The sequence below is a fragment of the Chiloscyllium plagiosum genome, unplaced genomic scaffold (genome assembly GCF_037043375.1).
Source record: "Chiloscyllium plagiosum isolate Xiang-an unplaced genomic scaffold, Cpla_swu_hap1 HiC_scaffold_49, whole genome shotgun sequence".
Classification (NCBI taxonomy): Eukaryota; Metazoa; Chordata; class Chondrichthyes; order Orectolobiformes; family Hemiscylliidae; genus Chiloscyllium; species Chiloscyllium plagiosum.
Genome location: NW_028270187.1, coordinates 9,104,056 through 9,392,413, shown reverse-complemented (window position 1 = coordinate 9,392,413; position 288,358 = coordinate 9,104,056). Strand labels below are relative to the sequence as shown.

Sequence of the window (288,358 nt, the reverse complement as noted above, 5' to 3'; positions counted from 1 at the left end):
TGTGTGTGTGTGTGTGTGTGTGTGTGTGTGTGTGTGTGTGTGTGTGTGTGTGTGTGTGTGTGTGTGTGTGTGTGTGTTGGGGGGGGGCAACATTTGATTACATACCTACACACTAGTCATTCTATGTCAGGCTTTGATAGGGAATGTGCATTTGGAATTCATATTATTTGATTGTCGTCTCTATATAGATGACAAAAGATTAATTCTGTCGCTCTGAATTCCTGAGAGCTGTAATGTTTCCTTCAATATAAATTTGTACTCAATATCAATTTTACATATAGTTGCCCAAAATAATCATATCAGCTATTTGTCGCCTTGATTGTAACAATAAAATTATCGTTACCAAATGCAGACGATATAAAGATTGGTGGACTTGTGGGTAGTGTAGAAGCTTGTCAAAGGATACAGTAGGATATGGCCTGAAAATATGGCAGATTGAGTTTAATCTGGCAAAATGTAAGATACTGGAGTTTGGGAGATCAAATTTTAAGGAAAGTATACTGGAAATGGCTGGACTCTGAAAGTCATTGATATACAGAAGGATCTTGGGGTTCAGGTCTTTAGCTCCTGAAAGTGGCCATGCAAGTAGATAGAGTGGTATCTAAAAGAAGGTGTCTGGCATGCTTGCCTTATTGGTTGGGGCATTGAGTACAAAAGTCAGGATGTCATATTGCAGCTTTAAAAGACTTTGGTTAGGGTCATGCTTAATTCTGTCCATCTCAGTTACTGATACCTGAAATGTTTCCTTCAATATTTGTACTCACAGTCTACTTCATATATGGTTGTTCAAACTAACAGCATCGTCTATTTGTTAACCTCTATTGTAATTTGAAAAGCACCCTTACTAAAGTTCAGAATCCATGAGGTCAGCCTCAAGTCGGGACTTTGGGTTCCTGTCACCCTACACACTCTCTCACCCACACACACGCACACACTCATGCAGACCTTCTCTCATCCACACACTTCCCCTCATATATACATGCAGACATACACCCCCACACTCACACCTGTGCACACACCCTCTCACAGGCTGACACCATGACACTCATATACACACGCTTTGTCAAGCGTGCGCACACATTCGCATATGTACTCACATTCCATTCTCTCTCACAGACACACACACACATACGTCTATGGGGTGAATTTGCATTTGCAGAATTATATTTGCAGATACATTCTATTTTGCTCAAAAAGAGCACAATCTGCAGGCAGTCAATCCATGTAATGTTTTATAAATTCCTACTTTGGCAATAGAACCAGTCTGACTCAAGATTGGGATACAGACAGACTCTAACCTCATACCTTTAATACATTATCTGACCTGAGATATCACCCTTTGTAAAATAAAACCTGAAGTCATCATGAGAATGTGACTTAAAAGAAGTTCTGGGATGCATATATTCATGAACTGAAACCTGCAACCCATTCTAAAGGATGAAAGATTTTACAATCCAGATTTGCTCAATATATCATTCCAGTTGCATGACACTGTAATGTTCCGTTATAAATTCTGTGTCTCATGATCCTGTTTCACAGCTATCTGATGAAGGAGCAGCGCTCTGAAAGCTAGTACTTCCAAATTAACTTGCTAGACTATAATCTGGTGTTGCGTGATTTTTCAGTTGTGGTTGCCACATTACAGGAAGGACGTGGAGGATTCAGAGAGGATGCAGAAGAGGTTGGTCAGAATGTTGTCGAGAAGGTATCAGCTATAAAGAGAAGCTAGAAAAACCTGGGTAGGTTTCTTCTGAGCAGCAGAGGCTGAAGGATGACTTAATAGAAGACTAACTTAATAGAAGACTAACATTTTGAGAAGAGTTGTAGCTCAGGTTGAGGTTCTGGATCCATGTTTTTTCACTGAGCTGGGAGTTCCATTTTCAGATATTTTATCACCATACTAGGTACCATTATCAAAGAGCCTCCAGATGAAGCACTCGTGGTATGGCTTACTTTCTATTTTTGTGTCCATGACATTGGACAAACAGGCTGAAAACTAGCTACTGGGATACATGAACATCAACTAGCCACAAAAAGACATGACCCACTCTCACTAGTATCCTCTCATACAGATGAGAAAGGACACCACTTCGATTGGGACAACACATCCATCTGAGGAAAGGCCAAACAGAGACACACACGAGAATTTCCAGAAGCATGGTATTATAATCGGAACTCCATCAAAGACACATTGACTTGGATCCAATTTAACGCCCCCAGAGAAAATGAACAGGAAATGACATCACCAACCTAAAGAAACATAAACACATAAATAGAAAGCAGGCCATACCACCAGTGCTTCATCTGGAGGCTCACTGATGATGTTACCTAGTATGGTGATGAAACATCTGAAAACAAACCTTCCAGTTCAGCCAGAAAACCTATATCCAGAAATCTATAAAATTGAGATGCATGATTAAGGTTGATGGTCAGAATCTTTTTCCAAGAGTTGAAATGTCTAAACCTAAGGGGCATGCATACATGGTAAAAGTTCAATGAAGACCTAAGGTGCAGTTTCTTTTAACGTAAGGAGTGTTAGGAGTGGAATGCACTGTCAGGGGTGGTGATGGAGGCAGATGCAATAAAGGTATTGAAGGGACTTAAAAATAAGCAAATTAATATGCAAGAAATGGAGGGATATGGACCGAGGGCAGGCAGAAGGGACGAATTTCATTTGGTGTCAAGTTCGGCACAACATCGTATGCTGAAGGACCCGTTCCTGTGCTGTACTGGTCCAATTCAGATTTAACTCAGTGTATATTTCAGATGAGGACTCATTCAAATTGATGGGTAGCATGCATTGATAATATAGATAAAAATATAAACTTTATTTCCTTGGTGGTGTTTGACTCTTGGTTTGAACATATCTCTCTGCAAACGGAGCTCAATGTGATCCTGACTGTATCCACTCTGTGACCGTGGAAAGGAAGTTCTTCGCTCTGACGGCAGTAACATGCCTGTTGTTTCTTCGAAGCAGCTGGTCATACTTGGCTCTGTACTGAGGGAATATTACATTGTCTTGGTCCTTTGAGTTCTTGCCTGGAGGAAGACAGAAGAGATACCTCCTGTAAATCAACATCAGTTGTGATTGGCAACATTAATGTAACATTCAGTTAATGAACATTAGGATTTTTTTGTTTAAAGCCAGAAATTTAAACAGAACCACAGGTCTGATTCCACTCCTGCTCTGAGCTGCTCCTTGTCCATTTTTTCTTATAATTCTAAGACCATTTCAGTGAAATTCAGAAACTAAACAACACTCAAACAGCTCCATGAATGGGGCCACCTGATGCAAGTGGGTATGTGGATATGTGAGTTTAGTTATTGATCTATACCTGTCAGTTCCTGCTTGGTGAATATGAGAGTGTAATTATCAAACTGTAACTTTCAGTATATGGTCAATATGTTTACGTATTCACACAGCATTGACTGGTCTGGTCTCACTGATAACTAGACAATTATAAAAATAATACAGCATCAGTGGTGCGGGGGGTGTGGCATTCTGTCCATGCCAATGCCAACACACCCAGGTGCCCTTTCTCATCCCACCTTCCTGCCACAGCCCGTAACCTTGCAGTTTACAACACTTGAGGTGCAGTTCCAGGGAAATTTTGTTTAAAAGAAAATGTAAGGTCTGTGCCTGCACCACTAAATCAGGCAGCGAATTCCAGATACCCACCACTCTCTACACAAAAAAAACATTTTTCCTCATATCATCTAATCCTACAACCACTGAGCTTGAATCCGTGATCACTGGTTTTTGAACTCTGCCAAAGTAAACAGGTTCCTCCTGTCTGATGTCTCTCTCCCACGAGTTAGTTAAAAAAATCGCACAACACCAGGTTATAGTTGAACAGGTTTATATGGTAATGCACAATTTCGGACTGCTGCTCCTTCATCAGGAAGCTCACTATTTAGTACTGTAGACCCCAGTATCCATGGGGTACATGTTCCAAGACCGACAGCGGAAACGCAAAACCGCAGATAGTTGCAAAACCATTAATCTAAATGGGAAATCTACCTTCCTGGCAGCATCCTGATCTCTGGTTCTAGAATATTCCCTTTTATATACTCTGACCACGGAAAACTGTGGGTAAGTAAAATCGCAATTACTGGACCTGTGGATACGGGGTCGCCCTGTATTCCCTAATCAAGGCACCTCTGTTCCAAGGAAAACAACCCCAAACTCTCCAATCTCTCCTGATAGCTACAATTCACCAGCCCGGCAACATTCTAGTAAATCTCTCTGCACTCTCTCCACAGCAATGGCGTCCTTCCTGTAATGTGGTGACCCGACTGCACACAATATTCCTGTTGTAGCCACCTGTGCCTCATACAGTTTCATTGTTATTTCCTTATTTTTGTATTCAACCCTCTGCCAATGAAGGACAGCATTCCATGTTCCGCCTTTACAACCCCATCTATCTTTAGGGACCTGTGCATTTGCACACTAAGATCTCTCACTTCACCTGCCCCCCCGCCCCCCCCACCCCTCCCCGCCCCCCAGTATATTCCCCATTTATTGTCTATTTCCATTTATTGTCTGACTTCCAAAATACATTCCCTGACACTTATCAGAGCTGAATTTCATCAGCCACTTTCCTGCCCACTCCACCTATATAGTTTTGGAGCTTACAGCTATGTTTTGTGTCGTCTGCAAATTTTACAAACCTGACCACCATATTCAACTCCAAATAATTAATTTATAAAACAAACAGCAGAGGTCCCAACACTGAGCCATGCAGAGCACCACTTGAAACAACTTTCCCTTCACAATGGCCGCCATTGACCGTTATCCTTTCTTTCCTGTGACTAGCCAATACAACATATTACCCTGTATCTTATGGGCTTTTACTTCGTTGACCAGTCTGATGTGATGCTGCTGCTCCTTTAACAAGCTTGTTAAAAACATAGGCTCCGAAAAGTCGAAGTTGATTGGTTTGAGGGCCATTTTGATTATAGCTAACAGGTAATGCCGCATGCAAAAGGCTTCCACATTTTAAAAAAAACACTTTTATAATGAAAGGGGAGAGGCTAAGTTTTCCCAGCTCAGCTTTTCTCTGGTTTGATTTGATTTTTGGCTGTCTGGCTATTGACTGAAAGCAGTAAGGCAATTAAAAAAGCTGCTGAACCCAAAGAAGCAGGTCCATGCTGATACTCTCTCTCTCTCTCTCTCTCTCTCTCTGACATCTCTCCTGTAAGACCCTGTGTTTGATTTTACCTTTTGTGCCAAAGGGTATTTATGGGGATTGTTGTAAATGTTGGAAACATCATCATTAACTTGGTATAACCTGTTGTGTTTCCAGATTTTTAAGTTATGTAGTATTCTGTTCTCTTTTGTTTGCGTATCACTCAGTAATTTTGTAAATTAAACTGTTTTGTTTAAAACTACTGGTTTGACCAGCTGCAGGAATATATTCGTCACACCCGTTTAAAAACAACTAACAAAGTTAGTGTCTGGGTTACTTTCTTGAAATCTTTGGAGAGTGTCTGGCCTTTTCCATAACAGACTGGGGGCTGTTTGCAGAATTTATTCTGTAGTTCTGATTTGGGATTTGGTTGTTGGACTCAAAGGCAACAAGTAGTAAGTCTTAGTGGCTTTTGTTCCGAGTGTTGAATTTAATTGGTTTAAACAGTGCTTGGAGAAAGTGAGGGCTGCAGATGCTGGAGATCAGAGACTAGCGTGTGGTGCTGGAAAAGCACAGCGGGTCAGGCAGCATCTGAGGAGTAGGAGAATCAATGTTTTGGGTATCAGCCCTTCATCAGGAAACAGTATTTGGGATAGCAATGGCTCTTTGAGTCATCAAGAGTTTTCTGGGTATGGAAGAGGTGACTTCAGATTTTTGCAAAAAATGATTTTACAAGCTGCTGGAATTAGCAGGCAAGCTGGAGCTCAACCTGCCTCCTTCCATGAGGAAAAGGGCGATAATTACAGCAATAGCTCAACATTTAAATTTGCTGGAAATGCCATCAGAACCTTTAGAGATGGCTAACATTCAATTGAAAGTGAAGCAACTCGAGTTAGAGGCAAAAGTCAAGGAAGGGCAACAGAAACAAAACAGTTTGAGTTACGATTAAAAGCAGAAGAGAGGGAGAAGAGAGAGGAAAGGAAGAAAGAGGGAGTTTGAACATTAGAAATTGACACTTAGACAGGAGGTCAAAAATTTGCTTCCTGAAATAGTGCGAACTCATGTGGAAGAGCAGAGAGTTAAAACAGCAAGACGAGCATCAGAAATGGCTGATGATTGAGTTGATCAATAAATCAAAATTGGGCTGCCAAAATCAATTTCAATCCTTTGTGGATAAGAGAAATTCTCGTGTGGAAAGGAAAAAGTAGATCTCGGTGAAGATCACAAGGATGATTTACTACAGGGTAAAAAGGAAACCCTTGAAGGGGAAACAAGTAAGAAATGCTCTGATGTTTTCAAAAAAGTAGGCCACATGAAATCAGTGTTGGTGGGTTCGGAAAAGCACTGAGAAGCCAGATGTAGGAAAACAGGAAAAGCCAGTGAATTTTGTTGGAGTGGTAACAGAGAGCACTGTGGAGACTAGAAAGCTGCACCAGAATGTACAAGCTGGTTGGAGGTTGTTTATGGAGGAAGTGCCAGATCTTCTTAAACCATACACCGTGAAGGTAAAGTTTACTCACGTAGGTCATGAGCAGCAGATAAAGAGGTAACAATATTCAGACATACAAGGATCCTCTGAATCTGTGATGCTAAAAGATGAGGATGTGTGTACCTCTGAAGAGCTATTGTCAGAAAACGTACGAGTAACGGGAATTCACATTGAGACAATAAACGCTCAATTGTCAGAAGTGAGGTTAGAGTATCCAGTGAAGTTGGGAGAAGTCATAGTAGGAGTATTGGACAAACTCTCAGCTCCAGGAATACAATTTGTCATTGCTAATGATGTTGCTAATTCACCGGTAAGAGTCCTGCCGACTGTGGTTTGAAAAGCCAATGGAAATTCAGGCACCTGAACTATTACAGGACACATATCCTGGAATGTTTCCTGACTGTGTGGTAACGAGGTCACAAAATCACCAGTTGAAACAGGAAAGATCAAAGAGTACAGATAAGAAAATTGAAGGGAAATTAGCAGAGACCCTGTTTGATCAGGTAGTTGAGACAAACCAGAAACAGATAGATGACAAAGCAGACATCTTTAACTCAGGTAAATTAACTGAGTTACGGCAGAAAGATGAAAATTTAAAGCAATTGTATCAAAACGCATACACAAAATGGATACAAATGTATCCCTGATTGCTATTATCTTAAAAATGATGTCTTAGTGAGGAAATGGAGAACATCACATAGTCAGGCAGATGAGAAATGTGCAGAAGTTTATCAAGTTGTATTGCCAGTGGGTTATAGAAAGGACGTGTTGCGAGTAGCACATGAGCTACCTACATAGACTGTGTGTTTGAAATTCACATTATTTAATTGTCATCTTTGTATGCGACAACTATTCAGTAAAGGATGTATCCTGTCCTTCTCAGTCACAGATAAACTCCATCTAAATATGCTTCATCCGGGTTGGAGAATTTGAGCTATAGGCAGAGGATGAATAGGCTCGAACTGTATTCCATGGAGAGTGACCTTATAGAAGTTTATAAAATCATAAGGCGCATGGAGAAGTGGTGTTGCCTGATACAATTACAACATTTAAAAGGCATCTGGGTGGGTATAATGAGAAATCCTTAAAACGTGCCCTTAAATACTTTTTCAAAATGTAATGTTGAATTATAGAACACAAGAAAATAAACAGGAATCAAGCCACAAAAGTGGGGACCTCGGATGTGAAGAAGATAAAGAACGTCTGTGATAACAGGATGCTCTAAAGCAATTAAGAACATTTGCCTTAACATCAATGAATCTGTGTAAAAGGCACACAGAGTGATAACATTCACTGTTGTTAACTTGTGAAATTAATAATAGTGTTTGATTGTTTTGTCAGAAACTTTGTATCATCTCAGGAGCATGTCAAAAGCCTCGTAATAAACGGTCATGTCCTATCAATTATAATGGAGTGTGTGTGTATGTGTGTGTTTATGATCATTTTGAGTAGCCAATTATGAAATACAAATTCAAAAATGTAATATTGATGAAGCTTTCATTTACTTGGTGTTCTTATATACCATGACTACCCCTCTCTCAATTCTAATTCATCAGATCTTATGTCTTCTTTGAATTTGAGTCACAACCCTGAAAAGAAAGCATGTTAATTCGAGACTAATGAAACATGTGAAATGTAACCTTTCAGCCTCAGGTACAGAATGACTTTGTGTTTATGATAAAAAGCGGGAGTCTGCTCCTAGCTTAAAAATTATTCTAAAGCTTACATTGAAGAGATTCTGACACAATCTGTCACGAAGCCAATTTATGATCAAAGCTTGACCTCCGCACTAAGATGCCATTTTGGAAAACAATGATATCCGACATGCAAGCTGTGCAAGGTTATCTTATGACCTCTCCCACTTAGTTTAGACTGGTACCTCTTTATGATAGGGACTTACCTCACCAACAGGCGCCTGACTCGCCTGGATCTGTTTTTCCCACCTGATGGATAGCTAAGGGCCGACAGGAGTGATCAGTTAAGCGCACACAGACCTGTTAATTAACTTCTCTTCCTTACAAATGATTGCCTTTCCAATGTCTGTCTGATTAAGAACATGCAGTGTTTTTTTTTATATAAAACTTTGTAAAAAAGAAGCCTGTTTGAGACAGAAGCCTCTTAAACGAAGAGTTGATATCCTACTTTTCTAAGGTTTTGGAACCTCATCTAGCCTGACTTATAGGTGTCAATGTTACGTTGTAACAGTGATGCTATTTGTAAATAAAGGGGAAGGCTAAAATTAAACTAAACTGTTTGTAAGAGGTTTTCATTCCAGACTACCAAAGAGAGGCATATGGGTCTGAGTTCACAAAGGATTCCTTGGGCCATCTCAAATCTGTACTTTAACAATATGAATAGGAAGGGTTTATAGAGAGATGGGCTAAGAGCTGGCAAATGGGACCAGATTAGGTTAGGACATCTGGTCGGCATGGACAAGTTGCACTGAAGGGTCTGTTTCCATGTTATACGTCTCTATGGCTCGACGACTCTTTGGTAACTCTTGCCCTGTCAGTGAGCACAGTTTCCCTCCATCTCTGTACTTAACCCCTACTTCACGGATGGTTGTTGAAACGATGCAACAATGTGGTCTATTTGCCTATCTTCATTGTAACTTTGAAAATGACCTTAAGAACTGCAGATTTTAACACTGTTCCCGAATGTCTATTTTGGATGAGGATTCAGTTTAGCTATCTTCAACGCTGGTGTGTAAACATTAATGGGCTACACACTGCTTTGAACTGAGGAAGTATTACAGTGTCTTAGCCCCTCAAGTGTTCGTCTGGAGGAAGACACAGGGACACCACCTGTAAATCAACATGAGGCTAGTCTGACAATATTGAACTGATCAATGTCACGTTCATTGCATCTTCATTAGGATGTGTGTTGTCTTTTTCTTAAAGCCAACAACTTAACCAGAACCACTGATCTGATTCCATTGTTGCCCTGAGCTGCTCCTTGTCTGGGGATTGTGTTTGTTTTTCATATGATTCAGTACCAATTGATTCGGAGATGCTGGTGTTGGACTGGGGTGCACAATGTTAAAAATCAAACATCAGGAGCTTCCAAAAAAACCGTTGGACTATAACCTGGTGTTGTGTGATTTTTAACTTGATACCAATTGAGTGAGATCCAGAAACTGAGCTACAACTGCCAGCACCATGAATGGGAGTACTCAACCACCAGGATGCTGACACAGTTCAATGTCCAACTCCCCAAGTACCTGTTGGAAAGAGGAAACCGGCACTATTTCCAATGTTTTTACCAAGACCCCAGTTGTATGTTCTTTTACAACAGTATCACATTCCTACAGTTGGTCCACACAACCTCAAGAAAGAGGTTGCCTCACACACTTTTACAATTGTATTTTACGATGTATTCTTCCTCTGCTCCCACAGACAGTAACAGTATCCAATAAAAAGGAGATGGGAATTCTTCGATGTCCAATACAAAGACCAGGGCTCTCCACATTAAAAAGAAAATAAGCAATCTGACAGAGCTCAGCTCTTCTCACAGACTCTGTGAGTCTTTGGGCTGTCAGATTCAAGAACGGTCCCCTCACTTTTTAATGGCTCTAGTAGGTACATCTACATACTGAATCAGAAATGTTTCTTCCACACACATAAATTCCTCTCCATCTAAACCCTTAACACAATGGCAGTCCAAGTCTATGTTTGGAAAGTTAAAAACCCCGACCATAACCACCCTATTATTCATACAGATAGCTAACATCTCCTTACAAGTTTGTTTCTCAATTTCCTTCTGACTATTACAGGTTTTTTTAATACAATCCCAGTAAAGTGATCAACCCTTTCTTATTTCTCCGTTCCACCCAAATAACTTCCCCGGATGTATTTCCGGGAATATCCTCCCTAAGTACAGCTGTAATGCTATCCCTGATCAAAAACGCCACTCCCCCCTCCTCTCTCGCCTCCCTTTCTCTCCTTCCTGTAGCATTTGTATCCTGGAACATTAAATAGCCAGTCCTGTCCATTCCTGAGTCACGTTTCTGTAGTTTCCTGTGGTGATGTCATTTCCTGTTCTTTTTCTCAGGGGGTGGTAAATGGGATCCAAGTCAATGTGTTTGTTGATGGAGTTCAGTTGGAACGCCATGTGGCTAGGAATTCTCATTCATGTCTGTGTTTGGCTTGTCCGAGGATAGATGTGTTGTCGCAGTCAAAGTGGTGTCTTTCCTCAACTGTATGTAAAGATACTAGTGAGTGTGGGTCATTTTGTGGCAAGTTGATGTACATGTATCCTGGTGGCTTGTTTTCTGCCTGTTTGTCCAGTGTAGTGGACTCATATCCACAAGTCTCTATAATTGAGATGCATGGTTAAGGTTGATGCTCAGAATCTTTTTTCCAGGAGTTGAAATGTCTAAAGCTAAGAGGCATGCATATAAGGTGAGAGGGGGAAAGGTCAAAGGAGACATACGGGGCAGTTTCTTTTAAACATAGAGAGTGGTAGGGGTGGAACGCTCTGCCGGGGTGGAGATGGAGGCAGATACGATAAGGGTATTGAAAGGACTTTTAGGTAAGCAAATGAATATGCAAGAAATGGAGGGTTATGGACCAAGGGAAGGCAGAAGAGATTAATTGCATTTTGGCGGCATGTTTGGCACAACATCATGTGTTGAAGGATCCGTTCCTGTCCTGTACCGTTCAATGTTCAGACGTTAACACAGTGTATATTTTGGATGAGGATTCATTCAAGTTGATTGAAACTGGGTAGGATGCATTTAGAATATAGATTAAAAAATAGAAACTTCCATTTCCTCGGTAGTGTTTGACTCTTGGTTTGAACATATCTCTCTGGGAATGGAGTTCAGTGTGATCTGACTCAATCTACTCTGACTGTGGAAAGGATGTTCTTCGTTCTGATAGCAGTAAAACACCTGCTGTTTGTTCAAAGCGGCTGCTCGCACTTGGCTCTGTACCGAGGGAATATTACATTGTCTTGGTCCTTTGAGTACTTGCCTGGAGGAAGACAGAAGAGATACCTCCTGTAAATCAACATCAGTTGTGATTGGCAACGTCAATGTAACATTCAGTTAATGATCATTATGATTTTTACTTTAAAGCCAGCAAATTAAACAGAACCACGGGTCTGATTCCACTCTTGCCCTGAGCTGCTCCTTGTCCATTTTGTTCTTAAAATTCTAAGACCAATTAAGTGAGATCCAGGAACTAAACAACATCCATACAGCTCCGTGAACGGGACTACCCGATGCAAGTGTGTATGTGGATATGTGAGTTCAGTTATTGATCTATACCTGCGAGTTCCGGCTTGGTGAATGTGAGAGTGTAGTTATCAAACTGTAACATTCATTATATGGTCAATATGTTTACATATTCACACAGCAGAGACTGGCCATGTCCAACTGATAACTATCGAATCATAAAAATAATACAGCACAGAGGGGGCTATTCAGCCCATCTTGTCCATGCCAACCCAAAGACACCCAGATGCCCTTTTTCATCCCACCTTCCTGTCACAGCCCATAGCATTGCAGTTTACAGAACTTGAGGTGCAGTTCCATGGATTTTTGTTTAAAAGAGTTTGGGGTCTCTGCCTGGCCACCAAATCAAGGTTAAAAATCACACAACACCAGGTTATAGTCCAACAGGTTTACTCGGAAGCACTAGCTTTCGGAGCACTGCTCCTTCATCAGGTGATTGTGGAGTGTAAGGTTGTAAGACACAGAATTTATAGCAAGTATTTTCAGTGTGATGTAACTAAAATTATATATTGAAAAAGACCCGAATTGTTTGTTAAGTCTCTCCTCTTTAAGAATCATGACCAACAAGTCAGGCAGTGAATTCCAGATACCCATCACTCTCTGCATAAAACACATTTTTCCTCACAATTCTACAGCCGCTTGGTTTGAATCAATGATCCCTGGTGTTTGAACTCTCTGACAAAGGGAACAGGTTCCTCTAATCTCTCCCTCTCACTATTTAGTGAAAAATCGCTCAAAACCAGGTTATAGTTCAACAGGTTTATTTGGAAGTACTAGCTTTTGGCGTTCAGCTCCTTCATTAGTCGCTCACTATTTAGTATTCCTTTATCTTGGCACCTCTGTTCCAAAGAATACAACCCCAAACTCTCCAATCTGTCCCAATAGCTACAATTAACCAGAACTGGCAACATTCTAGGTTAGAGTGTTGCTGGAAAAGCACAGCAGTTCAGGCAGCATCCGAGGAGCAGGAATATCGACGTTTTGGGCAAAAGCCCTTTATCAGGAATTTGCCCGAAAAATCGATTTTTCCTGCTTCTCGGATGCTGACTGAACTGCCGAGATTTTCCAGCACCACCCAAAACTAGAATCTGGTTTCCAGCATCTGCAATCCTTGTTTTTACCTGGCAACATTTAATATATCTCCTCTGCACTCTCTCCAGAGCAATGACGTCCTTCCTGTGATGTGGGGACCTGACTGCACACAATACTTCAGTGTAGCCACCAGTGCCTTCTACAGTTTCATTATTATATCCCTACTTTTGTATTTCATCCCTCTTCCTATGAAGAAGAGCATTCCACGTGCCTCCTTTACAACCCCATCTACCTTTAGGGACCTGAGTACTTGCACACCAAGATCTCTCACTATATTCCCATTTATTGTCTATTCCCATTTACTGTTTGATTTCCCAAAATGCATTCCCTCACACTTATCGAAGCGAAACTCCATCTGCCACTTTCTGCCCACTCCACTAAAAATTCTATGATAGTTTTGGAGCTTACAGCTATCTTCCACACTCTCCACGATTGGACAATTTTTGTGTCATCCGCAAATTTCACACATCTGCCCACCACATTCAAGTCTAAATCATTAATGTATAAAACAAACAGCAGACCTCCCAACACTGAGCCATGCAGAGCACCATTTGAAGCAACTTTCCATTCACAAGAGCAGCCATCAGCCATTACTATTTGTTTCCTGTTACTAAACCAACTTTGCATCCAATTCACCACATTACCATGTATCCCACAGTTTTTACTTTTTGAACCAGTTTGCTGTGATGTTTCTGCTCCTTTAACAATCTTGTAAAAGACACGGGCTCCGAAAAGTATGACTTGATGGGTTTTAGGACCATTTTGATTATAGCTAACAGGCAATGCCTCAGGAAAAAGGCTTCCAAATTTTGAAAAAGAACACTTGTACAATGAAAGGGGAGTGGCCCAGTTTTCCCAGCTCCGCTTTTCTCTGGTTTGATTTGGCTTTTGGCTGTCTGGCTGTTGACTGAAAGCAGTCAGGCAATTTAAAAAGCTGTTGAACCCAAAGAAGCAGGTCCATGCTGGTACTCTCCCTCTCTGACATCTCTCCTGTAAGACCCTGTATTGTTTTTACCTTTTTGTGCCAAAGGGTGTTTGTGGGGATTGGTGCAAGTATTGGGAACAATATCGTTAAGTTTGTACAATATGTTGGGTTTTTCGGATAGGTTAACCTATTTAGCATTCTGTTCTCTTATAAGACATAGGAACATTTGTTTGTGTTTCATTTGATAATCTTGTAAATCATTTCTGTTTTGTTTAAAACAACGTGGTTTGACCAGCAACATCACTTCTGGAATATTCGCGTTACACCTGCTTAAAACAACTAGCAAAGTTAGGGTGCAGGCTACTTGAAATGTTTTGAGGGGATCCGGCATGTTTAGGGGCTCTTTGCAGGATTTGTTCTATTGGGGATTAGGGTTATTGGACTCTAAGGCAGCGAGTGGTAGGTATTAGTGTTTGGGAGAGCAATGACTCTTTCAGTCAACAAGAGTGTTCTGTGGGGGTGGAAGAAGTGATTTTGGGGCTTTTACAAAAGGTAATTAAAGGTAAGCTGCTGGAAATAGCAGACAAGCTGGAATTGAGGCTGTGTCCTTCCATGAGGAAAGGAGAAATAATTACAGCAATAGCTCAGCATTTAAATTTGTTGGAAACACCATCAGAATCTTCAGAGATGTCTAACATTCAATGGAAAATTTAGCAACTTGAGTTAGAGGCAAAACACACGGAAAGGCCGACAGAAATGAAATATTTTGAATTATGATTAAATACAGAAGAAAGAGAGGAGAGAGAAAAGGAGAGAAAGGAAAGGAAGAAAGAGAGGGAGTTTGAACTTTGGAAATTGGCACTTACTGAATTCGTGAAAACTCATGTGGAAGAACAGAGAGTTATAATGGCAAGATTGGCAGCTGAAATGGCTGATGGTTATGATTTGGTCCATAAGTCAAAGTTTGGCTTCCAAAACCAATTTCAATCCATGAGGGATAGAAGTTGAGGACAAGAAAAATCCTCACATGGAAATGAATAGATCTCGGTGAAGATCATAAGGATGACTTACCACCGGGTAAAAAGGAAACCCTTGAAGGGGAAAGAGAAGTTAAAAAGCTCTGGTGTTTTCGCTGCAATACAGTAGGCTACATAAATCAGTGTTGGTGGTCAGGAAAAACACTGGGGAACCAGATGTAGGAAACAGGATAAGCCAGTGAATTTTGTTGGAGTGGTAACAGAAAGCACAATGGAGGTTCAAAAGCTGCAACAGAATGTATAAGTTGGTTGGAGGTGTCAGATCTTCTTAAACCATCCACATCTAAAGGTAAAGTTTACTCGCATAGGCCAGGAGGAGCAGGTAAAGTGGTTACAATATTTAGAGATATAAAGATCCTCTAAATCTGTGATGCTAAAAGATGAGGAGATATGCACCTGTGAAGGACTATTGCCAGAAAAAGGTTCCAGTAACAGGAATTCATGTTGAGACAAGATTGTGAGAAGTGAGGTTAGAGTGTCCAGTGAAGAGTGGAGACTTTTTATCTGCCTGTGTGTACTCGGCTCTGAGAATATGAGTGTTATAAAAATGTTTTTTGAAAGAATATGAGAACTTTGTTTTAAATCTATACCCGTCAGTTTCTCCAAGAGTGGAGTAATGGACAAACTCTCAGCTCCAGGAATACAATTTATCCTTGATAATGATATTGTTGATTCACCGGTAGGAGTTCTGGCTACTGTTGTTGAAAAGCCAATGGAAACTCAGGCAACTGAATTATTGCTGGACATATATCCTGGGATTATTCCTGACTGTGCAGTGACAAAGTCACAGTCACCAGTTGAAACAGAAGAGAACAAGGGTATAGATAAGAAGGTTGAAGTGAAATTAGCAGAGACCCTGTTGGATCGGATGGTTGAGACAAACCGGGAACACAGATGATAAAGCAGACATGTTTAGCTTAAATCTTAAGCAAATTTAAAGCAATTGTATCAAAAGGCATACACAGAAGAAGAATTTGAATCTGTCCCTGCATCTTTAAAAATGATGTCTTAATGAGGAAATGGAGACCATCACATATTCAGGCTGATGAGAAATATGCAGAAGTTTATCGAGCTGTATTGCCAGTGGGTTACAGAGGGAGGTGTCGAATAGCACATGAGCTACCACGAGGAGGTCATTTAGGAGTGAGAAAAACTCAGACTTTTGTACAGATTGTTTGGAATTCACATTTAATTGTCATCTCTGTGTCTGAAAATTATTCAGTAAAGGATTAATTCTGTCTTTCTCAGTCACAGATAAACTTCATGTAAATGTGCTTCATCCAGGCTGGAGGATTTGAGCTATAGGGAGAGGCTGAATAGGTTGGATCTGTTTTCCCTGGACAGGGACCTTTTATAGAGGTCCATAAAATCACAAGGGACATGGAGAAGTTGTGGAGGCTGGTACAATTACGACATTTAAAAGTTGTCTGTATATATACATACCGACGGAAGGAATGCGATACTCCTCTAAAAGGACAAACATATGGGTCTTGGTAAAGCCATTAGATATCGTGTCGTTTTTCCTCTCTCCAACAGGTAGTATATTGGGAGTTAGATATTGAACTATATTAGCATCCCGGTGGTGAATAGTCCCATTCACGGAGGTGTTCAGTTGTTGCTCAGTTTCTAGGTCTTACTCAGTTGGTATCGAATCATGTGAAATGTCGGGCTTGATCTACGGTTTCTAGGCCTGTCAAATTTTAACAAATCTTTTCAATGTTGTTGGCTTTAAATTACCAAAGGGGCTTACCCCATGTCGTATCAAAACCAATGCAGACAGGGGGAGCATGTCTGTGTGCAATTTGCACAATGAGCCAAGGCTGGGATTGAAACTGGGTCCCTTGCACCAGTGTGCCACCATGCTACCCTGACATGGATGGCAATAGATAAAATCTTATTGATGTTGAGCAACAGAGACTTGAAGTAAAAACTGCTCCTGCAGTTTCTGGCAAGTGTCATGTTAAATAGAGCCAAATATTGTGAGTACACTAATTTATTCACAGCTCACACACACTAAAAGATACTTTCAAATGCACTCATCCATTCATTAAGTTGAAACTGTCAGGTACAGATTGAAAACTGCACTCAAATATTCACATTGGAGAAACTGACGGGTATAGATTTAAAACAAAGTTCTCATATTCTTTCAAAAAACATTTTTATAACACTCATATTCTCAGAGCTGAGTACACACAGGCAGATAAAAATGTCACTAACTTCTACTTTTTCTTATTGCCTTCTGCTTTGAGACATTTACAATGACACAAACCTGAAAGAAATTAATAACTGTAGTGTATATACCCTGCATGACAAATGGAAGGCATCTTTCACCTTTCACTTTATATCTACCTTACGGTGTGCTGACGGATCACATACTGACAGATTCAATTACAAGTCACCGTGACACAACAGGGATGGAGTAAAAAAAACATTTGATCTGAATGTTAGAAATGTTGAGATATTTGCTCTCTCACATGCCAGTTAACCAAGAGAACACCAAAACAGCTGCCGGATTGAAATGTGATGATATTGCTGAATCTGAGAGCGAGAGCAGTAAGGGAGGACAGCTTTAAAATATCATCTAAACACCGTGTTCGCCATCGTTACTAAGCCGGAAGAATGTTGTGTGTTGATTTATCAGGATGCCGGGTTGCGACTGAAATGTGAAGTGAGAAGTCAAATGCAGACTGCAATATCTGGCCTGTTTCGTTTCAGCTTCTTAAGGTTTAGAAAATTACCCACTCAAGATCAGAAATGGACGGATACAGGTCGGCAAATGAGGAAGAGACAGATCGAGTGAAGTATACATTTTTAAACTAAAAGTAAAAGACACGAGTATTTTATAAAAAAAAGTCTTGCTCCTTTTTTGTACTTCATTTTTCAATATAAAGCGCATTCCTTTGTTTGTAAATTGGCGGGCTTTTCAAACTGGAAAGAAGGCGGTTGATGATTTGGCGCCGGTACTTTCCGCCCTCCTCCCCGTGCCCTCTCCGGATTGGGGAATGAGGGAGATATCTGATTGGGAATTGGAACAGCATTAGGCGGGGCTGGACAATGGGACCAATCAGAAATGGCCGACCCACCATTCCTCCCGAAGGTATAAGAGGCCGCGATGTGGGCGGAGTGTAGCATTCTCTCTGAAAGCGCTTGTGATAATGTCTGGAAGAGGAAAGGGCGGTGGGAAAGCTCGCGCCAAGGCGAAGTCTCGGTCGTCCCGGGCTGGCCTGCAGTTCCCGGTGGGCCGTGTTCACAGGCTCCTGAGAAAGGGTAACTATGCTGAGCGTGTGGGTGCTGGAGCGCCGGTCTATCTGGCTGCGGTGCTGGAGTATCTGACGGCTGAAATCCTGGAGCTGGCCGGCAACGCGGCCCGGGACAACAAGAAGACCCGCATCATCCCCAGGCACCTGCAGCTGGCCGTGCGCAACGACGAGGAGCTCAACAAGCTGCTGGGAGGGGTGACCATCGCTCAGGGCGGGGTGCTGCCTAATATCCAGGCCGTGCTGCTGCCCAAGAAAACTTCCGCTGCTGGATCCGCTAAAAAATGAAGAGACCATTCTTGAATCTGACAACCCAAAGGCTCTTTTCAGAGCCACTCACAGCATCTGTCAATGGAGCTACTCCGTCATTTCTATTGGGTAATATGGAGAAGCTTGAACTTTGAACCTGAGATCAGTTCATTACTATCGCCTTGTAATTCAATACTTGTGGTTTGGAGATGCTGATGTTGCACTGGGGTGTATAAAGTTAAAAATCACGAAACACCAACTTGTAGCCCAACAAGTTTATTTGTATGCACTAGCTTTCGGAGATTTCATCACGTGCTTGTAGAATATAAGATCGTAAGACACAGAATTTTTCGCAAACGTTTACAGTGTGCTGTAACTGAAACCATATATTAAAAGAAACCTGGATTGTTTGTTAATCTCTAATATTTTAGCATGACCATGTTAGTTTCAGTTTTTACAAATATAAATCGCAGAACATCTAATATTAAATTCTCAAGTGAACATGAACAACTGGTGTCACGTTGGCCCAGATACTGCCTTTAAGGTGTAAGCTGCCCTGTGTGAAACTGTCTATACCGAAATGAAATCACACAACACCAGCAAAAATATAGCAAAACTTTAGTGTGATGTAACTGAAATTATACATTGAAAAATTGATTGTTAAGCCTTTCATCTGTTAGAATATAGTGATAGTTTCACTTTCATGTGTAAATCACAAAACCTTTTTTAAAAAATGTTGCATTCTCGGGTCAGCTGTTAACAATGTTGATATCTAGACAATATGCTGAAGGTATTGGCCCCGTGTTCTGTCTATGTCATGATATTTAGGTTGATTCTAACCTAAAAAGTGAGACAACGGAGTTTTACATAAATGCATGCAGTTTTTGTGCAAAGTACAATGTAACCCTGCAAGTTCAAATTCACCCAATAAAATGTGTGCATGTGTGTCTTTGTGTGTCTGTCTGGGTTGAGGGTTGAGTATGAGAAAGTGTATGTGTAGAGTGTCTTAAGTCTGTGAGGGGTGCATGTGGGAGTGTGTGTCTGTAAGGGTGTGTTTGGGTGTCTGTGTGCACGTCTGTGTGTGTGGGTGTACGAGTATATGTGTGTATATAGTGCAATATTGGTCACCTGTAACGTGATATGAACCGAAGGTTCCAGTTGAGGCCCTCCTTCTGGGTACCGAACTTAGCTATCAGCCGCTGCTCAGCCACTTTTCTCTGCTAGGAGAAAGTGAGGGCTGGAGATCAGAGCTGAAAATGTGTTGCTAGAAAAGCGCAGCAGGTCAGGCAGCATCCAAGGAGAATCGACGTTTGGGGCATGAGCCCTTCTTCAGGAATAAGGAGAGAGTGTGCCGAGCAGGCTAAAATAAAAGGTAGGGAGTAGGAGAAGGGGCGTTGGAAAGGCTATAGATGGAAGGAGGTTAAGGTGAGGGTGATAGGCCGGGGTGGGCGTGGAGAGGTCAGGAAGAAGATTGCATGTTAGGAAGGTGGTACTGAGTTCGAGGGTTGGGACTGAGACAACGTGGGGGGGGGGGGGGGGGGAGGGGAAATGAGGAGACTGGAGAAATCTAAGTTCATCCCTTTTGGTTGGAGAGTTCCTCGGCGGAAGATGAGGCACTCTTCCTCCAGCCGTCGTGTTGCTATGTTCTGGCGATGGAGGAGTCCAAGGACCTGCATGTCCTTGGTGGAGTGGGAGGGGGAACCCTCCCCCACTCACCCATTGTACTCTATGCTACTTTCTCCCCACCCCCATCCTCCTCTAGCTTATCTTTCCACGCTTCAGGCTCACTGCCTTTATTCCTGATGAAGGAATTTTGCCCGAAACGTCGATTTCAAAGCTCCTTGGCTGCTGCCTGAACTGCTGTGCTCTTCCAGCACCACTAATCCAGAATCTGGTTTCCAGCATCTGCAGTCATTGTTTTTACCTCGTTTTTACCTTGTTTTTACCTTCTGTGAATCCTCTTGCAAGGATGCCTGCCTTGAAGAAGTTTTCCTCCTCTCTCTACAAGAATCTCAGGGAGTCCCTCTCCCACTGCAACTCCCAGGTCATTTCCTAAACTTCCAGCTCAGCACTGTCCCCATGACTTGTCCTACCTGCCTATCTCCTTTTCCACCTATCCACTCCACCCTCTCCTCCCTGACCTATCACCTTCATCTCCTCCCCCACTCACCCATTGTACTCTATGTTACTATCTCCCCACCCCCACCCTCCTCGAGCTTATCTCCACGCTTCAGGCTCCCTGCCTTTATTCCTGATGAAGGGCTTTTGCCCGAAACGTCGATTTCGAAGCTCCTTGGCTGCTGCCTGCTGTGCTCTTGAGCACCACTAATCCAGAATCTGGTTTCCAACATCTGCAGTCATTGTTTTTACCTCGGGGAGTTGAAGTGTTGAGCCACGGGGCGGTTGGATTGGTTGGTCCGGGTGTCCCAGAGGTGTTCTCTGAAACGTTCAGCAAGTAGGCGGCCTGTCTCTCCAATGTAGAGGAGGCCACATCGGGTGCAGTAAATTATGTGTGTGGAGGTGCAGGTGAATTTGTGGTGGATATGGAAGGATCCTTTGGGGCCTTGGAGGGAAGTAAGGGGGGAGGTGTGGGCACAAGTTTTGCATTTCTTGCGGTTGCAGGGGAAGGTGCTGGGAGTGGAAGTTGGGTTTGTGGGGGGTGTGGACCTGACAAGGGAGTCACGGAGGGAGTGTCTTTTCGGAACACTGATAGGGGAGGGAAGGGAAATATATCCCTTGTGGTGCCGGAAATGACGACGGATGATACGATGTATGCTCCTACCACCCCATCAACCTTCTTATACATCGTATCATCCGTCATCATTTCCTCTCCCCCACCTTGTCTCAGTCCCAACCCTCGAAATCAGCACTAGCTTCCGAACCTGCAATCTTCTTCCTGACCTCTCCACCCCCACCCCCACTCCGGCCTATCACCCTCGCCTTAACCTCTTTCCACCTATTGCATATCCAACTCCCCTCCTCCTTACCTTTTATCTTAGCCTGCTTGGCACACTCTCCTCATTCCTGAAGAAGGGCTCATGCCCGAAACGTCGACTCTCCTGCTCCTTGGATGCTGCCTGACCTGTTGCGCTTTTCCAGCAACAGATTTTCAGCTCTGATCTCCAGCATCTGCAGTCCTCACTTTCTCCTAGCTGAGTCACATGAGTACCTGCCATGTACAAGGTGGGAGGTGTCCCCACTCGTAATGGTGGTATCGATGTCCACACTGACACGTCTTGCAGCGCCTACCGTGACAGGATTGCATGGAGTTGCCCTGAGAGCCGGGCAGCTTGTTTGAGGATTGGCTCTGCGGGAGATCCGTCGTTACCAGAAATCCACCGAGCTGCTGATCCGCAAACTGCCCTTCCAGCGCCTGGTGCGAGAGATCGCTCAGGACTTCAAGACCGACCTGCGCTTCCAGAGCTCGGCGGTGATGGCCCTGCAGGAGGCCAGCGAGGCTTACCTGGTGGGACTGTTTGAGGACACCAACCTGTGCGCCATCCACGCCAAGCGGGTCACCATCATGCCCAAAGACATCCAGCTGGCCCGCCGGATCCGCGGGGAGCGCGCCTAAACGGAGCCTGGCCGGCCCTACACATTCGCCCCGAGACAGAACGGAAAACACAACGGCTCTTTTCAGAGCCACTCCACCGTTCCGAGAGAGCGGGGAACGATGGGTTGCATTAATATTGCAATCGTAAAACAAATTAGTCAATAGGGAATGAGGTATAAGCGATATTGACATGGGCAGTGAAGTCATAACTAATGAGATCTCCCGTGTTCGCAGAATTAATTACAGCAGATTGTGGAATATAATTTTAACATGACATTGTGGTAGTGAATTATAAATTCCCGCGAATCTCCCTCTGTGTCTCGGTATTCATAAGCCTCGTCGTTGGGGGATGGGAAAGATTTGTCGTCAAGAGATCGACTACTTGCGGACATTGGTATCATATTTTAGGAAGTGCATAGGAGCTGACTAAAGCATTAATAGGGAGTCAGTTAAACACGAAAGGCACAGACAACGGCAGTCAAGTTCCAAGTACTGAGCTCTCCGGTGATCGCAGATTTTGTCATAATAAATTCCAGAATTTAACTAATGGGGGATGGGTTAGAATTGGCGCCAAAAGATCAACGGCTCATTTTCAAATTTGAAAAGCCCACTAACATGTAGAAAAGACCCCGAAATCACAAAGGTTTTGTGATTTACACATGAAAGAAGTGAAACTATCACTGTATTCTAACAGGTGAAAGGCTTAACAGAATCAATTTTTCAATGTATAATTTCAGTTACATAACACTAAATTTTTGCTATAAATTCTGTTAGGATTGAGCCCTCCACTATCACCAGATGAAGGAGCGACGCACCGAAAGCTAGTGTGCTTCCAATTAAACCTGTTGGACTATAACCTGGTGTTGTGTGATTTCATTTTGGCACAGACAGTTTCACACAGGGCAGCTTACACCTTAAAGGCAGTATCTGGGCCAACGTGACACCAGTTGTTCAAGTTCACTTAAGAATTTAATACTAGATGTTCTGCGATTTATATTTGTAAAACCTGAAACTAACATGGTCATGCTAAAATATTAGAGATTAACAAACAATCCAGGTTTCTTTTAATATATGGTTTCAGTTACAGCACACTGTAAACGTTTGCGAAAAATTCTGTGTCTTACGATCTTATAATCTACAAGCACGTGATGAAATCTCCGAAAGCTAGTGCATACAAATAAACTTGTTGGGCTACAAGTTGGTGTTGCGTGATTTTTAACTTTATACACCCCAGTCCAACATCAGCATCTCCAAACCACAAGTATTGAATAACAAGGCGATAGTAATGAACTGATCTCAGGTTCAAAGTTCAAGCTTCTCCATATTAAAAGTAAAAATAAACCCAACAGCAATGACGGTGTAGCCCCTTTAACAGATGCTGTGAGTGGCTCTTAAAAGAGCCTTTGGGTTGTCAGATTCAAGGATGGTCTCTTCATTTTTTAGCGGATCCAGCAGCGGAAGTTTTCTTGGGCAGCAGCACGGCCTGGATATTAGGCAGCACCCCGCCCTGAGCGATGGTCACCCCTCCCAGCAGCTTGTTGAGCTCCTCGTCGTTGCGCACGGCCAGCTGCAGGTGCCTGGGGATGATGCGGGTCTTCTTGTTGTCCCGGGCCGCGTTGCCGGCCAGCTCCAGGATTTCAGCCGTCAGATACTCCAGCACCGCAGCCAGATAGACCGGCGCTCCGGCACCCACACGCTCAGCATAGTTACCCTTTCTCAGGAGCCTGTGAACACGGCCCACCGGGAACTGCAGGCCAGCCCGGGACGACCGAGACTTCGCCTTGGCGCGACCTTTCCCACCGCCCTTTCCTCTTCCGGACATGGTCACAATCTCAGAAGCACTTTCACAGAGAATGCTGCACTCCGCCCACATTGCGGCCTCTTATACCTTCGGGAGGAATGGTGGGGCGGCCATTTCTGATTGGTCCCATTGTCCAGCCCCGCCTAATGTTGTTCCAATTCCCAATCAGATATCTGCCTCATTCCCCAATCCGGAGAGGGCACGGGGAGGAGGGCGGAAAGTACCGGCGCCAAATCATCAACCGCCTTCTTTCCAGTTTGAAAAGCCCGCCAATTTACAAACAAAGGAATGCGCTTTATATTGAAAAATGAAGTACAAAAAAGGAGCAAGACTGTTTTTTTATAAAATACTCGTGTCTTTTACTTTTAGTTTAAAAATGTATACTTCACTCGATCTGTCTCTCCCTCATTTGCCGACCTGTATCCGTCCATTTCTGATCTTGAGTGGGTAATTTTCTAAACCTTAAGAAGCTGAAACGAAACAGGCCAGATATTGCAGTCTGCATTTGACTTCTCACTTCACATTTCAGTAGCAACCCGGCATCCTGATAAATCAACACACAACATTCTTCCGGCTTAGTAACGATGGTGAACACGGTGTTTAGATGATATTTTAAAGCTGTCCTCCCTTACTGCTCTCGCTCTCAGATTCAGCAATATCATCACATTTCAATCCGGCAGCTGTTTTGGCGTTCTCTTGGTTAACTGGCATGTGAGAGAGCAAATATCTCAACATTTCTAACATTCAGATCAAATGTTTTTTTTACTCCATCCCTGTTGTGTCACGGTGACTTGTAATTGAATCTGTCAGTATGTGATCTGTAAGCACACCGTAAGGTAGATATAAAGTGAAAGGTTGTCCCGGGCCGCGTTGCCGGCCAGCTCCATTTGTCATGCAATTGCAGGGTACTACAGTTGTTAATTTTTTCAGGTTTGTGTCAGTTTAAATGTCTCAACGCAGAAGGCAATAAGAAAAAAGAGAAGTCAGTGACATTTTTATCTGCCTGTGTATACTCAGCTCTGAGAATATGTGAGTGTTATAAAAATGTTTTTTGAAAGAATATGAGAACTTTGTTTTAAATCTATACCTGTCAGTTTCTCCAATGTGAATGTTTGAGTGCAGTTTTCAATCTGTACCTGACAGTTTCAACTAAATGAATGGATGAGTGCATTTGAAAGTATCTTTCAGTGTGTGTGCTGTGAATAAATGAGTGTACTTATAATATTTGGCTCTATTTAACATGACACTTGCTGGAGCACTTTTTACTGCAGGAGCACTTTTTACTTCAGTCTCTGTTGCTCAACTTCAATAAGATTTTATCTATTGCCATCCATGTCAGGGTAGCATGGTGGCACACTGGTGCCAGGGTCGATTCCAGCCTTGGCTCATTGTCTGTGTGCAAATTGCACACAGACATGCTCCCCATGTCGGCATTGGTTTTGATACGACATGGGTAAACCCTTTGCGAATTTAAAACCAGCAACACTGAAAAGATTTATCCCATGCAGTAATCTGTGAAAATTTGACAGGCCTAGAACCAGTTTAATAAATAAAGCTATTCATCTTTACTTTAAGTATAACAGAGAGTGACTAACTAACAAGTATTTACAACTCCTTGCTCTAACCTATCTCCTATAATACTAGTCCGATAGAACTTCTGATTAAGATTTACAAAACAAAACTGCTTATCTCAAAAGTGCTTTTGGTTCTTTTCTGTATACGGTTGTCTTTTGTTCTTCTTGGGGATTGTGCTTCACAGGTCACTGATCGATAAAGGTACCTTTAACAGAGCTAATTTTCATGGAGTCTTTTTACATGCTGGTGGCTTGGCAATTCTCCTCCCAACTGTTCAATTTTCCCCAGTCTTATACCTCCAGAGTTTCAGATATGTCTTTAGCTTTTAAGATTGTCAATATACTCAATTCAAACTGGATTGGAATTTGATACCTTTGGGCTATAATTTCAACTGATTGGTTGAATTCAAATGTTTTTGTCTCCAGGCAAACAGCTACTTGGGTTCTTCAACCAAATGTTACCTTGTTTTTATCAGAACACTTGGTGATGTCCGGTAGTTCTACTAGTTGGTAACTTTCTTAAAGGTACAGTACACCCACATCTTCATAACAGTTCCCTCTTGGTGCTCTAGTTTCCTTTCACAGTCCAAACATATGCAAGTTAGCTGGACTAGCCATGGTAAATTGCCCTGCAATATTCAGACTAGGTGGGTTAACTATGGTAAAGATGTGGTTACGGGGGTAGGGTGGGGTCTATAGCTAGGTGGGATGTGCTTTGTCAAGTTGTTGCAGGCCGATGGGCCGAATGACCCCTATCTGCACTGGAGAAATTCTACATACTGTAAATGAAAATGAGATTTTTTAGACTATTGTCAGTCTCTGTCACTCTAAAGCAGTTTGGATAATTTCCACAACTTTTATTTGATGGTAAGTTTATGAATGTAAGGTATTTTCTGGATTGATCACTCTCTGGTCTGAATGTGTACTTTGAATTTATTGTTCACATGTTTATAACAAGACCAGTATGAGAGTTTCTTCATTCTGTGTCCAATAATCTCTGGGTGTCTGTTTAAATATTTACCTTTTCATGTCAATGTTTGATTTCCCTTTGGACCATTTGAAAACAAAGTATTTATTCAGTCATTTTGTCTGAGATGTGTTCTGTTTTCTTCTTGTGGAAACAAATTAAATTGCAATATTTGTTTCAATCTGGCGCTTGGCCTGCTATTTAATTCCTCTAGTTTGGATAAAAAGAATTGATACATTAATTACATATAGTCAGAGCGTCAGACAACATGTTTAAGCCATGGTGAGATAATTGGATGAATAATTAGTCTGGATTTTTACTTACTTCTTTCCCTACTAAAGTGGAATACATTGTGAACATGCAATAGGTTCAGTATTTCTAATAAACAAGTAGAACTTACGTTTTGACCAAGGTGATAACAGCATTTCAAATCTATTGGAAGTCCACTTGTACACTGGGACTGACATACTTCACTCTCACACTGTCCTGGATAACATGTTTAATGAAATGCTAATTGTCCCACCTGAGACCTCTGAGTTCATGTCTTTTCTATTTTTTTCCAATAGACCTATTGACCTGACTATATTTCTGTATGTTGCAAGTTATTCTGTACCCACTGTGTATTGGCACCATCTCACTCTTTGTTCTGTCCAGAAATTATCAGTTTCCTTAAGTCCTTCCTTACAAGAATAAGGACTGGTGCAGTCTGCAACTTTTTGTTCTTCTGTGAGTGCAGAACTCATCTTGTTTCTTCCATTCACTTATATGGTTTGTATACTTGGGAAGTACTCTCTACCTGTCAGTCTGTGCTATTCAATGGGACTGTGGATACAGCTTATTGTCCTTCAAAACTCTGCTCAGACATGACAGACTGTGAACAGATTAGAGCCATATTGACTAGTGAAAAACTTGGAAACTAAAATTTAATGTTGACTACGCGTGCTGTTGTGTACATGCATTGATTTTTAGATTAAATTAGATTCCCTACAGTGTGGAAACAGGCCCTTCAACCCAACAGGTCCACACCGACCCTCCGAAGAGTAACCCACCCAAACCCCTTTTCCCTCTGAATTATGCACCTAATTGACAACTTAAGCATGGCCAATTCACCTAACCTGCACATCTTTGGATTGTGGGAGGAAACCGGAGCACCCGGAGGAAACCCACACAGACACAGGTAGAATGTGCAAACTCCACACAGACAGTCACCCGAAGTTGTAATCGAATCTGGGACTCTGATGCTGTGAGGCAACAATGTTAACCACTGAGCCACCGTGCCAAAAGATATTTGAAAGAAACAGTTGTTATGATACAGGAAGGATGCCCACACTCAAACTTCTCAGTAACACAGTGCAGGAAGATTGAAGCAGGATTAATTAAGTGTTTGCTGTCAAGTGAACAGCCAGTTAGCAAAGGAGAGAGTTTTCAGTTCATGTTTCCTGAAGTGAATGGGAAAGATCTTATTTTCTTTGACTGTATCTGTAGGATTCACAGACAAGTGAAACCAGAACACAATGTCACAGAAAGGATCGGTGCTGTTCTTCAGAGTCAAGGAGGTAAAAGTAATAGACTTTTGCAACTCTAATAGTGCGGAGTCTAACTGGGAATAATGATATCAAGCTGTGGTCTTCAGAGAGTCATACAGTTATATAGCACAGAAACAGATCCTTTGGTCCAAGCTGTTATTGCTGACCAGAGATCCTGATCTGACCTCGTCCCATTTAAATTAAGATCGCATGACACCAGGTTATATAATACAACAGGTTTATGTGGGAGCCCGAGCTTTCAGAGCGATGAAGGAGTAGTGCACTGAAAGCTAGTGCTTTCAAATAAACCTATTGTCTGAGAAACTGAAGTTGTGTGATTTGTAACATTGTCCACCCGAGTGCAATGCTGGCACCCCCACATTATGGAGCACTTGGCGCCTATCCCTCTAAACTGTTCCTATTCTTGTATATATCCAGGTGGCTATAAAAGGTTGTAATTGTACCCACCACCTCCACTTCCTCTGGTAGCTCATTCCATACAAGCATAACGTAACCCCTTAGGTCCTTCTTAAATCCTTTCTCCACAAATTAAACCTGTGGCCTCTATTTTTGCACACACCCATACTCTGGAAAAGACCTTGGCTATTCACCCTATCATGCCCATCATGATTTTCACATCCTGTGTAAAGGTCACATCTGATTCTCCGACAGTCCAGGGAACAAAGCAACAGCCTGTTCAGCCTTTCCCTATAACTCAAAACCTCCAGTCCTGGCAATGAAGAATTCTGATGAGAGTAGAGCAGTTGACGTGATTTTTATGTACTTCAGTCAGGAGCATAAGCCCTGACCGGGGATGACAGACTCAGCAGGAGGCAGTATTCAGGCAAGTGGTAGGAGGTTAGTGCAGGCATACAGCCTCCGAGAGGACAAAAGACTGTCCTCCGAGACTGGCCTCAGAACAGAGGTCTATGACACACTCTGATTTTACAATAAAAAGCAATATTTTTAATAAACTTTCTGATAACAATCACATACAACTTTATTAAGATGTTCCTCTCTCTTACTTTGCATATCCTATTCAATGAGATACCTAATCAATGATGGGCATTTCTATGGACTGCCCCAGGATCCCCTGACCTCTCAGAGTTTAGCGGACATTGAAATCTCTTGGCCTTGTGATCTTTCTATGCATCCTATTCATTCATATTCCAAAGTTATGTGCGATACACCTTCCGGTTTCTCTCAGGCTAGCTTGTCTCAGGACAGTTTGAATGCTATTATACATTGTATTCCATTTTATCAAGTTCAATTGTTTCTCTGGTATAATTAGGACAGTGGGGAATATATGAAGAAAAAACAAAGGACAGTTTGTTTTGACTTACTTGCCATAGACTTGTAATTTTAATTTTTGTTATAAAAAAGTTAGTTACAAAGTGTGAAGTAATTTATTTGCCCCAACTGTTAGTACTTTGTGATTAATGGGCTGTGAGCAATCTATTGTGATTTGGCCATAAGAGAAGTCATTACCTAAAGTAACTAACCTTGACTTCCAGGTTTAAATGCTTCTTTTCCACTTTATGCTTTGGTATTATACACCTATTTGCCATGCTGAAAACTACTGTGATGATGCTAAGACTCTTTGCAAGAATTTTTCTTAATATTCAAACTTACATCAAGAAACGGAGTACTATAAGATAACTTTAGCTGTTGCACCCTCAGCTGTTTTAGGGCATTAATGGGCTGTAACTAGCACCTGGTGGCTGTTCAGTAACTGGGACAATTACCCTTTCGTTTAATGTGGCTGGAGTTGCTCATTTACCGGACCTTCGGTCTTCTTGTCAGAACTGTTTCAAATTGGAACAGGCTGGGTCCTTGGAATGGCTTGTTCAATGGTATCATTTTACCTTACTATGTGTGAGTGGGCTGTATGGCTCAGATTCTGCCTGCCATTCTGTTTCACATCCTGCTGTTTAATTCTACTTTACACTTACATACCAGTTTGTGTCAACAGACATGGGCCACTCTATTCTGGCCTGGTACAGGCCATCCTGAAAACCTTTGACAAAATCCCATATAAAAGACTGGTCCAAGATTGGCTCTTGGAGTCTTAAGCAAACTGGATCTGAAGTTAGCTTGCAGACAGGATGCAAACTATAATGGTGGAGGGTTGTGTTTGTGATTGGAAGCCTGTGACTAGTGGTGTATCACAGGGATCAGTGCTGGGATCCTTGCTGCTTGTTATATACATATTAATAATTGGATGTGAATGTAGAAAATATAATTAGTAAGCCTGCAGATGACTTTTTCATGTGGAAGTATTAAATGTTTCAGTGCAGTCTTGGTTTGCAAAGGACCTGTTTCTGTTCTTTGCTCTATGGCATGAAAGTTGGTGATGTTGTTGACAGTGAGGGGGGTGGTCTCAGGCTACAGTATGAGTACATTGGGCAGAGCAATGGCAGATGGAATTTAATCCTAATAAATGTGAGGTAATGTATTCTGGGAGGTCCAGTAACGGAAAGAATTACACAATGAAGGATTGGTCCTGAGGGAGTACTGAGGAACAAAGGGACCTTGGTGTACAAGTCTATACATCCCAGAAGGTGTCAACATAGGCAGACAGGCTACTGAAGGCGGCATACACAATGCTTTCCGGAGCTGTCGAATATAAGAGCAAGGAAGTCTTATTCCAACTTTATAAAACAGATCAAATACTGTGTGCAGTTCTTATTGCCACACAATTAGAAGGATGGGATTGACTGGAGAGGATGCAGTGGGTTGGAAAGTCTCCATCAAAAAGGGAGACCGTATGAGCTAGGTTTGGTTTCCTTGGAGCAGAGGATGTTGAGGGAGGTTCTGACTGAGATATACTAAATTGTGAAAGATGCAGACGGAGTAGATTGTGAGAATCTTTCTCCCCTTGGCAGATGTGCCTAAGACCAGAGGGCAAAAGTTGAAGTTGTGTGGAAAGCAGTTTAGAGGATATCTGAAAAAAATATTTTGACCTAGATGGTGGGTAAAGTTTGTAATATGCTGCCTGAGAGTGTGATGGAATAGTCTCACAGCATTTAAGCAGCATCAGGATATGCCCTTAAGAAATCAGTCAGTTATTGACCAAGTGCAGATAAATAGGATGAATGCAGTTTGGTGTTTGTTGGACATCATGGACATGGTGGGCTGAAGGGTCTGTTTCTATGCTGTATGACTCTATATCGCTATAACATCCTTGTAAATCTTTTCTGCAGCATCTCAAGTTTAACAACATCCTTCCTGGAGAAGGGTGATGAGCGTTGTATGTAATCTCATAAAAGTGGCATCACTAATATCCTGTACAGCAACCAGATGACATCCCAACTCCTACACTCAATGTTCTGACCAATGAAGGGAAGCATGCCAAACGCTTTCTTCACCGTCCTATCTCCCTGTGGCTCTACTTTCAAGAAAATCTGCAGCTGCAACCCTCAGTCTCTTTGTTCACCAACAATTGCCAAGGCCCCACCATTAAGTGTACAAGTCCTGCCCTGGTTTGTCTTAATCAAAATCTAACACCTCATGTATCTAAATGAAACTGAATCTGTCACTTCTTGGCCCATTGACCTATCTGATCAAGGTCAGAATTAGTATTTTTTTTCAGTGGACAGTGATATAATTACTTGAAGACTGTTGAAGTAAAGGTAGGTGTTAATCACCCTGCAGTGTATTGTGTGGCTCTACAGAGAGGAGGAGAATGTAATGATTTTCTCTCATGAAATTGGAAGAACCAAACTAAATTTTTTGAAGAATGAAATTTTTGAATTCTTCTCACAAGAAGAGAAATGAGCAGCTTTAATAATCTACATTATCTTGTGGGGAGTTACCAAGACATAGTCACCTCAGGTACAAGAAAAATGGCCAATGGGTTACTGTCAGGGGACTGAAAGGGAACCAGTAAATAGTGCAGGGAGCTCCTGTGGCCATTCCCCTTAATAACAAATATACTGTTTTGGATACTGTTGATGGGCGGGGGCGGGGGCGGGGGAAGAGAACATACCAGCAGTAAGCCACAGGGTACAGGTCTCTGGCACAGGGTTTGTCCCCGTTGTCCTGGCGGGGGGGGGGGGGGGGGGGAAGAGTGCATTCGTCATTGGGCTCTCCATAGTTAAAGGGACATAAAGGAAGTTCTGTCGGAATGAGAGAGACTCATCGTTGGCGTGTTGCCTCCCAGGTGCAAGGGTTCAAGATATCTCAGATCTTGAGGGGGAGGGGTAAGTGCCCCAAGTCATGGCCCACATAGACACTGACAACATAGGTAGGAAAAGGGATGGGGATTTAAGGCAGAAAGTCAGGGAGCTAGAACAAGCAGATTTGTTATCTTTGGTTTGTTGCCCATGCCATGTGATAGAGATATATATATATATATATATATATATATATAGTGAGATATATATAGTGAGATATATATATATATATATATATATAGATAGATAGAGCGAGAGAGAGAGAGATAGAGCGAGAGAGAGAGAGATAGAGCGAGAGAGAGAGAGATAGAGCGATAGAGCGAGAGAGATAGAGCGATAGAGCGAGAGAGATAGAGAGATAGAGCGAGAGAGATAGAGAGATAGAGCGAGAGAGATAGAGAGATAGAGCGAGAGAGAGATAGAGAGATAGAGCGAGAGAGAGATAGAGAGATAGAGCGAGAGAGAGATAGAGCGAGAGAGAGATAGAGCGAGAGAGAGATAGAGCGAGAGAGAGATAGAGCGAGAGAGAGATAGAGCGAGAGAGAGATAGAGCGAGAGAGAGATAGAGCGAGAGAGAGATAGAGCGAGAGAGAGATAGAGCGAGAGAGAGATAGAGCGAGAGAGAGATAGAGCGAGAGAGAGAGATAGAGCGAGATAGAGAGATAGAGCGAGAGAGAGATAGAGCGAGAGAGAGATAGAGCGAGAGAGAGATAGAGCGAGAGAGAGATAGAGCGAGAGAGAGATAGAGCGAGAGAGAGATAGAGCGAGAGAGAGATAGAGCGAGAGAGAGATAGAGCGAGAGAGATAGAGGAGTTGAACACGTGATGAAAGGGATAGTGTGGGAGGGAGCATTTCGGATACCTGGATAATTGGGGTAGGTGAGACTTCTACAAACATGGTGGATTATACCTGAAGCAAAGTAGTACCAATATCCTGGGGAAGTTTGCTAATGCTCTTTGGGAGGGTTTAAACAAATTCAGTAGGGGGAATAGGAACCTAAATTGTGGTTACTGTGTCCAGTGGTTGAGCATAGTGAGGTCAGAAATATGGCTTCAATGTTGCAAGTGTGCACTGGCAAGCACGAAGGTGGTTTGAAGTGTGTCTACTTCAACGTCAGGAGCATCCGGAATAAGGTGGGTGAACTTGAAGCATGGGTTTGTACCTGGGACTTTAATGTTGTGCCATTTCAGAGACATGGATCGAGCAGGGACAGGAGTGGTTGTCATAGGTTCCGGAATTTTGATGTTTCAGTAAGAACAGAGAAGACAGTAGAAGAGGGGGAGGTGTGACATTGTTAGTCACGGACAGTATTCTGGTCGCAGAAAGAATGTTTGAGGACTCATCTAATGAGGTAGTCTGGGCTGAGGTTAGAAACAGGACAGGACAGGTCACCCTGTTAGGAGTTTTCTATAGGCCTCAGAATAGTTCCAGAGATGTAGAGGAAAGGCTTGTAAAGATGATTCTGGATAGAAGTGAGTGTAACAGGGTAGTTATTATGGGGGACTTTAAATTTCAAAGTATTGACTGGAAATACTATAATTTGAGTACTTCAGATGGATCAGTTTTTTGTCCAGTGTGTGCAGAAGCTTTCCTGACACAGTATGTAGACAGGCAACAATGGATTTGGTACTGGGTAATGTACCCGGCCAGGTGTTAGATTTGGAGGTAGGTGAGCACTTTGGCGAGAGTGACCACAATTCGGTTATGTTTACTTTAGCGAAGGAAAGGGATAGGTATGTACTGCAGGGCAAGATTTATAACTGGGGGAAAAGGCAATTATGATGCAATTCGGTGAGATTTATGATGTACTGGATGGGGTAGGAAACTGTAGGGGATCGGCACAATTGAAATGTGGAGCTTATTCAAGGACAGCTACTGTGTGTCCTTGATTAGCATATACCTGTCAGGCAGGGAGGAAGTGGAGAGTGAGGGAGCCGTGGTTTACGAAGGAAGTTGATCTCTTGTCAAGAGGAAGAAGGCTTATGTTACGATGAGATGTGAAGGCACCTTTAGGACGCTTGATTTTTAAAAGCTAGCCAGGAATGACCTAAAGAGAGAACTAAGAGGAGCCAGGAGGAGACAAGAGAAGTCTTTGGCAGACAGGATCAAGGAAAATCCTAATGCTTTCTATAGCTATATCAGGAACAAAAGAATGACTAGAATTAGATTCGGGTCAATCAAGGACAGGAGTGGGAAGTTGTGCGTGGAGTCCGAGGAGATAGGAGAAGTGCAAAATGAATACTTTTTAAAATCGGTATTCACACTGGAAAAAGACAACGTTGTCGATGAGAATATTGCGTTACAGGCTACTAGACTAGATGGGAGATAAGTTCACAAGGAGGACATGTTAGCAATTCTGGAAAGTGTGAAAATAGATAACCCCCTGGGCCAGATGGGATTTATCCTAGGATTCTCTGGGAAGCCAGGGAGTAGATTGCAGAGCCTTGGACTTTGATCTTTATGTCGTCATTGTCTACAGGAATAGTGCCAGAAGACCAGAAGATAGCAAATGTTGTCCCTTTGTTCAAGAAGGGGAATAGAGACCACCCAGGTAATTATAGATCAGTGAGCCTTTCTTCGGTTGTGGGTAAAATATTGGAAAAGGCTAGAATAGACAGGATTTATAATCATCTCAATAGGAATAAGTTGATTAGGAATAGCCAATATGGTTTTGTGAAGGGTAGGTCGTGCCTCACAAACCTTATTGAGTTCTTTGAGAAGGTGACCAAACAGGTGGATGAGGGGAAAGCAGTTGATGCAGTGTATATGGATTTCAGTAAAGTGTTTGATTAGGTGTTTTCAGTAAGGTTCCCAACTGTAGGCTATTGCACAAAATATGGAGGCATGGGATTGAGGGTGATTTAGCGGTTTGGCTCAGAAATTGGCTAGCTGAAAGAAGACAGAGGGTGGTAATTGATTAGAAATGTTCATCCTGCAGTCAGTTACTAGTAGTGTACCGCAAGGATATGTTTTGGGTGAGGGCTTAGAAGGATGGGTTTGCAAAATTTGCGGATGATACTAAGGTCAATGGAGTTGCAGACAGTGCTGAAGGATGTTGCAGGTTACACAGGTACATAGATAAGCTGCAGAGTTGGGTTGAGAGGTGGCAAATGGAGTTTAATGTGGAAAAATGTGAGATGATTCACTTTGGAAGGAGTACAGGTCTATTGGTAATGTTCTTGGTAGTGTAGATGAGCAGAGAGATCTCTGTGTACATGTACATAGATCCCTGAAAGCTGCCACCCAGGTTGATATCGTTGTTAAGAAGGCTTTTATTGGGAGAGGAATTGAGTTTTGGAATGATGAGGTCATGCTGCAGCTCTACAAAACTCTGGTGTGGCTGCACTTGGAAAATTGCATCCAATTCTAGTCCCCACATGACAGTACGAATGTGGAAGCTTTGGAAAGGATTTATAGGTGATTTACTGTGCCGTTGCCTGGTCTGGAGGGAATGCCTTATGAGGAAAGGCTGAGGGAGATGAAGCTTCATTAGAGAGAAGGTGGTTGAGAGGTAACTTAATAAAGACACACAAAATAATCAGAGGGTTAGATAGTGTGGGCAGTGAGCGCCTTATTCCTCCGATGGTGATGGCGAGCAGCAGTGGACATCACATTAAATTGAGGGACGATAAACATAAGACAGATGTCAGAGGTAGTTTCTTTACTCAGAGAGTAGTAGAGGCGTGGAATGTTCTGCCTGGAACTGTAGTATACTCACCCACTTTACAGGCATTTAAATGGTCATTGGATAAATATATGGATGAAAATGCAATAGTATACTACGCTGTCATGTTCTATTATCTCACTACATCTTTCCTACTCCATTGTTTAAAATTACGATTATGTGATCACATTGAGTATTTGAGAAAATGGTATTGAGTGTTCTTGTGACTTATATCAGACTTCATAGGAATGCAGGGCTATTTGTAGAAAATGAAAATTACTTCGAAATAATGGCACAAGAAGCCTTTATGATGAAAATAGAGTCATAGAAAATCTGTTCCTGCAAGTTGGAGAAATGGAGAATGACGTTGTGCTAAAGGTGGGGATGGCAGCTCTTCTGCCACCATGATACATTGATGGAAATGGAATGCTGTCTGCGTGGGAGTAGAATTATTAGCTGGATGTTTCTGACTGCTGCAGACCACAATGACTCCATGTGAGAGTGATATTCATCTCGATTGGATCATTTCCTGTTGCCTGCAATACATATGGAACTCCAGAACTGTTAGTCCTGCTCTGCAGCCATGGTGTTTGTATTTTGAACTAATTCTGAATTAAGTCAGTTGCTGTGTGTGTGTGTGCCTGCAGTAATTATTCTATATTGTCAGGAATAAAAACAGAAATTCCTGGAGAAGCTCAGTTCTGAATAACAGTTACTGGTCCCAAAACATTAACTCTGCTTTCTCTCCACACATGCTGCCAGACACGCTGAGTTTCTTTTTCAGCAATTTCTCCTTGTTTCCAGCCTCTAGCATCTGCAGTTTTATTTGTCAGGTTTGTCCTGGGTGTTTGGAATTCACATTATTTAATTGTCATGTGACTTTATGTGACAATTATTCATTAAAGGGTTAACTCTGTCCTGTTGGAAAAGCGCAGCAGGTCAGGCAGCATCCAGGGAACAGGAGAATCGACGTTTCGGGCATAAGCCCTTCTTCATTCCTGAAGAAATATTACACACAAAGTAGTCCTGGATGTCTTGAAATGCACAAAAGTGGATAAATCCCCAGGACCTGATCAGACGTACCCTAGAACTCTGTGGGCGGTTACGGAAGTGATTACTGTGTCCCTTGCCGAGATATTTTTATCATTGATAGTTACAGGTGAGGCGCCGGAAGACTAAAATTTGGCTAACGTCGTGCCACTATTTAAGAAAGGTGGCAAGGAAAAGTCAGGGACCTTTAGGCTGGGAAGCCTGCTATCAGTGTTGGGCAAGATGGTGGAGGGAATCCTGAGGGACAGAATTTACATGCATTTTGAACGACAATGACTGATTCGGGACAGTGAACATCGTTTTGTGCATGGGAAACCATGACTCTCAAACTCCATTAAGTTTTTTGAAGAAGTAACAAAGAGGATTTCCCCATGGGAGACTGGTTAGCAAGGTTAGATCTCATGGAATACTGGGAGAACTAGCCATTTTGGATACAGAACTGGCTCAAAGGTAGAAGTCAGAGGGTGGTAGTATAGGGTTGTTTTTAAGACTCGAGGCATGGGACCAGTGGAGTGCCACAAGGATTGGTATTGGGTCCACTACTTTTCATCATTTATATAAATGATTTGGATGTGAGCAAAGGAGGTAAGACACCAAAATTGGAAGTGTAGTGGACAGCGAAGAAGTTTACCTCAGATTACAAACAGGATCTTGATCAGATGGGCCAATGGGCTGAGGAGTGGCAGATGGAGTTGAATTCAGATAAATGCGAGGTGCTGCCTTTTGGGAAAGCAAATCTTAGTAGGATTTATACACTTAATGGTAAGGTCCTAGGGAGTGTTATTGAACAAAGAGACTTCGGAGTACACGTGCATGGTTCCTTGAAAGTAGGGTCACAGCTAGATGGTATATTGAAGAAGGCATTCGATATGCTTTCCTTTATTGGTCAGAGTATTGAGTACATGTTTCAGCTGTAAAGGACATTGGTTAGACCGCTGCTGGAATATTGCAAACAATTCTGGTCTCCTTCCTATCAGAAGGATGTTGTGAAATTTCAAAGGGGTCATAAAGGATTTACAAGGATGTTGCCATGGTTGGAGGATTTGAGTTACAGGGAGGATTTGAGTTACAGGGAGAAGTTGAATAGGCTGGGCCTGTTTTCCCTGGAGCATCAGAGACTGAGGGGTGACCTTATAGAGGTTTATAAATTTATGTGGGTCGTGGATAGGATAAATTTACAAGTTATGTTCCCTGGGGTAGGGGAGTCCAGAACTATTGGGCATAGGTTTAGGGTGAGATGGAAAATAAAAGAAATCTAAGTGGCAAGGTTTTCATGCAGAAGGTGGTACATGTATGGAATGAGCTGCCAGAGGAAGTGGTGGAGGCTGGTACAATTGCAACTTTTAAAAAGCGTCTGAATGCATATGTGAATAGCAATTGTTTGGAGGGGTATGGGCCGGGTGCTGGCAGGTGGGACTAGTTTGGGTTGGGATATCTGGTTGGCTTGGACGAGTTGGACCAAAGGGTCTGTTTCTGTGCTGTACATCTCTTTGACTCGAAGATTGATGAGGTGATCAATATGGACTTCAGTAAGATGTTGGACAAGTTTCCTCATTATAGACTGGTTAGCAAAGTTAGATCACATGAAAATCGGGGGGGGAAGAACTAGCAATTTGGACACAGAATTGACTTGAACATGGAAGATAGAAGGTGGTTGTGGAGGGCTACCTTTCAGACTGGAGACTTGTGATCAGCTGTGTGCCACAAGGATCGGTGCTGAGTTCACTGCTTTTCCTTATTTTTATAAATGATTTGAATGTGAACATAAAGGTTTGCAGATGACACAAAAATTGGCGATGTAGTGGACAGCAAAGAAGGTCCTCTCAGATTACAACAGGATCATGATCAGATGGGCCACTGGGCTGACCAGTAGCAGATGGAGTTTAATTCAGATAAGTTTGAGGTGCTTCACTTTGGAAAGGCACATCAACGCAGGGGCTATACACTTAATGGTAAGGTCCCGGGGAGTATTGATGAACAAAGAGACCATGGAGTGCACGTTCATAGTTCCTTGAAAGTGGAGTCGCCGGTCAATAGGATAATGAAGAAGAATGTTACAGCTGTGTAGGTAATTGGTTGAGCCACTTTTGGAATATTGTGTACAATTCTGGTCTCCTTCCTATTGGAAGGATGTTGTGAAACTTGAAACATTCAGAAAAGATTTACCCGATTGTTGCCAGGGTTGGAGTGTTTGAGTGAAAGGGAGAGGCTGAACAGGCTGGACCTGTTTGCCATGGAGTGTTGGAGGCTGAGAGGTGACCTTATAGAGGTTTATAAAATCAGGAGGGTCACTGTAATTGTAAAAAAACAAATGTAATTCCTCCATGATATTTAACTCTTGATTTGAAAATTTCTCTCTGGAAATTGAATCAATGTGTGTCTAATTCAATCTGCTCTATAACTATGGAAAGGATATTATTCAGTCTGACAGCAGTAACATACCTGCTGTTTGTTAGAAGGAACTGATCACACTTGGCTTTGTACTGAGGACATATTACACTGTCTTAGTCCTTCAAGTAATTGCCTGGAGGAAGGCAGAAGAGACATCGTTTGTAAATCAACATTAAGTCAATGTAATAATTTAATAATCATTAGGCTGTTTTTTTCCTTCAAAACAGCAATTCCAACAGGACTACAGACTGATTCTATTCTTGGTCTGACCTGCTTTTTGGTGACTGTATCAAAAAAATCTATACCAATTCACTGAGAACCGGATACCAACCAGCACATCAACATATAGAACATAGAACAGTACAGCACAGAACAGGCCCTTCAGCCCACGATGTTGTGCCGACCACTGATCCTCATGTATGCACCCTCAAATCTCTGTGACCATATGCATGTCCAGGAGTCTCCTAAATGTCCCCAATGACCCTGCCTCCACAACTGCTGCTGGCAATGCATTCCATATTCTCAACTGTGTGTGTAAAGAACCCGCCTCTGACATCCCCTCTATACTTTCCTCCAACCAGCTTAAAACCATGACCCTCGTGTTAGTCATTTCTGCCCTGGGAAATAGTCTCTGGCTATCGACTCTATCTATGCGTCTCATTATCTTGTATACCTCAATTAGGTCCCCTCTTCTCCTCCTTTTCTCCAAAGTCCGAAAAAAGTCCGAGCTCAGTCAACCTCTGCTCATAAGATAAGCCCTCCAGTCCAGGCAGGATCCTGGTTAACCTCCTCTGAACCCTCTCCAAAGCATCCACATCTTTCTTATAATAGGGCGACCAGAGCTGGATGCAGTATTCCAAGTGCGGTCTAACCAAAGTTTTATAGAGCTGCAACAAGATCTCATGACTCCTAAACTCAATTCCCCTGTTAATCTAATATGTGATAATCTAATGCAAGTGCGTTCCTGGATATGAAAGTTTCTTTATCTATCTCTCGCTGTCAGTTCCTGCTCAGTGAATGTGTGAGGACAATTATCAAGATGTACCTGTTAATATCGGAGTGTCATTATCAAACTGTAATTATCAATCCACATAATCTGTACAAATATGTGAGTGAATACAGTTATCAGTCTGTCCCTGTCACTCTCTGGTAAATATATTTACATGTTCTCATCACAGAGACAAATAGGGACAGACTGATAACTACACTCATACATTCACATAGCATAAACCTACAGGTGCAGATTGATAACTGAACTCGTGCATCCACATAGTGGAAACTGCCAGGGACTTGTTGATAAATATATTTCATACATTATAAATAAATAGGATCAGTCCCTATGTGTTTCTCCGATGTAGATATGGGAGTTTAGTTATCTATATATATGTCAGTTTCTGCCCTGCGAATGTGCGTGTTTGCTTTACCAATCTGTCCCTAACAGTTTCTGCTATGTGTCTGAGTGTATACCTGTCAGTTTCAGCTATAAGAATGCGAGTTTCGATATTAGTCTCTACCTGTCAGTTTCTGCTGTATGAATATGAAATGCAGTCATCAATTTGTACCCAACAGTTTATTCTGTGAGAATGTGGATATTCATCTCTCACTGTTAGTTTAAGCTGTAACAATATGAGAGAGCAATTATCAAACAGTATCTGTCAGGTTTTGCTATTTGACACCAGTGTCATTGTAAATCTATTTCTACTATGTCAATATGACAATGTAAATACCAATCTGTCCCTGTCAGTTTCTTCCCTGTCAATACAGTTATTGATTAACTTCTGCTCTGTGAATGTGGGCATAGTAATCAAACTGTAGCTGTCAGTTTCAGCTATGCGAATGTGGGAGTACAGTTATCATTCTCTACCTGTCATTTTCTTCTTTGTCAAAGTGAGTGTAACTGTCAATCTGTATCTTTCAGACTCTGCTGTGTAAATACATAAAGATAGTTGTCAATCTGTAGCTGTCAGTTTCTGCTTGGTGAATATAATTGACAATCCTTCCAGTTTCTACTATGTGAATGTGTGAGCTGAGTTTTCACCTGTCGCTATCAGTTTCTGCTTTGTGAATGTGAGAGTTTAGTTATCAATCTTTCCCTGTCAGGCTCTGTAATTCCAGTGTTTGAGTGTATTTATTAATCTTTTCCTGTCAGTTTGTGTGATTGTAGTTATCAACCTGTACCTCTCAGATTCTGCTCTCTGAGAGTGTAGCTATCCATTTGATTTGATCTGATTTATTATTGTAACATGCACTGAGATATAATGGAAAGTATTGCTTTGTGCACTTTACAGGCAGATAATATCATACAAAATGCATCAGGGTAATAGAACAGAATCTGCAATACAGTATTAAAGGTGCAAAGAGAGAGAGATTAACGTTAAAATTTGAGCGAGATTAGGTTGGTGCTAGAAAAGCACAGCAGGTCAGGTAGCATCCGAGGAGCAGGAAAAACGACGTTTCGGGCAAAAACCTTTCATCAGGAATGTCCAAAATGTTGATTTTCCTGCTCCTTGAATACTGCCTGACCTGCTGTGCTTTTCCAGCACCACTCTAATCTTGACTAATCTCCAGCATCTACACTTTCGCTTTAAAATTTGACCAGTTCATTCAAGTCTGATAACAGGAGAGAAGGTGTTCTTGACTTTGTTGGGTGGTGTATTCAGACTTCTGTATTTTCTGGTGGTAGCTAGGAAAATATTAGTTTTTCTACAGAAGATAGGGTGGGTGGAAGGGTGATAGTAAAAGACAGATGGAGATAGAGTCCAGAGAAAGAGAAGAACAGTAGGACAAACAAAGGAGTGGATAACTATCATACTAAGTGGGTGAATAGCCTGTTAATAGGGTCGGTTAGTGGCTAACAATTGGTGGTGTATAGTTGCAGACTATATGTTAACAAGGTCGGATATGTGGGGTTTTGGGTAATGACATGGGAGAGCTCAAGCTCTGTAGCTGTTGAGATCCCAAGCAGAAAATTAGGTGCAGTTCTTCCAGCTTGCACTGAGCTTCACTGGAGCACTGAAGTGAGCCTGAGACAGAGATCTTGGCCAGGGAACAGGGTGGTGTGTTGAAGTGGTAGACAACTGGAAGCTCAGGGTCTTTTTCTCTGGACAGAATGTAGGTACTCTGCACAGTGGACACCCAATCTACACTCAGTTGCTCCAACATTGAGGAGACCACATTGTGTGCATTATCTTTGCCACCATCAGTTCTGAAGACTGGTTACTAGACTGAAATGCTGCCAGACCTGTGAATTTTCCACTAATGTTTGTTTTGTTATCAATCTCTGCCTGTCAGTTTCTTCCCTGTGAATATGTGAGAGTCGTTATTAAATTGTGCGTCAAATTATGTGATTTGAAAAATGGGAGCATAATCAATCTATTCGTGTCAGTTTCTGCTTTATAAATATGAAAGTGTAGTTATCAATCTTTCTCTGGAATTTACTGCCACCTGTATGTGTGAGTTATTAACCAACCTGTCCCTGTCAGATTCTGCTCTGTGCATCTGAGAGTGCAGTTATTAATTTGTATCTATCAGCTTCTTGTTTATAAATGTGCAAAATCATTTATCATACTGTACCTGTCAGGTTTTGCTATGCGAATGTGTTAGTCTAGTTACCAACACGTACTTGTCGTATGTGTGTTCATGATTATTGTTCTCTCCCTTTTAGTTGCTGCAATGTGAGTATGTGAGAGCAGATATCAATCGATGTGTGTCAATTTTGGTTGTGTCCATAGAACTTGATGTCTGCTGTCCATGTGTGAATACAAGCCAGTTTCTGCTGTGTGACTGTGAGATTGAAGTTCTCAATGAGTTCCAGTCACTTTCAACTCTTATATATCAAAGTTGCTCAATTCTCTGGCAGCCAATGATATTCTAAGAGTCTAATGATGTCCATGAATCTATTGTTGATTGCCAGAAAAATTCATCTGGTTCAATAATTCCTTGAATGAAGGAAACGGACATGCTTCCCTTGTCTGGCCTGCATGTGACTCTACACCCACATCAATGTGGCTGCATGGGTAGTTAGGGAAGGGCAATAAATACTGGCTGTGTCAGTGGTGCCCCCATCCCATGAATGAATTCGAAAAAAAAAATCTGTGACTGTGATTCAATCTGTGATAATAGTGTTTAGGGTGTTGAAATTGGGCCTTAATCCCTTATACATTTTATGATTTATGACACAATCACAGAATTGGTACAGCCATTCAGCCTGCTGTGTCTGCACTGGCACATTCTATTCTTTATCTGTTCTCCATACCAGTTTCCACTAATTGGTGGGATTCTAATCTTCATTCACTCACTGCCAGTGTCTCAGTGTAAATGCCAATTTGAGATTAGTTATGCAGTTATCAGCCTTTGACTACCTATAGTGCCAGTTTTGCTCTGTGTGCAGTGACAAGTCGAGTATATGGATGCCATTCTCTTTCTATGTTCAGTTGTGTTTTTTTCAGCAGGGTGTAGGATAAACCCGTTCAATATTTGATAAACCTGTGTGATTGAGGGATTAATGTTGTTTCAATACTTATCTTTGCCAAGAATCTAATTTTATTGTATTTAATCTCAGTTTTCTTTTTACATTGTGTGTGTGCAGTAGTCTTTGGAAGTTGCTGCTGGGCACTGCAATAATGTAACATCTAATACTAACATCTTCTGAAGCAATTAATAATTAGGTCAGTCAATTTATGACCGTCCATATCTGGAAGTAGTTGTGGGCCTAAATTGCATTTTTTTCCCTTTTACCATTAACTGGCTGAGTGAGTGAGTTTTCTGTTGTGCTGCCAATCTGTATCACTTTGAAGAGTGGTACTGGTCTATATAACACCAACATTGTCTGTATGTCACTGTGATTCCAGTTCTGCATGTCATGATCTGATACACTTTATAAGGTGGGTTTAATGTCTTATTAATCAGTGTTTCATACATTTAAAAAGTCTGGAAATGCTTCTGCATTACTCAGGCCCTCAACCAGAATGGGAGCGTGCATAAAGTGTGTTTTCATCAACACCAGGCTGAGAGTGAGAATGAGAGTGAGAGAGACAGACACAGTAGTGTATGTACGTATGTGAAGCATCCTCTGTAGATAAGGCTTGACCAAGAGGTTCATTTGAAATTTACATTGTTTGATTGTCTTTGTACAGGACAACTATTTATCAAAAGAATAATTTTATTCTATATATAATTTGTTATAACCATGTAACACTATGATCAGTTTGTTCTAATTGATTGCAACTTTAAAAATGCCAAACCTACATAAGAATTTAATGCAGCTCATAAATATATATTTATTATAAGCATACAGTCTAACCTGCTTCTAATCTTATGAATGATAATTGGCTTTGAATAATGGAATTTACTGTCACTGAGGTGCTAACCACTGAGAACTGGGAAAAATAATATCGATATATATATAGTCAGTGTGTTTAACTCTTGGATTGAATGTGTACTTCTGGAAATGGAGCTCAATGCGCATCTGACTCAATCCATTCAGACAGAGGAAAGGACATTCTCCTCGCCGACAGTAGTAACATACCTGCTGGATGTGAGAAGCAGCTGGTCACCCTAGGATTGATCCATCAAATATTTGCCTGGAGAAAGACAAAAGAGAGATCTCCTGTACATCACTAGCAGCTGAGTAGAAACACATCAAATGATCAATGCAATATTCAGGTCATGATCATTATAATTCTTTGTTTTTGAACAGAGTAAGCTGAACAGAGCTGATCCTGGTTCCACTCGAGCCTTGAGCTCCTTCCAGTCTTTTTTTGTTTCCCAAATTCTAAAACATTTTACTGAGATAAAAATAAACTAACCAACATATGCACAGTTCCACAAATGTAATGATTCCACAGTTCAATGTCCAGCTCCCAATACACTAACTGTTGAAAAACAAATACTGGGAACGATTTCACATAGTTGGAGACATTTATCCGGTGCCTGCTATATTTACCCTTCACAGGATTATCACATCTGATTCTACTGTCCTTTATATCAACGTCTATTCGCAACAAACAGCATGAAACAGAAGCCAAACATTTAATTCCGTCAGTGTTTAGAGGATTGCAAACCCCAAGGATGTCCCACAGCAGCTTCTTCCCGCTCTGCCTCCCTCAGCAGGCCCACACACAGCCCGAGAAAGGCCTCTCTCTTCCCCCCAGCCCGCTCACTCCCAAGTTCCGGGACCAGTTCCTGCTCCGTTCGGCCTCTTACAAACAGCCCCCGGTTCTCCCTGAACTCACCCCGAATCAATCCCGGTCTCGGAGCCCCCTCTGTGTCCCAAGCTCCCATCCCGATGTGCTGCTGGAAGGAGCCTGCTGTTCCCTCGCTTCCCTGGGCGCTGATCTCTCCATCGCGGTCTGTTTCAAACAAACCTCTTGCACTCACTGAGTAAATGCTCCTCAATGGCAGAGCTGGGGGAGGGCCTCACGCATGCGCTCCTCTGCTCAGGAACAATCATCGCGCATGCGCTGCTTTTCCTAATGCATCCCAGAAACAAACATCAATTGGTCATTTCCCCCAATTCCCTTTTCTCTCAGTTTCACCAAAGGAACTGGGACTGTCGGGGGAAAGGGCAGAGAAGGTTTCAAGCTGGGACATTGTCTCTTTAGGAAGCTCCAATGGTGCTCATTCCCGGCTCATGTTAATAACTCCTCCCTCCGGCTCTCTCACAATCTGATCAGGGGCGGAGAAACTGGCGGCCACTCAGCCCATCCCCTGTGCTACCCCATTCGACAACATTTGGTCATATCGCGCGTTAACTGTGGTATTTAATACTGGTGACCCTCATCCACAAATATTAACTCCTTGTCCATGGAATAAGTGGAACATTATTATGAAGGCAGAAAATAACTGATGGAGAGAGTCTTGAATCACAGCTTATTTCTGCGTCTGGAGGGCCGTGCAATAGTCAGACCAGGTGTGCAACAACATCTCTGGGACTCGATTTAATTTGTAGTGGATGACAGATTTTAGTGTCATGTATGCTGCAGACAGAAACCTTGTGATGTATTGTATGCCACAACAAGAGACCCCAGCTGTTTTTGTTTATTCACTCCTGGAACGTGGATGTCGCTGGCTGAGCCTACCATTTATTCTCCATTCCTTTAAGAAGGCGGTGGTGTGCAACCTTCTGGAACAGCCGTTGTCCATGTGCTGCCCACAATGCCACGAACAGGGAATTCCAGGGTCTTGATCCAGTGACAGTGAAAGAAAGCGGTTTTATTTCCAAGTCAGTATCGTGAGTGCCTTGGAGGGGAACTTGTCCGATATCAAGGCGGTGTTCCCTGACATCAGCTGCTTTAATTCGTTTTAGATGGAAGTAGTCGCGATTTGGAAGGTCCTCCTTTTACAAATTACAAAACTCGAATCTCTTTGTCAGACAGACGTCTCTCCGGCCGACAGCGAGAAATCAGAATAGCGTGTTGCCTCCCTGGTGCCAAGATCAAGGATATCTTGGACAGAGTACACAATATTCACAAAATTGAGAGGGACCAGCCAGAGTAAACACTGGAACCAACTACATAGAAAGGGGAAAGGATTAGATTCCGAAGGAAGAATAAGGAAGAGGCAAGAATTTAGAAAGGAGGTCCTCTCCGGTAGTAACATGTAGATTACTCCCACTGCTCCGAGCGAGTGAGGGTAGCAGTAGGATGATAGAGTAAAGTAATGCCCAAGTCAGGAGCTGGTGCAGGGGAGAAGGGTTCACATTTTTGGATCATTGGAATCTCTTCTGGAGAAGACGTGACTTGTATAAAAAGGATGGATTGCAGCTGAATTGGAAGGGGTCTAATATACTGGCAGGGTCATTTCCTGGAGATGCTGGGGAGGGATTAAACTAGTAAGGTATGGGGCGGGAACCAGGGAGATTGTGAGGAAAGAGATCGATCTGAGACTGGTATAGTTGGCAAGTCAAACAGTCAGGGCAGGAGGAACATAAGAGAATGACTTAGGATCCATAAATTAAGCTGTGTTTATTTCAATTCAAGAGGCCTAACAGGGAAGAAGGATGATCTCAGGACATGGTTAGGAAAATGGGATTGGTCTTGAGATATCATAGCAATTACAGAGACATGGTGGTTAGGAAAATGGGATTGGTCTTGGGATATCATAGCAATTACAGAGACATGGTTCGGTAATGGACACAACTGCAACTTAATGTTCCAGGAATCAAATGATGGGGGGAGGCGGGCAGCAAGAGAAAATGGGGAGTGACGTGTTTGGTAAGAGATAAGCTTACAGATATACTTAGGGAGGATTTTCCTGGGAATTATTTGGGTGGAACTGAGAAATAAGAAAGGGTTTGATCATCTTATTGGGATTGGACTGTAGACACCCCAACAGTCATGAGGAAATTGAGAAACAAATTTGTAAGGAGATCTTAGATCTGCAGGAATACTAGCGTGGTTATGGTAAGGGATTTTAACATTCCAAACATAGATTGGGACTGCCATTTTGTTAATAGTTTCAACAGAGAGAAATTCCTTAAGCGTGCACAAGAACATTTTTTGATTCAGTATGTGAAGGTACCTTCTAGCCAAGGTGCAAAGCTTGACCTATACTTGGGATATAATGATGTGGCAGTGGGGGAGCATTTTGGTGCCAGTGACCATAATTTAAAACTGTTATTGAAAAGGATATACCAGATCTCAAAGTTAAAATTCTAATTTGGAGGAAGGCCAATTTTGAGAGTATTATGCAAGAATCTTCAAAAGTTGAGTGACGGCAAATATTCACAGGCAAAGGGATGGCTGGAAAATGGGAAGCCTTCAACAATGAGAAAACGAGAGTCCAGAGACAGTATGTTCCTGTTAGAGTGAAAGGCATGACTGGTAAGTGTAGGAAATGCTGGATGAGAAAAGAAGTTGAGGTTTTGGTCCAATGAGAAGGAAGCATATATTAGTTAAATACAGCAGAGGTTGACTGAATCCTTCAAAAAGTATAAAGGCAATAGGGAAAAACTTAAGATGGAAATCAGGAGGGCAAAAATGGAACATAAAATACCATTGGCAAATATTGTTAGGGAGAATTTAAACAGATTTTATAAATACATGAAGGACAAAAGGGCCCAGCAAAGATTAGCAGGGCAGTCTTTGTGTGGAACAACAGGAAATGTGGGAGATACTAAGCAAGTTCTTACTGAGGAGAAGGAAATGGAAGATGTAGAATGTGGGAAATAGATGGTGACAGCTTGAAAAATGTTCATAATACAGAGGAGGTGCTACTGGATGGTTTAAAACATAAAGCACGTGATCAGGTGTACCCTGGAACACGGTGATAAGCTAGGGAAGTGATTGTTGGGCCCCTTGCTGAGATATTTATACCATCAATAGTCACAGTTGAGGTGCAAAAAGACTGGAGGTTGGCCAACGTGGTGCCACTGTTTAATAATGGTGGTAAGACAAAGCCAGGGAACTATTGAACAGTGAGCATAACATTGACAGGAGGCACACAGTTGAGGCGATTCTGAGAGACAGGATTTACATCTTTTCAAAAGGCCAGGATTATTTTAGATGTAATCAACATGGCTTTCTGCATGGGGAGTCATGTATCACTAACTCAACTAAGTTTCTTTTTTAATTGGTAAGGAAGAGGACTGATGAGAGCAAAGTGGTGGATGTGATCTAAATGGCCTTCAGTAAGACATTTGACAAGGTTCCCCATGGGAAGTTGGTTAGCAAGATTAGATCACATGGAATGCAGGGAGAACTCGCCATTTGGATACACAACTTGTTTGAAGGTAAAAGACAGAGGGTGGTGGTGTGGGGATGCTTTTCAGACTGGAGGCCTGTGACAAGTGATGTGCTGCAAGAATCACTGCTGCGTCCGCTGTTTTTCAAGATTTATATAAATGCTTTTAGCTTAAAAAATGACAACACCAAGTTATAGTCCAACAAGTTTATTTGGAAGTACAAGCTTTCAGAGTGCTGCTCCTCCATCAGGTGTCGATGCTCTGAATGCTTGGACTTACAAATAAACCTGTTGGAGTATAACCTGGTGTTGTGTCATTTTTAACTTTGCACACCTCGGTCCAACACTAGCACTTCCACATTATTATGAATGATTTGGATGTGAAGTTGCACCTATTGTTAATAAGTTTGCAGATTACACAAAAATTGGAGGTGTAGTGGCCTGCAAAGAAGGCTACCTCAGAATACAGCAGGATCTCAATCAGTTGGGCGATTGGACCCAGGATTGGCATATTGAGTTCAATTTAAATCAATATGAGGTGCAACAATTTGCAAAGGCACATCAGGGCAGGACTTACACACTTAATATTAAGGTCCTGTGGAGTGTTGCTGAACTAAGAGACGTTGGAATGCAGATTCATTGTTGCTTGAAAGTAGAATTATAGTTAGATAGGATAGCAAAGAAGGCATTTATATGTTTGCCCTTACTGGTCAGAGCTTTGAGTATGTAAGTTAGGAGAACACATTGTGGGTGTACAGAATATTGTTTGTGCCACTTTTGGAATATTATGTGCAATTCTGGTTTCTCTCCCATGGAAAGGATATTGTGAAATTTGAAACGGCTATACAAGATACTTTTTGGTCCAATGAAAAGGCCTAAAATTTGGGAGGATATATAGTAAAAGATGTGAAGGCTGCAAACAGATCTAAATTCAGCCAATGGCAGGGAAAAGAGATTTGACTAACAAAGAGCAAATGAAGAAAACAGTAATGTTGCAGAAGCCATGAAAGAAAAAAATTGGTTGAAGCAAAAATAAATGTGTAAAGGGAGAAATAGGTTGGTAAAGAGGACCATATGTCACTTACAACATAAAAAAGGGGAGTTTAAAATGGGGAACAAAAAAGTCTCAAAAATCTCTAACATTATGTTGTTCTCTGTTCACAAATGTTCACACAACTAACAAAGTAGTAAAGTTGGGGAGTTTACTGAGAAGGAAAAACTGAATCAAATCAGTATTATTTGAGAAATAATGTTGGGAAAGTGGGTAGGATTGAAGGTTAGGAAACAGTTGAAACTTTATTGCTGGAACAGCACAGCAGGTCAGGCAGCATCCAGGGAACAGGAGATTCGACGTTTCGGGCACAGGCCCTTCTTCAGGAATGAGCAGAGAGCGTTCAGCAGGAGAAGATAAAAGGTAGGGAGGAGGGACTTGGAGGAGGGGCGTTGGAAATGTGATAGGTGGAAAGAGGTCAAGGTGAGGGTGATAGGTCGGAGTAGGATGGAGGCGGAGAGGTCAAGAAGAAGACTGCAGGTCAGGAAGGCGGTGCCGGGCTGGAGGGATTTGGCTGAGACAAGGTGGGGGGGAGGGGGGATGAAGAAACTGGTGAAGTCCAAGTTCATCCCCTGTGGTTGGAGGGTTCCCAGTCGGAAGATAAGACGCTCCTCCTCCGACTGTCGCGTTGTTGTGGTTTGGCGGTGGATGAGTCCAATGACCTGCATATCCTCGGTGGAGTGGGAGGGGGAGTTGAAATGCTGTGCTACAGGGTGGTTGGGTTGGTTCATCCGGGTGGCCCAGAGGTGCTCTCTGAATCGCTCCGCAAGTAGGCGGCCTGTCTCCCCAATATAGAGGATGCCACACCGGCTGCAGCGGATGCAGTAGATGATGTGGGTGGAGGTGCAGGTGAATCTGTGGCGGATATGGAAGTTTCCTTTGGGGCCTTGGAGAGAAGTGAGGGGGTAGGTGTGGGCGCAAGTGTTGCACCTCCTGCGGTTGCAAGGGAAGGTGCCGGGAGTGGAGGTTGGGTCGGTGGGGGGTGTGGATCTGACAAGGGAGTCGCGGAGGGAGTGGTCTCTACGGAAAGCTGATAGGGGAGGGGAGGGAAATATATCCTTGGTGCTGGGGTCTGTTTGGAGGTGGCGGAAGTGACGGCGGATGATGCGCTGTACATGGAGATTAGTGGGGTGGTAGGTGAGGACCAGTGGGGTTCTGTCCTGGTGGCGGTTGGAGGGGCGGGGCTCAAGGGCGGAGGAGCGGGAAGTGGAGGAGATGCGGTGGAGGGCACCATCGACCACGTCGGGGGGGAAATTGCGGTCCTTGAAGAAGGAGGCCATCTGTGTTGTACGTATTTTGAACTGGTCCTCCTGGGAGCAGATGCGGCGGAGACGAAGGAATTGGGAGAATGGGATGGCGTTTTTACAGGGGGCAGGATGGGAGGAGGTGTAGTCCAGGTAGCTGTGGGAGTCGGTTGGTTTGTAGTAGATGTCCGTGTTGATTCGGTCGCCTGAGATAGAAACAGAAAGGTCTAGGAAGGGGAGGGAGGAGTCCGAGACTGTCCAGGTGAATTTGAGGTCGGGGTGGAAGGTGTTAGTGTAGTGGATGAACTGTTCAACCTCCTCGTGGGAGCACGAGGTAGCGCCGATACAGTCATCAATGTAGCGAAGGAAAAGATGGGGGGTGGGGCCAGAGTAGTTGCGGAAGATGGATTGTTCCACATACCCTACGAAGAGGCAGGCATAGCTGGGGCCCATGCGGTTGCCCATGGCTACTCCTTTTGTTTGGAGAAAGTGGGAGGATTGGAAAGAAAAGTTGTTCAGGGTGAGGACCAGGTCGGTCAGTCGAAGGAGGGTGTCGGTGGAAGGGTACTGGGTGGTACGGCGGGAAAGGAAGAAGCGGAGTGCCTTGAGTCCTTCATGATGGGGGATGGAGGTGTACAGGGACTGGATGTCCATGGTGAAGATGAGGCGTTGGGGACCGGGGAAGCGGAAATCCTGGAGGAGATGGAGGGCATGGGTGGTGTCTCGAACGTAGGTGGGGAGTTCTTGGACTAATGGGGACAGGACCGTGTCGAGGTATGCCGAGATGAGTTCGGTTGGGCAGGAGCAGGCTGAGACGATGGGTCGTCCGGGGCAGTCAGGTTTGTGGATTTTGGGCAGGAGGTAGAAACGGGCGGTGCGGGGTTGTGGGACTATGAGGTTGGAGGCGGTGGATGGGAGGTCCCCTGAGATGATGAGGTTATGGATGGTCTGGGAGATGATGGTTTGGTGGTGGGGGGTGGGGTCATGGTCAAGGGGACGGTAGGAGGAGGTATCTGCGAGCTGGCGTTTAGCCTCAGCGGTGTAAAGGTCAGTGCGCCAAACTACTACTGCGCCTCCCTTGTCAGCTGGTTTGATGGTGAGGTTGGGGTTGGAACGTAGGGAGTGGAGGGCTGCGCGTTCCGAGGGTGAGAGGTTGGAGTGGGTGGGAGGGGTGTGGGAGTTCAGGTAGCGGTTAATATCGCGGCGGCAGTTTGCTATCTCGGCATACCTCGACATGGTCCTGTCCCCATTAGTCCAAGAACTCCCCACCTACGTTCGTGACACCACCCATGCCCTCCATCTCCTCCAGGATTGTAAAGCATTTGACAAAACAGTATTCAGGATTTGCGAGAGACAGCATGAACATGAAGGGCATGTTCCAGTGCACACTGTTCTGTCTTCTAAGCTTGACAAACCGACTGGCCATCTTTGAGGATGTAAACAGTAGAGCTGATGAGAGTATAACAGTTAATGAGGAGAAAAACTACAACTAACTCCCTGGACACCGCAGCAAAGACTGTGTGAATGTGAATACTGTGTCAGAGAGACTGTCGGATAAGGGCGGACGGTTAGTCTAACGTACCTGTGTTTGTGTGCGCGCTAATATTATGATTTTCCAAGTCTCTCTTATGTAACTCAAAAGTATTTGCAATTCAGGTTATCCCTCTGCTCCCCTTCTAAACCTCAAAGGTAGAATTCAAGGCAATACATTTGTTAGTTTCAAGATTTCGGTCTAAAAGTAGCGACAATATCATCGTTCAGCTCAGAGAGCGCCATCAGTGCTGCAGCAAAATGCGTTTAACTCGACAACGGAGCCGTCAATTCGAGTGAAAACTTTTCGGCCGTAAACCTTCCAGTGTCAGGATGAGGAGCGATCGAGCCTGGTTCTCTGGAGATGCGGAATTTCAGAGGAATCGGAGAGTTTAGGCCGTGAGAGAAACACAGAGAGGCAGCAGGATCAGGGAGCTGACGGCGGGTTGTCCCTGCGCCGTCCGCTCGCTGCCTTGAAGTTGCTCAGTGCCGCCCCCAGCAGCTTCATTGCTGACCCAGTTCAGACTGACCAAGAGAGAGATTCAGCGCAGAGTTCTCAACATGAGCGACAGTGCAGCCGCCGAAACGGCTCCTCCAGCCGCCGCTCCCACCAAAGCCAAGGCTCCCAAGAAGAAGGCGGCGGCTCCCAGGAAGAAAACACCCGGTCCCGGGTTGGGAGAGCTGATTCTGAAGGTTGTCGGGGATATCAAGGATCGCAGAGGGGCGTCTCTGTCCGCTGTAAAGAAGGCGCTGGAGAGAAGTGGGATCGATGTGGGAAAGCGAAAGGCACAGATCAAGATGAGTATCAGGAGGTGCCTGGCGAACGGCTCCCTTGTTCTGGTCAAGGGCCAGGGCGTCTCCGGCTCCTTCAAACTCCCTAAGAATCCAGTCAAGGCAAAAGCGGGAAAGAAGGCGGGAACATCAGCAGCCGCCAAGAAACCGGCCGTGAAGAAATCACCGGCCAAGAAGGCGACAGCAAAGAAATCCCAGGCCAAGAAAGCGACAGCCAAGAAATCCCCAGCCAAGAAAGCGACAGTCAAGAAATCCCCAGCCAAGAAAGCGAGCGGCAAGAAGACGGCACCGCCAAAGAAAGCGGTGAGCAAAGCCGCGCCAAAGAAACGGACTCCCGTGAAGAAGGTGAAAAAGGCCAAGGGCCCTAAAACCCCCAAACCCCTCAGCAAACCGACTAAAGGCAAGGCCAAGCCCAAAGCGAAAGTGACCAAGACAGCAGCAAAGAAATGAACCAGTCAGTGTAACATGTAACCATCTGAACCCAAAGGCTCTTATCAGAGCCACCCACATCTCTCAGGAAAGAGCTGAGCCCGGATCCAATGTTCCCTGTCCCGGCGCCGAGCGCAGACCAGCTTCCATATTAATTGATCTGAATAAATCAAATACACACTTGCCATGGTTTACGAAATTGGAGACCTGAGAATAGGGAAGGTGATTTAAAAAACAGATTAAGTGAGATTCTGCCCTTTTATCGGTGTACACTGCATTAGCCTTTAATATGTTTAAATTGGCGGGGTTGTTTAGATTGATTCACGGCCGGTACAAGTTCGGTTGTTCAGTTTGTCTGGGCTGTTTTCAACCCCGCCTTTCCTCCTGCCTGTTACAGACAGATCAGGCAATGATCCCGCCTCCTGTCCGCGCTGACAGTTAACTAGAATTTAAAGAAATACTATAAAATATTAAATTTTATCTTCGTTGCAGACGGATGGTGTTTTGCGTTTTAATGGTTAATTTAACCTCAGGGTTTGTGAGGATGAATTCGGCGGGAATTTTCAAACTGACCAACTGTCATTTCACGTTATCCAATCAGCCTTCAACAATTCTTTTCCAGCCTTTTCTGTGCCTTCCGGAGCTGTTTCTCTGTGGGTTGAGGGACAGGGCTGTATCCAATCCCAGCTCTAGGGCGGGCTCTCCGTTCCCTTAAATAGGCAGCACCGCAGCAGCCTCAGCATTGACAGCAGCAGCCTGTGTGTGTGTTACAGCGAGTGGAAGAGAATGGCCAGAACCAAGCAGACAGCGCGCAAATCCACCGGAGGGAAAGCTCCCCGCAAGCAGCTGGCGACCAAAGCGGCCCGCAAGAGCGCTCCGGCCACGGGCGGAGTGAAGAAGCCTCATCGCTACAGGCCCGGCACGGTGGCTCTGCGGGAGATCCGCCGCTACCAGAAATCCACCGAGCTGCTGATCCGCAAACTGCCCTTCCAGCGCCTGGTGCGAGAGATCGCTCAGGACTTCAAGACCGACCTGCGCTTCCAGAGCTCGGCGGTGATGGCCCTGCAGGAGGCCAGCGAGGCTTACCTGGTGGGGCTGTTTGAGGACACCAACCTGTGTGCCATCCACGCCAAGCGGGTCACCATCATGCCCAAAGACATCCAGCTGGCCCGCCGGATCCGCGGGGAGCGCGCCTAAACGGAGCATAGCCGGCCCTGCACATTCACCCCGAGAGAGAGAGAGAAAAACACAACGGCTCTTTTCAGAGCCACTAAACCATCCAGAGAGAGCAGGAAACGATGTATTAGTATTGTTATTATGAAAGGAACAAGTAAATGGAGATTGAGTGAAATATTGATTTGGAGTCAGTCAGCGACAATGAAAATACACCGACCGAGGTCTTCGGTGATCGCAGAATTTATTATAATACAATATTAGAGATTTGTAATTTTACTACACAATTAGGAATTCCCCCAACAATAGCCCTCTCTCCTCACTGTTTATCGTGGTGGTAAACATGGCTTGTGCTTGTGGAGAAGGCGCGGGAGAAGATTTGGCGCCAAGAGACCAGCCGCTTTTATTTTGAATTGAAATGCCCGCCAGCATGCCAGAGGAGAATGCGTGAATTCTTATTCGGTGATTTGTTTTTGCCATTACAAAAACAATTCTTCATTACTCCCTTTCCTAATTTACATCTGCAAAAAAAATTGACTCGCCAGTGCGTCAACTTTTCGAGACAGAGTCTTTTTATTCCGAGAGAGATAGCGAGCATATTAAACACCAGTGAGTAATGCATTGCCGGGGAGTTATTCCCATTGAGCGGCAGTTAAAAAAACATACTGAAATGTAATTTGTACATCATATATGAAGGTAGTGGAGTATTCCGGATTAAAGACCCTCTCTCCTAATTGTCTCCCTTGGCGTTCCCACCAGCTGTAACTGTATGATCATTGTTAAAAACCACACAATACCAGGTTATAGTCGAACAGGTTCATCACGTGGACGCTCCGAAAGCTAGTGCTTTCAATTAAACCTGTTGCACTATCTTCTGGTGTTGTGTGATTTTTAACTTTGTACACCCCAGTCCAACACCGGCATCTCCAAATCATGACTACTATCTGATCATTGCTGAGAAGGCAGGCGGGAAATCATCAACCGTCTTCCTTCAGATTTGGACATCCCGCCGAGACGTAGGAGTTTAATAGAAAAAATGCTTTCGTACTTCATCGTTAATTTGCTTTTAGATTACAAAAGTACAGTTCACACAGTCTCTCTTTAGGAGGAGTGAACACATGAGCTGTTTGAAGGATCCGACATGCTCTTTGGAGGGGAGGTTCAGACTCGATGGGCCGAATGCCCTCATTCAGCCCTGTCAGGATTTCATGAACGTTCTTCGCCGTGAGCGCATTGATAACGAACACCGCCTTAGGTATTATTTTAATATCGTACTCCCTTGTTGCAAAAGCTCCACATTAACAATTCCAGTCCGGCAACTGTTCTGGTTTGATTTCGGTTCATTTTGAACTGTATCTACCCGGTACAAGTTCGGTTGTTCAGTTTGTCTGGGCTGTAAGAAAAAGGGAACTTATTTTATTTCCCAATGATGAAACTCAGGGCTTACGCCCCAACCGGGGCTTGTAGCTTCCGGAATAATTAAATAGAGAGTAACTTGAGCAAATAGCAGAAAAAAAGATTAATATGTTCCCAAGAGGCAGAGAAGAGAGGGTACGTTCTCTTCTCTCGAAGCCAGCGCCAAATCATAATCAGTTTTCTTTCCAATTTGAAAAGCCCGCCGATTCACAAGTAACGGAGTATGTTTTGCATAAAAGAATGCTGTATAAGAAGGAGGACGTTGTTCAGAGGAGAATCCACCAATACCTGTTAATTAGGTTACAAATGTATACTTCAGACAATCTCTCTCGCTCATTCATTTGCCGAACCGCATCTGTTTCTTTCTACCGTTTTTTTTTCTGGACCTGACGAACTGGCAGAAACAAAACCAAGCGCCAAGAACTGCAATCTGCAATTAATCTCTTTATTTCACATTTCAAAACCATCCCGATATGTTAATTAAACATCTCATTCCTTCTCTCACGGAATAAACCGCAGTCACGGAGAATATTAGTGGCTGCCAGAGAATTAAGCCAAATTGGTACGCAAGAGTAGAAAGTGGTTCGTACAGATTAAGGACTTCACTCTCACAGTCACACTGCAGAAACTGACGAAGCTGCTCTCACATATTCACATTGCAGAGGCTGACAGGGAGAGAATGGTAGTTACACATATATTCTCATTGCTCAAAATAGGGCAGGACTTACACAGTTAATGGTAGGACCCTGGCGAGTGTTGCCAAACAATAAGACCTGCAGGTGCATATGAATAGCTGCTTGAAAGTGGAGTGGCAGGTATAACAGATTGTGGAAAAAAGAAGTTTGGCATGCTTGCCTTCTTTGGTAAGCATATCGAGTTTAGGAGCTGGAATATCATGTTAGAGCTGCACAGAACATTGGTTAGGGCACTTTTAGCGGACTGCATACAATTTTGGTCACGCGGCTATAGGAAAAATGTCGTTAATCTTAAGAGGGTGCAAAAAATATTGACAGAGATGTTACCAGGACTAGAGGGTTTGAACTATCAGGAGAGGCTGGGGCTTTTTATTCTGTGGAGGATCAGAAGCTGAGGGTGATTTTTACAGCTGCTTATAAAATCATGAGGGGCATCGATGGAATGAAAAGCCAAGGTCTTTCTCCTCGAGTGGTGGAGCATAGAGGGCATAGGTCTAAGGTGAGAGGGCAAAGATTTAAAATGACCTAAGGGACAACCTTTCATGCAAGGGTGATGTCCATATGGAATGAGCTTCCAGAGGAATTGATGATGGTTGGGAACAATTACAACATTTAAAAGTAACCTGAATGGGTAAATGAACAGGAAGGATAAAAAGGGATATGTGCCAAATGCTAGCAAATGAGATTTGGTCACTCTAGGGTATCTGATCAGAGTGGACCAGTTGAATCAAAGGCTGTATGAAAGTTGCAGGTTGATAACTAGATTCTCACATATACACGACAAAAGCTTTGACATGTGGCGTATGATAAATGCAGTAATAAACCAGAGATTGACATGTACAGATTAATAACTACACTCTGAGATACGCAGAGCAACAGCTGACACAGATATATTCATACAGCACAGATATACTCATACATCAGCCATCGAGTCTGCACCTACAATATCCTTTATATCTTTACCACTTGTGGTTGATCTTCAAACACGGGAAACAGCTTCTCTTTATTCACCCTGTCCATACGCCTAATAACCTTTTACACCAAAATCATGAGCCACCAGACTGAAATCATTCAGCCTTCTCTGCTCGAAAGAAAACAATCCAAGCTTATTTAGTCTCTTATTTTCTTTTGGAAGTAATATTTGTGCTTTGATACAAATCCACAACACTGGGTATGGGTTTAGCACTGCTGCTATCACTGTCGGTTTAATGTGAATGATTGTGGACGGCACGGTGGCCCAGTGGTTAGCACTGCTGCCTCACAGCGCCAGAGACCCGGGTTCAATTCCCACCTCTGTGTGGAGTTTGCACGTTCTCCCCGTGTCTGCGTGGGTTTCCTCCGGGTGCTCCGGATTCCTCCCACAGTCCAAAGATGTGCAGGTCAGGTGAATTGGCCATTCTAAATTGCCCATAGTATTAGGTGCATTAGTCAGAGGGAAATGGGTCTGGATGGGTTACTCTTCGGAGGGTGGGTATGGACTTGTTGGGCCGAAGGGCCTATTTCCACATTGTAGGGAATCTAATCTAATCTACTTTGCTGTAAGGTCAACAACCCCAGCCTGTCCAATTTCCCTCGATCACTGAAACTCCTCATCGCCGAAGGCAATCTGTGGTAAATCTCCCTGTGCATCCTCTCCCAGTTCATTGAGATATGCACCATTGGGAAAATGTCTTTTATTTACTGCTTACTGAAATCGTACATCAGGAAGGAAACACATAAGTTATTTTGTAGTGAAAAAGAGGGCAGTTAATTTTTAATCAGTTCAAAATTGAAAACTGAGGTGAGGAGGAATTTCTTCTCGGACTGTTGTGAGTCTTTGGAACTCATTTCTACAGAGAGCTGTGTGTGGGACAGGGAGCAGGTTTGAGGCTCGGACAGATAGATTCTTGATCAGTTGGGGAATTGAGGATGACATGTTAAGTGCAGGAAGGTGACCGTGAGGAATGGTGCATCAGCCACGTCACTATTGAATGGCTGAGCAGGCTCGAGGGGCCAAATGGCTTTCTCCTGTTCCTGTTTGTGATGGTCCTTCAGGGAATGAAATCTGCCCTTCTTAGTCTGCTCTGCACTTGACTCCTACCCCTGTGCAAACTCTTCACTGCCTTCTAGCTGAGCAAGTCGATTGAGTCATAGAGATGTACAGCATGGAAACAGAGATTTCGGTCCAACCCACCCATGCTGACCAGATATCCCAACCAAATCTAGTCCTACTGCCAGCACCCGGCCCATATCCCTCCAAACCCTTCCTATTCATATACCCATCCAAATGCCTTTTAAATGTTGCTATTGTACCAGCCTCCACCACATCCTCTGGCAGCTCATTCCATACACGTACCACCCTTTGTGTGTAAAAGTTGCCCCTCATGTCTTTTTATATCGTTCCCCTTTCACCCTAAACCTATATCCTCTAGTTTTGGACTCCAGGTAAAAGACTTTGTCTATTTATCCTATCCATGCCCCTCATAGTTTTGTAACCCTCTATACGGCCACCCCTCAGCCTCCGACGCACCAGGGAAAACAGCCCCAGCTTGTTCAGCCTCTCCCTATAGCTCAAATCCTCCAATCCTGGCAACATCCTTGTAAATCTTTTCTGAACCCTTTCAAGTTTCACAACATGTTTCCAATTGGAAGGAGACCAGAATTGCATGCAATATTCAATGGCCTAATCAATGTCCTGTACAGCTGCACCAGGGCCTCCCAACTCCTCTACTCAATGCTCTGAACAACAAAAGAAAGCATACCAAACGCTGCCTTCACTATCCTATCTACCTACGACTCCACTTTCAAGGAGCTATGAACCTGCAATCCAAAGTTTCTTTGTTGCTGAACAGCGAACAACTCCCTAGGACCTTACCATTAAATGTATAAGTCCTGCTAAGATTTGCGTTCCCAAAATGCAGCACCTCGCATTTATCTGAATTAAACTCCATCTGCCACTTCTCAGCCCATTGGCCCATCTGGTCAAGATTCTATTGTAACCTAAGGTAACCTTATTCGCTGTCCAGGATACCTCCAATTTTGGTGTAATCTGCAAACTTACTAACTGTACCTCTTATGCTCGCATCCAAATCACTGATATAAATGACAAATAGTAAAGGACCCAACACCGATCCTTGTAGCACTCCACTGGTCACAGGCCTCCAGACTGAAAAATAACCCTCCACCGCCACCCTCTGTTTTCGACCGGTATAGCATCTACTTCCCACCTTGGCAGAAATGGCCACACCCTGTTCAGAATACAGAGAAATAACCATTATCAGTACCAGGTTTTGGCTTGTTCAAATCATGTGATTTGCCAAGAGAAATTGGTCTGTATAATGACCCCAGATATTCATAGCTCCTCCTGTACACTCTGTCTTTCAGACAAAGTTTGTTATTCTCATCTATTTTCATAGAATCATACAGCACAGAAACAGGCCCTTCAGCCAACTCGCCCATGGCGACCAGGTTTCCCAAATGCAACTAGTCCCGTTTGTCTACATTTAGCACACATCTCTCTAAACGTTTCTTATCCATGTACCTTTCCAAATGTCTTTCAAGTGTTGTAACTGTACCTGCCTCTACCACTTCCTCTGGCAGCTCATTCCATATACGCACTGCTCTCTGTGTAATAAGTTTGCCTCTCAGATCCCTTTTGAATCTTTCACATCTCACCTTAAATCTATGCCCACTAGTTTTGAACACCCCTACCTTAGGGAAAAGACCATATCTAGCCCTCGAGGGGAGACGAGCTCCCAACTTATGCAGCTTCTTCTTATAACTCAAATCCTGTAGTTGTGGTCACATCTTTGTAAATCTTTTCTGTACCCATTCTTGCTTAAGAACATCCTTTCCACAGCAAGTTGACCAGAACTGTGCACAGTATTCTAAAGTGGCCTCACTAAATCCTGTACAATTAAACATGACGCCCCAACTCCTGTCATCAGTGCTCTGACTAGTGAAGGCAAGCATGCCAAAAGCCGCCTTCACCACAGTGTCGAGCTGCAATGCACATTCAAGGAACTATGCACCTGCACCCTGAGGTCTTTTTGTTTGGAAACACTGCCCAGACGTGTACTATTAACAGTATAACTCGTGCCCTGGTTTGCCTTACTAAAATGCAACACATCATATTTATCTAAATTAAACTTCTTCTACCATTCCTTGACCCACTGTCCCAGTTGATCAAATTTCCATTGTACTCTTAGATAACCTTCTGTGTCAACAATGCTACCAATTTTGGTCCTGCTCCTATCTACTTCGTTTCTATGTTGGCATTTTTTCATGGTGACCAAGTGGAGCAGCAACCATCCTGCATCATATATGCCGCCCTGAGACACACAGATACAGGAGGGAATGAGGAACCAGGTTAAGAGGAAGAGGGAAATACTTATACTAGTCTTCCACTGACATCATGAGACAGCACAGAAGAAAGCCTGTGAGGCTTCGCAAATCGAACAATAACAATCCTTTCTTCCAGCAAATAAGGAGGACAAGGAAGAGTAGGCATAGAAATGTCACGTTTCCGTGACTAGGATAGGCTTTGTCTCAATTCACTCAGCAAGATGTTAGTTCCAAAGATGGACTTGTCTTGAGAAACCATCTGAATAATTGTGTCTCTCCCAACCCTCAGTGTGTCAGTTTATCTCAATGTAGCACAATCTAACTATTGATGGCAGAGATTTGAAGTTTTATGCTGTTCATTCTTAACTTTAGCATCCATTTGATTTCCTGGCAAATGGGTCCAGACAGATGAGTCAATGAATTGAATGTATTCTCCATCTTTTGTTGAAATTGTGGTGGAAATAACTTGTTTTCCAGCCCTATCTTCATTGCCCTCTAACTTCATCACTGTCAATACACATCCAACTCTCTTTTCATAACTCATGTGGAATCTACCTCCACCACGATCCCAGGCTGTGCAATCCAAAATCCTAACAACTCTGAGCAAAGACATTTCTCCTCATCTCACTCCTCGCTCTCTTGCTGACAATCTTGAAATTGTGACCCCCTAGTTACTGGCATACCAATTCGTGGTAACAAAATATTCTTCTTTCTCCTGGCAAAAGTTTTCATAATTTTGAACACCTCCATAAGGCCCCCCTCTTAATCTTCTCTGCTCCAAGGAGAAGGAGCCTGGTGTCACTAATCTTTCCTTGTATGTAAAATCCTTCATTCCTGCTATCATTCTCGTAAATCTTCAATGAATACTCTCCAGAGCTTGAAGTTCCTTCCTTAAATAAAGTACACAAATGTGGTTTGACTAATTATTTGTGGAGGTGTAGTATCACTTCCTCAGTTTTATACTCAATGCCTTTATTTATAACGGCAACGATCCTATCAGTCGTCTTCACAAAGGTTTCAGCTTGCCTGGCCAACTTCAGCGAATGAGACACTTGAACCCCGAGGTCCCTCTGCTCCAGTGCTCCCCCCAAAGATGTGCTATTGACCCTGCATTGTTGCTGTGTGTTTCTGTTAGCAAAATGCATTCCCTCACATTTCTCTGCATTGGAATTAAACTGCCAGGTTTCTGTCCATTTGGCCAACTTCTCAATCCCCCTGTGAAGTCACTCAGCATCATCCTCACAATTCACTCTTCTCCCTGAGTTAGGATCAACTGCAATTTTGAGATTATGCTCTCAACACCCAACTCCTAATCATTTACATAACCAATGTAGTTATCAATGTGTACTCATCAGTTTCTTCTATGTACATGTAACTATCAATCTCTCCTATCAGTTTCTCTGATGTGAATGTATTTACCAGTCTGTTCCTGCTCTGTGAATTGAGACTGTCAATATTAATCTGTACTTGTCAGTTTCTCCTATATCAATATGTGAATGCAGTTACCAATCTATGCCTCTCAATCTCTGCCTTGTCAATATGTGAACTTAAATATCGATTTCTACCTGTCAGATTCCGCTTGGTGAATGTGAACAGTGCAGGTACCAATATGTACCTTTGTGATTCTGCTCTGTGAATATGAGCATGTTGTTATCAAACTCAGTTTGTCAGTTTTTGCTGTGTGAAACTGGGAGAGTAGTTATCATTCTGTTTCTGTCACTTTTATCTTTGTGAATGAGAGTGTAGTTATTAATCTGTCCCCGACAGTTACTGCAATGCAAATGTGTGACTAAAGTTAACAGAAACTGACCGATGGAGACGCTTAGTCACGCATTTGCATCACAGTAACTGTCGTCATCATTCGTTTGTCTGTTTCTATGACATAAATGTGTGTGTAGTTATCACCATGTATTTGTCAGGTGTATCAAAGTGGAAGCCAGTAATATTCTCTGTGTCTGTGTGATACATTATGTGGTAGTTGTTAGGAGTTGAGACTGGATCTTAATCTTTTCCACATTTTGTGATTTCTGAGTTGACTGTCAGTCTGTGGGGGTGGGTGGGGGAGAGAAGAGATAAGGTGATGGCAGAAGGAAAACTGCTTTATTCTGAGAACCATTCTGAATTATGGTCACACATTTCCTGTTTGTGGTAGAGAGTCTAGGATCTGTGGTATCACTGAGACATTTAATTTCAAATTGTCTCCAGACATTGTTGGTGTTTTTTTTTATGGAAGAGCTTTATTCTGCATGTCAGTCCATTTCTGTCTGATGTTTTTCATACCAATATGTAACACAACAGCATGTCCTCTCCTTTCTCATTAAAATTAGAATCACTGTTATGTTACAGCTCAGAAGCAGACCATTCAGCCTATTATGCCTCTACTGGGACATTCTCTTATACATCAGTTCTGTAGTAATTGTTGGGAATGTGAACTTCATCGACTCATTGTCAGCGTCTAAATGGAAAGGACAATTTGATATCAGTTCTGCTGTCATCTTACTTTTAATAACTGTAGTACTAGTTTTGATATGTTTCCCACAATCTCAATTAAAGATCATTGGTCAGATCATATCGGTGTTCAGTTCTGGGCGCTTTTTTTTAAGGGAGGATCTTCAAGCTCTAGAGAGGGTTTATTAGATATTCACTTATGTTCAGTTGTGGGTTTGTGTCTGAGTGTAGCATAAACTCTATAAATAAACTCTTTTCAATGATGCTTATTTGTATTGCATTTCAGTTTCAGATTGTGTGTGCATGCCTGTATAGTAGACTTTATCCGGCGTTGCTGGGCACTGCTTATCCTCAGCTGTGATAAGTGATGTTGAGAGTCAATTCATATCGGGAAATAATTGAGCCCAAATTTTATTCTTCTCCTTTTAGCATCCAGTGACTGAGAGCAAGTGAGTTTACTCTTGTGCTGCCAGTCTGTGACTCAGTTCATGTGTGCTGTAGTGAATGGGATACAGCCGAAGTTCTTTAATTGTTAGTGCCTGTAGGAATTATGTGCAAGTGAAAATGTAACACACTGTAACAGAAAGGATTCTATACTGTTCTTCAGAGTCAATGGAGGAATCTTGTATCGTGCAGAATCTAACAGGCAGTAATGATATAAAATGTTCATCTTCAGAATGTCAATAGTTTTTGTTTCAGTGCATAGTGATGTGCTTTTCTGAAAACTGCTGAACTAACAATCAATGTAAACTGAATCCATTTGCAACTAAGTGACAAACCATTCAACTGCATTGGAGCTGACTGTCCATAATGTTCTTTGTACAGAAAAGACAATTGGCTAATTCACTTCTATTTTCTGATGCAGACAGAACATTACCTTGCTCTGTAGTGTGATGATGCACCATTAACAGTACTCTTGTGTTATTCTGTAGTAGGGAGGAAGAAAGAAAAAAGGACTTTTATTTTTTGCCATGCAGTGCAGAATATGTAAACTAGGAGTAAGTGAGGACTGCAGATGCTGGAGATCAGAGTTGAAAACTGTGTTGCTGGAAAAGCGCAGCAGGTCAGGCAGCATCAAAGGAGCAGGAGAATCGACGTTTTGGGCATAAGCCCTTCTTCAGGAATGAGGAGGGTCTGCCAAGTAGGCTAAGGTAAAAAGTAGAGGGGAGGGATTTGGGGGAGGGGCATTGGCAATGCGATAAGTGGAAGGAGGTTAAGGTGAGGGTGATAGGCCGGAGAGGGGTTGGGGGCGGAGAGGTTGAGAAGAAGATTGCAGGTCAAGAAGGCGGTGCTGAGTCCGAGGGTTGGGACTGAGAAAAGTTGGGGGGAGGGGAAATGAGGAAGGTGGAGAAATCTGCATTCATCCCTTGCGATTGAAGTTTATTTACAGAGTTTATGCTACACTCAGACACAAACCCACAACTCAACATAAGTGAATGAGATCCAGTAAATGTCTAAGTGGAAGATGAGGTGCTCTTCCTCCAGGTGTCGTGTTGCCATGGGCTGGCGATGTAGGAGGCCAAGGACCTGCATGTCCTTGACAGAGTGGGAGGGAGAGTTAAAGTGTTCAGCCACAGGGCGGTTGGGTTGGTTGGTCCGGTGTCCCAGAGGTGTTCTCTGAAACGTTCCACAAGTAGGCGACCTGTCTCCCCAATGCATAGGAGGCCACATCGGGTGCAGTGGATGCAGTAAATGATGTGTGTGGAGGTGCAGATGAATTTGTGATGGATATGGAAGGATCTCTTGGGGTCTTAGAGGGAAGTGAGGTGGGAGGTGTGGGCACAAGTTTTGCATTTCTTGCGGTTGCAGGGGAAGGTGCCGGGAGTGGAGGTTGGGTTGGTGGGGGGTGTGGACCTGACGAGGGAGTCACGGCGGGAGTGGTCTTTTTGATAGGGGATGGGAGGGAAATATATCCTTGGTGGTGGGGTCTGTTTGGAATATGTAAACTGCCAAATTCAATTTATGGAATAACCATCACTGTTAAACTCTGCTTCAAAATAAAACAAGCAGTTCCTCAAACCTACCAATTTTGTCTTTTTTTCCCACTGCTTTGAAGGGTGGTTATTAGATTCCTTTGATGCTTTGGGAAAATTGCAGTAACGTATGGGTGGCATGGTGGCACAGTGGTTAGCACTGCTGCCTCACAGCGCCAGAGACCCATGTTCAATTCCTGCCTCAGGCAACTCATGTGTTGAAGGGCCTGATTCTGTGCTGTCGGCCTCCCCCTCCCTGACAAATGATCTGTGGGTGGAAATCATTTTGGATATAACATTTTCTGTTACTTGCAATGTGAATGGAACTGCAAGGCAGTTAGACATTATAACGGGTGTCAGGATGGTGTATGTGTTGAAACTCATCGAAAGTTAAGAGAGAGAGATGGAGTGAGTGAGTGAGTGAGTGAGTGAGTGAGTGAGTGAGTGAGTGAGTGAGTGTGTGTGTGTGTGTGTGTGTGTGTGTGTGTGTGTGTGTGTGTTGGGCGGGCAACATTTGATTACATACCTACACACTAGTCATTCTATGTCAGGCTTTGATAGGGAATGTGCATTTGGAATTCATATTATTTGATTGTCGTCTCTATATACATGCCAAAAGATTAATTCTGTCGCTCTGAATTCCTGAGAGCTGTAATGTTTCCTTCAATATAAATTTGTACGCAATATCAATTTTACATATAGTTGCTCAAAATAATCATATCAGCTATTTGTCGCCTTGATTGTAACAATAAAATTATTGTTACCAAATGCAGACGATATAAAGATTGGTGGGCTTGTGGGTAGTGTAGAAGCTTGTCAAAGGATACAGCAGGATATGGCCTGAAAATATGGCAGATTGAGTTTAATCTGGCAAAATGTAAGATACTGGAGTTTGGGAGATCAAATTTTAAGGAAAGTATACTGGAAATGGCTGGACTCTGAAAGTCATTGATATACAGAAGAATCTTGGGGTTCAGGTCTATAGCTCCTGAAAGTGGCCATGCAAGTGGATAGAGTGGTATCTAGAAGAAGGTGTCTGGCATGCTTGCCTTATTGGTTGGGGCATTGAGTACAAAAGTCAGGATGTCATATTGCAGCTTTAAAAGACTTTGGTTAGGGTCATGCTTAGTTTTGTGACAAAACATTAATTCTGTCCATCTCAGTTACTGATACCTGAAATGTTTCCTTCAATATTTGTACTCACTATCTACTTCATATATGGTTGTTCAAACTAACAGCATCGTCTATTTGTTAACCTCTATTGTAATTTGAAAAGTACCCTTACTAAAGTTCAGAATCCATGAGGTCAGCCTCAAGTCTGGACTTTGGGTTCCTGTCACCCGACACACTCTCTCACCCACACACACGCACACACTCATGCAGACCTTCTCTCATCCACACACTTCCCCTCATATATACATGCAGACATACACCCCCACACTCACACCTGTGCACACCTCTCACAGGCTGACACCATGACACTCATATACACACGCTTTGTCAAGCGTGCACACACATTCGCTTAGGTACTCACACTCCATTCTCTCTCACAGACACACACACACATACGTCTATGGGGTGAATTTGCATTTGCAGAATTATATTTGCAGATACATTCTATTTTGCTCAAAAAGAGCACAATCTGCAGGTAGTCAATCCATGTAATGTTTTATAAATTCCTACTTTGGCAATAGAACCAGTCTGACTCAAGATTGGGATACAGACAGACTCTAACCTCACACCTTTAATACATTATCTGATCTGAGATATCACCCTTTTTAAAATAAAACCTGAAGTCATCTTGAGAATGTGACTTAAAAGAAGTTCTGGGATGCATATATTCATGAACTGAAACCTGCAACCCATTCTAAAGGATGAAAGACTTTACAATCCAGATTTGCTCAATATATCATTCCAGTTGCATGACACTGTAATGTTCCGTTATAAATTCTGTGTCTCATGATCCTGTTTCACAGCTATCTGATGAAGGAGCAGCGCTCTGAAAGCTAGTACTTCCAAATTAACTTGCTAGACTATAATCTGGTGTTGCGTGATTTTTCAGTTGTGGTTGCCACATTACAGGAAGGACGTGGAGGATTCAGAGAGGATGCAGAAGAGGTTGGTCAGAATGTTGTCGAGAAGGTATGAGCTATAAAGAGAAGCTAGAAAAACCTGGGTAGGTTTCTTCTGAGCAGCAGAGGCTGAAGGATGACTTAATAGAAGACTAACTTAATAGAAGACTAACATTTTGAGAAGAGTTGTAGCTCAGGTTGAGGTTCTGGATCCATGTTTTTTCACTGAGCTGGGAGTTCCATTTTCAGATGTTTTATCACCATACTAGGTACCATTATCAAACAGCCTCCAGATGAAGCACTCGTGGTATGGCCTACTTTCTATTTTTGTGTCCACGACATTGGACAAACAGGCTGAAATCTAGCTACTGGGATACATGAACATCAACTAGCCACAAACAGACATGACCCACTCTCACTAGTATCCTCTCATACAGATGAGAAAGGACACCACTTCGATTGGGACAACACATCCATCCGAGGAAAGGCCAAACAGAGACACACACGAGAATTCCCAGAAGCATGGTATTCTAATCGGAACTCCATCAAAGACACATTGACTTGGATCCAATTTAACACCCCCAGATAAAATGAACAGGAAATGACATCACCAACCTAAAGAAACATAAACACATAAATAGAAAGCAGGCCATACCACCAGTGCTTCATCTGGAGGCTCACTGATGATGTTACCTAGTGTGGTGATGAAACATCTGAAAACAAACCTTCCAGTTCAGCCAGCAAACCTATATCCAGAAATCTATAAAATTGAGATGCATGGTTAAGGTTGATGGTCAGAATCTTTTTCCAAGAGTTGAAATGTCTAAACCTAAGGGGCATGCATACATGGTAAAAGTTCAATGAAGACCTAAGGTGCAGTTTCTTTTAACGTAAGGGGTGTTAGGAGTGGAATGCACTGTCAGGGGTGGCGATGGAGGCAGATGCAATAAAGGTATTGAAGGGACTTAAAAATAAGCAAATTAATATGCAAGAAATGGAGGGATATGGACCGAGGGCAGGCAGAAGGGACGAATTTCATTTGGTGTCAAGTTCGGCACAACATCGTACGCTGAAGGACCCGTTCCTGTGCTGTACTGGTCCAGTTCAGATTTAACGCAGTGTATGTTTCAGATGAGGATTCATTCAAATTGATGGGTAGCATGCATTGATAATATAGATAAAAATATAAACTTTATTTCCTTGGTGGTGTTTGACTCTTGGTTTGAACATATCTCTCTGCAAACGGAGCTCAATGTGATCCTGACTGTATCCACTCTGTGACCGTGGAAAGGAAGTTCTTCGCTCTGACGGCAGTAACATGCCTGCTGTTTCTTCGAAGCAGCTGGTCATACTTGGCTCTGTACCGAGGGAATATTACATTGTCTTGGTCCTTTGAGTTCTTGCCTGGAGGAAGACAGAAGAGATACCTCCTGTAAATCAACATCAGTTGTGATTGGCAACATTAATGTAACATTCAGTTAATGAACATCAGGATTTTTTTGTTTAAAGCCAGAAATTTAAACAGAACCACAGGTCTGATTCCACTCTGCTCTGAGCTGCTCCTTGTCCATTTTTTCTTATAATTCTAAGACCATTTCAGTGAAATTCAGAAACTAAACAACACCCAAACAGCTCCATGAATGGGGCCACCTGATGCAAGTGGGTATGTGGATATGTGAGTTTAGTTATTGATCTATACCTGTCAGTTCCTGCTTGGTGAATATGAGAGTGTAATTATCAAACTGTAACTTTCAGTATATGGTCAATATGTTTACGTATTCACACAGCATTGACTGGTCTGGTCTCACTGATAACTAGACAATTATAAAAATAATACAGCATCAGTGGTGCGGGGGGTGTGGCATTCTGTCCATGCCAATGCCAACACACCCAGGTGCCCTTTCTCATCCCACCTTCCTGCCACAGCCCGTAACCTTGCAGTTTACAACACTTGAGGTGCAGTTCCAGGGAAATTTTGTTTAAAAGAAAATGTAAGGTCTGTGCCTGCACCACTACATCAGGCAGCGAATTCCAGATACCCACCACTCTCTACACAAAAAAACATTTTTCCTCATATCATCTAATCCTACAACCACTGAGCTTGAATCCGTGATCACTGGTTTTTGAACTCTGCCAAAGTAAACAGGTTCCTCCTGTCTGATGTCTCTCTCCCACTAGTTAGTTAAAAAAATCACACAACACCAGGTTATAGTTGAACAGGTTTATATGGTAATGCACGATTTCGGACTGCTGCTCCTTCATCAGGAAGCTCACTATTTAGTACTGTAGACCCCAGTATCCATGGGGTACATGTTCCAAGACCGACAGCGGAAACGCAAAACCGCAGATAGTTGCAAAACCATTAATCTAAATGGGAAATCTACCTTCCTGACAGCATCCTGATCTCTGGTTCTAGAATATTCCCTTTTATATACTCTGACCACGGAAAACTGTGGGTAAGTAAAATCGCAATTACTGGACCTGTGGATACGGGGTCGCCCTGTATTCCCTAATCAAGGCACCTCTGTTCCAAGGAAAACAACCCCAAACTCTCCAATCTCTCCTGATAGCTACAATTCACCAGCCCGGCAACATTCTAGTAAATCTCTCTGCACTCTCTCCACAGCAATGACGTCCTACCTGTAATGTGGTGACCCGACTGCACACAATATTCCTGTTGTAGCCACCTGTGCCTCATACAGTTTCATTGTTATTTCCTTATTTTTGTATTCAACCCTCTGCCAATGAAGGACAGCATTCCATGTGCCGCTTTTACAACCCCATCTATCTTTAGGGACCTGTGCATTTGCACACTAAGATCTCTCACTTCACCTGCCCACCACCCCCCCCCCCCCCCCCAGTATATTCCCCATTTATTGTCTATTTCCATTTATTGTCTGACTTCCAAAATACATTCCCTGACACTTATCAGAGCTGAATTTCATCAGCCACTTTCCTGCCCACTCCACCTATATAGTTTTGGAGCTTACAGCTATTTTTTGTGTCGTCTGCAAATTTTACAAATCTGACCACCATATTCAACTCCAAATAATTAATTTATAAAACAAACAGCAGAGGTCCCAACACTGAGCCATGCAGAGCACCACTTGAAACAACTTTCCATTCACAATGGCCGCCATTGACCGTTATCCTTTCTTTCCTGTGACTAGCCAATTCAACATATTACCCTGTATCTTATGGGCTTTTACTTCGTTGACCAGTATGATGTGATGCTGCTGCTCCTTTAACAAGCTTGTTAAAAACACAGGCTCCGAAAAGTCGAAGTTGATTGGTTTGAGGGCCATTGTGATTATAGCTAAAAGGTAATGCCGCATGCAAAAGGCTTCCACATTAAAAAAAAAACACTTTTATAATGAAAGGGGAGAGGCGAAGTTTTCCCAGCTCAGCTTTTCTCTGGTTTGATTTGATTTTTGGTTGTCTGGCTATTGACTGAAAGCAGTAAGGCAATTAAAAAAGCTGCTGAACCCAAAGAAGCAGGTCCATGCTGATACTCTCTCTATCTCTCTCTCTCTCTGACATCTCTCCTGTAAGACCCTGTGTTTGATTTTACCTTTTGTGCCAAAGGGTATTTATGGGGATTGTTGTAAATGTTGGAAACACCATCATTAACTTGGTATAACCTGTTGTGTTTCCAGATTTTTAAGTTATGTAGTATTCTGTTCTCTTTTGTTTGCGTATCATTCAGTAATTTTGTAAATTAAACTGTTTTGTTTAAAACTACTGGTTTGACCAGCTGCAGGAATATCTTCGTTACACCCGTTTAAAAACAACTAACAAAGTTAGGGTCTGGGTTACTTTCTTGAAATCTTTGGCGAGTGTCTGGCCTTTTCCATAACAGACTGGGGGCTGTTTGCAGAATTTATTCTGTAGTTCTGATTTGGGATTTGGTTTGTTGGACTCAAAGGCAACAAGTAGTAAGTCTTAGTGGCTTTTGTTCCGAGTGTTGAATTTAATTGGTTTAAACAGTGCTTGGAGAAAGTGAGGGCTGCAGATGCTGGAGATCAGAGACTAGAGTGTGGTGCTGGAAAAGCACAGCGGGTCAGGCAGCATCTGAGGAGTAGGAGAATCAATGTTTTGGGTATCAGCCCTTCATCAGGAAACAGTATTTGGGATAGCAATGGCTCTTTGAGTCATCAAGAGTTTTCTGGGTATGGAAGAGGTGACTTCAGATTTTTGCAAAAAATGATTTTACAAGCTACTGGAATTAGCAGGCAAGCTGGAGCTCAACCTGCCTCCTTCCATGAGGAAAAGGGCGATAATTACAGCAATAGCTCAACATTTAAATTTGCTGGAAATGCCATCAGAACCTTTAGAGATGGCTAACATTCAATTGAAAGTGAAGCAACTCGAGTTAGAGGCAAAAGTCAAGGAAGGGCAACAGAAACAAAACAGTTTGAGTTACGATTAAAAGCAGAAGAGAGGGAGAAGAGAGAGGAAAGGAAGAAAGAGGGAGTTTGAACATTAGAAATTGACACTTAGACAGGAGTCCAAAATTTGCTTCCTGAAATAGTGTGAACTCATGTGGAAGAGCAGAGAGTTAAAACAGCAAGACGAGCATCAGAAATGGCTGATGATTGAGTTGATCAATAAATCAAAATTGGGCTGCCAAAATCAATTTCAATCCTTTGTGGATAAGAGAAATTCTCGTGTGGAAAGGAAAAAGTAGATCTCGGTGAAGATCACAAGGATGATTTACTACAGGGTAAAAAGGAAACCCTTGAAGGGGAAACAAGTAAGAAATGCTCTGATGTTTTCAAAAAAGTAGGCCACATGAAATCAGTGTTGGTGGGTTCGGAAAAGCACTGAGAAGCCAGATGTAGGAAAACAGGAAAAGCCAGTGAATTTTGTTGGAGTGGTAACAGAGAGCACTGTGGAGACTAGAAAGCTGCACCAGAATGTACAAGCTGGTTGGAGGTTGTTTATGGAGGAAGTGCCAGATCTTCTTAAACCATACACCGTAAAGGTAAAGTTTACTCACGTAGGTCATGAGCAGCAGATAAAGAGGTAACAATATTCAGAGATACAAGGATCCTCTGAATCTGTGATGCTAAAAGATGAGGATGTGTGTACCTCTGAAGAGCTATTGTCAGAAAAGGTACGAGTAACGGGAATTCACATTGAGACAATAAACGCTCAATTGTCAGAAGTGAGGTTAGAGTATCCAGTGAAGTTGGGAGAAGTCATAGTAGGAGTACTGGACAAACTCTCAGCTCCAGGAATACAATTTGTCATTGCTAATGATGTTGCTAATTCACCGGTAGGAGTGCTGCCGACTGTGGTTTGAAAAGCCAATGGAAATTCAGGCACCTGAACTATTACAGGACACATATCCTGGAATGTTTCCTGACTGTGTGGTAACGAGGTCACAAAATCACCAGTTGAAACAGGAAAGATCAAAGAGTACAGATAAGAAAATTGAAGGGAAATTAGCAGAGACCCTGTTTGATCAGGTAGTTGAGACAAACCAGAAACAGATAGATGACAAAGCAGACATCTTTAACTCAGGTAAATTAACTGAGTTACGGCAGAAAGATGAAAATTTAAAGCAATTATATCAAAACGCATACACAAAATGGATACAAATGTATCCCTGATTGCTATTATCTTAAAAATGATGTCTTAGTGAGGAAATGGAGGACATCACATAGTCAGGCAGATGAGAAATGTGCAGAAGTTTATCAAGTTGTATTGCCAGTGGGTTATAGAAAGGACGTGTTGCGAGTAGCACATGAGCTACCTACATAGACTGTGTGTTTGAAATTCACATTATTTAATTGTCATCTTTGTATGCGACAACTATTCAGTAAAGGATGTATCCTGTCCTTCTCAGTCACAGATAAACTCCATCTAAATATGCTTCATCCGGGTTGGAGAATTTGAGCTATAGGCAGAGGATGAATAGGCTCGAACTGTATTCCATGGAGAGTGACCTTATAGAAGTTTATAAAATCATAAGGCGCATGGAGAAGTGGTGTTGCCTGATACAATTACAACATTTAAAAGGCATCTGGGTGGGTATAATGAGAAATCCTTAAAACGTGTCCTTAAATACTTTTTCAAAATGTAATGTTGAATTATAGAACACAAGAAAATAAATAGGAAAGGCAGGGGGGTATCAAGCCACAAAAGTGGGGACCTCGGATGTGAAGAAGATAAAGAACATCTGTGATAACAGGATGCTCTAAAGCAATTAAGAACATTTGCCTTAACATCAATGAATCTGTGTAAAAGGCACACAGAGTGATAACATTCACTGTTGTTAACTTGTGAAATTAATAATAGTGTTTGATTGTTTTGTCAGAAACTTTGTATCATCTCAGGAGCATGTCAAAAGCCTCGTAATAAACGGTCATGTCCTATCAATTATAATGGAGTGTGTGTATGTGTGTGTTTATGATCATTTTGAGTAGCCAATTATGAAATACAAATTCAAAAATGTAATATTGATGAAGCTTTCATTTACTTGGTGTTCTTATATACCATGACTACCCCTCTCTCAATTCTAATTCATCAGATCTTATGTCTTCTTTGAATTTGAGTCACAACCCTGAAAAGAAAGCATGTTAATTCGAGACTAATGAAACATGTGAAATGTAACCTTTCAGCCTCAGGTACAGAATGACTTTGTGTTTAAGATAAAAAGCGGGAGTCTGCTCCTAGCTTAAAAATTATTCTAAAGCTTACATTGAAGAGATTCTGACACAATCTGTCACGAAGCCAATTTATGATCAAAGCTTGACCTCCGCACTAAGATGCCATTTTGGAAAACAATGATATCCGACATGCAAGCTGTGCAAGGTTATCTTATGACCTCTCCCACTTAGTTTAGACTGGTACCTCTTTATGATAGGGACTTACCTCACCAACAGGCGCCTGACTCGCCTGGATCTGTTTTTCCCACCTGATGGATAGCTAAGGGCCGACAGGAGTGATCAGTTAAGCGCACACAGACCTGTTAATTAACTTCTCTTCCTTACAAATGATTGCCTTTCCAATGTCTGTCTGATTAAGAACATGCAGTGTTTTTTTAATATAAAACTTTGTAAAAAAAAGAAGCCTGTTTGAGACAGAAGCCTCTTAAACGAAGAGTTGATATCCTACTTTTCTAAGGTTTTGGAACCTCATCTAGCCTGACTTATATGTGTCAATGTTACGTTGTAACAGTGATGCTATTTGTAAATAAAGGGGAAGGCTAAAATTAAACTAAACTGTTTGTAAGAGGTTTTCATTCCAGACTACCAAAGAGAGGCATATGGGTCTGAGTTCACAAAGGATTCCTTGGGCCATCTCAAATCTGTACTTTAACAATATGAATAGGAAGGGTTTATAGAGAGATGGGCTAAGTGCTGGCAAATGGGACCAGATTAGGTTAGGACATCTGGTAGGCATGGACAAGTTGCACTGACGGGTCTGTTTCCATGCTATACGTCTCTATGGCTCGCGACTCTTTGGTAACCCTTGCCCTGTCAGTGAGCACAGTTTCCCTCCATCTCTGTACTTAACCCCTACTTCACGGATGGTTGTTGAAACGATGCAACAATGTGGTCTATTTGCCTATCTTCATTGTAACTTTGAAAATGCCCTTAAGAACTGCAGATTTTAACACTGTTCCCGAATGTCTATTTTGGATGAGGATTCAGTTTATCTATCTTCAACGCTGGTGTGTAAACATTAATGGGCTACACACTGCTTTGAACTGAGGAAGTATTACAGTGTCTTAGCCCCTCAGGTATTCGTCTGGAGGAAGACACAGGGACACCACCTGTAAATCAACATGAGGCTAGTCTGACAATATTGAACTGATCAATGTCACGTTCATTGCATCTTCATTAGGATGTGTGTTGTCTTTTTCTTAAAGCCAACAACTTAACCAGAACCACTGATCTGATTCCATTGTTGCCCTGAGCTGCTCCTTGTGTTTGTTTTTCATATGATTCAGTACCAATTGATTCGGAGATGCTGGTGTTGGACTGGGGTGCACAATGTTAAAAATCAAACATCAGGAGCTTCCAAAAAAACCGTTGGACTATAACCTGGTGTTGTGTGATTTTTAACTTGATACCAATTGAGTGAGATCCAGAAACTGAGCTACAACTGCCAGCACCATGAATGGGAGTACTCAACCACCAGGATGCTGACACAGTTCAATGTCCAACTCCCCAAGTACCTGTTGGAAAGAGGAAACCGGCGCTATTTCTAATGTTTTTACCAAGACCCCAGTTGTATGTTCTTTTACAACAGTATCACATTCCTACAGTTGGTCCACACAACCTCAAGAAAGAGGTTGCCTCAAACACTTTTACAATTGTATTTTACGATGTATTCTTCCTCTGCTCCCACAGACAGTAACAGTATCCAATAAAAAGGAGATGGGAATTCTTCGATGTCCGATACAAAGACCAGGGCTCTCCACATTAAAAAGAAAATAAGCAATCTGACAGAGCTCAGCTCTTCTCACAGACTCTGTGAGTCTTTGGGCTGTCAGATTCAAGAACGGTCCCCTCACTTTTTAATGGCTCTAGTAGGTAAATCTACATACTGAATCAGAAATGTTTCTTCCACACACATAAATTCCTCTCCATCTAAACCCTTAACACAATGTCAGTCCAAGTCTATGTTTGGAAAGTTAAAAACCCCGACCATAACCACCCTATTATTCATACAGATAGCTAAGATCTCCTTACAAGTTTGTTTCTCAATTTCCTTCTCACTATTACAGGTTTTTTTAATACAATCCCAGTAAAGTGATCAACCCTTTCTTATTTCTCCGTTCCACCCAAATAACTTCCCCGGATGTATTTCCGGGAATATCCTCCCTAAGTACAGCTGTAATGCTATCCCTTATCAAAAACGCCACTCCCCCTCGTCTCTCGCCTCCCTTTCTGTCCTTCCTGTAGCATTTGTATCCTGGAACATTAAATAGCCAGTCCTGTCCATTCCTGAGTCACGTTTCTGTAGTTTCCTGTGGTGATGTCATTTCCTGTTCTTTTTCTCAGGGGGTGGTAAATGGGATCCAAGTCAATGTGTTTGTTGATGGAGTTCAGTTGGAACGCCATATGTCTAGGAATTCTCATTCATGTCTGTTTTTGGCTTGTCCGAGGATGGATGTGTTGTCGCAGTCAAAGTGGTGTCTTTCCTCAACTGTATGTAAAGATACTAGTGAGTGTGGGTCATTTTGTGGCAAGTTGATGTACATGTATCCTGGTGGCTTGTTTTCTGCCTGTTTGTCCAGTGTAGTGGACTCATATCCACAAGTCTCTATAATTGAGATGCATGGTTAAGGTTGATGCTCAGAATCTTTTTTCCAGGAGTTGAAATGTCTAAAGCTAAGAGGCATGCATATAAGGTGAGAGGGGGAAAGTTCAAAGGAGACATACGGGGCAGTTTCTTTTAAACATAGAGAGTGGTAGGAGTGGAACGCTCTGCCGGGGTGGAGATGGAGGCAGATACGATAAGGGTATTGAAAGGACTTTTAGGTAAGCAAATGAATATGCAAGAAATGGAGGGTTATGGACCAAGGGAAGGCAGAAGAGATTAATTGCATTTTGGCGGCATGTTTGGCAAAACATCATGTGTTGAAGGACCCGTTCCTGTCCTGTACCGTTCAATGTTCAGATGTTAACACAGTGTATATTTTGGATGAGGATTCATTCAAGATGATTGAAACTGGGTAGGATGCATTTAGAATATAGATTAAAAAATAGAAACTTCCGTTTCCTCGGTAGTGTTTGACTCTTGGTTTGAACATATCTCTCTGGGAATGGAGTTCAGTGTGATCTGACTCAATCTACTCTGACTGTGGAAAGGATGTTCTTCGTTCTGATAGCAGTAAAACACCTGCTGTTTGCTCAAAGTGGCTGCTCGCACTTGGCTCTGTACCGAGGGAATATTACATTGTCTTGGTCCTTTGAATACTTGCCTGGAGGAAGACAGAAGAGCTACCTCCTGTAAATCAACATCAGTTGTGATTGGCAATGTCAATGTAACATTCAGTTAATGATCATTATGATTTTTACTTTAAAGCCAGCAAATTAAACAGAACCACGGGTCTGATTCCACTCTTGCCCTGAGCTGCTCCTTGTCCATTTTGTTCTTAAAATTCTAAGACCAATTAAGTGAGATCCAGGAACTAAACAACATCCATACAGCTCCGTGAACGGGACTACCTGATGCAAGTGTGTATGTGGATATGTGAGTTCAGTTATTGATCTATACCTGTGAGTTCCGGCTTGGTGAATGTGAGAGTGTAGTTATCAAACTGTAACATTCATTATATGGTCAATATGTTTACATATTCACACAGCAGAGACTGGCCGTGTCCAACTGATAACTATCGAATCATAAAAATAATACAGCACAGAGGGGGCTATTCAGCCCATCTTGTCCATGCCAACCCAAAGACACCCAGATGCCCTTTTTCATCCCACCTTCCTGTCACAGCCCATAGCCTTGCAGTTTACAGAACTTGAGGTGCAGTTCCATGGATTTTTGTTTAAAAGAGTTTAGGGTCTCTGCCTGGCCACCAAATCAAGGTTAAAAATCACACAACACCAGGTTATAGTCCAACAGGTTTACTTGGAAGCACTAGCTTTCGGAGCACTGCTCCTTCATCAGGTGATTGTGGAGTGTAAGGTTGTAAGACACAGAATTTATAGCAAGTATTTTCAGTGTGATGTAACTAAAATTATATATTGAAAAAGACCCGAATTGTTTGTTAAGTCTCTCCTCTTTAAGAATCATGACCAACAAGTCAGGCAGTGAATTCCAGATACCCATCACTCTCTGCATAAAACACATTTTTCCTCACAATTCTACAGCCGCTTGGTTTGAATTAATGATCCCTGGTGTTTGAACTCTCTGACAAAGGGAACAGTTTCCTCTAATCTCTCCCTCTCACTATTTAGTGAAAAATCGCTCAAAACCAGGTTATAGTTCAACAGGTTTATTTGGAAGTACTAGCTTTTGGCGTTCAGCTCCTTCATTAGTCGCTCACTATTTAGTATTCCTTTATCTTGGCACCTCTTTTCCAAAGAATACAACCCCAAACTCTCCAATCTGTCCCGATAGCTACAATTAACCAGAACTAGCAACATTCTAGGTTAGAGTGTTGCTGGAAAAGCACAGCAGTTCAGGCAGCATCCGAGGAGCAGGAATATCGACGTTTTGGGCAAAAGCCCTTTATCAGGAATTTGCCCGAAACATCGATTTTTCCTGCTTCTCGGATGCTGACTGAACTGCCGAGATTTTCCAGCACCACCCAAAACTAGAATCTGGTTTCCAGCATCTGCAATCCTTGTTTTTACCTGGCAACATTTAATAAATCTCCTCTGCACTCTCTCCAGAGCAAAGACGTCCTTCCTGTGATGTGGGGACCCGACTGCACACAATACTTCAGTGTAGCCACCAGTGCCTTATACAGTTTCATTATTATATCCCTACTTTTGTATTTCATCCCTCTTCCTATGAAGAAGAGCATTCCACGTGCCTCCTTTACAACCCCATCTACCTTTAGGGACCTGAGTACTTGCACACCAAGATCTCTCACTATATTCCCATTTATTGTCTATTCCCATTTACTGTTTGATTTCCCAAAATGCATTCCCTCACACTTATCGAAGCGAAACTCCATCTGCCACTTTTCTGCACACTCCACTAAAAAATCTATGATAGTTTTGGAGCTTACAGCTATCTTCCACACTCTCCACGATTGGACAATTTTTGTGTCATCTGCAAATTTCACAAATCTGCCCACCACATTCAAGTCTAAATCATTAATGTATAAAACAAACAGCAGACCTCCCAACACTGAGCCATGCAGAGCACCATTTGAAGCAACTTTCCATTCACAAGAGCAGCCATCAGCCATTACTATTTGTTTCCTGTTACTAAACCAACTTTGCATCCAATTCACCACATTACCATGTATCCCACAGTTTTTACTTTTTGAACCAGTTTGCTGTGATGTTTCTGCTCCTTTAACAATCTTGTAAAAGACACAGGCTCCGAAAAGTATGACTTGATGGGTTTTAGGACCATTTTGATTATAGCTAACAGGCAATGCCTCAGGAAAAAGGCTTCCAAATTTTGAAAAAGAACACTTGTACAATGAAAGGGGAGTGGCCCAGTTTTCCCAGTTCAGCTTTTCTCTGGTTTGATTTGGCTTTTGGCTGTCTGGCTGTTGACTGAAAGCAGTCAGGCAATTTAAAAAGCTGTTGAACCCAAAGAAGCAGGTCCATGCTGGTACTCTCCCTCTCTGACATCTCTCCTGTAAGACCCTGTATTGTTTTTACCTTTTTGTGCCAAAGGGTGTTTGTGGGGATTGGTGCAAGTATTGGGAACAATATCGTTAAGTTCGTACAATCTGTTGGGTTTTTGGATAGGTTAACCTATTTAGCATTCTGTTCTCTTATAAGACATAGGAACATTTCTTTGTGTTTCATTTGATAATCTTGTAAATCATTTCTGTGTTGTTTAAAACAACGTGGTTTGACCAGCAACATCACTTCTGGAATATTCGCGTTACACCTGCTTAAAACAACTAGCAAAGTTAGGGTGCAGGCTTCTTGAAATGTTTTGAGGGGATCCGGCATGTTTAGGGGCTCTTTGCAGGATTTGTTCTATTGGGGATTAGGGTTATTGGACTCTAAGGCAGCGAGTGGTAGGTATTAGTGTTTGGGAGAGCAATGACTCTTTCAGTCAACAAGAGTGTTCTGTGGGGGTGGAAGAAGTGATTTTGGGGCTTTTACAAAAGGTAATTAAAGGTAAGCTGCTGGAAATAGCAGACAAGCTGGAATTGAGGCTGTGTCCTTCCATGAGGAAAGGAGAGATAATTACAGCAATAGCTCAGCATTTAAATTTGTTGGAAACACCATCAGAATCTTCAGAGATGTCTAACATTCAATGGAAAATTTAGCAACTTGAGTTAGAGGCAAAACACACGGAAAGGCCGACAGAAATGAAATATTTTGAATTATGATTAAATACAGAAGAAAGAGAGGAGAGAGAGAAAAAGGAGAGAAAGGAAAGGAAAAAAGAGAGGGAGTTTGAACTTTGGAAATTGACACTTGCTGAATTCGTGAAAACTCATGTGGAAGAGCAGAGAGTTATAATGGCAAGATTGGCAGCTGAAATGGCTGATGGTTATGAGTTGGTCCATAAGTCAAAGTTTGGCTTCCAAAACCAATTTCAATTCATGAGGGATAGAAGTTGAGGACACGAAAAATCCTCACATGGAAATGAATAGATCTCGGTGAAGATCATAAGGATGACTTACCACCGGGTAAAAAGGAAACCCTTGAAGGGGAAAGAGAAGTTAAGAAGCTCTGGTGTTTTCGCTGCAATACAGTAGGCTACATAAATCAGTGTTGGTGGTCAGGAAAAACACTGGGGAACCAGATGTAGGAAACAGGATAAGCCAGTGAATTTTGTTGGAGTGGTAACAGAAAGCACAATGGAGGTTCAAAAGCTGCAACAGAATGTACAAGCTGGTTGGAGGTGTCAGATCTTCTTAAACCATCCACATCTAAAGGTAAAGTTTACTCGCATAGGCCAGGAGGAGCAGGTAAAGTGGTTACAATATTTAGAGATAAAAGGTCCTCTAAATCTGTGATGCTAAAAGATGAGGAGATATGCACCTGTGAAGGACTATTGCCAGAAAAAGGTTCCAGTAACAGGAATTCATGTTGAGACAAGATTGTGAGAAGTGAGGTTAGAGTGTCCAGTGAAGAGTGGAGACTTTTTATCTGCCTGTGTGTACTCAGCTCTGAGAATATGAGTGTTATAAAAATGTTTTTTGAAAGAATATGAGAACTTTGTTTTAAATCTATACCCGTCAGTTTCTCCAAGAGTGGAGTAATGGACAAACTCTCAGCTCCGGGAATACAATTTATCCTTGATAATGATATTGTTGATTCACCGGTAGGAGTTCTGGCTACTGTTGTTGAAAAGCCAATGGAAACTCAGGCAACTGAATTATTGCTGGACATATATCCTGGGATTATTCCTGACTGTGCAGTGACAAAGTCACAGTCACCAGTTGAAACAGAAGAGAACAAGGGTATAGATAAGAAGGTTGAAGTGAAATTAGCAGAGACCCTGTTGGATCGGATGGTTGAGACAAACCGGGAACACACAGATGATAAAGCAGACATGTTTAGCTTAAATCTTAAGCAAATTTAAAGCAATTGTATCAAAAGGCATACACAGAAGAAGAATTTGAATCTGTCCCTGCATCTTTAAAAATGATGTCTTAATGAGGAAATGGAGACCATCACATATTCAGGCTGATGAGAAATATGCAGAAGTTTATCGAGTTGTATTGCCAGTGGGTTACGGAGGGAGGTGTCGAATAGCACATGAGCTACCACGAGGAGGTCATTTAGGAGTGAGAAAAACTCAGACTTTTGTACAGATTGTTTGGAATTCACATTTAATTGTCATCTCTGTGTCTGAGAATTATTCAGTAAAGGATTAATTCTGTCTTTCTCAGTCACAGATAAACTTCATGTAAATGTGCTTCATACAGGCTGGAGGATTTGAGGTATAGGGAGAGGCTGAATAGGTTGGATCTGTTTTCCCTGGAGAGGGACCTTTTATAGAGGTCCATAAAATCACAAGGGACATGGAGAAGTTGTGGAGGCTGGTACAATTACGACATTTAAAAGTTGTCTGGATATATACATACCGACGGAAGGAATGCGATACTCCTCTAAAAGGACAAACAGATGGGTCTTGGTAAAGCCATTAGATATCGTGTCGTTTTTCCTCTCTCCAACAGGTAGTATATTGGGAGTTAGATATTGAACTATATTAGCATCCCGGTGGTGAATAGTCCCATTCACGGAGGTGTTCAGTTGTTGCTCAGTTTCTAGGTCTTACTCAGTTGGTATCGAATCATGTGAAATGTCGGGCTTGATCTACGGTTTCTAGGCCTGTCAAATTTTAACAAATCTTTTCAATGTTGTTGGCTTTAAATTACCAAAGGGGCTTACCCCATGTCGTATCAAAACCAATGCAGACAGGGGGAGCATGTCTGTGTGCAATTTGCACAATGAGCCAAGGCTGGGATTGAAACTGGGTCCCTTGCACCAGTGTGCCACCATGCTACCCTGACATGGATGGCAATAGATAAAATCTTATTGATGTTGAGCAACAGAGACTTGAAGTAAAAACTGCTCCTGCAGTTTCTGGCAAGTGTCATGTTAAATAGAGCCAAATATTGTAAGTACACTAATTTATTCACAGCTCACACACACTAAAAGATACTTTCAAATGCACTCATCCATTCATTAAGTTGAAACTGTCAGGTACAGATTGAAAACTGCACTCAAATATTCACATTGGAGAAACTGACGGGTATAGATTTAAAACAAAGTTCTCATATTCTTTCAAAAAACATTTTTATAACACTCATATTCTCAGAGCTGAGTACACACAGGCAGATAAAAATGTCACTAACTTCTACTTTTTCTTATTGCCTTCTGCTTTGAGACATTTACAATGACACAAACCTGAAAGAAATTAATAACTGTAGTGTATATACCCTGCATGACAAATGGAAGGCATCTTTCACCTTTCACTTTATATCTACCTTACGGTGTGCTGACAGATCACATACTGACAGATTCAATTACAAGTCACCGTGACACAACAGGGATGGAGTTAAAAAAAACATTTGATCTGAATGTTAGAAATGTTGAGATATTTGCTCTCTCACATGCCAGTTAACCAAGAGAACACCAAAACAGCTGCCGGATTGAAATGTGATGATATTGCTGAATCTGAGAGCGAGAGCAGTAAGGGAGGACAGCTTTAAAATATCATCTAAACACCGTGTTCGCCATCGTTACTAAGCCGGAAGAATGTTGTGTGTTGATTTATCAGGATGCCGGGTTGCGACTGAAATGTGAAGTGAGAAGTCAAATGCAGACTGCAATATCTGGCCTGTTTCGTTTCAGCTTCTTAAGGTTTAGAAAATTACCCACTCAAGATCAGAAATGGACGGATACAGGTCGGCAAATGAGGAAGAGACAGATCGAGTGAAGTATACATTTTTAAACTAAAAGTAAAAGACACGAGTATTTTATAAAAAAAAGTCTTGCTCCTTTTTTGTACTTCATTTTTCAATATAAAGCGCATTCCTTTGTTTGTAAATTGGCGGGCTTTTCAAATTGGAAAGAAGGTGGTTGATGATTTGGCGCCGGTACTTTCCGCCCTCCTCCCCGTGCCCTCTCCGGATTGGGGAATGAGGCAGATATCTGATTGGGAATTGGAACAACATTAGGCGGGGCTGGACAATGGGACCAATCAAAAATGGCCGCCCCCACCATTCCTCCCGAAGGTATAAGAGGCCGCGATGTGGGCGGAGTGTAGCATTCTCTCTGAAAGCGCTTGTGATAATGTCTGGAAGAGGAAAGGGCGGTGGGAAAGCTCGCGCCAAGGCGAAGTCTCGGTCGTCCCGGGCTGGCCTGCAGTTCCCGGTGGGCCGTGTTCACAGGCTCCTGAGAAAGGGTAACTATGCTGAGCGTGTGGGTGCCGGAGCGCCGGTCTATCTGGCTGCGGTGCTGGAGTATCTGACGGCTGAAATCCTGGAGCTGGCCGGCAACGCGGCCCGGGACAACAAGAAGACCCGCATCATCCCCAGGCACCTGCAGCTGGCCGTGCGCAACGACGAGGAGCTCAACAAGCTGCTGGGAGGGGTGACCATCGCTCAGGGCGGGGTGCTGCCTAATATCCAGGCCGTGCTGCTGCCCAAGAAAACTTCCGCTGCTGGATCCGCTAAAAAATGAAGAGACCATTCTTGAATCTGACAACCCAAAGGCTCTTTTCAGAGCCACTCACAGCATCTGTCAATGGAGCTACTCCGTCATTTCTATTGGGTAATATGGAGAAGCTTGAACTTTGAACCTGAGATCAGTTCATTACTATCGCCTTGTTATTCAATACTTGTGGTTTGGAGATGCTGATGTTGCACTGGGGTGTATAAAGTTAAAAATCACGAAACACCAACTTGTAGCCCAACAAGTTTATTTGTATGCACTAGCTTTCGGAGCTTTCATCACGTGCTTGTAGAATATAAGATCGTAAGACACAGAATTTTTCGCAAACGTTTAGTGTGCTGTAACTGAAACCATATATTAAAAGAAACCTGGATTGTTTGTTAATCTCTAATATTTTAGCATGACCATGTTAGTTTCAGTTTTTACAAATATAAATCGCAGAACATCTAATATTAAATTCTCAAGTGAACATGAACAACTGGTGTCACGTTGGCCCAGATACTGCCTTTAAGGTGTAAGCTGCCCTGTGTGAAACTGTCTATACCGAAATGAAATCACACAACACCAGCAAAAATATAGCAAAACTTTAGTGTGATGTAACTGAAATTATACATTGAAAAATTGATTGTTAAGCCTTTCATCTGTTAGAATATAGTGATAGTTTCACTTTCATGTGTAAATCACAAAACCTTTTTTAAAAAATGTTGCATTCTCGGGTCAGCTGTTAACAATGTTGATATCTAGACAATATGCTGAAGGTATTGGCCCCGTGTTCTGTCTATGTCATGATATTTAGGTTGATTCTAACCTAAAAAGTGAGACAACGGAGTTTTACATAAATGCATGCAGTTTTTGTGCAAAGTACAATGTAACCCTGCAAGTTCAAATTCACCCAATAAAATGTGTGCATGTGTGTCTTTGTGTGTCTGTCTGGGTTGAGGGTTGAGTATGAGAAAGTGTATGTGTAGAGTGTCTTAAGTCTGTGAGGGGTGCATGTGGGAGTGTGTGTCTGTAAGGGTGTGTTTGGGTGTCTGTGTGCACGTCTGTGTGTGTGGGTGTACGAGTATATGTGTGTATATAGTGCAATATTGGTCACCTGTAACGTGATATGAACCGAAGGTCCCAGTTGAGGCCCTCCTTCTGGGTACCGAACTTAGCTATCAGCCGCTGCTCAGCCACTTTTCTCTGCTAGGAGAAAGTGAGGGCTGGAGATCAGAGCTGAAAATGTGTTGCTAGAAAAGCGCAGCAGGTCAGGCAGCATCCAAGGAGAATCGACGTTTGGGGCATGAGCCCTTCTTCAGGAATAAGGAGAGAGTGTGCCGAGCAGGCTAAGATAAAAGGTAGGGAGTAGGAGAAGGGGCGTTGGAAAGGCTATAGATGGAAGGAGGTTAAGGTGAGGGTGATAGGCCGGGGTGGGCGTGGAGAGGTCAGGAAGAAGATTGCATGTTAGGAAGGTGGTACTGAGTTCGAGGGTTGGGACTGAGACAACGTGGGGGGGGGGGGGGGAGGGGAAATGAGGAGACTGGAGAAATCTAAGTTCATCCCTTTTGGTTGTAGAGTTCCTCGGCGGAAGATGAGGCACTCTTCCTCCAGCCGTCGTGTTGCTATGTTCTGGCGATGGAGGAGTCCAAGGACCTGCATGTCCTTGGTGGAGTGGGAGGGGGAACCCTCCCCCACTCACCCATTGTACTCTATGCTACTTTCTCCCCACCCCCATCCTCCTCTAGCTTATCTTTCCACGCTTCAGGCTCACTGCCTTTATTCCTGATGAAGGAATTTTGCCCGAAACGTCGATTTCAAAGCTCCTTGGCTGCTGCCTGAACTGCTGTGCTCTTCCAGCACCACTAATCCAGAATCTGGTTTCCAGCATCTGCAGTCATTGTTTTTACCTCGTTTTTACCTTGTTTTTACCTTCTGTGAATCCTCTTGCAAGGATGCCTGCCTTGAAGAAGTTTTCCTCCTCTCTCTACAAGAATCTCAGGGAGTCCCTCTCCCACTGCAACTCCCAGGTCATTTCCTAAACTTCCAGCTCAGCACTGTCCCCATGACTTGTCCTACCTGCCTATCTCCTTTTCCACCTATCCACTCCACCCTCTCCTCCCTGACCTATCACCTTCATCTCCTCCCCCACTCACCCATTGTACTCTATGTTACTATCTCCCCACCCCCACCCTCCTCGAGCTTATCTCCACGCTTCAGGCTCCCTGCCTTTATTCCTGATGAAGGGCTTTTGCCCGAAACGTCGATTTCGAAGCTCCTTGGCTGCTGCCTGCTGTGCTCTTGAGCACCACTAATCCAGAATCTGGTTTCCAACATCTGCAGTCATTGTTTTTACCTCGGGGAGTTGAAGTGTTGAGCCACGGGGCGGTTGGATTGGTTGGTCCGGGTGTCCCAGAGGTGTTCTCTGAAACGTTCAGCAAGTAGGCGGCCTGTCTCTCCAATGTAGAGGAGGCCACATCGGGTGCAGTAAATTATGTGTGCGGAGGTGCAGGTGAATTTGTGGTGGATATGGAAGGATCCTTTGGGGCCTTGGGGGAAGTAAGGGGGGAGGTGTGGGCACAAGTTTTGCATTTCTTGCGGTTGCAGGGGAAGGTGCTGGGAGTGGAAGTTGGGTTTGTGGGGGGTGTGGACCTGACAAGGGAGTCACGGAGGGAGTGTCTTTTCGGAACACTGATAGGGGAGGGAAGGGAAATATATCCCTTGTGGTGCCGGAAATGACGACGGATGATACGATGTATGCTCCTACCACCCCATCAACCTTCTTATACATCGTATCATCCGTCATCATTTCCTCTCCCCCACCTTGTCTCAGTCCCAACCCTCGAAATCAGCACTAGCTTCCGAACCTGCAATCTTCTTCCTGACCTCTCCACCCCCACCCCCACTCCGGCCTATCACCCTCGCCTTAACCTCTTTCCACCTATTGCATATCCAACTCCCCTCCTCCTTACCTTTTATCTTAGCCTGCTTGGCACACTCTCCTCATTCCTGAAGAAGGGCTCATGCCCGAAACGTCGACTCTCCTGCTCCTTGGATGCTGCCTGACCTGTTGCGCTTTTCCAGCAACAGATTTTCAGCTCTGATCTCCAGCATCTGCAGTCCTCACTTTCTCCTAGCTGAGTCACATGAGTACCTGCCATGTACAAGGTGGGAGGTGTCCCCACTCGTAATGGTGGTATCGATGTCCACACTGACACGTCTTGCAGCGCCTACCGTGACAGGATTGCATGGAGTTGCCCTGAGAGCCGGGCAGCTTGTTTGAGGATTGGCTCTGCGGGAGATCCGTCGTTACCAGAAATCCACCGAGCTGCTGATCCGCAAACTGCCCTTCCAGCGCCTGGTGCGAGAGATCGCTCAGGACTTCAAGACCGACCTGCGCTTCCAGAGCTCGGCGGTGATGGCCCTGCAGGAGGCCAGCGAGGCTTACCTGGTGGGACTGTTTGAGGACACCAACCTGTGCGCCATCCACGCCAAGCGGGTCACCATCATGCCCAAAGACATCCAGCTGGCCCGCCGGATCCGCGGGGAGCGCGCCTAAACGGAGCCTGGCCGGCCCTACACATTCGCCCCGAGACAGAACGGAAAACACAACGGCTCTTTTCAGAGCCACTCCACCGTTCCGAGAGAGCGGGGAACGATGGGTTGCATTAATATTGCAATCGTAAAACAAATTAGTCAATAGGGAATGAGGTATAAGCGATATTGACATGGGCAGTGAAGTCATAACTAATGAGATCTCCCGTGTTCGCAGAATTAATTACAGCAGATTGTGGAATATAATTTTAACATGACATTGTGGTAGTGAATTATAAATTCCCGCGAATCTCCCTCTGTGTCTCGGTATTCATAAGCCTCGTCGTTGGGGGATGGGAAAGATTTGTCGTCAAGAGATCGACTACTTGCGGACATTGGTATCATATTTTAGGAAGTGCATAGGAGCTGACTAAAGCATTAATAGGGAGTCAGTTAAACACGAAAGGCACAGACAACGGCAGTCAAGTTCCAAGTACTGAGCTCTCCGGTGATCGCAGATTTTGTCATAATAAATTCCAGAATTTAACTAATGGGGGATGGGTTAGAATTGGCGCCAAAAGATCAACGGCTCATTTTCAAATTTGAAAAGCCCACTAACATGTAGAAAAGACCCCGAAATCACAAAGGTTTTGTGATTTACACATGAAAGAAGTGAAACTATCACTGTATTCTAACAGGTGAAAGGCTTAACAGAATCAATTTTTCAATGTATAATTTCAGTTACATAACACTAAATTTTTGCTATAAATTCTGTTAGGATTGAGCCCTCCACTATCACCAGATGAAGGAGCGACGCAACGAAAGCTAGTGTGCTTCCAATTAAACCTGTTGGACTATAACCTGGTGTTGTGTGATTTCATTTTGGCACAGACAGTTTCACACAGGGCAGCTTACACCTTAAAGGCAGTATCTGGGCCAACGTGACACCAGTTGTTCAAGTTCACTTAAGAATTTAATACTAGATGTTCTGCGATTTATATTTGTAAAACCTGAAACTAACATGGTCATGCTAAAATATTAGAGATTAACAAACAATCCAGGTTTCTTTTAATATATGGTTTCAGTTACAGCACACTGTAAACGTTTGCGAAAAATTCTGTGTCTTACGATCTTATATTCTACAAGCACGTGATGAAATCTCCGAAAGCTAGTGCATACAAATAAACTTGTTGGGCTACAAGTTGGTGTTGCGTGATTTTTAACTTTATACACCCCAGTCCAAACCACAAGTATTGAATAACAAGGCGATAGTAATGAACTGATCTCAGGTTCAAAGTTCAAGCTTCTCCATATTAAAAGTAAAAATAAACCCAACAGCAATGACGGTGTAGCCCCTTTGACAGATGCTGTGAGTGGCTCTTAAAAGAGCCTTTGGGTTGTCAGATTCAAGGATGGTCTCTTCATTTTTTAGCAGATCCAGCAGCGGAAGTTTTCTTGGGCAGCAGCACGGCCTGGATATTAGGCAGCACCCCGCCCTGAGCGATGGTCACCCCTCCCAGCAGCTTGTTGAGCTCCTCGTCGTTGCGCACGGCCAGCTGCAGGTGCCTGGGGATGATGCGGGTCTTCTTGTTGTCCCGGGCCGCGTTGCCGGCCAGCTCCAGGATTTCAGCCGTCAGATACTCCAGCACCGCAGCCAGATAGACCGGCGCTCCGGCACCCACACGCTCAGCATAGTTACCCTTTCTCAGGAGCCTGTGAACACGGCCCACCGGGAACTGCAGGCCAGCCCGGGACGACCGAGACTTCGCCTTGGCGCGAGCTTTCCCACCGCCCTTTCCTCTTCCAGACATGGTCACAAACTCACAAGCACTTTCACAGAGAATGCTGCACTCCGCCCACATTGCGGCCTCTTATACCTTCGGGAGGAATGGTGGGGGCGGCCATTTCTGATTGGTCCCATTGTCCAGCCCCGCCTAATGTTGTTCCAATTCCCAATCAGATATCTGCCTCATTCCCCAATCCGGAGAGGGCACGGGGAGGAGGGCGGAAAGTACCGGCGCCAAATCATCAACCACCTTCTTTCCAGTTTGAAAAGCCCGCCAATTTACAAACAAAGGAATGCGCTTTATATTGAAAAATGAAGTACAAAAAAGGAGCAAGACTTTTTTTTAATAAAATACTCGTGTCTTTTACTTTTAGTTTAAAAATGTATACTTCACTCGATCAGTCTCTTCCTCATTTGCCGACCTGTATCCGTCCATTTCTGATCTCGAGTGGGTAATTTTCTAAACCTTAAGAAGCTGAAACGAAACAGGCCAGATATTGCAGTCTGCATTTGACTTCTCACTTCACATTTCAGTAGCAACCCGGCATCCTGATAAATCAACACACAACATTCTTCCGGCTTAGTAACGATGGCGAACACGGTGTTTAGATGATATTTTAAAGCTGTCCTCCCTTACTGCTCTCGCTCTCAGATTCAGCAATATCATCACATTTCAATCCGGCAGCTGTTTTGGCGTTCTCTTGGTTAACTGGCATGTGAGAGAGCAAATATCTCAACATTTCTAACATTCAGATCAAATGTTTTTTTTACTCCATCCCTGTTGTGTCACGGTGACTTGTAATTGAATCTGTCAGTATGTGATCTGTAAGCACACCGTAAGGTAGATATAAAGTGAAAGGTTGTCCCGGGCCGCGTTGCCGGCCAGCTCCATTTGTCATGCAATTGCAGGGTACTACAGTTGTTAATTTTTTCAGGTTTGTGTCAGTTTAAATGTCTCAACGCAGAAGGCAATAAGAAAAAAGAGAAGTCAGTGACATTTTTATCTGCCTGTGTATACTCAGCTCTGAGAATATGTGAGTGTTATAAAAATGTTTTTTGAAAGAATATGAGAACTTTGTTTTAAATCTATACCTGTCAGTTTCTCCAATGTGAATGTTTGAGTGCAGTTTTCAATCTGTACCTGACAGTTTCAACTAAATGAATGGATGAGTGCATTTGAAAGTATCTTTCAGTGTGTGTGCTGTGAATAAATGAGTGTACTTATAATATTTGGCTCTATTTAACATGACACTTGCTGGAGCACTTTTTACTGCAGGAGCACTTTTTACTTCAGTCTCTGTTGCTCAACTTCAATAAGATTTTATCTATTGCCATCCATGTCAGGGTAGCATGGTGGCACACTGGTGCCAGGGTCGATTCCAGCCTTGGCTCATTGTCTGTGTGCAAATTGCACACAGACATGCTCCCCATGTCGGCATTGGTTTTGATACGACATGGGTAAACCCTTTGCGAATTTAAAACCAGCAACACTGAAAAGATTTATCCCATGCAGTAATCTGTGAAAATTTGACAGGCCTAGAACCAGTTTAATAAATAAAGCTATTCATCTTTACTTTAAGTATAACAGAGAGTGACTAACTAACAAGTATTTACAACTCCTTGCTCTAACCTATCTCCTATAATACTAGTCCGATAGAACTTCTGATTAAGATTTACAAAACAAAACTGCTTATCTCAAAAGTGCTTTTGGTTCTTTTCTGTATACGGTTGTCTTTTGTTCTTCTTGGGGATTGTGCTTCACAGGTCACTGATCGATAAAGGTACCTTTAACAGAGCTAATTTTCATGGAGTCTTTTTACATGCTGGTGGCTTGGCAATTCTCCTCCCAACTGTTCAATTTTCCCCAGTCTTATACCTCCAGAGTTTCAGATATGTCTTTAGCTTTTAAGATTGTCAATATACTCAATTCAAACTGGATTGGAATTTGATACCTTTGGGCTATAATTTCAACTGATTGGTTGAATTCAAATGTTTTTGTCTCCAGGCAAACAGCTACTTGGGTTCTTCAACCAAATGTTACCTTGTTTTTATCAGAACACTTGGTGATGTCCGGTAGTTCTACTAGTTGGTAACTTTCTTAAAGGTACAGTACACCCACATCTTCATAACAGTTCCCTCTTGGTGCTCTAGTTTCCTTTCACAGTCCAAACATATGCAAGTTAGCTGGACTAGCCATGGTAAATTGCCCTGCAATATTCAGACTAGGTGGGTTAACTATGGTAAAGATGTGGTTACGGGGGTAGGGTGGGGTCTATAGCTAGGTGGGATGTGCTTTGTCAAGTTGTTGCAGGCCGATGGGCCGAATGACCCCTATCTGCACTGGAGAAATTCTACATACTGTAAATGAAAATGAGACTTTTTAGACTATTGTCAGTCTCTGTCACTCTAAAGCAGTTTGGATAATTTCCACAACTTTTATTTGATGGTAAGTTTATGAATGTAAGGTATTTTCTGGATTGATCACTCTCTGGTCTGAATGTGTACTTTGAATTTATTGTTCACATGTTTATAACAAGACCAGTATGAGAGTTTCTTCATTCTGTGTCCAATAATCTCTGGGTGTCTGTTTAAATATTTACCTTTTCATGTCAATGTTTGATTTCCCTTTGGACCATTTGAAAACAAAGTATTTATTCAGTCATTTTGTCTGAGATGTGTTCTGTTTTCTTCTTGTGGAAACAAATTAAATTGCAATATTTGTTTCAATCTGGCGCTTGGCCTGCTATTTAATTCCTCCAGTTTGGATAAAAAGAATTGATACATTAATTACATATAGTCAGAGCGTCAGACAACATGTTTAAGCCATGGTGAGATAATTGGATGAATAATTAGTCTGGATTTTTACTTACTTCTTTCCCTACTAAAGTGGAATACATTGTGAACATGCAATAGGTTCAGTATTTCTAATAAACAAGTAGAACTTACGTTTTGACCAAGGTGATAACAGCATTTCAAATCTATTGGAAGTCCACTTGTACACTGGGACTGACATACTTCACTCTCACACTGTCCTGGATAACATGTTTAATGAAATGCTAATTGTCCCACCTGAGACCTCTGAGTTCATGTCTTTTCTATTTTTTTCCAATAGACCTATTGACCTGACTATATTTCTGTATGTTGCAAGTTATTCTGTACCCACTGTGTATTGGCACCATCTCACTCTTTGTTCTGTCCAGAAATTATCAGTTTCCTTAAGTCCTTCCTTACAAGAATAAGGACTGGTGCAGTCTGCAACTTTTTGTTCTTCTGTGAGTGCAGAACTCATCTTGTTTCTTCCATTCACTTATATGGTTTGTATACTTGGGAAGTACTCTCTACCTGTCAGTCTGTGCTATTCAATGGGACTGTGGATACAGCTTATTGTCCTTCAAAACTCTGCTCAGACATGACAGACTGTGAACAGATTAGAGCCATATTGACTAGTGAAAAACTTGGAAACTAAAATTTAATGTTGACTACGCGTGCTGTTCTGTACATGCATTGATTTTTAGATTAAATTAGATTCCCTACAGTGTGGAAACAGGCCCTTCAACCCAACAGGTCCACACCGACCCTCCGAAGAGTAACCCACCCAAACCCCTTTTCCCTCTGAATTATGCACCTAATTGACAACTTAAGCATGGCCAATTCACCTAACCTGCACATCTTTGGATTGTGGGAGGAAACCGGAGCACCCGGAGGAAACCCACACAGACACAGGTAGAATGTGCAAACTCCACACAGACAGTCACCCGAAGTTGTAATCGAATCTGGGACTCTGATGCTGTGAGGCAACAATGTTAACCACTGAGCCACCGTGCCAAAAGATATTTGAAAGAAACAGTTGTTATGATACAGGAAGGATGCCCACACTCAAACTTCTCAGTAACACAGTGCAGGAAGATTGAAGCAGGATTAATTAAGTGTTTGCTGTCAAGTGAACAGCCAGTTAGCAAAGGAGAGAGTTTTCAGTTCATGTTTCCTGAAGTGAATGGGAAAGATCTTATTTTCTTTGACTGTATCTGTAGGATTCACAGACAAGTGAAACCAGAACACAATGTCACAGAAAGGATCGGTGCTGTTCTTCAGAGTTAAGGAGGTAAAAGTAATAGACTTTTGCAACTCTAATAGTGCGGAGTCTAACTGGGAATAATGATATCAAGCTGTGGTCTTCAGAGAGTCATACAGTTATATAGCACAGAAACAGATCCTTTGGTCCAAGCTGTTATTGCTGACCAGAGATCCTGATCTGACCTCGTCCCATTTAAATTAAGATCGCATGACACCAGGTTATATAATACAACAGGTTTATGTGGGAGCACGAGCTTTCAGAGCGATGAAGGAGTAGTGCACTGAAAGCTAGTGCTTTCAAATAAACCTATTGTCTGAGAAACTGAAGTTGTGTGATTTGTAACATTGTCCACCCGAGTGCAATGCTGGCACCCCCACATTATGGAGCACTTGGCGCCTATCCCTCTAAACTGTTCCTATTCTTGTATATATCCAGGTGGCTATAAAAGGTTGTAATTGTACCCACCACCTCCACTTCCTCTGGTAGCTCATTCCATACAAGCATAACGTAACCCCTTAGGTCCTTCTTAAATCCTTTCTCCACAAATTAAACCTGTGGCCTCTATTTTTGCACACACCCATACTCTGGAAAAGACCTTGGCTATTCACCCTATCATGCCCATCATGATTTTCACATCCTGTGTAAAGGTCACATCTGATTCTCCGACAGTCCAGGGAACAAAGCAACAGCCTGTTCAGCCTTTCCCTATAACTCAAAACCCCCAGTCCTGGCAATGAAGAATTCTGATGAGAGTAGAGCAGTTGACGTGATTTTTATGTACTTCAGTCAGGAGCATAAGCCCTGACCGGGGATGACAGACTCAGCAGGAGGCAGTATTCAGGCAAGTGGTAGGAGGTTAGTGCAGGCATACAGCCTCCGAGAGGACAAAAGACTGTCCTCCGAGACTGGCCTCAGAACAGAGGTCTATGACACACTCTGATTTTACAATAAAAAGCAATATTTTTAATAAACTTTCTGATAACAATCACATACAACTTTATTAAGATGTTCCTCTCTCTTACTTTGCATATCCTATTCAATGAGATACCTAATCAATGATGGGCATTTCTATGGACTGCCCCAGGATCCCCTGACCTCTCAGAGTTTAGCGGACATTGAAATCTCTTGGCCTTGTGATCTTTCTATGCATCCTATTCATTCATATTCCAAAGTTATGTGCGATACACCTTCCGGTTTCTCTCAAGCTAGCTTGTCTCAGGACAGTTTGAATGCTATTATACATTGTATTCCATTTTATCAAGTTCAATTGTTTCTCTGGTATAATTAGGACAGTGGGGAATATATGAAGAAAAAACAAAGGACAGTTTGTTTTGACTTACTTGCCATAGACTTGTAATTTTAATTTTTGTTATAAAAAAGTTAGTTACAAAGTGTGAAGTAATTTATTTGCCCCAACTGTTAGTACTTTGTGATTAATGGGCTGTGAGCAATCTATTGTGATTTGGCCATAAGAGAAGTCATTACCTAAAGTAACTAACCTTGACTTCCAGGTTTAAATGCTTCTTTTCCACTTTATGCTTTGGTATTATACACCTATTTGCCATGCTGAAAACTACTGTGATGATGCTAAGACTCTTTGCAAGAATTTTTCTTAATATTCAAACTTACATCAAGAAACGGAGTACTATAAGATAACTTTAGCTGTTGCACCCTCAGCTGTTTTAGGGCATTAATGGGCTGTAACTAGCACCTGGTGGCTGTTCAGTAACTGGGACAATTACCCTTTCGTTTAATGTGGCTGGAGTTGCTCATTTACCGGACCTTCGGTCTTCTTGTCAGAACTGTTTCAAATTGGAACAGGCTGGGTCCTTGGAATGGCTTGTTCAATGGTATCATTTTACCTTACTATGTGTGAGTGGGCTGTATGGCTCAGATTCTGCCTGCCATTCTGTTTCACATCCTGCTGTTTAATTCTACTTTACACTTACATACCAGTTTGTGTCAACAGACATGGGCCACTCTATTCTGGCCTGGTACAGGCCATCCTGAAAACCTTTGACAAAATCCCATATAAAAGACTGGTCCAAGATTGGCTCTTGGAGTCTTAAGCAAACTGGATCTGAAGTTAGCTTGCAGACAGGATGCAAACTATAATGGTGGAGGGTTGTGTTTGTGATTGGAAGCCTGTGACTAGTGGTGTATCACAGGGATCAGTGCTGGGATCCTTGCTGCTTGTTATATACATATTAATAATTGGATGTGAATGTAGAAAATATAATTAGTAAGCCTGCAGATGACTTTTTCATGTGGAAGTATTAAATGTTTCAGTGCAGTCTTGGTTTGCAAAGGACCTGTTTCTGTTCTTTGCTCTATGGCATGAAAGTTGGTGATGTTGTTGACAGTGAGGGGGGTGGTCTCAGGTACAGTATGAGTACATTGGGCAGAGCAATGGCAGATGGAATTTAATCCTAATAAATGTGAGGTAATGTATTCTGGGAGGTCCAGTAACGGAAAGAATTACACAATGAAGGATTGGTCCTGAGGGAGTACTGAGGAACAAAGGGACCTTGGTGTACAAGTCTATACATCCCAGAAGGTGTCAACATAGGCAGACAGGCTACTGAAGGCGGCATACACAATGCTTTCCGGAGCTGTCGAATATAAGAGCAAGGAAGTCTTATTCCAACTTTATAAAACAGATCAAATACTGTGTGCAGTTCTTATTGCCACACAATTAGAAGGATGGGATTGACTGGAGAGGATGCAGTGGGTTGGAAAGTCTCCATCAAAAAGGGAGACCGTATGAGCTAGGTTTGGTTTCCTTGGAGCAGAGGATGTTGAGGGAGGTTCTGACTGAGATATACTAAATTGTGAAAGATGCAGACGGAGTAGATTGTGAGAATCTTTCTCCCCTTGGCTGATGTGCCTAAGACCAGAGGGCAAAAGTTGAAGTTGTGTGGAAAGCAGTTTAGAGGATATCTGAAAAAAATATTTTGACCTAGATGGTGGGTAAAGTTTGTAATATGCTGCCTGAGAGTGCGATGGAATAGTCTCACAGCATTTAAGCAGCATCAGGATATGCCCTTAAGAAATCAGTCAGTTATTGACCAAGTGCAGATAAATAGGATGAATGCAGTTTGGTGTTTGTTGGACATCATGGACATGGTGGGCTGAAGGGTCTGTTTCTATGCTGTATGACTCTATATCGCTATAACATCCTTGTAAATCTTTTCTGCAGCATCTCAAGTTTAACAACATCCTTCCTGGAGAAGGGTGATGAGCGTTGTATGTAATCTCATAAAAGTGGCATCACTAATATCCTGTACAGCAACCAGATGACATCCCAACTCCTACACTCAATGTTCTGACCAATGAAGGGAAGCATGCCAAACGCTTTCTTCACCGTCCTATCTCCCTGTGGCTCTACTTTCAAGAAAATCTGCAGCTGCAACCCTCAGTCTCTTTGTTCACCAACAATTGCCAAGGCCCCACCATTAAGTGTACAAGTCCTGCCCTGGTTTGTCTTAATCAAAATCTAACACCTCATGTATCTAAATGAAACTGAATCTGTCACTTCTTGGCCCATTGACCTATCTGATCAAGGTCAGAATTAGTATTTTTTTTCAGTGGACAGTGATATAATTACTTGAAGACTGTTGAAGTAAAGGTAGGTGTTAATCACCCTGCAGTGTATTGTGTGGCTCTACAGAGAGGAGGAGAATGTAATGATTTTCTCTCATGAAATTGGAAGAACCAAACTAAATTTTTTGAAGAATGAAATTTTTGAATTCTTCTCACAAGAAGAGAAATGAGCAGCTTTAATAATCTACATTATCTTGTGGGGAGTTACCAAGACATAGTCACCTCAGGTACAAGAAAAATGGCCAATGGGTTACTGTCAGGGGACTGAAAGGGAACCAGTAAATAGTGCAGGGAGCTCCTGTGGCCATTCCCCTTAATAACAAATATACTGTTTTGGATACTGTTGATGGGCGGGGGCGGGGGCGGGGGAAGAGAACATACCAGCAGTAAGCCACAGGGTACAGGTCTCTGGCACAGGGTTTGTCCCCGTTGTCCTGGCAGGGGGGGGGGGGGGGGGGGGAAGAGTGCATTCGTCATTGGGCTCTCCATAGTTAAAGGGACATAAAGGAAGTTCTGTGGGAATGAGAGAGACTCATCGTTGGTGTGTTGCCTCCCAGGTGCAAGGGTTCAAGATATCTCAGATCTTGAGGGGGAGGGGTAAGTGCCCCAAGTCATGGCCCACATAGACACTGACAACATAGGTAGGAAAAGGGATGGGGATTTAAGGCAGAAAGTCAGGGAGCTAGAACAAGCAGATTTGTTATCTTTGGTTTGTTGCCCATGCCATGTGATAGAGAGATATATATATATATATATATATATAGTGAGATATATATAGTGAGAGATATATATATAGATAGATAGATAGAGCGAGAGAGAGAGAGATAGAGCGAGAGAGAGAGAGATAGAGAGATAGAGCGAGAGAGATAGAGAGATAGAGCGAGAGAGATAGAGAGAGAGAGCGAGAGAGATAGAGAGATAGAGCGAGAGAGATAGAGAGATAGAGCGAGAGAGAGATAGAGCGAGAGAGAGATAGAGCGAGAGAGAGATAGAGCGAGAGAGAGATAGAGCGAGAGAGAGATAGAGCGAGAGAGAGATAGAGCGAGAGAGAGATAGAGCGAGAGAGAGATAGAGCGAGAGAGAGATAGAGCGAGAGAGAGATAGAGCGAGAGAGAGATAGAGCGAGAGAGAGATAGAGCGAGAGAGAGATAGAGCGAGAGAGAGATAGAGCGAGAGAGAGATAGAGCGAGAGAGAGATAGAGCGAGAGAGAGATAGAGCGAGAGAGAGATAGAGCGAGAGAGAGATAGAGCGAGAGAGAGATAGAGCGAGAGAGAGATAGAGCGAGAGAGAGATAGAGCGAGAGAGAGATAGAGCGAGAGAGAGATAGAGCGAGAGAGAGATAGAGCGAGAGAGAGATAGAGCGAGAGAGAGATAGAGCGAGAGAGAGATAGAGCGAGAGAGAGATAGAGCGAGAGAGAGATAGAGCGAGAGAGAGATAGAGCGAGAGAGAGATAGAGCGAGAGAGATAGAGGAGTTGAACACGTGATGAAAGGGATAGTGTGGGAGGGAGCATTTCGGATACCTGGATAATTGGGGTAGGTGAGACTTCTACAAACATGGTGGATTATACCTGAAGCAAAGTAGTACCAATATCCTGGGGAACTTTGCTAATGCTCTTTGGGAGGGTTTAAACAAATTCAGTAGGGGGAATAGGAACCTAAATTGTGGTTACTGTGTCCAGTGGTTGAGCATAGTGAGGTCAGAAATATGGCTTCAATGTTGCAAGTGTGCACTGGCAAGCACGAAGGTGGTTTGAAGTGTGTCTACTTCAACGTCAGGAGCATCCGGAATAAGGTGGGTGAACTTGAAGCATGGGTTTGTACCTGGGACTTTAATGTTGTGCCATTTCAGAGACATGGATCGAGCAGGGACAGGAGTGGTTGTCATAGGTTCCGGAATTTTGATGTTTCAGTAAGAACAGAGAAGACAGTAGAAGAGGGGGAGGTGTGACATTGTTAGTCACGGACAGTATTCTGGTCGCAGAAAGAATGTTTGAGGACTCATCTAATGAGGTAGTCTGGGCTGAGGTTAGAAACAGGACAGGACAGGTCACCCTGTTAGGAGTTTTCTATAGGCCTCAGAATAGTTCCAGAGATGTAGAGGAAAGGCTTGTAAAGATGATTCTGGATAGAAGTGAGTGTAACAGGGTAGTTATTATGGGGGACTTTAAATTTCAAAGTATTGACTGGAAATACTATAATTTGAGTACTTCAGATGGATCAGTTTTTTGTCCAGTGTGTGCAGAAGCTTTCCTGACACAGTATGTAGACAGGCAACAATGGATTTGGTACTGGGTAATGTACCCGGCCAGGTGTTAGATTTGGAGGTAGGTGAGCACTTTGGCGAGAGTGACCACAATTCGGTTATGTTTACTTTAGCGAAGGAAAGGGATAGGTATGTACTGCAGGGCAAGATTTATAACTGGGGGAAAAGGCAATTATGATGCAATTCGGTGAGATTTATGATGTACTGGATGGGGTAGGAAACTGTAGGGGATCGGCACAATTGAAATGTGGAGCTTATTCAAGGACAGCTACTGTGTGTCCTTGATTAGCATATACCTGTCAGGCAGGGAGGAAGTGGAGAGTGAGGGAGCCGTGGTTTACGAAGGAAGTTGATCTCTTGTCAAGAGGAAGAAGGCTTATGTTACGATGAGATGTGAAGGCACCTTTAGGACGCTTGATTTTTAAAAGCTAGCCAGGAATGACCTAAAGAGAGAACTAAGAGGAGCCAGGAGGAGACAAGAGAAGTCTTTGGCAGACAGGATCAAGGAAAATCCTAATGCTTTCTATAGCTATATCAGGAACAAAAGAATGACTAGAATTAGATTCGGGTCAATCAAGGACAGGAGTGGGAAGTTGTGCGTGGAGTCCGAGGAGATAGGAGAAGTGCAAAATGAATACTTTTTAAAATCGGTATTCACACTGGAAAAAGACAACGTTGTCGATGAGAATATTGCGTTACAGGCTACTAGACTAGATGGGAGATAAGTTCACAAGGAGGACATGTTAGCAATTCTGGAAAGTGTGAAAATAGATAACCCCCTGGGCCAGATGGGATTTATCCTAGGATTCTCTGGGAAGCCAGGGAGTAGATTGCAGAGCCTTGGACTTTGATCTTTATGTCGTCATTGTCTACAGGAATAGTGCCAGAAGACCAGAAGATAGCAAATGTTGTCCCTTTGTTCAAGAAGGGGAATAGAGACCACCCAGGTAATTATAGATCAGTGAGCCTTTCTTCGGTTGTGGGTAAAATATTGGAAAAGGCTAGAATAGACAGGATTTATAATCATCTCAATAGGAATAAGTTGATTAGGAATAGCCAATATGGTTTTGTGAAGGGTAGGTCGTGCCTCACAAACCTTATTGAGTTCTTTGAGAAGGTGACCAAACAGGTGGATGAGGGGAAAGCAGTTGATGCAGTGTATATGGATTTCAGTAAAGTGTTTGATTAGGTGTTTTCAGTAAGGTTCCCAACTGTAGGCTATTGCACAAAATATGGAGGCATGGGATTGAGGGTGATTTAGCGGTTTGGCTCAGAAATTGGCTAGCTGAAAGAAGACAGAGGGTGGTAATTGATTAGAAATGTTCATCCTGCAGTCAGTTACTAGTAGTGTACCGCAAGGATATGTTTTGGGTGAGGGCTTAGAAGGATGGGTTTGCAAAATTTGCGGATGATACTAAGGTCAATGGAGTTGCAGACAGTGCTGAAGGATGTTGCAGGTTACACAGGTACATAGATAAGCTGCAGAGTTGGGTTGAGAGGTGGCAAATGGAGTTTAATGTGGAAAAATGTGAGATGATTCACTTTGGAAGGAGTACAGGTCTATTGGTAATGTTCTTGGTAGTGTAGATGAGCAGAGAGATCTCTGTGTACATGTACATAGATCCCTGAAAGCTGCCACCCAGGTTGATATCGTTGTTAAGAAGGCTTTTATTGGGAGAGGAATTGAGTTTTGGAATGATGAGGTCATGCTGCAGCTCTACAAAACTCTGGTGTGGCTGCACTTGGAAAATTGCATCCAATTCTAGTCCCCACATGACAGTACGAATGTGGAAGCTTTGGAAAGGATTTATAGGTGATTTACTGTGCCGTTGCCTGGTCTGGAGGGAATGCCTTATGAGGAAAGGCTGAGGGAGATGAAGCTTCATTAGAGAGAAGGTGGTTGAGAGGTAACTTAATAAAGACACACAAAATAATCAGAGGGTTAGATAGTGTGGGCAGTGAGCGCCTTATTCCTCCGATGGTGATGGCGAGCAGCAGTGGACATCACATTAAATTGAGGGACGATAAACATAAGACAGATGTCAGAGGTAGTTTCTTTACTCAGAGAGTAGTAGAGGCGTGGAATGTTCTGCCTGGAACTGTAGTATACTCACCCACTTTACAGGCATTTAAATGGTCATTGGATAAATATATGGATGAAAATGCAATAGTATACTACGCTGTCATGTTCTATTATCTCACTACATCTTTCCTACTCCATTGTTTAAAATTACGATTATGTGATCACATTGAGTATTTGAGAAAATGGTATTGAGTGTTCTTGTGACTTATATCAGACTTCATAGGAATGCAGGGCTATTTGTAGAAAATGAAAATTACTTCGAAATAATGGCACAAGAAGCCTTTATGATGAAAATAGAGTCATAGAAAATCTGTTCCTGCAAGTTGGAGAAATGGAGAATGACGTTGTGCTAAAGGTGGGGATGGCAGCTCTTCTGCCACCATGATACATTGATGGAAATGGAATGCTGTCTGCGTGGGAGTAGAATTATTAGCTGGATGTTTCTGACTGCTGCAGACCACAATGACTCCATGTGAGAGTGATATTCATCTCGATTGGATCATTTCCTGTTGCCTGCAATACATATGGAACTCCAGAACTGTTAGTCCTGCTCTGCAGCCATGGTGTTTGTATTTTGAACTAATTCTGAATTAAGTCAGTTGCTGTGTGTGTGTGTGCCTGCAGTAATTATTCTATATTGTCAGGAATAAAAACAGAAATTCCTGGAGAAGCTCAGTTCTGAATAACAGTTACTGGTCCCAAAACATTAACTCTGCTTTCTCTCCACACATGCTGCCAGACACGCTGAGTTTCTTTTTCAGCAATTTCTCCTTGTTTCCAGCCTCTAGCATCTGCAGTTTTATTTGTCAGGTTTGTCCTGGGTGTTTGGAATTCACATTATTTAATTGTCATGTGACTTTATGTGACAATTATTCATTAAAGGGTTAACTCTGTCCTGTTGGAAAAGCGCAGCAGGTCAGGCAGCATCCAGGGAACAGGAGAATCGACGTTTCGGGCATAAGCCCTTCTTCATTCCTGAAGAAATATTACACACAAAGTAGTCCTGGATGTCTTGAAATGCACAAAAGTGGATAAATCCCCAGGACCTGATCAGACGTACCCTAGAACTCTGTGGGCGGTTACGGAAGTGATTACTGTGTCCCTTGCCGAGATATTTTTATCATTGATAGTTACAGGTGAGGCGCCGGAAGACTAAAATTTGGCTAACGTCGTGCCACTATTTAAGAAAGGTGGCAAGGAAAAGTCAGGGACCTTTAGGCTGGGAAGCCTGCTATCAGTGTTGGGCAAGATGGTGGAGGGAATCCTGAGGGACAGAATTTACATGCATTTTGAACGACAATGACTGATTCGGGACAGTGAACATCGTTTTGTGCATGGGAAACCATGACTCTCAAACTCCATTAAGTTTTTTGAAGAAGTAACAAAGAGGATTTCCCCATGGGAGACTGGTTAGCAAGGTTAGATCTCATGGAATACTGGGAGAACTAGCCATTTTGGATACAGAACTGGCTCAAAGGTAGAAGTCAGAGGGTGGTAGTATAGGGTTGTTTTTAAGACTCGAGGCATGGGACCAGTGGAGTGCCACAAGGATTGGTATTGGGTCCACTACTTTTCATCATTTATATAAATGATTTGGATGTGAGCAAAGGAGGTAAGACACCAAAATTGGAAGTGTAGTGGACAGCGAAGAAGTTTACCTCAGATTACAAACAGGATCTTGATCAGATGGGCCAATGGGCTGAGGAGTGGCAGATGGAGTTGAATTCAGATAAATGCGAGGTGCTGCCTTTTGGGAAAGCAAATCTTAGTAGGATTTATACACTTAATGGTAAGGTCCTAGGGAGTGTTATTGAACAAAGAGACTTCGGAGTACACGTGCATGGTTCCTTGAAAGTAGGGTCACAGCTAGATGGTATATTGAAGAAGGCATTCGATATGCTTTCCTTTATTGGTTAGAGTATTGAGTACATGTTTCAGCTGTAAAGGACATTGGTTAGACCGCTGCTGGAATATTGCAAACAATTCTGGTCTCCTTCCTATCAGAAGGATGTTGTGAAATTTCAAAGGGGTCATAAAGGATTTACAAGGATGTTGCCATGGTTGGAGGATTTGAGTTACAGGGAGGATTTGAGTTACAGGGAGAAGTTGAATAGGCTGGGCCTGTTTTCCCTGGAGCATCAGAGACTGAGGGGTGACCTTATAGAGGTTTATAAATTTATGTGGGTCGTGGATAGGATAAATTTACAAGTTATGTTCCCTGGGGTAGGGGAGTCCAGAACTATTGGGCATAGGTTTAGGGTGAGATGGAAAATAAAAGAAATCTAAGTGGCAAGGTTTTCATGCAGAAGGTGGTACATGTATGGAATGAGCTGCCAGAGGAAGTGGTGGAGGCTGGTACAATTGCAACTTTTAAAAAGCGTCTGAATGCATATGTGAATAGCAATTGTTTGGAGGGGTATGGGCCGGGTGCTGGCAGGTGGGACTAGTTTGGGTTGGGATATCTGGTTGGCTTGGACGAGTTGGACCAAAGGGTCTGTTTCTGTGCTGTACATCTCTTTGACTCGAAGATTGATGAGGTGATCAATATGGACTTCAGTAAGATGTTGGACAAGTTTCCTCATTATAGACTGGTTAGCAAAGTTAGATCACATGAAAATCGGGGGGGGAAGAACTAGCAATTTGGACACAGAATTGACTTGAACATGGAAGATAGAAGGTGGTTGTGGAGGGCTACCTTTCAGACTGGAGACTTGTGATCAGCTGTGTGCCACAAGGATCGGTGCTGAGTTCACTGCTTTTCCTTATTTTTATAAATGATTTGAATGTGAACATAAAGGTTTGCAGATGACACAAAAATTGGCGATGTAGTGGACAGCAAAGAAGGTCCTCTCAGATTACAACAGGATCATGATCAGATGGGCCACTGGGCTGACCAGTAGCAGATGGAGTTTAATTCAGATAAGTTTGAGGTGCTTCACTTTGGAAAGGCACATCAACGCAGGGGCTATACACTTAATGGTAAGGTCCCGGGGAGTATTGATGAACAAAGAGACCATGGAGTGCACGTTCATAGTTCCTTGAAAGTGGAGTCGCCGGTCAATAGGATAATGAAGAAGAATGTTACAGCTGTGTAGGTAATTGGTTGAGCCACTTTTGGAATATTGTGTACAATTCTGGTCTCCTTCCTATTGGAAGGATGTTGTGAAACTTGAAACATTCAGAAAAGATTTACCCGATTGTTGCCAGGGTTGGAGTGTTTGAGTGAAAGGGAGAGGCTGAACAGGCTGGACCTGTTTGCCATGGAGTGTTGGAGGCTGAGAGGTGACCTTATAGAGGTTTATAAAATCAGGAGGGTCACTGTAATTGTAAAAAAACAAATGTAATTCCTCCATGATATTTAACTCTTGATTTGAAAATTTCTCTCTGGAAATTGAATCAATGTGTGTCTAATTCAATCTGCTCTATAACTATGGAAAGGATATTATTCAGTCTGACAGCAGTAACATACCTGCTGTTTGTTAGAAGGAACTGATCACACTTGGCTTTGTACTGAGGACATATTACACTGTCTTAGTCCTTCAAGTAATTGCCTGGAGGAAGGCAGAAGAGACATCGTTTGTAAATCAACATTAAGTCAATGTAATAATTTAATAATCATTAGGCTGTTTTTTTCCTTCAAAACAGCAATTCCAACAGGACTACAGACTGATTCTATTCTTGGTCTGACCTGCTTTTTGGTGACTGTATCAAAAAAATCTATACCAATTCACTGAGAACCGGATACCAACCAGCACATCAACATATAGAACATAGAACAGTACAGCACAGAACAGGCCCTTCAGCCCACGATGTTGTGCCGACCACTGATCCTCATGTATGCACCCTCAAATCTCTGTGACCATATGCATGTCCAGGAGTCTCCTAAATGTCCCCAATGACCCTGCCTCCACAACTGCTGCTGGCAATGCATTCCATATTCTCAACTGTGTGTGTAAAGAACCCGCCTCTGACATCCCCTCTATACTTTCCTCCAACCAGCTTAAAACCATGACCCTCGTGTTAGTCATTTCTGCCCTGGGAAATAGTCTCTGGCTATCGACTCTATCTATGCGTCTCATTATCTTGTATACCTCAATTAGGTCCCCTCTTCTCCTCCTTTTCTCCAAAGTCCGAAAAAAGTCCGAGCTCAGTCAACCTCTGCTCATAAGATAAGCCCTCCAGTCCAGGCAGGATCCTGGTTAACCTCCTCTGAACCCTCTCCAAAGCATCCACATCTTTCTTATAATAGGGCGACCAGAGCTGGATGCAGTATTCCAAGTGCGGTCTAACCAAAGTTTTATAGAGCTGCAACAAGATCTCATGACTCCTAAACTCAATTCCCCTGTTAATCTAATATGTGATAATCTAATGCAAGTGCGTTCCTGGATATGAAAGTTTCTTTATCTATCTCTCGCTGTCAGTTCCTGCTCAGTGAATGTGTGAGGACAATTATCAAGATGTACCTGTTAATATCGGAGTGTCATTATCAAACTGTAATTATCAATCCACATAATCTGTACAAATATGTGAGTGAATGCAGTTATCAGTCTGTCCCTGTCACTCTCTGGTAAATATATTTACATGTTCTCATCACAGAGACAAATAGGGACAGACTGATAACTACACTCATACATTCACATAGCATAAACCTACAGGTGCAGATTGATAACTGAACTCGTGCATCCACATAGTGGAAACTGCCAGGGACTTGTTGATAAATATATTTCATACATTATAAATAAATAGGATCAGTCCCTATGTGTTTCTCCGATGTAGATATGGGAGTTTAGTTATCTATATATATGTCAGTTTCTGCCCTGCGAATGTGCGTGTTTGCTTTACCAATCTGTCCCTAACAGTTTCTGCTGTGTGTCTGAGTGTATACCTGTCAGTTTCAGCTATAAGAATGCGAGTTTCGATATTAGTCTCTACCTGTCAGTTTCTGCTGTATGAATATGAAATGCAGTCATCAATTTGTACCCAACAGTTTATTCTGTGAGAATGTGGATATTCATCTCTCACTGTTAGTTTAAGCTGTAACAATATGAGAGAGCAATTATCAAACAGTATCTGTCAGGTTTTGCTATTTGACACCAGTGTCATTGTAAATCTATTTCTACTATGTCAATATGACAATGTAAATACCAATCTGTCCCTGTCAGTTTCTTCCCTGTCAATACAGTTATTGATTAACTTCTGCTCTGTGAATGTGGGCATAGTAATCAAACTGTAGCTGTCAGTTTCAGCGATGCGAATGTGGGAGTACAGTTATCATTCTCTACCTGTCATTTTCTTCTTTGTCAAAGTGAGTGTAACTGTCAATCTGTATCTTTCAGACTCTGCTGTGTAAATACATAAAGATAGTTGTCAATCTGTAGCTGTCAGTTTCTGCTTGGTGAATATAATTGACAATCCTTCCAGTTTCTACTATGTGAATGTGTGAGCTGAGTTTTCACCTGTCGCTATCAGTTTCTGCTTTGTGAATGTGAGAGTTTAGTTATCAATCTTTCCCTGTCAGGCTCTGTAATTCCAGTGTTTGAGTGTATTTATTAATCTTTTCCTGTCAGTTTGTGTGATTGTAGTTATCAACCTGTACCTCTCAGATTCTGCTCTCTGAGAGTGTAGCTATCCATTTGATTTGATCTGATTTATTATTGTAACATGCACTGAGATATAATGGAAAGTATTGCTTTGTGCACTTTACAGGCAGATAATATCATACAAAATGCATCAGGGTAATAGAACAGAATCTGCAATACAGTATTAAAGGTGCAAAGAGAGAGAGATTAACGTTAAAATTTGAGCGAGATTAGGTTGGTGCTAGAAAAGCACAGCAGGTCAGGTAGCATCCGAGGAGCAGGAAAAACGACGTTTCGGGCAAAAACCTTTCATCAGGAATGTCCAAAATGTTGATTTTCCTGCTCCTTGAATACTGCCTGACCTGCTGTGCTTTTCCAGCACCACTCTAATCTTGACTAATCTCCAGCATCTACACTTTCGCTTTAAAATTTGACCAGTTCATTCAAGTCTGATAACAGGAGAGAAGGTGTTCTTGAGTTTGTTGGGTGGTGTATTCAGACTTCTGTATTTTCTGGTGGTAGCTAGGAAAATATTAGTTTTTCTACAGAAGATAGGGTGGGTGGAAGGGTGATAGTAAAAGACAGATGGAGATAGAGTCCAGAGAAAGAGAAGAACAGTAGGACAAACAAAGGAGTGGATAACTATCATACTAAGTGGGTGAATAGCCTGTTAATAGGGTCGGTTAGTGGCTAACAATTGGTGGTGTATAGTTGCAGACTATATGTTAACAAGGTCGGATATGTGGGGTTTTGGGTAATGACATGGGAGAGCTCAAGCTCTGTAGCTGTTGAGATCCCAAGCAGAAAATTAGGTGCAGTTCTTCCAGCTTGCACTGAGCTTCACTGGAGCACTGAAGCGAGCCTGAGACAGAGATCTTGGCCAGGGAACAGGGTGGTGTGTTGAAGTGGTAGACAACTGGAAGCTCAGGGTCTTTTTCTCTGGACAGAATGTAGGTACTCTGCACAGTGGACACCCAATCTACACTCAGTTGCTCCAACATTGAGGAGACCACATTGTGTGCATTATCTTTGCCACCATCAGTTCTGAAGACTGGTTACTAGACTGAAATGCTGCCAGAATTTTCCACTAATGTTTGTTTTGTTATCAATCTCTGCCTGTCAGTTTCTTCCCTGTGAATATGTGAGAGTCGTTATTAAATTGTGCGTCAAATTATGTGATTTGAAAAATGGGAGCATAATCAATCTATTCGTGTCAGTTTCTGCTTTATAAATATGAAAGTGTAGTTATCAATCTTTCTCTGGAATTTACTGCCACCTGTATGTGTGAGTTATTAACCAACCTGTCCCTGTCAGATTCTGCTCTGTGCATCTGAGAGTGCAGTTATTAATTTGTATCTATCAGCTTCTTGTTTATAAATGTGCAAAATCATTTATCATACTGTACCTGTCAGGTTTTGCTATGCGAATGTGTTAGTCTAGTTACCAACACGTACTTGTCGTATGTGTGTTCATGATTATTGTTCTCTCCCTTTTAGTTGCTGCAATGTGAGTATGTGAGAGCAGATATCAATCGATGTGTGTCAATTTTGGTTGTGTCCATAGAACTTGATGTCTGCTGTCCATGTGTGAATACAAGCCAGTTTCTGCTGTGTGACTGTGAGATTGAAGTTCTCAATGAGTTCCAGTCACTTTCAACTCTTATATATCAAAGTTGCTCAATTCTCTGGCAGCCAATGATATTCTAAGAGTCTAATGATGTCCATGAATCTATTGTTGATTGCCAGAAAAATTCATCTGGTTCAATAATTCCTTGAATGAAGGAAACGGACATGCTTCCCTTGTCTGGCCTGCATGTGACTCTACACCCACATCAATGTGGCTGCATGGGTAGTTAGGGAAGGGCAATAAATACTGGCTGTGTCAGTGGTGCCCCCATCCCATGAATGAATTCGAAAAAAAAAATCTGTGACTGTGATTCAATCTGTGATAATAGTGTTTAGGGTGTTGAAATTGGGCCTTAATCCCTTATACATTTTATGATTTATGACACAATCACAGAATTGGTACAGCCATTCAGCCTGCTGTGTCTGCACTGGCACATTCTATTCTTTATCTGTTCTCCATACCAGTTTCCACTAATTGGTGGGATTCTAATCTTCATTCACTCACTGCCAGTGTCTCAGTGTAAATGCCAATTTGAGATTAGTTATGCAGTTATCAGCCTTTGACTACCTATAGTGCCAGTTTTGCTCTGTGTGCAGTGACAAGTCGAGTATATGGATGCCATTCTCTTTCTATGTTCAGTTGTGTTTTTTTCAGCAGGGTGTAGGATAAACCCGTTCAATATTTGATAAACCTGTGTGATTGAGGGATTAATGTTGTTTCAATACTTATCTTTGCCAAGAATCTAATTTTATTGTATTTAATCTCAGTTTTCTTTTTACATTGTGTGTGTGCAGTAGTCTTTGGAAGTTGCTGCTGGGCACTGCAATAATGTAACATCTAATACTAACATCTTCTGAAGCAATTAATAATTAGGTCAGTCAATTTATGACCGTCCATATCTGGAAGTAGTTGTGGGCCTAAATTGCATTTTTTTCCCTTTTACCATTAACTGGCTGAGTGAGTGAGTTTTCTGTTGTGCTGCCAATCTGTATCACTTTGAAGAGTGGTACTGGTCTATATAACACCAACATTGTCTGTATGTCACTGTGATTCCAGTTCTGCATGTCATGATCTGATACACTTTATAAGGTGGGTTTAATGTCTTATTAATCAGTGTTTCATACATTTAAAAAGTCTGGAAATGCTTCTGCATTACTCAGGCCCTCAACCAGAATGGGAGCGTGCATAAAGTGTGTTTTCATCAACACCAGGCTGAGAGTGAGAATGAGAGTGAGAGAGACAGACACAGTAGTGTATGTACGTATGTGAAGCATCCTCTGTAGATAATGCTTGACCAAGAGGTTCATTTGAAATTTACATTGTTTGATTGTCTTTGTACAGGACAACTGTTTATCAAAAGAATAATTTTATTCTATATATAATTTGTTATAACCATGTAACACTATGATCAGTTTGTTCTAATTGATTGCAACTTTAAAAATGCCAAACCTACATAAGAATTTAATGCAGCTCATAAATATATATTTATTATAAGCATACAGTCTAACCTGCTTCTAATCTTATGAATGATAATTGGCTTTGAATAATGGAATTTACTGTCACTGAGGTGCTAACCACTGAGAACTGGGAAGAATAATATCGATATATATATAGTCAGTGTGTTTAACTCTTGGATTGAATATGTACTTCTGGAAATGGAGCTCAATGCGCATCTGACTCAATCCATTCAGACAGAGGAAAGGACATTCTCCTCGCCGACAGTAGTAACATACCTGCTGGGTGTGAGAAGCAGCTGGTCACCCTAGGATTGATCCATCAAATATTTGCCTGGAGAAAGACAAAAGAGAGATCTCCTGTACATCACTAGCAGCTGAGTAGAAACACATCAAATGATCAATGCAATATTCAGGTCATGATCATTATAATTCTTTGTTTTTGAACAGAGTAAGCTGAACAGAGCTGATCCTGGTTCCACTCGAGCCTTGAGCTCCTTCCAGTCTTTTTTTGTTTCCCAAATTCTAAAACATTTTACTGAGATAAAAATAAACTAACCAACATATGCACAGTTCCACAAATGTAATGATTCCACAGTTCAATGTCCAGCTCCCAATACACTAACTGTTGAAAAACAAATACTGGGCACGATTTCACATAGTTGGAGACATTTATCCGGTGCCTGCTATATTTACCCTTCACAGGATTATCACATCTGATTCTACTGTCCTTTATATCAACGTCTATTCGCAACAAACAGCATGAAACAGAAGCCAAACATTTAATTCCGTCAGTGTTTAGAGGATTGCAAACCCCAAGAATGTCCCACAGCAGCTTCTTCCCGCTCTGCCTCCCTCAGCAGGCCCACACACAGCCCGAGAAAGGCCTCTCTCTTCCCCCCAGCCCGCTCACTCCAAGTTCCGGGACCAGTTCCTGCTCCGTTCGGCCTCTTACAAACAGCCCCCGGTTCTCCCTGAACTCACCCCGAATCAATCCCGGTCTCGGAGCCCCCTCTGTGTCCCAGGCTCCCATCCCGATGTGCTGCTGGAAGGAGCCTGCTGTTCCCTCGCTTCCCTGGGCGCTGATCTCTCCATTGCGGCCTGTTTCAAACAAACCTCTTGCACTCACTGAGTAAATGCTCCTCAATGGCAGAGCTGGGGGAGGGCCGCACGCATGCGCTCCTCTGCTCAGGAACAATCATCGCGCATGCGCTGCTTTTCCTAATGCATCCCAGAAACAAACATCAATTGGTCATTTCCCCCAATTCCCTTTTCTCTCAGTTTCACCAAAGGAAGTGGGACTGTCGGGGGAAAGGGCAGAGAAGGTTTCAAGCTGGGACATTGTCTCTTTAGGAAGCTCCAATGGTGCTCATTCCCGGCTCATGTTAATAACTCCTCCCTCCGGCTCTCTCACAATCTGATCAGGGGCGGAGAAACTGGCGGCCACTCAGCCCATCCCCTGTGCTACCCCATTCGACAACATTTGGTCATATCGCGCGTTAACTGTGGTATTTAATACTGGTGACCCTCATCCACAAATATTAACTCCTTGTCCATGGAATAAGTGGAACATTATTATGAAGGCAGAAAATAACTGATGGAGAGAGTCTTGAATCACAGCTTATTTTTCTGCGTCTGGAGGGCCGTGCAATAGTCAGACCAGGTGTGCAACAACATCTCTGGGACTCGATTTAATTTGTAGTGGATGACAGATTTTAGTGTCATGTATGCTGCAGACAGAAACCTTGTGATGTATTGTATGCCACAACAAGAGACCCCAGCTGTTTTTGTTTATTCACTCCTGGAACGTGGATGTCGCTGGCTGAGCCTACCATTTATTCTCCATTCCTTTAAGAAGGCGGTGGTGTGCAACCTTCTGGAACAGCCGTTGTCCATGTGCTGCCCACAATGCCACGAACAGGGAATTCCAGGGTCTTGATCCAGTGACAGTGAAAGAAAGCGGTTTTATTTCCAAGTCAGTATCGTGAGTGCCTTGGAGGGGAACTTGTCCGATATCAAGGCGGTGTTCCCTGACATCAGCTGCTTTAATTCGTTTTAGATGGAAGTAGTCGCGATTTGGAAGGTCCTCCTTTTACAAATTACAAAACTCGAATCTCTTTGTCAGACAGACGTCTCTCCGGCCGACAGCGAGAAATCAGAATAGCGTGTTGCCTCCCTGGTGCCAAGATCAAGGATATCTTGGACAGAGTACACAATATTCACAAAATTGAGAGGGACCAGCCAGAGTAAACACTGGAACCAACTACATAGGAAGGGGAAAGGATTAGATTCCGAAGGAAGAATAAGGAAGAGGCAAGAATTTAGAAAGGAGGTCCTCTCCGGTAGTAACATGTAGATTACTCCCACTGCTCCGAGCGAGTGAGGGTAGCAGTAGGATGATAGAGTAAAGTAATGCCCAAGTCAGGAGCTGGTGCAGGGGAGAAGGGTTCACATTTTTGGATCATTGGAATCTCTTCTGGAGAAGACGTGACTTGTATAAAAAGGATGGATTGCAGCTGAATTGGAAGGGGTCTAATATACTGGCAGGGTCATTTCCTGGAGATGCTGGGGAGGGATTAAACTAGTAAGGTGTGGGGCGGGAACCAGGGAGATTGTGAGGAAAGAGATCGATCTGAGACTGGTATAGTTGGCAAGTCAAACAGTCAGGGCAGGAGGAACATAAGAGAATGACTTAGGATCCATAAATTAAGCTGTGTTTATTTCAATTCAAGAGGCCTAACAGGGAAGAAGGATGATCTCAGGACATGGTTAGGAAAATGGGATTGGTCTTGAGATATCATAGCAATTACAGAGACATGGTGGTTAGGAAAATGGGATTGGTCTTGGGATATCATAGCAATTACAGAGACATGGTTCGGTAATGGACACAACTGCAACTTAATGTTCCAGGAATCAAATGATGGGGGGAGGCGGGCAGCAAGAGAAAATGGGGAGTGACGTGTTTGGTAAGAGATAAGCTTACAGATATACTTAGGGAGGATTTTCCTGGGAATTATTTGGGTGGAACTGAGAAATAAGAAAGGGTTTGATCATCTTATTGGGATTGGACTGTAGACACCCCAACAGTCATGAGGAAATTGAGAAACAAATTTGTAAGGAGATCTTAGATCTGCAGGAATACTAGCGTGGTTATGGTAAGGGATTTTAACATTCCAAACATAGATTGGGACTGCCATTTTGTTAATAGTTTCAACAGAGAGAAATTCCTTAAGCGTGCACAAGAACATTTTTTGATTCAGTATGTGAAGGTACCTTCTAGCCAAGGTGCAAAGCTTGACCTATACTTGGGATATAATGATGTGGCAGTGGGGGAGCATTTTGGTGCCAGTGACCATAATTTAAAACTGTTATTGAAAAGGATATACCAGATCTCAAAGTTAAAATTCTAATTTGGAGGAAGGCCAATTTTGAGAGTATTATGCAAGAATCTTCAAAAGTTGAGTGACGGCAAATATTCACAGGCAAAGGGATGGCTGGAAAATGGGAAGCCTTCAACAATGAGAAAACGAGAGTCCAGAGACAGTATGTTCCTGTTAGAGTGAAAGGCATGACTGGTAAGTGTAGGAAATGCTGGATGAGAAAAGAAGTTGAGGTTTTGGTCCAATGAGAAGGAAGCATATATTAGTTAAATACAGCAGAGGTTGACTGAATCCTTCAAAAAGTATAAAGGCAATAGGGAAAAACTTAAGATGGAAATCAGGAGGGCAAAAATGGAACATAAAATACCATTGGCAAATATTGTTAGGGAGAATTTAAACAGATTTTATAAATACATGAAGGACAAAAGGGCCCAGCAAAGATTAGCAGGGCAGTCTTTGTGTGGAACAACAGGAAATGTGGGAGATACTAAGCAAGTTCTTACTGAGGAGAAGGAAATGGAAGATGTAGAATGTGGGAAATAGATGGTGACAGCTTGAAAAATGTTCATAATACAGAGGAGGTGCTACTGGATGGTTTAAAACATAAAGCACGTGATCAGGTGTACCCTGGAACACGGTGATAAGCTAGGGAAGTGATTGTTGGGCCCCTTGCTGAGATATTTATACCATCAATAGTCACAGTTGAGGTGCAAAAAGACTGGAGGTTGGCCAACGTGGTGCCACTGTTTAATAATGGTGGTAAGACAAAGCCAGGGAACTATTGAACAGTGAGCATAACATTGACAGGAGGCACACAGTTGAGGCGATTCTGAGAGACAGGATTTACATCTTTTCAAAAGGCCAGGATTATTTTAGATGTAATCAACATGGCTTTCTGCATGGGGAGTCATGTATCACTAACTCAACTAAGTTTCTTTTTTAATTGGTAAGGAAGAGGACTGATGAGAGCAAAGTGGTGGATGTGATCTAAATGGCCTTCAGTAAGACATTTGACAAGGTTCCCCATGGGAAGTTGGTTAGCAAGATTAGATCACATGGAATGCAGGGAGAACTCGCCATTTGGATACACAACTTGTTTGAAGGTAAAAGACAGAGGGTGGTGGTGTGGGGATGCTTTTCAGACTGGAGGCCTGTGACAAGTGATGTGCTGCAAGAATCACTGCTGCGTCCGCTGTTTTTCAAGATTTATATAAATGCTTTTAGCTTAAAAAATGACAACACCAAGTTATAGTCCAACAAGTTTATTTGGAAGTACAAGCTTTCAGAGTGCTGCTCCTCCATCAGGTGTCGATGCTCTGAATGCTTGGACTTACAAATAAACCTGTTGGAGTATAACCTGGTGTTGTGTCATTTTTAACTTTGCACACCTCGGTCCAACACTAGCACTTCCACATTATTATGAATGATTTGGATGTGAAGTTGCACCTATTGTTAATAAGTTTGCAGATTACACAAAAATTGGAGGTGTAGTGGCCTGCAAAGAAGGCTACCTCAGAATACAGCAGGATCTCAATCAGTTGGGCGATTGGACCCAGGATTGGCATATTGAGTTCAATTTAAATCAATATGAGGTGCAACAATTTGCAAAGGCACATCAGGGCAGGACTTACACACTTAATATTAAGGTCCTGTGGAGTGTTGCTGAACTAAGAGACGTTGGAATGCAGATTCATTGTTGCTTGAAAGTAGAATTATAGTTAGATAGGATAGCAAAGAAGGCATTTATATGTTTGCCCTTACTGGTCAGAGCTTTGAGTATGTAAGTTAGGAGAACACATTGTGGGTGTACAGAATATTGTTTGTGCCACTTTTGGAATATTATGTGCAATTCTGGTTTCTCTCCCATGGAAAGGATATTGTGAAATTTGAAACGGCTATACAAGATACTTTTTGGTCCAATGAAAAGGCCTAAAATTTGGGAGGATATATAGTAAAAGATGTGAAGGCTGCAAACAGATCTAAATTCAGCCAATGGCAGGGAAAAGAGATTTGACTAACAAAGAGCAAATGAAGAAAACAGTAATGTTGCAGAAGCCATGAAAGAAAAAAATTGGTTGAAGCAAAAATAAATGTGTAAAGGGAGAAATAGGTTGGTAAAGAGGACCATATGTCACTTACAACATAAAAAAGGGGAGTTTAAAATGGGGAACAAAAAAGTCTCAAAAATCTCTAACATTATGTTGTTCTCTGTTCACAAATGTTCACACAACTAACAAAGTAGTAAAGTTGGGGAGTTTACTGAGAAGGAAAAACTGAATCAAATCAGTATTATTTGAGAAATAATGTTGGGAAAGTGGGTAGGATTGAAGGTTAGGAAACAGTTGAAACTTTATTGCTGGAACAGCACAGCAGGTCAGGCAGCATCCAGGGAACAGGAGATTCGACGTTTCGGGCACAGGCCCTTCTTCAGGAATGAGCAGAGAGCGTTCAGCAGGAGAAGATAAAAGGTAGGGAGGAGGGACTTGGAGGAGGGGCGTTGGAAATGTGATAGGTGGAAAGAGGTCAAGGTGAGGGTGATAGGTCGGAGTAGGATGGAGGCGGAGAGGTCAAGAAGAAGACTGCAGGTCAGGAAGGCGGTGCCGGGCTGGAGGGATTTGGCTGAGACAAGGTGGGGGGGAGGGGGGATGAAGAAACTGGTGAAGTCCAAGTTCATCCCCTGTGGTTGGAGGGTTCCCAGTCGGAAGATAAGACGCTCCTCCTCCGACTGTCGCGTTGTTGTGGTTTGGCGGTGGATGAGTCCAATGACCTGCATATCCTCGGTGGAGTGGGAGGGGGAGTTGAAATGCTGTGCTACAGGGTGGTTGGGTTGGTTCGTCCGGGTGGCCCAGAGGTGCTCTCTGAATCGCTCCGCAAGTAGGCGGCCTGTCTCCCCAATATAGAGGATGCCACACCGGCTGCAGCGGATGCAGTAGATGATGTGGGTGGAGGTGCAGGTGAATCTGTGGCGGATATGGAAGTTTCCTTTGGGGCCTTGGAGAGAAGTGAGGGGGTAGGTGTGGGCGCAAGTGTTGCACCTCCTGCGGTTGCAAGGGAAGGTGCCGGGAGTGGAGGTTGGGTCGGTGGGGGGTGTGGATCTGACAAGGGAGTCGCGGAGGGAGTGGTCTCTACGGAAAGCTGATAGGGGAGGGGAGGGAAATATATCCTTGGTGCTGGGGTCTGTTTGGAGGTGGCGGAAGTGACGGCGGATGATGCGCTGTACATGGAGATTAGTGGGGTGGTAGGTGAGGACCAGTGGGGTTCTGTCCTGGTGGCGGTTGGAGGGGCGGGGCTCAAGGGCGGAGGAGCGGGAAGTGGAGGAGATGCGGTGGAGGGCACCATCGACCACGTCGGGGGGGAAATTGCGGTCCTTGAAGAAGGAGGCCATCTGTGTTGTACGTATTTTGAACTGGTCCTCCTGGGAGCAGATGCGGCGGAGACGAAGGAATTGGGAGAATGGGATGGCGTTTTTACAGGGGGCAGGATGGGAGGAGGTGTAGTCCAGGTAGCTGTGGGAGTCGGTTGGTTTGTAGTAGATGTCCGTGTTGATTCGGTCGCCTGAGATAGAAACAGAAAGGTCTAGGAAGGGGAGGGAGGAGTCCGAGACTGTCCAGGTGAATTTGAGGTCGGGGTGGAAGGTGTTAGTGTAGTGGATGAACTGTTCAACCTCCTCGTGGGAGCACGAGGTAGCGCCGATACAGTCATCAATGTAGCGAAGGAAAAGATGGGGGGTGGGGCCAGAGTAGTTGCGGAAGATGGATTGTTCCACATACCCTACGAAGAGGCAGGCATAGCTGGGGCCCATGCGGTTGCCCATGGCTACTCCTTTTGTTTGGAGAAAGTGGGAGGATTGGAAAGAAAAGTTGTTCAGGGTGAGGACCAGGTCGGTCAGTCGAAGGAGGGTGTCGGTGGAAGGGTACTGGGTGGTACGGCGGGAAAGGAAGAAGCGGAGTGCCTTGAGTCCTTCATGATGGGGGATGGAGGTGTACAGGGACTGGATGTCCATGGTGAAGATGAGGCGTTGGGGACCGGGGAAGCGGAAATCCTGGAGGAGATGGAGGGCATGGGTGGTGTCTCGAACGTAGGTGGGGAGTTCTTGGACTAATGGGGACAGGACCGTGTCGAGGTATGCCGAGATGAGTTCGGTTGGGCAGGAGCAGGCTGAGACGATGGGTCGTCCGGGGCAGTCAGGTTTGTGGATTTTGGGCAGGAGGTAGAAACGGGCGGTGCGGGGTTGTGGGACTATGAGGTTGGAGGCGGTGGATGGGAGGTCCCCTGAGATGATGAGGTTATGGATGGTCTGGGAGATGATGGTTTGGTGGTGGGGGGTGGGGTCATGGTCAAGGGGACGGTAGGAGGAGGTATCTGCGAGCTGGCGTTTAGCCTCAGCGGTGTAAAGGTCAGTGCGCCAAACTACTACTGCGCCTCCCTTGTCAGCTGGTTTGATGGTGAGGTTGGGGTTGGAACGTAGGGAGTGGAGGGCTGCGCGTTCCGAGGGTGAGAGGTTGGAGTGGGTGGGAGGGGTGTGGGAGTTCAGGTAGCGGTTAATATCGCGGCGGCAGTTTGCTATCTCGGCATACCTCGACATGGTCCTGTCCCCATTAGTCCAAGAACTCCCCACCTACGTTCGTGACACCACCCATGCCCTCCATCTCCTCCAGGATTGTAAAGCATTTGACAAAACAGTATTCAGGATTTGCGAGAGACAGCATGAACATGAAGGGCATGTTCCAGTGCACACTGTTCTGTCTTCTAAGCTTGACAAACCGACTGGCCATCTTTGAGGATGTAAACAGTAGAGCTGATGAGAGTATAACAGTTAATGAGGAGAAAAACTACAACTAACTCCCTGGACACCGCAGCAAAGACTGTGTGAATGTGAATACTGTGTCAGAGAGACTGTCGGATAAGGGCGGACGGTTAGTCTAACGTACCTGTGTTTGTGTGCGCGCTAATATTATGATTTTCCAAGTCTCTCTTATGTAACTCAAAAGTATTTGCAATTCAGGTTATCCCTCTGCTCCCCTTCTAAACCTCAAAGGTAGAATTCAAGGCAATACATTTGTTAGTTTCAAGATTTCGGTCTAAAAGTAGCGACAATATCATCGTTCAGCTCAGAGAGCGCCATCAGTGCTGCAGCAAAATGCGTTTAACTCGACAACGGAGCCGTCAATTCGAGTGAAAACTTTTCGGCCGTAAACCTTCCAGTGTCAGGATGAGGAGCGATCGAGCCTGGTTCTCTGGAGATGCGGAATTTCAGAGGAATCGGAGAGTTTAGGCCGTGAGAGAAACACAGAGAGGCAGCAGGATCAGGGAGCTGACGGCGGGTTGTCCCTGCGCCGTCCGCTCGCTGCCTTGAAGTTGCTCAGTGCCGCCCCCAGCAGCTTCATTGCTGACCCAGTTCAGACTGACCAAGAGAGAGATTCAGCGCAGAGTTCTCAACATGAGCGACAGTGCAGCCGCCGAAACGGCTCCTCCAGCCGCCGCTCCCACCAAAGCCAAGGCTCCCAAGAAGAAGGCGGCGGCTCCCAGGAAGAAAACACCCGGTCCCGGGTTGGGAGAGCTGATTCTGAAGGTTGTCGGGGATATCAAGGATCGCAGAGGGGCGTCTCTGTCCGCTGTAAAGAAGGCGCTGGAGAGAAGTGGGATCGATGTGGGAAAGCGAAAGGCACAGATCAAGATGAGTATCAGGAGGTGCCTGGCGAACGGCTCCCTTGTTCTGGTCAAGGGCCAGGGCGTCTCCGGCTCCTTCAAACTCCCTAAGAATCCAGTCAAGGCAAAAGCGGGAAAGAAGGCGGGAACATCAGCAGCCGCCAAGAAACCGGCCGTGAAGAAATCACCGGCCAAGAAGGCGACAGCAAAGAAATCCCAGGCCAAGAAAGCGACAGCCAAGAAATCCCCAGCCAAGAAAGCGACAGTCAAGAAATCCCCAGCCAAGAAAGCGAGCGGCAAGAAGACGGCACCGCCAAAGAAAGCGGTGAGCAAAGCCGCGCCAAAGAAACGGACTCCCGTGAAGAAGGTGAAAAAGGCCAAGGGCCCTAAAACCCCCAAACCCCTCAGCAAACCGACTAAAGGCAAGGCCAAGCCCAAAGCGAAAGTGACCAAGACAGCAGCAAAGAAATGAACCAGTCAGTGTAACATGTAACCATCTGAACCCAAAGGCTCTTATCAGAGCCACCCACATCTCTCAGGAAAGAGCTGAGCCCGGATCCAATGTTCCCTGTCCCGGCGCCGAGCGCAGACCAGCTTCCATATTAATTGATCTGAATAAATCAAATACACACTTGCCATGGTTTACGAAATTGGAGACCTGAGAATAGGGAAGGTGATTTAAAAAACAGATTAAGTGAGATTCTGCCCTTTTATCGGTGTACACTGCATTAGCCTTTAATATGTTTAAATTGGCGGGGTTGTTTAGATTGATTCACGGCCGGTACAAGTTCGGTTGTTCAGTTTGTCTGGGCTGTTTTCAACCCCGCCTTTCCTCCTGCCTGTTACAGACAGATCAGGCAATGATCCCGCCTCCTGTCCGCGCTGACAGTTAACTAGAATTTAAAGAAATACTATAAAATATTAAATTTTATCTTCGTTGCAGACGGATGGTGTTTTGCGTTTTAATGGTTAATTTAACCTCAGGGTTTGTGAGGATGAATTCGGCGGGAATTTTCAAACTGACCAACTGTCATTTCACGTTATCCAATCAGCCTTCAACAATTCTTTTCCAGCCTTTTCTGTGCCTTCCGGAGCTGTTTCTCTGTGGGTTGAGGGACAGGGCTGTATCCAATCCCAGCTCTAGGGCGGGCTCTCCGTTCCCTTAAATAGGCAGCACCGCAGCAGCCTCAGCATTGACAGCAGCAGCCTGTGTGTGTGTTACAGCGAGTGGAAGAGAATGGCCAGAACCAAGCAGACAGCGCGCAAATCCACCGGAGGGAAAGCTCCCCGCAAGCAGCTGGCGACCAAAGCGGCCCGCAAGAGCGCTCCGGCCACGGGCGGAGTGAAGAAGCCTCATCGCTACAGGCCCGGCACGGTGGCTCTGCGGGAGATCCGCCGCTACCAGAAATCCACCGAGCTGCTGATCCGCAAACTGCCCTTCCAGCGCCTGGTGCGAGAGATCGCTCAGGACTTCAAGACCGACCTGCGCTTCCAGAGCTCGGCGGTGATGGCCCTGCAGGAGGCCAGCGAGGCTTACCTGGTGGGGCTGTTTGAGGACACCAACCTGTGTGCCATCCACGCCAAGCGGGTCACCATCATGCCCAAAGACATCCAGCTGGCCCGCCGGATCCGCGGGGAGCGCGCCTAAACGGAGCCTGGCCGGCCCTGCACATTCACCCCGAGAGAGAGAGAGAAAAACACAACGGCTCTTTTCAGAGCCACTAAACCATCCAGAGAGAGCAGGAAACGATGTATTAGTATTGTTATTATGAAAGGAACAAGTAAATGGAGATTGAGTGAAATATTGATTTGGAGTCAGTCAGCGACAATGAAAATACACCGACCGAGGTCTTCGGTGATCGCAGAATTTATTATAATACAATATTAGAGATTTGTAATTTTACTACACAATTAGGAATTCCCCCAACAATAGCCCTCTCTCCTCACTGTTTATCGTGGTGGTAAACATGGCTTGTGCTTGTGGAGAAGGCGCGGGAGAAGATTTGGCGCCAAGAGACCAGCCGCTTTTATTTTGAATTGAAATGCCCGCCAGCATGCCAGAGGAGAATGCGTGAATTCTTATTCGGTGATTTGTTTTTGCCATTACAAAAACAATTCTTCATTACTCCCTTTCCTAATTTACATCTGCAAAAAAAATTGACTCGCCAGTGCGTCAACTTTTCGAGACAGAGTCTTTTTATTCCGAGAGAGATAGCGAGCATATTAAACACCAGTGAGTAATGCATTGCCGGGGAGTTATTCCCATTGAGCGGCAGTTAAAAAAACATACTGAAATGTAATTTGTACATCATATATGAAGGTAGTGGAGTATTCCGGATTAAAGACCCTCTCTCCTAATTGTCTCCCTTGGCGTTCCCACCAGCTGTAACTGTATGATCATTGTTAAAAACCACACAATACCAGGTTATAGTCGAACAGGTTCATCACGTGGACGCTCCGAAAGCTAGTGCTTTCAATTAAACCTGTTGCACTATCTTCTGGTGTTGTGTGATTTTTAACTTTGTACACCCCAGTCCAACACCGGCATCTCCAAATCATGACTACTATCTGATCATTGCTGAGAAGGCAGGCGGGAAATCATCAACCGTCTTCCTTCAGATTTGGACATCCCGCCGAGACGTAGGAGTTTAATAGAAAAAATGCTTTCGTACTTCATCGTTAATTTGCTTTTAGATTACAAAAGTACAGTTCACACAGTCTCTCTTTAGGAGGAGTGAACACATGAGCTGTTTGAAGGATCCGACATGCTCTTTGGAGGGGAGGTTCAGACTCGATGGGCCGAATGCCCTCATTCAGCCCTGTCAGGATTTCATGAACGTTCTTCGCCGTGAGCGCATTGATAACGAACACCGCCTTAGGTATTATTTTAATATCGTACTCCCTTGTTGCAAAAGCTCCACATTAACAATTCCAGTCCGGCAACTGTTCTGGTTTGATTTCGGTTCATTTTGAACTGTATCTACCCGGTACAAGTTCGGTTGTTCAGTTTGTCTGGGCTGTAAGAAAAAGGGAACTTATTTTATTTCCCAATGATGAAACTCAGGGCTTACGCCCCAACCGGGGCTTGTAGCTTCCGGAATAATTAAATAGAGAGTAACTTGAGCAAATAGCAGAAAAAAAGATTAATATGTTCCCAAGAGGCAGAGAAGAGAGGGTACGTTCTCTTCTCTCGAAGCCAGCGCCAAATCATAATCAGTTTTCTTTCCAATTTGAAAAGCCCGCCGATTCACAAGTAACGGAGTATGTTTTGCATAAAAGAATGCTGTATAAGAAGGAGGACGTTGTTCAGAGGAGAATCCACCAATACCTGTTAATTAGGTTACAAATGTATACTTCAGACAATCTCTCTCGCTCATTCATTTGCCGAACCGCATCTGTTTCTTTCTACCGTTTTTTTTTCTGGACCTGACGAACTGGCAGAAACAAAACCAAGCGCCAAGAACTGCAATCTGCAATTAATCTCTTTATTTCACATTTCAAAACCATCCCGATATGTTAATTAAACATCTCATTCCTTCTCTCACGGAATAAACCGCAGTCACGGAGAATATTAGTGGCTGCCAGAGAATTAAGCCAAATTGGTACGCAAGAGTAGAAAGTGGTTCGTACAGATTAAGGACTTCACTCTCACAGTCACACTGCAGAAACTGACGAAGCTGCTCTCACATATTCACATTGCAGAGGCTGACAGGGAGAGAATGGTAGTTACACATATATTCTCATTGCTCAAAATAGGGCAGGACTTACACAGTTAATGGTAGGACCCTGGCGAGTGTTGCCAAACAATAAGACCTGCAGGTGCATATGAATAGCTGCTTGAAAGTGGAGTGGCAGGTATAACAGATTGTGGAAAAAAGAAGTTTGGCATGCTTGCCTTCTTTGGTAAGCATATCGAGTTTAGGAGCTGGAATATCATGTTAGAGCTGCACAGAACATTGGTTAGGGCACTTTTAGCGGACTGCATACAATTTTGGTCACGCGGCTATAGGAAAAATGTCGTTAATCTTAAGAGGGTGCAAAAAATATTGACAGAGATGTTACCAGGACTAGAGGGTTTGAACTATCAGGAGAGGCTGGGGCTTTTTATTCTGTGGAGGATCAGAAGCTGAGGGTGATTTTTACAGCTGCTTATAAAATCATGAGGGGCATCGATGGAATGAAAAGCCAAGGTCTTTCTCCTCGAGTGGTGGAGCATAGAGGGCATAGGTCTAAGGTGAGAGGGCAAAGATTTAAAATGACCTAAGGGACAACCTTTCATGCAAGGGTGATGTCCATATGGAATGAGCTTCCAGAGGAATTGATGATGGTTGGGAACAATTACAACATTTAAAAGTAACCTGAATGGGTAAATGAACAGGAAGGATAAAAAGGGATATGTGCCAAATGCTAGCAAATGAGATTTGGTCAGTCTAGGGTATCTGATCAGAGTGGACCAGTTGAATCAAAGGCTGTATGAAAGTTGCAGGTTGATAACTAGATTCTCACATATACACGACAAAAGCTTTGACATGTGGCGTATGATAAATGCAGTAATAAACCAGAGATTGACATGTACAGATTAATAACTACACTCTGAGATACGCAGAGCAACAGCTGACACAGATATATTCATACAGCACAGATATACTCATACATCAGCCATCGAGTCTGCACCTACAATATCCTTTATATCTTTACCACTTGTGGTTGATCTTCAAACACGGGAAACAGCTTCTCTTTATTCACCCTGTCCATACGCCTAATAACCTTTTACACCAAAATCATGAGCCACCAGACTGAAATCATTCAGCCTTCTCTGCTCGAAAGAAAACAATCCAAGCTTATTTAGTCTCTTATTTTCTTTTGGAAGTAATATTTGTGCTTTGATACTAATCCACAACACTGGGTATGGGTTTAGCACTGCTGCTATCACTGTCGGTTTAATGTGAATGATTGTGGACGGCACGGTGGCCCAGTGGTTAGCACTGCTGCCTCACAGCGCCAGAGACCCGGGTTCAATTCCCACCTCTGTGTGGAGTTTGCACGTTCTCCCCGTGTCTGCGTGGGTTTCCTCCGGGTGCTCCGGTTTCCTCCCACAGTCCAAAGATGTGCAGGTCAGGTGAATTGGCCAGGCTAAATTGCCCGTTGTGTTAGGTAAGGGGTAGATGTAGGGGTAGGGGAAGGTGTATGGGTGGGTTGCGCTTCGGCGGGGCGGTGTGGACTTGTTGGGCCGAAGGGCCTGTTTCCACACTGTATGTAATCTAATCTAATTCTTGCATCCTGAAGCAGCGCATGCGCGATGCAGCTCCTTCCCCCAAAATTGAACCTTTGTGACGAGTAGAGGAGCGCATGCGTGAGGCGCTGCCCCAGCATTTACTCTTGAGTGCAAGAGGTTTGTTTGGAACAGACCGCAATGGAGAGATCAGCGCCCAGGGAAGCGAGGGAACAGCAGGCTCCTTCCAGCAGCACATCGGGATGGGAGCCTGGGACACAGAGGAGGCTCCGAGACCGGGATTGATTCGGGGTGAGTTCAGGGAGAACCGGGGGCTGGTTGTAAGAGGCCGAGCGGAGCAGGAACTGGTCCCGGAACTTGGAGTGAGCGGGCTGGGGGGAAGAGAGAGGCCTTTCTCAGGCTGTGTGTGGGCCTGCTGAGGGAGGCAGAGCGGGAAGAAGCTGGTTCTTGGGGTTTTTTAATCCCCTACACACTGATGGGAATTCATTGTTTGACTTCTGTTTCATACTGTTTGTTGATACTGGGCAGTGAAGAATGGAAGTACAGACCATAATTTTGCGACAATCTTATAAAGGATACTTATTAGAGTGAACAGACTTGAAGTTTCGAGTAAAACATTAGACATAGCGTCCCTTGTTCTTTCCTTCAACATTTAGTGTATTGGCAGCTTGCTATTGGTGTATGTCAGCGTTGCAGCTGCTTCAGGAATTCCCATTCATGGAGGTGAACAGATAATATTTCTGGATCTCACCCAATTGTCACAAAGTTGCAAATAAAAGAAAAGGAGAAAGAGTGGAATTGAAACCTGGTTCTGTTTGAATTGCTAGGTTTAAAAATACCCAAATGATTATTAACTGACTGCCACACTAATCAGTTAAATCTTGCCTAACGTTGCTTATATTGATTTACAGCTGAAAAATCTTCTGTGTTCCTCCAAGGAAATATTTGAATGTCATATTTCCTCGGTACAAAGCCAATTGTGACCAGCTGCTTCTAACAAACAGAAGGTATGTTACCACTGTCAAAACAGAGAACATCCTTTCCACAGGCACAGAGCAGATTGAATGAGACTTAGTTTGAGCTCAATTTCCAGAGATATATCCAAAGAAATGGACAGTTAGACACAACTGCAGAAAGACAAATTTCTTTTTTCTCTGCATTCTCCATAGACATCTTCCCAGTTTCAGTTAATATGATTCATAGGCCACTACCATTCACAGCATTTTTGAAGCTGACTGGTTGTCTAAAGTAGGCAATTGGTGTACTAAATCCAATTTACATTTTAAATGTCACAAACCGGATAAACAATGACATCGTGCTTTTACATAATTTCAGCAGCCATATGTGACAAGTAGGGAATCATTACTGAGCACACAATATCAATATGAAAAAATAATATCATTAATTCAAATTATTAATACAGCTTCCTACAACATCATGAGATATACTTGATCAGGTCCAAGAGTTTGAGACACCTTTATTTTTTTTTTAACGTCTCTAACACGCTGCCTCACAGCGCCAGAGACCTGGGTTCAATTCCCGCCTCAGGCGATTGACTGTGTGGAGTTTGCACGTTCTCCCCGTGTCTGCATGGGTTTCCTCTGGGTGCTCCGGTTTCCTCCCACAGTCCAAAGATGTGCAGGTCAGGCCATGCTAAATTGCCCGTAGTGTTAGGTAAGGGGTAAATGTAGGGGGATGGGTGGGTTGCGCTTCGGCGGCTCGGTGTGGACTTGTTGGGCCGAAGGCCTGTTTCAACACTGTAATCTAATCTAATCTAATCTAAAAACACCTTTTGGCATGTGAACTGTTTTCACGATGTCAATATTTAATTCCCCAAGTTTCCTAGCCTCCACTCCTATGTCTCCAGGCATAGAATAGTAACTGTACTCACATATTCATATTACAAAGAATGACAGATTCAGATTGATAAATGCATTCATACATTATCAAATCAGAAACTGATTGGGAGAGATTAAATATAAATTTATTAGTCATTAATAACTCATCTAGCAGAAACTTTCAGGGTTAGTCTTTTAGTTAGAATTAGAATGCATACAGTTTTGGAACAGGACCTTTAGCCCTGCAAGTCCACACCGACCCTCTTAAAATGATCTCAACCAGAGCCATTCCCTTATCACTCTACATTTACCCCTGACTAATGCACTTAACCCACACATCCTTGAACACTGCGGACAATTTAGCATGCCAATTCACAAAACCTCTTCTTTGGACTGTGGGAGGAAACCGGGGCACCCAGAGGAAACCCACACAGACACAGGGAGAATGTGCAAACTCCACGCAGACAGTCACCTGAGGCTGGAATCGAATCCAGATCTCTGGCGCTGTGAGGCAACACAGCCAACCACTGAGCCACTGTGCCGTATAATATGCTGCATTATACAAGAATATTCACATTTTAGAAACTGACTGGTACAGATTGATTACAACACTCGTATGTTCACAGAACAGAAACTGATAGTTACAGATTGATAACTACATTTTCACATTCATATTGCAGAAAATGACAGGTATGATTTAATGAATATATTTGCATATTTATAAGCAGAAACATTCAGGGATATATTAATAACTGCATTCATACATTCACATATCTGAAACTGACAAGTACAGATCAAAAACTAAATTCGCTTATTGACGTAGCAGAAACTGAGACACACAGATTGATACTTGCACTCATACATTCAGATAGCTGAAACAGACAGGCACAGATGGATAGCGGAAACTGACAAAAACTTTCCCATAGCATAACCTAACCGGTAAAGACTTATTACTACACTTTCAATTTCACAGAGGGAAAAACACACTGTCATGTACAGCTTGATAATGATACTCAAAAATAACAGAGCAGAATCTCACAGGTACATATTGGGAACTACACTCTCTCATTGACCTAGCAGAAATTGACAGATGCAGACTGATAACTACACTGACACATTCACAACACAAACTGACAGGAACAGGTTGAAAACCATCCTCATTCATTCATGTAGCAGAAACTAACAGGTATAGATGATAACCACCATAAATTGATAACTGGACTCACACATTCACGTTACAGAAACTGACATACATTTTGATGAAGGCATTTGGACATTACCAAAGCAGAAACTTACAGCTACATGTTCATATCAACACTCTCATAGACAGACAGCTGAAACTCGTTGAGCTCAGTTTGAGAGAGAGATGTTCAAACAACTGAGAAAATATCAGTTTGTTTTGTTCTCACAATTCACAATGCACATGTGTCCAGTTTGAACAAATTTACCATTCACAGTTCATTGACATTTGAACAATTTTGAAACTGGAATGTCTGAATTCTTGTCCAAAATATGCACTCACGAACTGAAATAGATCTGCCTAAAGTCACCCTCATAACGAGTATCACATAAAGAATCACACCCTCACTGAGAATTTTAGTGGCTGCCAGAGAGATACGTCCCTTTACCCAATAGAAACTGACAAGCATGCATTGATACCTTTGTTCACTCGTTCACTTTGCAGAAACAGGCAAAAAGACATTGATGGCAACACACATATTGACAGGGTAGTCTCTCTCTCTCACACACACACACAACCTTTTGCGGACACTGCCATGGATAGATTCATAACACTCACATTCTGTCATTCACATGACAGAAAGTGACACACACACACTCTTATTTTCATTGCACATACCAGCAGGAGTGGGTTGACAACTACACTTTCATATTCAGATATCAGAAAGTATCGTGTACAGATGAATAACTGCTCAAATGTTCACCTATCAGAAAGTGGCATTACAGATCAATAACCAAACTCAACTGCTATCAGGTAGCAGTTGAGTTTGGTTATTGTTCACAAAGATAAAAACAAACTGACCGGTACGTTATGATAGCTAAAATTACATTCAGAGGTCGGAAACTGACAAGTAGACCTCTGATTGCTAAATACACACTCACGTTTACACAATAGTAACTGTCCTAGAAAGATTAATATTCACAATGCAGAAAGTGACAGGAACAAGTTGATAACACTCCCATTTCACAGAACATGAACTGACAGGTACAGTTTGATAACTATTCACAGAACAAAATCTGACAGCCATATATTGACACTCGCACTTTTACACCTAGCAGAAATTGACAGATACAGATTGATAACTAAACTCACATTCGCACAGCAGAAACTGAGAGAATAGATTTATAACAACAGTCACATGCTTGAATTGCAATAACTTACGGGGACACCTTAATGACAACACTTACATGTTCATGTGACAAGAATGGACAGGTACAGGTCGATAAATGAATTTTCATATTCACAATGCAGGAAGTGAGAGATGGAGACTGTGTGATCAGACTGTGGCTTTAAGAGGTTTATTTTGTCCTTGAAGAGTAATTTTAAGGCAGAGACACCGAATCACAAGACCCAACAGTTTGAGGCCTATTGGGTATCTTTACAGAAAACTGAAGACTCATCAACAGAAATACTTTACATTTGAGAAGGAGACCTTGGATTTGTTGTTTTTAGAGAAATTTAAGAACAAAAATTACAAACTGTTTCGATGAAGCTTATTATCTCAGTCATTCAATTTGCAAATTAGATACATGGCAGGACAAGAGAACCTAATTGCCAAGGTGTTGTCGTAAGTTTGATGACAAAAGTTGGAAACGTTTCGTAGCAGGAAAACTTGGACTGTCGTTGTGAATGTTTTCATGCTTAGAGTCACTGAAATGTATATGTATTGTGTACTAATAATGTAAGGGTAAAGAATTTTTTATAAAGTTAGGCCATTTCTATATATTATGCAAAAGTGAGGACTGCAGATGCTGGAAACCAGAGCTTAGATCAGATTGGTGCTGGAAAAGCACAGCAGATCAGACTGCATCTGCGGAGCAGGAAAATCGATGTTTCGGGCAAAAGCACTTCATCAGGAATTGAGGCAGGAAGCCTCCAGGGTGGAGAGATAAATGAGAGGGGGTGGGAATGGGGGGGAAAGTAGCACAAAGTACAACAGGTGAATGGGGGTGGGGATGGAGGTGATAGGTCAGAGGGGACGGTGGAGCGGATAGGTGGGAGGGGAGACTGACAGGTAGGATAGGTCATGTGGGCGGTGCTGAGCTGGAAGTTTGGAACTGAGGTAAAGTGGGGGGAGGGGAAATGAGGAAGCTGGTGAAGTCCACATTGTTGCCCTGGGGTTGAAATATTCTGAGGCGGAAGATGAGGTGTTCTTCCTCCAGGATTCGGGTGGTGAGAGAGTGGTGGTGAAGGAGGCCCTGGACCTGCATGTCCTCGGCAGAGTGGGAGGGGGAGTAAAACTGTTGGGCCATGGGGCAGTGGGGTTGTTTGGTGCGGTGTCCCGAAGATGTTGCCTGAACTGCGCTGCGAGGAGGCATCTAATCTCCCCAGTGTAGAGGAGACTGCATCAGGAGCAACGCATACAAAAAATGGCATTGGTGGATATGCAGGTAAAACTTTGATGGATGTAGAAGGCTCCTTTGGGGCCTTGGATGGTGGTGAGGGAGGAGGTGTGGTTGCAGGTTTTGCAATTTCTGTGGTGGCAGGGGAGGGTGCCAGGATGGGAGGGTAGTGGACCTGACCAGGTAATCACTGAGGGAATGGTCTTTGCGGAAAAGGGTGGGTAGAGAAATATATCTCTGGTGCTGGGGTCTGTTTGGAGGTGGTGGAAATGTCGGCAGATGATATGGTTAATGCGAAGGTTGGTAGGGTGGAAAGTGAGGACCAGGATGGTTCTGTCCTTGTTACGGTTGGAGGGATGGGGTTTGAGGGCGGAGGTGCGGGAGGTGGACGAGATGCGTTGGAGGGCATCTTCAATCAGTTGAGAAGGGAAATTGTGATCTCTAAAGAAGGAGGCCATCTGGTGTGTTCTGTGATGGAACTGGGAGCAGATGCAGCAGAGGTGGAGGAATTGGGAATACAGGATGGCATTTTTGCAGGAGATCGGGTGGGAAGAGGTGTAATCCAGGTAGCTGCGGGAGTCGGTGCATTTGTAAAAAAGGTCAGTGTCAAGTCAGTCGTCATTAATGGAGATGGAGAGGTCCAGGGAGGGAAAGGAGGTGTCAGAGATGGTCCAGGTGAATTCAAGGTGGGGGTGGAATGTGTTGGTGAAGTTGATGCGGGAGCACGAGGTGGTGCCGATGCAGTCATCAATGTAGCGGAGGAAGAGGTGGGGAGTGGTGCCGGTGTAACAATGGAAAGTGGACTGTTCTACGTAGCCGACAAAGAGACAGGCAGAGCTGGGGCCCATACAGATGCCCATGGTTACCCCTTTGGTCTGGAGGAAGTGGGAGGATTCGAAGGAGAAATTGCAGAGGGTGAGGACCAGTTCATCCCAACAAATGCGAGTGTCAGTGGTAGGGTATTGATGGGTTCTTTCTAAGAGGGGTGGAAGGTTTGGTGTTATTGTGGCTTTAAGATGTTTATGTTGCTCTTTGTTCTTGAAGTGAGGTTTTATGGCAGAAGTGTCGAGAAGTCTCCACTAGAGTAAACAGTTTGAGGCTCCTTTTTAAAGTTGGAATATCAGAAACAGCCTGAATGGGTGTAGTCAAGCTCTCACAGAATGACATTTTTAGTTTTGGCTTTCACCAAAGCTGTTGGTGTGCTGAAGATGAAAAAGCTAGTTTTCACCTCTCAGTTACAGTCAGAAACTGCAGATTCTATTTCTGCTACTGGAGTCGTATATGAGACTATCTGTTTTATTGAGTTTGTCTTTTGCCAACAATGTTTATGGGATAATACTGGAACGGTTAATTAGGAAGAGTTACAGTGCCCATTATTCTGTTAAGTTTTCCAATAGAGTTAAGTTATTCCAATTCCTTCTTTATTGCTTTGTATGTTAACTACTGTGGACAGGACAAAATGTACCTTTCAAAGCCACATTATCATTCTAACTGGATAAGTGCTCTCATATTCACATGACAGAAATGAACTGGTAAAGATAGATAACTACACTGCCATAAGTGCACCAGAGTAACATTCAGGAATAGATTAAGCCAAATTCAGATATGCACAACGCAGAAGCTGACAGATACACATTAATATCCAAACTCTCTTATTCACAAAATAGAAAACGTCAGGTAAAGGTTGATGACCATATTTACAACACAAAACTGACAAGGTGAGACTGATGAAAGCATTCACACAGTCACATAGCAGAGACAGATAGGGGTAGACTGTTAATTACACAGACATATTCACTGAGCAGAAACTGACAGGTACAGATTAATAATGCCAGTCAAACTTTGAATAGCAGAAATGAACATAAAGAAATGAATAGCAAAACCCTCATTTGCATAACAGAAACTGTCAAGGACCAGTTAGTGAATACACTCCCGTTCACAGAGCAAACACTGCCAGGGACAGACGGATGACTGCAAATAGGGGGAGAAAGTGAGGTCTGCAGATGTTGGAAATCAGAGCTAAAAATGTGTTGCTGGAAAAGTGCAGCAGGTCAGGCAGCATCCAAGAAACAGGAGAATCAACGTTTCGGGCATAAGCCCTTCTTCAGGAATGAAGAAGGGCTTATGCCCGAAACGTCAATTCTCCTGTTCCTTGGATGCTGCATGACCTGCTGCGCTTTTCCAGCAACACATTTTCAGAGCTGATGACTACAAATACACATTCTCACAGCAGAGATCTTGAGGATAGACTGATAATTACACAAACATAATGACTGTGGAAGAACAGACAAATACAGATTGATGACTAGATTGGCATACACATCACAACCTGTGAGGAACAGTTTAACTAAACTGAGATACTCACAAAGCAGAAGCTGACAGGTACATGTTAATAACAACATTAACATATTCCCAACACAGAAACTGAAAAGGTAATATTGATAAAAGCATTCCCATATTCACATAGCAGAGACTGATAATTACACAGACAAATTCATTGAGCAGAAAGAAACAGGTACAGATTGATAAAGCCGGTCAAACATTCTCATGTCAAAGACTGATAGGCACCGCAATGGTAATGACAATTATACATTGTCACAACAGAGACTTTCTGGGATTGAGTGATAATTGCACAAACGTAATCATTTTGGAAGAACTGACAGGTACAGACTGATGACTACACTCACATTCAGATGGCAGAAACTGACAGGGACAGATTGTGTGAGAGAGTAATAATCATTCACCTCCCGATAGCTCAAATGGGTAGATCAAAAACCATACACCCATTTTTCACAGCCACTAATGAGTGGTAAACTAATCCTTAACCAACCTGAAATTCTGAACAACACATCATTCACAGTGTAATCAGGGAATCACAGTGATGAAACAAATAACACAAGAAATTGACACAATTAAAATTTACACAAGTACCATGTTCAAAATAATCCATAAATAACCGTGACCAGTTCAGAGTGAGTACAAATGACTTGTCATCAAATGACGTTCAGAGAAAATCCACACAGCAAAGTTTATAATGAAAAAAAAGTCCTGCTAGAAACTGAAACGCACTGAATGATATCTATTCTAATGTGTTGCAAAGTAAGATTTCAGGAACTGAAAAATCGGCAGGAGGCTGCTGACACTGATTGAGAAACCAAACATTCATGGAGTAAAATTCACGTTGTCAGCAGAAAGCAAAAGGCACAGGTAAGTTCCCTTCAGTCATTTGAGGTAATCAGATTAGAACTGACAATGATACACACCCTGGCAGCTATTCTGAGTAATGTATGAATACTTTGCGCTGATTCTTATTGGAGATTTGAAGAAGAATAGGGGAAAAGATAACTGAAAGGAGTTTACAGAGTAGATGATGGTAGAATGTCCTTCATCTTCAGCAAGAAACACGAGCTAAAGAGAACCTTGCCTAACTCCCACTTTCCTCCAACACGATGCAATTGTCAAGTAGTTCCATCATTTCCAGGAGTAAAACACACTCCCTGTCAGATTGCAGTGCATTTTCTCACTTGACAACAAATGTGATGCCGATTTTAAAATGGAAGAGAAAAGAAAATCATTATCAAAAGATACAGAATACATTACAAGTAGAATGTCACATTTTAGAGTGAGCTCGGAATTTGATCCCTTCACAAAATTTCGGTTTGTGTTTCCGATGATATTGCAGATCCAGACATCCACATTGAGTCCCACACCAACCAATCAGAGTGAAGTTACCGTGCCTACAAAGTAGCCAATCACGAGCCAGGATTTCCCCGATCCCTCATTAGCATTGATGACGCCATCAGTCCATAAAGAGCCCGCTTTCCTTTCTTCTGTGTCTGACAATGAGCGGCGCTATGGCTGAGAAAAAGAAGATTCTGGATTAGTGGTATTGGAAGAGCACAGCAGTTCAGGCAGCATCCAAGGAGCTTCGAAATCGACGTTTCGGGCAAAAGCCCTTCATCAGGAATAAAGGCAGTGATTTTCCCCGAAGCGTCGATTTCGAAGCTCCTTGGATGCTGCCTGAACTGCTGTGCTCTTCCAGCACCACTAATCCAGAATCTGGTTTCCAGCATCTGCAGTCATTGTTTTTACCTTGAGGAAAAGAAGGGTCAAGTTGCTCAGAAGCGCGCGAAGAGGGCGGTAAGAAGAGAAGGCGGTCCAGGAAAGAAAGTTTCTACATCTATAAAGTGATGAAGCAGGTTCACCCCGACACCGGCATCTCCTCCAAGGCCATGAGCATCATGAACTCGTTCGTCAACGATATTTTCGAGCGCATCGCGGGAGAGGCTTCCCGCCTGGCCCATTACAACAAGCGCAGCACCATCAGCTCCCGGGAGATCCAGACCGCCGTGCGGCTGCTGCTGCCCGGGGAGCTGGCCAAGCACGCCGTGTCGGAGGATACAAAGGCGGTGACCAAGTACACCAGCTCCAAGTGAAGGGCCGCATTGCACTGAAACACACATCCACAACCCAAAGGCTCTTTTATGAGCCACCCACAACTTCCCTGAGACAGCTGAACCGTTATGTTTTGGAGTATGTACAATTTATGTCTTTGCGGTATATGTTCTATAAATGTGTAAATTCATGATTGATCGCTGACACGGTGCGCGTCTTATTCACGGATGTGGTCTTGATCTCTCTCCCCAGGCAGGGACTATGGGATATACATGTTAAACGCCAATGAGTCATTTTTCAGCTGTTTGTATGTGTCCTTGTTGCTCTTTGTTATTTGAACAGGTCAGGAGCTACAATTTCCGGTGGGGCACGAACTCTAGGTTTTGCCCCCGGCAAGCAAAACAAAATGTTTCCCTCTGAGTCCGATTTTACTTTGTTTATTTTCATTTCCAAATCTCCGCACGGATATTGTCCGGATGCAGAACCTTGCAAAATGCACTGAAATAAAACTAAAACAGCTGAAGAAGTGGCAGCGCAAATGTGGAGCTTTTACCGATCTATGATGGTGTGCAATAGGGAGGGCAACTTTAAAATATTCTCGAATGATCGTGCTCACTATTAATGCACTTACTCGGGAGAACGTAATCTCCTGTTTTGTCAGTATGTCGGGGTGCTGTTGAAGTGTGAAGTAAATGATTAGTTGCAGATTGCAGGGTTTGGCGCCTTTTTTGTTTCCGCTTGTATTTAATGTTTAGAAAATCCCAATTCAAGATCCGAAATGGGCAGGTTCCAATAGGCTAGGGACTGAGGTAGAGAGTTAGAGGGTACACTTTTAATGTAAAAGTAAATTATCTCGAGTCGTCGTGCATTCTTTTGTGTTTAAACTCCGTACTTGTTGGTACATATTGGCGGGCTTTTCAAATTGTAAAAAAGCGGATTGGGGAATGAAGCAGATATCTGATTGGTCACATTGTTCAGCACCTCCTAATATTGTTTCAATTCCCAATCAGACACGGCCCCCCCACCATTCCTCCCGAAGGTATAAGAGACCGCAATGTGGGCGGAATGCAGCATTCTCTCTGAAAGTGGTTGTGTGAGTTTGTGACTATGTCTGGAAGAGGACCGACCACCTGAAGGTGCTGGGTATTTGGTTCGGAGGGGCTGGGGCGTGCGCCAAGTCTTGGGAGGAGCGTATCAGCAAAGTGAGGCAGAAACTGGGCAGATGGAAGCTACGGTCGCTCTCCATCGCGGGAAAAAACCTGGTCATCAGGTGTGAGGCACTGTCATTGCTGTTATACATTACACAGGTCTGGCCTATTCCCAGAACCTGTGCCGCTGCAGTCACCCGGGCCATCTTCCAGTTTATATGGAGGTCAAAGATGGACCGGGTCCGAAGGGACTCACTGTATAAAGATCTGGGCAATGGGGGAAAAAATACACCCAATGCCACCTTCACCCTGATGGCCACCTTTGTGTGTGGCTGCATCAAGCTGTGCATGGATCCCCGGTACGCAAACACCAAGTGTCACTACGTACTGAGGTTCTACTTGTTCCCGGTGTTGCGAAGGATGGGCCTGGCCTCGCTGCCGCGGAACGCTTCGAGTAGTTGGACCAGTCCGTATCACCTGTCCTTCGTGGAGAAATTTATCAAGAGAAAACACCTTTGACCACAAGTCCATTAGGAAGTGGTCAGCACGTAGTGTCCTTGAGACCCTTCGGGAAAAGGAGAGGGCGGATCCTATCGAGCGGTTCCCTGAGCAGACTGTCAAAGCCATTTGGGAGAATGCCTCATCGCCAGAACTTTCCAACAAGCACCAAGACATGGCTTGGCTGGTGGTGAGAAGGGCTCTGCCTGTGAGATCCTTTATGCACGCCCGGACTCTCAGCACGCTGCCCTCGAAGCGGCTGCGGGGGGGGGACGAAACTGTCACACACCTCCTTCTGGAATGTGCCTACGCAGAGGAAGTCTGGAGAGGGATGCAGTGGTGTTTGTCGAGGTTCGTCCCGAGCAGCGCCGTGACGCGGGACTCCGTGCTCTACGGCCTGTTCCCCGGGACGCACACCGAGACGAACATCAACTGTGCCTGGAGGATCATCAACTCGGTGAAGGACGCTCTCTGGGTGGTCCGAAACCTGCTGATCTTCCAGCTGAAGGAGTTGACCCCGACTGAGTGTTGCAGACTGGCACATTCCATGGTCCAGGACTACGTGTTGAGGGACGCGCTGAAGCTTGGGGCAGCTGCCGCCAAGGCGCAGTGGGGAAAGACCACGAAGAACAGGGGGCCCATGCAGTCATTTGGGCTCTGATGATGCCTCAGCTAATTATATGGGCATATGATCAAAAAATGTACAGACCTGTATAAAAATGATAAGTTTTGATCTCTGTATGTACATGTTTACATATGTATGGCATGACCAATTGTACAGACCATCAAATTATTTTATGAATAAAGTATATTTTTGAAATAAAAAAAAATGTCTGGAAGAGGAGGAAAGGGCGGTGGGAAAGCTCGTTCCAAGGCGAAGTCTCGGTCATCCCGGGCTGGCCTGCAGTTCGGGTGGGCCGTGTTCACAGGCTCCTGAGAAAGGGTAACTATGCTGAGCGTGTGGGTGCCGGAGTGCCGGTCTATCTGGCTGCGGTGCTGGAGTATCTGACGGCTGAAATCCTGGAGCTGGCCGGCAACGCGGCCCGGGACAACAAGAAGACCCGCATCATCCCCAGGCACCTGCAGCTGGCCGTGCGCAACGACGAGGAGCTCAACAAGCTGCTGGGAGGGGTGACCATCGCTCAGGGCGGGGTGCTGCCTAATATCCAGGCCGTGCTGCTGCCCAAGAAAACCGCCGCTAGGGGAGCCGCTAAAAAGTGAAGAGACCATTCTTGAATCTGACAAACCAAAGGCTCTTTTAAGAGCCACTCACAACATCTGTGAAAGGAGGTAAACTCTCCCCTCTGTCGGATTGAATTACTTTCCTTTAATTGATATCGGTTTCAGTCCCTGTTTTATTTGGTACTGTACTGTCGCTGTGTGTGTGATCTAATATGAAACCTTACCTCATTGCCGTTCGTCGTTCGAACTGTGACACAAGGAGCGTGAAAAGTTTTTCATGGATAAATTATACACCGCAAATCTAACAAGGGTCGTAGTGCATCATTTTTATTGCTCTGTATATGTCTGTCATCTCGTGTCTTTAATTAGATTCCAAAAAATGAATCACTCAGTCCCTGTACTCCTCGCTTGCAGGCAGTTTCACGTTATCTTGAAGTGCATTTAGTAAGAGCTGAATTGGCTCAGTGTCACAAGAAAGTTTATAATGAGTGGTCGCTGACCCTCTGTGCTTTTAACTCTAAAGCGTTCGTATGTAGAGCCTTTTCCCTGTACGTAGAGAGGGAATATAATGGGGGCCGCAGAGTCATCTTCAGCATCTTCGAGTTGTTCAAGTTGCTCTTTAATACTGGACCAGTTCGGGAGCTACACGCTCCTGTGGGGTATGAACTTGATTTTGATCTCTGGCAAACAGGAAAAGTGCCCTATCTTTGAATTCCACAGATAGATTCATTTTACACTTAAATTTCCAAACACAGGGTGTTGTCTGATCGCAGAATGCTCTGAATGGGGCTTTCTACTGTCATTTCGACGCTTTCAAAGTGAACTGGCAACAAACTAGAACATTTGCCTCACAGCAAGAGTCAGTTAAACAGCACAGAAACAGATCTTTCTGTCCTACCAATCCATACCCACTATAACCTCAAACTAGATTAGTACCATGTGCCTGTTTGTTGGCCCATAACTCTCCAAACCTTTCCTAATTTTGTACTTATCGAAATGTCATTCAAATATTGTGACTGTACCTACATGCATCACTTCCTTTGGAAGCTAATTCCATGCAAACCACATTGTTATTTAAAAAAAAGGTTGCTTTTTAAAATCTGTTTCCTTTTACGTTAAAAATATGCCTCAGAGTCTTGCAATCCCTTAGCATATGAAATACATCTTACCTTTAGCCCTCATGATTGTCAAAACTCTTATCACCCAACAAGATCTTAGGCTCCAGAGAAGAAAAGACCAAGCCTATTCTTATAATGGAAACCCTACATTCCCAGCATCATTCTACTAGATCTTTTCTGAACCATTTTCAGTTCAATAGTATCCCATAATAACAGGCCGACCAGAATTTGATATGGTAATCCAGAAGAGGCCTCCCCATCATCCTATATGACGTCAATATGACTTTTGAACTCCTGTACTCAAAGGGCTAAGCAATTAAGGCAAACATGCTAGATGTTTTCTTCACCACACTGTCTACATGTGATGCAAACTTCAAGAATATGAGCTGATCCACAAGGTCTCTCTGTTCTACAACTTTATCCAGGGCCCTACTTGTAGTTGTATAAGCCCTAACCTTGTTTGCTTTGTAAAAATGTAATGCCTCAATAAATCCATCTGCCATTCCTCAGGCCATTGATTCAATTGATCAAGATTTCTTTCCAAGCTTAGATAGCCTTCACTATCCATTATACTACCAATTTTGGTGACATCTGAAAACTTACTAAGCATGCCTACTATATTCTCATCTATATCATTTGCATATGAAAGAAAAACAAACAAGAGTGGACCCAGCACTGATTGGGGTGGAACGCCATTGGTAACAGGCATCCAGTCTGAAAAGCAACTGTCCACCACCTCTCAGTCTCCTGCTGTTAAGCCAATTTTGTATCGAATTGGCATGCTCAACCAGAATCCCATGTAATCTAACCCTACTATTTAGTCTACAATGCAGAAACTTGTCAAAGGCATTACCAAAGACAAAGTCAATAATGTTTACCACTGTGTCCTCAACCTTCTTGGATACTCCCTCAACAATCTCAATCAGCCTTGGGAAATATAATTTCCTTCTACCAAACTATCCTGACAATTCCTAATAATTCCTTGCCTTCTCCCACCACCCCTCCCCAAACTGTACATTTGAATCCTACCTTTCAGAAGCATCTCCACCAATGCACCCACCACACAAGTCAGACTCACTGGTCTATACTTACCAGATTCTCCTTATATCCCTTCTTAAAATAATGGCAAAATATTACCCAATACCTAGTCATCCAGCACCTCAGCGTAGTTACAGATGATACAAATGTTTCTGCAAGGGGAATCATTATATCCTCCTTAACTTCCCATAATGTCCTGGGATACATTAGATCAGATCTCTGAGATTTATCCAATCATATGCTTTCAAAGACCTCCAGCATTTCCTCTTCAGTAATGTGTACTGTTTTCAAAACATCAATATTTATTTCCCTGAGTTTGCTGCTTCCCAGCAAAAAAATGTGAAAATTCATTTTCTGCCTCTCCCATCTTCTGAAATTCAAACTGAACTGCAGAGGTGAACTGGATCTGCTGATAACAAAATGGTCCATGTCTGCTCACACAAAATGGCTGACAAATAAAAAGGCAACCTGCTTTAGAACTAAGATGCAAGATGGCTGAAAGGAAATGAATGTGACTAACAGTCTGTCCCAGCCTTAAAGTAAACAATGAGACCTTTGAACAAAACTACTCCAAAGACAGTTGCCTTGAGCAGCAACCATCCCAGATCAGAACATGCCACCAAGACAAACAAGGCAATATTCTCAGCTCAGTAATAAAAGTGTGATTATACCATCCAACGAATAAGCTCCAGGTGCGAGACATAGCTAACTGTTGGTCCTGTAGCTACTTAGGGAGTTTAGTATGCTATTTCATATTAAACAGTTGTTTCTTAATTAATTTGCAATATCAAGCAATAATTTTATTTAGAGTTTCTACAACATAAATATAGATACATGGAACCAAAACATTTATGCCTATGTGTGAAAGTTAGTAACTTTTCAGAAGTAGGCTCATTCTCCCTGGACAAAATAGATTACTCACAATCATTAATCACAATGTCCTAAGAAATATTTATACCTAAACTAACCAGAACAGAAAGCATTATTACAAATCCTATAGCAACTAGTTAAAATTAAATGCCTTTGGTATTTTTAACGCAAATAATGAGAACAGTGGATAATATAAGAGGAATAATAGAATTTCATAAAGAAAGCACATGAGATAAAATAAATAACAGAATTCAAACTGACTGCAGATAAAGCCAGCCTGAGAGGCCTGAAGGAGTCTAGCAATTAACTTTGGAATGTGATGAAGAGGATGCATAGCAAGATGGCAAGGACTAGTCATTATAGTACCTGTTCAACGCCATAAGGCCATGGGAAGCCGATGCCTGTTAAAGGAATGCCCATCATTGATTAGATGTCTTATAGGATTTGGTTTACAAAGTAAGAGGGAGGAGCAGTGTGATCAAGTTGTATGTGATTGTTAACAGCAAATTTATAAAAATACTGATTTTTGTTATAAATTCACAGTGTGTCATGGATTTCCCTTCAAAGGCTGGCCTCTGGAGAGGATCCTTTGCCCCTGTTCCTGCTTTAACTGGGTTTCACATGAGTACACCCCCACTTGCCTGAGTTCTGCCTGCCTGCTGAGTTTGCATTCTCTGTCAGCGAAAAGGCTCTGACGACAATAACAACTACTTCTTTGATCTTTAAGGTGTCTTCCTCTCTCTCTCTAATTGCTAACTTGCTCTGCATGAATTTGTAGCATCTCTTTGAACTAATTTTAACCTTATCTGCCAAGACTATCTCATATCCCCCTTTTGCCTTTCTAATCTCCCTCTCAAGAATGCCCCTACTATTTTCATACTGTTCAAGAGATGCATTTCACCCCAGTTGTCTATGTTTAATATATGATTTATTTGTATTCGCAAATAAAACATTGACTTTGCTGCTCCTCCGATGCAGTGCCTTTCCAGTTTCATTTTCATTTTCAATTTCACTCGAATTCCCAGTTCGTGGCATTGTGGGCAGCACATAGACAACAGCTGTTCCAGAAGGTGGCTCACCACCGCCTGCTCAAAGGGGAATAAATGCTAGGCTCAGCCAGCGACGTCCACGTCCCCAGAGTGAATAAACAAAAACACCTGGGGTCTTTCGTTGTGACATACAATACATCACAAGGTTTCTGTCTGCAGCATACCTGATACTAACATCTGTTGTCCACTGTAAACTGAATCGAGGCCAAGAGATTTTATTGCTGCTGCTCCAGGTCTGATTTTTGCACACGCCTCCTGAACCAGAAACAGGGACTAACACTGTGATGCAAGACTCTCTCAAACAGTTACATTCTGCCTTAGTAAGAATGTTCCACCTATTCCACTTATGTTCCTTTCGGAAAGGAATTAATATTTGTGGATGAAGGTCAGCAGGATTGAATACCACAGTTAACATAGTTAAAAATTACACAACACTAGGTTATAGTCCAACAGGTTTAATTGGAAGCACACTAGCTTTCGGAGCGACGCTCCTTCATCAGGTGATTGTGGAGGGCTCGATCGTAACACAGAAATTCTGAGTTATTAACATGACCCGGGAATGAGCTCTATTGGAGCTTCATAAAGGGACAATGTCCCAGCTTGAAACCTTCTCTGCCCTTCCCCGACAGTCCCAGTTCCTTTGGTCAAACTGGGAGAAAAAGGAATTGGGGAAATGACCAATTGATGTTTGTTTCTGGGAAGTATTGGGAAAAGCAGCGCATGCGCAAAGCTGTCCCTCCTCCAATTCTGATTGTTCTTGAGCAGAGAAGCGCATGCGTGAGGCCCTCACCTAGCGCTGCCATTGAGGAGTACCACTAATCCAGCATCTGCAGTCATTGTTTTTACATCGTTGATTGTAACCCTACTGCGAATCCTCTTGCAAGGATGCCTGCCTTGAAGAAGTTTTCCTCCTCTACAAGAATCTCAGGGAGTCCCTCTTCCACTGCAACTCCCAGGTCATTTCCTCTGCCCTGAAGCACTTACTTTTCCCCACCCCCACCCACCCCTAGCTTATCTCTCCAGGCTCACTGCCTTTATTCCTGTTGTAGGGCTTTTGCCCGAAACGTCGATTTCGAAGCTGCCTGGACTGCTATGCTCTTCCAGCACCACTAATCCAGAATTGAGGAGCATTTACTCAGTGAGTGCAAGAGGTTTGTTTGAAACAGGCCGCAATGGAGAGATCAGCGTCCAGGGAAGCGAGGGAACAGCTGGCTCCTTCCAGCAGCACATCGGGATGGGTGCCTGGGACACAGAGGGGGCTCCGAGACCGGGATTGATTCGGGGTGAGTTCAGGGAGAACCGGGGGCTGTTTGTAAGAGGCCGAGCGGAGCAGGAACTGGTCCCGGAACTTGGAGTGAGCGGGCTGGTGGGAAGAGAGAGGCCTTTCTCGGGCTGTGTGTGGGACTGCTGAGGGAGGCAGAGCGGGAAGAAGCTGCTGTGGGACATTCTTGTGGTTTTTAATCCCCTAAACACTGATGGGAATTCATTGTTTGGCTTGTGTTTCCCGCTGTTTGTTACGAATAAACATTGAATTGTTGGGAAATAAAGGGCAGTGTATCTACATGTGATAAAAGTGCCCGTTGTTCTTCCTTCAGTTTTTTTGGGGAGCTAGATATTGAACTGTGTAATCATTCTATTTTTGGAGCTGTGCATATGTTGGTTAGTTTTCTTTCATCCGAGTAAATTGTTTCAGAATTTCGCAAACAGAAAAAGACTAGGAGGAGCTCAGTGTCGTTTTGTAACCAGACCTTGCTCTGTTTAAAAGCAAAGTATCATGATCATGACCTGAATGTTGCGTTGATCAGTTGATGTCTTTCTACTCAGAAATGATGATATCGCTCTTTTTTTTTCCTCCAGGCAAATGTTTGATGGACCAAGATAATGTAATATTTCCTCAGTACAAAGCCAAGTATGACCATCTGCTTCTAACAACTAGCAGGTATGTTACAGTTGTCAGATTGGAAAACATCCTTTCCAGTCATAGATACACATTAAGTTCAATTTCCAGAAGTATGCATTCAATCCAAGAGTCTCACAACTGATGAAATATTTTTAAAAAGATCTCTTTATACTCAATGCACAAAAGCTCAGTTCCAATAAATTCCATTATGCATAGCCAGTTATCATTTGCAACATCAGAAGAGGGATACACTGTATCCTCATATGAAATATACATTCAGGAATTACATTAATCCACATGTAGTAAAGCCAAGTTTAAAGTTACAATCAAGGTGAACAAACAAGTCATGCTGTTACATTGTTACAACATGGATATATGAAGATATTGAGTGCAGATGCAGAAGGAAACTTTGATATTTTCAGTAACTGAGAAAGTCAAAATTACGTTTTTGATAAATCATTGTCCAGGAAAAGACACAACAATTAAACTATGTAAATTCCAAATGAACCTCTGGCCCAAAACCTGATGTTGAGAGTGCTCATAGCGTGTGTACACACCCACAACCACCATCTCCATCCCACCCCCATATGTGTGCTTGCGCATGCGCACACTATTCCATCTCACACAGCTACTGACTGACTAACAATAGTTGCAAATTTGTACATCATCCTGAAATACACATTACAACATCTAAGTGATGAAAATCCATATACACCCCAACTAGCAGAAAACATTTCACCAAACTGATTTCTACTCTCAGATCACAAGTCAAAGAGATCGACAGCACAGAATATTCAAATGATTAAGTCTGCACTGATCAAAAACAGTCTTTAACAACACAGCTGATTGAAAGGGATTAGAATCATTAACTCAATGAGTATTCCATTTCCATTGATTTTTCATGGCAGCAGAGAAGTTGTCATTCCCATCTGTATCATAACACCATTCTCCATTTCATCATTTTGTAGGATTTTTTTTTCAGTCAAGGAAGAAAGTTTTTTTTTCTTGTGTCTTTCAAAATTTGTTTCAAGAAATCTAGGAAGAACCCTGCGTTCATCTTGACTATCTCTTCATTAAACTACGAAAAAAATCAAGGAATCAGGATACAGTTTTGTCAAGGAGTCAATGGAATCAGATCATTACTATTTAAAGCAGTGCAGAAAGAAAGAAAAAGCTAAAATTGATAGGTTTGTCAAGCTGCTCCTTTATTTTAACCAACAAGAGTTGATTGTTCATTAAATTAATTTGACTGTTTAAATATTCTTCACCGATAGAGGAAAATAAAAGACCTTTTGTTTTCCCCCGCCATACCAGAGAGCAACACAAGAATACTGCTAATGGTTTGCACCAGATCCTGTCCAGATTGGTAAATAAAATAGAATTGGCCAATTCTCTTTTCTGCACAAGGGGCATTGTCTTCAGTCAGCTGCAATGCAGTTGGAAGTGTTCACTTGGTTGCAAATTGATTCGGTTAATACTGATCATTAATTCATTGGTAAAGTATGTCACAATGCAAAAAGTGATAGCATCCTGAAAACCAGACCTTGATATCCCCACTGTTCCTGGTTCGGCTCTGCACTATAGGAATTACAAAAGTCTATTGCTTTTCTCCCCTTGATTCTGAAGAAAAGCACAGATGTCTTTCTGTTGTAATGTGTTGCATGTTCACCTGTCTATGGATCCTATAGGCTCTAAAACTAAAGGACATAGGCTGTGGACATTATCCAACTACATGTACGAGGCCAAATATTAGATATAGAAACACATCCACTTTCACTGACTGGAGCTGACTCGAGTGGCAATGGATACAACCTCATTCATGTCAAGTAGTAGAAATTTAAACAATTAATTATGCTTGCAGTTACTAAAAGTGACATGTTTCAATTTAGATAACACTGAACCACTGTGAGATACAATAACCTAGAATAAGGAGCATATTGGTATAAAGTATCAGAGACTGATCGGTTGAATTCAGTTCTCACTCTTGGCCTGGTGCTGATGCAAACACACTTTATCCACACTCACATTCTTGTTGAGAACCTGAATAATACAGAAGAATTTCTGTACATTTTAATGAATGAAACACTGATTTATAAGGCATTAAACTTACCTCAAAGTGGATCAGATCATGACATGCAGAACTGGAAACATAAGGAGATAGACAGACAGAAAATGTCAGTGTGGTACAGACCAGTACCGCTCCTTTAAAGTGATACAGATTGGCAGCACAACAGAAAACTCACTCACTCAGCCAGTTAATGGAGAAAGGGAAAAAAGAATGAAATTTAGGCCCAGGTATTCCCAAATATGGACAGTTATAAATTGCCTCACCAAACCATTAATCGCTTCAGTTAGTGTTCAATGTTGCATTTTAGTGTCCCGCAGCAACTGATAAAGACTCCTGCATACAAAAAATGTAAATGCAAAAGTCTGAAAATAATAACATCCAGATTCATGGTAAAGGTAAACAGTGTTTGAGGGATTAATGTTGGTTCAAAGTGTTAGTGAATATTGGTCAAACAAATACAACTCAACGTGTAAAGAGAATGAGATTCACACACTCCACCTGATGCTGTTGCATACAAAACCAAACTGTCACTATAGTTATTCAAAGGCAGAATACTGCAGAACTAAACTCACATGAGCAATTACCTTGAAAAACTGGTAGTGAGTGGATGATGTTCAGACACCCAACAATTAGTGGAAATTAGTATGGAGAACAGATGAACAACAGAATGTCCCAGTGCAGACACAATGGGCTGAATGGCTATATCAATTCTGTGACTCTGTCATAAATCACAAAATGCAGAAGAGTTTAAGGCCCAATCACAACACCCTTAAAAACTACTATCACAGAATGAATCTCAGTCACAGAGGATTGTTTTTTGCTAAATTCATTCATTGGATGAGGGCATCACTGGCTAGGCCAGTATTTATTGCCCAGGGGGTAGATTGATAGCTGCTCTCTCATGTTCACTCTGCAGAAACTGAAAAGGGAGAGAATGATACATAAATATACATGCGCACACGCACAAACTAAACTAACACATTCGTTTAGCAAACACTGGCAGCTACAGTCTGCTTAATGCATTTGCACATTTATAAACTAGATGTTGACAGATACAGATTCATAACTCCATCCTGAGATACACAGAACAGAATATAACAGGGACAGATTGGTCAATCATGAACATGTGCACATGGCAGGACATTTCAGAGGAAGACTGATAACTACATTCTCATCATCAAAACTTGTTGGAACAGATTAATAACACTCCCTGTTTCAAATCGCATACATTGACATGTACAGTTTGATAATTACACTCCTGTTTACAGCACAGAAACTGACAGGTAGAAATTAATAACAAAAATTGCTGGAAAATCCACAGGTTTGGTAGCATTGGTGGAGGGAAATCAGACTTAACATTTGAGGTCTAGTGACCCCTCCTCAGAACTGATTGTGTGCATTTTCATAGCTACCATTTGGTCTTCTCTATGCTGGGGAAACTGAGTGTAGATTGGGTGTCCACTGTGCAGAACACCTACATTCTGTCCAGAAAAAATGTCCCTGAGCTTCTAGTTGCCTGCCACTTCAACACACCACCCTGTTCCCTGGCCAACATCTCTGTCTCAGGCTTGCTGCAGTGCTCCAGTGGAGCTCAGTGCAAGCCAGAAGAATAGCACCTCATTTTCTGCTTGGGAACTTGACAGCCTTCCGGACTCAATATTGAATTCTACAACTTTAGAGGTAGAGCTCATTACCCAAAACTTCAAACACCACCCAGTGTTATCACAGGGTCTTCTAATGTACACCAAAACTCACTAACAGTCTCCATCAATAGCTATTACCATCCTCGTCTGACTGTGATCCACTAGTTTGTCTGTCCAACTGTTCTTTCCTCTCTTTGGATTTTATCTCCATCCACCATTTACTCCCTTACCCTTCAACAAACCCTATCTTCTGCACAACAACTAATATTTTCCTGGCTACCATCTCTTCACAGGAAGGGTTACTAGCCTGGAAATTTTAACTCTGATTTCTGTCCACAGACTCTGTCAGACCTGCTGAGCCTTTCCAGCAATTTGTTTTAGTTTCTGATTTCCAGCATCTGCAGTTCTTTTGGTTTTCATTTAGAGATTAATAAATACATTTTCATATTCACAGAGCACACTACCAGGGAAAATTGATAACCACATTCACATGTTCGCAAAAGAAAATCTGTCATGCAAACATTGATAAATGCACTCAGATTTACATTACAGATCCTGACCAGGAAGGGTTCTTAACTAAACAAAACATTCATGAAGCATAAACTGACAGGGACTGTTAAAAAGTAATTTCTCATATTCACATAGCAGTACCTGGCCGACTTGGACTGACAATTATCCAAACATAATGAAACGTCGATTTCAAAGCTTTTCGGATGCTGCCTGAATTGCTGTGCTCTTCCAGCACCACTGATCCAGAATAGTTGTTGGGAGGTCACCTTGCAGCTGTACATGACATTGGTTAGGCCACTGTTGGAATATTGCGTGCAATTCTGATCTCCTTCCTACAGGAATGATATTGTGAATTTTGAAAGGGTTCAGAAAAGATTTACAAGGATGTTACCAGGTTTGGAGGATTTGAGCTATTGGGAGAGGTTGAATAGGCTAGGGCTGTTTTCCCTGGAGCATCGGAGGCTGAGGGGTGACATTATAGAGGTTTATAAAATCATGAGGGGCATGGATAGGATAAATAGACAAAGTCTTTTCCTTGGGGTGGGGGAGTCCAGAACGAGATATAAAAGAGACCTAAGGGGCACATTTTCATGCAAAGGGTGATACTTGCATGGAATGACCTGCCAGGACGATGTGGTGGAGGCTGGTACAATTGCAGCATTTAAAAGGCATCTAGATGGTATATGAATAGGAGGTATTTGGAGGGATATGGGCCGGGTGCTGGCTGGTGAGACTAGATTGGGTTGGGTTATCTAGTTGGCATGGACAAGTTGGACCAAAGGGTCTGTTTCCGTGCTGTACATCTCTATGACATTCACTAAGCAGATTTCCTCAGATGGCTAAGGGAATTCAGCATGTCCATAAAGACTCTTGCAAACTTTTATAGGTGCACCACAGAAAGCATCCCATTTGGATGTGTCACAGTGTACTATGGTTTCTGTTCTGCCCAAGACCACAAGAAACTACAGAGAGTTGTGACTCAGCCCAATCCATCACTGAAAGCAGCCTTCCATCCAAAGGCTCCATTTCCACTTCCCCCTGTCTCAGGAAAGCAACCAACAACATGAAAGACCCATCCGACCCCAGTTATACGCTCCTCCACCCTGGTCTGACAGGTAGAAAATACAGAAGTTGGAATACACCATCCAACAGATTCAACAACTGCTTCTCCGCTATTATTAGACTTTTGAACGGACTTCTAAATTTTGATGCTAATCTCTGCAGCTTTAACACTGTATTCTGGATTCTATTCTATCACCTTGATGGACTTTGGATGAGATGATCTAACTGTAAGGTGCAATTTATCTCAGGATATGTGATAACAATGATCAAATTAAATAAATAACTGCAGTCTTATATTTGTATAGCAGAATCTGACAGGTACAGGCTGATAACTAGTCTCACAAACTGACAGGAAAAGATGCATAAATACGCTGAAAACACTGGAATTACAGAGCCTGACGGGGTAATATTGATAACTAAACTCACATTCACAAAGCAGAAGCTGATAGCAACAGATGAAAACTCAGCTCACACATTCACATAGCAGGGATAGATTGACAATTACATATTCACCAAGCAGAAACTGACAGCTGCAGAGTGATAACTATATTTATGTATTCACGCAGCAGAGTCTGAAAGGTACAGATTGAGTTACTCACTTTGACAAAGAAGAAGTTGACAGGTAGAGAATGATAACTGTACTCCCACATTCACATCGCTGAAACTGACCACTACAGTTTGATTAATACATCCATATTCTTAGCAGAATCTGATAGCAGAATCAGAATCTGATCAATAACTGTATTCACATTGACAGGAAATAAACTGACAGGGACAGGTTGGTATCGACACTCTTAAATTGACACAGTAGAAACAGATTGACAAAGACATCAAATAGCAAACCCCTGACCAGTACTGTTTGATAATTGCATTCACACATTGGTATAGCTAAAGCAGACAAATAAAGATCAATATCTACATTCACATAGAAGAAACTGATGGGTACAATATGATGACTGCATTTAATATTCATGCAGCAGAAACTGACAGATAGATACTGATAATGACAGTCACCTTCTCATAGCTGAAACTGACAGGTTCAGGTTGAAAACTACAATCTCAGATACACAGTAGAAACTGTTCAGGACAGATTGGTCTGTAAACTCACATTCACAGGGCAGAAACTGACAGGTACATATTGATGACTAAACTCTCACATCCTCGTCAGTGAAACACACAGGGACTGATTTTATTTACTTAAAATGTTTTTAACAACCAGTCCCTGCAAGTTTATTGTGTGGGTATGAGTTTAGTTATCAATTTATACCTGTCAGTTTATGCTCTGTGAATGTGAGTGTCGTTATTAATCTGTCCCTGTCAGTCTCTGCGGTGCCAAAATGTAAATTTATTAACCAGAGTGTGACAGGGACAGATTGATAACTACATTCACTCACATTTGCACAGCTTATTTTGACAGGTACAGGTTGATAGCTGTATTCCCACATTCACCTCACTGGAACTGACGGGTATGGATTGATAAGGAAACTCTGAGCTTAGATACACACTTTGATTAGATTAGATTACTTACAGTGTGGAAACAGGCCCTTCGGCCCAACAAGTCCACACCGCCCCGCCGAAGCGCAACCCACCCATACCCCTACATTTACCCCTTACCTAACACTACGGGCAATTTAGCGTGGCCAATTTACCTGACCTGCACATCTTTGGACTGTGGGAGGAAACCGGAGTACCCGGAGGAAACCCACGCCGACACGGGAAGAACATGCAAACTCCACACAGTCAGTCGCCTGAGGCGGGAATTGAACCCGGGTCTCTGGCGCTGTGAGGCAGCAGTGCTAATCACTGTGCCACCGTGTCGCCTTGTAGTGTGGAGGTGTTGGTTAGTATCTGGTTCTCAGTGAGTTGGTACAGATACTTTTATTACAATTACCAGACAAAGAGCAGCTCAGGCCAAGAATAGAATCAGATCTATAGTTCTGTTGGACTTGCTGGTTTGAAAGAAAAACAGCCTAATGATTATTAAATGAATGTTGCATTCAAACGTTTGTTGATTTACAGGAAATATCTCTTCTGTCTTCCTCCAGACAAATACTTGAAGGACCAAGACACATTCCCAAGGGGCAAAGCCAAGTCCTTCGAACAAACAGCAGGTATGTTACCATTGTCATACTAAAGAACATCCTTTCCACAGTCACAGCAGTTTGAATTAGACGCACATTGAGCTCAATTTCAAACAAAGAGTGAAATACCACCAAGGAATTACAATTTTTTTAATCTCTCTCCATTCTCCATGCACATCACCCCATTTCTAATAAATGTTATTATTCACAACCATATAGTCATAGATTTATACAGCACCGAAACAGATACTTCAGCTGGACTAATCCATGTCAACCAGATATCCTGAACTAATCCAGTCTCATTTGCCAGCATATGGCCCATATCCCTCTAAACCCTTCCTGTTCTTGTATCCATCCAGGTGCCTTTTAAATGGTGTAATTGTACCAGTCTCCACCAATTTCTCTGGCAGTTTATTCTATGCACACACTACGTGACATTGAAAAAAATTGCTCTCCAGATCCCTTTTAAATCTTCCCCTCTAACCCCAAGCCTATGCCCTCTCACTCTGGACTCCCCTACCCTAGGGAATAAATGTTGTCTATTTATCCTATCCATAGCTCTCATGATTTTATAAACCTCTATTAGGTTACCCCTCCAAAAACAGCCTTAAGCGTATTCAACATCTCCCGATACCTCAATACTCCAACCCTGGCAACATCCTTGTAAATCTTTTCTGAACCCCTTCAGGTTTCACAATATCTTTCCGATAGTTAGGAGACCAGAATTGCATGCAATATTCCAACTGTGGCCTAACCAATGTCCTGTACAGCCGCAACATGATCTCCCAACTCCTGTAATCAATTCACTGACCAATAAAGGAAAGCGTGCCAAACGCCTCCTTCACTATCCTATCAATCTGCAACTCCACTTTCAAGGAGCTATGAACTTGCATTCCAAGGTCTCTTTGTTCAGGAAAACTCCCTAGGACCTTACCATTAAGTGTATAAGTCCTACTAAGATTTGCTTTCCCAATATGCAGCACCTCGCATATATCTAAATTAAAGTCCATCTGCCACTTCTCAGCCCATTGGCCCATCTGATCAAGGTCCTGTTGTAATCCGAGGTAATCATCTTCGCTGTCCATTACACCTCCAATTTTAGTGCCATCTGCATACTTACTAACTATACCTCTTGTCAGGTGGGTCAGTGGGCTAAGGAGTGGCAGTTGTAGTTTAGTTTACATATGTTTTGAGAAGGCAAACCCAGGCACGAATTCCAACCTTAATGGTAGGGCATTGGGGAGTGTTGCTTAACTAAGAAATCTCAGTGTGCCAGTGAAGATTTCCTTGAATGTACTCAAACAGGTTTATTTGGAAGCACTAGCTGTCAAAGCACTGTTCCTCCTGCTACCACCTGATGAAGGTGCAGTGCTTCAAAAGCTAGTGTTTCCAAATAGACGAAAGCCTGGTGTTGTTATTTTTCACTTTGTCCATCCGAGTCCAACACTGGCACCTCCAAGTCCATGAATGTAGTTGCAGATAGACAGGGTGGTGAAAAAGGCATTTGGCGTGCTTGCCTTCATTGTTCAGGATATTGAGTGTAGGAGTTGGGAGGTCATCTGGTGGCTGTGCAGGATATTGGTGAATCCACTTTTAGAAGATTGTGTACAATTTGCTGCAAGAAGGATGTTGTACCACCTCAAGTTTAACAAGGATGTTATAGAGATATAGTCGTACAGCATTGAAACAGACCTTTTGGCCCACCATGTCCATGATGTTTAACAACCACCAAACTACATTCATCCCACTTAGCTGCAGTTGGCCCATAGCTGACTATACCCTGGCTTTTTAAAAGTATGTCCTGATGCTGCTTAAATGCTGTGAGAGTACTCAATCACCCTCTCAGGAACAACGTTCCAAACTTTACCCACCCTCTGGGTCAAAATATTTTTCTCTCATTTCCTCTAAGCTGTTTTCTCCTCCACTTCAACTTGTGCCCTCTGGACTTAGACACATCGGTCACAGGGAGAAAGATTCTCTCAATCTACTCTGCCTACATTTCTGGTAATCTGGTATTCTTCAGTCAGATCCTCCCTCAGCCTCCTCTACTCCAAGAAAACCAAACCCAACCCATCTAGTCTTACCTCAATGGAGACTTTTCAACCCACTGCACCCTCTCCAGTACAATCACATCATTCTGATAGGGTGGCAGCCAAAACTGCACACAGTATTCCATCTGTGGCCTAATCAATGTTTTATAAAATTGTAATAAGACTTCCTTTCTTTTAAATTGTACAGCTCAGGTATTAAAAGCCAGCATTCTGTACGCCTCCTTCAGCAGACTGTCTGCCTGTGCTGTTTCCTTCTGGGATCTATAGACTTGTATACCAAGCTCCCTTTCTTCCTCAGTACTCCCTAGGGACTTATCCTTCATTGTGTAATTCTTTCCCTTGTTAGACCTCCTAAAATGCATTATATCACAGTTATCAGGAATATCAGAGCCATTGTTCTGCCGGTGGTACTCACTGCAGCCTGAGACCAGCCCCCTCACTGTCAATCGTGCTGCCAATTTTCATGTCGAAGAAGAAAAAATAGTACAGCACAGTAACAGGCCCTTTGCCCTCCAAGCCTGCATCAACACATTTTGCACTTCCACACTAAAATCTCATCTATAAATATAGTAATTATACATTCTACATTCACATGCAAGTCGTTAATGTACATAATGAACAGCAAGGATCCCAGCACTGATCCCTGTGGGACACCGCTGGTCACAGGCTTCCAATCACAAACACAACCCATCACCATCACACTTTGCATCCTGTCTGCAAGCTAATTTCAGATCCAGTTTGCTTAAGACTTCAAGAGTCAGTCTTCGACCAGTCTTTTATATGGGACTTTGTCAAAGGCTGTCGGGGTGGCCTGTACCTGCCAGAATAGAGTGGCCCACATCTGTTAACACAAACTGGCCGATAAGTGGAAAGTAGAATTAAACAACAGGATGTGAGAGACAATGGCAGAAACTAAGCATATCAGCCTGTTCACAAACAGTAAGACATAATGATACCATTGAACAAGCCACTCAGAGGACAGTAAAAAGGACCCAGCCTGTTTCCATTCGAAACAGTTCTGACCAGCAGACCTAAGGTCTGATAAACGAGTAACTCCAGCCACATTAAATGAAATAGAATTGTGCCAGTAAATGAACAGGCACCAGATGTTAGATACAGCCCATTAATCCCCTAAAACAACTGAGGGGGCAACAGCTAAAGTTATCTTATACTACTCAGTTTCATAACTGTGTGACTTTACACATTTTAACTAACTTTATAAGAGAAATTAAAATTACAAATTTTTAGCAAGTAATGCAAAATTAACAGTTTTGTTTTTTCTTCATATATAATAAGGACTGTCGGGCATGTAAGAGTAGCAATAGAATTTGATGAAAATTAAATACAATGAATAACAGCATCCAGGATGTCCCTCAAGATAAGTTAGACTGATTGATAGAAACCCGAAGGAGTATAGCAAGTAACTCTGGAATGCGAACAAATAGGATACATAGAAAGATCCCAAAGCCGAGCAATTACAGTATCTGCTAATCACCTTGAGATCATGTTAACCTGGAGCTGTCCAATGGATGCCCATCATTGATTAGGCGTCTCATAGGATAGGGTATGCAAAGTAAGCGGGAGGAACATATTAATCATGTTATTTGTGACTGTCCACAGAATGTGTACAATAAATACTGCTTTTTTTATTGTAAAATCAGTGTGCGCATGGATCTCTCTTCTGACGCCAGTCTCATGGGAAGATCCTTTGGCCCTCTCCCTGCATTAACTGGTTTCTGCTTGAATAAACACCTCCCACTTGCCTGAATCCTGCCTGCCTGCCTCCTGAGTCTTTTATCTCTGGTTTGGGGTTTACGCTCCGACAAAGGCCTTATTGTTGTCCATGTAAACCACATCAACTGCATTACTCCCATCCGTATGTTTCGTTGCCAGGACTGGAGGATTTGAGTTATGGGGAGACTCCAAATAGGCTATTGCTTTTCCCCCTGGACTGTCTGAGGCTGAGGTATGACCTTAATGAGGTTAATAAAATCATGAGTGACATTTGAGAGGGTGAATACGCAAGGTCTTTTTTTTTCTAGTGTTGGGGAGTCCAAAGATAGAGGGCATAGGTTTAAGGTGAGAAGGAAAAGGTTTAAAAAGCACTTGTGGGGTTACTTTATCATTGCAGAGGGTGGTGCTTGTATGGAATGAGCTACCAGAGGAAGTGGAGGTGGTGGGTACAATTACAACCTTATGTAGGCACCTGGATTGGTACATGAATAGGATGGGTTTAGAGGGGGACAGACCAAATGCTGGCAAATGGGACTTGGTCAGATTAGGATCTCTGGTCAGCACTAACAGCACTAAAGGACCTGTTTCTGTGCTGTACAACTGTATGACTCTCTGAAGGCCAGTCCTTGATATCACTACTCCCAGTTAGATTCCGTACTATCAGAATTGCAAAAGTCCATTGCTTTTCCCACCTTGACTTTTAAGAACAGCACAGACTCGTTTCTGTGGCAATGTGTTACAGCTTTACTTGTCTATGAATCCTACAGATACAAACAATTACAGAAAATAAGATCTTTCCCATTCACTTCAGGAAACATGAACTGAGAACTCTCTCCTGTCCCACTTTGCTAACTGGCTGTCCACTTTACAGCAAACATTTAAACTGTTCAGTCACACAATGCAGGAAGACTGAAGCAGGGTCAAGTGAGTATAGGCATCCTCCCTGTGTCATAACTGTTCCTTTCAAAAATCTTTTTTATATATAAAATAAGTGTGTATACACAATGGAGAACAGTCTGAATAGTCAACATTAAATTTTAGTGTCTAAGTTCTTCACTGGACAACGTGGCTCTACTCTGTGGCAGCCTGTCACATCGGAGCAGAATTTTGAAGGACCAGTCCCATTGAATAGCACAGACTGACAGGTAGATAGTAATTCCCAAGTACACAAGCCGTACAAGTGAATGGAAGAGCAGAGCAAATAGTTGCTGACTGTGCCAGTTATTGTCCTTATTCATGTAATGAAGGGTGTGAAGGCAACTGATTTCTGGACGCAACAAAGAATGAGATAGTGCCAATACACAGTGGGTATAGAATAACTTACAAAGTTCAGAAGTACTGCCAGGTTAATAGGTCCATAGGCAAAAATAGAAAAATCATGCCCACAAGGATCACATGGTTGGGAGAGCGAGCATTTCATTAATGAAGTTAAACAGGACAGGGTAAGAGTGAAATATGTCAGTCCCAGTATTCAAGTGAACTTCCAATCAAATTTAAATGTATGGCATCACATTGGTCAAAAAGTAAACTCCACTTGTTTGTTCAGAAATACTGAACCCCCTATTGCATATGCACAATGTATTCCAGTTAAGTAGAGAAAGAAGTAAATAAACATTCAGATTAAGTATTCATCCAATTATCTTACCATGGTTTAAACTTGCTGTCTGACTCTATGACTGTATGTAATTCATATATCAATTCTGTTTGTCCAAGCTGGAGGAATTAGATAACAGGCCAAGTGTCAGATTGAAACAAATATTGCAATTTAATTCATTTCCACAAAGTGAAAACAGAACACACCTCTTACAAAATGACTGAATGAATACTTTGTTTTCAAGTGGTCCAAAGGGAAATGAAATATTGACATGAAAAGGTACACATTCAGACAGATCCCTAGAGATTATTGGACACAGAATGAAAAAGCTCTCAAAGTGGTCTTGTTATAAACATGTGAACAATAAATTCAAAATGCACATTCAGAATATAACTTACAATCATAAACCCTACCATAGAAGTTGTGGAAATTGTCCAAACTGCTCTATACTGTCAGAGACTGACAATGGTATAAAAAGTCTCATTTTCATTTACAGTACATAGAATTTCTCCAGTGCAGATAGAGGTCATTTGGCCCATCCCCCTGCAACAACTCTCCAAAGCGGATCCCACCCAGGTGTAGACCCCACTCTATCCCCATAACTCCCCGCTTACCATAGTTAACTCACTGACACTGCACATCCTTAAAGACTACAGGACAATTTACCATGGCTAATCCAGCAAACCTGCACACGTTTGGACCATACAGAAAAACAACAGCACCCAGAGGAAACATGTGCAAACTACACACAGATAATGAAGCATGGTTGGAATTGAATCTGCATCCCTGGCACCACTCTGCCACCATGATATGGATGGCAATCGATGAAATCTTATTCATGTTGAGGAACAGAGATTTGAACTAAAAAGAGCTCCTGCAGTTTCTGCAAGTGTCATGTTAAACAGAGACAAATATGTAAGTACACTCACTTATTCACAGAGCACAAACAGACAGGTAAAGATACTTTCAGGTACAGATGCACTCATCCATTCATATGGTTGAAGCTGTCAGGGATAGACTGATGATTGCACAAACACATTCACATTGCAGAAACAGACAGATACATTTTGATAATACATTCTCATATTCCCAGAGAAAAATCTGACAGGTATATATTGATAACTACATTCTTACACTCACCTAGAACCTAATGAGACAGATTAATAATTAACATCGCATTGACATAGCAAAAGCTGACAGGTAGAGACTGATAATGACACTCGTATTCACACAGCAGAATCTGACATGGGCAGATAGATAATTGGACCATCATCTTCACATCACAGAAACTGACAGGGAGAGACAGTCATATTCAAATTGGAGAGATCAATAACTACACTTCCATATTCACAGATCAGAAACTGACAGGTACAGATGGATACGCAAAAAGTGAGGACTGCAGATGCTGGAGATTAGAGTCAGGAGTGTGGTACTGGAAAAGCACAGCAGGTCAGGAAGCATCCAAGGAACAGAAGAATTGAGGTTTTGGCTAAAAGCCCTTCATCAGTCCAGATGGATAACTACACCATACATTCACATAGCAGAAACTGACGGAAAGATTGACAACCACACTCATGCATTCACGCCGCAGAAAGCAAAAGGTACATTTCAATACAGACCCACACATGTTCACTTGGCAGAAGATGGCAGGTAGATATTGATAACAATGTTCAAATTTTAACAATGCTGAAACTGACATGGACAGATTGATAATTAAACAATCACATTCACAGAGCAAAAGCTGTCATATTCACATAGCAGAAACCAACAGGTATAGGGTCATAACTTCACTCAAGTATGCATATCTTACTGAATATGCGAGTAGAGGTATCACTCTACTCGCATATTCAGTAACTGGAAACCAACACGTACAGGCAGATAACTTCACTCAAGTATGCACATCGCATAAACTGACAGGGAGAGAGTGACAACTGTACTCACATTGCAGAATCTGCAATTTGCAGATTGATATATAGGCTCTCATTGTAAATATAAAATGGTTGGGCGTATTCTTACTGGAGATCTCACCCCTGCTATTGGGGTGGCACAGTGGCTCAGTGGTTAGCACTGCTGCCTCACAGCACCAGGGTCCCAGGTTCGATTCCAGCCTTGGGTGACTGTCTGTGTGCAGAAGCTGATATTTATAGGGTATGGGAGTGGAGGGAAGTGAGTCCTACCTGAGTCTGTCCAAAGTGGTATCTGGTACATTCAAAATTGTAGATACTACATGAAACACATTCTTATGTCAAAGGGTGACACCTTCAGAGTAAAATAAGTTACACTTCCGAAGGTTTGTTTCAGTCTAGTAACATACTGATATGTAAAGACTCTGAAATAGGGTTTACAAAAGTGCTTTACATCCCAGAAACAGACAGGCACAGATTGGTGTTGAGTGTATGGTGCTGGAAAAGTACAGCAGGTCAGGCAGCATCCGAGGAGCAGGAAAATCCATGTATCGGGCATAAGCCCTTCATCTAAACGTTTCAGGCATAAGCCCTCAAATCCTCAGCATCTGCAGAACTCGCCTCTCCTAGGGGCACAGATTGCAGGAATATTTAAGTGGCTGGCAAATAGCATAACGTTTTACTGCTTACATCAGCATTTGATGGATACAGAATAAAACCCGTCTTGAAGTAACACTAATTGACTATTACACAGAGGACCAGAGTCTGGATGGACAGATGCTGAGTTAATGCAAAATGTGTAAATAAGGACACAACAGATACAACGTTAAAGTGACACATATATAGCATGCTAACAGTTGCTGGTTAACACGCATTCGCATAACACTGAGGAATACTGTAAATTCCTATATGAAGCTGCACGATGCCTAAGCAGTTATCGATAGGTCTCTGGGCCCACAGTTATCAATCAAGTTCTCAAAAATATATGAATCCCACACTCAAGACGTGACTCAACACTTGACTCAAGCAAAGTATGACATAGAAACTTTTTCTTTTCATTTCTCTTTAACTCTGTGCAATTGAGAATGAGTTGCATCGACCCCAAGCGTAGAAAACACTCACGGTCAGGTTCCAGCAGATTGTGTAACTTGACAACAAATGTAATCACAATTTCAAATGGATGAGTTTTTTTTCACAGTGATAGGTTGTGTGTTAATTCAGAATTCAGAGGAATTCAGACAGAGCAGGGCAATGTCTCTGATCATCCAGCTCCGCCTCCACTCACTCCAGCCCCAACTGTATCTGGGACTGAAGTTTTTCTCCCCAAAGCTGACTGTTCCTGAGCAGAGGATCGCATGCATGAGGCCCTCCCCCAGCGCTGCCATTGAGAAGCATTTACTCAGTGAGTGCAAGAGGTTTGTTTGAAAAAAAACGTATTGGAGACATCAGCGCTCAGGGAAGCAAGGGAACAGCAGGCTCCTTCCAGCAGCACATCGGGATGGGAGCCTGGGACACAGAGGGGGCTCCGAGACCGGGATTGATTCGGGGTGAGTTCAGGGAGAACCGGGGGCTGTTTGTAAGAGGCCGAGCGGAGCAGGAACTGGTCCCGGAACTTGGAGTGAGTGGACTGGGGGGAAGAGAGAGGCCTTTCTCAGACTGAGGGAGGCAGAGCGGGACGAAGCTGCTGTGGGACTTTCTTGAGGTTTGCAATCCTCTGAACCCTGTTTTAATTTCATTTTGTTTCCCGCTCTTTCTTGAGTTTGTGTGAATCAACTGTAGGAGTGTGATACTATTGTAAAAGGACATACACTGGGGTCTTGGTAAAAACATTAGAAGTAGCACCATTTTTCCTCTCTCCAACAAGTAGTTGGGGAGTTGGATATTGAACTGTGCAAGCATCCTGGTGGTTGAATACTCCCATTCATGGTGCTGGGCAGTTGTTGTTCAGTTCTGGATCTCACTCAATTGGTATCAAGTTAAAAATCACACAACACCAGGTTATAGTGCAACAGTTTTTTTTGAAGCACCTGATGTGTGATTTTTAACATTGTGCACCCCAGTCCAACACCAACATCTCCAAATCAATTAGTATCGAATCACATGAAAAACAAACAAAATCTCCAGACAAGAAGCAGCTTAGGGCAAAAATAGAATCAGATCCGTGGTTCTGGTTAAGTTGTTGGCTTTAAAGAAAAAAAACAACAAACATCCTAATGAAGGTGCAATGAATCAGTTCAATATTGCCAGACTAGCCTCATGTTGATTTACAGGTGGTGTCTCTGTCTTCCTCCAGACGAATACCTGAGGGACTAAGACACTGTAATACTTCCTCGGTTCAAAGCAAAGTGTAACCAGCAAACTGTGTTCACTGACGGGGAAGAATTACTGAAGAGTTGTCGAGTCATAGAGACATATAGCATGGAAACAGACCCTTCGGTCCAACTTGTCCATGCCAACCAGATATCCTAATCTAATCTAGTCCCATTTGTCAGCATTTAGCCCATCTCTCTCTAAACCCTTTCTATTCATATTGTTAAAGTTGAGACCGCCCAGGGAATCCCTTATGGACTCAGACTTATTAGTCTCTTTTGGTTCGTCATGGAGATCTGACAAACAGTTTAATTTTAGCCTTCACCTTTATTTACCAATAGCATCACTGTTATAACGTAACATTGACACCTAAAGGCCAGGTTAGCTAAGGTTCTATAACCTTAGAAGAGTGGGATACCAACTCTTCCTTTAAGAGCCCTCGCAGGCTACTCCACTCTTTTGTCACAAACAGGCTTCCTGTTTACAAAGTTTTACAAAAAACACTGCATGTTCTTAATTAGACAGACAGTGGGAAGGCAGTAATTCATAAGGAAGAAAGGTTAATTAACAGGTCTGTGTGCACTTAACTGATCACTCCCATAGGCCCTTAGCCATCCATCAGGTGGGAAAAACAGATCCAGCCGAGTCAGTGCCTGTTGGTGAGGTAAGTCCCTATCATAAAGAGGTATCAGTCTAAACTAAGTGGGAGAGGTCATAAGGTAACCTTGCACATGCCAGAGATCATTATTTTTCAAAAAGGCTTCTTAGTGAGGAGGGCAAGCTTTGACCATAAAATGGCTTCCTGACAGATTGTGTCAGAATAATTTTTAAGCTGGGAGGAGACTCCTGTTTTTTATCTTTAACACAGCATCATTCTGTATATGGGGCTGAAATGTTACCATAAGGTTGAATTTTAAATGAATCATTAGTCTCAAATTAAACATGCTTTCTTTTCAGGGTTGTGATTCAAATTCAAAGAAGGCAGAAGATCTGATGAGTTGGAATTGACAATGGGGCAGTTACGGTCTGTAAGAACACTAAGTAAGTTAAAGCTTCATCAATATTACATTTTACAGAGTTTGCATTTCATAATCAGCGATGGCTACTCATTCATCATAAAGTCCAAAATGCAAATAACTTCAAAACATTCATACACACACATACACACACATAAGAATCCATTATAGTTAATAGGACCCAACTGTTTATTACAAGGTTTTTGGCATGCTATTGAGATGATATAAAGTTTCCGAGATCACAAACACTGTCATTAATTTCACATGTTAACAACTGTGAAATGTTATTACTGCGTCCTTTTTACACAGATTCATTGATGTTAAGGCAAATGTTCTTAATTGCTTGGTGAGAACAGGTGTTTTTAATCTTCTGCACATCCTCGGTTCCCCCTTTTGTGGCCTGATGCCTCCCTGCCTGCCCTGTTTATTTTCTTGTGCTCTATAATTCAACATTACATTTAGTCTAAGTATTTAAGGACAAGTTTTAAGGTTTTCTCATTATACCCATCCAGATGCCTTTTAAATGTTGTAATTGTACCAGGCTCCACCACTTCTCCATGTGCCTTATGATTTTATAAACTTCTATAAGGTCACTCTCCAGGGAAACAGTTCAACCTATTCAACCTCTGTCTATAGCTCAAATCCTCCAACCAGGATGAAGCATATTTACATGGAGTTTCTGTGACAGACAAGGACAGACTTAATCCTTTACTAAACAGTTGTCACACACAGAAATGACAATTAAATAATGTGAATTTCAAACAGATAATTTACGCAGGTTGCTAATGTGCTACACGCAACACGTCCTTTCTATAACCCACTGGCAATACAACTTGATAAACTTCTGCCCATTTCTCGTCTGCCTGAATGTGATGTTCTCTATTTCCTCATTAAGACATCTTTTTTAAGATAATAACAATCCAATAGGATTTGTTTTATGTATGTCTTTTGATACAATTGCTTTAAATTTTCATCTTTTTGCTGTAACTTACTTAATTTACCTGAGCTAAAGATGTCTGCTTTGTCATTTATCTGTTCCTGGTTTGTCTGGACTATCTGATCAAACAGTGTCTCTGCTAATTTCCCTTCAACTTTCTTATCTGTACTCTTTGATCTTTCCTGTTTCAATTGGTGACCTTGTGACCTCGTTACCACTCAGTCAGGAAATATCCCAGGATATGTGTCCTGCAATAGTTCAGTTGCCTAAATTTCCATTGGCTTTTCAACCACAGTCAACAGCGCTCCTACCGGTGAATCAGCAACATCATTAGCAACGATAAATTATATTCCTGGAGCTGAAAGTTTGTCCAGTACTCCTACTATGACTTCTCCCCTCTTCACTAGATACTCTCACCTCACTTCTTACAATTGAGTATTTTTTATTTCAATGTGAATTCCCGTTACTCTTACCTTTTCTGGCAATAGTCTTTCAGAGGTACATATATCCTCATCTTTTAGCATCACAGGTTGAGAGGATCTCTGAAAATTGTTCCCTCTTTCCTGCTGCTCCTGGCCTATGCTTTAACTTCACGGTGTATGGTTTAAGAAGATCTGGCACTTCCTCCAAAAACAAACTTCAACCAGCTTGTACATTCTGGTGCAGCTTTCTAGTCTCCACAGTGCTCTATGTTACCACTCCAACAAAATTCACTGGCTTGTCTTGTTTTCCTACATCTGGCTTTCAATGCTTTTCCTAACCCACTAACACTGACTCCATGTGGCCTACTTTATTGAAGACACCAGAGATTTTTCACTTCTCTTTCCCCTTCAAGGGTTTCCTTTTTACCCTGTAGTAAATCATCCTTGTGATCTTCACCGAGATCTATTTTTTCCTTTCCACACGAGAATTTCTCTTATCCACAATTATTATCCCTCATGGATTGAAATTGATTTTGGTAGCCCAATTTTGATTTATTGATCAACTCAATCATCAGCCATTTCTGATGTCAGTCTTGCTGTTTTAACTCTCTGCTCTTCCACATGAGTTCTTATTAATTCAGGAAGCAAATTTTTGAACTCCTGTCTAAGTGCCAATTTCCAACGTTCAAACTCCCTCTTTTTTTCATAGAACATAGAACATAGAACAATACAGCGCAGTACAGGCCCTTTGGCCCTCGATGTTGCGCCGATCCAAGCCCACCTAACCTATACTAACCCACTATCCTCCATATACCTATCCAATGCCCGCTTAAATGCCCATAAAGAGGGAGAGTCCACCACTGCTACTGGCAGGGCATTCCATGAACTTACAACTCGCTGAGTGAAGAACCTACCCCTAACTTCAGTCCTATATCTACCCCCACTTAATTTAAAGCTATGCCCCCTTGTAATACCTGACTCCATACGCGGGAAAAGGTTCACACTGTCAACCCTATCTAACCCCCTAATCATCTTGTACACCTCAATCAAGTCACCCCTAAACCTTCTTTTCTCTAATGAAAACAGCCCTAAGTGTCTCAGTCTTTCCTCATACGATCTTCCTTCCATACCAGGCAACATCCTGGTAAACCTCCTCTGCACCCGTTCCAGTGCCTCCACATCCTTCCTATAGTATGGCGACCAAAACTGCACACAATATTCCAGATGCGGCCGCACCAGAGTCTTATACAACTGCATCATGACCTCAGGACTCCGGAACTCAATTCCTCTACCAATAAAAGCCAGTACGCCATATGCCTTCCTCACCGCACTATTTACCTGGGTGGCAACTTTCAGAGATCTGTGTACATGGACACCAAGATCCCTCTGCTCATCCACACTACCAAGTATCCGACCGTTAGCCCAGTACCCCATCTTTTTGTTATTCTTCCCAAAGTGAATCACCTCACACTTAGCTACATTGAATTCCATTTGCCACCTTTCTGCCCAGCTCTGCAGCTTCTCTATATCCTGCTGTAACCTGCCACATCCTTCCTCACTGTCAACAACTCCTCCGACTTTCGTATCATCCGCAAACTTGCTCACCCAACCTTCTAACCCCTCTTCCAGGTCATTTATAAAAATGACAAACAGCAATGGTCCCAAAACAGATCCTTGCGGAACACCGCTAGTGACGGCACTCCATGAAGAAACTTTGCCATCAACTACTACCCTCTGTCTTCTTCCATCCAGCCAATTCCTAATCCAAACCTCCAACTCACCCTCAATGCCATATCTCCGTATTTTCTGCAGTAGCCTACCATGGGGAACCTTATCAAACGCCTTACTAAAATCCATATATACCACATCTACCGCTTTCCCCTCATCAACCTCCTTCGTCACCTTTTCAAAGAATTCAATAAGGTTTGTGAGGCACGACCTGCCCTTCACAAAACCATGCTGACTATCCTTGATCACATTATTCCTATCCAGATGTGCATAGATCCTATCCCTTACAATTCTCTCTAAGACTTTGCCCACAACAGAAGTGAGACTCACCGGCCTATAGTTACTAGGGTTATCCCTACTCCCCTTTTTGAACAAGGGAACCACATTTGCTATCCTCCAGTCTTCTGGCACTACTCCTGTAGACAAAGAGGACATAAAAATCAAGGCCAATGGCTCTGCAATCTCCTCCCTTGCTTCCCAGAGAATCCTAGGATAAATGCCATCAGGCCCAGGGGACTTATCTATTTTCACCTTTTCCAGGATTTCCAACACCTCTTCTCTACATACCTCAAAGCCATCCATTCTACTTATTTGTGACTCAGTATTCACATCGACGACAATGCCCTGTTCCTGAGTAAATACTGAAGAAAAGTATTCATTCAGTGTCTCCCCAATCTCTTCCGCCTCCACACGCAACTTCCCACTACTATCCTTGACTGGACCTATTCCTACCCTAGTCATTCTTTTATTCCTAACATACCTATAGAAAGCCTTAGGGTTTTCCCTAATCCTACCGACTAAGGACCTTTCATGTCCCCTCCTTACTGCTCTTAGCTCTCTCTTCAGGTCCTTCCTGGCTACCCTATACCTCTCAATCGCCACAATTAAACCTTCACGTCTCATCTTGAGATAGGCCACCCTCTTCCATTTAACAAGGGATTCCAATTCCTTATTAAACCACGGCTCCCTCGCACGACCCTTTCCTCCCTGCCTGACAGGTACATAATTATCAAGGACACTCAATAGTTGCTCCTTGAACAAGCTCCACATATCATTTACACTCTTGCCTTGGAGTCTACTTTTCCAAGCCACACATCCTAAGTCATGCCTCACCGCATCATAATTTCCCTGACCCCAGCTATAACTCTTGCCCTGTAGTACACACTTATCCCTCTCCATCACGAGAGTAAAAATCACCGAATTATTGTCACTATCCCCAAAGTGCTCACCTACCTCTAATTCTAACACCTGGCCTGGTTCGTTACCCAGAACCAAATCCAGTATGGCCTCACCTCTTGTTGGCCTGTCTACATATTGTGTCAGGAAACTCTCCTGCACACATTGAACAAACACTGACCCATCTAACGAACTTGAGCTATAGCTTTCCCAATCAATATCAGGAAAGTTAAAGTCCCCCATAACAACCACCCTATTACTGTCACTCATCTCCTGAATCACCTTCCCTATCCTTTCTTCAATGATTCTAGGACTATTAGGAGACCTGTAAAAGACTCCTAACAGGGTGACCTCACCTTTCCTATTCCTAACCTCAGCCCAAACTACCTCAGATGGCAAGTCCTCATCCATCGTCCTTTCCACCACTGTAATACTATCTTTGACAAGCAATGCCACACCTCCCCCTCTTTTACCCCCACCTCTGACCCTACTAAAACATTTAAATCCTGGAACCTGCAACAGCCAATCCTGTCCCTGTTCTAGCCATGTCTCCGTAATAGCCACAACATCGAAGTCCCAGGTACCAACCCACGCTGCAAGTTCACCTACCTTATTTCGTATACTTCTTGCATTGAAGTATACACACTTCAAGCCACTTTCCTGTTTACAGGCACCCTCCTTGGAAATTGAGGCCATGTTCCTAACCTCCCTACACTCCAGGCCCTGCACCCTGAAGCTACAATCTGGGTTCCCATGCCCCTGCAGAGTTAGTTTAAACCCCCCCCCAAGAGCACTAGCAAACCTCCCCCCAAGGATACTGGTGCCCCTCAGGATCAGATGTAGACCATCCTGTTTATAGAGGTCCCACCGTCCCCAGAAAGAACCCCAGTTATCCAAAAACCGGAATCCCTCCCTCCTGCACCATCCCTGTAGCCACGCATTTAAGTGTTCTCTTTCCCTATTCCTCGAATCTCTATCACGTGGCACGGGTAACAAACCAGAGACAACAACTCTGTTCGTTCTAACTCTGAGCTTCCAACCTAGCTCCCTGAAAGCCTGTCTAACATCCTCGGCACTCCTCCTACCTATGTCGTTGGGGCCAATATGGACCACGACTTCGGGCTGCTCCCCCTCCCCCTCCAGGACCCGGAAAACACGATCAGAGACATCACGTACCCTTGCACCTGGGAGGCAACATACCAAACGTGAGTCTCTCTCGTTCCCACAAAACCGCCTATCTGTGCCCCGAACTATCGAGTCCCCAATTACTACTGCTCTGCTCTTCTTCACCCTTCCCTTCTGAGTAACGGGGACAGGCTCCGTGCCAGAGACCTGAGCCCCGTTACTTACCCCTGGTAAGTCATCCCCCCCACAAGTATCCAAAACGGTATACTTGTTCTTGAGGGGAACGGCCACAGGGGGTCCCTGCACTGGCTGCTTCCTCCCAGTCCCCCTCACTGTCACCCATCTATCTGCCATCTTTGGAGTTACTACTTCCCTATAACTCTGATCTATGACCCCCTCTGCCTCCCGAATGATCCGAAGTTCATCCTCTCCTTCGCGCTTTTAAAGGGGGAAAAAACCTACCCAGGTAAGCTTACACTAACTGCTTCCGGGTCTCGGCTGCCCCTCTGGTCGTCGTCACTTCCCCTTGGTGCTCCCGCTCTTTCTGTGAAGAGAGAGTGAAAGAGAAAAAAAAACACCGCTGCCCGCTACCGGTAAGTACTTTTAAAACCAAACGGTCTTACCTTCCCTGCTGCTCGTACTGGAAAATCCTTTCCCCTCACTCTTTTTCTCTCTCTTCTCCCTCTCTTCTGCTTTTAATCATAATTCAAACTGTTTTGTTTCTGTTGCCCTTGACTTTTGCCTCTAACTCGAGTTGCTTCATTTTCAATTGAATGTTAGCTATCTCTAAAGATTCTGATGGCATTTCCAGCAAATTTAAATGGTGAGCTATTACTGTAATTATCGCCCTTTTCCTCATAGAAGGAGACAGGTCAAGCTCCAGCTGGTCTGCTAATTCTCGCAACTTGGCCTGAATCACTTTTTGCAAAATTCTGAAATCACTTCTTCCACCCCCAGAAAACTTTTGGTGACTCATAGAGCCATTCCAATCCAAGCACTGTTTCCTGATGAAGGGCTGATGCCCAAAACATTGATTCTCCTACTCCCCAGATGCTGCCTGACCTGCTTGCTTTTCCAGTACCACACTCTCCTCTCTGATCTCCAGCATCTGCCGTCCTCACTTTATTCCAGCAATTGAATTTAAACCAATTGAATTCAACACCCAGAACAAAAGACGCTCAGACTTACCACTTGCTGTCTTTGAGTCCAACAACCTGAATCCCAAATCAGAACTGCAGAATAAATTCTGCAAACAGCCCCAATCTGTTATGGAAAAGGCCAGACCCCTCCAAACATTTCAAGAAAGTAACCTGGACCCTTACTTTGTTTGTTGTTTTTAAGCGAGTATAACGAAGATATTCCAGGAGGGATGCAGCTGGTCAAACTAATAGTTTTAGACAAAGCAGTTTGATTTACAAATTTACTGAATGATACACAAACAAAAGAGAACAGAATACTAAATAACTTAAAAATCTGAAAACCCAACAGATTATATCAATTTAATGATGGTGGGCCCAACATTTACAACAATCCCCATAAATATCCCTTGGCACAAAAGGTAAAATCAAACAACAGGGTCTTACAGGAGAGATGCAAGAGAGAGGGTACCATCATGGACCTGCTTCTTTGTGTTCAGCAGCTTTTTCAACTGTCTGACTGCTTTCAGTCAATAGCCAGACAGTCAAAAACCAAATCAAATCACAGAAAAGCTGAGCTGGGAAAACTGGGACACTTCCCTTTCATTGTACAAGTGTTCTTCTTAAAAATGTGGAAGTCTTTTGCCTGAGGCATTACCTGTTAGCTATAATCAAAATAGCCCTTCCATCAACTCCGACTTTTCAGAGCCTGTGTCTTTTACAAGCTTGTTAAAGGAGCAGCACATCACAGCAGACTGGTCGAAGAATTAAAAGTCCATGGCATACAGGTTAATGTGTTGAATTGGATCCAAAGTTGGCTCAGTCACAGGAAAGAAAGGATAATGGTCGTTGGCGGCCATTGTAAATGGAAAGCTGTTACAAGTGATGCTCTGCATGGCTCAGTGTTGGGACCTGAGCTGTTTGTTTTATACATTAATGACTTGGAGTTGAATATGGTGGGCAAATTTGTGAAATTTGCTGATGACACAAAAATTGGCCATGTAGTGGATAGTGTGGAGGATAGCTGTAAGCTACAGAACTATATAGATGGTTTGGTGGAGTGGGCGGGAAAGTGGCAGATGGAGTTCAGCTCTGATAAGTGTCAGGGAATGCATTTTGGGAAGTCAGACGGTAAATGGGAATAGACAATAAATGGGAATATACTGAGAGGGGCAGGTGAAGTGAGAGATCTGAGTGTGTAAATGAACGGGTCCCTACAGATAGATGGGGTTGTAAAGAAGGCACGTGGAATGCTCTCCTTCATTGGCAGAGGGGTGAATACAAAAATAGGGAAATAACAATGACACTGTATGAGGCACTGGTGGCTACAACAGGAATATTGTGTGCAGTCGGGTCACCATGTTACAGGAAGGACGTCATTGCTGTGGAGAGAGTGCAGAGGAGATTTACTAGAATGTTGTCAGGGCTGGTGAATTGTAGCTATTAGGAGAGTTTGCGGTTGTATTCCTTGGAATAGAGGTGCCATGATTAAGGAATACAGGGCGACCCCCCCCATTCGTGGGTCCGGTTATCACGGTTTACCGTGGTCCGAGTATATAAAAGGGAATGTTCCAGAACCAGGGACCAGGAGGCTGCCGGGAAGGCATATTTCCCATTTAATTTAATGGTTTTGTGTTTCCACTGTAGGTTCTGGAACATATCCTCCACGGCTATGGGGGGGTCTACAGTACTAAATAGTGAGCAACCCGATGAAGGAGCAGCACTCTGAAAGCGTGCACTTCCTTATAAACCTGTTGAACTATAACCTGGTGTTTTGTGATTTTTAACTAACTAGTGACATTAGAGGGAGACATTAGACAGGAGGAACCTGTTTACTTTGGCAGAGAGTTCAAAAATCAGGGAGCACAGATTTAAACTCAGTGGTTTTAGGATTAGATGATATGAGGAATTTTTTTTATTATGCAGAGAGTAATGGGTATCTGTAATTTGCTGCCTGATTTGGTGGTGCAGGCAGAGACCTTACATTTTTTTAAACAAAAGTTCCCTGGAACTGCACCTCAAGTGTTGTAAACTGCAAGGTTACCGGCTGTGGCAGGATGGTGGGATGAGAAAGGGCACCTGGGTGCGTTGGCATGGACAAGATGAGCTGAATGCCCGCCCCCCGATGCTATATTATTCTCTAGTTATCAATGAGACCAGTCAATGCTGTGTGAATATGTAAATAATATTTACTATATACCGAAAGTTACAGTTTGATAACCACACCCACACATTCACTAAGCAGGAACTGACAGGTATAGATCAATAACTAAACTCACATATCCACATACCCACTTGCATCAGGTGGCCTCATTCATGGAGCTGTATGGGTGTTGTTTAGTTTCTGAATCTCACTCAACTGGTCTTAGAATTTTAAGAAAAAATGGACAAAGAGCAGCTCAGAGCAGGAGTGGAATTAGACCTGTGGTTCTGTTTAAATTTCTGGCTTTAAACAAAAAATCCTATTGATCATTAACTGAATGTTACATTGATGTTGCCAATCACAGCTGATGTTGATTTACAGGAGGTATCTCTTCTGTCTTCCTCCAGGCAAGTACTCAAAGGACCAAGACAATGTAATATTCCCTCGGTACAGAGCCAAGTGTGACCAGCTGCTTCTAACAAACAGCAGGTATGTTACTGCTGTCAGAGCGAAGAACTTCCTTTCCACAGTCACAGAGTGGATACAGTCAGACTCACACTGAGCTCCGTTTCCAGAGATATGTTCAAACCAAGAGTCAAACACCACCAAGGAAATAGAATTTTATATTTTTTAATCTATATTATCAGTTCCTATCAATTTGAATGAATGCGCATCGGAAATATACACTGTATTAAATCTGAACTCGACCAGTACAGCCCAGGTTCTTCAGTGTACGATGTTGTGCCGAACTTGACGCCAAATGCAATTAATCCCTTCTGCCTGCCCTCGGTCCATATTCCTCCATTTCTTGCATGTGAATTTGCTTATTTTTAAGTCCCTTCAATACCTTTATTGTATCTGCCTCCATCACCACCCCTGGCAGTGCGTTCCACTCCTAAAACTCTTTACATTAAAAGAAACTGCACCTTAGGTCTCCTTGAACTTTCACCTTATATTCATGCCCCTTAGTTTTAGACATTTCAACTTTTGGAAAAAGATTCTGACCATCAGCCTTAACCATGCATCTCAATTTTATAGACTTTTGCATATAGGTTTGCTGGCTGAACTGGAAGGTTTGTTTTCAGACGTTTCATTGCCATACTAGGTAACATCATCAGTGAGTCTCCGGATGAAGCACTGGTGGTATGGCCCGCTTTTTATTTATGTATTTAGGTTTCCTTGGTTTGTGATGGAATTTCCTGTGGTGATGTCATTTCCTGTTCATTTTCTGTGGGGGTGGTAAATTGGATCCAAGTCAATGTGTTTTTTGATGGAGTTCCGGTTGGGATACCATGCTTCTGGGAATTCTCATGCATGTCTCTGTTTGGCCTTTCCTAGGATGGATGTGTTGGCCCGGTCGAAGTGATGTCCTTCCTCATCTGTATGAAAGGATATTAGTGAGAGTGGGTCATGTCTTTTTGTGGCTAGTTGATGTTCATGTGTCCTGGTGGCTAGTTTTCTGCCTGTTTATTCAAGGTAGTGGACACATAAATACAAAATGGGCCATACCACCAGTGCTTCATCCGGAGGATCATTGATAATGGTACCTACTATGGTGATAAAACATCCAGGTCAGCGAGAAAACCTAGATCCAGAACCTCAACCTGAGCTATAACTCTTCTCAAACTTTTATAGACTTCTATTAAGTCAGCCCTCAGTCTCTGCTGCTCAGAAGAAAACTACCCAGTTTTTCTAGCTTCTCTTTATAGCTCATACCCACTAGACAACATTCTGGCAAACCTCTTGTGCACCCTCTCTAAATCCTGCACTTCCTTCCTGTAATGTGGCAACCACAATTGAAAAATCACACAACACCAGATTATAGTCCAGCAGGTTCATTTGGAAGTACTAGCTTTCACAGTGCTGCTCCTTCATCAGGTAGCTGTGAAACAGGATAATGAGACACAGAATTTATCGCAAAAGACTATTAGTGTCATGCAACTGAAATGATATTTTGAAGAAACCTAGATTGCTGTTCAGTGTTTCATCTTTTAGAATGGGTTGCAGGTTTCAGTTCATTAATATATACATCCCAGAACTTCTTTTACGTCACATTCTCAAAATAACTTCAGGTTTTATTTTAAAAAAGGTGACATCTCAACTGAAACAATGTATTAAAGGTGAGGTTAGAGTCTGTCTGTATCCCAATCTTGAGTCAGACTCGTTCTATTGCAAAAGTCGGAATTTATGAAGTATTACATGGATTGACTGCCTGCAGATTGTACTCTTTTTGAGCAAAATAGAATGTATCTGCAAATATAACTCTTCAAATGCAAATTCACCTCCAGAGACTTGCATGTGCGTGCGTGCATATGTTTGTGTGTGTGAGAGAGAGCATTTGAGTGTGAGTACACATGCGAATGTCTGTGTGTATGCTTGGTAAAGTGTGATAGAGTATAAGCTTGTGAGAGGGTGTGTGCATGGGTGTAAGTGTGAGGGTGCATGTATGTGTGTATGAGGGAAAGCGTGTGGATGAGAGAGGGTCTGCATGAGTGTGTGAGTAGTGTGACAGGAACTCAAGGTCCCAAATGAGGTTGTCCTCACAGGTTCTGAGCTTTATTAAGGATTACAATCGAGGTGAACAAATGGACAATGCTTAGTTTGAACAACCATATGTGAGGTAGATAGTGAGCACATTGAAGGAAACATTTCAGCTATCAATTTTGTCACAATACTCTAAGTATGGCCCAAGATCCTTCTGTACGTCAATGTTGTTCAGAGTCCAGCCATTAACTGTATACCTTTCCTTAACATTTGATCTCCCAAAGTCCAGCATCTTACACCTTGCCGGATTAAACTCAATCTGTCAATTCTCCACCCAAATCTGCAAGTGATCTATATCCTGCTGTATCCCTTGACAAAATTCTCCACTGCCCACAAGTCCACCAATCTTTATATTATCTGCATTTAGTAACAATAAATTTAATGTTACAATCAAGGCGAACAAATAGCTGATGCGATTACTTTGAGCAACTATATATTGAGTGCAAATTGAATTGAAGGATACGTTTCAGCTATGCTTAACTGTGAAGGACACTTTTGTCACTTACACAGACACAGCAATCAAATAATATGAATTCCAAATGCACAATCTGTGTCAAAGCTTTACATAGAATGATTAATGTGTAGGTACGTAACCATATGTTTCCCCCCACCACACACACACACACACACACAGAGTCTCTATCTCGATCTCTCTCTTACTCGCTCGTTCTCTGACTTATGATGAGTTTCAAAAACATACACTATCCTGACACACAGTACAATGTCTAACAGCCATGCAGTTCCATTGACATTGCAAGTAACACAGAATGTTATGTTCAAAATTATTTCTACCCACAGATCCTTTGTCAGAGAGGCCTATAGCACAGAATCAGGCCCTTTGAAACTTTTGAGTCTGCACTGATCAGAAACAACCAGCTAACAATTTTCATCCTGATCAGCCAGCATCCATTTGCATAAATGGATCATGGGATCAGAGGAGCTTATCATCCCCATCTTTATCACATCATTCTGCATTTCTTCATATTGCAGCAGAAGACTTTGTTTTGTCTGTTTCAGTCCATCCAGAAACTTTTTTTTGGATAATTATGTACTTCTTTCAAAATTGTTGCAATTTTCTACAGATCTCTGCATTCCTCCTCCCCCTCCCTGGGATGTCTCACCAAAAAAGCATGAAATTTGGCTGCAATTTTCACAATGCATCAATGGAATCTAATAACCACCCTTCAAAGCAGTGGAGAAAAGGGGGGAAAAAAAAGCAAAAATTGGTAGGCTTGTAGAATTGCACATTTTATTTTCAAACAGAGTTGAACAGTGTTGATTATTCCATAAACTTAATTTGACAGTTTACATATTCTGCATTGCATGACACAAAAAAAAAACAAGGTCCTTTTCTATTCCTCCTCCCTACTATAGAGCAACATAAGATTACTGCTAATGGTGCATCATCAGCAGGGTAATGTCCTGTTTGCATCAAAAAAATAGAAGTGAATTAGCCAATTGTCTTTTCCGTACAAGGTTAGTCAGTTCCAATACAGTTGAATTGTTTGTCACAAAGTTGCAAATGGATTCAGTTTGCACTGATTGTTACTTCACCAGTATTCATAAAAGAACATCACTATGCACTGAAACAAAAGCTGATGGCTTTCTGAGACCAACATTTTACATCATTACTCTCTATTAGATTCCACACTATCCAAGATACAAAAGGTCCATTGTGTTTCCTACCTGGACTCTGAATAACAGCACAGAATCCTTTCTGTTGCAGTGTGTTACACTTTCACTTGCACGTGATTCCTACAGGCACTAACAATTAAAGAACTTCGGCTGTTGCCCATTCACTACAGGAGAAATGACCTGAGATACAGACTGGCAGCACAAGAGTAAACTCACTCTCACTCAGCCACTGGATGCTGAAAGGAAAAGAATAAAATTTGGCCTCAATTATTTCCAGATATGAATCGACTCTCAACATCACTTATCACAGCTGAGGATAGACAGTGCCCAGCAGCGCCTGATAAAGTCTACTATACATGCACTCACACAGAATGTAAAAATAAACAGACTGAAATGCAATACAATTAAGCATCATTGAAAAGAGTTTATTTACAGAGTTTGTGCTACACTCGGACAAAACCACAACTGAACACACGTGAATGAGATCCAGTAAATCTCCAATGACCCCTCTACAGAGCTTGAGGATCCTTCCTTAAATAAATTGCCCAGAACTGAACACAAATGTGATCTGACCAACCAAGGACTACAGTTATTAAAAGTCAGCTGTCTACAGAACTGTTGTTAAATTGTCCTTTCCATATAGACACTGACAATGTGTGGATGAAATTTACATTCCCAATTACTGCAGAACTGATGCATAACAGAATGTACCAGTACAGGCACAATGGGCTGAATGGTCTGCTTCTGTGCTATACCATATCAGTGATTCTGATTTTGAGATCACATGCTGTTGTGTTGCGTATTGGTATAAAAATATCATTCACATATTGACATAGGAGAAAATGACAAATACAGATTAATATCAACATACTCAATTCACAGCAGGGACAGACCAGTAAATACACTCACACATTCACATAGGAAACCGACAAATACAGGTCAACATTGACGGTCTCAATTCACAGAGCAGGAGCAGACTGGTAAATACATTCACATATTCACATAGGGGAAACGGAAGGTAAATTGATATTTACATGCACAAAGAAGAAACTGACACGTACACATTGACAACCACATTGGTTCTATAAATGATTCGGAGTTGGGTGTTGAGGACATAATCTCTAAATTGCAGTTGACACTAACTCAGGGAGAGGAGTGAATTGTGAGGATGATGCTGAGTGACTTCACAGGGAGATTGACAAGTTGGCCAAATGGGCAGAAATCTGGCAGATGAATTCCATTGCGTACAGTTCTGGTCAACCTGCTGTAGAAAAGATGTTGTTAAGCAAGAAAGGTTACAGAAAAGATTTACAAAGATGTTACCAAGATTGCAGGGTTTGACTTATAAGGAGAAGCTTCATAAGCTGGGTAGCTTTTCTCCCTTGGAGCATTGGAGGCTGAGGCAAGTTATAAAATCACGAGGGGCACAGAAAAGGTAAATGGATATGCTCTTTTACCCAGGGTGGGGTGTCCAAAGCTAGTGGGCATAGGTTTAAGGTGAGAAGGAAAGATTAAAACAGGACCAGAAAGGCAAATTTATCCCACAGAAGGCAGTGTGTATATGGAATAAGCTGCCAGAGGAAGTGGTAGAGGCAGGTAAAATTACATTTAAAAGACATCTGGAAAGGTACATGGATAAGAAAGGTTTAGAGATATGGGCCAAATGCAGACAAGTGGGACTAGTTGAGTTTGGGAAACCTGGTCGGCACGGGCGAGTTGGGCTGAAGAGCCTGTTTCCGTGCTGTATGACTCGGTGAAAACAGATGAGAATAACAAACTTTGCCTGAAAGACAACCAGTGTATAGGAGGAGCTGTGAATATCTGGGGTCATTATACAGACCAATTTCTCTTGGCAATGCACATGACTGGAACAAGCCTAAAACTGACCCTGACAAATGTTATTTCTTGGTACTCTGAACAGGACATGGCCATCTCTGCCAAAGTGGGAAGTGAATACAATTCCGAAATATCCTTGAACCAATCGACTGGCTCAGCCAGAGCCAGTGAAAAGTTTGCAAAGGGTTAGGAGTGCAGAGAAGACCAGGTAAAGAGGGCAGATTTCATTCCCTTAAGAACAATCACAGACATGAACAGGAGAAGGCCATTCGGCCCCTCAAGCCGGCTCAGCTATTCAATACCATCATGGCTGATGCCTGATTCCTCACACTCACTTTCCTGCACTTAACATGTAACCCTCAATTCCCTGACTGATCAGGAATCTACCTACCCCAGCCTTAAATCTATTCGCTGTCCCCACACACAGCTCTCTGTTGCAAGGAATTCCAAAGACACTCAACCCTCCGAGAGAAGAAATTCCTCCTCACCTCAATCTTCAATTTTGAACCAGATGGTTATTTGTTCCTGACAACAGTCATCATTAGAGTCTTAACTCCAGATCTGCTTTTGTTTAATATCTTACTCCAAATCCACTACCTGCCACAGCAAGTTTCAAATTCACATCAGCAGGCATACCCTGGGGAGCTGAAAACATAGGATTTTGTTTCCCCGTTATTTCAGAAACTCAAAGTGAATCTCACCAAAATTGAGATCAGAATAAATTGCCCCACACCACTGAGTTAAACATTGATCTCCCCAGAATCCATATAGTGTGCAAAGGGCATTCAGCCCATCCAGTCTGTCCCAAGCCAGTGAAGAGGATCTCACCCAGACCCTACTCCTGTAATCCTGCATTAACCATGGCCAATTCCCCTAACCTGCACATCATAGAATCCTACAGCGTCGAAGCAGGCCTTTCAGCCCATCGGCCCATATACTGACCCTCTGAATAACATCCCACCCTGACCCACCATCCTCTCTAATCCCCATAACCCTGCATTTACCATGGCTAACGTTCCTAGCCTGCATAACCCTCACACTATGGCAACGTAACATGGCCAATCCATCTAAACTGCATATCTTTGGACTGTGGGAGGAAACCAGAGAACCCGGAGAATACCCATGCAGAGAAGGGGAGAATATGCAAATTCCCTTTAGACAGACAGTCACCCGAGGCTGGAATTATTCCTGAGTCCCTGGCACTGTGAGGCAGCAAATGCTAACCACTGAGCAACTGTGCCACCCAATATTTTTACCACTGGCCATGTAGGAGTTGGTTTGCTCAGTTGATTCTATAGTTGGCTTACAATGTATAGTCACGCTGACAGCATGCGGTTCAATTGCTGCTCTGGTTGAGATTGCTGTGAATGATCATTCCCTGTGCCTTAGATGTGGTGACCCTCAGTTTAAACCATAAACAGTTGTTGCTTTTTCTCTCTCTTTCTACCCCCACACCTCTCCCCCCGCTCTGTAATAAGACAACAGTGAACTTACATTAAGCACCTGCTAAACACATAACTTTGCTGATTAAAAATTAACTGCTGTTTTCTTCACTGCAATATAACTTACATGCTTCCTTCCTGCTGCACCATGAGAGTGACCTGTAAATGAAAGAAAAGACATTTTACCAATGGTTCGCATAGAACATAGAAAAGTACAGCACAGAATCCCCCTTTGGACCACGATGTTGTGCCGAGATTTGATCCTAATGTAAAATACAGTAACTTAACCATGTGCATGTCCAGCAGTCACTGAAATATCCTCAATGACTCTGCTTCCACCACCACAGCTGGCAACGCATTCCATGCATTCACAACTTTCTGTATAAAGAACCTACCTCTGGCGTCTCCTTTATACCTTCCTCCTAATATCTTCAAAATATGACTCCTCGTACCAGTCAATCCTGCCCTGGGGAAAAGTCTCTGGCTATTGACTCTATCTATTCCTCTCATTATTTTGTAGACCTCGAACAGGTCTCCTCTCTTCCTCCTTCTCTCTCTCTCTCTCTCTCTCTCTCGAGAAAAGTCCAAGCTTATTCAACCTTTCTGCATAAGGCAAGCCCTCCAATCTAGGCAGCATCCTGGTGAACCTTCTTTGCACCCTCTTCAAAGCCTCTGTATCTTTCCGATAGTGAGGTGACCAGAACTGGACACAATATTCCAAGTGTGGTCTCACCAGGGACTTGTAGAGCTGCAGCAAAACCTCGCGGCTCTTAAACTCCCCCCTACCATGGGATACCCTATCAAATGTCTTGCTGAAGTCCATATACACCACATCCACTGCTCAACTGTCGTCAACCTGTCTGGACACCTCCTCAAAGAACTCAATAAGATTTGTGAGGTATGACCTGCCCCTCACAAAGCCATGCTGACTGTCTTTAATCACACTATGCTTTGCCAAATAGTCATAAATCCTATCCCTCAGAATTCTTTCCAAAACTTTGCTGACCACAGACATAAGACTTGACTGGTCTATAATTGCCAGGGATTTCCGTATTAAACTTCTTAAAAGAGAAACAATATACACCTCCTTCCAATCCTCCGGTACGACTCCCATGGAGACTGAGGAGGCAAATATCCTCGCCAGAAACTTAGCAACCTCCTTTCTCACTTCCCGGAGCAGCCTAGGGTAAATCTGGTCTGGCCCTGGGGACTTATCAATCTTAATGTTTTCCAAAATTTCTAGCACATCAACTTCATCAATCTTGATCGGGTCAAGACTGTGTCCCAGCTCCTAAGTTTTCATTTACAACAAGTTACCTTTCCTCGGTGAAAACCAAAGCAAAAAACTCAATTAGGGCTTCCCCTAACTGCTCAGACTCCACGCACAAGTTCCCTCCGCTATCCCTGATCGGCCCTACCTTCTCCCTGATCATTCTCTTATTCGTTACATAGGAGTAAAATGCCTTTGGGTTCTCCCTAATCCTTCTTGCCAAGCCTTTTTCATGCCCCCTCCTGGCTCTCCTCAGTCCATTTCTGAGCTCTTTTCTAGCAAGCCTGTAATCCTCTAAAGCTGTGCTAGCTCGCTTCCTCCACCTTACGCAAGCTGTCTTCTTCCTTTTGACGAGAAGTTCCTCTGTTCTCGTCATCCAAGGTTCCTTAATCTTACCCCTTCTTACCAGTCTCAGAGGAACAAATTTGTGCATCACTTGCAACAACTGCTCCTTAAATAATCTCCACATGTCTGCTGTGCCCCTTCTGTGGAGCAATTGCTCCCAGTCTGTACTTCCCAACTCCTGTCTGATAGCGCCATAATTTCCTTGTCCCCAATTGAATATCTTCCCTCGGTAACTACTCCTTTCACTTTCTAAGGCTATGCTAAATGTGAGGCAGTTGTGATCACTTTCACCAAAGTGCTCTCCCACCACAAGATCTGACACCTGTCCTGTCTCATTGCTGAGCACCAAACCCAAAATGGCTGCCCGCCTTGTTGTCCTGTCCACATACTGAGTAAGGAAACCCTCCTGAACACAAATGACAAAAATGGCTCCATCCAAACCATCTGCACTAAGGAGGTTCCAGTCAATATTGGGAAAGTCAAAATCACCCATAATAACAACTCTGCTACTTTTGCATTTTTCCAGAATCTGCTCACCTATGAGATCTTAAATCTCTCTACTGCAATTAGGTGGTCTGTAGAAAACCCCCAATGCGGTGGTTATTCCCTTGCTGTTCTTAACTTCCACCCATACTGACTCAGTAGAAAAACCTTCCTCAACAACCTTCATTTCTGTAGCTGTGATGCACTCTCTGATTAGCAATGCTACACCCCCTCCTCTTTTTCCACCCTCCCTGTTCTTTTTAAACGTTCTAAACCCTGGAACATCAAGCAATCATTCCTGCCCCTGTGAAACCCACGTTTCCATTATGACCACAACATTGTAGCCCCAAGTACTGATCCATGCTCTAAGTTCGTCACTCTTATTTCAGACACTCCTGGCATTAAAGTAAACACACTTTAACCGATCCCTTTGTTTCATCGCATGAGAAACCTTCCTGATAGATTCAATATATCCTGTCACTGTCCATTTTGCAACTGACCCCCTCTCAGACATGTGGATCTGATTCCCAACCCCCTGTCAAACGAGTTTAAACCCTCCTGAATCACATGAGCAAATCTCCCACCCATCCTTCATGTACAGGTCCCACCTTCCCCAGAAGGTATCCCAATGGTCTAGGTATCTGAAGCCCTCCCTCCTGCTCCAGCCTCGCAGCCACGTGTTAAGCTGCATTTGCTGACTGTTCCTCATAGCACTAACTCGTGGAATCTAAATGAATTGTGAGAGGATGCACAGGGAGATTTATCCTATCCATGCCCCTCATGATTTTATAAACCTCTATAAGGTCACCCCTCAGCCTCCGATGCTCCAGAGAAAACAGCCCCAGCCTATTCAACCTCTCCCTAAAGCTCAAATCCTCCAACCCTGGCAACATCCTTGTAAATCTTTTTTGAATCCTTTCAAGTTTAACAACATCTTTCTGATAGGAAGGAGACCAGAATTGCACGCAATATTCCAAAAGTGGCCTGTACAGTCGCAAGAAGACTTCCCAACTCCTGTACTCAATTTCTTACCAATAAAAGAAAGCATACCAAACACCTTTTCCACTATCCTATCTACCCACGACTCCACTTTCAAGGAGCTATGAACCTGCACTCCAAGGTCTCTTTGTTCAGCAACATTCCCTAGGACCTTACCATTAAGTGTATAAGTCCTGCTAAGATTTGCTTTCCCAAAATGCAACACCTCACATTTACCTTTCTCAGCCCAATGGTCCATCTGATTAAGGTCCTGTTGTAATCAGAGGTAACCTTCTTTGCTGTCAACTACACCTTCAGTTTTGGTGTCACCTGCAAATTTACTAACTATACCTCTTATGCTCACATCCAAATCATTTATATAAATGATGAAAAGTCATGGACCTAACACCAATCTTTGTGGCACTCCACTAGTCACAGGTCTCCAGTCAGAAAAACCCTCCACCACCAGCCTACGTCTCCTACCTTTGAGCCAGTTCTGTATCCAAATGGCTAGTTCTCCCTGCATTCCATGGAATCTAACCTTGCTAATCAGTCTCCCATGGGGAACCTTGTCGAATGCCTGACTGAAGTCCATGTGGATCACACCTTATGTTCTGCCTTCATCAATCCTCTTTGTTACTTCTTCGAAAAACTCAATCAAGTTTGTGAGACATGATTTCCTACGCACAAAGCCATATTGACTATCCCTAATCAGTCCTTGCCTTTCCAAATACATGTACATCCTGTCCCTCAGGATTCCCTCAGGATCCCCAACAACTTGCCCACCATTGACGTCAAGCTCACTGGTCTATTATTACCTGGCTTGTCCTTACCACCTTAAACAGTGGCACCACATTAGACAACCTCCAGTCTTCTGGCACCTCATCTGTGACTATCAATGATCAAATATCTCAGCAAGAGGCCCAGCAATCACTTCTCTAGCTTCCCACAGACTTCTAGGGTACATCTGATCAGGTCCTGGGGATTTATCCACTCTTATGTATTTCAAGACATTTCAAGGTAATATGGACATTTTTCAAGATGTCACCATCTGTTTCCCTACATTCAAAACCTTCCATGTCCTCCATGTAAATACTGATACAAAATACTGTTTTAGTATCCTGCCAACTTCTGCGGCTCCACACAAAGGCCACCTTGCTGATCTTTGAGGAGCCCTATTCTCTCCCTAATTACCCTTTTGTCCTTAATGTATTTGTAAAAACCCTTTGAATTCTCCTTAACTCTATTTGCCAAAGCTATCTCATGTCCCCTTTTTTCCCCCCTCCTGATTTCTCTCTTAAGTATACTCCTACTGCCTTTATACTCTTCTAAGGATTCACTCGATCTATCCTGTCTATACCTGACATATGCTTCCTTCTTTTCCTTAACCAAAACCTCAATTTCTTTAGTCATCCAACATTCCCTACACCTACCAGCCTTTCCTTTCACCCTAACAGGCATATACTTTCTCTGGACTCTTGTTATCTCATTTCTGAAGGCTTCCCATTTTCCAGCCGTCCCTTCACCTGCGAACATCCGCGCCCAATCAGCTTTTGAAAATTTTTGCCTCATACCATCAAAATTGGCCTTTCTCACTAGCGATGTTTAAAAGTGGTTGGGTATTAGAGGGTTAAGATAAACTCGAGAAAATCTCTAGTTTCACTGAACCAGAAATGTTATGAAAGGACTGTATCCTTTACCAGCGTTTCTTATTTTTGAGATGGTGAAAACTGCTATTCGTTTTGGAATCATCTATAATCAAGAAAATATAAACAAAGTGAACCGAAAGTCTAGAGATCAGAATGTTAAACCAACAGCAAACGATGCCTCAAACTGATAATTAAGGTCACAGCCCCAACCCAGCAGGAATATAAAACTCTTGGCTATATATCAACCTTTTCAAAGCAGTTCACAAACCAGGTGACTCAATAACATCGAATGTGTATTTTGCATCAACATTCACTTCAAAGGTTGTGCCCACCCTCCCAGAACAAGCTCACATAGGAAGATAGAGGGCCTGGGATCATTTACAATTTTTTTTACTGTTATTCACTCATGGCACATGGGCATCACCCGCTGGGCCCAGCATTTATTGCCCAACTCATCCCTAGTTGTCCCCTTGAGAAGGTAGGGATGAGCTGCTTTCTTGAACTGCTGCAGTCCATATGCTGTAGATAGACACACATTGCCCTGAGGGAGGGACTACCAGGATTTTGACCCAATGACACTGAAGAAACAGTGTTATATTTCCATGTCAGGACACTGAGTGGCTGGAAGGGGAACTTGCAGAGAGTGGGTGTTCCCACGTATCTGCTGTACTTGTTCTTCTAGATGGAAGTGGTTGTGCTTTTGAAGGTGCTGCCTGAGGATCTTTGGTGTATTTCCACAGTACATCTTGTAGATGGTACACACTGCTGCTACTGAGCATGGCTAGTCGAGGGAGTGGGTGCTTATGGATGTGGTTCCAACCAAGTGGAGCTGCTTTGTCCCTCGATGGTGTCGAGTTTCTCGAGTGTTGTTGGAGCTGCAACTATATTCTGGCACATGGGCAAGTGGGGAGCATTCCATCACACTCCTGACTTGAGACTAAGACAGTTGGAATGGCTCAATCAGGGAAGATTCTCACCATATATATCCCTCTAATGAATAATAGAATGAAATCATGACAAATCAATATTGTTCTGTCTTCCTCAGATGGATCCCAGGGTCTACCCTACAAATTCCAAATTGAGTCATACCCATCGCACACAGCCTTTGATTTTCCGCCATTTAATAATAATAATAATAATAATAATAATTCTCAGAGTACACACCCTTGTTCGAGAATCTCAAGGTTTGTAAACAAAACAAATCGTTGCCATCGTGTGCCCGTGTTCTTTACTGAACAGTACATGGCTCCAGCAAAACTAAAGGATCAAAAGGAAAGTTGAAAGGTTGTCTTACAGTAAACTGTCAGTCTCTAGGTGGCAAATAATATCTGTCCCTGCCGAGTTTTTCCAACAATTTCTGTGTTTCCTTTTATTTCTATCATTCATTGCCTGAAGAAAGCTAATTGAATGCTGGCATTTATACTGAGAGATCTGGTGTACAAGGATGCAGAAGGGATGCTGTAGTTATACAACACCCTGGTTAGACCCCACTTGGAGCAGATCTGGGCACCACACCAGAGGGAGGATAGATTGGCCTGGGAGGGAGCACAGCATGAGTTTACAAGAATGATACCTGGGTTTCAGGGGTTAAGGTATGAGGAAAGATTACACAAATTAAGCCTGTTCAGTCCAGCATTTACACGGTTCATGGATGATTTGATCAAAGATATTAACAGGAGAAGACGGAGTATAAATTGAAAGTGTTTCCACTGGGAATAGGGAGGGCATATCCAGAGAATTACAGCCAGACTGTTCAGGAGAGATCTTAGGAAGTACTACTACACACAAAGGCTGGGAGATGTTTGAAACTCTCTTCCACCAACAGCAGGCATTGCTGGATCAGTTGATAGTTTTAAATCTGAGAGATACATTGTTTGGTTAGCAAAGTTATTAAGGGGATAAGGGGCCAAAGGCAGGTCTGTGAAATCAGGTCACAGATCTGCCATTGAATGGTGGAACAGGCTCAAGGGACTGAATGGCCTCCTCCTGCTCCTTTATACGAATATTCCACATTAATAAATCATGGAACCCCCTGCAGTTACAAAATGGCATTTCCACACATCGGAGCAATTAGCGATTTCAAATAGAAACTGAAAGTCCAAATATTTTATTTTATCTTTATCCTCCCAAGCAGCACATTCCAAACCCAACAACTCAAATAAGTTTCTCCTCATCTCACACTGTCATTGACAATCTTGAAATTCTGACCATAATAATAATAATAGAGACCTGGGTTCAATTCCCGCCTCAGGCGACTGACTGTGTGGAGTTTGCACGTTCTCCCCGTGTCTGCGTGGGTTTCCTCCGGGTGCTCCGGTTTCCTCCCACAGTCCAAAGATGTGCAGGTCAGGTGAATTGGCCATGCTAAATTGCCCATAGTGTTAGGTAAGGGGTAAATGTAAGGGTATGGGTGCGTTGTGCTTCGGCGGGGTGGTGAGGACTTGTTGGGCCGAAGGGCCTGTTTGCACACTGTAAGTAATCTAATCTAATCTAATCTAATCTAATCTAATAATAGTAGACCAAAGAGGGGAAAACAATAACTTTCTTTGCCCTGTCAGAATTGTTCAGAACTTTCAACATCTCAATAACGTCACTACTTCATCTTCTCTGCTCGAAATAGAATAAGCTCAATCTCTTGAACCTTTCCCTGTATCTAAAATCCCTCATCGTTGGTATCATTCTCGTAAATGTCCTTCACACTGTCTCCAGGGTTTGAACATCCTTCCTTAAGTAAGGTGTCCAGAACAGAACAAAACCAGCCTGGGTAATAGAAGGCCAACTGCCTTTGTCAAATGTATTTCTAAATTCAGCTTTTGTTGCCTGTGAAGGTAAGGTGTTACACACATACAAAGAAATACCCAACCGCTCCAACATGATCTGATATTCACCATTCAATACTTGTGCTGTCACTGGAATTAATTTATTTTCTGTTCTCTGCTTTGTGTCGGGTGTCAGGTTAGCTCAGTTGGCTGGATGGCTGATTTGGAATGTGGAGTAACATCAACAGCATGGGTTTGAATCTCTCACTGACTGAGGTTACCATGAAGGACTGTCCTCCTCCACTCCTCCCCTTGTGTGAGGCATGGTAACCCTCAGGTTGAACCACCACCTACCAGTTATCACTCTCTCCCTCTCTCTCTCTGACACTCCAGCTGAGGTCCACCAGTGTCTTTTGCAATTTCAACATCACCTCCTTGTTCTCGGACTGTATGCCCCTATTAATAAAGCTGAGGATGCTGTGTGTTTTATTAACTGCTCTCCTCCTGTTATGCCTCCTTCACTGATCTGTGGATATATACCCCAAGTTCCCTCTGCTCTTGCACCCCCTTTAGAATTTTACCCCCTACTTTGTATTGTCGTTTTGTTTCGTTCAACCAACATCCTTCACCAAATTTGTGTTGAGTCACTTTTGTCTTTATTTTCCAATGTTCATGAATTAAAACCTATTTTGTTAAATCAAACTTCATTTTCTCCCTCCTAGTAGTTTTGCTGCTAACTAATAATATAACTCCACAAGAACATACAGTCTAGGATCAGGTTGAGTCCATTTAGCCCACCAGGAACCTGCTCCGCTATTCCATACGATCGCAGCTGATCCTATCTCAGCCTCAACCCCACTTTCCTGCAAACACTCCCTTTGATCCATCACTGATTAACAATCTGTCTGTCTCCTCCTCCAATTTATGCAGTGTCCTGGGTGGTGAGGGTCAGGGGGAGTGATTTCACAGATTTGCAACCCTGTCCTCATTTGAGAGAATTCATTCCCCCTGTTTTCAGTCTGCCCAGCCCCTTATCCTGAAATGATAACCTCTTGTTCTAGATTCTCCCACACAAGCAAACATCCTCTCTCCAACTCCTTGTCAATACCCCCTTCAGCATCTTGTAGCCCTCAGTTAGATCTCCTCTCTTCCAAACTCCAGAGAAACTGCTCAATCTCTCATCTAAGATAAACCCTTCCTCTCTGGAAATGATTGAGTGAATCTCCTCTGAACTACCTCCAGTATAAACTGCATCTGTCCTCAAGTAAAGAGATCAAAATTGTACCAGTCTCTTCTCATAAGACTAACCTTTCATCTGGGCAATCAATTCAGTGATTTCCTTTCAACTCCCTCCAATTCAACTAGATCCCTTCTCAAAGAAGGGGACCAAAACTGTCTGCAGTACTCCGGATGTGGAAACCCCAATTCCTTGTACAGTTGCAGTAACAATTACCTACTTCCAAAATCCATTCCTTTTGCAATAAATGTCTTCCTTGTGACCTGCTGTAGACTTTGCACTGATACTTTGAACTTTTTCTCCTATTCAGATGATAAGTTGCCTTTTTCAATTCTTCTAACTGCAATGGATAGTCTCACCGCTAATGGGTCTGATCAATGCTCAGTTCACTGTCTAACGGAAATTGTGAGTGTGTCCTCGATTTGAACTGTTGTGCTTTAGATTTGCAAACGTGTCAGACACAATGGTTCATTTGCTCCAATTTGTCTAACAAATGTAAAATTACTGGGTTTACACCCCAGGGTGATTTTCAGGCCATTTGGACAGTGTTGGAATGCTGTTCGAAGTTGCTAACCGCCTCACTAATTTACCTGTGCCACCGGGAACTGTTGGAAGAAGCAGCTGGAGAAAATAAGAGAGAAAGAACATAGGAAAGTTTTACTGTAAATATTCAGCTTCTCCAGCTAGCAAATGAATCTGGGTTCTTTGACTGATGCGCAAGCAACAATTATTCCAATTTTAACCTTTAGTTTATATCTGTGCTGACCATTCCTCTGAACCATTGTCTCCCCAAATAATTTCGTCTGCCACTTGCTCAGCCTGCCCACATCCTCACAAAGCACAATCCCAAATAGTGCTTTATTTCTTTTATAATTCACTTGTGCGACATGGAAATCACTGGCTGGGCCGAAAATTTATTATCCATCCCTAGGTGGCCCCTTGAGAAGCGGGTATTAAGCTGCCTTCTTGAACCACTGCAGTTCCACGATACCATTAGAGAGGGAACTACAGGACTTTGACCCAGCGACACTAAATGAATGGCTGATACATTTCCAAGTTGGGATGGTGAGTGGCTCAGAGGGAAACTTGCAGGAGGTACACTTTCATACTCTCACTCAAACGCACTCACACACATACCCTCTCATACACACACCCTCATACACTATGTGACCAACATCAGTTTGAAACCTACATCGAGTGCTGACCGGAGAATGATCGCTGGGGTTACCTCCTGGAGTGTCTCACCCACCAATTCCGGAGTTTAATGGGAAGCAATATGATGAGAGAAAGGATCAGAAACAGTGGGACAATGAGTACTGCCATCTCAGTGCTGTGTTCCTGTGCTGGATTCAGAGAGGCATTTCCTATCAATAACATCATCCCTTCAGCAAACACCAACCCCAGTATTCCTGTCGCCCCCCACTCCGCCCACCACCCCATCCTCTGCCAACACTCATCCACTTGGAGGGAAACCCTGTGTCTGTAAAATTCCCTTCAAACCCTCACCATTGCAGTAACATGATTCTTAATGAGAGAGGCTGCACAGAAACAATATCCCACCAATCCAACCCAAACTATTCGATGCTAAACTCAAAAAAAAAAGATCACTCTGCACCAACTCTCTCTAAATTGTCAACTAGAAGTTACTGTCCTTCATTTTCACGGCCTGCATATAACGAGGCAAAACTTGCCTTGACCTCCACCAGTCAGCAGCAACTGGGCCATTCACAAAGAAACATCGAAAATATCAACAGGAGGAGGCCATTCCGCCCCTCTAGCCTGCTCCGCCCATTCAAAGGGATCATGGCTGATCACCCAACACAGCCGCTTGTCTCCCTGCACTCTCTCTTGAGCCCCAAAGAACTCAATCCAACTCCTTCCTGAACAACATTCAGTGTTCTGGCCCCTGACTGCTTTCTGTGGCAGAGAACTCTACAGGCTCCCCACTCTCTGGGTGAAGACATTTATCCCCATCTCAGTCCCACTCCATTTCCTTTTTACTGTGACCGCATGGTTCCGGACTCTCCGACCAGTCGCCCGGAACACCCTCCCCTTGTTTACTCTGTCTCATCCTTGTTCAAATTTATAGGTTTCTATGAGATTTCCCCTTAATTCTTTTCAACTCCAGTGAATGTCATCCTAACCGATCCAGTCTATCTCCACCTGTCAGTCCTGCTATCCCAGGAATCATTCTGGGAAACCTTCGCTGCACTCCCTCCATAGGCACAATATCCTTCCTCAAATAAGGAAATCCCCAAACTGCGTACACAGTTCTCCAGGGTGTGGTCTCACCCTGTCCAATTGTAACGAGACATCCCTGCACTTGGACTTGAATCCTCTCGCTATGAAGGCCTCCCTTATCTGAGAAAGGATATTACTCTCTCTCTCTCTCTCTCTTTGTCTCTCTCCCTCCCCCGGACAGATGCTGCTAACCTGCTGAGTGTCAAAAGCAATTCTTTAGTGTTCATGTCAAGATATCAACTGGACCCCAGTGAAGAACGAACACAGATCAAAGATGAAGAATGAAATACCTGGCTCTGTGAGGTTGATGGAATACCTGGTCACATTAAATATTGTTCCAACCCCGGTTGATCGCGACGCACTGGTGTCTGCCTTGGTGCTGGGACTGGAAGGATTCAACGGCCAGCTCTCTCCTGTCTGAGCTAAAGTTGTAATTCCTGCTGGCATTAAGGCTTACCTTTGAAAGTAGCATTGAAAGTACGGTCCTGTACCTCGACACAATACACACTCTCGAACAAGACGATTCCCAATTGGAACCTCCATTTTATTGACTCTGGGGGTGAGGGAAACCCCAGCAACAGGAACTGGAACAAAACAAGACAAAGAGGAAATAAAAGATTGGATGTTGAAATTGTCTTTTTTTTCCACAGACGTTATCTTCTATGACAGGATAATAAATGACAGAAAGGAGAAATAAAACAACTGAGATTTCACATCATTGCAAAATCTCCATCTGTTGTAAAATCTACACTTCGAAAGATTTCTGTTAACTATGAATGGCCAAATGGTACACCATCCAACCATTGCCCTCTTGATGTTCAATGTTATTATTATCACTGTCCCTAATCCCTGCACTCTGAAATCTTCGGGGTTACTGCCACTATCCCCACCCCCGCAGTATCAACATCCCGGCGGTTACTGTCACGGTCCCCACCCTCACCCACATTCAACATCCCAGGGGTTACTGTCACTGTCCCCACACCAACCCCACATTCAACATCCTGGGGGTTACTGTCACCGTCCCCACACCCACCCCACATTCAACATCCTGGGGGTTAACGTCACTGTTCCCACCCCCATCCCACTGTCAACATCCTGGGGGTTATCATCACTGTCCACACCCCACCTACTGTCAACATCCTGGGGTTACCGTCACTGTCCCCATCCGACACCCCACTTTGAACATCATCCATGCCAGTCAAAAGCAACCACCTCTGTTGTCTAACACCATACTCCCACTCGTAAGGTCACAGAACAGAAATAGGCCAACACAACGATGCTGACCAGGTCTCCAAATGGAACTAGCCGCATTTGCTTATGTTTGGCCAATATCCGTCAAAACCTTTCATATCCATGTATCTTTCCAAATGTCTCTTAAAGGTGGATATTGTACCCACTTCTACCACTTCCTCTGGCAGCTCATTCTAAAACACGCACCACCCTCTGTGTGAAAAAGTTATCCCTCAGGTCGCTTTTAAATCTTGCCCCTCTCACCTTAAACCAATGCCCTCTAGTTTTGGACTCCCTGCCCTGGGAAAAAAGACCTTGACTATTCACCTTATCCAAGCCCCTATTTTCTGCAGCAATATGCATATGAAACATCAAAGACCACTTAATGTGAGTCTAGCCTTGAATTGCAAGTACACATCTAAATCATTCTTCAATGTGATGAGGATTTCTGCCTCTCCCACCCTTACAGGCAGTGAGTTCCAGATCTCCATCACCCATTGAGTGAAAATGTTTTCCCTCACATCCCTCTCTGAACTCCTGTCCCTTACCTTAAATCTATGCCCCTCCCCCAGTCATTGATCCCTCCATCAAGGATAGGGGAGGAGGCTTCTTCTTGTCTACCCTATCTATGCCCCTCATCATTTTGTACATCTCAATCATGTCCGCACACTTTCAATCTGCTCTGCTCTAAGGAAAACAACGCCAGTCTGTCCAATCTATCTCCTTCACTGAACCTCTCCTGCCCCCAAGGCAACATCCTGGTAAATCTCCCTCTGTATGCTCCCCCAGTGCTATCACATTGCTCTGATAATGTCGAATTGTATAGAGTTGCTTAAAAACTCACTGAAATGGCGATATATTTGCTATTCAGGAGAGATTCTGCCTGCTGGTTAGAAACAGTGTTGATGATTGTGTGTACGGTTCTGCAGTGGTTGGAGTATTCCCACTAAATCTCTTCACCATCCTTACAGAATATATATTCAATTGGGGGTCGAACAGAGCAGTTTAACAAGGTACTATCTCCCTCCACTACCTCATTCCCAGGTGGGCAGTCAGCTCTAGGCCTGACATAAGGATGCTGTGATTAAACCAAACGGTTAGGCACTTTCTAAGGCAGGAGTTGTTGTTGTGTTCAGCAACAAACAGGACTCCCACCATACAGTCAGAGAGAGTTAGAGTCACTGAGTCAAAGAGAGACAGAGGGGCAGGGAGAAACAGAGAGAGACTTAGACATACAGAGGGACATAGAGTTTTAAAGAAACATAGTGAAACAGAGTCAAAAAGAGGGACAAAATCACAGCGTCGAGATTAATCGACAGTTAAAGCAAGTCATAGACAGGCAAACAGAGAGAGATAGAGACACAAATACATAAAGTGAGAAGTACAAGATGCCTCACTGTGGGGAATTTCTCCTGTTCCCCTCCACCCCCCAATAACCACCATCCTGACCCTCGGGAACGGGACATGTTGACGCAGTCCGCTCTCCCTCGGCGCTTTTCCTTCCCGCGTGGCCCCGGCGCCATTTTAGCTTCAGGCCCCGCGCGAGATGGCGGTTAACGGCCGCCTCGTGCCCCAAGTGACCGTTAGCAGCTGCTTCAGGGGAAAGGCTCTTTAAAGGGACAACCCTTTCAGGAGAGAGAAACAACAGGGCCGGCTCCGGGACTCGCCAAACTCAATAATAATGACAAATACACTCACAGAGAGGTGGGAGTGAACAAGAAATTGTGCGGCGGCACATCAAGACCAAAGGCCACTCTCCCGAAGGACGGCTGCCCCGGACTCGAAACGTTGACTCCGCTTTCTCTCTGTCTGTCTCTGGACAGATGCTGCCAGGCCTGAAGCACAAACAAGGTCCTCGGGGGTGAGTCCGAGTTCAGGATCCTATTAAGGTTCGGTTGGTAGATGGATGTCAGTGTGGGAGGGTATGCAATGGGATTAGAAGAATAGAGGCGGAGACTGTTTCCTAAATGGGGAAAGGTTTCAGAAATCTGAAGCCCAAAGGGACTTGGGAGTCCGAGTTCAGGATTCTCTTCAGGTTAACAGGCAGGTTCAGTTGGCGGTGAGGAAGGCAAATGTAATGTTTGCATTCATTTCGAGAGGGTTAGAATACAAGAGCATGGATGTACTGCTGAGGCTGTATAAGGCTCTGGTCAGACTACATTTGGAACATTGTGAGCAGTTTTTGGCCCCCATCTAAGGAAGGATGTGCTGAACTTGGAAGGAGTCCAGAGGGGGTTTACAAGAAAGATCCCAGGGATAAAGAACTTATCATATGAGGAGAGGTGGAGGACTCTGGTACTTAAATCGATGGAGTTTAGAAAGGTGCGGGAGAATCTGATTGAAATTTGCAGATTATTGAGAGGCCCAGATAGAGTGGACATGAAGATGTTTCGACAAGTAGGACAGACTAGGACCCAATGGCCCAGCTTCAGCGTGAAGGGGCGTCCTTTTAGAACTGAAATACTGTTGGGGGAACGACTTACTGGGGGTAAGCAATGGGGTACAGGTCCCTGTCCCTGTTCTTCCATAGGGAAGTGGGAAGAGAAGCAGAGCATTAATCACTGGGGACTCCATAGTTGGGGGACAGACAGGAGGTTCTGTGGGAACGAGAGAGACTCACGGTTGGTGTGTTGCCTCCCAGGTGCGAGGGTTCGTGATGTCTCCGATCTTGTTTTTGGGATCTTTGCGGGTGAGGTGGAGCAGTCCACATAGGCACCAACAACTTTGGTAGGAAGAGAGATGGGGATTTAAGGCAGAAATTCAAAGAACTAGGATGGAAACTTAGAGCTAGGACAAACAGAGTTGTTATCTCTGGTTTGTTGCCCATGCCACGTGCGAGCAAGGCAAGGAAGAGGGAGAAAGAGTGAGAAAGTTTATAGCCTTAAATGTTGTCCTTAATTATTGAGACTAAAATGTAATTTTTAATTATGGAACACATTTTCTGCATACTAGAAAATGGCATGGTAGGAGCGAATCTGTATAAACAAGACACTGAATGATAACATTCTCAGCTGTTCCTTTTGTGAAATTAATTTCACAATGTTTAATTCTGACCTCAGAATGAAATTCTGTATCAATTAACTGATCTCCCAAATTATTGCCCTTTGCTATTATCTGTCTAGTTCACTATATGCAGAGCTTTTGTTATTTTTTGTGTTTGTGACAGTAACACCTTTGTAAATCTGTGTATAAAAGTAGTCTGTTTTTGATAGTAGGACGGAGTTGCTGGCCAAAATCCATTTAGCCTGACTTATAGGTGTCAATATTATGTAACAGTGATGGTATTAGTAAATGAAGGGGATGATTAAAATTAAACTAAACTGTCTGTAAGAGGCATTTTTTTATTCCAGACCACCAAAGAGTATGATCTCTGGTACGAACCATAAGGGAGGCTAAACAGTTGAGTTCATAAGGAATTCCTGGGCGGTCTCAAATCTGTACTTTAACAAGAGGAATAGTGCAGGAGGGAGGGTTTTGGATAACTGGAGCTCTTTCTGGGCTAGGTGGGACCTCTTCAAACAGGATGCTTGAAATGGGGTTTATAGGTCACTTGAACCACGGGGTAACAATATCCTGGGAGGGGAAATTTGCTAATGCTCTTGGGATGGATTTAAAATAATTCATCAGGGGGATGTGAGCCTAAATTGTAGTTCAATTATAGAGGAAGTTGAGAGTAAGGAGACCGAATATAAGGTTTAAGGGTTTCAAGAGGGCACTCTCAGGCCAGTAGTTGGTTTGAAGTGTGTCTATTTCAATGCCAGGAGCATCCGGAATAAGGTCGGTGAGCTTGCAGCATGGGTAGGTACCTGAGATTTCGATGTTGTGGCCATTTCAGAGGCATGGGTGGAGCAGGGACAGGAATGGTTGTTGCAGGTTCTGTGATTTAGATGTTTCAATAAGATCAGAGAAAATGGCAAAAGAGATGGGGGTGTGGCATTGTTAGTCAAGGACAGTATTGCGACTGAAGAAACGACATTTGAGGATTCGTCAATTGAGGTAGTATGGGTTGAGATTAGAAACAGGAAAGGAGACGTCACACTGGCAGTTATCTACAGGCCTCTCATTAGTTTCAGAGATTTAGAGGAAAGGATAGCAAAGATAATTCTCAATAAGAGCAACAGTAACAGTAGTTGTTATGGAGGACTTCAATTTCCCAAATATTGACTGGGAACACTATCGTTCAAGTACTTTAGATGGGTTAGTTTTTATCCATTGTGTGCAAAAGGGTCTTCTGACACAGTATGTAGACAGGTCAACAGGGGGCAAAGCCACATTGGATTTGGTACTGGGTAATGAACCTGGCCAGGTGTTAGATTTGGAGGTAGCTGAGCACTTTGGTGGTGGTAGTGATCACAATTCGGTTATGTTTAGTGATGGAAAGGGATATGTATACACCGGAGGGCAAGAGCTACAGCTGGGGGAAAGTCACTTACAATGTGATTAGACAAGATTTAGGATGCATAGCATGGGGAAGGAAACTGCAAGGGATGGGCACAATAGAAATGTGGAGCTTCTTCAAGGAACAGCTACTCTGTGTCCTTGATAAGTATGTAACTGTCAGGCAGGGATGAAGTTGTTGAGCGCATCAACCTTGGTTTATTAAGGAAGTTGAATGGCTTGTCAAGAGGAAAAAAGGCGGCTTATGTTCGATGAGAAGTGAAGGCTCAGTTAGGATAATTGAGTGTTACAAGGTAACGAGAAAAGACCTAAAAAGAGAGCTAAGACGAGTGAGGAGGGGGCCTGAGAAGCTGTTGGTGGATAGGATCAGGGAAAGCCCTAAAGACTTGTACAGGCATATAAGGGATAAAAGAATCACGAGTCAGTTTAGGGCCAATTAAGAACAGTAGTGGGAGTTTTGTGTGGAGTCAGAGGAAATAAGGGAAACGCTAAATAATCATTTTTTTGTCAGTATTCACACTGGATAAAGACAATTTTGTCAAGGAGAATGCTGAGAAACAGTTACAAGACAAGTTGGAATCCAGTTTCATAAGGAGGAGGTACTAGAAATTTTGGAAAGTGTGAAAATAGATAAATATCTTGGGCCAGATGGGATTCATCATAGGATTCTCTTGGAAGCCACGGAAGAGATTGCTGAGACTTTGACTTTGATCTTTATGTCGTCAGTGTCTACAAAAATAGCACCAGAAGACTGGAGATAGCAAATGTTCCCTTGTTCAAGGAGAGTAGAGACCACCCTGGTAATTACAGACCAGTGAGCCTTACTTTGGTTGCGAGCAAAGTGTTGGAAAAGGCTAGAAGAGATAGGATTTATAATTATCTCAAAAGGAATAAGTTGATTAGTGATAGTCAACACGGTTTTGTGAAGGTAAGTTGTGCCTCAGAAACCTTATTGAGTTCCTTGAGAAGGTGACCATACGGGTGGATGAGGGGAAAGCCGTTGATGTGGTGTATGTGGCTTTTGATAAGGTGTTTGCTAAGGTTACCCATGGTAGGCTAGTGCACAAAATACAGAGGCATGGGATTTAGGGTGATTTAGTGGTTTCAATCAGAAATTGGCTAGCTGAAAGACAACAGAGGAAATGTTGATGGGAAATGTTCAAGATCCTGTTGTAATCTGAGGTAACCCTCTTCGCTGTTCACTACACCTCCAATTTTAGTTTCATCTGCAAACTTACTAACTGTACCTGTTATGCTCGCATCCAAATCATTTATGTAAATGACAAAAAGTAGAGGACCCAGCATCGATCCTTGTGGCATTCCACTGGTCACAGGCCTCCAGTCAGAAAAACAACCTTCCACCATCACCCTCTGTCTTCTACCTTTGAACCAGTTCTGTATTCAAATGGCTAGTTCTCCCTGTATTCAGTGAGATCGAACCTTGCTAATCAGTCTCCCATGTGGAACCTTGTCGAATGCCTTACTGGAGTCCATGCTACCGCTCTGCCCTCATCAATCCTCTTTGTTACTTCCTCAAAAAACTCAATCAAGTTTGCGAGACATGATTTCCCATGCACAAAGCCATGTTGACTATCTCTAATCAGTCCTTGCCTTTCCAAATACATATCCATCTTATCCCTCAGGATTCCCTCCAACAACTTGCCCACCACCGACAACAGGTTCCCTGGCTTGTCCTTACCACCCTTCTCAAACAGTGGCACCACGTTAGCCAACCGCCAGTCTTCTGGCACTTCACCTGTGACTATCGATGATACAAATTTCTTAGTAAGAGGCCCCAGCCAACACTTCTCTAGCTTCCCACAGAGTTCTAGGGTACACCTGATCAGGTCCTGGACATTTATCCACTTTTACCCATTTCAAGACATCTAGCACTTCCTCCTCTGTAATATAGACATTTTGCAAGATGTCACCATCTATTTCCCTACCTTTTCCACAGTAAATACTGATGCAAAATACTTATTTTGTATCTTCCCTATTTTCTTCGGTTCCACACAGTGGGCTGAGAAGTGGCTGGCAGGTGGAGTTTAATTCAGATGAATGCGAGGTGCTGCATTTTGGGAAAGCAAATCTTAGCAGGACTTATACACTTCACGGTAAGGTCCTAGGGCGTGTTGCTGAACAAAGAGACCTGGGAATGCAAGTTCGTAGCTCCTCAAGTGGAGTTGCAGGTGGATAGGATAGTGAAGAAGGTGTTTGGTATGTTTTCCTTTATTGGTCAGAATATTCAGTACAGGAGTTGAGGTCATGTTGCGGCTGCACAAGACATTGGTTAGGCCACTGTTGGAATATTGCGTGCAAGTCTGGTCCCCTTCCAATCAAAAAGATGCTGTGAAACTTGAAAGGGTTCAGAAAAGATTTGCAAGAATTTGCCAGGGTTGGAGGATTTGAGTTATAGGGAGAGGCTGAACAGGCTGGGCTGTTTTCCCTGGAGAGTCAGAGGCTGAGAGGTGACCTTATAGAGGTTCACAAAATCATGAGGGGCATGGTTGGGGTAAATAGTCAAAGTCTTTTCCCTGGGTTCAGGGAGTCCAGACCTAGAAGGCATAGGTTTAGGGTGAGAGAAAAGATATAAAAGGGACCTAAGGGGCAACTTTTTCACACAAAGGGTGGTAAGCGTATGGAATGAGCTGCCAGAGGAAGTTATGGAGGCAGGTGCAATTGCAACATTTAACAGGCAGGTGGGTATATGAATAGGAACGGTTTGGAGAGATATGGTCCGGGTGCTGTCAGGAGGGATTAGATTGGGTTGAGATATCTGGTCGGCATGGATGGGTTGTACCAAAGGGTCTGTTTCCATGTTGTACATCTCTATGACTCTGTATGTCTTCTTATTCAGCTGCTAATAATTTACAGGAGCTCTATCTTTTGTCTTTCTCCAGTCAAATATTTGATGGACTAATCCAAGGGTGACCGGCTGCTTCTCACAACCAGCAGGTATGTAACCACTATCAGAGTGGAAAAGGTTCTTTTCACAGTCAGAGTTGATTGAGTCAGACACTCATTGACCTTAATTTCCAGAAATACACATTCAATCCAAGAGTCAAACACAACTGATGAAATATAAATCCACATTATTTCGCTCTGTTCTCAGTGACAGTAAATTCCATTATTTATAGCCAATTATCATAAGATTAGAAGCAGGTTAAACTATATGCTTATAATAAATATACATTTATGAGCTGCATTAAATCCATATGTAGTAAAGGCATTTTTAAAGTTACAATCAATGTGAAAAAATCAATCATGCTGTTACATTGTTGTAACAAATACATATGAAGTAGATATTCAGTGCAGATATAGAAGGAAAGTTGGACATTCAGTAACTGAGCAGGACAAAATTAATCTTTTGATTAGTTGTTTAATTGTCATCTTTGTACAGGACAACTGTGTAAATTCCAAATTAACCTCTTCATCAAGCCTGATCGAGAAAGCATCCTTGCTGCTCATTCAGACACATATATACACACACCTCTTTCTCTTTCTCTCTCACACACAGCTACTGGCTGATTTACAATGAATTGCAAATTGATGACATCATCCTGACATACACATTGCAACACTTAATGGTGCTGAAGATCCATACACACTGCAACTATCACAAAACGTTACATCAAACTGATTTCTACACTCAGATCTCGAGTCAAAGAGGTCCACACCACAGAATTATTAAGTCTGCACTGATCAAAAACAATCTATAACAACATAACAATTGACTAATCTAACAATTCTAATCCCTGTCAACTGGCATTCCATTTCCATAAATATCATGGCATCAGAGAAGCTGTCATCCCCATCTGTATCATAATGTCATTCTCCATTTCACCATCTTGCAGGAGTTTTTTTTTAAATCAGTCCAGCAAGAAACATTTTCTTTATAATTCCATGTGTCTTTCAAAACTTGTTTCATAGTTCTATGACGAGCCCTGCATTCCTCTTGACGTTCCTTTTGATATATTACAGAAAAGCAAGGGATCCAGATACAGTTTTCTCAAGGAGTCAATGGAATCAGATAATTACCATTTAAAGCAGTGCAGAAAGAAATGAAAAGCCAAAATTGCCAAGTTTGTGAAGCCGGTCACTCTTTCTTTTTAACAAGAGTTGAACAGTGTTGATGTTCAAATATTCTTTACTGCATGATAAAATAAAAGTCCTTTAGCCTTCCTCCTTCCTCCTTCCTACCATAGAGCTACACAAGAGTACTGCTCATGGCTTGCACCAGATCCTGTCCAGATCGGTAAATAAAATAGAATTGGCCAATTCTCTTCCCTGCACAAAGAACATTGCGGTCAGTCAGCTACAATGCTGATGAATTGTTCATTGCCCTTTCACTGAGTTACAAATGGATTTACTTAATACTGATCGTAAAGTATGTAAAAATTGATAGCATTCCACAATTAGCATTGGATAGGTATATGGAGGATAGTGGGTTAGTATAGGTTAGGTGGGCTTGGATCGGCGCAACATCGAGGGCCAAAGGGCCTGTACTGCGCTGTATTCTTCTATGTTCTATGTTCTAATTCCCAGTTAGACTCTGCACTATAGGAGTTGCAAAGGTCCACTGATTTTCTCTCCTTGATTCTGATGAATAGCACAGATGCTCTTCTGCTGCAATGTGTTGCCTGTGCACCTTTCCATGGATCCTGCAGGCAGTAAAACTAAAGAACATTGGCTGTGGAAGTTATCCATTCCATACAGTCATTGAGATATACAGCATGAATACAGACCCTTCGGTCCAACTCGTCCATGCCAACCAGATATCCCAACCCAATCTAGTCCCACCTGCCAGCACCCGGCCCATATCCCTCCAAACCCTTCCTATTCATATACCCATCCAAATATCTTTTAAATGTTGTAAATGTACCAGCCTCCAGCACTTCCTCTGGTAGCTCATTCCATACACGTACCACCCTCTGTGTGGGAACTATCGTGAGCCTGATGTCTGTGGTGGCAAGTTGTTGGAGGGAGTCCTGAGGGACAGGATGTACGTGTATTTGGAAAGGCAAGGACTAATTAGGGATAGTCAACATGGCTTTGTGCATAGGAAATCATGTCTCACAAGCTTGATTGAGTTTTTTGAAGAAGTAACAAAGAGGATTGATGAGGGCAGAGCGGTAGATGTGATCTATATGGATTTCAGTAAGGCGTTTGACAAGGTTCCTCATGGTAGGCAGGTTAGCAAAGTTACATCTCAGAATACAGGGAGAACTAGCCATTTTAATACAGAACCGGCTCAAAGATAGAAGACAGAGGGTGGTGGTGGAGGGTTGTTTTTCAAACTGGAGGCCTGTGTCATAAGGATCGGTGCTAGGTCCTCTACTTTTTGTCATTTACATAAATTATTTGAATGCGAGTGTAAGAGGTACAGTTAGTAAGTTTGCAGATGACACCAAAATTGGAGGTGTAGTGGACAGCGAAGAAGGTTACCTCAGATTACAACAGGATCTTGATCAGATGGGCCAATGGGCTGAGAAATGGCTGATGGAGTTGAATTCAGATAAGTGCGAGGTACTGCATTTTGGGAAAGCAAATCTTAGCAGGACTTGTACACTTAATGGTAAGGTCCTAGGGAGTGTTGGTGAACAAAAAGACCTTGGAGTGCAGGTTCACAGTTCCTTGAAAGTGGAGTCGCAGATAGATAGGATAGAGAAGGTGTTTGGTATGTTTTCCTTTATTGGTCAGAGTATTGAGTACAGGAGTTGGGAGGTCATGTTATGGCTGTCCAGGACGTTGGTCAGACCACTGTTGGAATATTGCGTCCAATTCTGGTCTCCTTCCTATCGGAAAGATGTTTTGAAACTTGAAAGGGTTCAGACAAGGTTTACAAGGATGTTGCCAGGGTTGGAGGATTTGAGCTATAGGGAGAGGTTGAACAGGCTGGGGCTGTTTTCCCTGGTGCGCCAGAGGCTGAGGGGTGCCTTTATAGAGGTTTACAAAAAATCTGTGTTTTCAGTGCCAGACTGTACAAACACATCCACTTTCACTCATAGGAGCTGACTCCAGTGGCAATGGATAATACCTGTCAAGGAGCAGAAGTTTGAACAATGAAGTACTCTAACAGTTACAACAGGTGACATGTTTCAATTTAGATGACACAGAAGCACTGTGAAATACAATAACCAATAATAAGGAGCACGTTGATATCTAGTATCAGAGATTGAATAAATCCCATTCTCACTCTCGGCCTGGTGCTGATGAACACACACAAGATACACTTGCATTCTGGTTGGGAACCAGAGTAATGCAGAAGCGTTTCCACACTTTCTCAATGTACGAAAGACTGATTTATAAGGCATTAAACACACCTCAAAGTGTATCAGATCTTGACATGCAGAACTGGAAACACAAGGAGACATACAGGCAATGTCGATTGGACATAGACCAGTACCACCTGTAATGCAGATTGACAGCACAACAAAAAACTCACTCACACTCAGCCAGTTGATGGTGAAAGGGAACAAAATGCAATTTAGGCCCACAAGTACTTCCAGATATGGACAGTTATAAATTGGCTGACCAAATTATTAATTGCTTCAGAAGTTCTTAGTATTAGATGTTAAATTATTGCAGTGCCCAGCAGCAACTGACAAAGACTACTGCGCACACAAAATGTAAAAAAAAACGAAGATTGAATACAATAAAATTCAAATTCCTGGGAAAGAAAAGTATTGAACCGACACTAATTCCTTAATCACAGTTTTAATGACTCTCGAACAGGTTTAACCTACACCCTGACTGAAAAAAACACAACTGAATGTCGAAAGAGAATGGCATCCATATACTCTACTTGTCACTGTTGCACACAGCAAAACTGGCACGATAGGTATTCAAAGGCAGATAACTTCAGAATTAATCTCAAATTGGCATTTACTTCAAGACACTGTCAGTGAGTAGATGAAGTTCAGAATCCCAACAATTCGTGGAAACTAGTATGGAAAACAGATAAAGAATAGAATGTCCCAATGCAGACACAGTGAGCTGAATGGTGGTACCAATTCTGTGATTGTGTCATAAGTCACAAAATGCAAAGAGTTTAAGGCCCAATCTCAACACTAAAAACTGCCATCACAGATTGAATCACAGCCATAGAGAATTTTTTTTTCTACTTCATTCATGGGATGGGGGCATCACTGGCTAGGCCAGCATTTATTGCCCATCCAAACAACCCATGCAGTACCTATGAGATAACCACATTGCTGTGGGTCTGGAATCACATGTAGGCCAGACAAGGTAAGGATGGCAGATTCCTTCCTTCAAGGACATTATTGAACCAAATGAGTTTTTTTTCTGACAATCAACAATATATTCATGGACATCATTAGACTCTTAGAATATTATTGGCTGTCAGAGAATTGAGCAACTTTGATATATAAGAGTAGAAAGTGACTGGAACTCATTGAGAACATTACTCTCACAGTCACACAGCAGAAACTGACATGTAAAGATCATGTCCTAAACTCTCATCTGGACACCACCAAAACTGACAGTCTTGGATTTATAACTGCTCTCTCATATTCACTTTGTAATAACCGAAAAGGAGAGAACTATAATCTCTCTCTCACTCACTCACACAATAGGTACAGGTTGAAATCTAGACTAACACATTCCCAATGCAAAACCTGAGAGGTACGGTATGATAAATGAATTTGCGCAAATATGAACAAGAAGCTGACAGATAGACATTAACAACTGCGCTCTCAAATGCACAGAGCAGAATCTGACAAGGACAGATTGGTAAATAACTCACTTGCAGGTGGCAGTAAATTTCAGAGAAAGATTGATAACTACACTCTCATATTCACAAAGCAAAAACTGATTATGCTCCCAATTTCATGTACATGTCAACTGACATGTACACTTTGATAACGACAGTTACATATTCACAGAGCAGAAACTGACAGGTAGAGATTAATAACAAAACAAAAATTGATGGAAAATCCACAGGCTTGGCAGCATTTGTGCAGAGTAATCAGAGTTAACATTTTTGGTCTAGTGACTATTCCTCAGAACTGATGGGAGCTAAGAAAATGCACACAATGTGGTCTCGTCTATGTTGGGGAAACTGAGTAAAGATTGGGTGCCCACTTTGCAGAACGCCAACATTCTGTCCAGAAAAAGACCCTGAGCTTCCAGTTGCCTGCCACTTCAACACACCACCCTGTTCCCTGACCCAACGTCTCTGTCTCAGGCTTTCTGCAGTACTCCAGCAAAGCTCAGTGCAAGCTAGAAGAATAGTACCTCATTTTCTGCTTGGGAACTCTACAGCCTTCTGGACTCAATACTGAGTTCAACAACTTTAAGGCTAGAGTTCTCCCAAGTCATTACCTGAAACCCCACACACCCGGCCTTGTTAACACATTTTCTGCTATTCTACACCACCAATTGTTAGCCAGTAACAGTCCCTATTAATAGCGACTCGCCCTCCCAATCTGACAGTTATCCACTCCTTTGTCTATCCAACTGTTCTTCTCTCTCTTTGGACCTACCCTTCCATCCAACCTATCTTCTGCATAACAGTGAATATTTTCCTCGCTACTATCAGTTCTGAGGAAGGGTTACTGGCTCAGAAATTTTAATTCTGATTTCTGTCCACAAACGCAGTTAGAGCTGCTGAGCTGTTCAAGCAATTTCTGTTTCTGTGTTACAGCAACTGTAGTTGTTTTGGTTTTTGTTTAGAGATTAACTACATTTTCATACTCTGAGCAGAAACTGCCAGCAACAATTGGGCGGCACGGTGGCACAGTGGTTAGCACTGCTTCCTCACAGCGCCAGAGACCCTGGTTCAATTCCCGCCTCAGGCAACTGACTCTGTGGAGTTTGCACGTTCTTCCCGTGTCTGCGTGGGTTTCCTCTAGGTGCTCCGGTTTCCTCCCACATTCCAAAGATGTGCAGGTCAGGTGAATTGGCCATGCTAAATTTCCCGTAGTGTTAGGTAAGGGGTAAATGTAGGGGTATGGATGGGTTGCGCTTCGACCGGTCGGTGTGGACTTGTTGGGCCAAAGGGCCTGTTTCCACACTGTAATGTAATCTAATGTAATCTAATCTAAACGATAACTACATTCACATGTTCACAGAAGAAAAGCTGTTAGGCAAACATTGATAAATTCACTCAGATTCACTTTAGAGTCTGACTGGGAAGGATTCTTAACTAAACTTAACTAAGCATTCACAAAGGGAAAACTGACAGGGACTGTTAAATACTAAATTCTCCCATTCACATAGCAGAAACTGGCAGGTTTAGATTGACAGTTTCCCAAATACATTCACCAAGCAGATTTCACCATGTCCATAAAGACTATTCCAAATTTTTATGGATTAACCATAGAAAACATCCTATCTGGATGTGTCACAGTGTAGTATGGCTACTGTGCTGCCCAAGACCACCACAAACTACAGAGAGTTGTGAACACGGCCCAGTCCATCACAGAAACCAACCATCCATCCAAAGTCTCCATTTACACTTCCCCTGTCTCAGGAAAGCAACCAACATAATCAAAGACCATCCGACTCCGGTTATGCTCTCCTCCACCCTCGTATGTCAGGTAGAAAATACAGAAGGTTAAGTACACCGTCCTACAGATTCAAGAACCGATTCTCCGCTGTGATTAGACTTTTGAAAGGACCTTCCACATTTTAAAGTTAATCACACTCTTTGCACCTTCTCTGCAGTTTTAACACTTTATTCCAGATTCTGTTCTATAGAACATAGAAAAATACATCGCAGTACAGGCCCTTTGGCCCTCGATGTTGTGCCGATCCAAGCCCACCTAATCTACACTAGCCCACTATCCTCCAGATGCCTATCCAATGCCCGTTTAAATGCCCATAAAGAGGGAGAGTCCACCACTGCTACTGGCAGGGCATTCCATGAACTCACGACTCGCTGAGTAAAGAATCTACCCCTAACATCTGTCCTATACCTACCACCCTTAATTTAAAGCTATGCCCCCTCGTAATAGCTGACTCCATACGTGGAAAAAGGTTCTCATGGTCAACCGTATCTAAACCCCTAATCATCTTGTACATCTCTATCAAGTCTCCCCTAAACCTTCTTTTCTCCAATGAAAACAGCCCCAAGTGCCTCAGCCTTTCCTCATACGATCTTCCTACCATACCAGGCAACATCCTGGTAAACCTCCTCTGCACCCGTTCCAGTGCCTCCACATCCTTCCTATAGTATGGCGACCAAAACTGCACACAATACTCCAGATGCAGCCGCACCAGAGTCTTATACAACTGCAACATGACCTCAGGACTCCGAAACTCAATTCCTCTACCAATAAAAGCCAGTACGCCATATGCCTTCTTCACCGCACTATTTACCTGGGTGGCAACTTTCAGAGATCTGTGTACATGGACACCAAGATCCCTCTGCTCATCCACATAACCAAGTATCCGACCATTAGCCAGTACCCCATCTTTTTGTTACTCCTACCAAAGTGAATCACCTCACACTTACCTGCATTGAACTACATTTGCCACCTTTCTGCCCAGCTCTGCAGCTTATCAATATCCTGCTGTAACCTGACACATCCTTTCTCACTGTCAACAACTCCACCGACTTTCGTATCATCCGCAAACTTGCTCACCCAACCTTCTAGCCCCTCCTCCAGGTCATTTATTAAAATGACAAACAGCAATGATCCCAAACACATCCTTGCGGAACACCGCTAGTAACTGCACTCCAAGATGAACCTTTACCATCAACTACTACCCCCCTGTCTTCTTCCAGCCAGCCAATTCCTAATCCAAACCTCCAACTCACCCTCAATGCCATACCTCCGTATTTTTTGCAGTAGCCTACCCTGGGGAACCTTATCAAACGCCTTACTAAAATCCATATACACCACATCTACCACTTTACCCTCGTCTACCTCCTTAGTCACCTTCTCAAAGAATTCAATATAGTTTGTGAGGCACGACCTGCCCTTCACAAAACCATGCTGACTATCCTTGATCACATTATTCCTATCCAGATGTTCATAAATCCTATCCCTTACAATTCTCTCTAAGACTTTGCCCACAACAGAAGTGAGACTCACCGGCCTATAGTTACTCGGGTTATCCCTATTTCCCTTCTTGAACAAGGGAACCACATTTGCTATTGCCCTAATGCACTTTGACCTGCCTGTAAAACACACAAAACAATACGTTTCATTGTCTTTCTGTACATGTGACAATAATAAATCGGATCAAATCAAATGGATAACTAAACTCATGTAAATGTAGCAGAATCTGAGAGGTACAGGCTGATAACTGCAGTCACACAACCTGAGAGGAAAAGATTAATAAATACACTCAAACACTGACATTACAGAGCCTGACAGGGAAAGGTTGACAACTAAACTTTCACATTCACAAAGCAGAAACTGACAGTGACAGATGAAAACTCAGCTCACACATTCACATAGCAGAAAATGGCAGGGATTGGCAATTACACAAGCATATTCACCAAGTAGAAACTTGACCGGTACAAATTGACAACTATACTTGCGTATTCACACAGCAGAGTCTGAAAGGTACAGAATTGACAATTACACTCTCACTTTGACAAAGAAGAAATTGACAGTTAGAGAATGATAACTGTATTCCCACATTCACATAGTTGAAACTGACAGCTACAGTTTGATTAATACATTAAAATTCACAGAGCAGAATGTGATGGGTACTGATCAATATCTGTATTCACATTGACAGGGAAGAATCTGACAGGGACAGATTAGTATTAGTACAGTAGAAACAGATTGACAATGACATTCTGGAGTCAAATAGCAAAACCTGACAGGTACTGTTTGATAATTGCACTCACATATTGATATAGCTAAAACTGACGGGTAGAGGTCAATATCTACATTCACACAGAAGAAACTGATAGGTGCAAACTGATGACTGCATTTAATATTCATACAGCAGAAACTGGCAGGGAGATACTGGTAGTGACATTCCTGTTCTCACAGCTGAAACTGACAGATTCAGGTCGATAACTACAATCTCCAAAATATAGCAGAGACTGATAGGGTCTACAGATTGATAACTACACTCATGTATTCTCATCACATAAACTGACAGGTATAGATTGATAACAGAACTCGCACATCCCCATCAGAGAAACACATAGGGACTGATTCTATTTATTTAAAATGTATTTATCAACCAGTCCTTGCCAGTTTCTACTATGTGGATATGAGTTCAGTTATCCATCTATACCCGTTTATGTGATGAGAATACATGAGTGTAGTTATCAATCTGTAGTCCCTATCAGGCTCTGCAATGTCAAAATATATTTACCAGAGAGTGACAGGCTCAGATTAATAACTACATTCATTCATACATTCGCACAGCTTATACTGACAGGTACAGTTTGATAACTACACTCCGATATTCACAGACCAGAAACTAACAGGTACATGTTCAAGACTGTACTCACACATTCATCTAGCAGGAGCTAACAGGTATGGATAGATAAGTAAACTCTCCTATCCAGACACGCACTTGCATTGAGTAGTCCCATTTGTGAAGCTGTAGTGGTGTTGGTTAGTATCTGTTTCTCAGTGAATTGGTATAGATTTATTTTGTTACAATCACCAGACAAAGAGCAACTCTGGCCAAAATTGAGTCAGACCTGCAGTTCTGTTTGAATTGCTGGCTTGGAAGAAACACAGCCTAATGATTATAAAATGAATGTTACATTGAAAGGTTTGATACTGTCAAACTCACCTAAAGTTGATTTGCAGGAGATGTCTCTTCTCTCTTCCTCCAGACAATTACTTGAAGGACCAAAACAATGTAACATCCCCTCGGGACGAAGCCAAGTGTGATCAGTTCCTTCTAACAAACAGCAGGTATGTTATCGCAGTCAGACTGAAGAATATACTTTCCACTGTCACAAAGCGATCTGAATTAGACACATATTAATCTCAATTTCCAGAGAGAACTTTTCAAAGCAAGGGTGAAATATCGCTAAACAATTTTTTTATCTCTCTCCAATCTCAATTCATATCACCTCATTTCCAATAAATGTTATCATTCACAACCATAGAGTCATAGTACCTTGAAAGTGGAGTCACAGGTAAACCAAATAGTGAAGGTGGTGTTTGGTATGCTTGTCTTTATTGGTCAGTGCATTTGATCCTGGTCTCCCTGCTATAACATAGGAAAGATGTTGTAAAACTTGAAAGTGTTCAGAAAAGAATAAAGCTGAGAAAATTTGACATGATGGCGAATACCCTTGCCAAGATCGGAGACGGTTACAGAGAATGGTGAACTCTGCCTGGACAATCACAAAGGCCAACCTCCCATCTATGAAATGCATCTACCAGGCCCGCTATCAAAGAAAAGCCACCAGCATTCTCAAAGATCCATCCCACCCTGGCAATGCTTTTCTACAACCTCTACCAATGGGGAGAAGGTACAGAAGCCTGAATGCACGCACCAGTCGGTTGCGAGACAGTTTCTAATCTATTGTTGTTAGAATATTGAATGGACTCAAACTCTTAGCATTCGCCTCTACCTGTGTTTTTGTTTTGCTGATGTTTATATATTATTTACTTATCTGTGCTAAATAACTATGAGATCTGCTTGTATTGCTCGCTCAACAGCTTTTCACTGTGCCTCAGTACACGTGACAATAAATTCAATTCAATTCAGAAGATTTACAAGATATTGTCAGAGTTAGAGGATTTGACCTACAGGGAGAGGCTGAATATGCTGGTGCTGTTTTCCCTGGAGCGGAGGCTGAGGGGTGACCTTATAGGGGTTTATAAAATCATGAGGGGCATGGATAGGATAAATAGGAAAGCTCTTTTCCCCAGGGTGTGTGTGTGTGTAGGGGGGAGGTGAAATCCAAAGGGCATCAGTTTAGGGTGTCAGGGGAAAGATTTAGAAGGGACCTAAGGGTCAAATCTTTCATGCAGAGAATGGTGCGTGTATGGAATGAGCTTCCAGAGGAAGTGGTGGAGGCTGATACAACAGTATTTGGATGAGTCAATGAATAGGAGGGATATGGGCCAAATGCTGGCAAATGGAACTAGATTTGTATAGAATAACTTGTCAGCATGGATGTGTTGGATTGAGAAGTTTATTTCTGTGCTGTACATCTATATCTATTTGATAATAGATGCTTTATTTCTGTTGACTTAAATATTGCTTTAAATCAGAGCAAGGTACGAATATTTAGATGTAAGGGAAAGAGAACTCCTCAAGTAGGGCACTGTAAGAGACCCTGATTTCTGGTTTACTTTCTAATGAACAAATATTAACCACAAGCACCAATTGTGTATTAATTTTGTTTCATTTTTCTTGTTTTATTCCGTGCTACGATGACACTGTGTCTGGATGGTTGACAGGCTGGGAGATTGCGGGTTGGGCCTTGATCGACTGATTTACTGTTTTATTCTTCCAGAAGGTGTAAAGGGGGTCAGAGTTTCAGCAGAAATCCAGCAGAGCTGAGAATAGACAACATCTTACTCTGTGGGAACAGGGAGATCAACGGAGGACAGAGAAAACAGAACTTGAAATCTGGGCTGACACCAGACTACCATGTCATCAGTGCTTTGATTAGCAGTGCCAACCCTCTCCCTTAACTTAGCTTCCCATTTAACTTGAATGCCACATACCCCCTCGATATTCACGATTCAATCCTTGTCATCCTGAAGCCATGTCTCTGTAAGGAGTCTCAGATCATAATTTCCTTTAATGTGTGCAGTCCAATTCATTGACTTTTGTTACGATGCAGTACACGTTCAGTCACCACAGCTTTTGCCCAATTTTTGTGATTTTTGAATCCAGCTTTGAATCCAGCGAGTACATTTATTCTCCTTGTCCCTGTCTGACATTTATTTCCCACATTACTACTTGCTCACCTGCCTTGATTTGGATTGGCCATACTAAATTGCCATACTGTCCAGGGATGTGCAGGTTTGGTGGGTTAACCGTGGGAAATGCAGGGTTTAGTTTCATAGTAATCGAAGCAGGAGGAAGCCATTTGGACTGTTGAGCCTGCTCGGCCATTCATTAAGATCATGGCTGATCTATCGATAATCTCAGCTCCTCCTATCTTCATTATCCCGACTACCCTTAATTCCCCTACCATGCAAAAATCCCATCCAACTGTGTCTTGAATATACTTAATGAAGCTGCCTCTATTGCTTCCTTGGGCAGAGAATTCCATAGATTCACTGCTGTTTGGGAAAAGCAGTTCCTCTCCATCTCTATCCTAAATCTATTCCCCCTAAACTTGAGGCCAATGTCTCCTAGTCCAGTCTCACTCACCAGCAAAAACAACTGGATAGGGTAGGAGAAGGTGGGGTTGGCTCAGATTGGCATGTTCTTCGTAAGGGTCAGTGTGGACTTGATGGGCTGAATGGCCTGATCCCACACTGTCGTGCTTCTATGATTTACCGCAGTTGTGTTTGCTTTGGATCACAGCACCCAGAACCTCCCACCGTCTGCAAATTGAAAGACAAGTCCCAACTTGCCCTTCTCTTTTTGTGTTACCTAACTGTTTAAATCATTTCCAGTGAATACAGCCCACGTCTCCCGCTGCTGCCAGTAAACTTTACAATGCTGATGAAACAATGCAATTCCTGCAGTATTGAAAATCATAATGCTTCTAACGATACCAGTTACTGATGCACAGCATTGAAAATACAATGTCAGAGGCTGAAACAAATGAGCAGTTTAAAACAAGAGCCCACCTAACACTTCACTTACTGCCGGTAAACCTTAAAGCACTTCATCCCTACAGTGCAATGAATTCCCACTTTTCACAAAAATCCGAGATGTACTCACACACTCAATTGCTGTCTCACAAACGAAAGATTTCGCTGCAACTTCTTCTGTTCCCAGTAAGGGCAAAGTATCTTTGAAAGCTCTCTGAAAGTCCAATGTTCACAATGACACTTCTTTCACCAAAGACAATTAGAGTCAGACAGCACATTTCGTCCAACTCGTCCATGCCAACCAGATAGTCCCATTTGCCAGCATTTGGTCCAAATCCCTCTAATCCCTTCCTGCTCCTGTACTCATCCAGATGTCTTTTAAAATGTATTGTATCAGCTTCCACCACGTCCTCTAGCAGCTCATTCTATACATGCACCACCTTCACGTTCCTTTTAAATTTTTCGCTCACACCTCAAACTTATGCCTTCTAGTTTTTGACTCCGCTACCATGATCTTGGTTATTTCACCTGCCCCTTATGAACTTCAATAAGGTGGCCCATTATGAACTTCAATAAGTTCACCCCTCAGCCATCGACGCTCCAAGGAAAACACTCCCAGCCTATTCAGCCTCTTCCCTACAGCTTAAAGTTTCCAATGCTGGCAACAGCCTTGTACATCTTTTGTTGAACCCTTTCAACGTTTTGCAACATCTTTCCTGCAGCAGCGAGACCAGAACTGAATGCAGTATTCCAAAAGTGGCCCAACAATGTCCTGTACAACCGCAACATGACCTTCCACCTCCTCTACTGAATACACTGTCCAATAAAGGCAAGCATACCAAACGCCTTCTTCACTATCCTGTCTAACCGCGACTCCACTCTCAAGGATCTATGAAGCTGTACTGCAATGTCGATTTGTTCTGTGACATTCCCCATTAACTGCCCTGATTTGCCTTACCAAAATGCATAACCTCATATTTATCTAAATGAAACTCCATCTGCCACTCCTCTGGCCATCAGCCTATCTGATCAATTCTAATTTATAATCAAACTTTCTTTTCCTCTCGCATTCCCTGAAAGCTGAAAATCTCCATCCCACACACATTCCCTCCATTCTCACTTTGCTGAACCTAATCCCTGCTGTACCTAATCCTGAAGGGTCTGGTTCATGTTTATTAAGAGGCCCACACTTGGGAGGGATCTAATTGAAACGTACAGAATAAAAAAACTGCCTTGATAGGGTGGATATAGGGAAGATGTTTCCATTGGTAGGAGAGACTAGGACCCGAGACCACAGTCTTAGAGTATAAGGAAGACCTTTTAGAATGGATTTGAGAAGAATCTTCTTCAGCCTGAGAGTGATGAATCTATGGAATTCATTGCCACAAGAGGCTGTGGAGGCCAGGTCACTGAGTATATTTAAGACTGAGGTTGACAGGTTCTTGAGTTCAAGGGGATCGATGGTTATGGGGAGAATGGGGTTGAGATACATACCAGCTATGATTGAATTGTAGAGCAAACCTGATGGGCTGAAAGGCCTAATTTCTGCTCCGCTGTCTTATGGTCTCTTGCTGTTCTGGACACAGAGTATGAGAAATGGGAGCAGGTGCAGGCCATTTGGTCTTTTGGGCCTGCACCAGCATTGAACAGATCGTAACTACATATGAATATACCTACATTTAGGTGAATAGGCTGGCACTTTATTTCACTGTAGCATAGGAGGTTGTGAGGTGACCTTATGGAGGATTATAACCTCATCAATACCCCTCATGAGTTTAACAGTGGGTGTCCTTTTCCTAGGTTGGAGGTTTCAAGATTAGGGAGCAAATTTTGAAGGTGCGAGGAGAAAGATTTTTTAAAAGATATGAGGAGCACCATTTCTTTATTTTTATAGAAAGAGTGGTTTGTCGTGGAATAAATGTCCAGATGAAGTGGTGGATACAGGTACAGTTACAACATTTAAAAAACATCTGGATATGTACAAGAACAGGAGGGATATGGGCCAAACACTGTAAGTGGGACTAGTTTAGTCTGAGAATATAGTCAGCATGGACACGTTGAACTGAAAGGTCTATTTCTGTGCTGTGTGACTCTGTAACTGTAACTGTTCTGTACTGAGTCATAGAGATGTACAGCATGGAAACAGACCCTTCGGCACAACCTCTCCATGCCGACCAGATATCCCAATCTAGTCCCACCTGCCAGCACCCTGCCCATATCCCTCCAAACCCTTCCTATTCATATACCCATCCAAATGCCTCTTATATGTTGCAATTGTACCAGCCTCCACCACTTCCTCTGGCAGCCCATTCCATACACGTACCACCCTCTGTGTGGGAACTATAGTGAGCCTGACGTCTGTGGTGGCAAGTTGTTGCGTGAAAAGGTTGCCCCTTAGGTCTCTCTTATATCTTTCCCCTCTCACCCTAAACCTATGCCCTCTAGTTCTGGACTCCCCGACCCCAGGGAAAAGACTTTGTCTATTTATCCTATCCATGCCCCTCATAATTTTGTAAACCTCTATAAGGTCACCCCTCAGCCTCCGACGCTTCAGGGAAAACAGCCCCAGCCTGTTCAGCCTCTCCCTGTAGCTCAGATCCTCCAACCCTGGCAACATCCTTCTAAATCTTTTCAGAACCCTTTCAAGTTTCAAAACATCTTTCCAATAAGAAGGAGACCAGAATTGCACACAATATTCCAACATTGCCCTAACCTAAATGCTCTGACCAATAAAGGAAAGCATACCAAGCGCCTTCTTCACTATCCTATCCACCTGCGACTCCACTTTCAAGGAGCTATGAACCTTCACTCCAAGGTCTCTTTGTTCAGCAACACTCCCTTGGACCTTACCATTAAGTGTATAAGTCCTGCTAAGATTTGCTTTCCCAAAATGCAGCACCTCGCATTTATCTGAATTAAACTCCATCTGCCACTTCTCAGGCCATTGGCCCATCTGATCCAGATCCTGTTGTAATGTGAGGCAACCCTCTTCGCTGTCCACTACACCTCCAATTTTAGTGTCATCTGCAAACGTACTAACTTTACCTCTTATGCTCATATCCAAATCATTTATGTTAATGACAAAAAGTAGAGGGCCCAGCACCGATCCTTGTGGCACTCCACTGGTCACAGGCCTCTAGTCTGAAAAACCACCATCCACCACCACCCTCTGCCTTCTACTTTTGAGCCAGTTCTGTATCCAAATGGCTAGTTCTCCCTGTATTCCATGAGATCTAACCTTGCTAATCAGTCTCCCATGGGGAACCTTGTCAAACGCCTTACTGAAGTCCATACAGATCACATCTACTGCTCTGCCCTCATCAATCTTCTTTGTTACTTCTTCAAAAAACTCAATCAAGTTTGTAAGACATGATTTCCCACGCACAAAGCCATGTTGACTATCCCGAATCAGTCCTTGCCTTTCCAAATACATGTACATCCTGTCCCTCAGGATTCCCTCCTACAACTTGCCCACCACCGAGGTCAGGCTCACTGGTCTATAGTTCCCTGGCTTGTCTTTACCGCCTTTCTTAAACAGTGGCACCACGTTTGCCAATCTCCAGTCTTCTGGCACCTAACCTGTGACTATTGATGATACAAATATCTTAGCAAGAGGCCCAGCAATCACTTCTCTAGCTTCCCACAGAGTTCTCGGGTGGTCCTGGGGATTTATCCACTTTTAACCGTTTCCATACATCCAGCACTTCCTCCTCTGTAATCTGGACATTTTGCAAGATGTCGCCATCTATTTCCCTACAGTCTATATCTTCCATATCCTTTTCCACAGTAAATACTGATGCAAAATATTCATTTAGTAAAACCATTTTCTTGCCTTCCCTCAGAAGCATTGATTCTTTGTTGTTCAAAAATTAGATGAACTCAGCTTTAAACTCAACTACCTGATGAAGGAGCGGCGCTCCGAAAGCTAGTGTGCTTCCAATTGAACCCGTTGGACTATAACCTGGTGTTGTGTGACTTTTAAATTTTTTACAGCCTTTTTTACATCCACACGTCATTCCTGATGAAGTGCTCCTGCCCAAAACATCAACTCTCTTGCTCCTCAGATGCTGCCTGTCCTGCGGTACTGTTGCAGAATGACACTTTTTGACTTTGACCTGCAGCCCTCACTTTCTCCACATCCAAATGTATCATCATTTAAACAATGCACCTAATTTCTACTCTCTTTATCCACAGCAAAGGCTATAATGTCACATTGTAAAATTGCAATTGCCATGTGTTTGCCAATTAAGACACAGACCTGGACCACTTCCCCAGAGTCTGTCCCCTACCTGGATTCACTCCCTTTCCTTTCAGTTCCTGCAAGTTAACAATTGAATCCCAGAATTATAAAAAGAAATGGAAAAGGGGGTGAGAAAAGAGAGTGCGGTATTCACAGGTGTTTGCACAAAGGGAGGAAGTTGCAATCCAAGGTGAAACTCAATCTTTATTGACAGAGAGGAGCATCAAGGACAAGTGGAGCAAACAAAAGCAAGACAAGTGGTATATTAACAAGAGCAATTGAGTTCAGAAGTGGGGATGTCTTCCTGTAGTTAGGACGTCATTGAATATACTCAAAGCTGAATTCATCTGATTTTTGAACAACAAAGAATCGATGCTTCAGTTACAGAGTCACTCAGCACAGAAACAGACCTTTCAGTCTAACATGTCTATGCTGACTATTGTCTCAGACTAAATTAGTCCCACGTACCAGTGTTCTGCAGCAGTGAACTTCTGCATTCATGCACTACAGGTTGTCTCTGATTGGCAGGAGGATTAGACTCCTTCCGGTACTCCATTGGTCCATGGAAAGAAGGTAGCTGGATGTTTCAGTGGAGAATGAGGAGCATGCGTCGGATTTCACTGACACCGGTAAATGCGATTGAAGACGCTGGTGTTATCGACAGTTTTTACATGTCCAAATGCCAATAGCAGAAAAAAAATGGCTGGAGCTGGAATCCAACACTTCCCCCCCCCCCCAAACACACACACGCAGACAGGGAATCGACATTTTATTCCTTTTGCATTTTGTCTGGCTGCTCAACTTTTGCACATCTTTTCCCCAGGTTAGAGGAGGTCCAAAACTGTAGGGGCATTGGTTGAGAGTGAAAGGGGATAAAATAAAAGGAACCTAAGGGGTGACGTTTTCACAGAGGGTGGTACGTTTTTGGACTGAGCTGCCAGTAGAAGTGGTGGAGGCTGGTACAATTCCAACATTTAAAAGGCATCTGGATGGATATATGAATAAGGAGGGTTTAGAGGGTTACGGGCCAAATGTAGGCAAATGGGACTAAATTAATTTAAGACAGCTGATCGGCATGGAACGAAATGTTGGTTTCCATTCTCCTCAACCCTCTGACACTGTTTCTACATAGCCAGAACCAATTTCACAAGACTAGGAATAGACCAATCACCCCTTCCAGACTGTCCTCAACTGTGTGGCCTAACGGCATATTTCAATGCAAGTTTCAGAAAGATGCCTGCAGCTTTCTAAAATAATTGAACACGCTTTCAGACTTTAGTCATGTTCCTGAAGATATCTTAGGTATTCTCAGTTTTAAGTGTCAGCAACCTCTTATGCACCCCTGTCTCCCAGGTAGAGTCATCACCACCCATTCTCTCTTTTCTTAGGAGGGCTTGTTACACCAATCAAAGAGGCCTCGAGGCATGAGAAAGGCAGGAGGACGGTTATGGGATAAGGGAGAGAGAATGGACGGAGGTGGAGGCTGGGGGAGGGAGAGAGAGACGTGTCGGGGTAGAGAAAGACTGGCGGTGCAAAAAGTGGTGGGAAACAAAATGAGGGCAGAGAGAATTGGGGGGGTTGCAGAGTGTGAGGAGAGAGAGAATGGAGGAGGGCAAAAGGTGGGGGGAAGAGAGAGAAAATGGACAGGAGGACACAGGATGGGGCAAAGAGAAGACTGGGAGGACAAATGGTAGGGAAAGAAAATGGGGGAGCAGAGAGAGAATATGGGCACAGGATTGGGGGGGGAAGGAGAGAGAGAATGGACAGAGGGTGGGGGAGAGACAGCACAAATCGCATCTTCCCCAGGACTGGTGTCAGTGTCCCATGAACTGGTATCCACTCCTTTCACAGACTTGGGGCAATCATTTCTCAATATAGCATCATATAATCTATGCAGGCCATTTGGCTGATCAAATTCACAGCGACCTTCCGAACAGCATCCCACCAACACCCTGCAATTCCCTATGGCTTTTCCACCCTAATCTGCTCATCCCTGGGCACTTCAGCACAGCCAATCCACCCTACACTGCACATCTTTGAACTGTGGGAGGAAACCAAAGCACCCTGAGGTAACCTGTGCAGACACAGCGGGGAGAACATGCCAAAGTGCACGCAGACAGGCGCCTCAGGGTGGAATCAAACTCAGGTCCCTGGCACTGTCAGGCAGCAGTGCTAACTGCTGAGCTAACGTGCCGCCCAGAGCTTTGAGGCTCTGCTTTGTCTTTGTAGCTTCTAACTTCTCATGTGCCCTCAGCAGAGGCTCCCTCCTCCTGACATTGCTGGACCATACCACAGCAACCTCCTTTTTCCACTTTTCAAGCACTGAGCACATGGATTCCTGAATCTTGCACCAGACAGACACTGATGCCATCTGGCCTCCTGCTGCCAACTACAGAGAACAGAGACAATCCCTATCACGATTCTGTCCCTTACCAGCACCTCCTCCTGCTCAAAGTTGTTCTTACTCCCACCACCAGCCAGTTACCTTTTCCACCCTGCAATTCTCTCACAGATCCTGTTTACCTGCCTGACTCATACTCACACCCTCCTGATACTGTCTACTGAAACCAATCAAAAGGCTCTGTGCAGTGGGGAATGACCATCACTTGGAATAAAGTGTCCGGTTAACTTTCCCCATTTCCCCACAACATGTCTGCAGCCTGGCTTCCAGCTCCATCTCTCTGAGTCAAAGGTCCTCCAGCATGTGTTTGTCCTGGATCAAAACATCCAGAGCCTCCCACCTTCTGCAAATTGAAAGACATGTCCTACCCTGCCCTCTCCACTGTGTTATGTAACTGCTTAATCATTTCCAGTGGCTGACCTGAGGCTGATGGCCAAGTTCAGAACTCATGAGGATGGCTTCAACTGGGACCTTGGGTTCATGTCACATCACAGATGACCTCACTACACTATACACTTTCTCACACACACACTCACGCAGATCCTCTCTCATACATATGCTCTGTCTCAGATAGACACACACATACACCACCCACACACAGGTTTATACTCCATCATGCACACACTTTACCAAGCATGCACAGATGCATACATACTTGCTCTCGCACACACTCTCCTCTCTCACACACACACGCATGCACACACACACGTAAGTCGATGGGATGAATTTGCATTTACTGAGTTGTACTTTGCTCAAAATGCAAAATCTGCAGGCAGTCAACGCATACGGTCAGTCCACGTAATATTTTTAAAATTTCTACTTTTGAAGTAGAGCCAGTCTGACTCAAGATTGGGATACACACAGACTCAAACCTGACACCTTTAATATATTGTCCGAGTTGAGATGGCACTTTATTTTAATAAAACCTTAAGTTATGTTGAGAATGTGACTTGAAGGAAGTTCTGGGAATTACATATTAATGAACTGAAACCTGCAACCCATTCTAAAAGATGAAAGACTTAACAGCAATCTAGGTTTGTTCAATATATCATTTCAGTTGCATGAAACTATAATCTTTTGCTTTAAATTCTGTGTCTTATGATCCTGTTCCACAGCTACCCGATGAAGGAGCAGTGCTCCGAAAGCTAGTGCTCCCAAATAAACCTGTTGGAGTATAACCTGGTTCTGTGTTGTGTGATTTTTAACTTTATCCACCCCAGTCCAAAACAAGCTCCTCCATTTCATTTCTAGTGAACACAGCCCACACCTTCTGGTGCTGCCAGTAAACTTTACAATGCTGATGAAACAATGCAGTACCCGCACTCCTGAAACATTTACAATTTCTAATGATACTAGCTACTCATTCACTGTTCCTTCTGATACACAACATTGGAAACTTACTGCTGGAGGATGAAAGAAATGAGCTGCTTTAAAATCCCAGAGATTTCAATGTCTGAGTATGACGGGAAGTTCAGGAAACCTTTATTGTGACCCAACTTTGTTCCTGCTTCAGATCTCCCCAGCGAAAAGGTGTACAAAATGTAGCTTTAATTTTTAAAAAGCTCAAGATCAAAGTGCACATACTCCCCACCCCACTTCCTTTATGATTGGTCAGCTCAGCAATTTCAACCTATACACTGTATCCAAGTAAGTTTCTCCTCCTCCCTCATTTTCTTGGGATGGCGGATGGAAGGATGCAGTCAAGAATCAACCACACTGCTGTGGGTCTGGAGTCACGCAATGGCTAGACCGGGTAAAGGATTCAGCTGGGATGACTGAGTGAATGCAACCCGCAATCGCAGTTTCCCTCACTAAAAAGGGCATGAGTGAATTAGACATTTTTCTTCCCCAAAATTGTTTTCATCATTCGATTCAGAACACCAGATTTCTGCCCGAATTCCAACTCTGCCATCTTGCACTGCAGGATTTGAACCCGGAAGTCCCCAGAGCTGGGTCGATTGTCCAGCCAATGTACGGCACGAGGCCGTTGCTCCTTCAAACCCCCTGCAATGGCTAATGAACTCACTGGTGCGTCCGCAGGTGGGAGGAGTGGATAAAGCCCTTCCCACTTAGAGCAGGTGAGCGGGCTGTCCCTGGTGTGGACCCGATGGTGCATCTGCAGGTTGCCCACCTGACTGAACCCTTTCCTGCACACGGAGCAGGTGAACAGCTGCTCCCCAGTGTGGACCCGCTGGTGGGTCAGCAGGGTGGAAGAATCAATTAATCCCCTCCCACACTGAGAGCAGGTGAATGGTCTCTCTCGGCTGTGTCCGCAGGTTACCCACCTGACTGAATTCTTTCCCGCACACGGAGCAGGTGAATGGCCTTTCTCTGGTGCGGACCCACTGGTGGGTCAGCAGGGTGGAAGAATCGAGGAATCCCTTCCCGCACTGAGAGCAGGTGAACGGCCTCTCCCCGGTGTGGATCCGCTAATGGGTCATCAGCTTAGCGGAGCAAGTGGACTCCTTCCCGCACTTGGGTCACCTGAAAGGCCTCTCCCCTGTGTGGACCCACTCGTGCCTCTGCAGGTTGCCCAGCTGACTGAATCCCTTCCCACACACGGAGCAGGTGAATGGCCTCTCCCCTGTGTGGACCTGCTGGTGTGCCAGCAGGCCGGAGGAATTGCTGAAGGTCTTCCCGTACTCGAGGCAGCTGAAGGGCTTCTCCCCGGAATGGACTGACTGGTGGGCCAGCAGGCTGGAGGAGCGGTTAAAGCTCTTACCACACTCTGGGCAGGAGAACGGCCTCCCCCTGGTGTGGAGCTCCTGGTGCCTCATAAGGTTGGAGTAACGGGTAAAGGCCTTCCCGCACGTGGGGCAGGAGAATGGCCTCTCCCCGGTGTGGACCCGCTGATGCTTCAGCAGGGCGGAGGAATCGGCGAAGGCCTTCCCGCATTCGGGGCAGCTAAAGGGCCTCTCCCCGATGTGGACCCGCCAGTGGGGCAGCAGGTGGGAGGAGCGAGTAAATGCCTTCCCACACTCAGGGCAGGAGAACGACCTCTCCCCGGTGTGACTGCGTCGATGACTTTCCAGGTCAGATGGGACACGAAAGCCTTTCCCGCAGTCTCCACACTTCCATGGTTTCCCCATGGGCTGGAATTCCTCGGGTTTCTCCATGGCTGAAGCTTCAGCTGTACACAAACGCGTGTACAGCCCCTTGCTGCCATGAACTCCTCTTTCCAGGCTGTATAAATATTTCAGGTTCCACACTCAGTGTGCTGCAATACTGGGCTCTCTCACCCAGTTCCATTGATTCTGAAAACGTACTGAAACAAAAAGCTTTGCTCCATCTCACAGGATCATAGTCTAAAATCGTTGCAGCCCCGATGGATTGCAGACATTGCAGTGAAAGTGAGAACTGCAGACGCTGGAGAGTCAGAGTCGAAAAGTGCGTTGTTGGAAAAGCACAGCAGTTCAGGCAGCATCCGCAGAGGAGGAGAGCTGAAAAATGTGTTGCTGGAAAAGCGCAGCAGGTCAGGCAGCATCCAAGGAGCAGGAGATTTGACGTTTCAGGCATAAACCCGTCCTCAGGAATGAGGAGGGTGTGCCAAGCAGGCTAAGATAAAAGGTAGGGAGGAGGGACTTGGGGAAGGGGCGTTGGGAATGCGATAGGTATAAGGAGGTTAAGGTGAGAGTGATAGGCCAGAGAGGGGATGGGGCGGAGAGGTCGGGAAGAAGATTGCAGGTCAAGAAGGCGGTGCTGAGTCCGAGGGTTGGACTGAGATAAGGAGGTGGGGAGGAGAAATGAGGAAGTTGGAGAAATCTGCATTCGTCCCTTGTGGTTGGAGGGTTCCCAGGCGGAAGATGAGGCACTCTTCCTCCAGGCGTCGTGTTGCCATGGTCTGGCGATGGAGGAGAGACAGGCATAAGCTTTTCAACTGTTAATTCTGAAACATCCACCTTTAGATCTTCAAATACTCTGTAAGAAGAGATTACAAAACTCATCACTATCAGTCCAAAGTAGAAATTCAGAAAAAGCAATTCCACTTTCTGTGGAACATTATTTTCTTTTGTTATTCTGAAAAATTGAAAGCACCATCCCACGCTCTCTTTCTCCCACTCTGTTCTCACTCCGCTCTAACTAATTCTCCTGAAGGTGCTGATTCAGGATCTTACAGAGACAGAAAAGTAAAAACATCTTTGAATTTTGGATAACTCCACCTGAAAGTTAATATCTTTCACGACATTGAGATACTGCTGGAATTGAGCGGGCCTGATTTTGGGAGGCAAAAAAAAGTGTGTAAATTCAGGATGAACCTGCAATGCAGCTTCTTGAGAAACAACTGTACATGAAATAGTTAACGTCCCCAGAAAGGGGTTGGGATGGATGAATAAGACATCAATGCATTGACACTGATATCACAGAGAAACTGAACATACAAACGTGCTTGGGGGCAAGCGAGAGTCATAGAGATATCCCAACCTAATCTAGTTTGATTGGCCCATATCCCTCTAAACTGTTCCTTTTCATATACTCATCCAGATGCCATTTAATTCCACCAGCATCCACCACTTCCTCTGGCAGCTGATTCTTTATACAGACCACCCTCTGAATGAAAAAGTTCCCCCTGAGGTCACATTTAAAACTGCCCCCCCCCCCCCCCCCACACACACACACACACACACCCTAAACCTATTACCCTCTAGTTCTGGACTCCACCACCAGGATGGAGGATTGAGCTATAGGGAGAGGCTGAATAGGCTGGGGCTTTTTTCCCTCGAGAGTCGAAGGCTGAGGAGTGACCTCATAGACGTTTATAAAATCATGAGTGGCATGGATAGGATAAACCGACAAAGTCTTTTTCGCTGAGGTAGGGAAGTCCAGAGCTAGAGAGCTTAGATTTACGGTGGGCGGGGTAAGATATAAAAGAGACCTAAGAGTCAACATTTTCACACAGAGAGTGGTGCGTGTATGGAATGAGCTGCCAGAGGAATTGCTGGAGGCTGGTACAATTGCAACATTTAAAAGGCATCTGGATGGATATTTGAATCGAAAGTTCACAGGGATATGGCAAAGTGCTGGCAAATGGGACGAGATTAGGTTGGGATATCTGTTCGACATGGACTAGTTGGACCGAAGGGCCTGTTTCCGTGCTGTACATCTCTATGACTCTAAATGTCTCTCGGGTTACCCCTCAGTCTCCAGTGCGATAGCTGGAAATGTGTTGCTGGAAAAGCGCAGCAGGTGAGGCAGCATCCAGGGAACAGGAGAATCGACGTTTCGGGCATAAGCCCTTCTTCAGGAATGGGGAAAGTTTGTCCAGCAGGCTAAGATAAAAGGTAGGGAGGAGGGACTTGGGGGAGGGGCGTCGGAAATGTGATAGGTGGAAAGAGGTCAAGGTGAGGGTGATAGGTCAGACTGGGGTGGGGGCGGGGAGGTCGGGAAGAAGATCCAGTGCGATAGGGCAAACAGCCTCAGCGTATTCAACTCAAACACTCAAACCCTGTCAAAATCTTTGTATATCTTTTCTGCACTCTTTCAAGTTTCACACCATTTTTCCAGTAGAGGGGGAGACCGAAATTGCAGACAATACTGTATTCCAAAAGTGGCCTAACCAATGTCCTGTACAAACTCCTAACTCCTGTACTGAGAGGATTGGGAAATGTTCAGAACTTACAAAAGACAACCGGTTAAGAATGGCGGGACAAGCCGAAATTTTGCTGGTCAGATTGGAAGCATCAATGCCTCGGGGCGAGGGGCGGAGATGGTTGGGGTGTGGGTGGGGATGGGTCAAGAAAGCAGAATGCGTTGGAGCCAAGGTGGAGGAAGAACAGAGGATGCAAACACGTTGCAGCCAGCTTAAAGATGTAATAAGGGATATTGCATGTACTTGTAACTTGCATTTATTTGTGGGAATCGGGTGCATTTCAAAAGTAAAAATACAAAATAGATCTCTACCCCTCCCCCTTCCTAATCTCTATTCTTCCGTCCCTCGTCGCCCGGGTAATTAAGACACATACCTGAGTTTGCAGAGTCTGTTCCCTCCCGGGATTCACTCCAGTTGCCACGAGTGAACAGATTTCCGCCTTCTCTCTCCATCCCAGGTCGAGGATTTGCACAGAGGAGGGAGATTCACTCTGAAATTGAAAAAGCCATTTCCGCGTTCTGACGTCATGAACGGAGCGAGGGGCGGGGCGAAGCCGACTGCGCCTGCTCCGGACGGCCAGCCAGGTGGTCCGCACTGCGCTTGCGTTGTCCTGTGGTGTCAGGGGAGGAGAGCACAGTTTGCAAAAATCCCTTCTTTCAGAGAAACCCTATAGTGTGAAGCAGGCCACTCGGCCCAACGAGTGCACACTTACCTTCTGGGAGGGTAACCCACCCAGACGCATTCCCCTACCGCTCTGAATTTGTCCCTGAATAATGCACCTATCCTGCACATCCCTGGTCATTATCGGTAATTTAGCACGGCCAATCCACCATAATCTGCAAAGCCCTATGGGTAATTTAGCATGGCAAAACACACTAACTTGCACATCATCTGTAATTTAGCACAGCCAATATATCGTAACCAGCACATCCTTGGGCACTGTGGGTAATTTAACATGGCCAATCCCCCCTAACCTGCGCATCCCTGGTCAGTATCGGTAAGCTCAGAGAGTACAGTCAATCAAGAAAACGTCTGCAAAAGCACAGAACTTTGTTTCACTGTAGCTGCTTCTCTCGGTCCCCAGCAGTTCTTTTTTTCTGAGTCTAGTAAAATTAAACTAAACTGGAATTAAACCTGAGCTGAGGGAACTGGCCACTCTCCTTTCATTGTACAACTGTTTTAAAAAACACATAAATACTTCCCCTGATTGTTCATTCAGGCTGTGTCTATTCGCTATTTCAGCACCACTGCCTTTACAAACTCTTTAGAAAAAAAAGACAAGGACAACATAACCCTGTTAAAGGGGCAGAATCGTTCGAATACCATGTAGTCTGGGTTGTTGTTGAGACCGATATCTTTATTAACAACACTCAGTGTTTACAATGATGCAAGACCTCAGGCTGAGACACAGTATGGGTTCTGTGCTTTCTGATGTATCACATGACTATAACATGAAAGTGGTTGACTGGGTGACCACACATTGCACTGTGACTACTGAGGTGAAGGAAGAACCTTTGCAGTGGAATGTCACACATTGTGAGGTGATCCATCTGCCCAAAATGTGCATGTTCTTTCTGTGATCCATGCAATGCTACAAGAGACTTCATCCTCGTGTCTTCAAAAAGGAAGGTGCCAGAGCATTAGTTTTAACCACTCAAAATGTCCAAGGTTCTGAAATGACCACAGCAGACTGCAGGATATCCCTCTCCTCATGGAAACAGGGATACAAAAGGCAGGAATGTACAGACTGCTTGGTTCAACATCAGTCACGAGGGAAAATGCTGCTATCAATTATGCAGGAAGGCACATTGTGACATTTATAAAATCCAGTTGCAATCAGGCAGAGTTGACATAGCTCTGTGAAAGGGACTAATTTAATGGGAGTTTTACTTTGAGAAAAAAAACAAGTAACGTGGATCATTCAGTTTCATTTGGTTTGCTTTACTATTGATGTATGTACCTAAGTACAGTGAAAGTGCAGGCAGGTTATGTCACACAAGATGCATCAGGGTGATAGAACAGAATGAGGAATGAAATGTTAAGGTTGCAGAGAGGGCGCAGAAAAGGTGAGATCGACATTAAATTTGAAATTTGAAGTGTCCATTCAGAAGTCCAATAACAGCAGGGAAGAATCTGTTCTTGAATCTGTTGATCCATCTGTTTAAGCTTCTGTATCTTCTGCCTGATGGAAGAGAGTATAACCGGGGTGGGAGGAAAGTACACGTTGAGGATGGCAGGATGGCTTGTGTGATGGATTGGGCTATGTTTGGAACTGTCTTTTTTTAATTATGATCCTCGGCACAGCAGTTGTCATACTAAGGCACGATGGTGCATCTTTTAAATTCGTAAGAGTCTTTACAGATATACTAACATCCTTAGCATCCTGAGATAGGATAATTGAGTGATCAAAAGTCTCGCATTTGGAGTACAATGTTAATAAATGTGAAGTCGTTAATTTAAGTAGGAATATGAGTAAAAAAGGACTATTACTTGAATGGTAAAAATTTGCAATATGGTGTTGTTTAGAGGGACCTGGATGTCCTCGTGCATGAATCACAGAAGGTTGGTTTGCAGGGACAAAAGTTTAAAAGCAGGGAGGGTATATTACAGCTATATAGGGTGCTGGTTAGGCCACCCCTGCGTACTGCGTGCAGTTTTGCAGTATATCCTGCAAGATTGTTATGTTTTCTAAACATAACGTGGGCGGCACGGTGGCACAGCGCCAGAGACCCGGGTTCAATTCCCACCTCAGGCGACTGACTGTGTGGAGTTTGCACGTTCTCCCCGTGTCTGCGTGGGTTTCCTCCGGGTGCTCCGGTTTCCTCCCACAGTCCAAAGATGTGCCGGTCAGGTGAATTGGCCATGCTAAATTGCCCGTAGTGTTAGGTAAGGGGTAAATGTAGGGGTATGGGTGGGTTGCGCTTCGGCGGGGCGGTGTGGACTTGTTGGGCCGAAGGGCCTGTTTCCACACTGTAATGTAATCTAAACTAAGGACAAGATTTACATTGTGTTGAAAATCTGGATGGGGACCAAAGGAATATGTCGGTGTGAGTTTCTCTCTGAAAGAGACAGATGAAATGGGAGATTGTGACCTTGTCAGTGTGGTGAGACATTGGATTTAATTATCGCGGGAGAGACTGTGTCTTGATCTGGAGTACACTGCTTTTGTCTCCAACAAATACATTAAAATAAATGTTAATTTGTGGGATGCGGGTATCGCTGGTCTGTCGTCCCCACTTTCACGTCAATGTCTAACAGTGATTTGATGTTAATCCATCAGGACCACAACAATTTTCGGCTCTGATTTTGTGAGACGGAGCAAAGTATTTTGGTTCCTGTTTCAGTACGTTTTTAGAATCAGTAGGACTGGATGAGAGAGCCTAATGTTGCAGCGCACTGAGTGTGGAGCCTGAAACAGTTATATGACCTGGAAACAGGAATTCATGGCGGGCAGGGCCTGTACACGCGTTTGTGTGTGGCTGAAGCTACTGCCATGGATAAACCCGAGGAATGCTGCCCCGCGGACAAACCATGGAAGTATGGCAACTTGCATGCCCCATCTGCCCTGGAGACTTACTGGTGCAATCACACGAGGGAGAGGTCGTTCTCCTGCACCGAGTGTGGGAAGAGCTTTCCCCAAGCCTCCCACCTGCTGTCCCACCAGCAAACACCACTGGGACTGGTGGTCCACCTGCCCCATGTGCAGGAAGGGCTTTTCCCACTCCTCCCAACTGCTAGTACACTGGCAGGTCCACACTAGTGAGCGGCCGTTCATCCACTCTATGTGCGGCAATAGCCTGAACCATTCCACGCACCTGGTGGCCCACCAGCGGGTCCACACCGAGAAGAAGCTGTTTCTCCTGCTCCAGATGAAGGAAGGGCTTCACCCAGGCCTCCCACCTCCAGATGCACTGGTGAGTCCACAAGGGGGGAGGCTGTTCTTGAGCTCTGAGTGTGAGTGGGGCTTCACAATCTCTTCACACTTGCTCATCCACCAGCGGCTCCACACTGGGGAGAGGTTCTTCAGCTGTCCTGAGTATGGGAAAGGTTTCACCCACTCCTGCTACCTGCTGTCCCACTGGCGTGTCCACGCCAGCGACAGGCTGTTTGCCTGCCCCGAATATAGACGCATGTTAATATCGCCCTGCAACTTGCAGAGGCACCAACAGGGGCACCACCGCTCCCAACAATCAGATTCCACCGGTGATACTGCTGTGGGTTGTTCCAAGAACTGAACCTCCTGTCCATTCTGACAGTGGGTGCAGTGCGAGAGTTGGTGGGCACTTTTCTTTGTGTTTGTTTTCTGTAGGACCCAACGGTGCTCAGGGGTGGCACAGTGACTCTTCCCACACTCGGTGCATGAGAACGACCTCTCCCTCGTGTGATTGCACCAGTAAGTCTCCAGGGCAGTGGTTGGCACTGCTGTCTCACAGCGACAGGGACACGGGCTTGATTCCACCCTTAGGCCGAATGTCTGTGTGGAGTTTGCATGATATCCTTCTGTGTCTGCGTGGCTTTCTTTGGGTGGTCTGGTTTCCTCCCACAGTCCAAAGATGTACAGGTTAGGGTGAATTGATCAAGCTAAATTGTCCATAGTGTTCAGCAATGTGCAGTTGTGATGCATCATTCAGGGGTAAATGTAGGGTAATAGGGTAGAAGAATGGTTCTGGGTGGGTTAATCTTCAGAGAGTCAGTGTGGACTTGTTGGGCCGAATGGCCTATTTCCACACTGTCGAGATTCTATGCACATTGCTTCCAGTTGGCGCTGCTGCTCGTTTACCCCATGGCTCCATGTTCCCACTGAAATTATCTGCAGAAACCTAAGACAGCAGGACCATCAGAGCAGACGTTATGACATTCAGCGCATCGAGTCTGCTCTGCCATTCGTTTGAGTCAAAAAGAAAACTGCAGATGTCGGAATCCAAAGTAGGCAAGTAGGAGGCTGGGAGAACACTGCTGCCTCACAACGCCAGAGACCCGGGTTCAATTCCCGTCTCAGGCGGCTCCCTGTGTGGAGTTTGCACATTGTCCCATGTCTGCGTGGGTTTCCTCCCACAATCCAAAAATGTGCAGGTCAGGTGAATTGTCCATACTAAATTGCCCGTAGTGTTAGGTGAAAAAGTAAATTTAGGGGAATGGATCTGGGTGGGTTGCGCTTTGGCGGGTCGGTGTGGACCTGTTGGGCCAAAGGGCCTGTTTCCACACTGTAAGTAATCTAATCTAATCTAACCACAGCAAGCCAGGCAGCACTTGCAGGTGGAGAAGTCAGCTTTTCCAGTATTACCCATTTATCAGGACTGAAGAATGGTTCTACCCAAAACGTTGACTTCCCTATCAGAAAAGACTTACCACGGTATTGCCAGGGATTGGAGAATATGAGCTATAGGGAGAGATTGAATAGGCTGGGGCTGTTTTCCCTGGAGTGTCACATGCTGAGGGTTGTCTTTGAAGAAGCTTATAAAATCATGAGGGGCATGGATAGGGTAAATAGACAATGGTTGGGGGTGTCCAGAACAAAGCGCATCGGCTTCCGGTGAGAGTGAACAGACTTAAAAGAGACTTAGAGGACAACATTTTCATGCAGAGGGTGGTGCGTGTATGGAATCAGCTGCTAGAGGAAGTGGTGGAGGCTGGTATAATTACAATGCTTAAAAGGCATCTGGATGGGTATTTTTTAGGAAAAATATTAAGTAGATATGGGCCAAGTGCTGGCAAATGGAACTAGGTACGTTTAAGATATCTGGTTGACATGGGCGAGTTGTATCCAAGGGTCTGTTTCTGTGATGGACATCTCCCTGACTCTATGACCCTACCACCATTCAATCATAGCCGGTAAGTTTCTCCACCCCACTCTCTGCTTTCTCCTTCTAACCCTTGATCCGTAATCAAAAACCTATCTGTCTCCATCTCAATGTGTCTTGCTTTGTCCAGGGCTAGCAGCTGGTTGCTTGTTGAGTTAGTCAGTCAAGGGAGGACTGTTTTTAAACAGCCTATCAAAGAATGTTATTTCTCTTCTTAAACAAATAGAAGAAAATTACTGCTGACCAGCTGCTGCAGATTTTAGAAGCTTTGGCGACCGGCTGTTTTACTCTAGCATTTTATTCTTTCCAGTTAAAGAATTCTTTGCTCTTCCTGGGAAGATTGCCAGGCTGTAAGATATGGTTAAATACTTCGGGGCATCCATTCACATTCAGCAATGACTTCGTAGTTGGATATAGAGTTATGTTCCTGCACACAATTCACCACCCAAGGATTGCCGAAAGGCTTGGCAATCCATTATTGGAAACTTATTCATTGAATGAGTAACACTTTGTTTTTATTTATTTATTAAATTACTACTTAAGTTTCTGTCTATGAGACAGTAGGCTGAAATCATTAATTCGGTTGTCTTATTTATGTTTGCCCTAGTAAAGTTGCAGTATTTACAATTGTTATTCTTTGTTTAAATTACAACTTTTGAGTCCTGTCAAGTCTGGTTAGGTACAGTTTGAAAGTTTGAGGGACATTGCATGTTTTAATTTCACTGTGTTGTGACAGTGACACTCGTTTATGTTGGCTTGCTTCCCCTTGGTTGTAATGCCTTTCTCCCCGACCACTTACTATGGTTCCGCACACTCACTACATGTTGAGGTTCCTCACGAAATTCTCAGTACAGACTTGGAAAGGAAAATGTTGACCAGGTCAGAATATAGGATGCAACTGGAAAAAGCCAGGAAGACATGTGACAAAACAAAACCTTGACAATGTGGGACAAATAGGAATTTTGACAACAATGAGGAGGTCACAAGTCAGTGTTCAAGATAATAAAAAAAGTATTCTGTAGACATTGAATGTTGTTACTGGGCAAGTGTCTAGATGCTGTAGTTGGTTGAATATGATAAGTGAAGACAAATGAAATAACCCGAACTATTAATTGTAATTGAATGTTGGTAACCTTAAAAGAAGTGCATATTATTGTTTAGTTTATGTAAACTGCTCTTCATTTGACACAGCAGTATATCAAACTGACGTATTTTATTATTAGGGGAGTTTGTTGCCATCCTGTGGAAATGGCTCTGCAAGTTTGAATAAAAGCAGTATAAGAAGAAAGCACCCACGTGTCATCTGGTCACTTACAGACTCCAGGCAGATCTAGAACCCCTGCAGCTTGAAAGCAGGCCAATAAGCCCATCGAGGTGACACTGACTGAACGCCCCACCCTGCTACCCTACAGCCAATTCACCCTAATCCGCACATTTTTTGGATTATGAGAGAAAACCCACGCAGATACGGGGGAGGAAGAGTGCGCCAACTCTCCACAGACAGTCTCCGGAGGCTGAAATCGAACCAGCGTCGCTGATGCTGTGAGACAGCAATGCAAACCACAGTGTCACCACCCCATGCTGCTCGCTGAAGAAGTGAATTCCGAAGGCTCTGGAACGCCGGAGAGAAAAACAAAACTCTCCTACCTTATATGAGAGGACACCTATTTGTTGACTGTGCCCACTCATTTCTCGTGTCTGGCGCAAAGGGATTCATACATTCACATTGTTAAGTCCTCTCGGGGTGTTGTACACCCCCATCAGATCATTTGATTCTTCTGATCTCTAACTGATGCCAGGCCAGCCCGACACTCCCTTGTCCCCAACTGTAAATTGAGTAAATCAGCTCTTAGATTTAGATTAGATTACAGTGTGGAAACAGGCCCTTCGGCCCAACATGTCCACACCGACCCGCCGAAGCTAAACCCACCCATACCCCTACATTTACCCCTTACCTAACACTACGGGCAATTTAGCATGGCCAATTCACCTGACCTGCACATCTTTGGACTGTGGGAGGAAATCGGAGCACCCGGAGGAAACCCACGCAGACACGGGGAGAACGTGCAAACTCCACACAGTCAGTCGCCTGAGTCGGGAATTGAATCTGAACTGCTTTGAATGTATTTACATCCTTTTTTAAGTGAAGAGACCAAGTCTGGTGGTCTCCCCAAAACCACTGACAAATGGAGGAAAACATCTGACTTTATGTTCCACTCCCTTACCACAAACAATATTTTATTTTCTGCCTTAATCCCTTGCGGGTGCCTTTATGCTAACTTTACCACGTGCCTGAATCCTTCTGTACTTCCGGGATTTTGCAGCCTCTCTCCGTGCTGCTTTTCCATTGCTCCTGCTACGTTGAACAGGTTTTCCTTCATTAAACTCTTACCCAGCATGTTCCCAACCTGTTTAACCTGTCAGTAACACCTCATAGATTTCTTATGTCCTGTTTGTACTGGGGTTTCCTACCCAGTTTTGGGCCATCACGAAGTGTAACACCTTTGCATATGCTTTCTTCATCAAAGCTGTGAATAGTCATTGGGAAAATGAAACTGAAGCCTTTGCATTGTATTCTATTCATCATCTCTTGACAATCCTAAACGTTTTGACGACTTTCATGCCTATACATTCAATAATGCTCAATCCACACTGTTAAATGACTTGAACGTGATAAGCTCTTATTTAAAACGATGATTATCAATGTGAAATCCATGCCAAAAGACTTCTGGAATATAAGTATATCCATGGGTTCCACTACGAGAAGCAGGAGTGGGCAGTCTGGCCCTTCCATTCAATATTGCCGTGGCTGATCATGTCATGGCCTCAGCTCCACTTACCCACCCTCTCACCATAACCCTTAATTCCTGCACTGTTCAAAAACGTATCTATCTTAGTTTAAAAAAACATTACTGGGGAAGTCTCAAATACTTCACTGGGCAAGGGATTCCACAGATTCACAACCCTCTGGGCAAAGAAGTTCTTTCCCAATTCAGTCCTAAATCTGCTCTCCCTAGTTCTGAGTCTATGCCCTTTGGTGCCAGCTTCACCCGCCAGTGGGAATAACCCTCTCTACGTCTGTTTTATTTATTCTCTTCATAACTTTATATGTTTATAAGATCCGACCTTTTTCTTCTCAATTCCAATGATTATAATCCCTGTCTACTCAGCCTGTCTTCATAAACCAACCACCTCAACCCTTGAATCAAACTAGTGAACCTCCTCTGAATAGCTTCCAGTTTCAGTGCATCCTTTCTCAAGCAAAACTGTTTAAGGCTGTTTCTGTTACCCATTCAGATTACCTGTTTGGAAAAACAAGTGGTAATTGCGCGCCATCTAACTTCATTGGCCTGGGATGTAAAATGATGTAAACTGGATTCGCAGGAATGCCGCCATGGAAGGGACAGAATTAGTATCCTTAACAGATATTAGCCGGATATTTTACATTTTATTTTAAATGCGCAACTAATTAAGTATTCAAACGGCTGTTAAATAATTTACGTCACTATCTCTGAATTAGTTGTTTCTGATTAAAATAAGACACAATGCACGATTTCTGTGACGATGGACATTTTCTTATCAACTTTCCTTCTAACTGTTTATCCTCACTTCCTGGTAGTATGTCGGTGTCGCTGTTAAAGTTAAGATCTTTTCACATGTCTAATTGCCCATCGTCTCAATGCCTTCCTGAGCCTTTTCATGTGGATGATTACCTTTAATTAGATTGACTTTGGTCAGCAATGACTTGTACGCAGAAGACTTAAGGATGGCAGGTTGTCTTGATTATAGAGCACTCATGAGCCAGAATTGAGTTTCACTGTAATTGGTGATAGCTTTTAGTTCGTTTTCAAAAGGGAATAGCACATTTTATTGCTTGAGTATAAATCCTCATGTCTACTATGTAAAGTTTTGAACGTTTGTCTGTACACTTGTAGCGGGGAAATCTTTATAACGAGTTACAATGAGATGACAACAGGCCACCTCATCATATCAAATAAAATGACAGCTGATCCTTAGTTGTTTTTCTTGTGGACCCCACGTACGTAAATTATTCTAATACGCACACTTTTTCCTCTTTCTTGATGCGTCATATGCACTTCCTCGTGCCAGTTGAACTTTTATTTCCCCTGCAAACTGTGTGATAATATCCAATCATGTGGACCGCACTATCCGACCAGGAGCATACATAACCCTTTTTTGTCACATAGAGAAATTCTTTAATTGGAAGAGGCATCAGCCATAATCCATTATTTTAGACTTTTGTATCATTCTTCCTTGCGCTTCGGTTGATGAAATGTTTCGAATGTGGTCTTTTTCTGGGAAGCTGTTTTTGTTTTGAAAATTAAAGTTGCTCTGCTTTGATGACTAGCTGGAGCAATTACTCTTTTATCTTGTACGTATGCAATGCTCTATGTTCTTTGTGTAAAGATGCTGCTTTTTAAACAATTTTGGGTTGTCTTTTGCAAAGAGGTCGTAAACGCCTAAATTCTGAAATGTCTGGGTTTGTCTATTTGAAGAAGCTTTTCAGTTTTAAAGCAAACAATGAATGTTGTGTCGCCAGTTCTCCCAGCTCACCTTTTCTCTGATTTGTATTGTTTTGATTTTATTTTTGGTAATTTGACTGTTCAGAACTGCTGGTCACTTGTTAGCTTTGAATCTAGAAGAAACTGCTACATGGAAGAAAGTGTTCTATGCTGATTCGCTTTGAATCTTACTCTCCGGTAATACCCTGTGTTTGGTTTAACCTTTCTTGCCAAGGGGTACGTATGACGATTGTTGCAGGAATTTGGGACAACATCAATAAATTGGGATAGTCTGTTGAGATTTTACATAGTTGAGTTAGTCTATATTCTGTTCTCTTGTGTCTGTGTTGCTTTCGGTAAATGTGCAAATAAATTCTGATTCATTTAAAACTAAGTAGTTTGGCCAGTTGCATCACTCCTGGATTATCCATCAACGCCTGCTTAAAACAACGAGCAAAGTTAGGGCTTAAGCTACTACTTGAAATGCTTTGACGTGTTTTGTCCTGATCCATAACAAGAGTGAGTGATATGGCTCATGCCTTTTTCTGAACAGGCTTCTATTCCAACTAAATATTTCTGTAACAACAATTTGCAATAGTGCCTTTTTACATCTTGATCAGTAATTAAACTGAGAACCCCCAACTTCTTTAAATGATGGGGGGGGGGGGGGGGGGGGGACAAACAATAACTGAACCAAGAAAACAACGGGTTTAATCATCTGAATTCGCTCTTACTGTCAGGGCCAAAATGTACTGACGGTAGCAGGCAGATTCTGGATTTTTTTGTTGCCTCCCAAACGGAGTTTCTTGAAAGCAATTAAACTCAAAGCTCATCATTCTTCTCTGCAAATTCAACAAACTGTTTTGTTAAAAGTACTTGACATTAACGCAGTTATGCAAGTATTTGCTTTCTAACAAATTTTGAAATAATAGTGTAGTTATTCCATCAGCATTTGTGGAATGAACGATTTGAATATTGGTGTAGATTGTGGCAGGGAAGGATGTACCGCTCGCTGGTAAACTGGTGTTACACTATTACTTTATAGGCAATGATAATCGAGGAAGAAAGAATGAGAAGTTGCCGCGAGGACATTGCACCTTTCACAGCTATCGGTACTACATAGATCTTTGCTATTAATGAGACAGTTTTGAAATTATATCGTTGTTATAATGCTGGAAACCGTGACAATCAATTTGCAAACAAAGAAGACAATATCCATGTTGTTGATTGGATATTCTGACGCACTTTTCATTGGAGGTGAACAAGACGTATAGGTCATGAATTAGCATTTCATCTAGATCGTCGTCAAAACAGTGGGAGTTTTTTTTAGATTAGATTACATTACAGTGTGGAAGCAGGCCCTTCGGCCCAACAAGTCCACACCGACCCGCTGAAGTGCAACCACCCATACCCCTACATTTACCCCTTACCTAACACTACGGACAATTTAGCATGGCCAATTCACCTGACCTGCACATCTTTGTGACTGTGGGAGGAAACCGGAACACCCGGAGGAAACCCACGCAGACACGGGGAGAACGTTCAAACTCCACACAGTCAGTGTGTCTGAGGCGGGAATTGAACCCGGGTCTCTGGCGCTGTGAGGCAGCAGTGCTAACCACTGTGCCACCATGCCGTCCACAACGGGAGTAACGGATGCAAACTTCGATTATATTTTCTTGCATGTAAAAATCGACGGTCCGAACAAAAATAACATGAAGTTCTTTCCTGGAAATACATGAGTGAATCAGATTTATTTTTTTAAAAAAATCAACGTTTCGAATTTGGATTTTTATTGTATTCAAATTTCACTACTTCTCATGATGGCGTTTAGACACATGCCAGTACAGCAACATCAAGTCAATGTTTTGGATTACTTGCTCAGTGACATCACAACTTCTCAGCAGTTGTGTGTCTTCATCGAAATTTCACGTCACCTAGCGGGAATGGAGCTCTGTTCATGGACATCCCTGAATGAGTGCGCATTTCGGATGTCAACACAGACCGTCTTTCATTGAGGAACCAGAGATCTCTGGTCAGTTATGCGTTATGCTCAAACCACTTAGGTCCTGATGTCAATCATTTTCTCCTGAACGAATGCCAGTTTTTTGTTCTTATATTAAATATTAATGAAACATATCTGATGCCATGGGATGGTCTATGGGCCTCCGTCATGTGCGACATTTTAAAAGCAAAATGTAATTTTTCAAAACAATAAACATCGGATTATCAGCAAATTCATAAATATGTTTGTTTCAATTAGAATCATTGATGCTGAAAAAAAACTCTCTTGTGTTTGGCATTAACTTTATATGTTGCAATATTTCTATGAACTGCAGAGCTCACATTTCTGAAGAAATGCGCGGAATACCAAAGGGCCTTGTGCCTGCTATTTACTATCCTATCCTTGCAGCCATTAGTGTTCCAGATAAATCAAAGCTGTTGGTCACTGTTTGCGGTAATCACAGGTTTACTGACTCACTGCCGCATAAGCTTGTTTCATTTTAAAGCAACAGCTAGTCTGTTAAAAGAAAAGCTGTCACGTCCTCATCTTTAAGTTGACGTACATCCCACTATTTCTGCATCAGGTTTTACTGCTTTAAATGTATAGGTTTCCAGTTTTGTTTTCTTGTTAGTGTTACATGAATGACGTCAACTCTTCTGTACATGGTTTCTTCACATAAATAAGTTGTTTACATTAATGGCATTGTCTGCTCTTGTTTAATCGCATTGAATTCCACAAATTGCACATTTGCTTATGAATTGCCAGCACATCTTTTTTACTGTTTTATTGTTTATTGCCCATTTAGAATGAGGAGTTTTTTTTTATCTCGGTATCAACGTAAAAGTGAAGATCCTTTGTTATTTATGCGTTAACGACTGTTTTGAACGTACCTCCCTATTGAAATTATTGAATTCACGTGTTGCGCCACGAAATTTAAAGTTTAATCTTTTTAAAGCGACATTATCATGCTTAGCGGCAGTGTTTCTGCTGCTAGTCAGTAGATGAGGAAATTACTCTCCACGATTCAGACCTAAAATTCTGCCACCTCCCGCGGTTCAGCTCTGCACCAAGTAGAGTACGTGACTTCCCAACTATGCTCCAGGAATAATCATGGAGACTTAACAATGGTGACAGCCACATTTCACATAAAGCTTTTGTCTGCTTGAATACATTTTCGGGGGAGAAGTCAACGTTTCGGGTGTAATCCTTCTTCGGGATAGTTGTGAAGAAGGGTTTCAACCGAACGTCACTCCTCCACCGCCTGATGCTGCCTGGCCTGCAGTGTTCTTCCAGCTCTTGCTTGTCTACCTTACATTCCAGCATCTGCATTTTTTTTTAAAAATCTCTGAATACATTTTGAACAGGTTCACTGCCACCTGTTCAAAGGTTAACAAGTTTGCCTTCAGGACTGGGAGTAGGGTGTTTCGGTCTCATTGCGGAATGCAATGGAAAAGGAATTCTCATGTTTTTTTGTTATATTTCTACAAAAAATATGTTAATTTATCATTCTTATAAAGTTTCATGTCACTAACTCAGATCGGCATGCCAAGGATTAATGAGCAGGCATAGAGTCAGCAAAGAAACCGCACAGTTTAGGAAAGTGATGGTTTTCAAATGAGTATTGGAGATTGATATTAAGAAAACTACATAAAGTCTGATTGTCTTTTGAATACGTAGCTTTTTATTTGCTATCCCAACCAGCAGTTCTCCTGACCCCATCACATCAATCCCCAGCAAAGCACGGCGATACACTTTCCCTCTTTTTCTGTCTGCTCACCCTTTTCACTCTCTGTGTGTATGTTAGGGTGAATATGGTGGCCATTGCGGTTCTGTCCCAAGGAAGACGCGGTCTCTCCAGATGTGTCACTCGGTACCTGACATCGATGGCAGTATCCGATCTTCTTGTCATTTTTGCCGCCGTGGTATTAAACAGGATTTGTGGTATTTACTTCCCAGTCAGTTTCCTTTCTATTACACCGTTATGCAGTTTCCGTGCTGTCTTAAACATTGTAGGATTAGGCAGCTCCGCCTGGCGAACAGTGGCTTTCACTTTTGATCGATTTATAGCTATTTGTTGCCAGAAGATGAAAGAAACAATATTGCACAGAGAAAACTGCGGCATATGTAATTGGAGTGGTTTTCATAGTGTGCTGTTTTCTAAGTTCTTTCCTGCATTTCATATATGTACCTTTGTACATAATTAACAATACACCATGGTCTTGCAGCGTTAAAATCATATTTTATACGTCATCAGCTTGGTAGCATATGACCTGGTTCTTCGTATTTTAACGCCTTGTCTTGCATTCACGCTGATTCTGCTGCTCAATGCTCGGACTGTCAGACACATTCTAGCGGCCAGTCAAGCTCGCAGGAGACTACGGAACCAGAGCAATGGAGGTAAGTGTGACCCTGAGATGGAGAACCGCAGAAAGTCTATTGCTTTACTCTTCGCCATCTCAGGGAACTTCTTACTCTTATGGATTTGGGTTCTCATAACTTTCCTGTACGTCAGGATTGCGAGAGTCAGTTATTTTTCCGGAAACAATTCCAACGAATCAAACTTTATTCTGGAAGAAATCGGAATCATGCTTCAGCTTTTGAGTTCTTTTATCAACCCATTTATTTATGCTGGAACTCAGAGTAAATTCAGAGCAGAGTTGAAGAGTGCCCTCAAATATCTAAGGAGCCTGATGGTAAACTTCACAAAACAACTGAAGATATTCTCTTCTTTATAGAACTTGCTCATGCATCATCTCAATGGTCCGAATCTCTACTGTTAGTGCTGTGTGGGGACCTGTTTCGTTAGAGTCATGCGTTTTTGGAAATCCATTGAAATGTAGTATCAGATAACAAATGCCAGTGCCAATAAGCCCGCCCAGTCTGTTTTGTGGTCCATTTGTATCATGGTTGATCTGATTCGAAAAATATTCAGCCGTTGAAATTCAATATTGCTTCAAACTCATACGCAATAAAAAATGCCAATAATGTATTTAGAAATTCACACTGACAATCACAGATATTGCACCATCTCCTCTTACTCAATGAATTCATGCTATGGTTCATGCCATGGCCAATCTCACACTGTCTCATTCCCCTTCTTTACCTTTGTCTGCACTTCTTTCTCTGAAAACTGTCCTGTCTGTAATAACCTGTCTTTGAATTTACATTATACCAGGGAGATGTTTGCACGATGTTGCAAAGATTGGAAAAGTTTTATTCAGTTGCAATACAGACGGTTGGGTTTTCAAATAAGTTATACTAAATTATCTTCTTTTGGTTCTTGTTTCATCAGTAGTGTTTAACCAAGTTCGGCTTTGTTTAAAGTTGACTGGTTTGACCAGGTGTATATCAGCTCTTTACCTGCCTTTTAAAAAAAATAGAGTTAAGGTCTGCGCGACCTTCTTAACATATTTTGAGGGGGCCTGGACCTGGTCCATAACAGTAACAGAAGGTGAAGAGGTAGAGAGGGAAAGGGCCAGTCTACGTATGTGGAATGAATTCACTGACATACATGATAGATATCGTGTAGATTTACCAGGACGTTTCAAGTATTCAATTATTGTACTGTATTGAATTATTAAAATCAGTAATGCTGAGTACGCAATTGTAAAATTTTGTCAATAAGACATCCTTGACCATTAGGTTCTGTCCAATTAAAACTGTTGGAGTCCTGACAATATTCCTATTCAGTGACGTGCACCGGTAATGCGAAGTCTCTCTCTCTCTCTCCCTCTGTGTGTGTGTGTGTGTGTGTGTGTGTGTGCATATATATATGCTGCGAGTGAAACTTATTGTACAGTAAAATTAAGAAGGAAAATATTAATGCAGCACTTACAACTTCCCGTCTTAAAGATGCTGACATGATAAGTCGAACAAAAACTTGATATTAAAACTGGAGCAGAATAATGAACTGCATTAAACAGGAAGTACCTCTGCAGATGCCAGAGTCATTCCAACGAGCGATGAAAAACAAAGATTCCACTGATGATTATGTGAATAGAAACAATTATAAACGGCAGAAAAGCTAAAATATAAGTTTTATTATGGAATGTTTAAGCAGTCAAATAAATGAGGCTGAACAACGATGCAAAGAAGAAAATACAACAGGTAAAGTGATGATACGGGAACAGGAAACAGGCTACTTAAAAACAAACAAATACATAAAATATCTGGCACGGACACCCTAAGTTGGATAATTAAGAACTGGCAGTGTCGTATTAAAGATAAATCAGTTAGTATGCCCAGTCTAAAAATCAAATGCTGTAGGTTCTTGTGTTGCACTGGTAGTGTCTTTATCGGAGTACTAGGACAGCCTGGGTTCAGGTCCCACCTGGTCCTGAAGTGCGATGTTATAACTGAACACGTCAATGGGAAATATGTTTGAAGATAGAAAATTATTCAATGACGGCTTTCTGTCCGGAAATGCCAAGGATTAAGCTTTTCAACTGTGTGTTCACTTTCACCCACTCATTTTGAAGACTCTGGCGCCACATGTGATGCAGAAGAAGGCAGTGGACCGACAAGGTGCAGTATCATCTTGATGATTAAGTTCGTCATTTCTGCACCGTCTTATGCTGCTCCAAACAGCTTCTTCTCCATAATTGCAGAAATGAGTGATACTCCAAATTGTTCATCATCTCTGATCTTTTCATATGGTCCTCGCAGGTGCCCTTTTCAAAATAAAAAAGTTGCTCTCAAGGTCTCGAAACAATTTCTAGTTTACCAATTAGAAATTGATTGCATGCAATGCAATTATTCATCTGGGGCATAGACTGCAGGCAGAATTGCTTCGTGGACTTGGACTAATTGCATCGAGAATGAATTAGCACACTACTAGAATTCTTAGACGGTGACACTATCTTAACCAGTTAGTGTGCTTCCAATTAAACCTGTTGGACTATAACCTGGTGTGTGATTTTTAACTTTAACCAGATATGTGGCGCATTATGACGGACCACGAACAATATGTTTGGTGTATGTTGTCCAGCTCTCATTGACATCAAATAGTTCCCTGAGCCACAATTTGGATACACTTGCAGTTTTTCTTGCATATTTAGTCAAGATATTGTTCCACATGCGTTTTGTTGGAGTCATAAGTAATAAATCTTTTGCAATTGGTGTGCTGTTTCCAGCATCAATTTGCCGCTGATTCGGAAGACTTTGTACATATAAAACTGCCAATAATTTCCAGATGCATTATTAATTCTGATAGAAGGCGAGATAGAAACATACAGTGTCCTGACAGTAGCATCTGTCTGTTTGCGATAGTAATGTATTGGAACCTTCATAAAGACTTTCTGTGAGTGCAGGAAAGGCACTTTCTTTGTTTGATGTGTTTAGCCATTCCGTCAAAATCATTTGCCTTGTCCATTGCAAGCGCAGGAGTTTGCCAATTGCTTTATTAAGATTTCCCACTGGGGTTTATAAGCAGCAAATAGCTACTCCGTGGGAAAAGAGTTTTTTTTTCACTTTTTAACTCAAGATTGAATCCGATTTCTTGAGAATGTGGTTTTCGAATGAGTGTCTCTCAGTATTTTCTATTTCGTTCTGCACTGTACTTAATAATGCCTGACAGGATCGTAAAAATCGAGTTGAAGAACATTTTCTTGCTTTGGAATCATGTTTGACGTTGCGTCATAAATAAGATTGCTGCTTTGAAAGGACAAAATAAAGCTTGCACTTTCAACTGGTTGCACACAGGTCATGATTAGAAATCCATTCAATGGTGTGCTGGAATTAAGTATGAATTGGAAGTGCTGGTATTAGTCTGAGGTGTGCAAAGTTAAAAATCAAACAACACCACGTTATAGTCCAACAGGTTTATTTGAAAGCACTAGCTTCTTGAGTGCTGCTCCTTCATCAGATGGTAGTGGGTTTGCCCCACAACTACCTGATGAAGGAGCAATGCTCAGAAAGCTAGTGCTTCCAAATAAACCTGTTGGACAATAACCTGTTGCTGTGTGATTTTTAACTTAGATTAAAGTATAGAGACTGCTGTTCAGCAAGACACATCCGTGGTGCGGTTGCTGATCAGATCCAACTGACGCCAATGATCTGTATGTGAAAGTTGTAGAGACGCTTCGTGACATGCTCTTATAAGAAAGAATGTGTCTGTTAAATAAAGTTTGAAATTACCTTAAGTTGTCACACCACAGATAAAGGGATGGTTAGATTTGTGTTCCAGAACCTGACCCTCTCCCAAGAAAACTGTTCCATCTACCGGACAATGTGGGAAATTGTCCAAGTATGTCCTGTACGTAAAACTGGCTAATTAATGCCTCAGCAGTCTACTCTCGATCATCAGTTAAATGATGAAAGTTGTCAACAGAGCTATCAAGTAGCACCCGCTCAGCAATAACCTGCTCAGTTAGGGTTCCGCCAGGGCCACTCAGCTTCTGGCATCATTACAGACTTGGTCCAAACATGGACGAAAGAACTGACGACCACAGGTGAGATGAGAGTGACGCCCCTTGGCATCCAGGCTGCATTCAATCCAGTGGCCCATCAATGAAGCCGAGCAAAGCTGGAAATAATGCTTATCATGAGGCAAACTTTCCAGTGTTTAGAGTCATACCTGCCACATCAGACGGTCGTCATGTTTGCTGGAGGTCAGTCAACTCAGCTTCTCTGCAGGGGTTCCTTAGGTTAGGGTCCTCGGCCCAACCATCAGCTGCGTCATCAGTGACCTTCCATCCATTTTAAGGTCAGAAGTGGCGATGCTCATTGATGATTGCACAATGCTCCCACACAATTCTAGACTCCGCCGACACTAAAGAAGTCCGTGTCCAAATGCAACAAGATCTGGACAATATCAAGACTTGGATTGGTAACTGGCATTTGCACCAAATATAGCCTCTTGACACTCAATAGAGTTGCCATCAATGAATCCCCCATTCCGAACATCCTGGAGATATCATTAATTAGAAACTCAACTGGGCTCACCACATAAACGCAGTGGCTACAAGACCAGATCAGAGGCAATGAATACTGCGGCCTAACTCGCCTCCAGACTCCTCGACCTTTACACCATCTGCAAGGCACACGTCAGGAGTGTGATGTCATACTTTCCACTTGCCTGGATGAGTGCACCCCCAACAACATTCAAGAAGCTTGAAACCAGCCAGGACAAAGCAGCCTCCTTGATTGGCACTGCGTCCGTAAGTAGCCACTCCCTCCAAATCCAGTACTCAGTATAAGCAAGAGAAATGATCTACAAGATGCACTGCAGAAATTCACTTAACATCGTCAGACAGCACCTTCCAAACTCACGGCCACTTCCACCTAGAAGGATAAGAGCAGCAAATATTTCCGAACACGATCACCTTCAAGGTTCCCTTAAAGTCACTCACCATTCTGAGTTGCAAGCATACCAACGTTCCTTTACTGTCACTGGAACAAAATCCTGGAATTCTCTCACTCTAATGGCATTTTTGGGATAATCTTCTGCCGGTGGACGACAGAAGTTTAAGAAGGTAGCTCACCACACCTTCTCATGGGTAACGATGGACGGGCAATAAATGCTTGCCAGCCAGTGACCCCCACTTCGTACAAAATGAACAAATAAAAAAGGCTAATCATACAGTGCAGAAGGCTCCTATGGCTCCACTCACAAGTTGGTTTTCTGTCTGGAATTTGGGAGTGGGTTGGCACGTCTAGAAAATGCAGAGAGGACTTTTCTTCTGGCATCCAAAACGGGCTGGTTTTACTGGAGGAAGGAAACATGAAAGATGAAACAGTGATACGTGATTCATCAGTTAAAGGAATAGGTCGGCGCTTCCGTGGCCGCTGACGTGTTTCCAAGGTAATGTGTTGTCTCCCCGATGCTACTGGCTGGTTGCATTGCATCCTGAAGAGAAACAGTAATAAGGCAGAGGCCATGGCACGCATTAGTATTAGTGACATAGCTAGTAATAGGGATAAGGCCTTGTATAACCAGTACGAGTAGCTAAAATATTAATAAGTAAGATTTTAAAGGTTATAATCTCAAGCTTATACACAATGCTATGGGATAATGAGCACAGAAATAGGAGGATACAGCAGATGGACGACTGGCCCAGGAATTGGGAGCGTTTGATTCTGAACCATATTGCATCATTTCTGGCGAACATGGGGTCTCTCCACGCACACATGCATCATTACCAGAAAATCCATATGTGATCAATCATCAGATAGGACATGTGCTGCTGCGTGGAGTTACACTTGTTTCAGCAGAGGTCAAACAGAATTAGCTCAATAGAAGCACAGCATAAATTGGTAAACAAACCAAGGCAAAGGGAGTTCAGCTGTGTCATGTCTCTAGTGACAAGGACGTGGATGGATGGAAAAAATAGCAGAGCTAAAACAGATTGGTTGAGCATAGATTGACACAGGGAACTGCTTGATGAAATGACGCCCCTGGAAAGTTTACACTCCAGCATACGGGGTCACCAGCCAAGGCAGAGGAGAGTACAAACGCAAAGGTGGCGTCGCATTATTAGTTATGGAAATAGATACTGCAGTAAGGAGGGGTCTATCATGGAAGTACTTTCAAAAGGAGCAGTCATATGGATAGGAGGCTCCTAACAGTCAGTGGCAGTTGAGGATCATAAGTGCAGTAATAGAGTCATAGAGATGTACAGCATGAAAACAGACCCTATGGTCCAACCCGTCCATGCCAACCAGATATCCCAACCCAGTCTAGTCCCACCTGCCATCACCCGGCCCATATCCCACCAAACTCTTCCCATTTATATACCCATCCAAATCCCCTTTAAATGTTGCAATTGTACATGTCTCCACCACTTCCTCTGGCAACTTATTCCATACACGTACCACCCTCTGTGTGAACAAGTTGCCCCTTAGGTCTCTTTTATATCTTTGATACCTATGGCCTCTAGTTCTGGATTCCCCAACCGCAGGGAAAAGACTCAGACATCTGGCACTATTCCAGACAATGACGACATAAAGATCAAAGCCAAAGGCTCAGCAACCTCCTTGCCTTCTCTGAGAAATCTAGGATAAATTCCATCCAACCTGGGGACTTACCTATTTTTATACTTTGCAAAATTGCTACCACCTCCTCCCTGTGAACCACAATCCCATCTAGACTAGTAGTCTCTGTCTCAGAATTCTTCTCGAAAATGTTATCTTTTTGTAATGTTAATACTCAAGAAAAATATGTATTTAATATTTACCCTATCTCCTTTGACTCCATGCACAACTTCCCACTACTATTCTTGATTGGCTCTAATCTTCCACCAGTCATTCTTTTATTCCTGATATGCCTGCAGTAAGCCTTATGGATTTCCTAAATCCTATCTGCCAACGACTGGAAGTTACTAGGATGCTGCCTGGTATGGAGGGAAGGTCTTATGAAGAAAGGCTGAGGGACATGAGGCTGTTTTCGTTAGAGATAACAAGGTTGAGAGGTGACTAAGGGGCAACTGAGACATATAATCAGAGGGTTACACAGCGTTTACATTTAGATCCATTTTCCTCAGAAGGTGATGGCTTTCACGAGGGGGCATAACTTTAAATTGAGTGTTGATAGATATAGGGTAGACGTAAAACGGTGTCTCTACTCAGACAGTATTAAGGGTGTGGAACGGTCTGCCTGCAACAGTAGGGGTAAAAACAATGACTGCAGATGCTGGAAACCAGATTCTGGATCAGTGGTGCTGGAAGAGCACAGCAATTCAGGCAGCATCCGAAGACAGGCAAAATCGACGTTTCAGGCAAAAGCCCTTCATCAGGAATATGCCTGCAACAGTAGCAAATTCGCCACCTTTAATGGCATTTAAATGGTCATTAGATAGACATGTGGATGAAAATGGAATATGAAGGTTAGATGGGCTTTGTATTGGTTTCACAGCCCGTCACAACATCGAGGGCCGAAGAGTCTATTCTGCACTGTAATGTCCCATGTTTTGAAGCTGTGACCGCCTCATTATGAATCAAACTGGCTTCATACTTTGCACCTGGCATAGATCCCTGGCATAGCGAGAGAAAGTAAAATTTTTAGAATCAAAATATATGCAACTCGAAAGATAACCAGAAGAGATCTGCAACCGGAAAGGTGTAGATGATGGTTTATTCAGGAACACCATTGAGTCAGAAGTGAAGACTGGGGCTATTGTGGTAGTGGTAGTGGATACATTCGGTGACAGAAGGAAGAGTAAGATGCAAATCTGTTCAAGACAAAATTGGCCACGGTGGTTGTGGAAACGTTTGTTTCTCTTTAATGTTTGTCAGTGAAGGGTAAGAAATTCATGGACTACAAATGGAGTTTCTGATTGAACGTGAATGCAACAGTTTACATCTTTGTCAAATATAGACGACAGGATTAGGGATGGCATGCAGAATGTTTTACAGAATTAATAAATTGACAGAGATAGACTTAGCAGGGGGCACCATCAATAGCGAGGATGCGGTCGTAAACTGCGTGAATAATCATCAGTACACATCTTATTCGCAATGTAAACGATGCCCAAGTCTTAGAAAGATACTGATGACCGCAGGATAAACTCCTGTTTATTTTTCTAACATTCCAGTCCATTGTTCTCAGATTTGGATCCATTCCTGGAACATTCCAGTCTAAACTTCTCAAATTCCAATCTTTCCCTCCCTCTGGAGTCGCTCATCCCAATCATATTGAGGACGGTACTGCCGCTGATTAAAGAAAGCCCGTTACGAGGAGAAGAGGGAAACCGTCCAATGACACAGTTCTGATCCATGTAGACAGACATCAGTCAAAGAAATTGAACGCACAGCTCGAGTAAACCACTTTCATTACAACACTTCTAATATATCCACGATACCTGGTCTGGTTGGGATGTTGACAGCATCTGCTTTGGTCTTATCGCCCATCTCCAATTATTCGAACAATGTTAGAGGTAAAGGCAAAAGGTGATGCTTTCTCTTCACAGGCTCGATTACTTTGCTGTGTTATCCACATATAATGATCTAAGTAACTGCGTTCATAGGATCTATTAGAGGGGTTGTTACACTGGAAATTCCTCCACCACAACAACTGCTATTCTATAAAAAAACTGCCTCTGGTCACAACTGCCCTGAACACACACACAGAGGAAATGAGGATTTCTTTTCTGAACTTCCCTCTCATTGCTTTAATAAGGCAACATTCTTACTTGAAAACAATGCAGATCAGTGATGTGTTTCCAAAACTGCAAACATCTAATTGCACACATATATGCCTTTTCTTTCTTCAGATTTTCTGGTCTTACCCCAAAAGTAAACGGTGTAGTTATAATTGTCTTCTTGGTTGTGTTTAAACAATCAGAGACACGATGTACGAGCCATTGGTAAGAAACAGAAAGGAATCGGAGACAGTGGCTGTGGAGACTGGAGGGTAGTAAAGTGATATCCCCAGTCACCAATATCTTCTTGATAGAGAGAAAAAAAGAGTAAAATATCGAGAAAGAAACAGAACATATTGAAATGAGGAATGGCGAGTGACAACGTAAAAAAAAGGCAATTTCAAATAGAATGGAGGAAAATGGTTTAACATACACTGCTTAACGTCCGCTTTCAGCGATTCCGTACTCTAGTCTCATTTTTATCACGAGGTGAGTTACAAATGTCTGCTTCTAGTATCCCATTTTATTTCAATTAATGCACTTCCTACCGGGAAATAAATATACTGGCTGGCTGCGTTCTGTCAAATCTGTCAAAAACTGTTGTGGGTTATTGGAGATAAAATGTCTGTCATCAGACACAGCATTTGAACATGTTACTATGTGGTATGCACTAAAAAAAATCATAGCATATGAGAATTGCCAAAACAAATACGAAAGTACATTTATTTCTCTTGATCATCTAGCTTTGGCTATCTTATGAGTTTTCTCATCTATATTCTCTTACTCTCTCTTTGCATCTAATTAATAAATCGTTCTCCGTGACCCATCTCTGAACCCTTCCTCTTTCAATTGCAACTATTGCTAACGTTTGGACGAGACACGATTATAATTGAGTAACGTAACTACATGAACTTGAGAGAGGAACTGGCCAGAGTAATTTGTAAGGGGAGAAAGTGAGGATTGCAGATGGTGAGTATCAGAAGCGAAACGTGTGGCTCTGGAAAGGGGCAGCAGGTCAGGCAGCATCTGAGCAGCGGGAAATCGACATTTCGGGCAGAAATCTTTCATCAGGAATGTGGGGTTGGGAGAGAAGGAAAGTGAGAGATAAATAGGAGGCGGTGTAGGCCTGGAATAAAGATAGCTGGGAAGGCAATAGGTAGCTGCAGTGGGGGATAATGGTGATAGGTCTGAGGGGAGGATGGAGTGGATAATTGGGATGGAAGATAGACAGGCAGGACAGGTCAAGTGGGCAGTGCCGAATTGGTAGGTTGGGTTTGGCATGAGGTAGGGTTGGGGGAGATGAGGGAATTGGTGAAAGCGACGTTGATGCCGTGGTGTTGGAGAGTTCCAAGGCAAAAATGAGGCGTTCTTCCTTCAGCTGATGAGGTTGAACAGTTCATCAAAATCACAAACATCACCACTGTGACCTCAAGTTCACCTGGATCATCTTGGACACCTCCGTCCCCTTTCTGGACCATTCTGTGTTCATTTTCAGGGACCCATTCAACACGGATATCTAATTCAAATCCAACAACTCCCACAGCTAACTGCAATACACATCATGCCAAACTAATTCCTACCCCAAAAGTCTTTTAAAAACGCTATCCCTCACTCCTAAATCCTTCACCTCAGCCGCATCTCCTCCCAGGAGGATCAATTCCTCTCCAGGGCATCACAGAATGCCTTCTATTTCAAGAACTACAATTTCATAATGCAAGTATTCAACAGTGCCCTCCAGCACATCTCCTCCACTGCCCACACTTTTGCCCATGAACTCCACCTGTCCAACCGCAACCAGGTTAAACCCCCTTGGTCTTTCCCTTCTACCCCACTAATCTCTGGATACAGCGCACTGTCCTCCATCATTTCCTCCAGCTACAGTCAGACCCCACCACCAGAGATATATTTCCCGCCCCACACCTTTCAGCATCCTGCACAGACCATTCCCTCTACGACTCTCTCAATAGGTCCAGCCCCCCACCAAAACACCATCACTCCCAGCACCATCTTTTGCCACTGCAAGAGGTGTAATTCCTGCGCCTACACATCTCCCCTCATCTCCCTACAAGGCCATAAATTATCCTTCCACATCTGGCAGAGATTTCCCTTCACATCCAAACACCTCATCTACTCTGACCGTTGCAGTCAATGTGATCTCCTCTACATTGGGGACACAGGATGCCAACTCGCTGAATGTTTGATAGAACATCTCTGCGACACACGCACAAAATAAACCCACTGCCCTGTAGCCGACCGCTTCAACTGCCCCTCCCACTCCGCCAAGGATATCCAAGCCCTGTTCATCCTTCACCACCAAATTCTAGCCTTCCAACGCCTGGAGGAACAACCCCTCATCTTGCACCTTTGGATCCTCCAACCACAAAGCATCAACATTTATTTCACCAGTTTCCTTATCTCTCCTCCTTCCACCCTATCCCAAACCCAGCCTTCCAACTTGGTACCATACTCTTGAACTGTTACCTGTCCATCGTCCTTCCCACCTCTCTACTCCACGTTCTGCTATGACCTATCACCATCACCACCCATCTGCATCTATCTATCGCCTTCCAAACAACCTTCCCCCCCCCACCTCCGATTTACCTCTCAGCCCTCTTCCCCCAATCCTACCCCCTGACATTCCTATTTATGCATGGAATGGTACTTGGAAGGGAAGTTTCTCACGGAAGACAATGAAGCATCAATGTCAGGAGTTTCTGATGTTAATTGAGATGCGCAGCTGAAATTCATTCCAAGGAAGAACAATTATGCTCAGGAGAGGACAGAATAACAGTGGTTAATACGGGAAATCAGGGACAACATAAAAACAAAAGAGAAAGCAAACAATGTGGTGAAGGTTATTGGGAATCCAGAGTACGATGAAACCTTCAAATACCAGCAGAAGATCAATAGGGAGCAGAAGATGATATATGACGGTAAGCTTGTTAATTAAATAATGGAAGATTGCAAGAGGATTTTCGATAAATGACGGGGAGGAGAGGGAAGCAACACCAAACATTAAACTGCTGGAAAATGATGCTGGAGCATTTATACGAAACAAAGAAAAGTCAAAGGTGTTGACTAGTTATTTTTCCTCAGTCTGCCCTTTTGGGAGACACCAGCAGCCTCCCAGAATTTCAAAAATGTCAGGGGACAGAGGTGGATGTAGTGACTACCAATAAGGAGGAGGTTCTGGGGAAGCGGAAAGGTATGAAGGCACATAAATCACACCTAAGCAGATAGACTACACGCCATTGTTCTAAGATGGTAGAAGAGGAAATTGTGGAGGCATTGATTGTGATCTTTCAGGAATCACTGGAGTCAAGGAGGGTCCCAGCGAGTTGCCGAGTTTAACTGGAGATGGACGCAGAAGACCAGAAGTTATAGTGACCAGGCAAATTGAAACTGCAGTTAAGAAGTCTTAATGGATCTTTGGGATTAAAATTGGAGGTATAGTGCATAAAAGCAAGGAAGTTGTGGAGTATGTTGAAAATTGTGTGATTCAACTATCACATAATAAGAGTTAACTTTACAAATGTTATTGCAAGGAGCAAGTAGGAAATCCGTTCAAAGCGGACAGGTATATTTGTATCAAACAAACTGCTGCCTACCTCCTGTTGTTAAGTTGTGGGGGACAGCTTCTGAGTAAATAGACTAAAAGAACTAAAGAAAACACGATTAAAGCTGTTGCTACAGAGGTCCAAACGTGCAGTGATATATTCTATATCAAAGAAGAAATAAGGCCAGGTATTTGAATGTTTATCATTGCTTAGCGACCCGAAATACACCTTCGAGTTGAAGCAGCATTTCACTTACACTTTCAATCCAGTGTCCTGTCATTGATGCTCACACTGCCGTCTCCTTTACATTTGCGAGAGCAAACAAACTGCTTTGAGGAACTTCCACTCTGCAAACTTCTCAGTGCTTTCGATTTCAGTAACCTCCATTGCTGTCATGCTAACATTTTGACTCTGGGCTGCTGCAACATTCAAATGAAGCACAACTCAATCTCGAGTAACACTTCACTTTACGTTTTGTTACGTTACAGCCTGTAGGACATAATATTCAATTCTATAACTTTACAGCCGGACCCCATTATGCCTATTCTCTCTTTTTCGTATATCTTCCCACGAGTCTCCCGATGACATTGTTTTGTTTGTAGCTTGTTTCTCTTGCACTCAATACTACCCATTCACATTTCCTCCAATGCCCATTTTCCCCACTTACTCTCTAACTTACACGCATCTGTTTCACTTTCACCACAATTAAAGCCAATTTGTCTTTTGCACTGGGCCTCCACACCCTCTATTTCCCCGTCACCCTTTCTTCATTTCTATGATGGGATGAACGAACCCATTTTCAATCTTTATCAGTTTTGAAGAAGTACCACGCTGGATTTGAAATGTTAAGTCTGTTTCCTGGCTCCACAAATGCTGTAGACCTGCTGAGTCTATCCAGAGATGAATAGGGAAGGAAACATTTTCAATCACATAAACAACTGTGGATACTGGAAATCTGTACAAAAACAAAAATTGCAGGAGAAACTGGGAGATTTGAAGAAGGGTCACAGGACTCAACAAGTTAACTCTGCTTTCATTCAACATACGCTGCCAGGTCTGCTTACTTTCTCCAGTAGTTTCCGTTTTTGAACAAGTTTCAATGATACGTGTCAAAGCTGCTTAACTGCCTTCTCCAACACCAGGAAGCGCCATAGCCAGGAAGTGAATGCTAGCACAAGGTGTACAAATTAATTCTTTCTGAAACTGCATAAGACTAGCATCACTGACACTACAGAGCTCTTAATCATGGTCAGGGCAATAAAGACAGGGAAACACATTCACTTTCAACACGGACAATGGCAGACTAAAGGGAAAAGATTAAGATGAATAGGTTAAAAAGTTTTGAGGAATGTGGCAAACTGGATCATTTTCACCATGGAGAGACGCTCAGCAGAATGAGAATATTAAAGTCGGAGTGTTACCACATCGAAACCAGAGTAGGTCACTGAGTACCTACTGAGTACCTAGGTGATGGGAGAATTGGTCGAGGTATGAAATGAGGGTCAGGCAACAGAATTGCTTTGCAGACATTTCAGCTCAAACCTGAACACTTATGTGATGCTACCGACCACAGCAGCAGCAGAAGCAGAATTACATTCAACCATAATCTTTAACGTTTGGCTCAGGGTAATCCCTTATTGTACCATTACTATCAAGCTGATCTATGGTTCAGTTACGAGTGTTGGTGAATGTGCCAGGGTCAGAACCATATGTACCTAAACCTGATGACAATCCGTTAAAGCTACCACACTTGGCTGCTTACATTCCAAAGAGCAGGTGCAATATCTGATAGAGAAGACAAAATCATTCAAAGACCAACAGATCATATCGCAGTTCTGCAGGTCTGCCGCAACCAGTCATAATTGGTGATGAACTATTAAACAACACACTGGAGGAGAGGGCTCCACAAATATCCCCATCATAATAAGTGGTTCTTAACCTACATATGACTAGCATTGCTGACACTACACATTTCTTAATCGTGGTCGGGGAGCAAAACAGTTTTTCACATTCTCTTCCCACAAAAGCTGGCACAAACATGTCAAAGACAAGGGTGTAGTATCTGCACCATTCTCACCCAGAAGTTTTGAGTGGATGATCTATCTCACTCTTGTCAAGATGCTCACAGGATTACAGATGCCTATCTTCATCCAATTCGATTCTCTGCAAGTGACATCAAGAAACCGCTGAACACAGCAGATACAACAAAGACAAAGGGCCCTGACGCTATATCTGCGGTAGGATTAAAGACTTGTGCTATACATCAAACCGTGTCCCTGATGAAGCTGTTTCATTTCAGCTGCAAGCCTGACATTGAACTGGCAAGTTGGAAAAGTACACAAAGGTATCTACTCCCCTGATAATTACTAACGGACCAATTACTACATCCTCAGTCCCATCACAGTAGTCAATTTTGTGGACCATGTTTTTGACAACTGCTGTCAAACAGCACAGAAATACCCTGCTCTATTTATGATATGTCTCATGTGAAGATGGTGTTGTTGTGAAAATGTCACTGGATTACTAATCCAGATCAGGCGAATACTCTGGCAATTGGTGGAAGTTAAAAATAATTAATAAAATATCGAGCTGTAAAATCTTGTGTCAGTAAAAAATGTCCTGAAGTCAATGTCGATTGCAAACACCAATTTGCTTCCCGGATGTACTTTCAGGAAGCAAGTGTCCGGTGCTTTTCTGGTCTGGCCTAAAAATGACGCCGGCACACCGACATGTGATAAACTCTTCAATGGTCTCTGAAGCGGCCAAGCAAGACAGTCAATTGCATCAAACCGCTCCGACGTCTTCACGGGTCAAACCACACGGAACACGCACCACCAGCTTTGTTGTCAGAAACGGGAACCGGAAACGCAGTCCTGTCGACCCTGCAGAGGCCTCCTTTCTGACATCTAAGACATTGTGGCAGCGTTTACCGAGCTTTTCCACAGACTGCACAGTGACATCGGTAAAGGCGTAGGCCTTTCAGTCCATTGAGCCTTCACATTTCCAGTTCATGGCAAAACATCTCCTCAATGTACGTTTTCCACACAACATACGGATCCCTTAATGTGATCGACCATCGGAAAAATATAAGTAGGCAATGCAGTAGTCTCTTTGATCCATTGTTTTTTCTTTCCATTCAATATAATGCTGTCTGATCCTCATCACTACTCCATAGTCCTGCTCTATCTCTATCCCTTCAGTGTATAGAATTTCAGCATAACCATGCGATTCTTAAACATAATCGCCACTGCTCATGAAAGCAAACACACCAAATGCCTTCTTAACAGCCCAAAAAAACCTGGGTGGTAACCTTGACGGACCTTTGAGGGTGGCTCGGCAGTTTAGTGATTAACGCTACTGCCTCACAGCACCAGGGACCGGGTTCGATTCCTGCCTCGAGTGACTATCTGTGTGGAGTTTGCACATTCTCTCCGCTTCTATGTGGGTTTCTTCCGGGTGCTCCGGTTTCCTCCTACAATCCAAAGATGTGCAGGTGAGGTGAATAGACCATGCTAAATTCACATAGTGTTAGGTGCATTAGTCAGTGTAAATGCAGGGTAGGGGAATGGGTCTGAGTGCGTTTCTCTTTCGAGGATCGGTGTGGACACTTTAGGCCGTAGGGCCTTTTTCCATACTGTAGAGAATCTAATCTACGGACGTGGACCCCAAGATCCTTCTGCTCCTCAACATTGCGAAGAATCCTGCATTTAACCATGTTTTCTGCTTTCAAATTCGACCTTCCAAAATGAATCACTTCGCACTTCCCAGATTGAAATCCACCTGCCGCTTCTCCACCCAGCTCTGTATCGTGTCAATGTCCGTTGCAATACCATCCACAACTCCTTCAAACTTCACGCCACCGGCAAACTTACTAACACAACCTTCCACTTCTTATCCAAATCATTTATTAAAATCACAAATGGCCGAGGTCCTAGAACAGATCCCTGCGGAACACCACTGGTCAACGAGGTCCAGGCTGAAACTGTCCACCTACCATCGCGTTGTATCTTCTATGGACCAGCTGATGCTGTATCCAGACAGCTAAATGTTCCTATATCCCGTTCCTACCTAATTTCGGAATGAGCCTACAATGGGGGAACTTATCAAACGCCTTGTTAATATCCATACATATATCTTCCTGCAGCATAAGCCCTTTCTCCTCACTGCCAATCATCCGATCAATCTTTGTGTGAAAAGCTTACTCATCACACTCCCGTTGCACCCCTCCTCCCCCTTCCACACTAACATCTACATCATTTATGAATACAACAAACAATAAGGAACACAGTACTGATCCGTGTGGTACACTGCTGCACACTCATCTCCAGTCACACAAACAGCCTTCTACCACCACCCTCTGTCCCCTGCTACTAAGACAAGTTTGGATAGAACTTGCTAAGTCGCCTTTCATACCACGAGGTTTTATTTCCTTTATCAGTTTCCCATGTGGGAATTTCTAAAACGCCTTGTTGAAAAACTACATTCCTTAAAAAATAACAAATTCATTCGGCATGCTCACCCTTTGATAGAATCATGCTTATGATCCCTGATCAATTGTTGTCTGTCGACATGGGAATGAATTTTAGCCGTCCCTATTTTCTCCAATAGTTTCCATAACACTGATCTGATACTCTCTGGTCTATAGCTTCCTATTAAAATGACACCACGTAAGCTGTTCTCCAGTCCTCTGGCATCTCCTTTGTGGAAAGATTCCACTGAAACGTTTTAACCAGGGCCATTCCTCCCTGGTCTCCAACAGCAGCCTAAGATGCAACTTATTCGGATTTCGGGATTTTTCCAATTTTGTACCAGCCAAAGCCTCCAGTCTTTGCTCATATTTTATATCAATCTGTTAATTAAATAGCATCACCGTCCATCTTCTCGAATTCTGTGCATGCAGCCTCCTTCTCCCAAGTAAAACAAATGTAAAGCACTCATGTAACAATGTATCAATGTACTCTAGCTACACACATAGATTGTCCCCTTGATTTCCAAAGGGCCATAATTATTCCCCAGTTATTCTGTTTCGGTTGATGTACTTGTAGAGTATCCTGGGATTCTCCCTAACCTGGCCTGCTTGTACTTCTCTATGTCCCTGTGTTAGTCAATCCCGTCAGTATGAACTTTCTCAGTTTCACTGCGATCACCTTGCATTTTTGAATCACTAGAGAACAAACGATGCGTTTTCCCATCAATCCTTCCGTTATTTTTGTATCTAATCTGACGGTGGAATTGTTTTTAATGCCATGAAAGCATCAATCGGAAATATAATGTGGAATTCTGAATTAGAGAATTGAAAAAGCAAATTTGGGATATAATTTGAATCTACTTTAACTTTAGTGGGTGAATAAAGTGTGTTTTGCTTCAAGTCTAGTAGTTTGAATAATCCAGTTGCATCCAGAACACAACACCTTACATTTGTTTTTGAAAACAAGACACGTTGGTGTTTAGACGACATTATTATAACTTCTGAGAAAGTTTGTTCTGGTTTATAATAGAAGGTATATGCAGATACAGACTCAGCTTGGAGGATATAAATGCTGTTAATGCCCATTCCTGCTCTATGAAAATGTTCTCACAATTAGATTAGATTCCCTACAGTACAGAAACAGGCCCTTTGGCCCAACATGTCCACACCGACCCTCCGAAGAGTAACCCACCCAGACCCATTTCCCTCTAATGCACCTAACAGTATGGGCAAATTAGCATGGCCAATAGGGACATTTATATGAGTATTGTCATGCATCCATATTCCACAATGGAAGAGTTGGCATAATCTATACCTTCACCACCTAAATAATGGCAAAATAGCCAATGACTCTGGTAAGTACTGCTCCAATGTCTACACACGTAACATGAGTTGGACTTGTTTCAGAATTATGCCAAAACATAATGTAGAGTTTCGTGCTGGGCTGCATTTATTACACCAGACAGCTGGGATGATACCTGTGGAGAATCGGATCCTGGTGAGATTCCTTTTTTTAAGTAGGAGCTTCCCCTGCAAGATGGTCCAGTTTTACGTAAATCCCCGAAGGTCAAACAACGTGGACGATTGACTGCGTGAGCATACAGTTTTAAAAGCATCTGCATGTCTCTTTGCATGCTTCATGACTCTATGACGCCATGATCTTGCAAATGCAGACTCTCACATGTTGGAAAACATGGTTAGTGCCACATTCCTGCATTTTGCCTGGAATAGAATCAGAATCCCTACAGTATGGAATCTGGCCATTTGGCCCAACAAGTCCACAACGACCCTCTGAACAGTATCCCACCCAGACCCATTCCCCTAACTAATGCACCTAGGCTACACATCCCTGAACACTATGGGTAATTTAGCATGACCAGTTCCCCTAACCTGCACAACGTTGTGACAGCAGGAGGAAAGTGGAGCTCCCGGAGAAAACCCACGCAAACACGGGGGGAATTAGCAAACTCCACACTAATAGTTGCTCCTTGCCTGATAAAACCTGGGCCCTTGGCGCTGTGAGGCAGCAGTGCTAACCACTGAGCCACCATGTTGCCCAATGTAAGGGCATTCTTAACTTACTTGATCAATACTGTAAAACGCTGATGAGCTTCTATGAACTCTGGACATGATCTTTTGGGAATGTCTGTGAAGCTGACACATCATTTAAGTTCTTCGGTAAAATTGTGACAATTCACAGGACACCCAAGTTTAATAAAGTCTAGATAGATTTCCACTTTATATAACAAAACATGAATTCCAAACTTAAATAAATGATCATGATTTGGAGATGCCGGTGTTAGACTGGGGTGTACAAAGTTAAAAATCACACAATACCAGGTTTTAGTCCAACAGGTTTAATTGGAAGCACACTAACTTGCAGAGCGTCGCTGTTGGAAGATAACCTGGTGTTGTGTGATTTTTAACTAAATAAATAATGACAACGTTCTAGCGACACCTACGACAACAGCTATGTTCCCTGGAACACCTGCAGACAATAAGTTATTCTTTAATAAATAATAAAATGCTCTCCAGAGAGCATGTAAATACTAACACTCTCCCCATAATTCCGTTATACACGGTCTCCTGTTGGTCAGCGACTCTGTATATACTGCCACTGTTTGTGCAGCTACTGCAACAAAACGTTGTGGCAGATGATTTTGAAACTGACACAATCACCTGATCTGTGTGGAGTTTGCACATTCTCCCTGTGTCTGCTTGGGTTTCCTCCGGGTGCTCCAGTTTCCTCCCACATTCCAATGATGTACAGGTTAGGTGAAGTAGCCATGTTAAATTGTCAGTAGTGATCAGGAAAGTGTAAGTTAGGTGTATTAGTTGAGTAATCGGGTAAGGGACCTGGGTGGGATACGCTTGATGGGCCAAATAGCCGCCTTCCACAGTGTAGGGATTCTATAAATTGCACATGTGGGTGCATTTGGACTGGAATGGAAATTTGCACCTTCTGTTGTCATGCAACTGCGTACCTTGTATTTTTAACTTCACATACAAGGTCATTTGAGGAAGCTTGGTGGATTCATTCGTGTGCTATGCAAATGGAACACAATGCACGACATTGGTGATGGATGTGGTCAATGGTCACACTGGAGAATGCATGCAACAACGAGCAGACTACTTTGTTTTAGAAACTGTGGTGATGCTGATAGTGATTGGAGTCACAATCATCTCTGAAGGTGGAGAGAATTTTATAATTCTCGTCTACTGTGATTTCGTACTTATGGGCCGATTTTAGAACGTCATGAACAGGATTCTTGCCACAGGCTTTCCTCACTACAGAGCATTCTAACCTTTTTGAATTCACGGCCTTCTTTAAATCATAATGACAACAATTTCCATTCTGCAATTCAGTTGAAGTATCTGCATCTCGATATTATGAGAGGCGTTGCATAGTTCATGAGACCCACGAAACATGATTGAACTTACGTTTTTCAGCAGTGTTTGTTAGAGATCATGGCTTAAGTACTCCCTTACTCTTGAACATTAGTACTCATAGGTGTTTTGAGGATTTAGCGATGGAAGAAGTCTATAGCTGGGATGAATGGGAAAATGTTTGGAGGGCATTTGTGAAAACTACCTTTCACATTTAGGGTTTTCTAAATCTGGAATGCACTGCCCTAGAAGGCAGTACAGGCGAGAAACCTTTAAAAATACGTAGGCCAGCACGTGAAATGCCATATGGTATATTGTCCTGGAAAGTACACAGCTATTCCAAATCATCTGTATCCTGCCCTATCCTTTGAAAACTGTGGTCACTACCCACAACTCCAAAAACTTTCATATCACCTGCATATATCGTCTCCGACTTGCTAACTTACCATGGATTCCATGCAAACTAACTTCTGGACCAGCTTACGATGAAGGAACTTTTCAAATGCTTTGGAACAGTCCATGTAGAAAATAACAACTGCCTACCCTCATCAGTCACCTTCACCTCTTCCTCATAAAAACACAATGTAATTGATAAAAGAAGTCATCGTTCGCATAAAGGCATGCGTATCCTCCCTCATAATTGCATTCTTTGTTCCAAAAATCATCCGCAGTAATTTCCCTACTACAAATATAAAGGCCTATGAACCTGAAGTCTCCTTGATTATCCCTGTTGCCCTAGTTAAGCGACGGAACAGTGTCGGCTTTTAGTCAGTCTTGTGGGTCCTTACATGTCGCTAAAGGGGACAGAACGAACTTTGTCAAGATTCCACTAGTATGCTCCATTGGCTCCTTCAGTATTATTGAGTAGATCCATGCTGATCCACAGCTTGACACATCTTACTGATTTTCAAAGAACCCATTATTCCTACTTCTTAGGATTGACATACCTCAGAATATAAACATACCCCTCTATAACCTTAATATAATAACTATCCTTTTCCTCCGTGAATTTCGATGCAAAGTACACATTAAGGACTTTACCCACTCCACTAGCTCTAATTTCATTGTCCCGTCTAGTAGCCCCATCTACACCGCCCCCTCCACATTGTTTTGTATAAATTCTTGTCTGCTCCCTTGTAATACTGAAGACCCTTGCTTAATTTTAGTTTCCAGCCTCTTAGACTTTCAATGTTTCACATCCACCAAGGTTCCCGAATTCTGTAATTCATGCTCTTCATCCTTACGGTAGCATGCTAGTCCTGAAATGTGATTAAACGACATTTAAACGACTCCCACATTTCATATGTTTATTTTACGGGAACCAGCCACTCCGATTTAGTTTCTCAAGTTCTGACAAACACTGTTCCAGCTAGCCTTCTCCCAATTTAGTGCGTTCCCGTGTCATAGAACATAGAACAATACAGCACAGAACAGGCCCTTCGGCCCACGATGTTATGCTGAACATTTGTCCTAGCTGAAGCACCCATCCATGTACCTATCCAATTGCCGCTTAATGATTCTGACTCTGCCACTCCCACAGGCAGCGAATTCCATGCCCCCACCACTCTCTGTGTAAAGAACCTACCCCTGACATCCCCCCTATACCTTCCATCCCTCACCTTAAATTTATGTCCCCTTGTAACACTCTGTTGTACCCGGGGAAAAAGTCTCTGTCTACTCTATCGATTCCCCGATCATCTTATAAACCTCTATCAAGTCACCCCTCATCATTCACCGTTCCAATGCGAAAAGGCCTAGCACTCTCAACCTATCCTCGTACGACCTATTCTCCATTCCAGGCAACATCCTGGTGAATCTCCTCTGCACCCTCCCCAAAGCTTCCACATCTTTCCTAAAATGAGGCGATCAGAACTGCACACAGTACTCCAAATGTGGCCTTACCAAGGTCCTGTACAGCTGCAACATCACTTCATGACTCTTGAATTCAATCCCTCTGCTAATGATCACTAATACACTATAGGCCTTCTTACAAGCTCTATCCACCTGAGTGGCAACTTTCAATGATCTACGAATATAGACCCCAAGATCCCTCTGCTCCTCTATCTTACTAAGAACCCTACCGTTAACCCTGTATTCCGCATTCCTATTTGTCATCCAAAATGGCAACCTCACGCTTGACAGGGTTGAATTCCATCTGCCACTCCTCAGCCCAGCTCTGCATCATATCTAAGTCCCTTTGCAGCCAACAGCCCTCCGCACTATCCACAACTCCACCAATCTTCGTATCGTCTGCAAATTTACTGACCTACCCTTCCACTCCCTCTTCCAAGTCATTAATAAAAATTACAAACAGCAGAGTACCCAGAACTGATCCCTGCGGAACTCCACATGTAACTGGGCTCCAGGCTGAATATTTACCATCTACCACCACTCTCTGACTTCGACCGGTTAGCCAGTTCTCTATCCAACTGCCCAAACTTCACACTATCCCATGCCTCCTGACTTTCCACACAAGCCTACCTTGGGGAACCTTATCAAATGCCTTACTAAAGTCCATGTACACTACATCCATTGCTCTACCCTCATCCACGTGCTTGGTCACCTCCTCAAAGAATTCAATAAGACTTTTAAGGCAATACGTACCCCTCACAAATCCGTGCTGGCTGTCCCTAATCAAGCAGTGTCTTTCCAGATACTCATAAATCCTATCCCTTAGTACCCTTTCCATTACTTTGCCTACCACCGAAGTAAGACCAACTGGCCTGTAATTCCCGGGGTTATCCCTATTCCCTTTTTTGAACAGGGGCACAACATTCGCCACTCTCCATCCCCTGGCACCACCGCCATTGACAGTGAAGATGAAAAGATCATTGCCAACGGTTCCGCAATTTCCTCTCTTGCGTCCCACATAATCCTAGGATATATCCCGTCAGGCCCGGGCAACTTTTCTATCCTCAAGTTTTTCAAAATGCCCAATACATCTTCCTTCCTAACAAGTATCTCCTCTATCTTACCAGTCCGTTTCATACTCTCCTCTTCAACAATACGGTCCCTCTCATTAGTAAATACTGAAGAGAAGTACTCATTCAAGACCTCTCCTATCTCTTCCGAATCAATACACAGTCTCCCACTACTGTCCTTGATCGGACCTACCCTCGATATCGTCATTCTCATGTTTCTCACATACGCATAAAAGGCCTTGGGGTTATCCTTGATCCTACCCGCCAAAGATTTTTCATGCCCTTTCTTAGCTCTCCTAATCCCTTTCTTCACCTCCCTCTTGGCTATCCTGTATTCCTCCAACGCTCTGTCTGAACCTTGTTTCCTCAACCTTATGTAAGCCTCCTTCTTCCTCCTTACAAGACATTCAACCTCCCTCGTCAACCAAGGTTCCCTCCACGACCATCTCTTTCCAGCCTGACAGGTACATACATATCAAGGACACGTCGTATCTGTTCCTTGAAAACGTTCCACATTTCGACGACATCCTTCCCTGACAGCCTATGCTCCCAATTTATGTTCCTCAGATCCTGTCTTGCAGCATCGTATTTACCAGCAGTTGTTTCTTATTCAGCAAAATCTTAAGACATATGCATATTATTCCCAAACAGCTTCCTCATTGAAATTTCGATCACCTGGCTATGCTCACTATCTGAAGCAAGAACGAATGAAACTCTTTCATATTTGGAATTTGTTTCAAGGAACCCTTCACATGCACAAACAAATTCTGCTTTTTCTCAGCACGTTGCACAGAAGGAGTTGAACCCAACAGTTCGGAAGGGGACGAGTGTTAAACTACCTATGGCAACCGTTGCTGTGTAGATTTATCATTGGGTTCTAATCTCTCTGCTTTCGGATTGACGTCTGGGAGGTAAATTATCATTGTTTATCATTCATCACAATGGATCTTAAAATACAACATGCGACTTGCAGAATTAGAACATGATTTGGAATTTCGGACACAAATACATTTTTTTGTCCAGAGATGGGACAACTTTAACTCAAAATAAATTCTCTTTTAAATTAATTAAATTTTCTGTTCCTTCGAAGATGTTAATGTTATAAGTAGTGTTGATTGTGTGTTTCCACAAATCAATCCTGTCTGTGATCCCTGCAATACTTTGCAGGCGTGTGATCATAAAGAAATAACTCATCACACAAGTAGAATGAATAAAAGAAATGACATTTTCTGCTGTGACTGAGTATCACAAAATGGTGACTCCACCCTCAGAGTCTAGATAGAGGCTCATTAATGAAGCATTGTTGTCCATAACAGGTCATCAGGAATAATAAAAGTAACAAGACATTAATACGTCAGATAAACAGACCTGCAGGCGCGTGGCTGCATGTTTTCTTTAGGACGCAGCTTCAAAGCGAATACTGATGAGAGTAAAGAATGCCTGTACTGGTGATAGTGGCAGCCACGCTAAAGGATACTTCAGGTGTATTCACATATGCATTTGGGATGCCGAGACAGACAAACCGTGGACCAAGTACTGGGAATTTGAAGTAAACAATTAAAATGATGCATTTAATAATGCCAGATGAATGAGCCAAAGGCATTTCTTGCTATGGTCTACAGCTTTATGTCTTTGCGATGCAATAAGCCTTGCAAATCTGAGCATCATTTTAGTTATGTCAGGAATATAATCACTATATCTGTCTACAAAACAACTCTTATCTTTGGCAGGCACACGGATTCCTCCTCTTAGTTTCTGTTGGCCGCTGTCATTGCCCTCCCAAACTCACCACGTTGCTCTCCCTTCTCTTTTTTTGTCAGTATTGGGAATAGTAATTACGATTCCATAAGTCTCTGAATATTCATGGACAAAGAGCAGAGTAGTCCTAAAGGAAGAATACTAAATTGGGGGAACGCCAATTACACCAAAATTCGGCAGGAGTTGGCGAATGTAAATTGGGATCAGCTGTTTGAAGGGAAATCCATATTTAATATGTAGGACGCTTTTAAAAAGAGGTTGATTAGAGTTGAGGAGAGATATGTTCCTGTGAAAATGAGGAGTAGAAATCGTAAGATTTGGAAACCATGAAATGGTGAGACTTGCTAAGAGGCAAAAGGATCCTTGCATAAGGTACAGGTGACTAAAGACAGATGAAGCTTTCGAAGAATACTGGGAATGTAGGACCAACCTGCAATTAAGAGGACTAAAAGGGGTCATGAGATATTCTAAGCGAGCATGATGAAGGAAAATCTCAAAGTCGTTTATTCATTTATAAGGACCAAGAGGGTAATTAGCGAAAGGGTTGGCCCACTCAAAGACAAAAGAGGAAAGATACGCGTGGAGTCAGAGAAAATGAGTGCATTGCATCGGTATCGACAGAGGAGAGGGACATGGCGGATGTTGAGGTTAGGGATAAATCCTTGATTACTCTAGGTCAAGTCGACATGAAGAGGGAGGAAGGGTTGGATATTCTAAAAGGCATAAATGTGGGCAAGAATCAAACGACATCTATCCCAGATTGATGAGGGAAATGATAGAGGAAATACTTGGGGCTTTGACAGATATCTTTTCAGCATCCATGATCACGAAGGAGGATTCAAAGGACTTGGGAATTGTTAATTTGTCCCTTGTTTAAGAATGGTAGCAGGGATAATCCGGATAATTAAAGACCTGCGAGCCTGACGTCAGTGGTAGGGAAGCTACTGGCGAAGGTACTGAGAGATGGGATTTTTATCCAATTGGAAGAAAATGGGCTTATGAATGATGTGCAGCATGTTTTTGTTCGGGGGAGTTCATGTCTTACAATCGTAATAGAAATTTTTGAAGTGGTGAAAATGTTGATTGATGAGGGAAGGGATGTAGATGTCAATCCATGGACTTTAGAAATGCGTTTGATAAGATTCCCATGGTAGACGAATGGAGAATGTGAAGTTGCATAGAGTCCAGGGTATTCTAGCCTGATAGATAGAGAAGTGGTTGGGTAACAGGAGACAGAGAGTAGTAGTGGAAGGATGCTTCTCAAAACGGAGACATGTGACCAGTACTGTTCCACATGGATCTGTACTGGGACCACTGTTGTTTGTGATATACACAAACTATTTGGAGGAAAGTGCAGGTTGCCTCATTAGCAAGTTTGCAGATGACACTAAATTGGTGAAGTAGCAGGTAGTGAAGGGGATTGTCAGAGAATTCAGTAGGGCATAGATAGATTCGAGCATTAGGTGGAGAAATGGCAGCTGAAGTTCAATCCGCACAAATGCATTTTGGAACATCCAATTCAAGAGCGAACTATTCAATAAATGGAAAAGTCCTGGGGAAATTTGATGTACAAAGAATTCTCAGTCTTCAGGTCAATTGTTCCCTGAAGGTCGCAACACAGGTGACTGGAGTGGTCAAGAAGGCATACAGCATGCTTTCTTTCACTGGGCGTGGAATTGAGTACAAGAGTTGGCAGGTCATGTTACAGTTGTATAAGATTTTGGTTCGGCTACATTTGGAATACTGCATACATTTCTGGTCGCCACATTACCAAAAGGATGTGGATGCTTTGGACAGGGTGCAGAGGAGGTTCACGAGGATGTGTCCAGGTATGGGGAGTGTTAGCTATGAGGAGAGGCTGAGTAGATTAGGATTATTTCATTGGAAAGAAGGTGGTTAGGGGAGACCTGATTGACGCGCATAAAATCATGAGAGAAGTAGAAAGGGTGGATAGCAAGAAGGATTTTCCATTGGTGGAGAACTCAATTACTAGGGGTCACGAGTTCAAAGAGACAGGGGAAAGGTTTTGGGGAGATATGCAAGGAAAGTTCTTCACGCAGAGGGTGTTGGGTGCTTGGAATGTGTTGCTAGTGGAGGTTGTAGGTGCGTAAATGATAGCGGCATTTAAGATATATCTCGGCGGATACATGAATGGGTAGGGAGCAAAGGGATTTAGAAAATAGGCTGCAGGTTTCTATTGAGGATCTGAATTGCTGCAGGCACGGAGTGCTGAAGGGTCTGTTCCTGTGCTGTCATGTTCTTTGTTCTTTCATCTTTCTTCTATTCTGGCATCGCCCCCTTCCAGAAGTGAGCATTTTGAAACGAATTCACTATGACATCCGCCAAAGTGGTTACCACTCACTTTTACTATTTTTGAACAATTGGACGTCACAAGGATCTGAATGGAATAGTAAATTATTTTGCAAAAAGAAAAAGCACAGGTGGACAGTCTCAGCAGATTTAAGGCTGTCATATTAAAAGCAATGAGAAGAAAAAGGTGCCTGATCCATGCACATGTTGCCCCTCTCCCAGGAGGCAAAGTAGTCTGTGGTAGCGTTAGAACTTTCTTTTCTCTCAGTCAAGTGGAAGATTTGGAATACTGGCTGCAAATGCTCCTTCCTCAGAGAAGTGAATTCCGCAGAGAAACAAAGCATTGATTTACGTTGTGCTTGCAAAGATGCTGAGCTTCCAGTTACCTGCCAGTTTAACACACCACTATGTTCCCTGGCCAACATCTTTGGAGTGAGGGGCACGTTTTTCACACAAAGGGTGGTGTATGTATGGAGCAAGCTAACAGAAGAAGTAGTAATGTTATGTACAATTGCAACATTTAAAAGTCGTTAGCACAGGTGCATGGATAGGAAAGGTTTAGCAGGATATGGACCAATCGCAGGTAAATCGGACTAGTTCAGTTTGGGAAACCTGGTCAGCACGGATGACGTAGGCCGAACGTTCTGTTTCCGTGTTGTAAAACTCTATGTTTACTGCAGTTAATGGGTGAAATTGTTGTAAAGGGGAGGTGGGGAGAAACCAGCTTGCGATGCACTCAGGGAGATGAATCATCTTAGATTGCAAGTATCTACTTGGAAATGGAGCGAGTGGGATCTTTCCCTGCTCAGTAACACCAGAAACACCATTTATTTGGTTTTTCAACAAGGTCAGAGGAGAAATTAATTGCCCTCCCAGTATCTACCCTCCCAGAGAGAGGAAGGTCGATTTAACATTTGAATTCCGCACGATGATGCATATCGATTTTGCCTGCTTGTTTACTTTAAATGTTTGTTATAGATTTATATCTAAATTAAACATTGTGTACATTTGTCTATCAGATTAATCACAAGGAAATGAGATGTCAGAGCCATGCTGTTAGGAGCAGCTAAAATAATTTTAATGAATTTGTGTGTCCGAACATGTAATTAAAATTTATGAAAGTGAGGAGGGTGGATTGAGAGATAGAAAAAGATAAATGGCAGGATTGAGGTGGAGAGCTGGAGAGAGAGAGATGGCGGCAGGAAGAGGGAGAGGGAGAGGGTTGGGGGTGTGATTGAAGCAGTGAAAGAGTGAGAGAGATGGGAAAGAATTGAAGGAGTGAGATGGGAAAGGATTGAGAGAGATGGGGCAGGATTGAGGGGAGGGTGATGGGTGCAGGATTGAGGGAGAGAGATGGGGGCAGGATTGAGGGAGGGAGATGGGTGCAGAATTGAGGGAGAGAGGTGGAAGCAAGATTGTGGAAGAGAGATGCGGCAAGATGCAGGGAGACAAAAAAGATAGATGGGGACAGGATTGAGGGAGAGAGATGGGCGCAAGATTGAGGGAGAGAAATGGAAGTAGAATTGAAAGAGAGAAAAATGTGGGCAGGATTGAAGGAGAGAGAGACAGATAGGGCAGGACTGAGGGAGAAAGAATGAGATGGGTGCAGGATTGAGGAAGCGGGAGAGAAAGAAAGAGAGATGAAACAGTATTGATGGCGAGAGATGAGGCAGGAATGTGGGAGAGAAATGGGTGCAGGATTGAGGGAGAGGGAGAGAGATGGGGTCAGATTTAAGGGAGAGAGGTGAGGGAGGATTCAGTCAAAAGAATTCCGTTGTTATATCCAGAGATACGGTACAGGATTGAGGGAGAGAGATGGGACAAGATTTATGGAGAGAGATGTAGCAGGCTTGAGGGAGAGAGATGGGTGCAGGATTGAGGGAGAGATGGGGCAGGTTTGAGGTAGTGAGATGGGTGCTGGATTGAGGGAGAGGGAGAGAGATGGGGATAAATTTGAGGGAGAGAGGTGGGGTTGCATTCAGGCGAAAAAACATAAATGCGGCAGAATTGATTGAGAGAGAGGTGGGTGCAAGACTGAGAGAGAGAGAGAGATGGGACAGGATTGAGGGAGAGAGAGAGAAATGGGCAAGATTGAGAAAAAGAGATGGTGGCATGATTGAGGGAGTGGGAGAAAGATGGGGTAGTATTGAGGGTGAGAGAGATGGGACAGGATTGAGGGAGAGGGATGGGGTAGGATTGGGGAGAAAAAGAGCGAAAGATGGGGCAGGATTGAGGGCGAGAGAGAGAGAGCAAAGAGAGATGCGAGAAGGATTGATAGGGAGAGGTATGAGGCCAGGACTGAAAGAGCATTGAGAGAGAGAAAGAGAGAAAGACGGATGGAGACAAAACTGAGAGACAGAGAACAATTTAGGCTGAGACAGTGAGACATAAGGATAAAGAGAGGGAGATGAGGCAGGAATTGAAAACAGTGAAGGAAAGAAAGAGAGTCAGATAGATGGGTTTGTAAAGAAGGTACGTGGAATTCTCACCTTCTTTGACAGAGGAATGGAATACAAAATGTATGGATATAACAACGGAATTGTATAAGGTACTGGTGAGGCAACAACAGGAGTACTGTATGCAGTCAGGTCACCACATTTCAGGAAGGACTTGTTTATTGTTGAGAGAGTGCACAGGAGATTACTGAAGATCTGTAGCTATCAGGAAAGGCTGACATTGTGTTCCAGGGAACACAGGTGCCATGATTAAGGAATACTAAATAGTGTATACTAAATGATGAACGAGCAGAAATCCGAAAGCTAGTGATTTCAAATACGCCTATTGGACTATAATTTGGTGCTGTGTGGTTTTGAACTAGCTAGTGAGAGGGAGAGATTAGAGTAGAAAGGAGGAATATGTTTCCTTTGACAGAGAGATCAGACATCGGGATCATAGATTCAAGCTAAGTGGCTGAAGGATTAGATAATATAAGAGGAAAAACCTTTTTTTTATGCAGAGTGGTGGATATCTGGAATTTGTTGCCTGATTTGATGGTGCAAGCAGAGATCCTAAACTTCTTTAGACAAAAGTTCCCTGGAACTGCACCTCAAGCGCTGCAAACTGCAAGGATATGAGCTGTGGCAGGAAGATAGGATGAGAAAGGGCATCTGGCTGACTTGGACTGGCATGGACAAGATTGACTAAATGCAGCCCCCCCCCCACCCCCGTGCGGCTTATATTTGTGATTCAATAATTATCTATGGGCCACTGCCAGTCTCTGCTGTGCGAATACGTTAATATATTTATATTTAAAACGATTTGGTGTTTTGGCTTTCATTAACAGGGGGATCGAGTTTAAGCACTGCGAGGTTTTGCTGCAGCTCTACAAGTCTCTGGTGAGACCACACTTGGAATATTGTGTCCAGTTCTGGTTGGCCCATTATAGGAAAGATACAGAGGCTTTGGAGACGGTACAAAGAAGGTTTATCAGGATGCTGCCTAGACTGGAGGGCTTGCCTTCTGAAGAAAGGTTGAATAAGCTCGGACTTTTCTCTCTGGAGAGGAGGAAGACAGGAGACCTGATCAAGGTGCACAAAATAATGAGTGGAATAGATAGAGTCAATAGCCAGAGAGTTTTCCCCAGGGCAGGATTGACTGGTACGAAGAGTCATAGTTTGAAGATTTTAGCAGGAAGGTATTAAGGAGACGTCAGAGGTAGGTTTTTTTTTATGCAGAGAGTTGTGAATGCATGGAATGCGTTGCCAGGTGTGGTGGTGGAAGCAGAGACATTGGGGACATTTAAGCGACTGCTGGACATGCACATGGATAGCAATTAGTTGAGGGGTTCTTAGGTTAAATTACTATATTTTACATTAGGATTAAATCTCGGCACAACATTGTGGGCCAAAGGGCCTGTTCTGTGCTGTACATTTTCTATGTTCTATGTATATTTATCTCTATACTTTTGGTAACTATACTCACACATTCCCTAAACAGGAACTGACACGTATAAATCAATATCTAAATGGACATATCCACATACACACTTGATTGCGCTTACTCAATTGATATTAGAATTTGAGGAAGAAAATGGACAAGGAGCAGCTCAGGGCAGGAGTGGAATCAAACCCGTGGGGTTCTGTTTAATTTGCTGGCTTTACATAAAAAAAAACTTAATGATGAGGAACTGAATGTTACATAGATGTTGCCAATCAGAGCTAATGTTGATTTACAGGGGATGCCTCATCTGTCTTTCTCCAGGTAAATATTTGAAGGACCAAGACAATGTAATATTCCCTCAGTACAGAGCCAATTATGACGAGCTGCTTCTAACAAACAGCAGGTATGCACCACTGTCAGAATGAAGACCATTCTTTCCATATCCACAGAGCGGATTGTGTCAGAGATACATGGATCTCAATATCCAGAGAGCTATGTTCAAATCAAGAGTCAAACATCACCGAGGAAATAACATTTTATATTTTTAATCTATTTTCTCCAAACATGTCATCCAGTTCCAGTAAATTTGAATGAATACTCATCCAAAATATACACTCGGGAACTGCATTAAATCTGAACATAGAACATTGGATGCCTTGTTAAAATGGGTGGCACGGGGTGGCTCAGTAATTTCCAATACTACCTTATAGAACCAGGGACCCGGGTTCGATACCAGCCTCGGGCGACTGCCTGTGTAGAGTTTTCACATTCTCTCGGTGTCTATGTGGGTTTCCTACCACAATCCAAAAATATACAGGTTAGAATGAATTGGTCATGCTGAATTGCTCATAGTGTTCAGGCTTATGTATGTTAGGTGCATTAGTCATGGGGAAATGTAGAGTAGTAGGAGAGGGGAATGGTTCTGGCCGGGTTACTATTCGGATGATGGGTGTGGAGTTTGTCATCTGAATGGTTTCTACACGGTAGGGATTCTATGAACCTTCTCTGCATAGAAGAGTACAGCACAGGAACGGGGACTTCTACTCATCATGCTGTGCGGAACATAACATTAATCCCTTTTGCCTGACATTCATCCATATCCCTTCATTTCTTGCATATCGACTTGCTTATCTACAAGTCCCTTAAATACCCTTAACGTATGCCTCCATCACCACTCCCTGGCAGTGTGTTCCAGAGACCTACCACACTCTGTGCAAAAACAACTTGCCCCTCCTGTCTCCTTTGAACTTGCCCCCCTCATCTTAAACGTATGCCCCATTGTATTAGACATTTACACTCTGGGGTAAAGAATTCTGACTATCAACTCGAGATGTATCTCATAATTTTACAGGCTTCTATCAAGTCTCCCTACAACCTACGCTGCTCAGGAGAAAGCAACCTGAGATTTCCTAGGATCTCTTTATATCTCTTACCCTCTAATCCAGGCAGCGTCCTGGTAAACCTCTTATATACCCTTTCTGAAATCTCCACATGCTTCCTGAATTGTGCCGACACAGTTATCTAAGTATGACCTAACCAAAGACTTAGAAAGCTTCAATACCACATCCTGACTCTTGTACTCAATTCCCTAATCAATAAAGGCAAACATGGAATAGTCGTTCTTCTCTCTACCACTCTATCTACTTGCACGGCCACTTTCAGGGAGCTTTGGATTTGGATCCCAAGACGCTTCTGCAGATCAATGATGTTCAGAGTCCTGCCATTCACTGTATACTTTTCTTAACATTTGATCTTCCAAAGTGCAGCACCTTACAATTTCCTGGATTAAACTCTATCTGCCTTTTCTCCGCCCATTTCTGCAACTGACTTATATCCCGCTTTATCCTTTGAGAATCCTCCACACTACCCACAACTCCACCATTCTTTATATCATCTGCATTTAATAAAGATAAATCTAATGTTGCAATTAAGGTCAACAAATAAATTATGTTGTCAGTGTGAACAAGAGTAGGAGAAATAGATATTGAGTACAGATATTGAAGGAAACTGTTCAGCTGTCAGGAACTAGGAGGGAAAGAATTAATCTTTTGTCACATACATAGACACAACAATTAAAGAGTATGAATTACAAATACACATCGGTGTCAAAGTCTGACACAGAAAGAATAATTAATGTGTATGTTCGTATATAAACAACACGCACACACTCTGACTTACAATGAGTTTCAAAAGCATTCGCCATCCTAACACACTCTAAATGTTTAACATTGCAACAGTAGTAGTCTCGCCAACTTTAAAAGAATTTAACTGTTCATTGAATAAACATATGGATGATAATAGAATAGTGTTCGTTAGATAGGCTTCAGATTGGTTTCACAGGTCGGTGCAACATCGAGGGCCGATGGGCCTGTACTGTGCTGTAATGTTTTATGTTTTAAAACAATCATGCAGATTCATAGACATTGCAAGTAACAGAAAATTCTACAAACAAAATGATTTATACTCAGAGATTCCTTGGCAGAAAGGCCGACAGCACAGAATCACAACTTTTGAATATTCACCAAGCAAAAACAACCAGCTAAAAAGCCTCATCCTATTCAGTTAGGATTCCACTTGCATAAATGTACTGTGGTGGCAGAGGGGCTGCCATCCCCACCTTTATCTCCACATCATTCTGCATTTCTTCATGTTGCTAGAGTAGACTTGGTATTATCTTTTACAGTTCAACAAGAATTGTTTTTAGATAGTTGTGTACCCTTTAAAATTAGCTTTAATTTTCTACAAAAAGCCCCGCATTCCTCCTGATACTCCCTACAATGCATTAAAAAAAATAAAGACATCTGCTTACAACTTTCAAAATGCATCAATGGAATTTAATGACAACCCTTCAATGCAGTGGAGAAAGGGGACAAAATGCCCAAAATTAGTAGTTCTGTAGGACTGCATATTTTGTTTTCAGGCAGAGTTGAGTCGTGTTGATTGAATTTGACAGGGTAAATATTCTGCACTGCATCACAGAAAATAAAAGTCCTTGTTGCTTTCCTCCTCCCTACTACAGTGCAACACAAGAGTACTGCTAACAATGCATCATCGCACTACAGAGCAGGGTAATGCCGTGTCTACATCAGAAAATAGAATCGAATCAACCGGTTGCATTTTCTGTCCAAGGAGCATTGAGGTCAGTGAGCTCTAATGCAGTTGAATTATTCATCGCCCTTTCACTTAGTTACAATGGATTCTGTTTGCACTGATTGTTACTTCAGCAGTATTCAGAAAAGTGCATCACTTAGTACTGAAACAAAAACTGATGGAAATCTGAACACCAACACTTTTATATAATGACTCTGTTAGATTCCGCACTACACAAGATACAAAGGCCCATTGTGTATCCTACCTTGTCTCTGAAGAACAACACAAAATCCTTGCTGTTGCAGTGTGTTACGTTTTCACTTGCACATGATTCCTACAGGCACTAACAATTAAAGAACTTCCGCTGTTTCCCATTCACTACAGGAGACATGAACTGAGATACAGACTGGCAGCACAAAAGCAAATTCACTCTCACTCAGCCACTGGATGCTGAAAGGAAAAGAATAAAATTTGCCCTCTCAATTATCTTCAGATATGAATTGACTCTCAAAGCCACTGACCACCGCTGAGGAGGTTAAATTATTAATGTCCCGTGTAGACCTAAAAGTCCCTTTATACTCAGACAAATGTAAGTCTCAGATACGAAACCACAACCGAACACAGGGGAACACAGGGAAACTTCTTCAAAACTGGTTCTAAAGTTATTTAAAGTCAGATGACTACAGAATTGATGTCAAATTGACCTTTCCATATAGACACTGACAATTCGTGGATGAAGTTCACATTTCTTTGAGACGGTGACAAAACAAGTGGATGGAGGTAAGACGGTTGATGTGGTGCATATGGACTTCAGTAAGACGTTTGATGAGTTTCCACGTTGGAGGCTATTGCATAAAATAAGGAGTTTTGGCATTTAAGGTGATTAAGCGGTTTGGATCAGAGATTGACTAGCTGAAAGCAGACAGATTGTGGTGGTTGATGGGAAATATTCATCCTGGCATTCAGTTACCAGTGGTGTGTCGCAAGGATCTGTTTTGGGGACACTGCTGGTTTTCAGTTTTATAAATGATCTGCACGTGGGCGTAGAAGGATGGATTAGTAAATTTGCAGATGACAGTAAGGTAGGCAGAGTTGTGGACAGTGCTGAAGGATGTTGTGAGTTACAGAGGGCCATAGGTAAGAAGCAGTGCTGTGCTGAGAAGGGGTAATTGGAGTTCAATGTGGAAAAGTGTGAGGTAGTTCTCTTAGGAAGAAGTAACAGGATTGCAGAGTCCTGGGCTAATGGTAAAATTATTTAGGGAGAGATCTCCGTGTCTAGGTGCATTAATTCATGAAAGTTGCCCCTCATGTTGATAAGGTTGTGAAGTAGGCACATGGTGTGTTGGCGTTTCTTGACAGAGGGATTGAGTTTCCGAGTCACGAGATCATGCTTCAGCTGTACAAAACACTGCTCAGGCCACGAATAGTTCTGGTCACTGCATTATGGAAAGGATGTGGAAACTTTGGAAAGGGTTCAGAGGAGATTTACTAGAATGTTGCCTGGAATGGAAGGAAAGTCTTACAATGAAAGGCTGAGAGAACTGAGTCTGTTTTCATCTGAAAGACGAAGGTTGAGAGGTGACTTAACAGAGATGTATAAAATAATCAGAGGGTTAGATACGGTAGACAGTGAGAATAGTTTTCCTCGGATGGTGAAGCCTAACGCGAGGGGACAAAGCTTTACATTGAGGGGTGATGGATTTAGGAGAGATATTAGGGGAAGTTTCTTTACTCAGGGAGGAGTAGGGGCGTGGAATGGCCTGCCTACAACTGTGATAGACTCGCCGACGATAAGGGCATTTAAATGGGCTTTCACAGGGAGATTGACAAGTTGGCCAAATGGGTAGAAACTTGGCAAATGAATTCCAATGCAGAGATGTGAGGTATTGCATTTTGCTACCAGTAACACACGGCAACACTGCAGGTTCCATGGTCCAACTTGAAGAGAGTTGTGGAGCATGTATCATTCTGTGAAAGTGACAAGGAAATCTGAAACAGTTTTGAAGATGGCTCAAAGATTTCTTATGGTTATAAATAGAGACATTGAGTATAAAACCAAGGAAGTGATGCTACACCTCTACAAGTCATTAGTCAGACCACATTTTCATTCAGTTCTAGGAAACTTATTTAAGGAAGGATCTTCAAGCTCTGGACAGGGTTCATTAGAGATTTACGAGAATGATAGCAGGAATGAAGAATTTTACATGCAAGGAAAGATTAGTGGCATCAGACTTATTCTTCTTGGAGCAGAGAAGATTATGATCAGGACCTTATAGGAGGTATTCAACACTATGAAGAATTTGGAAGGGGAAAGATTATTTTGTTTCCACGAGTTGGTATGTCAGAAACTAGAGTTCACAATTTCAAGATCGTCAACAAGATTAGGAGGATTTTTTTTTACTCAGAGAGTTGGTAGGATTTGGAATATGCAGCTTGGTGAAGGTAGAATCCATATGAGGTATGAAAAGAGAGCTGAATATGTATTGAAAGTTATGAAGTTGAGGACAATGAAGGTACGGCTACAATTAATTCTTGTCTTGAATTAATTCCAGCTCACCGTAATTTTAGAAAAAAATCTAGAGTACTTTCAATTCACTGTCTCATCTGCCTTGAACCATTGACCAGGAGATCAAATGGACACTGAAGTTAGGAATGGGCAGCACAAAATCTCAAATTTCTGCCATCAAAAGTTAGATCGTCCAACAGCGGGATGAATTGACCAACTGAGGGTTGTGGGAGAGACAATTATTCAAATGGTATCCCAAGACAAGTAGATCTTTGAAACTCACATTTGCTGAGTAAATTGAGACAAACCCTTATTTTCCTTGTCCTCCTTGTTTGTTGAAACGTAGGATTGCTACTGATTGATTTGTTTAGCTTTGAAGGTGCTCTTCTGCGCTGTTTCCTGATGTCTGCAGAAGGTTCGCGTAAACATTTCCCTCTTTGTCTTGACCTCGTTCCTCAACTCCTCCTGTATCTGTGTGCTTCAAGCTTATGCATGTGATACAGAATGGTTGCTGCTCCGCTGGTCAGCCTGAAAACAGGTCAACACAGAAACACAGTAAATAGAAGCAGGGCCAACATTGGTGGCATAGAGGACAGAGAAGAAGGTTATTTAAGAGTGCAATGGGAACTTGATCATGAAGTTTAATTTAGACGAATGTGTGGTGTTATGCAGGACTTATGCAGTTAATATTACAACTCTGGGAGTGTTGCCGAACAAAGAGACTTAGGGGTGCACATTCATATTTCCTTAAATGTGGCTTTGCAGCGAGACACGGTGGTGAAGAAGGCGTTTGGCATTCTTGCCTTCATTGTCAAACATTGACGACAGGAGTTGGGGCATCATCGTACAGCTGCACAGGATGTTGGTGAGGTCACTTTTAAATTACTGTGTAAGTTCTGGCTAGCCGACTGTGGAAAGGTTGTTGTTAAGCTAGAAAGTGTACAGAAAAGATTTACAAAGATGTTACCAAATCTGAAGGGGTGAAGTTATAAGGGGAAGCTGCATAATCTGGGATCTTTTCTCCCCTGGAGCATCGGAGGCTGAGGGGTGACCTTACAGAGGTTTATAAAATCACGAGGGGCCGAGATAAGGTAAATAGCTATAGGGTGTTCCCCAGGGTAGCGGAGCCCAAAGCTCGTGGGCACAGGTTTATGGTGAGAGAGGAAGGATCAAAAAGAGACAACGTTATCACACAGATGGCAATGTGTACATGAAATGAGCTGCGAAAGGAAGTTTTAGAGGCAGGTAAAATTACAACGTTTAAAAGATATTTGGAAAGGTATGTGGATAGGAAAGGTTTAAAGAGATATTGGCCAAATGCAGACGAATGGTTTGAGGTGAGTTTGGGAAACGTGGTCAGCATGGACGAGTTGGACCGAAGGGCATGTTTCCGCACTGTATGACTATGCAAATAGATGAGAATAACAAACTTTACCTCTAAGTCAATCAGAGTGTACAGGAGGAGCTGTGAATATCTGCAGTCATTATACAGACTAATTTCTCTTAGCAAAGCACGGGACTGGAACAAGCCAAAAAACTGACCCTGCCATATATTATTTCTCTGTACTCTGAACAGGATGTCGCCATCTTTGCCAAGTGGATGCAATTCCGAAATGTCCTTGAACCAATCGACTTGTTCAGCCAGGCAGTGAGGAGTTTGCAAAGGGGTAGGAGACACCTGCAAAGCAGACCGGATAAGGGGGACAGATTTCATCATGAGGATCATGAGAAGGCCATTCGGCCCCTCAAGCCTGCTCAGCCATTCAATAACATCGTGGCTGATGCCCCATTCGTCATGCTCACTTTCTTGCAGTTAGCCCGTAACCCTCAATTCCCCAACTGATGAAGAATCTTCTATCCCAGACTTAAACCTGCTCCCTGTCCCCATACACAGCTCTCTGTTGCAACGAGTTCAAAAGACACATAACCCTCTGAGAGAAGAACTTCCTCCTCACCTCAGTCTTCAGCTTTGAACCAGATGGTTGTTTGTTCCTGACAACAGTCATCGTTGTAGTCTTAACTTCAGATCTGTTTTTGTTTAAAATCGAATTCCAAATCCACACCTGCCACCGCAAGATTCAAATTCACGTCTTCAGAGTATACCCTGGGGAGAAATAAACAGAGGATTTTGCTTCCACATTATTTCAGAAACGGAAAGTGAATCTCATCAAAATTGAGATCAGAATAAATTGTCGCACAACATTGAGCTAAACATTGATGTCGCCAGAATCCATACAGTGTGGAAAGGGGCCATTTACCCATGTTGTCTGCACTACATCCTTTGAACAGGATGCCACCCAGATCCCGACCAGGACCGTGTTCTGATTCCCATAACTCTGCATTAACCTTGGCCAATCTCCCTAACTTGAACATCATAGAATCCTTCAGTGTAGAAGCAGCCCTTTCGGCCCGTCGAGTCCATACTGACCCTCTGAGTAGCATCAGACCAGATCCTCTGGCCCTACTCTATTCCTGTACACTACATTTCCCATGGTTAACCCTCCTCACCTGCATAACCCTCACAATATGGACAACTTAGCATGGCCAATCCACCTAAACTGCACATCTTTGGACTGCAGGAGGAAATTGGAGCAGCGGAGGAAACCCACGCAGAGAAGGGGAGAACATGCAAACTCCACCAAGTCACCCGAGGCTGGAATTTTACGTGAGTCCCTGGCGCTGTGAGGGAACAATGCTAATCACTGAGCCACTGTGGTGACCAATGCTTTTGTCTCTGGCCATGTCGGGGTTGGTTGGTTAGATCAGTGATTCTACAGTTAGCTTACAATGTATTGTTACACTGACAGCATGTGGTTCAATTGCTGCTCTGTTTGAGATTGCTCTGAATGATCATTCCCTGTGCTTTAGATGTGGTGACCCTCAGGTTAAACACAAAGCAATTGTTGCTTTTTCTCTCTCTTTCTCCCCCACACCTCTCTCTCCCTCTCTCTAACGAGACAATGATGACTTTACATTAACTGCCTGCTAAAAACATAACTTTGCTGATTCCAAATTAACTGCTCTCTTTTTCACTGCAAAGTAACTTTTGTGTTTCCTTCTTGATGCACTGTCAGAGTGAGCTGTAAATAAAAGGCATTTTACCAATGGTACATATCTCAGTGAACTGGGAGAGGATGCACAGAGAGATTTACCAGCATATTGCTTTGGGGGGTTGGAGAGTTTCAGTTATGGAGAGAGATCGAACTGACTGGGCTGGCTGTCCTTATAGCAGAGTAGTTTGAAAGAGAGGAATGTATAAAATGATGAGGAGCATAGATAGGGTAGACAGGAAGAAACCTTCCCCTCTTGATCGAAGGATCAATAAGTGGGAGAGGAACATAGATTGAAGGTAAAGGTTTCGAGGGGATGTGAGGAAAATCTTGTTCACCCAGAGAATGGTGTGAAATTTGGAACTCACTGCCTGTAAGAATAGGAGAGGCAGAAACCCTCAGCACATTGAAGGAGGGTTTAGATGTGCACTCATGACGACAAGACAATGGGCCAAGTGCTGTGGCAAAGGAATTAGAGAATAGTGAGATGTTTTTTTTCTGACCAGCACAGACTCGATAGGCCGACAGGCTTTATTCTGGTCTGTAGATTAGATTAGATTACATTACAGTGTGGAAACAGGCCGTTCGGCCCAACAAGTCCACACCGACCCGCCGAAGCGCAACCCACCCATTCCCCTACATTTACCCCTTCACTAAACACTACGGGCAATTTAGCATGGCCAATTCACCTGACCTGCACATCTTTGGACTGTGGGAGGAAACCGGAGCACCCGGAGGAAACCCACGCAGACACGGGGAGAATGTGCAAACTCCACGCAGTCAGTCGCCTGAGTCGGGAATTGAACCCGGGTCTCAGGCGCTGTGAGGCAGCAGTGCTAACCACTGTGCCACCGTGCCACCGTAGACCTCTCTGACACTGTGACTAACTCACTTTGGATTGTGTATTCTATCTAAATACTGTCTAAACGTAAAGTGATTTTCATGTTCAGTGATGGGAGGTTTGTGTTCAGAAGAGAGATTGAGCAGTTACTCGGATACCCTCTGAAGTTCAGAACACTGAGAGGATACCTAAGTGATGAATTTCAGATACGAGAGGGGATGGTATTGACAGAGGAAATGGTATTGACATGAAGATGTTTCCTCATGTAGAATGAGACGGTTATCGTTTCAAGATAAGGTGATGGGAGAGAATGATAACAGAGATGTGGAGGAATGACTTCTTTCTAAGGGAAAGGAGTTGTTATTTTGTGGGAATTCACCACAACCTGTGCCCCGCCCCCCCCACCCACTTGTGGGCCATGACAGGATACTGAATAAATTGAGGGGGGCGAGGGGGAAAACAGATATATTGTTAATCAATGAGTAGTTAAAGGGAGGGGAGTCAGAAAGTGGAATTGAAGCTGGGATGAGCTAAGCCACAGCTGTATAGAATGGGTGGTGGGGTGGGAGTTGTGCGGTTGCAGGCTCCTGAGGTCTCCTAGCCCGTTTGTTGTATTGGTCATCCAGCTGTCAGAACACATTTTACTGTTGAGAGCTCATAGCACATGCTCAGAAAGTCCTGAATCCAACCTCATAGTCCGACAACCCCGCACCGCCCGCTTCTACCTCCTGCCCAAAATCCACAAACCTGACTGCCCCGGCCGACCCATTGTCTCCGCCTGCTCCTGCCCCACCGAACTCATCTCCGCATACCTTGACACCGTCCTGTCCCCCTTAGTCCAAGAACTCCCCACCTCCGTTCGGGACACCACCCATGCCCTCCACCTGCTCCATGATTTTCGCTTCCCCGGTCCCCAACGCCTTATTTTCACCATGGACATCCAGACCCTGTACACCTCCATCCCCCATCACGAAGGACTCAAAGCCCTCCGCTTCTTCCTTTCCCACCGTACCGACCAGTACCCTTCCACTGACACCCTCCTTCGACTGACTGAACTGGTCCTCACCCAGAACAACTTCTCTTTCCAATCCTCCCACTTCCTCCAAACGAACCGAGTAGCCATGGGCACCCGCATGGGCCCCAGCTATGCCTGCCTCTTCGTAGGATATGTGGAACAGTCCATCTTACGCAACTACACTGGCCCCACCCCCCACTTTTTCCTCCGCTTCATCGATGACTGTATCGGCGCTGCCTCGTGCTCCCACGAGGAGGTTGAACAGTTCATCCACTTCACCAACACCTTCCACCCCGACCTCAGATTCACCTGGACAGTCTCAGATTCCTCCCTCCCCTTCCTCGACCTTTCTATTTCTATCTCAGGCGACTGAATCAACACGGATATCTGCTACAAACTGACCGACTCCCACAGCTACCTGGACTACACCTCCTCCCACCCTGCCCCCCTGTAAAAACGCCATCCCATTCTCCCAATTCCTTCGACTCCGCCGCATCTGCTCCCAGGAGGACCAGTTCCAAAAACGCACAACCCAGATGGTCTCCTTCTTCAAGTACCACAATTTCCCCCCAGACGTGATGTACGATGCCCTCCACCGCATCTCTTCCACTTCCAGCTCCTCCGCCCTTGAGCCCCGCCCCTCCATCCGCCACCAGGACAGAACCCCACTGGTCCTCACCTACCACCCCATCAATCTCCATGTACAGAGCATTATCCACCGTCATTTCCGTCACCTCCAAACGGATCCTACCACCAAGGATATATTTCCCTCCCCTCCCCTATCAGCATTCCGTAAAGACCACTCCCTCCGTGACTCCCTCGTCAGATCCACACCCCCCACCAACCCAACCTCCACTCCCGGCACCTTCCCCTCCAACCGCAGGAGGTGCAAGACTTGCGCTCACACCTCCCCCTTCACCTTCTTCCAAGGCCCCAAAGGAAACTTCCATATCCGCCACAGATTCACCTGCACCTCCACACACATCATCTATTGCATCCTCTGCACCCGATGTGGCCTCCTCTATATTGGGGAGACAGGCCGGCTACTTGCGGAGAGTTTCAGAGAACACTTCTGGGACTCCCGGACCAACCAACCCAACCACCCTGTGGCTCAACATTTCAACTCCCCCTCCCACTCCACCAAGGATATGCAAGTTTTTGGACTCCTCCATCGCCAGACCACAACAAAACGACGGTTGGAGGAAGAGCGCCTCATCTTCCGCCTAGGAACCCTCCAACCACAAGGGATGAACTCGGATTTCACCAGTTTCCTCATTTCCCCTCCCCCGACCTTGTCTCAGTCAAATCCATCGAATTCAGCACCGCCTTCCGAACCTGCAATCTTCTTCCTGACCTCTCCGCCCCACCCCAGTCTGACCTATCGCCCTCACCTTGACCTCTTTCCACCTATCACATTTCCGACGCCCCTCCCCCAAGTCCCTCCTCCCTACCTTTTATCTTAGCCTGCTGGACAAACTTTCCTCATTCCTGAAGAAGGGCTTATGCCCGAAACGTCGATTCTCCTGTTCCCTGGCTGCTGCCGGACCTGCTGCGCTTTTCCAGCAACATATTTTCAGCTCTGATCTCTCACTTTCTCCTGAATCTGAGGGGCCAAACTGTACAATGCATTACAGGCTATTAGTCACTTATTAACCAAGGCCATAAGATATACCAGGCACTCAGTCCATCAAGTCCGCGCTGCCATTTCATCATGTTTGATATGATTTAACCACATTCTTTTGCTTTCTACCTGAAATAATTGACCCCTTACTGATCAAGAACCTATCGTCTCTGACTTAATGACACTTAATGACAACCCTCTGTGATAATGAGTCCCACAGATTCCCCACTCTTTAGCTGAAGAAATTCCTCCTCATCTCAGTTCAAAGAATCGTCCTTTCATTCTGAGACTGTGCCCTCGGTTCCTAGTCTCTCATCCTCGAGGAAACATCTTCTCCATGCGCACTATATCTCAGAATTCTCCAAGTTTCAATCAGATTCTCCCTCATTCTTCTGAAATCCATCGACTCCAGATACAGAGTCATCTACCTCTTCTCATTTTTTTTTTGTTTTTTTTTAGATTAGATTACAATGTGGAAACAGGCCCTTCGTACCAACAAGTCCACACCGACCCGCCGAAGCGAAACCCACCCATACCCCTACATTTACCCCTTACCTAACACTACGGGCAATTTAGTATGGCCAATTCACCTGACCCTGCACATCTTTGGATGGTGGGAGGAAACCGGAGCACCCGGAGGAAACCCACGCAGACACGGGAGAACATGCAAACTCCACACAGTCAGTCGCCTGAGGCGGGAATTGAACCCGGGTCTCTGGCGCTGTGAGGCAGCAGTGCTAACCACTGTGCCACCGTGCCGCCCACCGTGCTGCCGTATCATGTGACAAGAGCTTCATTCCTGGGATCTTTCTTGCAAACCCCCTCTGAACTCCCTCCACGTTCAGCTCAGCCTTCCTTAGACATGCTGCCTAAAACTCACAATGTTCGAAATTGTGCTCTGATCAGAGCCTTATGCAGCCTCAGCAGTACATCTCTGCTCTTGTATTGTAACCATCTCGAAATGAATGCGAAAATTACATTTGCCTTCATAACTGGCAACTGAACCTCCCTGTTAACCTGAAGAGACACTTGAACTCGGACACTCAAGTCCCTTTCTGCTTTAGATTTCTGAAACCATTCCCCATTTAGAAAACATGCTCCATCTCTCTTCTCCCCACTGAAATACATTATCTCCCATTTTCCCACATTATATGCTATCTGCCATTTTCTCTCCTAGCCTGCCCAATTCCTTCTGCAGCCTCCCCTCTTCCTCAACACGTTTTGGCCTTCTAACTATTTTTGTGTCATTTACGAAACGCTCAGAACAATGAAATGGCAATGTCCCCCATGTGAATGATGCTCGACCAAGAGCGAATGGCTTTTGTCACGGCGGCAAAGGCTCGAAGGGACCACTCTCAGATATTAAGCTGTTGAATTGGGGTAATAAAAAGGTTGTTATTTCAGTGTCAAATGTTTAAGCGTTCCCTCAAAACAAGATGAACGATATAGCAATTAGCCATCAATGTAAGATTACTTCTTCTAACACATATTTCCATGCTGTCAATTTCGTTGACATAATTGGATTATGACGAAGATTTAGATACATTTAAAACATTATTTGTTATTAATAAATTTGAATGATGTAAAAGGTTTTGAAAAACTTGGGCAGATCTTCGCTCCATGCTATAAGCAAGAGAAACACCGGCGATGTTTAAAACTGGCTGGTGGGTTGAAATAAACCAGAGAAAATCTCCACTTCAACTGTGCCAGAAATGTTTTAAAAATATATATACTGTATCCTTTACCAGCGTTTCTTGGCTTTGAGATTGTCCCACCGAGTACACCAAACTGCCATCCATTTTTGAGTCATCTGTAAATCGAGAAACAATAAGCAAAGGAGAATATTGTGGAAAAGAATGAGCTACAGGATATTAGACTAGAAATTATCGAGGTTAGTAAGGAGGAGGTGTTATCAATTTTAGAAAAACGGAAAGTAGACTTGCCCCCTGTGCCAAATGGAATTTATCTATGATTCTCTGAGAAGCTAAGGAGAGGATATTGGAGACTTTGGCCTTGATCATTGAGTCGTCATTGTCGACAGCTTTTATACAACAAGACTGGAGGATTGCAAATGTTGTGCCAATGTTCAAGAAGGGCAGTCGATATGACCCAAGAAATAATAAACCAGTGAGCCTTACTTCTGTTGAAGGAAACGTTTTCGAAATGTTCATAAGAGGTAGGATTAATAATAATCTAGCAAATAACAATTTGTTTGCAGATAGTGAACATGGTTTCGTCAGAGCTTGTTGAGAAGGTAAACAAGCATGTGGATGAGGATAGAGCAGTTTACATGGTGTACATGGACTTCAGTAAAACCTTTGAGAAGATTCCACGTGGAAGGCTGTTGTAGAAAATGCAGAAACATGGAATTAAAGGTGATTCAGCAGTTTAGTTAGGGACTGGTTTTCTGTAAGAAAGCAGCGAGTGGTGGCTGATAGAAAATATTCAGTCTGGAGTGTAGTTACTATTGGTGTGCCACAAGGATCTGTTTTGGGACCACTGCTGTTGGTCATTTTTATAAATGACTTGAACGCAGGCAAAGGTAGATGGGTTAGTAAGTTTGCCGACAACACTAAAGTCGGTGGAGTAGTGGACAATGAGAAACAATGTTACATGTTGCAGGGGGATTTGGATAAACAGTGGAATTGGGCTGAGAGGTGGTAAATAGAGATCAATGCAGATAAACGTGAGGTGATTGACTTTGGGCAGAATAACAGGAAGGAAGAATACTGGGTCAATGAAAAGATTCTTGGTAGTTTGGATGTGGAGAGGGATCTTGGAGTCCATGTACATAGATCCCTGAAAGTTGCTACACAAATTGATAGTGCCGTTAAGAAGGCACACGGTGTGTTAGGTTTCATTGGTAGAGGGATTGAGTTCTGGAGCCGCAATATCATGCTGCAAGTATACAAAATGCTCGTGTGACCGCACTTGGAATATTGTGTACAGTTCTGGTCGCCCCATTACAGAAAGGATGAGTTACCAGGATGTTCCCTGGTCTGGAGGGAAGTTCTTATGAGGAAAGGCTGAGACACTCGGTTCTGTTCTCATTGCGGAGAGGAAGGCTACCAAGGAATTTGATTGAGACATACAAGATGATCAGATGATTGGATAGGGTAGACAGTGAAAGTCTTTTTCCCGAGATGATGACATCAGTTCGTACGAGGGGGCAAAGGTACAAATTGAGGGGTGATAGATTTAAGACAGATTTAGAGGCAGGTTCTCTATTTAGAGAGTGGTAAGAGTGTGAAATGCCATGCCTGTCAATGTAGTTACCTCAGCCACATTAGGAACAATTAAACAACCCTTGGATAAGCACAAGGATGATGATGGGATCGTATAGAGGGATGGGCTTAGATGAGATCACAGGTCAGTACAACATCGAGGGTGATGGGCCTGTCCTGCACTGTAATGTTCTGTGTTCTATGTTCTTTGTTCAAAGTGAATCAAAGGGTGAGAGAACAGAATATTAAAACAACAGTAAACGACGCCTCAAAATTGCTTACAGGGTGATGATTGAAGTCAAAGAGCCAACCCAGCAGGAAAATAAACCGAAGGTCTTGGCTACATATTGACCATTTTTTATATAGCGGTTCATGGGACAGGTGACTCAATAATATTGAAGGGTATTTTGCACGTATATTTGTCCTAAAGTTTCCGCCTACCCCTACCAGAACAAGCTCACATAGTGAAGGTGGAGGGCCTCGGAAAAGTTACAATTTTTAAAATTATTATTCACTCATGGCATGCAAGTACTACTGGCTGGGCCCAGCAGTTCTCACCAACTCATCCCTAATTGCCCCCTTGAGAAGGTGGTGGTGAACTGCCTTCTTGAACTGCTGCAGTCTTTGTGCTGTAGGTAACCCACAATGTCATTTCGAAGAATTTGATCCAATGACACTGAAGGAGCGGTGTTATATTTCAAAGTCAAGGCACTGAGTGACTCGATGGTGAACTTGCAGAAGGTGGTTGTCCCATATATCTACAACCCTTGTTCTTCGAAATGAATGTGATTGTGAGTTTGGAAGATGTTGTTTAAGGACATTTGGTGATTTTTTGCAGTGCATCTTGTAAGTGGTACACACTGCTGCTACTCAGCATTGGTTGTGGAGGAAGTGGATGCTTGTGGATGTCGTGTCAGTAACCAGGCCTGCTTTGTCCTTGGATGGTATTGAGCTTCTTAAATGTTGTTGGAGCTGTGGACATCCAGGCAAATGGGAGTATTCCCTGGCTTGTAACTGGGAAACTATGAAATCCCGACGTATCAATATTGTTCTGTCGTCCTCATATGGAGCCCAGTGTCTACCCTACAAATCACAATTTGAGCCATATCCATCGCACAGCCTCCCTCAGATATATGGAAAGCCTTTGAATTTCTGCCATTTAATAATAGTTCTCAGTGTGCCCCCAAAGGCAGGTTTATAGAGTTAAGCAACAGATCAGCCATTGAATGCTGGATCAGGCTAAAGGGGCTGGATGGCCTCCTTCTGCTTCTTTGTACGAATATTCCACATTAATAAATCATCGAATCCCCTGTAGTTGCAAAGTGGCATTTGCACACGCCGGAGCAATTCGTGATTTGAAATACAAACTGAAAGTCCAAGTAATTTATTTTCACTCGTTGCAGAACCCGCCATCCTCTGTGTGAAAGAATCATCAAATCCCATTTCGAAACCTCTTATGCTCCACTTTAAAATGATGCCCTCTCCTTGCGACTGTGTCTGCGACTAAGGGAGAACAGCTGTTTCCTGTCCCCCATCCATGTCCCTCCTAATGGAGTCATTGGGTCATACAGAAAGGAAATAAACCCATAATCTCGAACTATAGTTGCCCCACTTGTTTGCACTTGGCCCATATCTCTCTTACCCAAGCGTCTTTTAAATGTTGTAACTCTCTCTGTAACACCACTTCCTCTGGAAGTACATTCCACAAGTTAACCACCCTCTATTTAATTAAAAAATGCCCCTCGTGTCATTTAAAAAAATGAATTCTTCTCTCACCTGAAAAAGATGTCCTCTGGTCTTGAAGTCCCCCCACTTGCCATTCACCCTATTTGTGCACATCGTGATTTTACGAAACTGTATAAGGTCACAACTCAACCTCCTAATCTGCAGTGGAAAATGTCCCAAACTACCCAGCTTCTCCGTATGACTCAAACTTTCCTGTCCTGGCAACATCCTGGTAAATCTTTTCTGTACCCTCCCCAGCTTAATAATATCTTTCCTGGAATAAGGCAAACAGAACTGTACATGGTACTCTGATAGTGTCTCACCGATGTCCTGCCCTATTTCAATATGACGTACCAACTCCGATATTCAGTAGTCTGAACAATGAAGGAAAGTGTGCTAAACGCCATCCCAAACATCCTGTCTACCTGTGACACAACTCCAAAGAATTATGTACCAGAACCCCTGGGTCTGTCTACTGGACAACACTATCCATTTTACACACCTCTATCATGTCCCGCTCCCCCATCAACGTTCGCTTTTGTGAAGGAAACAACCCAAACTTCTCTCCATCGCTTACAGAAAGAGAGTTGTTTTTTGTTGATGTCCCCAATCAGACGAATACCAGCATGAACACTGACCAATATATGACGGTGTTCAATTGTCAGCTTACAGATTCGCACTCGCCATTCAGTCAACTTGACCCAGTCTCTGATTATTGAAATTTCCTGCAGGTCTATTATCACTCACACCCTCAGCTCGAATTCCCATCGCCTCGCTTGGAATGAAATATTTCCGGATTAATACCAAACCAAGTTCCAATCATACTTGCAACAACAATTTGCTGCTGTCGCCAAATGAAAATCCTGGCCATGAGATCACTGAGCGAAGGTCCGAAGGGATTTATCCTGGAATTATCTGGAATGTGGCTCAGAATTTCTATCTTCATAGAATCATAGAATTTTACTGTACAGGAGGAGGCCGTTCGTGTCTGCACCAGCATCTGACAGAGCTAACAGCTAGTCTCACTATCGACCCCTATCTCCACAGCCCTCTAGCATCAGCCCCTTCAAACTTATATCCAGCTTTCTTTTGAAACCGCCTGTGGCACCCGTCTCCACCACTCTCCCAGGCAGCACATTCCAAACCCAGCAATCCAACAGTAAGCAAGTTTCTCCTCATCTCATTATCTCAATTGAAAATATTGAAATTCTGACCCGTTAGTCACCTGTTAGTAAGGCAACAGTGGGAAACAGAAAATCTTTCTTTTCCCTGTCAGACTTGTTCATGACTTTCAACACCTCAACAAGGTCACCACTTCAACTTCTCTGTTCCATGGAGAATACGCTCCATCTCTCTAACCTTTCCCTATATCTCAAACCCCTCAGTTCTGTTGTCATTCTACTACATCACAACGACAGGGACCCGGGTTTAATTTCCGCCTTGGGCAATTGTGTATGTGCAGTTTGCACATTCTCCTTGTGTCAGCGTGGGTTTCTCCCCACAAGCCAAAGATGTGCAGGCCATGTGAATTGTCCAAACTGAATTGCCCATAGTATTAGTTGCATTACTCAGGGTTATATATAGGGTAGGGGAAAGTGTCTGGGTGGATTGCTCTTCGGAGGGGTGTTGTGGACTTGTTCGGCCGAAGGGCCTGTTTCTGCACTGGTGGGAATCTAATATAAATCTCTTTCATACTCTCTCCAGGATTTGAACATCTTTTCATAAGGAAGGTGTCCAGAACTGAACAAAACCAGGCTTGGTAACAAAAAGCCAACTCCCTTCTTCAAACGTGCTTCTAAATTCAGCTTCTGTTGCCTACAAAGAAAGGTGTCAAATAAACGACAGATTAAAATACGTACTCCCCACGTTTCTACTGATCATCACAGTATAATATTCTCCATTCAATACATGTTCACTTACTAGAATTCATTTCTTTTCTGCTCTCTGCTTGGTGTTGGGTGTTGGGCTAGCTCAGTTAGCTGGATGGCTAGTTTGGAAAGTAGAGTAACATCGACAGCGTGGCTTTGAATTTCTCACTGGCTGAGGTTACCATGAAGGACTGTCCTTCTCCATCTCTCCCCTTGTCTGAGGCATGATAACTCTTAGGTTAAAGCTCCATCTATCAGTTCTCTCTCTCTCTCTCTCTCTCTCTCTCTCTCTCTCTGTCTCTCTCTCTCTCTCTCTTAACAGATGCTGCCAGACCTCCTGATGTTCTCCACAACTTTGTTTTATAATCTGTAATCTTAACTCTGTTCCTCTCTCTCCACTGTTGCTGCCAGACCTGCCTTCTTTCTCCAGCACTTTGTGTTGATAATCTCTGTTTATGTTGATATTATCTTTGTGTTGATAATATTAACTCTGTTTCTCTCCGTTTCTCTCTCTCTCTTCCCAGATGCTGTCAGACGTGCTGAGTCTATCCAGCAATTTTTCAGAGTGTTCATGTCAAGTCTTCAGCCGGACATGTGGACCACAGTGAAGAACGAGCATGGATCACAAATGAAGAATGAATTACCTGGTTCTGTGATGTCTTTGGAATGACTGGTCACATTAAATATCGTTAGACTAGGACACCTGTCGATTGCGACACGTTGGTATCGGTGTTGGTGCTGGAAATGGAAGGATTGAACGCCAAGCACTCTCATGTCTGAGCTAGACTTGTAATTCCCGCTGGCGTTCTGTCGAAAGTATCATTGAAAGTAGGGCCCAGTACTTCGGCTCAATACACACTCGAGAACGAGACAACTCCCAATCAGAACCTTCATTTTATTGGCTCTGGGAGTGATGAAAACCCCAGCAAAAGGAACTGCAAGAAAATATTGGATGTTGCGTTTGTCATTTTTTTCCGATAGTTACCTCCATCTCTTGTAAAATCTAGGCTTCGAAAGGTTTGTCTTAACTGTGGCTGGCCAAATGTTACATCATTCAACTATTGCCCTCTTGACGTTCTGAAGTGGAACTGTTTCTGTCCACATCTCCACTCCAATATCAACATCCTGGGGGCTCCCATCACGGACCCCATCCCCACCGCACTATCAACATCCTGGGGGTTACCATCACTCTACCACCCCCACTCTACCATCAACATCTTAGGGGTTACCATCACTATCCCCAACCCCTTCTAATTATCAACATCCTAGGGTTTAACGTCACTGTCCCCACCCCCACTCCACTATCAACATCATGGGGGTTACTGTCACTGACCCCACCCCCGCACAATCAACATCCTGGGGGTTACCATCAATGTCCTCACTCCCACCCCACTATCGACATCTTGGGGGTTACAATGACTGTGCAACGCCCATCCCACTATCAACATCTTTGGGGTTACCATCAGCCTCCAATGGGTCATGCAGCACAGAAACGGACACTTCCGCCCATTGAGTCAATGCAGTCATTAACAACCA

The 288,358-nt window shown here is 43.2% G+C and overlaps 12 protein-coding genes, 3 long non-coding RNA genes and 2 pseudogenes across 26 annotated transcripts; 12 read left to right on the top strand and 5 right to left on the bottom strand.

Moving 5' to 3' along the window:
- The first annotated feature begins 18,055 nt into the window (after positions 1-18,055).
- Positions 18,056-19,355, top strand: LOC148135500 (histone H2A-like). Its single transcript, XM_087984807.1, has one exon. The coding sequence runs from the start codon at positions 18,064-18,066 to the stop codon at positions 18,451-18,453; it is 390 nt and encodes a 129-aa protein (XP_087840933.1). The 5' UTR covers positions 18,056-18,063; the 3' UTR covers positions 18,454-19,355.
- Positions 19,177-21,988, top strand: LOC148135499 (histone H3-like). The gene is made up of 2 exons (XM_087984602.1): positions 19,177-19,204; positions 21,714-21,988. Exons 1-2 carry the CDS (start codon positions 19,177-19,179, stop codon positions 21,986-21,988), a joined length of 303 nt encoding a protein of 100 aa, XP_087840728.1.
- A 1,027-nt stretch (positions 21,989-23,015) lies between these two features.
- LOC122545025 (histone H2A-like) lies at positions 23,016-23,821 on the bottom strand. Its single transcript, XM_043684238.2, has one exon. The coding sequence runs from the start codon at positions 23,787-23,789 to the stop codon at positions 23,400-23,402; it is 390 nt and encodes a 129-aa protein (XP_043540173.2). The 5' UTR covers positions 23,790-23,821; the 3' UTR covers positions 23,016-23,399.
- A 77-nt stretch (positions 23,822-23,898) lies between these two features.
- On the bottom strand, positions 23,899-45,518 carry LOC148135498 (uncharacterized). The gene is made up of 3 exons (XR_015755037.1): positions 45,349-45,518; positions 44,643-44,697; positions 23,899-24,238 (listed from the first exon to the last, which is right to left on the bottom strand). It is a non-coding gene; the product is annotated as an uncharacterized LOC148135498 (long non-coding RNA).
- A 7,634-nt stretch (positions 45,519-53,152) lies between these two features.
- LOC148135497 (histone H1-like) lies at positions 53,153-54,549 on the top strand. The gene has a single exon (XM_087984483.1). It carries the CDS (start codon positions 53,183-53,185, stop codon positions 53,861-53,863), a length of 681 nt encoding a protein of 226 aa, XP_087840609.1. The 5' UTR covers positions 53,153-53,182; the 3' UTR covers positions 53,864-54,549.
- Positions 54,550-54,608: 59 nt separating this feature from the next.
- On the top strand, positions 54,609-55,199 carry LOC148135496 (histone H3). Its single transcript, XM_087984485.1, has one exon. It carries the CDS (start codon positions 54,629-54,631, stop codon positions 55,037-55,039), a length of 411 nt encoding a protein of 136 aa, XP_087840611.1. The 5' UTR covers positions 54,609-54,628; the 3' UTR covers positions 55,040-55,199.
- Positions 55,200-84,360: 29,161 nt separating this feature from the next.
- LOC148135495 (histone H2A-like) lies at positions 84,361-85,650 on the top strand. The gene has a single exon (XM_087984805.1). The coding sequence runs from the start codon at positions 84,361-84,363 to the stop codon at positions 84,748-84,750; it is 390 nt and encodes a 129-aa protein (XP_087840931.1). The 3' UTR covers positions 84,751-85,650.
- On the top strand, positions 85,472-88,279 carry LOC148135494 (histone H3-like). The gene is made up of 2 exons (XM_087984601.1): positions 85,472-85,499; positions 88,005-88,279. The coding sequence occupies exons 1-2, from the start codon at positions 85,472-85,474 to the stop codon at positions 88,277-88,279; spliced, it is 303 nt and encodes a 100-aa protein (XP_087840727.1).
- Positions 88,280-89,560: 1,281 nt separating this feature from the next.
- On the bottom strand, positions 89,561-90,131 carry LOC148135493 (histone H2A-like). Its single transcript, XM_087984556.1, has one exon. The coding sequence runs from the start codon at positions 90,114-90,116 to the stop codon at positions 89,676-89,678; it is 441 nt and encodes a 146-aa protein (XP_087840682.1). The 5' UTR covers positions 90,117-90,131; the 3' UTR covers positions 89,561-89,675.
- A 29,385-nt stretch (positions 90,132-119,516) lies between these two features.
- Positions 119,517-120,913, top strand: LOC148135492 (histone H1-like). Its single transcript, XM_087984554.1, has one exon. It carries the CDS (start codon positions 119,547-119,549, stop codon positions 120,225-120,227), a length of 681 nt encoding a protein of 226 aa, XP_087840680.1. The 5' UTR covers positions 119,517-119,546; the 3' UTR covers positions 120,228-120,913.
- Positions 120,914-120,972: 59 nt separating this feature from the next.
- On the top strand, positions 120,973-121,432 carry LOC148135491 (histone H3). Its single transcript, XM_087984560.1, has one exon. The coding sequence runs from the start codon at positions 120,993-120,995 to the stop codon at positions 121,401-121,403; it is 411 nt and encodes a 136-aa protein (XP_087840686.1). The 5' UTR covers positions 120,973-120,992; the 3' UTR covers positions 121,404-121,432.
- Positions 121,433-125,151: 3,719 nt separating this feature from the next.
- LOC148135490 (uncharacterized) lies at positions 125,152-134,305 on the top strand. Of its 2 annotated transcripts, XR_015755059.1 has the most exons (4): positions 125,152-125,279; positions 125,900-125,995; positions 133,509-133,615; positions 134,091-134,305. It is a non-coding gene; the product is annotated as an uncharacterized LOC148135490 (long non-coding RNA). The 2 variants fall into 2 exon arrangements; XR_015755058.1 differs by lacking the exon at positions 133,509-133,615.
- Positions 134,306-134,508: 203 nt separating this feature from the next.
- On the top strand, positions 134,509-136,959 carry LOC148135489 (histone H2B type 1-B-like; the record flags this gene model as incomplete). The annotated part of the gene is made up of 1 exon (XM_087984600.1): positions 134,509-136,959. A coding segment is annotated over one exon (336 nt), but the record flags the coding sequence as incomplete, so codon positions are not given.
- Positions 136,960-137,278: 319 nt separating this feature from the next.
- On the top strand, positions 137,279-137,670 carry LOC122544575 (histone H2A-like; annotated as a pseudogene).
- Positions 137,671-142,508: 4,838 nt separating this feature from the next.
- LOC122547020 (uncharacterized) lies at positions 142,509-215,822 on the top strand. Of its 9 annotated transcripts, none has more exons than XR_015755191.1 (8): positions 142,509-142,989; positions 143,564-143,645; positions 150,935-151,000; positions 161,521-161,604; positions 170,654-170,735; positions 197,194-197,248; positions 207,072-207,153; positions 214,721-215,822. It is a non-coding gene; the product is annotated as an uncharacterized LOC122547020 (long non-coding RNA). The 9 variants fall into 9 exon arrangements; XR_015755186.1 differs by lacking the exons at positions 197,194-197,248; positions 207,072-207,153; positions 214,721-215,822 and adding exons at positions 176,347-176,469; positions 186,735-186,829; positions 188,847-189,383; XR_015755193.1 differs by lacking the exons at positions 197,194-197,248; positions 207,072-207,153; positions 214,721-215,822 and adding exons at positions 176,347-176,469; positions 188,847-189,383 and having other exon boundaries at positions 142,509-142,844.
- On the bottom strand, positions 143,729-207,104 carry LOC148135488 (uncharacterized). 2 transcript variants are annotated; one of them, XR_015755184.1, is made up of 5 exons: positions 189,123-189,251; positions 177,831-177,862; positions 145,938-146,007; positions 145,717-145,747; positions 143,729-144,684 (listed from the first exon to the last, which is right to left on the bottom strand). XR_015755184.1 is itself a non-coding variant. In XM_087984780.1 (4 exons), exons 1-4 carry the CDS (start codon positions 207,102-207,104, stop codon positions 177,796-177,798), a joined length of 363 nt encoding a protein of 120 aa, XP_087840906.1. In that variant the 3' UTR covers positions 177,728-177,795. The 2 variants fall into 2 exon arrangements, 1 of the variants encoding a protein (XP_087840906.1); XM_087984780.1 differs by lacking the exons at positions 143,729-144,684; positions 145,717-145,747; positions 145,938-146,007 and adding exons at positions 183,593-183,685; positions 207,029-207,104 and having other exon boundaries at positions 177,728-177,862; positions 189,123-189,249.
- Positions 215,823-216,107: 285 nt separating the features above from the next.
- LOC148135487 (uncharacterized) lies at positions 216,108-222,699 on the bottom strand (annotated as a pseudogene). Its single transcript, XR_015755183.1, has 2 exons — positions 222,572-222,699; positions 216,108-220,529 (listed from the first exon to the last, which is right to left on the bottom strand). The product of XR_015755183.1 is annotated as an uncharacterized LOC148135487 (transcript).
- Between the last annotated feature and the right edge of the window lie 65,659 nt (positions 222,700-288,358).

Bases quoted from the DNA above. Each gene is read 5' to 3' on its own strand.
- LOC148135500 (XM_087984807.1), top strand. From the start codon at position 18,064: ATGTCTGGAAGAGGAAAGGGCGGTGGGAAAGCTCGCGCCAAGGCGAAG.
- LOC148135499 (XM_087984602.1), top strand. From the start codon at position 19,177: ATGTTGATATCTAGACAATATGCTGAAG. The intron at 19,205-21,713 runs GTATTGGCCCCG...AGCTTGTTTGAG, and splicing joins ATCTAGACAATATGCTGAAG to GATTGGCTCTGCGGGAGATC.
- LOC122545025 (XM_043684238.2), bottom strand. From the start codon at position 23,789: ATGTCCGGAAGAGGAAAGGGCGGTGGGAAAGGTCGCGCCAAGGCGAAG.
- LOC148135497 (XM_087984483.1), top strand. From the start codon at position 53,183: ATGAGCGACAGTGCAGCCGCCGAAACGGCTCCTCCAGCCGCCGCTCCC.
- LOC148135496 (XM_087984485.1), top strand. From the start codon at position 54,629: ATGGCCAGAACCAAGCAGACAGCGCGCAAATCCACCGGAGGGAAAGCT.
- LOC148135495 (XM_087984805.1), top strand. From the start codon at position 84,361: ATGTCTGGAAGAGGAAAGGGCGGTGGGAAAGCTCGCGCCAAGGCGAAG.
- LOC148135494 (XM_087984601.1), top strand. From the start codon at position 85,472: ATGTTGATATCTAGACAATATGCTGAAG. The intron at 85,500-88,004 runs GTATTGGCCCCG...AGCTTGTTTGAG, and splicing joins ATCTAGACAATATGCTGAAG to GATTGGCTCTGCGGGAGATC.
- LOC148135493 (XM_087984556.1), bottom strand. From the start codon at position 90,116: ATGTGGGCGGAGTGCAGCATTCTCTGTGAAAGTGCTTGTGAGTTTGTG.
- LOC148135492 (XM_087984554.1), top strand. From the start codon at position 119,547: ATGAGCGACAGTGCAGCCGCCGAAACGGCTCCTCCAGCCGCCGCTCCC.
- LOC148135491 (XM_087984560.1), top strand. From the start codon at position 120,993: ATGGCCAGAACCAAGCAGACAGCGCGCAAATCCACCGGAGGGAAAGCT.
- LOC148135488 (XM_087984780.1), bottom strand. From the start codon at position 207,104: ATGTTACATTGTTTTGGTCCTTCAAGTAATTGTCTGGAGGAAGAGAGA. The intron at 183,686-189,122 runs GTAAGCCTTAAT...TTGATCCTTTAG, and splicing joins TTTCAATGCTACTTTCAAAG to TTTTGCTGGAGCCATGTACT. The intron at 177,863-183,592 runs GTGTGTACTCTG...TTTCATTTACAG, and splicing joins CTTGAGATTCTCGAACAAGG to GTCACTCTCATGGTGCAGCA.